We start from the raw sequence: 209476 nt of genomic DNA on the forward strand, positions 1-209476 counted from the left end.
TTTTTTTCTTCCCAGGTGTGATACTTGTGCCTGTCATTATATGATGATGACCCAGGTATCCTTGTATCTGGTAAAGTAAATCTTAAGATTGGTTTATTGACTATAAATTGTCTTTGCATCTTGGCAAGACAGAGTCTATTCTTTTTGGTTTAAGTTTCAACATAAACTGGGTCAAGCCTCCAGGTCACATGAAATGGTACTGCTATAAAGTACACATCTTTTGTTAAGTATTTAGGTGCAAACCTGGATCAAATTCTTTTGGCGTCGCCCTTTGATGCTTTGCATCAATGCTTTTCTTGTATATAAATGGAAAACTACATTCACAATTTGCGATGTAAAATAGATAAACCGTCACGTTATTCAGTACTGTTAAGATGAACTAGATAACAAGTAAATGTAAACATGTTTTTTGCGTTTGTTTATGATCATAATGTGTCTTGTATACTTTGTTAAAGTATCATATTTGTTTTCATAAATAATAGTTATGTATTCTAAATGCTTTGATGCCATCAAAATAGGCCCCTGTGTGGAAATGTTTAATTCACACAAAAAGAAATATTGAAAAAAAATCGGTTTTCCATATAGTTGTTTGATGACCTTGAATTAAAAATAGACTAAATAAATGTAGTAAATGTGCCCTGCATTGGTATTTACAAGTCGCGTAATCTATTATTATCTTCACTAAAATTTAAACTTACTAAATCCGATAAATTCACGTTGTCCATGTTTTATATTTCACCCATTGTTGTGGACTAATTTATTTTTAAAATGTTGGAATTAACATTAATTTTGGGCATCATCTGTATGGTTTTAATGATGGTTCATTTCTTGAAACGACTTCATCAAACTAAAAGCAAAATATATCCTAATGGGCCTTTTGGATTTCCAATTGTTGGTCATCTACCGTTGTTTGGAAATTATCCACCGGAAACATTCATGAAATGGTGGAAGACATATGGTGACGTGTTTTCTATTCGACTTGGAAGCTGGAATGCTGTTGTTTTCAATGGTTACAATGCTGTCAAGGCAGCTGCCGAACATCCTGACGACGCCTTCAGTGGAAGACCAAACTTCGTTTCAATGGATATCTTAAATGAACGAATCAAGGAGGTTACTTTTGCTTTCAGTAATTTTTCACCAGTTTATTTGAAACAGAGAAAATGGGCTGCTAAGGCTCTACGTTTATTTACGTTCAAACGACGAGAAGTAATTGAAGATTTAGTTACGAATGAGGCTAACGCATTTGCAGATATTTTGGTGGAAAAATACAATAGAAATTCCGGTGCAATAGAACTGGATGTCCAAACTTTAGTTACAAGAATAATATATCAGTTTCTTTATGGACGTGGTAAATCTGTTGATGTAGAGAGGCATGTTAAAACAATAATAAAAACACTTAAAGAGTTCAATGAACTGACTGGAAGTGGAAATCCTTTTGACGTATTGCCGTGGTTACGGTATATTATGCCTTTGAAAATTGACAAGCTTGGAAATAATCTCGTACGGTCATACAACATCACGAAGCAACAAATACGCGAGCATTATGAGACATTTACTGAAGGTAACGTCAGAGATGTTGCGGATGCTATCCTTGCTAGTGACATTGATGACGAAAGAAATACTGATGGATACGTGTTAACAAGGGAAAGGCTGAACCTCACACTTGGTGATTTACAAGGAGCCGGGTTCGTTTATATTAATCTCATTTTCTTCTTTGTAATCGTCTGTTAATAATTGGTATTTAGATTTTAATGATTTGTTTAATGCTTAAAGTAGCTTTATTTGTTGCTTAGTTTTCTCCATTCTGATGTGCAAAAAAAGCACTGTTAAATTAATCTTAATTCTTTTATGAGAAAATAACATTTGTATGGTACTTAAAAAAATAATGCTGTACTGAATGATTTTGCTTACTTTCTAGTGTCGATACAACAAACAAAACCTTATCGTGGCTGTTTCTCTTCATGGCAAGGTTTCCTCAAATCCAAGAACGGGTATTTACAGAGATAAAAGATATAGTTGGAACCAAAAGAAGCGTTATGTTAACGGATAAACCAGACCTGGTCTACACAAATGCTGTAATTTTAGAAGTCATGCGAATGGTAACCCAGCTTCCATTTTCAGTTCCACATTATGCAGTGAAAAATGCAAATTTACAAGGCTTCGATGTTGATCAGGACACTGTGGTTATTTTCAATCTTTATTCCGTTCATCACGAGAAAGCGTTCTGGGGAGATCCGGAAATATTCCGTCCGGAACGGTTTTTATCAGACGAAAAAAATCTCGATCCGGAAAAGTGCAACCACATATTTGCTTTCAGTCACGGTAGACGCCGCTGTATTGGAGAACTGTTTGCAAAGATGACATTGTTTCTGTCGTTTTCTATTACAATTCAGAAATGCAAAATTTGTAATCCTGTCGGTGAACAGCTGGATTTAACTCCCATTCCTGGACTTGTTTATTCGCCTAAGCCGTACAAAATGTTTGTACAGGAAAGAGAATAACGTTTGTAAAGCATATGTTGCACCCTTCCAAATTATTTAATATTTTAATATATCAGTTGGTGAGTCATATATTATGCATGTATAATTTATCACGAAGTATAAAGAAAAGGAATACATTACAGTTATATTTGTGCGACAAAACGCAGTGCATTTGATGTAATTCACAAGGTGTCGAGGTGTTAAATAACAAAATTTAGCTTGAATGTGTAATTTGTTTATTCACGTAAGAATACCATTCGTTTTGTAAGAGAAATGAAAGTCAAATGAATTATAGGGATTTCATATTGAAATACCTATCTTTAATAAAAAAAATACTGCACTTTAATGAAAGTTTTTGTTTTTGATATAAAGCGTTTTAGTGTCCATTCTTTCAGATTATTAAACATAATATGGCACTTTCATAAATACTGTTTCAGTCATAATGCTTTAAATATCGTCTCTAACAACAGTTTACATTAAAACAAAATATTTGATTAGCCATCAATCATGATTTCTTTAATATTTTATGTAAGGGACGTCCGTTTCCGAGTGGTTATGTCGTTAACTTCAAAACACTTGCCGCCCTCTGCTGTTGGTTTGAATTCAGCCAAGAATTTAGATTTTTTTCATGTGATGAAGCTATTTGGCTTACTTACAAGCTTACAGAACGTCAGTTGTTCTACTGAGGTACCGTCTTGTGTCTGAAAATCAGAAATAATAGATCGGAGTAAAGCTTGAACGTCGCCACATGACATTTACAGTGTAGGCGAGACAACCCCCGAGCGCCCCCCCCCCCCCCCCACCCCTCGCCAAAATAAATAAATGCATAAATGACACAACGGTACAAAAATGTAAATCCGATGCCCAACGTTACGTATCACATAATCTTTGAAAACAAAACACAAATTGTGACAACGTTTTGTTTTTGTTATATAATCAATTTATATAAATCAAAAATACCACTGACGGCGTAAGTTTTGTTTATGTCGAATATTTGATAAAGCTAATGTATTTTGTTCGAGCTCAGTGCAGTTTTGTTTGCCAATGTTATTGATTCGTACTAAAATGTTTCGTTCTTAACATATATAATTTCTTCTTTTTTATAAATAAGGAATGGAGATGTTTGACGGTACAACCAATAATAAAAAGTCTGCGCTTGATCACCAGTGTGCATGTGTCTATCAAAAACAGGATCTTGAACTTTCACCAGAGGACAAGTTGGAAAAAGGCACAATTGACAATGAAGGTGTGTATCTAATAAGAGAAGTACATATGGTAATGAAAGAAGAAATACTTTTAGATAAAGATAATGACATTCTTGTATTGCAAAGAATTAATAACCCAGACGTTTCTTACCGCAATTTTAGCTGGACAACTATCACGGAAATTCAAAATCCTATAGCGAGACCTTATTCAGGTTGAAATCTTCATAATATTTTGCTATTTTGATCGATGAAACAACTGATGTATCAGTTTCTAAACGTTTCTCTATTTGTGTAAGGTATATTTACATGGTATTCCGTACACTGAAAATGTGTACAAGTAAATGCATTTCTTTAGCCACAGAGCGGTTGGTATTCAGCATGTAGTTTAAGCCGCACCATTGATCGTGCAAACACATTGTGTAGTCCTTCGATTTAATTTGTCAATTAAAGATGCAAATATAGACAAATATGTCATGAAAGCCGGTGCTAGGGGGCGTGGACGGTAGTAACATTGTGTTGTCCTTTCGATTTAATTTGTCAATTAAAGATGCAAATATAGACAAATATGTACATTAGGGGGCGTGGACGGTAGTAACATTGTGTTGTCCTTTCGATTTAATTTGTCAATTAAAGATGCAATTATAGACAAATATGTACATTAGGGGGCGTGGACGGTAGTAACATTGTGTTGTCCTTTCGATTTAAGTTGTCAATTAAAGATGCAATTATAGACAAATATGTCATGAAAGCCGGTGCTAGGGGGCGTGGACGGTAGTTTGCACTTGACAGTACCGTCCATGAACAGGCTCAGTCAAACCGAGCCTGCAACATTTTCAAACTGTGCCGTGTTGGGCTTTCTTTAGGGATTCTTATTTCTCTCTATTATAGTGTAAAATTTCGTGAATTATATATATTTTAGCTACTCTGCTCACACAAAATACACTTTACGTCAGATGAATACACTCCTTGATGAACCTGAACTTCTCTATTAAGGCCTAGTATCTTGTTAGGTAGCTAGGTATGAAAAGACGTGCGGTTAGAAAAACCAGTTACGTACATGAATGATGGACAAGTATAGGTGTGAATGATTCAAATGCTAAAGTCCTTAAAAGGTACTGTTCCTCGTATTTAACTACTCTATTTATCGGTCAAATGTCTGATGTTCTTTTCAAGTAAAGTATCTGTTATTGTGGAAAGTTCAGTAAGTATGTTGAATATTTTGAGAACAAAATCATGGTGAAGGTTTAAAATTCATGAAAAGAAACCTTAAGTATGAAAAAGACAAGGTCTGTTATGGTGTTATGGCAATGAAGAGCTTACAAATTATTATTAAAATTTTGATTTACAAATTAAATTTGTAAGAAATAATTACTAAGTAATCTCATTAAAAACGTTAAACAAAGCATACCCAAACAGTTAGCTAATTCTTGGTCTAAATTAGGTCATAGAACTAAGTATATTGTTAAAATGGTCTCACCAAAAAAGCAAGTTAACTGCTTTGCAGTGTCTGATAGACCATTGACCATAATGACAAAGTTGTCAAATCGGTATCTGGTGATTTAATCAGTCGTGTAGTTAGGACTGTAAAGCTTGTTGTCAAAAAAAAAGATAAACAAGATCAACAAGGAAAGGCGGCGTTCAATGAACGCAACCCCAACACGACCCAGCAACAAGAACCAGTGGCAAGGAGCCCAGGCGGACCCAACAAAAACAGGACAAGGCACGGACAGGTTAATCACTAGTATGATAAATGATTTGTAACTAATAAGGAATTCAAAGAAAACAAATAAATGATTGAATAATAGGAAATAATTTTTAACTGATAAAGGAAACAAATAAATGGTTGAATAATAGGCCCACAAAGGGCACAGGGGACAGGAGACGGGGGGGGGAGGGAGGGGGGGGGGGTAAATAAAAGAAATAAAAACTACGGGCAAAGGGAAAGATACCGTAGACGAGAAACAACAAGGGCACAAAAGTGTCACCAAAACAATATGAAACAACAAAGACATACATCTGAGGAACAAATAGGGGCGCCGCCTGCTTTGGAACGGTCAGCAGCAAAAGTACTGCTGGGGAGTTTAAACCGGTTAATGGTGCATCAAACCTCACTCAGAGCCCCACAATGTATGTTCCTATACACAAGACAGAGAAAATAAAATGAATCCTCGCCAAGTGAAATTCTAACAGTTGTTATGGTTACAAAAGGTTAAATAAATAAAACACCAAAAAGATCATGTAGAAACATATAAAAGTGAATCCAATGACCATAACAAAAGTACTCAATGTCCTAAAGGAAGACAGAGCAACAAGAAAATCACCTACAAGAAATCATTCAGGGTGAACAGTTTGTTAAAGGTGTTGGCAAGTTGTGTGCGGTATGATGACAGGTTGTTACAAAAATGAGCCTTCAGAAGTTCTGTCAACGAATAGTGTTTAAGAACAACGACCAGATCCCTAACATAGTCAAACTTGCTGCAATAGCACTATGCATGCAGGTAAGTCGGTCTTATGTGAACGCTTATTTAGCACTTAAAAACCTTTAAGAAGCAAATGCAGGTACACAAATCTATACATTTATTCTTATGAATTTTGTAAATAATAAAAAGAAAATGTAACAAATAAGAATGCAACAAATTTGGTAAAAATCTAGAATTTGTAAATGCCATTAACTTTCAAAATAAAAGAATATATGACAGATATGATTTAAAACTTAAACATATTAATAATCAACATGAACATAACATAACAGTTTGCCTTTTTTTCTGTCTTTATAAAATATTATTTTATGTCTATAATATTTTCAGGGCTTACCTTGCGGATGCTTTCCTTGAGACATTTTGCTGTGTTGGGCTTTCTTTAGGGATTCTATATTTATCTATTTTATGATCACATCCGTGTTATTTGTGCCGTGTGGCGGCTGTAAAAAGTCTCCCCGTACATTTAATCAATGATGTTATATTTTCGATCCTTGAAGATCGTTCAGCACGACATTATTGTTGTGCTTGTGGTATTTTTAGTTTCAACTTTTCTGCATTTTCTAGTTGGGTGGTTCCAATATTCCTACTTGAATAATGTTGAATCACCCTTAGGATATGTTGCCTGCTTTTTAAATTTGTCTTTTGACGTCTTTTCTGTGATACGCAGGCTTCATAACCTCTGATCCCCTTTCTAAATTCTATTTTATTTAGTTCCGCCCATTGTTTTCTCGTTTAGGGCACACGCTTTTTATTACTTGGGGACCATACGCCGCTTTTCATGGAATGGCACGTAAAGTGTCACATTGAAGGTTCCATGATAACCGCCGTATGAACACATCTGCGGATGTTTCTAAATTCAAAATTTTACTATTTCACGTTTAAATGTTGAATTCTGCTTAAGCCGGTGCTAGGGGGCGTGGACGGTAACTTGCACTTTCCAGTACCGTCCATGAACAGGCTCAATCAAACCGAGCCTGCAACATTTTCAATTTTGCTGTGTTGGGCTTTCTTTAGGGATTCTATATTTATCTATTTTATTCCTTGACGGTCAGCATGTTTAGATTTTTGACAGGGAACAATGTGCTAGGTAGTTGTTGTTCAAAAGAAGACAAAAAAGAGACTTACCTCCGAGTACAAACAAAGAGAACTGAAAAAAACAATTAAGCTTACTGATTGAATGGTTGATAAATTGATTGATTGATTGATTGATTGATTGATTGATTGATTGATTAATACTGTTTACATACAACTGAAATGCATTGTACAGTCTGGAACGAGTGTGAAATGTTTTTTTTTTCTGATAAGCCGGAATCATTCATTTTTATAGATATAACTGGCTTACATATAACTGGCTTACTATTAGGTGAGGCATTACAAATAGGAAATATGAAAAAAAAGGATATTGTCCTTTCACATTGCTTGATCTTTTTTTGTGTTTCAGCGTTGATACAAAAAACAAGACAATATCGTCACTATTTGTTTAAATGACGAAGTTCCCTGAAGTTCATGAGCGGGTGTTTCCAGAGAGAAAGGATATAGTTAGAATCGACAAGAGCGTAATGCTGAAAGATAAACTCGACCTGGTCTTCACAAATGCAGTAATTGTTGAAGTCATGCTAATTGTTGCTCAGCTTCCTTCTACACTTCCTCATTATGCAATAAAAATGCAAGGTTACAAGATTGTGAAATTGATAAGGACACAGTGGTTTTCAATCTTTATTCCTGGGAGAGGACATTCATAAGCGTTATAGCTTTCTGCCCAATCTCAAAATGTACTTTGTAAATATTGCTCACTTGTTAAATGTTTTGTTGAATAAATATGTTTAAACCAATCTTTATTCCATCTATCGCGGAAATGAATGCTGAAGAGATTCGGAAAGTTTCCGTTCGGAACAATTCCTATCTGATGGAAAATGTCTAGATCCAAAAAAGTGCAACCATACCTTTGCTTTTAGTAACGGGAGACGCCACTGTGCTGGAGAATATCTGGCCAAGGTGAAACTAATTTACTCGTTTACCATTGTAATGCAGAAATGCAAAATCTTTAAACCAATCGCTGACCAATTAGATTTAACTCCCATTCCTGGACTTGTGTAACGTCAAAACCGTAAAAAGTGCTTATACAGAAAAGAAACCAGTCCCCATATGAGCATATATCTAGTTCTTAACTGCATCAAATAATAATAACTTTTTTGATTCTTTGAAATATCATTCTCATTTAAGACAACAATACACCAATACATTTTTGCCAGACAGACATGTACATTCATATTTACTTAGCTTAACTGGGGGTGATATTTGGTATAGCAGTGTCAGAGTGGTTGAGTGGTCAAACTGAGTCTGCAATTTTCATGTAATTTTGTTTTGATTAATGCTTCCGAGGGATCACTTTGCTTCCAGATTTTTATACTTCATAACAGTATGTGTCAAGTGCCGTGTGGCAACTGTAAAAAGTTGCCCCGTACTTCACTTTAGTGTTGTTATATTTTTCTGGTCCTTCGAGATCATTGATGCCAGCACTGTTAAGTGTTGAGAATTGAGTATCGCTCAAGTCGGTGCTAGGGGGCGTGAGGGATGTTGCACATATTCATTATCCCTCATGTACAGACATGTAATTTTGTTGTCATTAATGCTTCCCAGGGACCACTCTTTTTATTATTATTATTATTATTATTATTATTATTATTATTACTTGCACCTCTTTTTCGTTAAATCAATAGCTTTTATTCACATACTAGATAGACTTCCCTTGTAGTATATCTATAATAGTACATCTATACATCCCTTTTTATTGCCTACAACAAAGCTATTGATGACATTAATACTTACTTGTTATTTGTGGGTAAAGACCAAATGTATGTAAATGCTTTGAATTCAGCAGTAAACTATCAAATTTTCTCCAACCAATGTTTTATTTTTATCGTGAAAAAAATTGGCTATTACATTATCTGTTTCTTTTCAATTTCAAAATTACTCGCACATTTAATATCAAATGAACTCTGAAGCTGTTCAAGAAGACGAAATCATTAAGCTATTTTCCGAAACTCGGAGCAAGGTTTTCTAACTGAATGATCCAAGAATGAACAGCTTCTGAAGATGTTAAGACACACTCAAATGGAATCGATTTTAAACTAAACCCCAAAATCATTTCGGAACACTGCTATAGAAGATAAGGTATGTTTATTAATCAGTTAAATAGCTTTTTATCCAGCATCTGTGCAATTAGTATGTTGCGAAATGAAAAAAAAAATATTATTAAAGTATTTCATAGTTATAGATATTCTAAAATGGTTAAAAGGACGTCAGTATCTATAACAAAAAATCTGGTAATAATAAGTCTACAATTCTATGGGATGACTGACCCATTTTAGTTTCTCTATGCTTCTGTTATGTAATAAAAAAGTAAAATAACTTCTTAATTTAGATCTCGATAAGATGTGATATGTCTGTTGATAAATCTTTTAAAACGGGACTGGTCTATTGAAATATGTACATACGTTCAGTTCAAATTAAAGTTTTGTGAACGAATATAGTTCTGAAATAATCCGATTGAAGGACTTACAATTTTATTAATGAATATTGTCGTAATGTCAACAATCCTAATCTTATACCCAATGACAATGCTTTTATGATATTTGACGTTTTAAGTGTATGATATTACCGCTCACCTTTTAGACAAAATTTCAAAAAAGGTAGCTCAGTTTCATTAGCAAGCAATTATAAACACTCTGCATTACCGCCTAATGCAGAATTTGATATTTTTGAAATGCAATATAATTTTGAATTAGAAAAGGGATAAACATTTTACCTTTATTGTATATTTATATGATGAAGAAAGTAAGGATGTGTTACCTAATATGATATGATATGAAACAAACATCAACAATGAAAACTTTTTTTTCTAAAGAAGATAGTCTACAACAAAATGGACTGAGAAAACTTGATACATTTCTATCACTAGTTTGATGTTTAAACATAGAGTTAATGCTTCTTAACGTTTACACCTGTTTTTAGCTCACATGCTCATATTGAGATCCCCGTTCGTCCGTCGCTGTGCGTCAACAGTTTCTACAACTTCTCTGAAACCAGTGACTGAATATTATGCAAACTTTACATGAATGATCATTGGATAGTCCCTTAAAGATATTCAAATGGTTCCGGTTTATAGCATAAGTATGTCATACGGCCAGAAATAAATTTCAAAAAATGAAAATTAAAAAGTCTGAAATGACACAGGCTAGAGGTTAGATATTTGGCATAAAACATTTACCTCTGCCAAGATGGTAGAAATCAGGGTCAAAATAAGCCCCGCCTTTGGGGTAATTAGTATTCTATATATGCATTAAACCAAAAGTTAAAAAAAGAATGTTTTCAGAAACGGAAAAATCTTAGATATTTGACACGCAACATTGTCTGGTTGACCTGTATCAAGATTGTTTGGGTTGAAATTGACCCTGTCCTAGTGAACTAAGTTATATACTTTTTGATATACAGCTATGAAATTTTGTCCATGGCCATAGAGATTCCAGATGTAGAATTAAACTTTCATATGAGCTGGCCTAGACTTGGACCAAGTGATCGACTTTATTGTCGTTTCATATACAGCTATGGAATTTGGACCCGATGCACAGTTTTAGATGTTAAACTGAACTTAGATATTAGCTTACTAAGATTTTGATAGAGTGACCTACTTTCTTGCTTTTTTACGTACAGCTACGACATTTTAATAATGTGCAGATGTAGAATTGAAAATCTATATCAGATACCTATTTTGAGGCCTAGTCGCGTATTTTCTTATTTTTTATGTACAGATTTTAAATTAGGTTCATATGTATAGAAAACATATTTTGCATGAAGTATGGTCTAGTGACCAACATCGTTTAAATTCTTGAAATAAACACTAGCTTTCACAACATTTACAAAAATAACAGTCTGCCCTCAGGTTAGCGCTTTGGAGCCAGTTTCCCTTTGTGTACGATTATATTTGCTTTTTTGTGCAATAATCACGAATCATTCAGAGAATAAAGAACTGGCAATAATAGTGTGACACTACATTATCTCGTGTGACTCTATATGTATCCGATTTGAACTGTTAATTCTGCCGATGACTTGTACAGAAAATTCCCAAGGAAGACTGACATTTGATCTAAATTAAATAATATCACTACCAATAGGGTATCCAATATTCATCAATACAATAACAGTACAAAAATCACACAAAACGCAGCCTCTAGTCTCTTGTGAATACCAGGTAATGTATCAGTTATTATGTTCTAATTCTATGTTGACCGCTTGTAAACAAAGTATTTTGGATTGTGATACAACTTATTTAGGAACATCTTGCATTTACAGCTCAGCAGTTCTTTGATAAGGTTTCAAACATTAAATCCCAGTTACCAGCCGCTAAAACCGTATATCATGCAAGTTTAAATAAAATTCTATTATACCATTTTCAGTAGGTCTTTACATTTATATGTATATATCATACGGATTTAGCCTCCCTTATATCTTTAAATTATAAATTTCGTTCACTATGGAATATGACTCATGAATAAAGTTTAAAATATTAACACATTTATTATATAACTTGTAAATTAAATAATTTATAATAGGTGTTTGTTCATTTGAATCTACACAATCATGTAACCGCCTCCTTGGTCGAGGGGTTACAGTCAATGACTTCTAATCCAGTTACCTCTCTCGCGTGGGTTCGATCCCCGGGAGATGCTTTGGTAGTTTAGCGCGGAGGAAGGCATTCTAGTACTGGTGTAACTCTCCAGGAACGATGGTAAGGAAAATACCCGCATATACGTATGATTGAAATACTGTTGGGAAAAGGCGTAAAATGAAACAAACCGACAAACAAACAAACACAATCATGTGACCCACATGAATTATAAGTACATTATACACAAAATCTATTTACAGTTAATTTACAATAACCTTGACTAAAATGCATTTCTATGCATTCGCTGATGCACGTTTCGCGTGATACATTGAAATCTACTTGTCGCGAAATATGCTTTTAGCGTTTGCTACATTTCTCTTCGAATAAGGACACATAAAAATATAAGTTGTGACTTTTATTTTATCATATTGTTCGTCACCTTTAAAAATCTGAAATACAATGTCGGAGTTAACAATTGTCTTGGGAATTGTTTGTACTGTTTTCATAACAATTTTATTCTACAAACAGCTTTTTCAGAGTAATGGAAAGAGATACCCAAAAGGACCATTGGGATTTCCTATTGTCGGTCATCTTCCATTGTTTGGAAATAATCCACCAAAAACTTTCTTAAGATGGTGGAATTCCTATGGTGACGTGTTTTTTCTATCCGACTTGGAAGTTGGAATACTGTTGTTGTAAATGGTTACGACGCTGTCAAAGCGGCTGCCGAACATCCTGACGACGCATTCAGCGGAAGACCAAATTTTCTGTCCATGGAAATCTTAAGCGAACGCATCAAAGAAGATAGACTTGCTTTTGGTAATTTTTCACCAGTTTATCTTAAACAAAGAAAGGTGGCATATAAGGCCTTACGTTTATTTACGTCTAGGCGACACGAAGTGATTGAAGAATTAGTCACGAGTGAAACCTATGTTTTTGTAGATACTTTGGTGAGAAAGTATAATACAATTTCAGGCCCTATAGAACTTGATGCCCAAACACTTGTAACTAGGATTATATATCAGTTTCTTTACGGACGTGGTAAAACTGTTGATGTTGAGATGCACGTTAAAAAATTAATAAAATTTCTTGAAGAACTAAATGCTCTATCTGCAAGTGGTAGTTCGTTAGACGTTTTGCCATGGTTACGGTATTTAATGCCAAAGAAGGTTGAAGCGGTTCGGAAAAATATTGCACGATTAGACGAAATTGTGACAGAGCAAGTACATGAGCATTATAAGACATTTTCTGCTGGACACATACGAGATGTAGCGGATGTTATCATTTCTAGCGACGCTGATGATGAAGAAAATAAAGATAGATATGTTTTAACAAGAGCTAGACTAAATCTAACACTAGGTGATTTACAAGGAGCTGGGTGAGTGCGTGTGTCTTTTTATTATCTATTTTTGTTCTTTAGCAATTTGTCTATCCATCACTTTAAGATGATGGGACGTCCGTGGCCGAGTGGTTAAGGTCGTTGACTTCAAACAACTTACTCTTCACCGCTGTGGGTTCGACTCCCGACATGGACTTTGGATTCTTTCATGGGAGGAAGCTATCCAGCTAGCTTACGGAACGTCGGTGGTTCTACTCAGGTGCCCGTTTGTGCCTGAAATAGTGCACGAAGGGCACCCGAGGTCTTCCTCCACCAGTAAAGCTGGAACGTCGCGATATCACCTATACCGTGTCGATGTGACGTAAAACCCAATCAAACAAACAAACAAATTTTAAGGTGAACGTTTATACATTTAGTGCATGCATGGGAACCAGACTACTTCACCCCTTAGAAAAACTTAACAGTAGTCTTTTACCAATAAATATCACCGATTGTTTTACTTTTAAAACGTAAAAGAAAGCATGGTTAAAAAGGTACGGCATGAATAATAAGTATGATGTATAAGTTAAATATTGTTTTCATATTACCCAAATATATTAAAGGTATAAAGCTCTGTAAATAAAATGAAACAGTTTAAGACAATTCAATGTACTATATGTAAGTCAAACAACATTTTTTATTATAATATGGCGTGACTGATATTGATCGGAGTAGGTGGTCGGTGAAAAAAAGGAATAAATATTGTCTATTCTATCCAGTATAAATTTATATTTCAGGATCGATACTACATACAAGGCGTTGTCGTGGCTCTTTCTCTACATGGCCAAATTCCCTCAAGTTCAAGAACGGGTATTTACAGAGATAAACGATTTTGTTGGAACCAACAGGAGCGTAATGCTGAAGGACAAACCCGATTTGGTTTACACAAATGCTGTCATTCTAGAAGTCATGCGAATTGTTACTCAAATTCCATTTGCACTTCCCCATTATTCAATGAAAAATGCAAAGTTACAAGGCTTCGATGTGGATAAAGACACAGTGGTTATTTTCAATCTTTACTCTGTTCATCACGAAAAGGCATTCTGGGGAGATCCGGAAAATTTCCGTCCAGAACGATTTTTATCAAACGGAAATTGCTTAGATCAAGAAAAGAGTAACCATATTTTCGCCTTTAGCCATGGAAGACGCCGCTGTGTTGGAGAGTTTCTCGCCAAGATGAATTTATTTCTGTCGTTTTCCATTGTGATGCAAAAGTGTAAAATCATTAAACCACCCGGTGACCCATTGGATTTATCTCCAATTCCTGGACTTGTTTATTCGCCAAAACCCTACAAAGTACTTGTACAGGAAAGAAACTAACGTTTCGCCGGTCGTGAAATGGGCATACTATTTCACTTTTTACTTATCAAATTAAGATCACTATTGTTTTGCTGCTTAAAAAAAGTATTTGCGTTTAAAGCAATACATTTTTTCAAACAACTTGCACAAAATAAGACAGCATCATTTGTGGTAGTAATTTTGTAACAGAGTGGTTCATTTATGTATATTATTTTATATGAAAGTTTAAACATTGCTTGCACCTCTTATTAAATTAATAACATATTTAGAAGTAGAAATAAAATCTTATAGATTTGAAATTCCCTGGTCAGAATAAATTTTATGTATTCTTATAGTTAAAATCTAATTTTAACATCTTCGACATGTTTTATGATATCATGTATACAAATTCAATTTTGCTATAAAATCAATGCATCTGTTTCTGTTAGAAACTGAAAGTATATTTTATTTGTAAACATTCAATAATTTTGATACTTGTCAATAAATTATAAGCGTACCTAATTTCTTATATATACCCACATAAATTTTGTTTAGTGTTATAATACAGGCGGAACATATTACACATTTATGATAAATAAGATAATAAACAATGCAAAAACAATTTTGATTGTTTCAAATTTTCCTGAAAACTTCCTGCGATAAACTACAAAGAAGATTTCGTTTTCTTGATTTAATTTAAAGAAATCAAAATATGCAAATAAACAAAATCTAAACAAAAATAATACTTCTGAAAATTTGATATTACATTCGAACTAAACTAAGCAGATGATATCGCTTTAACATTTGTATTTGTTTTATTTTCATACGGGTGCAGTATTTTTAATAGTAACATTATGCCAATCCAAGTGAAAATGGTGAGCACTCAATTAAAAGTAAAAAAGGGAATAATTTTTAATTTTGCCATAGTTTCATTCAATTTTATATTTTACTCAATAATCCACTTGACCCGCGGAAATGTTTCGGTAAAGTTCAATTTTTAAGGAGTGGGGCAATCTTTTTAGAAGATATGTAACATTTATATTTTAGTTTCACTGGTTATTATTCAAATGTGATTAGGGTTTTTGCAAGTTTTGAAATATCATAGGATGACAAAAAGTAATGCAATTTGTTTCGGATCATAAAGTTTAAGTTATGAATATAAAGTGCGATTCAGTATGCAATGAGGATCTTCAACTAGATAAATATAGCGCTATGTATATGTGCATAATGTGTTACTCATAAATATCTACAGGTCGCGTAATTTGCTTTTATGATTAGATATTTTGTTATTTAGTGGGATAAAAAACAGTGGATAAAGTTGTCAATTTTCCTTTTAAAATGTCGGAGTTAACTGTCATTTTAGAGATCATTTCTTTTGTGTTTCTAACATGTTTGATGATTAAACGGATTTTTCAGAATAGAAATAAGACGTATCCTGATGGGCCGTTTGGATTTCCAATTATTGGTCATCTACCATTATTTGGAAATTATCCACCGAAAACATTCATGAAATGGTGGAATTCCTATGGTGATGTGTTTTCTATCAGACTTGGTAGCTGGAATACTGTTGTTGTCAATGGTTATGATGCAGTGAAGGCAGCTGCCGAGCATCCTGACGATGTTTTCAGTGGAAGACCAAACTTTTTTTCTATGGATATTTACAGAAAAAGCGTCAAGGAAGTTACTTTTGCTTTTAGTAATTTTTCGCCAGTTTATTTGAAGCAAAAACAATTAACTTCTAAAGCGTTACGTTCATTTACGTATAAACGACCGGAAATAATTGAAGATTTGGTAACAAATGAAGCTAACGCTTTTGCAGATATTATAGTAAAAAAATACAACAGAAAGTTTGGTCCGATAGAACTGGATGTCCAAACATTTGCTACTAGGATAGTATATCAGTTTCTTTACGGACGTAGTAAAACTGTTGACATTAAAACTATAATAAAATCACTTGAAGAGGTTAATGAACTCGTTGGAAGTGGTAGTCTGTTAAATGCTTTACCGTGGTTGCGATTTGTAATGCCGAGGAAAATTGACAAATTTGTAAAATGTCTTGTTCGATCATACGATATCGCGAAAAAACAAATACGCGAGCATAATGAGACATTTACTGTTGGAAACGTCAGAGATGTAGCAGATGCAATTATTGCTACTGACGTCGATGCTGACGAAAGTAGAGACAAAAATGTCTTAACAAGACAACGCCTGAATCTAACGCTCGGTGATTTACAAGAAGCCGGGTTTGTTATGTTTTTATCTTCATTATACCATTTTCTTTATATCAAACCATTGACCGACTTAATGTCCATCTATTATTCATAAGAGTTTGGAAGATTGAGGCGCATATTTCCGATCATGTAACAGTCGTTTCGAAAATGTTTCTCCTATTTTTCCGCATATTCCGAGTGTATGACCTCTTAATATAAAATCATTTTTAATACAGTCTATCTGTTTAAAATGAGCTGCCGCAACGTTCGGTACGAGTTATTCCCTCCGGCTATGCTTGGGTGTTTTAGATCCGGTAGTTAAACGTTAAAGTTTAAGACTGAGCTAACTCTAATTGGTTATTCTCTTGTTAAAGTCATTTAGATATTAAACATGTCTCTATAACGCAGCTGGTTAACACCGCTTTTCAATTTCGAGTCGTTTTTCACAATTTGAATAATAATTCAGGACCAGGCGGTCAGCGATCACATGTGTCGCCCATGATGGCCAGCAGCATATCATAGTTACTAAGTAGCAGGATATCCAATATTCACTAACAGGCCCAAACGTGTTTTTTATTCAAGGAACATAACTCTGCCAAAATCATTCTTCAACTGGAAGACTTGTTAAGAATGCACAAGTACTTGGAGTATCGATTTAGTGGTATAAAAGAAGTAATGCAGACAAAGCTTAAGAATTATATTAATATTATTATTATATTATTAGAGGGCCATAACCCTTGCAAAAATTATTGAACAGCAAAATGTAGAAACTAGCACAACTAGACAAGGTACTGGTCATTTTGTAAATTTTGGTTAGAATTGCACCGGTAGTTTCTATTTAGAAGTAGTCCGGTCAAGTTTTGTGATGGACAGAAAGACGGTCAAACAGAACCACAGAAGACAACAAAAGGATCCCTAAAAGTTGTAGCTACTTTGTAGCATGTATAAGCTTCTGTGTAGCTGGAACACTAAAATTACTGACACGCCAAAACACCTTTTTTATTGAAGGGCCATAACACAGCCTAAAATCATTCAAGCGGAAATCCTTGTAATATGCCCAAGTTCTTCAGGTACCGATCAACCCTGTTAATGAAATTGCATGAGTGGTATAAGAGAAGTAGTCACAATTGTTAAAAGAAAATTCATAAAAGGGCCATAAATCTGATAAAGATCATTGAACCGGACAATGTCGACGATATTTCTGTTGCAGAGGAAATGCAGGTGTACACTAAATTTATCTAGATTACAGGTGTGACCAGACACCTTACTACGCCTTTTTCATAAAAGCTACATCTGTTGATAATGGGTGTAATTTTCACTATTTATTGCATACGAGAAAAGTTTCTGAGAATCCGAAATTTTATTTATTTCTGAAAAACAGATAAAAAAGTAGTACAAAAACGTACATTGTTTGTAAGCTGTGTATGGAAATTCGCCAATGACATTTTTCTTTTATACTTACAAAAGCAATAAATCCGAAAATTTGATGTATGATTGTAATTTACAAGGAGGAAAGGTTTATTTTAGATAATTACCTTTCGATATAATTCATTATTTTAATTTTATGATCAAAACAAAGAACATAAGCATAAATTGATTCTGTACGAACTAAATATCCCTGGGATGCACTCAAAAATAAAAATTTCCATTTCTTAACGGCAAAAGAAAATAAAATTTGTCTAAAACACAAATAACATTGAAATGTTGATATATCATTCTTTTTTTGTTTAAAATAATAAATTTGTAGATATTATAATTACAATTCATGTCCCGCGCCTTATTATCGCAAAAATTTATTTCCAAATATTTTTTAAATTAAACAAATCCTCCACAGCTGCAAAAGACCTCTCACATGCTTCTTTTTTTAATTATAGAGTTGATACAACAAACAAAACCTTATCTTGGCTGTTCCTCTTCATGGCAGAGTTTCCTGAAATTCAAGAACGAGTGTTTATGGAGATAAGGAATATAGTAGGTACAGAGAGAAACGTTTTGTTGAAGGATAAACCAGATCTGGTCTACACAAATGCTGTTATTCTAGAAGTAATGCGAATAGTGACTCCAGTACCGTTTATGCTTCCCCATTTTTCAATGAAAAATGCAAAGCTACAGGGCTTCGATGTTGATAAGGACACCGTGGTAATTTTCAATATTTACTCCGTTCATCACGAGGAAAAGTTCTGGGGAGATCCGAAAAATTTCCGTCCAGAACGTTTTTTATCTGATGGAAAAAATCTAGATCAAGAAAAGTGTAACCACGTATTTGCGTTTGGTCTTGGTAGACGCCGTTGTATCGGGGAAGAGTTCGCCAAAATGACATTATTTTTGTCTTTTACTACTGCGATACAAAAATGCAAAATTATAAAACCTGCCGGTGAAAATCTTGATTTGACTCCCGTACCTGGACTTGTTTATTCTCCCAGGCCTTACAACGTGCTTGTTCAGGAAAGGTATTGATGTTTAGTATCTAAGGTCTACCGTGTTTCGACTCAGTTGAAAGTTCATATACTTTTACATTTTAGTGCATCAATAACAAAGAGAATCCCTTTTAATGTTTTGTTAATGTTTTGGGATAATGATTTTTACCGACACGGTATCACTCAGTCGCAACTTCTTGGCAATTCTGTCAAACAGCTGATAAGAATTTCGAACACACTATTACAAGTATAAACACACAGAACGAATACAGCAGTTCTGTCTAACCTACAACACAAAATAAAACGAGTGAAAAAGGGAATTTAGTGATTGGATTTGTTGACTTAGTTTATGTCATTATTTTGTTTAAGGCGATATAAATAAAAAACTTTTAGATACGATATTACATACATTTACTAATTATCATGTTTTAAAAACCCCGAAAAACAGAATGTTTCACTTGGAATTATTCTGATTAGATTGTAACTTTATTTGTATGTAAGTGTGAATTCATTTTGTCATACGTACTTTACAGTCGTAATATTACCGAAATAATGTTTATATTACAACAGATGTCATAAGTACGGTTTAAATTCGTTGTTCACAAACTGTGTGTTTGAACTATTCCCTTTGCAAAACTGAGATTTGTAGCCCTCATTTTTTAGAATGTTTTACATTTAACAATTTAAGAAATTAGCGTTACCTTTTACATTAATTGTAACAGAAAATTTGAGAAGTCGACAGAAATTTTAAAGGAAGTTCATCGATAGATGATTTACAAGCAAAATAATAGTCTAATAAACTTTTTATTATTAAAGTGAAAACATAGTACAATCTTTAGGCATGCAAAGCAATATTCAAAGGGTATTTATAGATATGACGCATAATAAATAAAATATTGTTCGATGAAAATAACATTTTAATACCGTACTGACATTAAATTTTTGTCAGAAATATTACTCAAATAGGCAAGATATGATCTCCTTTAAGGTGTAGTGCAGTAAAGTGTTTGGTTCAGCCAAACAAATATAATATATATTTCAATATCTAAGTTTAAATCCTGAAATAATTTTTTATCATGATATATGTTCGGTATAAAAACAACAGTGTTTTATGTGTGTATCATGATTCATATCCAGTATGCATAATGACTTTCTTAAGTTAAGATAAATAATGGTGAGTTCTTTATAGGATGGGTGAGAAATATTTACCAGCAGAGTAAGCACAAATTTATATTGTGCATTCCAAAAACTTCAATCAAATATTATTTGATTTGTAGTTCGGAAAAACAACGCATGAAAAACGATAATGTGAGAAAACAAGAACTCGTAAACTATAAAACGTTTACTACAGAGGACATCGGCAAGGGCTCGAAAGAAAACAGTACAGGTCGCAAGGGCAGAGTGGAAGGAAATTTAGAGTTATTATTCAATAAAACAAAATCTTAGAAAAGCAAAACAGACATAAAAATGGGGTAATGGAAAAGATCAAACAGGGAAAAGGTTGTAGGTTAATTTGACCGGGGAGCAAAAAGTTTTAAAAATCGGATACTTTTCGATGAAGACAAGGAACAAAAGCAATAAATAAGACACATAGTTTAAGAAACACAAAAGGGCACCGCTTATATATGGTCAGCAGATAGCTCTACTGGAGGTACATGTAACAGTGACCAAACCTCACTTTTAGCCCTAACATATACAATGTACATGTTTTATGAGACAGTGTAAACAAATTAAATGAATCCCGGCCAAGCGAAATTCAAAAACAGTTGCTATGGTAACAAAAGGTAAATACATCAAACAAAGAAATGAATACATACAATTAGAAAATCCAATAACCATAACAAAAACACTCAGTGACTTTAAGGCTATATTTTATCGTATTACGTTATAGGACCAATTTTCCATTTTAATTACACCCTATAGTACATAATAGTTATAACTAATAATATCAATTGAAAATGAAGCAGTTGCAATAACAATATGACTTTTGAATGCGTCTAAATTACATTGTTACTTCTATAACTAACTTGTAAAGAAAGAAAGACCCCTGATCAAAACTTAAATGAATGGTCGCTTTATAACAAAGAACATTCCAATATCTGTCAGGACAATAAGAGTACAAAAATTAACAGGACAGCTTGGAGTATCTTTATGTTGTCATGTTAACATATATGCTGATGGTTTCCCGCTTTGCTCTAAAGTAAGTACAAATTTGGAAAAATGTGATACCTTGGAAGCATTAACAACAAAATATCGCATAGCAAAACCTGAATATGAAGTAAAAGAATATAACCTAGACATGTCATCTTAGAATAAAACAGTTGTACTTTTTAACCCTAAAGTCATCGTCTCATATGTTTTCTTGAGTTTATTTAGTCTATCATAAGCTTCTACATTATTGTGATGCATTGCCAGTTTGCAGACTTTTAATGACTATTAATATTATAACGTCCATGATTGTGTCAACGTCCTTTTTTTAGTTATGATTCGTGTTAAGCTTGTTGACGCACAAGAGTATAAAATGGTTCTCAAGCCGTACCTAGAGTTAAATACATTTTTCATGATATTGGTTGAAATTAAAATAGAGAAAATACCCTTAATGCGCACTCAGATTTCATTAAGCAAATGAAATTATACATTACATCAAACTGTCATAACAACTGAAAAGACATGTTTAAAAGTACTGGTAGCCTTCAATATTTCCACATCTCAGCGGATATTAAACTAATCTCAATAGTACATCATTATCTAGTACTTTCATAAAAGATTTTTAAGTTTAACTGTGTGAAAAATCAGAAATGGTAAAATCTTGAAGTATTTTGCGTATGCGTAATTGTCTATGATAACTAAAATAATAAATCTCTTTACGTAAAGAAGGAACATCGGTAACAGCTAGAAATCAGATATTATTTTTCAGGATCAGTGTTTATATATCTCAATCAATGTCGATTTCATTTCAAGAAAAAAAAACTTCCGTAATAAATTTAAGAAAATCTTCATTCTTTTAATTTCTTGATAATACATTAATTTCAAAATGTCATACTAAATGACGCTCATTTTGTCATATATCACATACTATAAAGATCTTTACCGAAGTGACGTTGAAAATCCTTGAAATTAAATACATCTTAAACATTTTAGATGTCAAGATAAGTGTTTGTTTGCTAAAATCTGTAGAGAAAATGGCTTAAGGAATAAGATTTCTGAGTAGATTTTAAAATAAAATGGAAACAAAATACAACATGTGAAAGTCCGGAGAATTTTTTTTTAAATCACTTAGTACGTATATTATCATAAAATATCAGAATAAAACATTATATGACGAGTATTAAAAATACTGGTCTCTTAAAAACAGTTCTATACATTTTTTTTCGTAAAATTACATCTACACTAAAATCAATAGTATAATTATTAGCAATGAAATATTTTCTAAAAGCAGACCTCACAACATATAAAATTCCTTAGTGACATGTTCGCCTACTTCCTCATAAACCAATTCATCTGATTCATGTCTCTCTCATAAATATTTTTAAGAACTGAAGATTTCGTATTCCATGTGAAGTCATCAGGTTTTTAATAACCCTTGACAGCAAAGAAATCACATGAAATAACTGGTATTTTCAGAATTCTTAAGACATCAAGTAAGAAGGACATTCCAAAAGCATAGTTTTATTCAGGAAAATAATTCCTTTAAACTTGTGTGAATGTAAATTAACCAATTGTAATGATCTGACAGTGAGCGTATGTCAATTGTCTTGCATCTTGATAATACGAGACCCAATAGTTTCTGTACCTAGAGATTGCATGATTGGTGGAATTTATGTTTATGATATAGAGCTGGCACATTTAAATACTGTTTACATTAAAAATTTGTCTGTCGTGGCTCTTATCATAACTATATACCATTTTATATCCCTAGTTTTCTTTCATTTAATTTCCTTAACAAAATGTTGTTGTTTTTCTATTTCTACAATATACACTTTAAAAGCAAAAACGTTGTAGCTATATACGAGTATTTTCAAAATAAACTGATAAAAATACGTACCTTGAATTTAATTTATTACTGATTATTTTCCTATTCAGAGAGTTGATACGACAAACTAAACCTTATCGTGGCTGTTCCTCCACATGGCAGAGTTTCATGAAAGTTTATAGAAATAATGGATAAAGGAAGTTGAAACCGAAAGAAACCTTTTGCTTAAACCAGATCTGGTCTATACAAATGCTGTAAATTTAGAAGTCAATGTCAACTCAGCTTCCATTTTCAGTTCCCCATTATGCAATGTAAAATGCAAAGCTACAAGGATTCGATGTTGATAAGGACACTGTTGTTATATGTAATCTTTAGCAAGAAGAAGCGCTCTGGGAAGTTCCCGAAAAATTTCGTCATGAACGGTTTCTATATGGAAAAAGCCTAGATTACGAAAAGTGCAACCACGTTTTAGCGTTTAATCACAGTAGACGCCGTTGTATCGGTGAAGTATTTGCCAAGATGACATTATTTTCGGCTTTTTTTAATGTAATAAGAAATGCAATATTATTAATCCGATAGATGAACAATTAGATTTAACTTCCATTCCTGGGATTGTTTTTTCGCCCAAGCCGCAACAAAGTGCTACTAACGACTGCGTATTGATCTGCCGAGTTTCACCTAAGTTTAAATCAGAAAGCACGTAGTACTTTACATTTCACTATATCTATTGTTGAAGTGTATCGCTATTGATGTTTTATAAATGTTTTTTGGAAAAAAAATCTCAATCCAATTGTATCTTTTCGGCCCTTTCCGTCAAACGTTGGATAATGGCCTCGAACAGTATAGATACGGTATTTCGTCTAATCTGCGCTACAAAATTTAAGAAAAACAAAAGTATGAACCTATTTGATGAATATCATAGTATATTCCATACGAAGATATCCCGATCAACATTATTTATACATAAATTATTATAACTTAAAAAAACACTAAACAACCTGTTGACACTATTTCCGATTAGATTATAAATATATAGCAGTGTGTATTTCAAAATTGAATAATGTGACAGACATATTTTTCAATAATGATATTTCTGAAATTGACTTTTTTTTTGGCAGATGACGTATGCATACAATTGATACTCATTTTACATCCTCAGATTTTGTTTACGCAGTAGTACTATCTCCAAGATAAAAATATGTCATCGGTAAGGTGTTCCGGATGAGCATCAAGAAAGGAATGGCATTGCTAGAAGAAATTCCGTCAATTTAGTTAGCTTTCATAACATTTAAGTGTTTCACTTTAACAATATAGGTTATAAATATTTGACAAGTTGTATGGCGCAAACCGGTTGTAAGCTTAACTAACCAAATTCGTTTGGCGAAGTTTTTTTTTGTTTTTTTTTTTGCATATGGCCATGGAACATGTCAAAAGAATATAACAAATTTAAGATACAGCCAAATGCCTTTATGTTATATGAAAATGACCATTACTCCATGAAATAACAGCAGTTGTGTATACGGGTTATATACAATTATATGTAACTGTTTCTCAATAAAATACCATTCTGATAGTTAGAAAAAAAATCCAATAAGTTTCAGTATTTTCATAAGTTTTTAATCTTTGTTAAAACATTCAGTGGCTTTTGTTTTTTTCCTTGAAATCTTTAATTCATTAGACATTTTCATGATACATTTCTAACATATAAAAGGACTCGATTAAGGTATTACTTCTTGATGGGACTGGAAATAATTGTTATGATTTATGTTCAATTTGATTAAGTCCGGGTCAATGTTGCACGAAAAAGTTCAGATCATTCGCTCACTCCTTTTATTCTAGTTTAATTATTTTAATTATGAATATGACCGAAACTGGAAACCGTTTAAACGTTCTTAACTCAAATTGGGGTACGAACGGCCCAAATATACGAGTTTCAGTATTGCTTAATTATCTTTTACATATCTTTCTGTTTGAAGAACCCAAGTTAATTTTGTTCTATTTTTATTTTCTAAACCTTTTTCGACCACAGGGAAGACCATACTGTAGCTAGATATAAATCATTTTGATCTGCACAAACCCGTTTCACTGATTGAAATGTGCGCGATTGAAAACTTCTATAAAATATCATTTTCTTTGGAATTTGAATATCATTTGTAGTTAAATACTGCAATGTGTATATATCTGGTTGAATTTTTTATCACAATATATATGAGCTAAATGATGTCTGAAATACAAAATACTGTTGTCACGTTATTATTCGGGTATCTTAACATAATCGTGACTTGATAAAGTCTGAAGATGTCATTTCACTTGTTTATTTATGTACTGACATATCCCTCATTGATATATATACAGGTCGTGTTATCTGGTATCATCATATGCTCTATTTTTCTTACACTTAATATTTAGAACATCATGCGATAAAACATTTAGTTTTTATTCTTTCACATACAATTTGTGTCACTGAAAAGTTCTGAATTACAATGTCAGAGTTTACGATTGTTCTGGCGACTGTTTTTACTGTTTTTATCACAGTATTATTCTTACAACGGCTTCTTCAAAATAGAGGAAAGAGGTATCCAAACGGGCCATTTGGATTTCCAATTGTTGGTCACCTACCGTTGTTTGGAAATAATCCACCGAAAACGTTTATGAAGTGGTGGAAGATCTATGGCGATGTGTTTTCTATTAGACTCGGAAGTTGGAATACTGTTGTAGTTAATGGTTATAATGCAGTAAAATCAGCTGCCGAACATCCGGACGACGCCTTTAGTGGCAGGCCAAATTTTGTTTCCACGGACATCTTAAAAGAACGCATCAAAGAAGATACGTTTGCTTTCGGTAATTTTTCTCCAGTGTATCTAAAACAAAGAAAGTTGGCATCTAAGGCTTTACGTTTATTTACGTCAAAGCGATCGGAGATAATAGAAGAATTAGTTACGAGCGAGGCTAAGGATTTTGCAGATATTTTGGTAAAAAAGTACAATAGACATTCCGGTCAAATAGAACTGGACGTTCAAACGTTAGTTACAAGAATAATATATCAGTTTCTTTATGGACGTAATAAAACTGTTGATGTTGATAGACACGTAAAAGCTTTAATAAAAGCGTTGGAAGAGTTTAATGACCTTACTGGAAGTGGAAGTCCTCTGGACGTGTTGCCATGGCTTCGGTATGTTATACCATGGAAGGTTGACGAGCTGCGAAAAAGTTTTGCACGAACGGATGAAATTATGACAGAACAAGTACAGGAACACTACGAGACGTTTGCTCCAGGAAACATTAGAGATGTAGCGGATGCAATTATTGCTAGTGACGCTGATGATGAAGAAAATAAAGATAGATATGTGTTAACAAGAGCTAGACTGAATCTTACACTTGCTGATTTACAAGGAGCTGGGTGTGTAATATGCTTATGTTACTTTCTAATCAATTTTCTTCATGAACATATTTTTTTACAATTGTCCCTCGCTTATACTGTGACCTCTGAAATGTTTTATTCAAATAGTACATGTCTATAATTTGGATAAGGAATAGGCCTACGTGTAATTTAAAAGTTAATGCATTGTACAGTCTGGAACGGTGTGAAAGTTTACATCATTCTCTAAATTAGCTGGGGAAACAATCGTATTTAAGTTCCAACAATCACATGGCAATGTTCAATACATTCCTTTAGTTTCGTTAATATTCTCGATTTAAACATCTAGGAGATAAGTTAAAATAAAGTCATTATCCTTATCATTGCCATTTTTGTCTGTATTTCAGCGTTGATACAACAAATAAGACATTGTCGTGGATGTTTCTCTACATGGCGAAGTTTCCCCAAGTTCAAGAACGGGTGTATACAGAGATAAATGATAAAGTTGGAACCGCCAGGAGCGTAATGCTGAAAGATAAACCAGACCTGGTCTACACAAATGCTGTTATTCTAGAAGTCATGCGAATTGTTACACAAATTCCGTTTTCACTCCCTCATTATGCAATGAAAAATGCAAAGTTACAAGGCTATGATGTCGATAAGGACACTGTGGTTATTTTCAATCTCTTTTCCGTTCATCACGAAAAAGAATTCTGGAAAGATCCTGAAAGTTTTCGTCCAGAACGGTTTTTATCTGACGGGAAAAGTCTAGATGAAGAAAAATGCAACCATATGTTCGCCTTTAGTCATGGAAGGCGTCGCTGTGTAGGAGAATTTCTCGCCAAGATGAATTTATTTCTGTCGTTTTCCATTGTGATGCAGAAATGTAAAATTATTAAACCTGTTGATGAAAAACTAGATTTAACCCCCATTCCTGGACTTGTGTATTCGTCCAAACCCTACAAACTGCTTGTGCAGGAAAGAAACTAACTTTTTGTCAGATTTGAAATGCGCATATTATTTATTTTAATTTAATTAACAGACACCATTCTACCGTGTTGCACTTCTTCTAAAAGTATAATCTCTTTTTATACAGTAAAATCACCTGAATATCTACGTATCAAAAGCATAGCGTACACTTCTTGTCCGTTTAAACTTTCCGCTTGCGAGCGAAAAAGGGGGGGGGGGATCGCATATTTTGAACTGAAAATTGATAAATAAGCTAAATAAAGACCAATCATAAAAAAATGATAATTTTATAACTAGAAGTTACATAAAAGATATCATTTCTGGCCTGAGCCCTACGGTAAAACCTATATTATCCGAAAAAATACGATTTCTCTCCCCGATTCCTAAACAAATGTCACAATAATTGTTGACTTTAAACACCGAGTTCAATGTTTACTTATAATATATGAGCAAATCCTCTCGACACTTTGAAGAATAATCATAATAATTATGAGCTTAAGAAAATTAAACAATATCTGGTGTGCACACAGTGATGTAGGAAAAAATGACAAATCATCATTGGTGTTGTTTCGTAACTGTATGGTTGCTCGCTAACTCATCGTACGGGTTGCTTGGGAGAATAAATTAAAACTGTGTGCGGTTGCTTGAGAGTCAACTAATTTATAATAACTTGATATTTTATTTGTTTTAGCTATTGCCTATGAATTTACCACCTAAAATTACATATTAACTGCGTTTTTACTTGTCAATGTTTTGGAAATTGGAAATTAGCAAATATACCAACATTGTACAGCTATATAATAGACGTAATGATTTGCATTAAAGAACTGTTCACATTTATTTATGGAATGTCTCTTTTGCATAACTTGAGTGCTTATTTGTTTTTGTTTGTTTATTTGTTTGTTTGTTTGTTATTTTTTGTTGACTGCTCAGAATGTTTACATAACATGCTTTGAAAAACGTCGTTTGTGCATGAAAATCATAGTCCAGTAGTTAAATGGTCAGAACTGACGATAAAATTTGTTTTGAACTGTAAAATTGTAGTACAAATGTACTGTAACCTGTCAACGGTTTCCTTCATAAATTCGGGACAAGAGGCCTGCAATTATCAAGTTTAGGTTCATGTAACTCAATCATCGGTTACCATTATAAACATGTGAGGAATCAGTCTGTTTGATTATGTTATGGTAACTTTGTCAACACTTGTGGCCAAGAATATAAATTGCTTATCTTTGTCAGCCTTCAAATATGGAGAGATAAGGTATTTCTTATAAATACTGGAGCAAGATTTTTTAAGGGGATTCTAGAATCAGTATTGAGCATTCAAGATTCAGAGTTCAGGTTTTGAGAATTAAACTTTCTGCTACAGACATTTTGAGTTAAAAGTTTTGTGAAAAATTCAGTAAACCATGTGCTAGAAAGGGAAACACAATATACATTAAAGAAAATGTTAGATTATAAACTTCAAAAATATTATATATATCAATAAAAAATGTTTGAACATTAAGAACAGTTTGTTGTGTGTTTTATTATATGAGGGAGTTTAATAGTAATTATGACTGAGAATGGTAACTATAGTAACTTCAGCGGAGTAGTAAATGTAACCGAACTAATCTGTGTATTCTTTTTTCTTTTTATATGTGACAAATATAATACGTCACTGAACGTTTATTCCAAGACGTACTAGGTAAATACAACAGACATTTATCAAATGAATATGAAAGTGTGACTCATTGACTTCTAAAATTAAATGTTGTCACAATGTCAGTAAGTTAATTTGTTAAAAAATGATTGATTGACTGATTTATGCCTCATCTATGTACACAGCGTAACAGTGGCTGGCATATATACGAAGAAATAATGCACCTCTAAACGACTTACATATAAATATTACATATAAATTCAGACTGCACACATACTTCATTAATATACACGCCAACATTGAAATATGAGGAACTTTCTCAATTATACCACAGAAGGCCTAAATAAACGAAAACAACGAGTTATCACATAAGAATATACATGTAGCAGAACTGATTAAAATTGTATTAAATAAAGCATTTTAGATTAACATGGTAAGAGTATTTGAATTTTAAATTAATACTTGGAATAGTTAACGTCAACTCAAGAAAATCAAGCCCTTTCTTGATATAGTCCTGCCAGTAGACCCTACAATCCATGCTTATTAAATTTACATGCATGTATAAAATTATTAAATTTATGTTGCCAAAACTGATTTACACTGGTATAGTTCAGAGAATCTTGTCCGATTACTAAATGAGAAAACCTGTTGCTATGATTTGAACATGTACATTTTTTACAGTATGACACACGCTTACCAAAATTATATCTATTACAAAGGATCTTCAATACCTTTAAAGGGACTCCACTGAGGTTTCTTGACATGATGGACTGAAATTATTTTTTCCAGATTAATGTACCATTTGATGTATGTTTCAGACCACTAATCTTTGTGCAAAGTTTCAGATCATTCGCGCACATCTTTTTTCCAGAATAATTATTCAAATTGTAAAATATGACCCAAAAATGAAAAGCGTTTAAACGCTTTTAATTCAAATCGAGCTATGAAAAGCATAAAAATACGATTTTTAATTTATATCAAAGTATATTTCTTAACTATCTTTGTATACATTTCTGTATAAAGTGCCCCAGCTCATTCATATAAGAAATTCAAATGTTATGTTTTTAGGCTTTTTAACCTCAGTGGTGTTCCTTTAATGGGGCGCACTATTTATTTCATAATAATAATAATAATACTAATAATAATAATAATAATAATAATAATCATAATATTTTTTTAAATCGTGATCATCAGACGACTTGTTTAATAGACCTCGCAAGCAACCGGACGACTTGTTTTTCAGATTTTGCAAGCAACCGTACAGTGAGCAAACCTCAATGGTGACAATTTCAGTGTCAATATTTCCTTTACGAAGGTGTTCTCTTCAAGTCATTTCTACATTAAGGACCTATCTCATAACTAAAATGTGCAGCTATAGAGTAGGGGGAAACAATTAAGTAAAGGTTATCAAAAAGATACCTAATTTTTCCCGCTTAACAACAAAGTTTAAAGGTATATTATAATATTGATGAAACGTTTTCCATTTTCTGAAAGAATTATGTTTTTAGATTAAAAAACGGCATGGTAATACTAGTACCTGAACATGTAGTTAAGCTATGTAACCCTGATCCACGACAACCTATTGTTGCACTTTTTAACCCACAAGTCATCGTCTTGTGTATTTTCTTAGTTTATTAAGTCCACAGAATGATGACGTTTGCCATTCATTCTTGTATGCATTAGTTATAATAACTTTTAGATATGAAGCGTTCGTGATGCTTTCAATGTCCATTATTAAGTAATGAATAGGACATTTGGTGAGGTTTAGCTGACACAGAAAGCTATACATATAGTAATGTTTTAAGCTGTAGCTTCTTGGCTTTAGAACTCTTTCGTAATGTTGATTGATAACTTTAGATTAAAACAGAAAGAATAGCCTTAATGTGCACTCATATTTCATTCAGATATTGAAATGATACATAACAACAATAACAACAACAACTGTCAGCTCAAATTTACAATTTGTTAAAAAATACTGTACAGATGTATTTACGCACATCAGCAAATATTTATATCCAAATGGTCGCCGCAGTATTTTCATCAAAATATCTACGAAGTTGAAAGAGAAAAACAGGAATGTTATACTTATAAAAGTATTTTGCTAGCGAAAAGTTTTGGAGGATTTTGAAAAATAATAAAGCTCGACTTCCGTTATAGATTGTATTATTTGTCAGAATATGCAGTTCATTTATCGCAATCAATGTCATTTTCTAATCAATGATATGTAATAAAGGAAGTCACATTAGAATAAATGTAAGAAATGTCTTGATATCTGTTGTCTCAGTTATCTTGATTTAAAACGTATATGTGTGTCACATCTACAGTTTTGAAATGTGTGTCCTTACGCTGAAAGTAATCAGGAAACGCTCAGCCTATGGGCATTTCTTTAAACACACGTTTTTTGAAGACGGAACTTTAATCGAAAATGAAAAGACAAATAGAAATGACAGATGTTTATATGTATTATAAGTTAAATTTAGTTTTTTTTTCTTTAATGTTTTATGACATTTTGTATGCATGACCTGGAGCTGTCAATTAAGTCTGTATTTTTCTTGGAAATATCATTGCAGACGAGGAAGTTTCATTGAAATTAACAGTCGATGATTATTTGTTCAATATCAAATTCCGCCCACTTTGCTTCTAACATCGCAGGATATCGAGTTTGATTGTATTCTCTTAAAATTTCTTTACCAAGCTTGGTATCTTAGATAAAGCATCGGTGAAAATTAAAACTGCAACAGTTTGTAAAGCTATAATTTTAACTACCTGAATAAAACAACATGTACAATCACGCTGTTGTCATTATACAAGTATATATTATCGTATCTAGACAGTTTTAGAAGAAAGTGTCTGTGTAATTAAACCATTTATGAAATCAGACTTTAACCTTCGCTTGCTATATACATTTGTATTGGATACAGAAAAAAATTAACTGAATATGCTGAAACAAATCCAATTATATTCTGTTGTTATGAAGACAAATCGTTAAACTGCAGAACCAAAAATACACTATGATCATTTTTCTGATACGAAGAATATAATTGATGTTTGTTTCATAAAAAATATATCTATACAAGTTCTGAAACAAAAAATTATCTTTAAAAAATGCGTCTAAACCAAAATCAATATCATAATTGTGAACAACAAAATATCTCGTTCTAAAAGCAGACATTGCAAAATTAAAAGTGCATTGTGACATTTTCTGTCGCCTACGTCCTAATCAACTGATTTATTTCTCTCGAATGAATGATAACAAACTTGTGGAAACACCAAGATGTAAATAATCATTAACAGCAAGGCTATCACATGAAAATGATGTTTTACCTTATTTCTAGAACAAATATGATGTCCTATTCCAAATGTGTTTAAATAAGATATCTCTAGAGAATACCTGTGTTTCTTTGTATAGTTTATACATGTGTAACAGTGTTGTTATACCGGTATTTTTCTGGTCCTTTGGGATCATGGATTCCAGCACTTTTAAGCGTTGAAAATAGAGAGTACCGCTCGAGCCGGCGCTAGGGGGCGTGAGGGATGTTGCACTTTTTCATTATCCCTCATGTACAAACTGAGTCTGCAATTTTCATGCAATTTTGCTGTTTTAATGCTTCAGAGAGACACTTTTTTATACATGCATATATCTAGTACACTTTTCACTTCAGTGCTACATGTTTTTCTCGATCGGTCCTTGGGAACATTATTCAAGCACGTTAGTGTTGAAACTTGGATGCCACTTAAGTCGGTTATAGGGAGTAGGGGACGGGCGCATGAGGGATGTCGTACTTTCCATTATCCCATGAACAGACTCATTCAAAAGGGGATACTGCAATTTTCATATAATATTGTTGTTTTCAAAAAAGAAATTCTATTAAAGCTACCATGACAATATGACAGGTCATTTTTGTACTTTTATTGCATTAATAAAGAACATGTCGTCACAAAGTATGCAAGGTATGCATAACGAACTAATTGAAGGACAATTGAAACACCGTGCCATCTACACAAATGATAACGGATGCTTTAAAAAAAGTTGTTGTGTGGCCTATAACAAAACTCTGTTAACATAACCCCCCCCCCCCCCCCCACACACACACACACACACACACACATACACTTTTACTTCACGTAAGATAAATTCCATTTTTCATTAATAACACAGGTTAAATTGTGATATTTTGGACTAGTTTAAATTAGTTTTGAATGATTGTGCGATTAGTGTATTAGTTGCCTGGCGTGTACTCGACTGGGGTCACACCAAAAGTGTGATTTTTTTTTTCTCAGAAAGAAATCCAAAGTGAAGGTGGTTTTGTTAAGTTCTAAAAAGAGTTTCAATTCCAATTTCATGAAATGATAAACTTAAGCTTTAAAGTTTAAAGAAACTGTAATCTTACGACGAACATCAAATTAACTTCTTTGAGAACTTAATTGGACCATAGCAGTATAAATGACAGATGGAAATTAAAAAAATTGTCATCTTAAAGTCAGAAAGAAATCGGAAAATAATTCACCTATTCATAGGGACAGATGATAACTGAATTTATTAATATCTTCCTGATTCATATTCATAAGTTGTGGTGGTTTTATTGATTTATTTATTCATATTTATTGGGCGGAGGAGATGGGAGAGAGGGCGTTAAGGAGGTTAAATTTACTAGAGTCCAAATGCATAAACACGTACAATTTCACATTCTTACACTAATCAGCTGTCTGGTGAACATGGAATGAAAAATTATGCAGAAAATAATGAAATAGTATACTCTATTTATATATTGAAAGTTTTGAGTTTAAAACGTTTAATACTGAAATGTTGGGTCATTATGCGTTAAGAAAAGTAACATTCCGGAAAAACGAAACAAGCCAATGACCTGAAGTCATTTGTCCAGATCTTCACCGTACATACTTCTCCAAAAAATATTTACAGACCCTCCCTGTAAAAAACAACTTAGTGAAATCCTTATTAGTTACACCGACAATGTAATGTGGCTTCTAAGCATATTTTAGGTGCTACTCCATGCATTATTGCATTACTCGAGGCACCAGCTAATTAGAAACAATACCGTCATTGCTTCCTTATATGAAAGAATCCAAAGTCACTGGCAGGATCTCAACTAAGTGATGAGGGGCAACTCGTTTGAAGCCAGGATTTCAACCACTTGGCAACGAAGAAACCTTAAAAGCTACAACAAAAAACTGATTCTCTTTTTTTCCCTTATTTTTATTCTATTACACATAATCATTAACAAATAAATAAATTTTCATCTACATGTGCAACAAAAAAGTGGTCTATCAAAATGTCTTTTATTGTACTTACTGTTGAAATAAATTTTGAGAAAAAAGGAGAAAAAATATGCAGACACAAAAACCTAGAAATAATTTTTGCGTATTTGACGTTGTCTTGCAAGATAAAGGTATTTCACTGATGTTTGAAACTATATAAACCCTTATCATGCTGATTTTTTTCAAATGGACTTGTCCAGTCACTATTTTTGGAACTGTCCATTATCAATTTTGGGGAGAACAGGATAGAAATTTGAAGTAAGATAATGAACAAAGTAGAGCCTGCTCGTGCTGCACATACATGTAGAGGTTAAATCTATTTAGGCCCTGGCAGGTTAACTAAATAAGAGTTTATTTTATCTAAGAATAAAGAAAAATATCTTTCAGTGTAAATATGAACACTGAAATTTTTAACTTCTTAAAACTTATACAATGTATATAAGATTTTAGAATGACACCCATTAACATTGCTGATCATATCTCTAAATATATACACTACACACAATAAATATCTCTCCAGGTCTTGTACATTTAAACAGTGACTTAGATTACATGTATAAATACAGTTTTGAAGAACAAGGAATATGTCATCAAAGACAGTCTATAATTGATCAGACCTTTTATAATAATCTTATGGGTGATTTTGTGCTCTTGTAACTTCCCATGCAAAACATGATTGACACTTTAATCAGCCTCTTTTTGAAGTGTCTTTATAATAGTGTTAACAGTCAATTTATGAACACAAAATAATAACAATAAATGAGTAGTTGTGTTGTCAAGAGTTCCACCATGATAAAAGACCTAACCCTGGTTCACTTGTAGATGCCTGAAATGTATATAAAATATTTATTAAAACATAACAGTGATATTAAAGCAGCACACCTCCAGATTTCTGCTTATTTTCAAGAAAATTTTGTGGATATTGTCAAGTGAACACAAAAAAATTACATATTGTAAACGGCACTTACAACCTACATAAATTACCAAAAACAAGGTCAAAATAAGTAAAAATAGCCCTTACTGCGTTACTAACACAATAGAAATAACGCAGTAGAAATAAGATGAAAAATACTGCAAAATCTGTCATTAATCGCACATAACATGGGAATTATAATAAGTTTACATATTACATTTTGTATATATTTATACATACATTACAAACAGCCATTTTTTACATAATGGAATTGCTTACTACAAATCACAGTCAACTGAATTTTACATACACAATATAATTGGAAATTATTCGTTTTTGATTTTTTTTACCTCAGGTATGTTTAAGCCAAGACATAATTTTATGATAAAATCCTCTAAAATAACTTTTAAAAGCTTTGTTAGCAAGACAAGTCACTTTGTATGAATTATCTTTGCTATAAAGCTACAATAATTTGATACAATGATAATGGGATAAAAGCTAGCTAGACAGACATTTCAATTACAGATCAATCAACTGTACGGTCTGACAGACAGAGGGCTTTTATGAACTGATATACAGATAGTTTTTATCAGTTACAAATACTTCTCATACTTACTATGGAACAAATGAAATGAAATCTATGAAAGGTTACTGTCACATCAAAAACTGATCTTAATGTTAGGAAATATACTGGTATTAAAGCAGTTTCTGTAAATCATAAGATCATTTAACAGAACATCTTAGATAATACTAAAATGTACAACAAAATTGTGAAGGACATGTTGTGTTTAGTAAACAAAAACCAGACATCCTAATTGTATGTTCACATTGTGAATAATTCCAAAATAGAATGAAAATAAGCAGTAATTAAATCAAGTAGTTTCTATTGTATATTATTGTCCAGCAGTTTTGTTTGGTTTGGTCTTATGTCATATTATTATTTATATTATAGGTGATATGGTTATTCTCCGGTTTCACTCTCAGGTGTCCTTTCTTTCATTATTTCAGGCATGAAAGAGCACCTAAGTAGAACCACCAACAATCACTAAGCTAGCTATATCCCTTCATCACATGCAAGAATCCAAAGTAACTGTTGGCATTCAAACCCAAAGCAGTGAGGAATAAGTGGTCAGCAGTTTAGAGTTTAATGAACCTGCATGGGTTATTATTCATTCATTAGATTGCTTTTTCATGCCTCTTAAAGGTAAAAATGTTCTTTTATTTCTTTTCAAAGAGTAATATAAAGAAACACTCCTGCCAAATATTGTATCTTTATTGACTTCATCAATGAAAATACATAACTTTAATGTAATACAAGTTTTAAGAAAAAGTATCAATTATCTGGTATTCAGTCAAATAAGTTGACCTAAGAGGTTTGAGTGGAACAAAGATATCATCAGATGAAAGAGGTATTTCAGTACGTATTGCATGCATGCCTTCATATCTAAACAGTTAAGAAAAGGCTGTAACTTTGTCATTCATTCTGTCCTCAGATATTGAAATCTGGCTAATAATTTCAAATCTTTTTACAAAAAAAAAATCACAGCTCTTCATTCAAATTCAATTAATTAAAAAAAAATCCTGTGATAAATCAAACACACTTACTGTGATTGTGTATGGTGATTTTTTCACTTCATGTTCTGTTACATCAGAATCTTTACTGACATTCTCTGGGCCTACTGGAGTTGTGTCAACAAAAGTGTTATCTACTACACGAAACCTGTCAACAAAATACAAAAAAATAAGACATGCACTATAGTTTATGTGCCAGTATTGATGTTAATCATTTACCGAATATATATACAGTGAACATGTAAGCATCCAATGTCATTTAACACTGCTTTCTCTCATAAACTAATTTATTATTTCTTAAATGGAGTCCAAAAATATATAAGTATAAAATCATAGTCTGGCTGTTTTGTATCTTGTTTATTCACCAAGTTACCTAATTTTACTACATAATGACATTTAAAATCTACTTAAATTCATGACTGTTTAAAACTGTTCACCCCTTACCATGCTTAATACCTTATACAGACATGTCCATCTTACAATCTGGGAAAAACCATCCATTATTTTTGAGGAAAATTTCAAAATATACATATACTAATATACCAGTTGATCTTGGTCTGCACCAGTTGCATAGGCAGCTTTTACCTGTCTACGGGTTAATAATTTTTAACAGTAACTTCTAACTTCTTCTATAATAATCATGTATATTGCCCATTTCTTCAAAACCATCCATTATTTTTGGGGAAAATCTAGAAATATATACTGATGTGACAGTACTGTATAGCTGTTTCTAGTATATTGCCAATTCCCTATTTCTAGCATTATTACCTGATTTCTTCTCCAATGTCCATAAATAAGTCATGTTTACCATCCTCCATCTGATACTCCCACGCCCATAGCTGTTCATTCTCATCACTATTATATAGGTCAAGGTCAATTAACATCTTATTTTAACTTTTACTAAGTTACACAAATATGTTCAAATCATATTAGTTCTACGATACTGTGAGACATCAAATGAAAAACTAATCAAAAGCCAAAAACCGTATTGCTTCACAAGCAGTCACACTGTTTACACATAATTATTTTTTGGAAACAAACTCTAACCTCATTATGTTTATGTTAGCAGCTGTAAAGTGTCACATACAAGCACATGGGTAGAACTATTACCATTTTGTTTGGAAACTTGACATCTTTCTAACATGAATAATGTTTAATAGAAAGTTTGTTCTACAACTCACCAAAACAGTATAGGTCATATGGCACCAAAACAGGAAAGATGATTTTGACTAAGCTCGGGTGTTACAAACTTCAAAGCAAAACCAGCTCATCTGCTGGAGCTAAGATTTACATAGACTCCAGTCAATCAAACCCATTTTAAATGGTGGTTGCAGTTCTTATGCCTCAGCCATTAAAGGTATCTCCTCAATCACAAGGTGCTTTCATTGAAAGGATACAATCTTGTAGGATCTTGCATGGAATCAGCAGGGATCAGTATGTCATCAAAAAATCCCATAGATACTGGAAAACAGACAAATACATGTATGTACTTGTTATTTCAATGACATTATATTTCAAAGTGGAAATATACATTTATTTAACATGAAATGCTTTTTGTCACTGATATAACTTTTATTATAATTTTTGTCACCATATTTATTATATTCTGATGAGCATATCATAAGTAATATATTCGGAAGTTATAAACACATGTCTTTTTTAGATAGTGTCTGTACATTAATTTGTATGTTGTAATTTATAAAAATTACCATCACTTAACTTATAGTTTAATGCATTTGCATGAGACAAGATGTGCGCATGAGACAAGATGTGCACATGCATTTCGCATCAGACATTTGTATTTCTAATATGTAATAGATAGTATACAAGAACACCCAAATAACAACCAATCGTCTCAAAAAAGTAGTCTATGTTTATAATTAACAAGAGACCAGACAATACAAAATAAAATCATTTTACATCAACATTTCCTTCAAACTTTGTAGTAAACATATCTCAAAGTATCTCTAAGAAAAGATTACTTTTTCTCTCTCTGGTTTAAATTAATCTGTCTAGGTTGACAGTGTTTACAGCTTTATAAATCAATGGGGAAAAATGTAAAATCTAATATAAATCCTGAAATGAGAGATGCTGCAGGTCAAAGACCTGGTTTCTAGAGTATTAAATGAAATTGTATACTGATGTAGTAAACAGTATATTTTCCCTACAGACACGCTATGTCCCTATGCTACTTCTGAGATTGAAAAAAAAATTGTATTTGTATTTTGATATTGAAATCCTTTTAACTTTGAATCCTTAAACTTTGAAAGAACTGTTCAACATTAGTTCAGCAGATAAAGATTACTTGTCAAGGAATCATGTGATACAGTCAGGACTCATTACTGTTGGTTCCCAAAGGATATATCAGTATATCGAATGTGTCAGTATATTGAATTTCACCATTCATCATATAATGATATGCTTATTCACTCGTATCTGAACATTATGTATTTAGATCTATAATAAACATCTATAATGAAAAGACTTTTGTAATTATGTGTTCACTTTATTATACACATTACAAATCATACACATAATGCAACCATTTTATCAAAATAAAAACAACTAAAATAGTTAAATAGATTGACATGAAAATAATAAAACTTTATAAAATAAAAAAGCACTTACAATGATAGGATTTTTAAAAGTTGATTGCACACTGTTTGTTGTATTTGTCAATTAATGAAAAAAGTATTTGACACCTTATTTTTGTTCAAAAGTTAAATGATATGTGCGTGTCAGTTTAACGGGTACTGGTTGTATAGAAAATAACACATTTGGTTTCCAATTTTATTGTGTTGGAGTCAGGATACGAATTTTCCGTTAAAAAGGATTATAACAACATTGAAAAAATTTGGTTCCCACCAATTCACTGTCGTTATTTGAATTTGTCAGTATAATGGATTCCGATGTATTGAGTCCTGACTGTATAATGTTGCAATTTACAGAGACAACAAGACAGCTTGAAATCATTGGTTCAGAGAGGTGACACAATTTATTCTGATAAACATTTAACACCCCAACCTTTTCTTTATGAAATGATTTTATTATCTATACTTAATTTTTTTTTACTATTTTTCAGATACTTGTAAACATTTTTGTTGCCTACAAGGCAGAAAGCACCTTTACATTTGTGGCTTGATCTTTTTTTATTAGGTTTTATGTCACATCAACACAGTTTAGATCATATGACAACTTTTCCAGCTTTGTTGGTGAAAGAACTTCTCAAGCACCCTTCTGCGCTTTGAGGCACAAATTAGGCGCCGAAGTAGCACCACAGATGTTCCATAAGCTAGCTGGATTCTATGCTTTCTCACATGAAAAAAAAGCAAGAAGCTTGCGCAGCTCAAACCTTTTGCAGTGACTATGTATTAGCCTACTAAAAGGGTATAGCTTTATTGATTATTGCACTAAATTTTTCAAATTAAAAAAGCATGAATAAATGCAAAAGAAAAACATAAAAAAAAATTGAAGGAAAAAAAGTACTGATTAGACTTCACATTCAGTCTTGCAAATATGATGGTAATCTGACTAAAAGCTTTTTTAACATGAAGTAGGCAAGCAAAATGTCAGCTAACTGATAGACAGACAACAAAGGGAGAACATTATCAACTGAATAATGACAATCTATTTCAATATATTTATCCCAGTATCAAGTTGTCATTCCTTATAAACTACATGTATTATTAAACAAGTCTAGGACATTTCTTAGAAGGGTTTAATTTAAATCCTTATGAAATTACAAGTGACAGGTAAGATTCTTTTTATGACATGGTTTTATAAAGCCAAAAACTCCAGCCAAATCCCTGTGTGACAGACTATTTTTAAATCAAACATATGCCATGTAAAGAAATACAAATGTACATTAAAGTTTATATATTACACTGGCAGTAAGCAGTGTCATGTGGTAAACGTATCTTCAATTTTTTCATAGACTTATAAAAGCCAGAAGTGGCAGCATTGCCCAGTGTATAACGCGTCGGACTAGTAATCTAATGATCACCAGCAGCATGGTTTCCAACCCAGTCAGGGGGCAAGTGTTGTTTCCTTGAACAAGAAACTTTACAATCATTGCTTGGTGCTTGTTTGTTCAAGGAATGAATTCAAAAATGTGTCTATAAGCTTATAGCTTCCCACACAATCAAACTAATTTAAATTCTGTTTCAACCAAAAGCTAGTTAATTTCTTCAAAACCTGTAAGAGCAACTTATGAAAATGCCAAAGCTCATTATGATTATTGCTGTAAATTTTAATTCTGCCAATGACTTAGGAATCTTGCATGTGAGACAGCTTCTCAGTTAGCTTTTTCACTTTTACAAAAATGTGACATCCATCTTTTTTTAATTATAAAACTTTTTTAAAACCAGAGGATTAAAAAAAAAATCCCATTTACCATCAAGTACTATAGACAGTAAGACTTGATGGTAAATGTGAATTTTTTTTTTTTAATTAACATGAAAATTGACTCAAACCAAATTTATGACTGAGTAAGATGTCATACTTGTTTTAAAATGTTAAAAGTTACTGAGAATTACCAAGGAGGGGAGCAAGGTGGGGTTACAGTCGGACACCTGAATGTTTGTGGTTTAATGTGTGCCTTCTAACTTCATCTTTTGTCTTCACATGTAAAAAGAATTATACTTCTAGCTTAGCGATATACTATAAATATGCTCATCTTTATGTAAAATACTTTCATTGCAGAAATTTATTAAAATGTAAAAAATTCTTACTACATGTAAATGTCTTATTTGAATAAGACAATGAACAAATTATGTTTGGAAATCTTCATTTCTTAATTACTTCTTATTACAATAACACCTTCATTTCTACACATAGATCAGCTGCTTGATAAAATCTAAATAATCCTCAACAAGTTTTTATTTCTTAATTTTAATTGCAGACATTTAAATTTCCTCTGAGATAAATTATGCCACCTCATTTATTCATGCAATAAAAGTCTTATTCAAGATTAATTTTATTTGAACAATTTATGTAATTATGTTATAACTCATATGAGCAGCGTCATGACAAAACCAACATAATGCGTTTGCTACCAGCATGGATCCAGACCAGCCTGCGCATCCGCGCAGTCTGATCAGGATCCATGCTGTTCGCTAACCAACCCTATTACAAGTAGAGAAACTGATAGCGAACAGCATGGATCCTGATCAGACTGCGCGGAGGCGCAGGCTGGTCTGGATCCATGCTGGTCGCAAAGCCATTATGTTGGTTTTGTCGTGACATGGCTCATATAATATACATATAATACCACTTATTATACATCAGTATACAGGAGAAGGAACCACATCATGTCTTCCAAATACTAATTCTTTCTCAGCAAAAAAAAAAACTGAATAGGACAGTTAGCAACAGCAAGCTTACTTCAAATTTCAACTGTATTCAAAACAAAATTCATTACTTTATTTAAAGGCCCATTAAGAAATAAAAAATGCTACAAATTTTATTTTTTCAATAGCTTTTTAGTTTTGGCATTATTTCGGACATCTTTTGCTTCTTTTTTTAATTTGGCAATTACTATATGTATGGTGATTTAGTATTTTGTATGGAAGTCAAAGTACTACTCTGTTTACATTTTATAACATTAATCACAAATAATTTCACATTTACAGCAATTTACTTTAAAATTGTTCTTGATCCATTATACATGTTATAACAACATTATAAAACATGTATTTAAGAAAAAATTTCTGAAGCTTTTAAATAATGTAGCTTGATTTTATCTCTTGTTTTGCAAAATATGAAGGCGAATTTAGGCCGCTAATCTATAGATCACTTAATTTAACAAATATAAAACTGATTCTCATATGTACCACAGACTCCTTCTTTACTACATGACTTTATCTTGCCCAGCAAAATCTCGTCTACAAATGGACGGAACACAACATATCGGAACTGAACTGAAAAGGAAATGACATTAAAAATTACAGCAAAGGGAAATTACAGAACTAATTGCTGTATTAATTTATTTACTGAAATTCCTTTCATTAATTCAAAAATCATTTCAGATACTTTTCTCAACCAAAAATAGCTTTGAAATATGTAATGATGCAATGTTCATGTTAGACAAAAAGTGGTGTCCATGGCTGAGTGGTTAAGGTCACTGTTTTTAAACCTGTAAATTGCCCCTCACTAATGTAGACTAGAATCACACTAGGGTACTTTCATGTGACAGAGCTATCCAGCTAGTTCATGGAATATACGTGATTCTACTCAGGTGCCCGTTTGTGCCTGAAATACTGCGCAGAGGTACCTGAGGTCTTTCACCACCTGTAAAGCTGGGACGTTACCATATCACCTCTACAGTGTGTGACGTAAAACCAGATCAAGAAGTAAACAAGAGGGCCATGATGGCCCTGAGGTCGCTCACCTGTATATAGCCCCCCCCCCCCCAACGTTGCAGGGCCAATTTAACCTAAGGGCTTTTATTTGCACAAACTTGGTAGACACCCATAAGAAGATGTTTCATGCTAAACATCTAAGCTCTAGCTCATTGGGCTTTTTAAAAGAAGATTTTTTTAAGTTTTTACTATACACATATAGTTAAAAACAATGACACCCCTGGGGCCGGGCCAGTTTTGACCCCAGGGCTTTTATTTAAACAAACGTTGTAGACACTTACTAGAAGATGTTTCATGCTTAATATCTAAACTCTAGCTATTTGGGTTTTTTCAAAGAAGATTTTAAGTTTTTGCTATACACATATAAGGAAAATCAATGACCCCGGGCGGTGCCAATTTTGACCCAGGGCTTTTATTTGAACAAACTTGGTAGACACTATTAGAACATGTTTGATGCTAAATATCTTAGCCATAGCTCTTTGAGTTCTTTAAAAGAAGATTTTTTAAGTTTTTACTATATGCATATAGGGAAAATCAATGAACCCCCGGGGCGGGCCAATTTTGACCCAGGGCTTTTATTTGAACAAACTTGGTAGACACTTATTAGAACATGTTTCATGCTAAATATCTTAGCTCTAACTCTTTTGGTTCTTTAAAGAAGATTTTTTAAGTTTTTACTATATGCATATAGGGAAAATCAATGACCCCCTGGGGCGGGGCCAATTTTGACCCCAGGGCTTTTATTTGAACAAACTTGGTAGACACCTATTAGAACATGTTTAATGCTCAATATCTTAGCCATAGCTCTTTGAGTTCTTTAAAAGAGAATTTTTTAAGTTTTTACTATATGCATATAGGGAAAATCAATGACCCCCTGGGGGGGGCCAATTTTGACCCAGGGCTTTTATTTGAACAAACTTGGTAGACACCCATTACAACATGTTTCATGCTAAATATCTTAGCTCTAGCTCTTTGGTTCTTTAAAAGAAGATTTTTAAGTTTTTTACTATATGCATAAAGGGAAAATCAATGACCCCCGGGGCGGGGCCAATTTTGACCCCAGGCTTTTATTTGAACAAACTTGGTAGACACCTATTAGAACATGTTTCATGCTAAATATCTAAGCTCTAGCTCTTTGATTTCTTTAAAAGAAGATTTTTTAAGTTTTTACTATATGCATATAGGGAAAATCAATGACCCCCCGGGGCGGGGCCAATTTTGACCCCAGGGCTTTTATTTGAACAAACTTGGTAGACACTCACTAGAAGATGTTTCATGCAAATATCTAAGCTCTAGCTCTTATGGTTCTTTAAAAGAAGATATTTTTAAGTTTTTTTTTGGTTGCCATGGCAACCAGAGTTCTGCATGGAATTAAATTCTTTGAACAATTTTTAAAGGTGACCACCAAAGGAACATTCCTGTGAAGTTTGGATGAAATTGGCTTAGTGGTTTATGAGGAGATGTCATTTAAAGTAAAAGTTTACGGACGGACGGACGCCGGACAGAAAGCGATCACAAAAGCTCACCCTGTCACTTTGTGACAGGTGAGCTAAAAAAAAAAAATTTAAAATTCTGAGTGGTTCATCATTTTTAATTGCATTTTAGGTAATATGGTTTTTCCCCGATGCTCCAAATAATTTCCCACTTTGAATCTTTTTTAAAAAATTATTAAACATTGAGCAGATAAATTTAAACCCGCAAATTTTTTTCTTAGTAAAACAGATTATTTTTAAAAACCCTTTTTACTATGGGGAAAAATAAAATAATTTTAAAAGATAAATAATTATTTTCCACTTTTTATTTATAATAAATTTTACTAGAAAATAAATATCTTTAAAAATTTCTAAAAGAATCATAAAGTCTGTCATAGGTTTCAAAAAAAAACAAAAAAAAACAAATTTTTTTAAAAAATTTAAAAAAACCCAACTTTTAAAGGGAGAATTTTTTAAAAAGATTTTTTAAGTTTACTTTTTTTAAAAGTTTCCCTTTGAAGTTCATTTTAAAATATTTGGGAAAATTTAGGGGTTTTATTGCACAAATGCCCAGCAAATTTATTCCTGTAAATTAATGAATATACAATGGTGTCTCATTTTTTGGCAATAGCAAATGTAAGGTTCAGGGACTGGGTTCACCTAATTTTGGAGGATTGTAGGCGGGCCGATAGCTCAGGTTTGGTAACTTGGAGAAGCTGCAGGATGGGTTTTTGGTCCTTTGTAGGTGCATTTTTCCTCACCTGTACATCACAAGAATTTAAAGATTAAAGTGGGTTGCCAACGTTGGCTGGTCAAGTTGTTAACTAAGGATTGCTGGCCCATGGGGTTCAAACCCTCAGGTGCAATCGTTCTGTGAGAAAAACTTTCAAACGTCATTGTTTAGTACTTATTGTCCAGGAAATATTCAAGAGTGTTCGCCAACCCAATTGAACTTTAAATAAAATTAGAATAAACTAATTAACCAGGATATACATGTAGCCTGATCAGACTGGTTCTATACTGGTTATTCCTCTTAGCTTCAGCAGTGTAAGGGTCAAAGAATGTATTACAGGAATTAAGAGACTTGACAAAACAAATACAAACCTATGGTATGATGAGCGCCATCTCCTGGAAATATAAAACTTTCTTCCATTTTCTGAATATCCCACAATGCAATACAAAGTCCTACATTATGTACAACCTGAAATATTTTGTATAAAACAGTTATATGTACATAACAAAGATTATATAAAATGAATACTGTAACCCAATTTATATTCGCGAATACAAATTTTCGCGTTTTGCCGAGGTCGGACATATTCGCGAATATTAATTTCCGCGATTTCTTGATTTCCGAAAAAAAATATTCGCGGATTCGAAAGTCCGATGGGGCCGTTTAATCTATTAGCCGACTATTAATCTTCAATAATTGAGGTCATTATTGGTGTCTTAAATGGGATTAACAATACGCTAGGCTTATATTGTATTAGTAAGTGAATTGTGATCACAATTCAGCAAAACAGTTTCTCTATAAGTTTTACGGGTAAAAATCGATACTAGTATGAGACCATCTTGTATTTCACTGTTTGTAATTATGTACACCGAAAACCCTTCTGTGATGCTCGATAGGTTTATACCACCTTTGTCTCAAACAATTATTTTATATGATCCATAAAAACAATAGCCCTTGTGATGCTCGATAGTTTTCCCACTTTTGTCAAACGATTTATTCAAACATTTATTTTTATGTTTTATTTTATAAAATAGTAGTAGTTTACTTAGTTTGTGTTTTTATTGCTTTATGACAATATTCATAACAATTCATTACTTCCTAACAGGTGCCCGTAAAATTCGAATCTATCCGGTAAAGTAGCTTTGCATGAACAACGTCTAAAATAAAAATTTCTCTCCAATTTATTCGCAAAATCGTGCGGACTTATTCGCGCAAACAAATATTCGCGCTTCGTGGCCATCCGCGAATTAAGCGAATATTAATTGGTCGCGAAAATTCGTTGGGTTACAGTACCCTCTTCAAGTATTTCTGTAGGAGGGACATGTGGTTAAGCTTTAGAGTAGTTATCAAATGGCCACTAGCTGCATAGGTTCAAACATAGGTTTGGCAATACCAAGATGAAAATTTTAAGATTGTTGGCCAACTGTATGGCGTGGCCGAGTAGTTTATGTGTCAGACTATTAATCTAAGGATTGCTGGTCGCGTGGGTTCAAACCCCATCAGGGGCGAGTTTTGTCTTTGAGCAAGAAATTTTACACTCATTGCTCAATACTGGTTGGTTCCAGGAAAGGATTCCTGTGTGTGTCCACTTACTTAATTTTCAACATTTTGGGAATTTTACCAACATAAGAATTGGGGGAAAAACTGTTGTTTAAAGTCCAAACTGAATTACTAATTGAAATTACTCAACACATAATGAATAAAAGAACAGATTCTTATAAATTATCTCCTTTGCACATTATATTTTTTCTAGTGTATAAGTTATTTAAAAAAATTCTCATTTGAACTCAAAGAAAATCAAGAAAAACATAAATGCAGACTGACAATTCGGCTTTTTATGCTTCTCCATTGGGGAAAAAAATATGTTTGGAAGCAGGAATGCCCTTGTTAATTTGTGGCAATTCATTTCTTAAAGGAACTCCACTGAGGTCCAAAGGCCTACAAACATAAAATTTGAATTTCTTACATAAATTAGCTGTGGAACTTAAAAATGAAAATAATGCAAAAGATTATTAAGAAATATACTCAGAAATAAATTGAAAATCGTATTTTGTGCTATTGTTAGCTTGATTTGAGTGAAAAGCGTTGTATTTGGGTCATTTTTCACAACTAAAATAATCAGTCCGAAACTAGAGTCGGATGTGTTGCCTTGTGAACAATATAGTTTAGGAGAAATGGCCAGGACAAAAATGAAAATTAACAAAGGGTAATAACTCAAAAATAAGAAGTGCAGAGTACCAGTTCTTGTACACTGCACTCTTTCTTAATGAGATCTATCATCCTATGAAGTTAAAAGACCATTGCTTTTATACTTTAGGAGAAATGGCCTGGACAAAAATAAAGTATGAAAATTAACAAAGGGCAATAACTCAAAAAAAAAGAAATGCAGAGTACCAGTTCTTATGCACTGCACTTCTTCTTAATGAGGCCTATCATCCTATGAAGTTTCATGTCCATAGCTTTTATACTTTAGTAGAAATGGCCCGGACAAAAATAAGTATGAAAATTAACAAAGGGCAATAACTAAAAAAATAAGAAATGCAGAGTACTGGTTCTTGTGCACTGCACTTCTTCTTAATAAGATCTATCATCCTATGAAGTTTCAAGTCCATATCTTTTATACTTTAGGAGAAATGGCCCGGACAAAAAAAAGTATGAAAATTAACAAATGGCAATAAAAAAAAAAAATAAGAAGGACAGAGCACCGGTTCCTGTGCACTGCACTTCTTCTTAATGAGATCTATCATCTTATGAAGTTTCAAGTCCATAGCTTTTATACTTTAGGAGAAATGGCCCGGACAAAAATAAAGTATGAAAATTAACAAAGGGCAATAACTCAAAAATTAAGAAGTGCAGTGTACCGGTTCTTATGCACTGCACTTAAATTCTTTATAAGAAGAATACGTTCCAAGTTTGAAGTCAATCCAACTTAAAATGACTGACTTATGCTCCGGACAAGCTTAAAGGGACGTCGACACTGACAAAGCTGACAAAAGTAACCCCTACATGTCGCCTTTTTAAAGGCGACACAAAAATGGGGTGATCAAATGATCTAAAATTTTGCACACAAGTTATTGGTCTGGACCTACAACAAATAGAATATTAGTCTGAAAAATTATTTCCAGTCCTGTCATGTCAAAAAAACTCAGTGGAGTCTCTTTAATGTACATTAAAGTTCTGGGACATCCCTCCAGAGCAATGACAACAATAAATGCTAAAATGTACCTGTAGTTGAAAACTGCAGACTTACTTTTATTAAGTCTGTTGAACTCTGTTCATGACAAACATATAAAGTGCAGCATAAATTCATGTTCTTTTGGAGACAAGTTTCGTATATGTGGTCAGAAAAAGTAGCACAGGTTTACAATATATTTATACCTTGTTTGCAAATTTTTTGTTGAGTTCATTGATAATTGCCTCATTAGGGTCTAATTTGAACAGCCATGGTTGTATTCGAACTGTATCCTTCATTTCCACTAACACAAACATTGCGCATGGACCTGAAAAAAAGGCCTTAAAATAAGTTGCAAACAAAAGCTGTGTAAAAAAAAGCATGCAGTTTTTCCCAAATCCTAACAGTAAAACAAAGGCCTTGTAAAATATAATACTGTATACTGCTTTCACTCTGATACTCTTTGCTTAGTGTAAAGTAAAGAAGCATCTGTTAAAATATGATTTTAAATAAATACCATAAGTACTTAAATAAATGAGACATGAAGATACAAACACAACTTTAACCCAGAGTTAATAGGCATGCTGAAAATCAAATACCTATGAATCCCAGAATCCAGAATAAAATACAGTAAAACTGTGACATGCAATTACCAAAACAGCCTAAACATGAAGTTGAAATAAACAGATAAATTTACTTTTTCATAACCTGTTATAATTATAGTTTGAGATAGAAGACTTAGTGCTCTTTTTGATTGAGGTAAATTCTGAATGGTAATCACCAATTTTCAAGTCATAGTGACAAGACAAACTAGAAATGTGTCCATAGGACACGGGTGCCCCCACCGCGCCACTGTTCTATCAATCTTTTTACTAAGTCAAGGGAAATAACTCTACAAATACTGGATAAATCCACAAGCGAAACCCCAGGTGCAAATCTAAATATGCTGAGCAAACTGCCCATAAGGTTTAATGACTCTATGTCAAATCCAATTTTACTAATTCAAGGGCAATAACTCTAAAAATACTAAAAATATCCAGACGAAAATACCAAGGTGCACAACAACACATGCTGATCAACATTCCTGTAAAGTTTTATGACTCTAGGTAAAATACTTTTTGAGTTACGTGCGACACAAGTTGAAAATTGCAAAATTTTACTAAGTCAAGGGCAATAACTCTGAAAATCCTAAAAATATCCAGACGAAAATACCAAGGTGCACAACAACACATGCTGATCAACATTCCTGTAAAGTTTTATGACTCTAGGTAAAATACTTTTTGAGTTACGTGCGACACAAGTTGAAAATTGCAAAATTTTACTAAGTCAAGGGCAATAACTTTGAAAATACTAAAAATATCCAGAGGAAAATACCCAGGTGCACAACTACACATGCTGATCAACATTCCTGTAAAGTTTCATGACTCTAGGTCAAATACTTTTTGAGTTACATGCGACACAAGTTGAAAATTGCAAAATTTTACTAAGTCAAGGGCAATAACTCTAAAAATACTAAAAATATCCAGAGAAAATACCCAGGTGCACAACTACACATGCTGATCAACATTCCTGTAAAGTTTCATGACTCTAGGTCAAATAATTTTTGAGTTACATGCGACACAAGTTGAAAATTGCAAAATTTTACTAAATCAAGGGCAATAACTCTAAAAATCCTAAAAATATCCAGACGAAAATACCCAGGTGCACAACTTCACATGCTGATCAACATTCCTGTAAAGTTTCATGACTATAGGTCAAATACTTTTTGAGTTACGTGCGACACAAAGTGAACGGACGGACGGAAGGACGGACGGACAAGGGTAAATCTAAATGCCCGCCACTAAAGTGGGGGCACAAAAAAATGCCTTGGATAAAATACCTGTACGTACATGTATAAATAGCTCGAGATATGTCCAAATCCAAGTGTCAGGCTCAATAAAGCAGAAATTTTATGGTAATCTGGATTGCCTCCCTATATGTACAGATGTATATTTCAGAAGTAAAACTTGTATATATTACACAAATGTAAACAGAATGAATCTTATATACCTCTGGTTTAGGTCCCATGGTCTATTTCAATTGCAATTGATTAGAGCATTACTATCACAGTTACACTGATGCTTAAATCATTTAATATGGGGAAGTCAAAGACTGGGCCCGCGAAGCGGGTCCGGGCTTTGGCTTGCCCGGCTATAGACTACACGTGTATATTTAAAAGAAAATCAAATAAAAAAACAATTAAAAAATATATAGAATTCTATACCTATCAATGAAATTTTCAGTGTCAGTTCTAGTCGGGCGCCGCCATTTACAATGTAACTCAATGATAAAAGGCGGGGTATTCCGATAACGGAACAAATCTCAACTTTTCGGATCAATAATAAACGTCGAGTGTTCCGAGTGAAAACGGAAGCGGTGTATGTAATACCGAATGACAGGAAGCGGTGTATGTAATACCGAATGACAATTTTAAAACGGAAAGAATGAAAGGAATTTTTTAACGACTTCCCCGTTCATAGGCTTTGCCTAATTTCATATTAAATGTCATTCAACTTCAAATAAAAAAATGGTTTACCTGTCAAGGCGACAATTAAACGTTAAATAAACTTGACAGTACCACAGAAGTTATGGTAATGTATAAATATCACTTGTGTTGACTATTTACGCCTACATTATATCAAATAACACTTAAAAATATGATTTCATCAACACCACTTGCATGGTACGGATCAACTGACAATGGATAATTTTATACTTACACCGCCGGTATCCTTGTAATGTGCAACCTTGATACATAGAATTATGTCTTTACTGTATAGTCTTAAAACATGACATGTCAAACAGACATAAAGCTAATAAGTTTAGCTTATATAGAAATGATTTCCAGCTTATAAGACATTTAACAATATTTAAATTTCGAAATATTGTGCATCAAATCAAAATGGCTGCGTCCATAAAGAATTTTCGATTTTGTGTTCTTTTTCTCATTTCGTCAATTTGCATGGTCAGATCGCAATCATTTCGTAAAGATATATTTTCAACAAAAACAGCATACTCATGGGTATACAACATGGACCATGAAGTTAATTTTAATGAACTTATGAACACAAAATTCGACGAGAAACACTGCGTTGCTGTAAACGTTGAAACTTTTCTTAGGCATGGCGCGCGTTATCCCGGATACAAAGACATTAGAAAGATGACAGCACTACATGAAAAGCTGAAACTTGTAGTCAAAACCCAGATTTCCAATTTCTGAACACTTGGGAAAATGACTTTCCAGAAAGTGAAGAAAAACAATTAGTTGATGAGGGCGAGGATGAACATTATGAACTTGGACAAAGATATGGCAAACGCTTATTTAACCTCTATGCAGATAGTCTTGATAATGTGAAATTTGTATCATCAAGTAAAGAAAGATGTACAGAAAGTGCTCTGTCATTTTATGAAGGGCTGAGTGAAGTAGTGTTACATGAAGCCTTTGATAATCTTAAGCCAATCATAAATGACAATATTCTGAGATTTCATACTAAATGTGTTAAATTTATTGAAGAAGTTGAAAATGATAGAACTCATATGAAGGTTCATAAAAAGTTTAAAACAAGCAATGAAATGAATTTGCTTTTAGAGAGAGTCCAAAAACGATTAGGACTTGAACATGCAACACTAAATGCAGGTAATCCATTATTTCTTAAAATAAAGTTGCATGCACTTTAAGGCTATAGTATCCTCCCCATGGGTACCTCTACTTTGCCTATTCTGGTTTAATCAGAAAATGTGATTCTTTAGACACAGAGCACCACCCTTTAACTGTTTTAAAAGTAAAAGTGCTGCTTTTGGTATTTGGATGAAAATTATTAGAAATGTTTTTCATTTCCAATAGGCGTAAGTTTCTTTCATTGATATGAAAATCCACAGCTTTTCAGTCTGTGTTGAAACTATTTCTATAGTTTTAATTAGTTTACCCTATATTTACCAGTAAAACTGATAAAGGGTCAATTTACATAAAAACAATTTTTTTTTGCTTAAATTTCATATACAAAAATGGTGTTAAAAATATGCTCTAGGATATTTTTATTATTATAATTTCAGAGACAAAAGCCAAAAATGCAACTTCTGCCCTCATTCAATGATTGGATAAATTTAAAATATATTGTTCTGGAGGAGGGATAGTTTTTTAAGATTTGCTCGCTCGACGCTGTAAACAAATTGAATAATACAATGTTCTGACAGTTTATTTTATCTACTGTAAACTTGATAGAATGGACCAAAATCATAATATGTTGTTAACTTTTAGACAGTAAATGATTCAAAACATTGTTTAAAGTTAAATGTTAGCTATGTTTTTTGATGTTACATGTATGTTCCTAAATGGACTCCATAATTTGCATTTCAAGAGTTAAACCACAACATCATGGTGTTCTCCCTTGAAGTGTCAGTTGAAAACTAATAAGAACAATTACCATAGGGGACCACCCTTTATTGCTAAACAAAAAAACACACATTTTTGTATCATTTTCAGCAGTCAATTTCATGTTTTTAAGTTTTGGTAAAGTCAGTTGTATTTTTCATAAGATTTATACATTAACAATTTTGTTTTCATGCTTTTACACTTAACATACTCTTCAAAACTTTCCAAGTTAGATAATATTAATGTTAATACAAAAATATGTGTCATTTAAGTATAATACACAAAATGTTATCTTTCACACTTTGTATTTTGCAGGTGAACTGAAATTGATTTATTTCTGGTGCACATTTGAGATGATTATTTTAGAAAAAGATGATTGGTGTCATATGTTGACAGATGAAGATAGAGAAGTTATAGAATATCACAATGATTTGAAGGTTTCTAGCATATTGATAATACCCTGGATAAGATATGATACAATTATCATGTATACATTTAAATTTCAAAGAGATAACTTCTTCAGGACTAGTTTAATACTGACACTTTGTCATTACTCATTAGGATGTCATTGAATTATGAAATGATACCATTAAACTGTTATTCATTTTCTTTTGTCAATTGAATGATCATGATTTACATGAAGTTTACAGCTTTTTGTTTTTAAAGTTGTCCAGTTGCTCATCATCTTAATAATTTCTCTATGGCATAATATGTATTGTTTAGACTTTTCACATGATCCTCAGATTATTCCAATCAGTCTCAAAAACTTAAAAATTATAAAACATTTTCTTTAACATTGATAAGTATAAGGAAATTTTGAGTTTTCATTTGTTTACCCATTTTCAAACACATAGGAAATATTTATACTTATATTTATTATACATCATAAATGCAGCAGTGCTATCATAATTTGTGCAGAGGTTATAAGATTATTGATAAAATAAATACTAATTTTTATTTTTTAGTATGTTTTTTGTAACGTTATAAAAATTACTTTCTGGTTGTTCTGTTTCGATGAATGCTTGAAATGTTATAAACTAAGATGCAGTATTTTGTCAACCTACTCAATATTCTTATATGTACAATCATTCAGTTTTGTTTTTTTTTTGGTTATTTTATATTCAATTTTGTAATAACTGTATATATATGTTTTTATTTGTTTTATTAATATTATGAAAAATTTAAACTAATTTTCTCCTTTTCCAGCAATATTGGAAAAAGGCATATGGACATCCTGTGATAGCTGAAATGGCTTGCCCCCTGATGACAGAAATATTTGGAACACTAGATAAAGTCATTGAAACTCAATTAAACAACATGAATCAGAGGTAGCATAGAGTTCTGTTTACCTGAATGAATATAAAATCTAAATTGATTGTGACAATTTTTTTAATTTAGAATTTTTGTCCAAATTGCCTATTTAGTAGAATAATTTCAAAACTATGAACATATGAAACTTGTACTTGTTGATCATTACAAAGCAATGTTGTTAGTTTAGGGGCATTATTCTGAAAGCTATATGTTGGGAGTTATGTCCCTTTTAAACTTAATAAGTTCAACATGAAATTTTGAATATTTTATTATTATCAACATGAAACTTTGAATATTTTCATTGAGCATTATTCGTAAAACAATAATTTTAGAAGTTATGTCCCTTTTTAATTTGAATACTGATAAAATTGGTTATTGATAGTAATTGCCCTTAACAGACAAGCATTTTAATTTAACATTTTGTTATCATACTTATTTGTTTTTTGTTGTTTTTTACTTTCAGAGGAAATGTGGCATCCTTTTACTTTGGTCATACAGAAAGTTTAGCGCCTTTGTATGCTGCATTAGGCCTATTTAATGACTCATCACCTTTACTCGATACCAATTTTCACGAAATGAAAGACAGAGTATTTAAATCTAGCAAAATTCTGCCATTTTCTGCCAATATTGCCATGGTGCTTTATAAATGTGACTATAAGGACGAACCCGAGCCTAGTATCAATGACTTTGTGTTAAGAATTTATGTGAATGAACAGCCTGTGAGTATACCAGCATGTGGCGACTATGTTTGCAGTTATAAGCTAGTTAGATATTCATATACACAACTTGTGGACCAGTGTGATTTTGATGAATTCTGTAGAACTAAGAAGCATGATGAATTGTGACGTTATTATAGATTTAAAAGTTTGATTTAATGAAATGGGTAGTGTTGATATTCAGTCATAATTTCATATCTACTTGAAAGGAAGATTGTATATCTTTAGTCTTACATATAAACTAAATATGACATGTTAAATTTTAAGTATTTGTGGGGCTGTCCTAGTCACCCCTGCATCGGCATCCAGATTTCAGATTAAAGTTTTGGTGCAGTAAAATAATTTTTACTATAACTGTTTTATTTCTTGAGGTATCAACTTCAAACTTCCAACCAAGGTTCATATCTCCCCTTGAACTTAGAATTTTCCATAAAAAGTGATATTGTTTACTCTTCTTTGTTCCACAAGGAATAAACTTCAAACTTTAAATGTTTGTTCCTTATCATCACCCACATCATGTGTGACAAGATTCATAACTCTAACATGAATATTTCCGAATTATCTCCCCACCAACCATATGATAATGATAGAACAAGGTATATAACTCTAGAGTCTAGTGTCAATATTTCCAGAATTATCTGCCCGTTGAACATAGAATTTTTCTTATTTATTCTGTAACTTCTTTATTTCTCAAGGTCACATAGAATTTTTCTTATTTATTCTGTAACTTCTTTATTTCTCAAGGTTATAATGCACTTCAAATATAATATATGTTATCAACACCTACATCATATGTTATTAGATTTGTAAGTCTAGAACTATTTTTTTTTTAACCATAGATGGTATCCACTCAAGACAGAACATGACTGTTTCTTTGTCATCAATCACATTATATTTTACAAGGTTCATAACTCGAGTATCTTTATTGCAAGAGTTATCTCCTCTTTGAACTAAGAATATTGTTTAAAAAATATTACATACTTTTTGCCCTTAGACTTATCATCTTTGTTTCTGAAGGGATTGACTACAAAAATTTCAAATTGTTGTCTTTTCCATCAGAGCAAAGAAATTTCTGTTTCAGGATCATTGATATTGTCATATGCATGATATATATATATATATATATTTGTGTCATAGTTTTGTGTACCTTTACTGCATCCAGTATTTAGTTAGTCTCCTCTGACAGCTCTTGTTTGTATTTTTCATAAATGTTTTGAAATAGCAATATCAAGGGAGAAAGTTTTATTATGTAAACAGGAGCTATGCTGTTGAGTGATATTTATAATTTCACAAATGTAATACCAGTTTATAGGCATTGATGAATGAATAATATAGGGATATGGCAAAGAAAAACAAGGAAAAAGCATGTAGCCATTAGGATCAACTGATAACAATGACACTTTAGTCACTTAGGATTAGGAACAATTTAAAAGGCACCTTTTCTCTATTTCAAATCCTGAAAGTTACATTGTGGCTATAATGTATTGGTTATTCCTTGATCCAAATTAACATAATGAGACATAAAGCCTCGGTCTCACTTACTCCCGGCAGAGCCCAGGACCATCCCGGTAAGTTACCGGGATGATCCGGGATGAAATTATTGTTGCGGTCACACTTACCCCGGCAGCACTACGGTAGTTCCCTACTAACCACCCAGGATGCGCCCCGGATCATCCAGGCAGAGCCCAGGTGAAGCTACGGTTCATGCCGGTGCTTCCCCGGTCGTTCCCGGATGACGCCCGGAAGAGCCCGGTTGACCCAGGCAGAGCCCCGATCGATCCAGGCAGAGCCCCAGCAGAGCCCAGGACGATCCAGGCAGAGCCCCGGTAGAACCCCCGGTGGATTGAAAACCCCCGAAAATGATAATTTTGATAATTAATTTTTATTTAATTTAATATCTATTGTTCCAGAATAGTAATTCATGATGATTTTCTGAAAAATCCTTATGCAATACTGGATAGAAGGGAAATGGGAAGGCTTTTAATACAAACAAGTTCAATCATCACAAATTGTCCTTATTTTTTTGAAATGATCCGGGCTTTGCCGGGGCTCTACCGGGATCAACCGTAGCTCTACTTTATCCTCCGGGGCTCTGCCTGTAGTTACCGGGCTCTGCCGGCATATACCGGGCTCTACCGTAGCTCTACCGGCTATATCATACCCCGGATCATCCCCGGTTTGTGCCGCAGAGCTACGGTGCTTTCCCGGTATCACCCCGGTCGTTCCGGCAGAGCTAAGGATGATGCCGGCAAAGCTATACCTTCCCGGACCACCCCGGTGATATTAAATATTTTATTCCATCCGGGTCGTTAATGCCGGATGTTCCCGGATCATCCAGGACGTTGCCGGCAGAGTTACGGATGTACCCCGGTCGTTCCCGGATCACCCAGGACGTCTACCGGGGCTCTGCCGGGATGTAAGTGAGACTGTACCTTTAATGAACAACAACAACAAAACATTCAATAGGTTAACTATGTTTGTGTGGTCAGGATGTAATTCTAGGAAATTAAAATATGGTGAGAGAAATATATTACTAAGTCAAACTCATGGACTCCCGTGTATATTCATGTATGCATTCAATGACATATCTAACTAAAAGACAATGTAATTTATTACTGCTGTTTATAAATTGTTCAATATATGAGCCGCGTCATGACAAAACCAACATAATGGGTTTGCGACCAGCATGGATCCAGACCAGCCTGCGCATCCGCACAGTCTGATCAGGATCCATGCTGTTCGCTTACCAACCTTATTACAAGTAGAGAAACTAATAGCGAACAGCATGGATCCTTATCAGACTGCGCGTATGCGCAGGCTGGTCTGGATCCATGCTGGTCGCAAACCCGTTATGTTGGTTTTGTCATGACGCGGCTCAAATCATTCAATACATGTATATTCTCATTATTATCATTATCAGTTTTTATTATTATCAGTATTATTTTTAAATCATGCCCAACTTGTCATTTTAACCATAACAAAATGAAAGTCTATAGATTATAGTCATAAATTGTACAAGTTCAATTTAAATTTTTATTGCTACAGTTTTACGTTACTGTTATCTGTTACTGTACATAAATGTTCTATGTTAAAGGCCCATTATGCCCAGAAATGCATTTTTTTTTTCAAAAGTTTTTTTGTTACAGTTTCCAAAAAAATACTCATAAATCTGAACAATATTTCGATGCTAAGAAGAGATATTATGAGATTTAGTATCTGTATGGAAGGCAAAATACTAGCTTTGTTTGCATTTTGCTTCTTGTATGAAATATTTTCTTATTCAGGCTCAGCTCTACTTTCTTCGGGTGATAACAACGCAAATGCTCTAAAGCTATTTTTTAGATGTTATAAAACTCATGTGCCCTTTCTAATGAAGGAAATTATTTATTCAAATTTGTGGAGTACTGTGCCTTCAATATTTTCTTATTGTTCTACAAAATACATTTGCCCAGTTTCAGTTGCTTTTGAAAACATATTAATACTTACTATGCCAAATATATTAAATGTACAGAGGGCATTTAATCTGCAGAGGGCACAAATGTGTGGCATCGGTAGAATTGGTTAGTGGCAACAGTATATATATATATAGGTTTACAACCTTTAATGATTTTAATGTAAGGAAAATACAGAAAGGAATCTCACATATTTGGCTGTGATGTTTGTATATTTGTGTTAATATAAACATGGGGAAATATATCAGTTTTTTTTCTTTTTTTGAACTGACCATATTAAAATTTGACCATATAAAAGTACCTTCTATGTGCCAACAGTTACTACTTCATGTAAATTATACTTTTCCATATCAAATGGAACATAGGGTTTTTATGAAATAAAATTTGTTAGAGCCAATTCTATAGCTTTGTATATGTTCAGTTATAATTATTAATGTTTAATTTGTTAAAATCAAAATTAATAAAGTTAGAAAATAAAATGTAACTGTTATTTTTGTTATACCTCCGGGCGTCCGTTAGCAATTTGGTTTCCGGAGCATAATTTAAGTTCTATTTGGCCCACAATATTCAAATTTCATAGTATGATTGTCTTAATCCAGTAGAAGACCCCTATTGATTTTGGAGTCACAAGGTCAAGGTCACTTTTACCTTCAAACTGAAAACAGTTTCCGGAGCATAACAGAAGTTCCATTTGGCCCACAGTGTTCAAACTTTATAGGATGATTGTCCATATTGGGTAGAAGAATCCTATTGATTTTGGGGTCACAAGGTCAAGGTCACTTTTACCTTCAATATTTTCTTATTGTTCTACAAAATACATTTGCCCAGTTTCAGTTGCTTTTGAAAACATATTAATACTTACTATGCCAAATATATTAAATGTACCATCCTTTTTAATCTGCAGAGGGCACAAATGTGTGGCATCGGTAAGAATTGGTTAGTGGCAACAGTTTTATAATATATATATATAGGTTTACAACCTTTAATGATTTTAAATGTAAGGAAAATACAGAAAGGAATCTCACATATTGGGGCTGTGATGTTTGTATATGTTGTGTTAATATAAACATGGGAAAATATATTTCAGTTTTTTTTCTTTTTTTGAACTGACCATTTAAAATTTGACCATATAAAAGTACTTTTCCTATGTGCCAACAGTTACTACTTCATGTAAATTATACTACTTTCCATATCAAATGGAACATTAGGGTTTTTTTGAAATAAAATTTGGTTAGAGCCAATTCTATAGCTTTGTATATGTTCAGTTATAAGTTATTTAATGTTTAATTTGTTAAAATCTAAAAATTATAAGTTAGAGAAAAAAAATGTAACTGTTATTTTTGTTATACCTCCGGGCGTCCGTTAGCAATTTGGTTTCCGGAGCATAATTTAAGTTCTATTTGGCCCACAATATTCAAATTTCATAGTATGATTGTCTTAATCCAGTAGAAGACCCCTATTGATTTTGGAGTCACAAGGTCAAGGTCACTTTTACCTTCAAACTGAAAACAGTTTCCGGAGCATAACAGAAGTTCCATTTGGCCCACAGTGTTCAAACTTTATAGGATGATTGTCCATATTGGGTAGAAGAATCCTATTGATTTTGGGGTCACAAGGTCAAAGGTCAAGGTCACTATTACCTTTAAACTGAAAACAGTTCCATGCAAACTTTATGATGAAAATCTAAACACATGAAAAGGTTCCAAAAGTATTCAGTCAGACTTTATTTTGAGTATCAGAAGATATGGAAAATCATCAAACAAGATTACCATAGGCCAGTTCTTTTTAGACTGAACATTAAAGATCCATTAAGCCTCGTTAATGATATCATTTAAATTTTTCAAAAAGCTTTTTATTTTGGTGTCCTGTTACAGATCTCAAAAAAGTTTTTCATCATATTAACACCATTCAGAAGTGCAGAAAGTAATTTCTAATCTTTACTTTGTTCTCCTTGGGCTGTTTTCTAAAAAAGTAAAAAGTAAATAAGATATTGTCAATTGGTTACTCCACGGCAGAAAAAAAAGCTCTTAAGCTTATGATCCAGTTTGGTTGCAATATCCTAACAGTGTTTAAAAAACAAAACAAACAAAAACAAGATAACTGAGATCTTCATCATTTTTTTATTTCAATAACAGCAACCAGAACAATGAACCCCTTTCATTTTCTGGTGTAAATGTATATAAAACTTAAGTTAACAAGACTGCACATGTCTCTCAGTAGAAATGTTACTGATGTACAGTTTACAATACAAGACAATTTCCTATTTTTCTGTCTTATTTTAACTCAAAACATGGCTGAACAGAATCACAATTCATCCAAAAACCATCACCGTGCCACTATCTTTACATGGTCACTCAATGACTTTGTATTACTGTCTTGGAATAGAACAAGCTTAAATCTACAATAATTATCTGATCAAGTGCTATCTAGGAGCATTTCAAAGTCTGGTGTACACACTAGTCTATGATCTATATGTCCTAACACTGATATATCACCATGGTCACCATCTACCCTCAAACTGGCAACATCCTGAAATAAAGAATTCCATAATCAGGCACCAAGATAAAGTATTTATTTACCAGTGGTATCGTGGTTAAAAGTGTCCTTTTTCTTAACTTATATAACACTGTACACAATCTAGCAGCATTTCATTCATTTAACCTTCAGCCTACTTGTGGCAACAAATTCTACCTATGTGACCAGTGCCATTTGATCATGGTCAGCACTTACCAGCAAATTTTCCCTAAAAATGATAAATAGTTTAGTCCAATGTGAAAGATGGACAAGTCCATTTAAGATATTAAGTAATGTAAGGATTAATAATTGTGACCGTGTAATAGTGACTTTTAATCTAAGCATGTCAAAATATTTCTTCATCCATGCTGTTCGCTTTTAAACCTTTTAACAAGTAGAGAAACTGAAAGCAAACAGCATGGATCCTGATCAGACTGCGCGGATGCGCAGGCTGGTCTGGATCCATGCTGGTCGCAAACCCATTATGTTGGTTTTGTCGTGACGCGGCTCATATAACTTTAAATTTCTGAGATAGATATTTCTTAGAGAACTAAGAGAATAAGAGCATATTAGTCCTGTAAGAATATTAAAAATGCTGAAAAATATCAATAAATTAAATACCTGAAGGAATCCACAAGGTGTGCCCATATTAACATCTAGGTATGTCGAGCCTAACATAAGCTGTACACGCCCTGACTTTCGGACAACCAACTTCCCAATAAGACCTTCACTAAAATTATCTAGATTACATCCACTCATCTTCTTGTTTAGATCACTTTCCTGAACAAAAAAACAAATATCAAACTAAAATTAGTCTTGTTACATTATATTTACACAGTAAACAATAATTATAGTTTATAATATACATTAGAATACAGTTATTTCTTATCAGTTTAACATATTAGGTGATATTGTGTGGAAAATAAAAAGTAAAAAAATCCTGATTTGGTTTGAAAGTTCATTAGAAAAGTACAACACCTCTCGTATACTCTAGCAAGTATTGCAACTTTCAAGACGGAACCTATAAGGAAAGCAGTGGCCAAGGGGTTAATGCGTCTTTCATTAAGCCTAGGAAACGCTAGGTCAGGCACTAATGGGGTTTAGTCTATGACACAAGAAGTAGTAATTTGTAGGAAGTGTTTATTAACATTAATGGTGCTACATTTTGCACTGGACTAACACAGCTTATAATTAAGATGCTGAATTATGTCATGGGACCAGCTTTAAATAACTTATAATCCAGGCACTTAATTTGTGTTATAGACCAGCTTAACTTATAATTCAGGTGCTAAATTTGTGTCATGGATAAACTGAGCTTAAATGTCAAAAAAAAATTAATTATAATTTAGTTTTTATTTCAATATCAAAATGCTTAAATTCAGCAGCAAATAAAGCTGTCAGGTTAGATTGGACAGTTGTGAAAGCTGGGCTGACTCCATTTAAGCTAGTCTGACTCCATTGAAGCTGGCTTGCCTCCATTTTAGTGTCATACCAGTCTTTATCTCTGGTAACATTCAAATAATACCTTTTCATTATCAGATTGTTCAGCTGTTTTCTTCTTTTTAAAGTCCTCATCTGTTGTAATAGGTAGACCAGGTAACATATCTGGTAGCTGGAAATACAACAGCTGACCCTCCTCTGTCAGAGAAAAAATGACTAACTTGAGCCGCGTCATGACAAAACCAACATAATGGGTTTGCGACCAGCATGGATCCAGACCAGCCTGAGCATCCGCGCAGTCTGATCAGGATCCATGCTGTTCGCTTACAAACCCTAAAACAAGTAAAGAAACTGATAGCGAACAGCATGGATCCTGATCAGACTGTGCGGATATGCAGGCTGGTCTGGATTCATGCTGGTCGCAAACCCATTATGTTGGTTTTGTCATGACGCGGCTCAACTTATACTCAATAACTCAAGGATGTCAAATATAAAACCAAATAAAATACTTGATGTACCATCACTTTATGTATTTAGATTTTTTAATCTTTACCCTGGTAACTTTGCATCATAGACATACATTGCTTTGAACTTGAAAACTGTACATTTTCTCACTTAAGTATATAATTTCTAAAACGGAGCAGTCAAACTTGAAAACTGTACATTTTCTCACTTAGCTATATAATTTCTAAAACGGAGCAGTCAAACTTGAAAACTGTACATTTTCTCACTTATCTATATAATTTCTAAAACGGAGCAGTCAAACTTGAAAACTGTACATTTTCTCACTTAGCTATATAATTTCTAAAACGGAGCAGTCAAACTTGAAAACTGTACATTTTCTCACTTATCTATATAATTTCTAAAACGGAGCAGTCAAACTTGAAAACTGTACATTTTCTCACTTATCTATATAATTTCTAAAACGGAGCAGTCAAACTTGAAAACTGTACATTTTCTCACTTAGCTATATAATTTCTAAAACGGAGCAGTCAAACTTGAAAACTGTACATTTTCTCACTTATCTATATAATTTCTAAAACGGAGCAGTCAAACTTGAAAACTGTACATTTTCTCACTTATCTATATAATTTCTAAAACGGAGCAGTCAAACTTGAAAACTGTACATTTTCTCACTTATCTATATAATTTCTAAAACGGAGCAGTCAAACTTGAAAACTGTACATTTTCTCACTTATCTATATAATTTCTAAAACGGAGCAGTCAAACTTGAAAACTGTACATTTTCTCACTTATCTATATAATTTCTAAAACGGAGCAGTCAAACTTGAAAACTGTACATTTTCTCACTTATAAAACGGAGCAGTCAATTTTCCTATCTTGTCCCAGGGCACAAACTTTTATTGTAAAGGCTTTACAGTGCACTACTTTTAACAAAAGTGAACCAAGTGCCGTGCTTATTATTGTTAAAAGTTTAACTGTAAAAGTTTGTTTGTACCCTGGGAAATGATGGGTAACATCCACATTTGCTGTATTTCAGGAGTACCTCTATATGGAATTGAGCATTGGCCTAGTTCTACATTGGTGACATAGGCCTGTCCTTATTGCTCAAAGGATTAATACTAAAAGCATTGTACAGTTATCTGTCAAGCAATAAGGTAAGGACTTAATCTGCAGAACAAATTATTAATCCCAGGATGGTCTTCCAACAACCATAACTGCTTAATGCAGAAAATTTACAAATAGTAACCACAGAATTCTGGAAACCTTAAAGGTAGGTAAAATATCCTTTAAGATAAAATTTTGTAATATAATATTGGAATACCATTAAAAAAAAATAAAATAAATTTTTTAAAACAAGAGTGGAAGTTTTAAGATTAAGTTGTATACATTTCTAGTACCTGATTTGAGAGGATTTGTAAATAATTCACTGCATGTAATTTGTCTCTCCTCTGTTTTTCCTTTCCACATTTCATCTTTTGAAGTCTTTTGATCTTCACCCCTCGCGCTGTCATTGGCCTCATCAGTATCCATTGGTTCAGATTTGACCTTGACCTTTGTGTAATCATCTTTCTTGATTGAAGGATCAGTTTTGATCTCTATAGGGAGTTTGACAGGCATCAAAGTTATATCATCCTCATCAAACCCACCCCCAGCTATAAACTGAAAGGCCAATTAAAGATACATGTTAAACTGAAAATTCATATTTTTATAAAAAAAAATAATCTGATATTACATAAATACAAAAAATAGATATCTTTAAAAAAGTGATTGAATATTCATATACATATACATGTACTTAAATACTTAGTATATTGTATAGAATCATTTTACATGTTTATAATCCGTTATGAAGTGGTCTTTATATTATACATGTAGAAGGAATTTCATTTCTGCTTATAAGCAAAATCTCTAGTTATTTAAGTGAAACATAAACTACATTGTAAATGATATAAAAACTCATTTTAGAAATTAACATTTTTCATTACATATTTAATCTGTTTTTCCATAATATGGAAAATACATTTTCTAAAAAATAAAAAAAAGGTTTCAAATTTTGATTAATTTGGAAATCAAACTGAATAACATCATTCTACCATTATCACTTTTTTCATCCGTAGTAATTTTCCGACATAACTGTTTGATAAATAATGCTCTATTATGGATAACTTAAGGAACTAGCTGATACATGTGATAACTTTGTAGAACCTGCCTGCTTTCAAAGCCATGCAATACTCCAATAATCTTAATATTCCATTTCTATAAAGCAGATGATTTAAGCTAAATTATTAAATTATTGAAAGTAACCAACCACTCTGTCAAATTTTTCATCCACTCCAACCACTAAAACAAATATTCACACGAGAAATTTGGCATGACTTGTAGACAAGAGGGCCTGAGGTCGCTCACCTGTATATAGCCCCCCCCCCGGCCAATTTTTACCCAAGGGCTTTTATTTGAACAGACTTGGTAGACACCCATAAGAAGATGTTTCATGCTAAACATCTAAGTTCTAACTCATTGGGTTTTTTAAAAGAAGATTTTTTAAGTTTTTACTATACACATATGGTTAAAAACAATGACACCCCTGGGGCAGGGCCAGTTTTGACCCCAGGGCTTTTATTTGAACAAACTTTGTAGATATTTACTTAAAGATGTTTCATGCTTAATATCTAAACTCTAGCTATTTGGGTTTTTTCAAAGAAGATTTTTAAGTTTTTGCTATACACACATAAGGAAAATCAATGACCCCCGGGGCGGGGCCAGTTTTGACCCCAGGGCTTTTATTTGAACAGACTTGGTAGACACCCATTAGAACATGTTTCATGCTAAATATCTTAGCTCTAGCTCTTTGAGTTCTTTAAAAGAAGATTTTTTAAGTTTTTACTATATGCATATAGGGAAAATCAATGACCCCCTGGGGCGGGGCCAATTTTGACCCCAGGGCTTTTATTTGAACAAACTTGGTAGACATTCACTAGAAGATGTTTCATGCCAAATATCTAAGCTCTAGCTCTTACAGTTCTTTAAAAGAAGATTTTTTAAGTTTTTACTATATGCATATAGGGAAAATCAATGACCCCCGGGGCGGGGCCAATTTTGACCCCAGGGCTTGTATTTGAACAAACTTGGTAGACACTCACTAGAAGATGTTTCATGCCAAATATCTTAGCTCTAGCTCTTTGGGTTCTTTAAAAGAAGATTTTTTAAGTTTTTACTATATGCATATAGGAAAATCTATGACCCCCTGGGGCAGGGCCAATTTTGACCCCAGGGCTTTTATTTGAACAAACTTGGTAGACACTCACTAGAAGATGTTTCATGCCAAATATCTTAGCTCTAGCTCTTTGGGTTCTTTAAAAGAAGATTTTTTTAAGTTTTTACTATATGCATATAGGGAAAATCAATGACCCCCTGGGGCGGGGCCAATTTTGACCCCAGGGCTTTTATTTGAAACAAACTTGGTAGACACTCATTAGAAGATGTTTCATGCCAAATATCTAAGCTCTAGCTCTTAGGGTTGTTTAAAAGAAGATATTTAAAGATTTTTCTTTCGGTTGCCATGGCAACCAGAGTTCTGCATGGAAATAAATTCTTTGAACAATTTTTAAAGGTGACCACCAAAGGAACATTCCTGTGAAGTTTGGATGAAATTGGCTCAGTGGTTTATGAGGAGATGTCATTTAAAGCAAAAGTTTACGGACGTACGACGGACGGACGGACGACGGACGGACGCCGGACGAAAAGCGATCACAAAAGCTCACCCTGTCACTTTGTGACAGGTGAGCTAAAAACAGTTCAGATTTTAGTATTTATTCTATTATTGTACAAACTGGCAGGATATTCTTATACTTACATCATCTCTAAGAAGGTTGTCTAAAACTTCTTTTGTCTCCTCATCAGTTCTCTCCCTTTTTACTGACTTCTTTGGACTGGAACTTGAAGAACCTCCCCTTCCACCCCCTGAATAGGCATAGTCTCCACCTGAAATTCAAAAATGAACTCAATGAAGCACATGGCCCATACCCTGATTATTTATAAAGACTGGGAACCAGGGGCCCTCAAATGGGGGGATTTTTAGTCATATGAAAGAAAAAAATACTCATTATGTTCTACAGGATTTCCTTTTAAATAAGAGGAAAAAAATATTTGGGGTTGGGAAAGAGGGCCCTGCAGCACATGCCATGACAAAAGCGTTACTAGAGTAATGTTAACAAAACTAATAGTTTAACATAATTTGTGTTTTACATAATACATTACCCATTTAGATTTATATCTAAAAGTGGAGATTAACATAATTTGCATTTTATATAATGCCTTTCATAACCAGATTTTATATCCTCTAAAGACAATGCTATTGTTATAATTATTTACCTCCAGTGGGCTTGTTTATTTTCTCTGTTGGTCCCTGCTCAAATAAAGAATGGGTCTGTATAACATTTGCTGACATCCTGCCTCGACCTCGACCCCTGCCTCTACCCCGGTCACCAGAATCACGACCCCTTCCGCTACCACCAGAGTTTGGACGTTTGCCATCATTGGACTTTGGTGTTGATGCTGATGCAGAATCACTTGCAATACTAAAACAGAAAGAAAACATAGTGTACATCATTTATTGGTGATTGATTTTTGTTCCAAAAATAACATACAAAATATTTTGGTCTTACCACTGATGAACCTTAAAACAAAATTACAAAATTTTGTTAAAATAAAATAATATACACTTAAATAAATCTATCTATTCATATAAAAAGCTGCTCATTCATTCAGAATATAAATAAAAAGAGAGAAATTCTATATTTTACAAATTAATCAATGTCTTTTAGTGTCCTAATAAGCAACAACAGTGTTATTTTTGCTTTATTGCTGGTATTCAGATTAAGTATGTATAAAAATACATGAGGCTTGGCAATAAACAAGTTTCTAACTACACAATAAACAAGTTTCCAAATACACCTACCTTTCACTTGGTTTGTTCCTTCTGGCAGGGATATTGGGTACAAACACTTTTTTCTGCACACCTCCAAGAGTTAAATCCCTTGGTCCTTTAATGGATGGCAATCTGTATATATAAATTTAGTTAACATTATTCCTTTGAGTTAAAGCTGCAATATTGAAAGACAAATGCAACCAGTACTGGAATTTATGTTTTTCTTCAAAGCTTTCATACTGATCATTCAGAAAATTAAACAATGAAATGAGTTGTCATAATCAAATAAAAAAATCATTGCAAAATCCCACTGCATCAAAGAATGCACATTCCATATTTAATATTAAAAATGTTGAAGATGCTGTAATTTCTAAAAATAATCAAGCAGACTGTAGAGGCATACACTTAATGTTAACTGAAAAATCAAAACATAATTCACCATATTTAGTTATTTACTATAGAATTGAAGTAAAATGTATTTAATCCAAACCTGCTACCAAAAGTAATTAGGCTTTCTCAGCAGTACATCTGTGCAGTTTGACAAGGCTCTATACTGTTGGCTGGATACCTATTTATTTTCACCTTATTTCCCCCAAAATTTATAATGGACACAATTTATTTACAAGTCCATTTAATAAATTCAGCAAAAACTATTTTCTGTTTGGCCAAAGTTGTCCCACAACCAGGCAATTGATTTTTTTCCATATGATACAAACAAGTAAAGAAATGCTTTTAAAGATAAAAAGACATGTAAGTAAACCTCAGATTTTGCCTGCCCTGAGTAGGTTTAATATTTCAAAATGTTACCTTGTCCCTTTTCCACTGGGTGTTCCTGTTCTTCCAATTAGCCCACGTGGAAGCTGTGGATTGTCTCCTCCAGAAGCCATCAGTGCCCTAAAAAAAATCAAAAGAAATTATAATTGAAATTTACAAGCAAGTTGGATTGGGTCCATGTACTTGTATCGATATTTGAAAGTGTTTATCGATATTGTATCGAATGATGAATATCAATGATACATCGATACTGCGATATTCAATGACAGCCCTATTTTAAGTCACACATGGCAACTTTCCAGCTTTACTGTCAGGGCGATCAGGACCTCAAGTGCCTCTTTTATTGTTGCTACAGGTCACACTGACTCAGTGACCATAACATTTTTTTATCTGAAAATGAATGTGGCAGGTGGAACTCATTAAGGTGTATCCATACATGTATTATAAAGTTTTAATGTAAAAGCTTTGCTGATATTGAAGTAAATAATCATGAATGAAACCTTTTTTGAAAAGGTTAAATAGAAGGTCATGACGCTCGAGTTCAATTGGAAATAAACATTAAATAAGATTTATCACAAAATACGCCAATCACTAATGCTCTGACAAGCATATATAACATTTCCATTAAAATCCCTCAATTTGATTATGCTTGCCGACAGTCAGACAACTGCTGTCTGTGTGGTGAAATGAAACAAAAGTGATGTGATAAGAATTTAATTAAAAAAGGATATTTAAAATTATTTTCAGATGTGACAGTAATTCTTTTTATTCAAAGATACTATTTTTTTTTTCAATTTCACTTAAGAGAAAAAAGCAGGATCCCTAAAGAAAGCCCAACATGGCAAAATTGAAAATGGTTCAGGCTTGATTGATGACTGTAGCCACCAGGTAATTAATTGCACGCTTACAACCTTCCACGCCCACTTAACATTTTACATGAACTGGTAACATTTTCAATTTTGAAATAATTCTTAAGCTGAAAAGTTGTGACTGTTCTGTTATCGAAATACCCTTACGTTAAACATTGAGTTATAGTAAAAATGGCGCCACCCAACTAGAAATTATGCTGAAAATTTCACCAATATGCATAGAATTTTAAATTTCTTTTTATTGTTTATTTTTTTATTTGACTTTAAATATACATATGTAGTCTCATATAATTGCCGGGCAAGAAAAAGTCCAGGCTTTCCCATAATATGAAATTAGGCAAAGCCTATGAACGGGCAAGTCGTTAAAAATTACTTTAATTTTTTCCGTTTTAAAGGTGTCATTCGGTATTTCATGCACCACTTCCGTTTTCACTCGGAATACTCAACGTTTATTATTTATCCGAAAAGTTGAGATTTGTTCCATTATCGGAATACACCGTCCTTTATCATTGAGTTACGTTGTGAATGGCGGCGCCTAACTAGAACTGACACTGAAAATTTAATTGATAGGTATAGAATTCTATATATTTTTTATTTGTTTCTTATTTGATTTTCTTTTAAATATACACATGTAGTCTATAACAGGGCAAGCCAAAGCCCGGGATTGCTTTGCCCTGACTTTGACTTTCCCATATTATGAAGAATTGAAATTAATTCATTTTTAAAAGAATAAATACAATGATTTAATTGTTCAATAATTCTGCAAGAAAATCTTGCAGAACGTGCTGTGGATTTTAAAACAATTCTGGCACGAAATAGCTTTGCCAAAACTTTTCAAAAGAAAAATATCACTAACTTGGACAAAGCAACACCTTATCTGTAGGAATATTTTGACTTTGATTTGCAATGTGTAGCCTGGTTATATACTTTTAACGAAGCGGCAATATATTGCCATAGGGTCATATCCTATTCCTCTATAGAAGAATTTTAATTTGAATATTTTTAATTGAATAAAGACCGACAAGTTTTGAAAAAAAAACAAATTATGTCGCGAAATCATATGACAAACATCGTTACGCAAAAAACAGGAATTTACCTTTAATTTCAGTGCCGTAACATATAATCACTTCCCTAAACTCATATGAATGTAAACTATATATAATACATAGTGTCACAACGAATCGTTATTTTAAAGAAAATCGTGTTTTTGTATTCTCTGAAATATTTCATCAGACTCTTTCAGACGCTGTTAAAAACCTTTTGTCAAAGAAAATATCTGATTGGGTAGTCGCTCGTTTTATTAACGAATCAAATTTTATTTTACATAAATAGTTAAATCATACTACAACAACAACATTGGAAAATGCCGATAGACTGAATTTAACTTTTCTACATTGTAAATTCAACACTGGTGAGATACTAATAAATTGAAATTGCAAAGCTAATACTGTAGACCGTGCCAGAAATTGTGATTAACTCATTTTTCAGATTCTGCACGAATGCAACATCAAGCAAAGTAGATCGATTATTTAGTTAGGATGGTCCCCTTATTATTTCCTGCAAATTGTACACATAAAAAGAACTTGTATTTACTATTTTAATAAATTGTGTTGAACTGTCACATCTTTGCCTTTAAAATACACCTGTCATTCATAAAATAACTAAATGATTTAAATTAGAATCATCTATGGTCATTCAGCCAAAAAAGCAGCACTTCCACTTTCACATTAATGGTGGAAACATTTGATTGGTCCCGTTCAGTGTGTAAAGAAACACATTTTCTGATTGCACCGGAATGGGCAAGGACGCAGTACCCGCGGGGAGTACTTATAATAACTTAAACTTGAAATTTTAACTTGTTAATTTTACAATTTAAATATAATAAAATGTTTTAAGCTGTAACTTAACCATTGATTTTTAGCTCACCTGAGCACAACGTGCTCATGGTGAGCTATTGTGATCCCCCAACGTCCGTCGTTGTGCGTCGTCAACAATTTCTTTAAACAACATCTCAAAAACCAATGATTGCACAATAACCAAACTTTTAGGTGGTCCCCTGCCAAAGTTGTTCAAATGGTTCCGGTCTGTTCCATAAGTATGTCACGGGCTAGAAAATTAGTTTAAATTATGCAAACTTAAAAAAACTTCTTGTCTGAATGTACATGGCCTAGAGCTTTGATATTTGGTACATATACTCAACATAACTAATTCCGCGTCATCATTTATTTCACGGTAATGGCATATTTTCATGTCACCAGTTTTAAAATTGGTCAGAATGTCATATTTTATTCATACACCTAAACAACAAAGTTTTTGTGCAAAATAGTTAACATATCTAGTTTTTTCGTAAAATAGAGCAACATTTCACAAATTTCTGCAAAAAGCAACAATAGTCCATTAAGTTTATTTTTTTATCAATGTGGTCATATTTTCTTCCCAGGTCCGATACTCGTGCCTGTGATCATTAGCAGTAATGCAGGTTAAAAATCCCTCTGGGTCAATTTTAGATGTGCCACTAAATTCACCAATCAGAAAAAATTGGAGCCAATGGCTCTAAAGTTGGAGCCAATAATTCTGCAAGGGAGACATGCCTATCTTTGTTAAGATATGCTAGCAGTTATATATATCATTGTGATTACAAACACATATTTATAAAATTTTGATTTATTACAGTTGTTTATAATGTAAATAGACATATAAAAATGTGGATTTCAAATTCCATTTAAATAATTACACATGATGACAACATAAATTTAATAAAAAAAAGGTTGGAAGGTCCTGTTTTGCATTATAGCAGTTCTTATCTCTTATTCACTTTCACTGACTGGACTGCGCCAAGATCTTCCCAGCTTTCACTGCATTCTGGTGATCTACAGTATAAAATAAAGAAGAAAAAAACATTACAGTAACAGGTCAACAGTGGCTTTATATCAATCATTTGTGAAATTATTATTTTAATTGTCACTTGATTTAAGTGTACTTGTAAGTTGTCATATATTTTTATCGGTAATGTAACGATTCGCCACACTAACGATTCGCCACATAACGATTCGACACGGAGTAATAACGATTCGCCACAGTTAAATAACGATTCGCCACGTGTTCAAGTACAAAATTTTTCACACCTGTTTTCAAACTGTTGATGGAAAACATTTTGCTATTTTATATTTCATTTGTTAATTACATAAATTAATTACACTAAATACAGCTTTTATTGCATAAAAAGACACGAAAACCAAATATTTTATTAACAAAATTACATAACACAATTCATAACTTCGTTATTTATATAAACTGGAAAAAATATACTAACACCTTTTATAGGATAAAAATACATGAAAATAGAAATATTTTATTAACAAAACTACATAACACATTTTATAACTTCGTTATTTATATAATAACAACTTTTATAGAATAAAAATACATGAAAATAAATATATTTTATTACCAAAATTACATCACACATTGCCGATGAGAAAAACTTCGTTATTTATATATCTGGATAATTATACGAAAACAGCTTTTATTGAATAAAGACACTTAATCATATATATATATATTATTAACAAAACTACATTACACATTGTAGATAATTTATATAACTAACATATTTTATTACAAAATTTACATTTTTAAAACTTAAACCTGAAAAAGAATAGTATAAACAGCTATTGAATAGAAGCGCATAAAAACATATTTTATTACCAAAATTACGAAAAGCAATTCTATAGCCAGAAAAAAACATACAAGAAATAGCTTTTTTATTTTAACATATTAACATTACACATTGTTAACAGAAAACAAGTAGTGTCCAGTTGTGAGGGAACTCTTATACACCGTTGTTTATGCGGGACCATACAGGGCTGCACAAGCATCAAGCAAAGCGCTGGTGGTAATTGTTCTTAATCTGTACTGTTCCCAAAGGGCCCACAGTCGTCCTTGAATCTTCTTCGTCTGCTTGGTTTGATATCGTTTAAGTTTCTTCTCTTTCACCAACTTCGTCTGAATTTTCACATCTGCTGCTTCCTTATATAGAAGGGATATCAAAACGTAGAATGGAAGGTTCCCTTTCCTGGCTCGTCTGTTCAGTTTGTTATGCCAGCCTTCACAGTCGTTATTGGTTCTCACAGATCGTCCAAACTGACACCACGATTCCACAGGCCAAATGACGTTGTTGATCCAGGTATTCTCGATGTAGTTGATGTAGGCGTCTGTTTCTGGGGTTGAACTCTTCGACTTCAGATACTGGAAAGCTGGTCTAATGTCGTCTGCTGGCAGAAGTGGGAGGGAAAACGTCTTCCTTAAAAGTTGATAAACATCATTCTGTTCACTGTAAGCTGTCTGTAAATAAAAAAAATACAGATAAATTATTATGATTCATGTATATATAAGATATATGAGAGACTGACTTTTATAGACATGGAACAATTAATTTAACTAATAAAATTTATTTATTTTACAAACATAATTTTCTTATAAACGTGATTCATTCTATAAATTATTATAGCAAGTAGCGTAATATAGATACCTGTAGACCAAGTTCTTGTACTTTACGGAAGAGGGCCTGTCCGAAATGAAACGCACAGCCTTTAATGTGGGGATCCTCAAACACGTCTCTTAGCCCCTGCCACATTCCTGCTTCAAAATCAACAACGAATGTTTCAACGCATCGCCCAGGTGTTAGATTGCTGATCGCTCGGAAGACCTGAAAAAAATTAACCAGTAATAACTGTAGTTTATAGTTTGTATCAAACAGAATAATGTAGGAAAAAATCAACAAAATAAAGATAGAGATGTTGTTTTTTTTTTTTGCAAGAAATACAGTTTGCTGAATGTCATCATTTTATTTACAACTCAAGTAAACATTAATTATTAATATTTCATTACCTTTTTATAGTCACGCCGTTTTTTCCCAGACATTAGTACAAAACATAAAGGGACCTGCTTCATGTTTTCCCCGGACTTGATGAAAGCGTGAACAGACAAAAGTTGAGTGAAGGGAGTCTTCACCACTTTGAATGTACCGTCGATGTACCATGACTTCGCTCTGGAGAGAAGGCTGAGCTGTACGTCTGTAGACAGGATAATATGTTTTCGGTCCTTCACCGTCACTGTTTCCCGGTAGAAAGGTTCTTCTATTGTTCGACCAAGGTATTCCTCGTCAATCTGAAAAATATAAAATATTATAATTTAAATTATAACAATAATAATATTCGTATTCACGTTTATATATACATGTATATAAATGTATAAAAAAATATTTTAATTGTGATTGCTTTAATTTATATAAACTCTTTATATTTTTGTTTTTTTATACTTATGTATATGTTTTACATCAAGATTAAAATATGTATGATTTATACCTCAAAATCAAGAGTTGTTGTTGTGCGCGACTGCACATCTGGTAAAGTGCCTGATCTGTGGTTCGAGAGGCTTCTGGTTGATTGGCGTCTTGTAGTGAATCTGTTACGTTCTTCACAATTACTGGTGCTGTTTCGAAAATATCGGTGACGGCAACCTCCTTCAACTGGAAATATAAATTGATTTAATACATATATCATATATATTTGTTATATATTGCATGTGAGAACAATGAAAACATATGATAATTATTTATTCATTTTCCATTTATTTCTTTAATATTTTGGTTTCAGTGTAATTAAAATTCATGTTAAACTAGCCTGGTTTTCTTACATATGCTATAAATATCTTCATTTTTTTCCTTGTGATGACAGCTTTAAATTTTGATTTAGAAAATGGTTGAGTATTGTAATCATTGAATATATTGATGATAACGTTACCTTCTTTTTCACTTGAACTGACACGCTCAGTCCAGGTTTAGACGGATGACTGTGACCAACACTTGATGGGTGAAACGAATCCCCTTTCTGTTTAACGATAGCGCTACACTTTAAGTCCTTTCTTCTAACACTACACCGCCACTCTACAACGCCTGAATTGAATGTTCTATTGATAACAAACGAATACCCATCCGATGTCACCAATTTCGGTTTCCCTCGTTCAGTACCCTTCTCTATTACTTCGTAAATCACTTCTGATGCTGATGGTACCCCCACAACAGTGTCATCGGGAATATCAGTCTCTATATTGTCAGGTTCAATATCTCTAACGGTCCCTGGCACGTCAAATGTACTGGTGTTGTCGGCGCGAACGTAATCACTAATTTCTTCTATCATGGAGACACTAGAGTTACAGACTGGTTCTGGCACTTCCAGATCACAATAGATCATTGTCACATCTTCACAGTTGTCGACTTCCATCGGTTCTACCTCCATTGACTCGTCATCAAAACGGCAAATTGCGCATATAAAATGCAGATCAATATTACCCTCTACGGCTGCATCGTAGTCTTGCTGAGAAATACCTGCAACAATAAAAAATAATGTTTTAACAAAGCACATTTTTTATTAGTTATATTAACAAAGCACATTTTTTTATTAGTTATATTATTTTATCTATTTAATATGTATGAAGCTTAGTAAATTTAAAAAAAATAGAACAAAAAAAAAAAACAGTAAACATTTTGACATTGTTCATTTTCGCAATATTAAACTTTTTTTAATATAGTATGTAATATTTCATCTTAAAATTAATCATACCTGTGTTTCCACATTTTATATGCCATCTTTGACACTTGTCACATGTTACAGCACGTGAGTTACTGTAGATACGTCTTAAACAGAATGAACAAGGAGGAGCAGGCATGATTTTGTTTTCGTTATTTTTCGTTTGTATACTATTTTGTGTATGATTTTAAGTTGTGCAAGATGGTGTTTTTAAACCCTCTAAAACGTCATATATCGCTCAAATTAATTTGTTAACAAACATAAGCTTAATTACCGCATTGTTTTGAAAACTGCTCACGTTGTCAGCTAAATAAAGGATTATTTCGGCGTCAATTAAATATTTCTACAACAATCCTAAGGTGATTGGCTTGCTTAGATTAAAGGTGTGACAAATGTTTTAGATGTGCGTTCTTTAATCAATTATCGTAAATCAATTTTCAAAACACATGTTTTGCAATACTTTTTTTTAAAAATATTTGACTTATATATATAATTTATGAAATATGTATTTTTATAAATATATATAAATATATATTCTATTTTTTTTCAACATATAATTACTTTCTTGTAAATGTACTCCTGTAATAATGTTACTTTGATAAATTGAAATTCCTCGATGGGGGCCTTAACTTCATATTACTTGTATTAAGAAACATTATTAAATTATTGTCATTGTCAAATTATTAAAACAAAAGGAAAAAGTTTGTTGATTACTAAAAAAATCATTTTTATAATCATACTGTGGCGAATCGTTATTTAACTGTGGCGAATCGTTATTACTCTGTGGCGAATCGTTATGTGGCGAATCGTTAGTGTGGCGAATCGTTACTAATTCTTTTTATCTTATGTTGGAGCCAGTAAAATTCGCCAATTAAAGATTTTATGTGCCAGAATTAATATTTTGGTTCCATAAGCAAGCAACAGTGGGAACCCTGGTAATGGACCATTTACATATGTTTTTAACTTTGTATTGTTTGTTTAAAAGTCATTCCAGGTATTAAGTACTTAAAAACAAAGATGGTTGCCATTCATATGAGGTTATTTACGTACAAAATTATTGTTCGAATTTGGAAAAAGAATTACTCCAAAATATTTGTAAGAAAGAAATATGTTTGTATGTTACTTTAAAATCAGATGGTGAATGCAAGAAATCTTTGCTTAACTATTTCAACATTGCTTCAAATATAATATTTTGTTCAGAAACATTTTATTCAGATTTATATACAATTTTGTGTTAAATAATTGAGAAACATTCTTTTGTATAATTTTTTCAAGAGTGGACATTAAGATTGTTGAAACAAGATAATTTTATCATTTATGATTATTTATATAAAATATATAATTAGATATATAGCTTTATACAGTTAAAGCTATGTAATGAGAAAATATAAATCGACAAAATGTTGTATTATAATTAGGAATGACAAACACTGAGTTCATGGGAATGTTTATTGAAGAATATGGACTTAAGTAAATAAGTATCAAATTATTTAGTACATGAAAGAAATTATAATACAAAACAAGAGCGATCAGTGATCACATGTGTCGCCTCATGATGGCTAATTTCATGTTGGGACAAGTTTTGTGACAGACTGACAGACAGACGGACAGTGCACAACTAGACTTGGTACTGATCATTCCTGTAAAATTTGGATAAAATTGCGCCTGTAGTTTATGAGGAGTTAAGTCCGGACAAGGTTTTGTGTATCTGGCAACACACAGAAAAAAACCACCTTTCTATCAAAGGGCCATAACTCGGCCAAAAATCATTCAACCGGAAAACCCATGCAATATGCACAAGGACTTGAGCTACAGATCAATTCTGTAAAGTTTCATTGAAATTGCATTAGTGGTATGATGAAGAGAAGTAGTCCGGACAAACTTTAAAAATAAAATTTTTTAAAGGGCCATAACTCTGACAAAAATCATTGAACCAGAAAATGCTGACAATATGCACAACTAGACTTGGTACTGATCATTCCTGTAAAGTTTGGATGAAATTGCACCAGTAGTTTATGAGGAGTAGTCCGGACAAGCTTTTGTGTATCTGGCAACACACAGAAAAAAAACACCTTTCTATCAAAGGGCCATAACTCGGCCAAAAATCATTCAACCGGAAAACCCGTGCAATATGCACAAGGACTTGAGCTACAGATCAATTCTGTAAAGTTTCATTGAAATTGCATTAGTGGTATAAGAGAAGTAGTCCGGACAAACTTTAAAAATAAAAATTATTAAAGGGCCATAACTCTGACAAAAATCATTGAACCGGAAAATGCTGACAATATGCACAACTAGACTTGGTACTGATCATTCCTGTAAAGTTTGGATGAAATTGCACCAGTAGTTTATGAGGAGTAATCCGGACAAGTTTTGTGACGGACAGACAGACGGACGTTCTCACAGGACAGTAATTATGTGGCTACTCTATTGTTCTCTCTATTGTTCTTTTTAGCAACACAAAAGAAAATAGCCACATAAAAGCATTAAGGAATGAATGACATCAAAGAGAAAGAACAGTTACCTACTGTCCCTCTAGCCACATAATTACTCTCCTGTGAGTGCGGACAGACAGACAGACCACGGAGAAGTGATCCCTATATGTCACCACTACTCCGTAGAGGCGACACAAAAAAGACATTAATATGCAGGGCTGATCCTGGAGGGTGATACCGGTGAAAACTTTGCCTTGTATGTTTCAAATACAAACAGTTGTTAAAACAGTTACATGTATTCAAATTCATTAAATTAACTTGGAAAGTCTTCTGATGCCCTTCTTAGAACTTTTCAACTATAATATGATATCCAGCTTACTGCACTGAATGGAAAACGTTCACCAAATTTCACAAAAAATCACCAATCAACAATACAATAATTTTTATGCCCCCGCCATGTAATGGCCGGGGCATATAGTGTTACCCTGTTCCGTCATTCCGTCATTCCGTCCTTCCGTCATTCTGTCATTCCGTCATCATCAGTTTCCGTTCATTATCTTAAGAACAGTTGCACACATTCAACTCAAATTTGACATATGGATATGTCATGAGAAAATACAGGTCAAGTTCGAATTTGGTCATGGTTCGATGATTTTTGGCAGAGTTATGCCCCTTTTACTTTGAAAATAATATGAAATTTTCAGTTTCCGTTCATTATCTCCCCAACGGTACAACACATTCAACTCAAACTTGACATATGGATATGTCATGAGAAAATACAGGTCAAGTTCGAATTTGGTCATGGTTTGATGATTTTTGGCAGAGTTATGCCCCTTTTACTTTGAAAATGATATGAAATTTTCAGTTTCTGTTCATTATCTCCCCAACGGTACAACACATTCAACCCAAACTTGATATATATGGATATGTCATGAGAAAATACAGGTCAAGCTCGAATTTGGTCATGGTTCGATGATTTTTGGCAGAGTTATGCCCCTTTTACTTTGAAAATAATATGAAATTTTCAGTTTCTGTTCATTATCTCCCCAAAGCTACAACACATTCAACTCAAACTTGACATATGATTGTGTCAAAGGAATGCGCAGGTCAAGTTCAAATATGGTTGTGGTTCAATGATTTTTAGCAGAGTTACGCCCATTTCACTTTGAAAGTAATATGAAATTTTCAGTTTCCGTTTATTATCTCCCCAATGGTACAACACATTCAACTCAAATTTGACATATGGATACGTTTTTGGAATGCCCAGGCCAAGTTTGAATTTGGTCATGGTTTAATGATTTTTGGCAGAGTAATGCCCCTTTCACTTTGAAAATAATATGAAATTTACAGTTTCTGTTCATTATCTACCCAACAGAGTTACATATTCAACTTAAATTTGACATATGGATATGTCAAAGGAATGGGCAGGTCAAGTTGGAATTTGGTCATGGTTTGATGATTTTTTGGCAGAGTTATGTCCCTTTCACTTTGAAAATAATATAGATACATCTTAGGAATAAGCAGTTTAAGTTTGAATTTGGTCGTGGTTCAATGATTTTAGACAAACTTATCTTTCCTGAATGTTGGAAAAATTTTGAACTTTCAGTTTCAGCACTCATACTTTTAGCCATTATTTTGGCTACAAATATGCAATATGCTATTTTTAAAAGGTTAAGACTGATTAATTTCAGTGCCTTGAACATTGTATGAAAATGGTTTGTGTTAACATTGAAAAGTTTTAAGGGCTTTGAACTTAAAATGAAAAAAATAATTAATGCACCATCTGAAATTTTGGCTGCATGCGGGGGCATCCGTGGCATGATGACACATTTCTAGTTTCTAATAGCCTTACTTTATACCTGAGTAAACTTTATAAATAAATCTTTAAATGTGTTTTTAAATTGAAGTAATCTTAGGGGTAGATTTGGAGCATCTGTGGATATCTTGGGGTATTTAGACTGACCGCAGTGCGAGTCCAAACTTTTGGTGATATTTTTGTCAATATGTTTGGCTGAAAAAAACAAAATTCTTTGATAAAAATCTTCGTATAGATATAAATATTACCTAAGTCCATACATTTTGGAAGTGTGAACACCCTTTTTGGTAGTAAAAAAGCACATAGACTCTTGCCAGTTTTCACAAATATAAAGAATAAATGTATTTTCAAAGGCAATAAACTATTAAAAATAGGTAAACTTGATATAATTTTTGTCAATAAATGAAGGTACTGGTAAACGAAATAAATTTTCCTGGTATCATTCAGATCGTGACTTGATGATTTGTTTTAGGAATGGTGACATTGTGATACAAAATTGAAACAGCTGAATAATGTCAGCTACAGAGAATAGAGCAGGTTGCCATGGGGATCATGATGTAACCGGAGAAATACAAGAAGATAATGTAACTTCTAAGGAGGCAGTGGATAATTATGGTGCATGGTATGAGATTATAGTTAATTTGTCTCTACTCTTTATTCTGGGGGAAATATCAGATATAGTCTTGAAATCAGAATATTGTAACAAATAAAGCAGAAAACTATTAACTAAGCTCTCATTTTGTGTTTTGCAAAATCAGTTTAAGATGTTATCATGCTTGTTGATGTAATATGGTTGTTTACCCCACTGAAGTTTAAACATAATTCAACTTACTTATTTAAATTATAACATTTTCGCATGGTATAGTATTACGGCCATATGGTATGTCCAACCTGTTTATTTATAGTCTGTATTATACAGTGAGTGTCAAAGTTGACTAAAATAAGAATTAATAATTAAAGGGTGTATCTCACTCACTTATTTACGGTCTCTTTCATTTTAGATTGGTAACTGAATACATTTGTACTTTTTGAGCTGTGATTTGAATTTAATACAATCTCATTTGAGTAGCTTTTGAGATAGCTTTTGAAAAATTTAATTTTACATAGTTGCTTTTACTAACATGCAGGTATGAGATTATTGTCTTTTGTCCTATTCTATGTATTTTAAGCTGTGTGCCATCAAAGTTTTAAAGTGATATGCACCATAACAGTGATAACTATTTCATCATTAAGATTAACATTGCCTATAATAATTGATACAAATTAAAGTTTAAATAAGATCTGCATATTGCTTAAACAAATCATGATCTTGGACAGGTTAATACATGACTCTTTTATAAGCTTATTTACGATTTTTTTTTTCAGTGGAGATCATTATGATGAAATGTCTTCAACAACATTGTTTGATGTGCCATGGGATGATGTTTTATTTCAATACATTCTACCATTATTGCCAGTACAAACTTTGTTCCAATTACGACGCGTTTGTACCACTTCATTGCTCATGATCAAAGAATACTTCAGCCAGAGTAAAGAAATAAATATTGCCAGAATAGCTGGTAAAGTGACTGCAAAGGCTTTCCATATATTGACAGACGAAAATACAAATTTACTGCGTCTGAATTTACGTAATTCAAAGGGATGGCTATCAGACGAGTTATTGATACCAGTTTTAAAATGCAATCCTAAACTACAATTGTTAGACTTGACTAATTGTACTAGTGTTTCGAACGCAGTACTCCAGTGTGCCGCAGTGCATTGTCCGGGTTTGAAGAAGTTAATGTTACGGGATTGTGTCTGGTTAAGTCCAGAAGGCGTGACTGTGATAGGTTTATACTGTAAAGATTTGGAAACAATTGACTTTAATGGATGTTGGAATGTCAATGACGAGTCTTTGTCTGTGCTAGTTTCAAGTTGTCCAAGGTAAGTAAAATAATAAATGAGCCGCGTCATGACAAAACCAACATAGTGCGTTTGCGACCAGCATGGATCCAGACCAGCCTGCGTATCCTTGCAGTCTGATCAGGATCCATGCTGTTCGCTATAAGTTTCTCTACTTGTAGTAGGGTTGGTAAGCGAACAGCATGGATCCTGATCAGACTGCACGGATGCGCAGGCTGGTCTGGATCCATGCTGGTCGCAAACCCATTATGTCGGTTTTGTCGTGACGCAGCTCAAATATCTTATGGTCAATGCTTATAAACATCCATTAAATACAAGTATATTTATGACAAGTACATGACTTTGTAGTAGGTTGAACAAATCAATCGATGTAAATTTAACAACCATATCACAAAAAATTTTGCTTTATGTTATTTCTTATGGAAGGCCTGTATTTGTGTTGTAAGTATTAAAGTAAAATACATGTGTGTAAAAATCTAAAAGACTGAAGTGGATCGATTGATACAATATAAATGTCATATGTGAATACTTCTGTAAATGAAATTTCAAATTTAGCTGATTTTTCCTTAGATTGCTGTGTCTGAGTCACTTGAGTTGACTTTATAAAATTTTCATTCCTCTGTTTAGTTATTATAATTATCTTTAAATAAAGCTCATTATGACATTGTGCCAATTTGTGGACACTCAACAAAACATTGTGCCAATTTCCCGACACACTAAATGAAAATCAAACTGTGCCACTTTGTGTACACTATATGACATTGACATCTGATACAAGATTTTTTTTCTGAAATCTTAAGGAATGATGATGAATTTTTCGTTTTTACCACACACATTCTTTCAGCCATAACTTAATTATTTTTGTTGTTATTTAGATTGAAATCCATTCAGCTTGCGAAGATATATGGACTAACAGACAACTCAATGACAGTACTAGCTAAATGTAGCAGTCAGTTATATCATTTAAACATTCAAGGATGCTGGAGAATCACAGATGACAGTATCAGGTATCTAACATTCTTATATTTTATATCCTTTGTTACATACAGTTAGAATTTTCTAGAGCATTCTACACAGATACCTGCTTGTACTTGAAAAGTGCAAAAAGGTCATCTGAGGGTCTCCGTTAACTTGTTAGTTTAATGAGTAAGTTGCTAAAGTTAGATTTCTGCGTTGTTTGTAATGATGTAGGGATGTAGTTTAAAACCAATTGAAAACAGAACCCGCTGGATCCTTTGTCAACACAGTATAGAGCCAGGCCAGTCAGCACATCCATTCAGTCTATACTGTTGACTAATTGATCTAAGTACATGTATCCCTAAAATAGATTATGGACAGTTCCGAAAATGTTTTACTTTAAGTGCTGAATTTATTCACTTCAAAATACAAGTCTTAACTTCATAATTATGTCTCCCCTACCTCGGGGGGAGACATATTGTTTTTGCCCTGTCCGTCCGTCAGTCCGTCCGTCCGTCAGTCCGTCCGTCCATTCTTCGTTTCCGGACGATAACTAGAGTTCCTTTTGACCTACAGCTCTCAAACTTCATAGGATGAATGGTCTTATTGAGCAGATGATCCCTACTGTTTTTGGGGTCAGTAGTTCAAAGGTCAAGGTCACAGTGACCGTTGGTCAATTTCTCATTTCCGGATGATAACTAGAGTTCCTTTTGACCTACAGCCCTCAAACTTCATAGGATGATTGGTCTTATAGAGCTGATGATCCCTATTGTTTTTGGGGTCAGTAGGTCAAAGGTCAAGGTCACACTGACCGTTGGTCAATTTCTCGTTTCCAGATGATAACTAGAGTTCCTTTAGACCTACAGACCTCAAACTTCATAGGATGATTGGTCTTATTGAGCAGATGATCCCTATTGTTTTTGGGGTCAGTAGTTCAAAGGTCAAGGTCACAGTGACCGTTGGTCAATTTCTCGTTTCCGGATGATAACTAGAGTTCCTTTTGACCTACAGCCCTCAAACTTCATAGGATGATTGGTCTTATAGAGCAGATGATCCCTATTGTTTTTGGGGTCAGTAGGTCAAAGGTCAAGGTCACAGTGACCGTTGGTCAATTTCTCATTTCCGGATGATAACTAGAGTTCCTTTTGACCTACAACCCTCAAACTGGGGGGAGACATATTGTTTTTGCCCTGTCCGTCCGTCAGTCTGTCCGTCCGTCAGTCCGTCCATTCTTCGTTTACGGACGATAACTAGAGTTCCTTTTGACCTACAGCTCTCAAACTTCATAGGATGAATGGTCTTATTGAGCAGATGATCCCTATTGTTTTTGGGGTCAGTAGTTCAAAGGTCAAGGTCACAGTGACCGTTTGTCAATTTCTCGTTTCCGGATGATAACTAGAGTTCCTTTTGACCTACAGCCCTCAAACTTCATAGGATGATTGGTCTTATAGAGCTGATGATCCCTATTGTTTTTGGGGTCAGTAGGTCAAAGGTCAAGGTCACACTGACCGTTGGTCAATTTCTCGTTTCCGGATGATAACTAGAGTTCCTTTAGACCTACAGACCTCAAACTTTGGTCTTATTGAGCAGATGATCCCTATTGTTTTTGGGGTCAGTAGTTCAAAGGTCAAGGTCACAGTGACCGTTGGTCAATATTTCTCGTTTCCGGATGATAACTAGAGTTCCTTTTGACCTACAGCCCTCAAACTTCATAGGATGATTGGTCTTATAGAGCAGATGATCCCTATTGTTTTTGGGGTCAGTAGGTCAAAGGTCAAGGTCACAGTGACCGTTGGTCAATTTCTCATTTCCGGATGATAACTAGAGTTCCTTTTGACCTACAACCCTCAAACTTCATAGGATGATTGGTCTTATTAATCAAATGATCCCTATTGTTTTAATGGTCAGTAGGTCAAAGGTCAAGGTGACCGTTGGTTAATTTAGACCTACAACCCTCAACATTGTAATTTGAGTTGTCTTTCAATAGTGTAAAAAAATCTGACAATATGAACGTTTGTTTCAAGTATCATCAAAATCCTTTAAAGGTTTGAAGAATTATGGAGCAGACACAATTTCATTTAATTTCATTTGTGAAACTATATATGATATGACCATCAAGTGCAATTTCGTTTGACGCCCGCCTGCCATACGCTGATTGAATAACCAGGATTTTCAAAATTGAATACCTGGTTAAAAACAAACAGTTTAGGAAGCATCTTCTCATACAACCTTAACAATAGAAACCATCCATAGACAGCCTTCATTGAAGTGACTACCGGGTATTTACATTATCTTATCTCCATTTCCATTCCTGTTTCCATTCACAGTTATTCTCAGCAGTGGGGGAGACATGCGCTTTTTTACAAAAGCATCCTCTAGTTTAATTCAGTAATACAAGACTTAGTCTTAACTTGATAATTTAATTGAGTAATACAATTACTAAAACATTGTTGTTGTTATTTCAGGTTTCTAGCAGAATATGGTAAAAACCTGAAGATGTTACAGATACGTGAATGTCATCAAGTAACGGAAATGACATTAGGGAAACTTCGTGAAAATGGTGTAAAAATGGATAAATTGTCTCCACCAAGCACAAGACCGCGAATAAATCAACTGTTGTGGAGTATGCGGCATAAATTAAATGTCCAGATGTGAATATTATTTCAGATATAACATAAACATGTAATATGAGTAAATGATTGGCTGGGAGTGATAGCATTACAAAAGAAATACTCCTAAATCTACAGCAAGTTGAAAATGGGTGTAGAAGCTACAATCGGAACATCTTAGGCTGGCCCTCAACAGCATATCATTATCATTTTGAATAAATATTATGGGAGTCAGAATGTATACATGTAAATGGAACATTATCATACATGTATTTAAAGTGCTTTAGAACAATATGTTTCTAAAGTGTTTGATTGAAGAGGCCAATATTTTTTACCGTATTTGCTTGTCTTCTGAATTTCATTTGATATTTGAAAATGTGATGACAGAAAAATTTACCAAAGAGGCTGTCAAAAATATTCAGCTATGTGAATGTACATAATCAGTCTTTCAGTATACAAACATCGAAAAAAGTTGCAGTGTGTTAGCTCAATGGTACCGTGGCATAGAGATGATATGTGTAAGTTTTTATTTATCGTGTGCACATGATGTGCTATAATACTATCTTTTGTGCACAACATAGTTTCTTGTGTGCACTACATAGTATCTTAGTAACTTGTGCCCACAATTTAATTATCTTGTGCACACGACATAGTATCTCATGCACAGGACAAATAATATAACATGATATATGATACATAAAAACACGCACATGTCATCTCAGTGCCACTTTATAATAGAGTTATCTTCTATGGAAAATATTAATCATATGTACATGTTTGTAAGAGAAAAATTGTAAAGAGCCATATCTTGGAACTTGTTATTTAGGTTTTGTAAATCAAGTTTACATAAGTATACATGTATATGCACACATCCTGTAAAATGATATCAAAATCAACAAGAGCATTTTTAAAGTAATTCATTCTTCTATTTTGTAATAAAGATTTTGCAAAGGAAAATTTCTGTTCAGAGCCATAATTACATATATACATGTATCTCAAAACTGGTCTGTTAGAATTAAAGGGAACTTTGAATTGAATTTAATGTATAACTATATTGGTAAGTATACAGAACCTATGGAAATCCCCTAAAGCATAATTGTTTACAGAAATTGTCCTGTGTTACAGAATCTAAACCAATACCATACACAGAATGATGGTCCTCACACAAGTAACATAGATCACATCAAGCTTGGATAGTAAATCACTAGAGTATGTTTTTATCTGCCCAATATTATTTATACATGTAGTGATCTCTGTACTTTTTTATGTCAGAATCCATTTAATGTTTTCTCCAAAAATGTAAATGTTTCTTTCTTTGTTGTGTCTGTAAGTGTAAAATATTTGTTACAGAGTATTATTTTGTTAAATGTCTGTATAGAAGGCATTAACAAAAATTAAGATTTTATTTTCTCAGAGGAATGATAAAATAATGTATGTCTAATAATGTTTAGTTTAATTTTCTTGCATAGGCCTCTAAGAATTGTTTTATTTAAAATGATCAGAATTCAATTTTGTTACACAAATCTGGTAACTTAGGCAACAAAAATGTTTTTTACAAGATTTCAAAACACATAAGTTAATTGTTAGAAGGATTTAATGTGGAAGGAAAGACAATAATTCTGTTTATCCTTGGAAACTGATCTGTATTTACAAAATATTAAAGCTGCATGCCTCCAAATGAGTCAAATATTTCAAGAAAATCAAACTTGAGAAAAATGTACTAAGACTTTAAGAAAAGTAAAAAGATTCGAGTGACATTACCCGTCAAATTGTCATGTGTGATAAAGGACTGATTTTGCAGTAATTTATCACCATTTTTCTACTGCTTGACTAAAGCAGTCAGGGCTATTTTTGCATATTTTGACCTCGTAGAAAGTAATGTTGATTATAAGTGCCATTTGCAGTACATTTTTTGTTCACTTCACAATATTTTATAAATAAATTTTCAAAATTTTCATGAAAATTAGAATTAATCTGGAGGCATGCGACTTTAAGTTTATTAGTCATAGGCATTTGATTCAAGATTTCTTCAGGACAGCCATGGACAATGGGTTATATTGCAATACAATGGCTTTATAATACAAAGGTTTGCAGTATGATATCTTAACTTTGTGAGACAGCAGAATTATATGATTATAAACAAATGTTTTGTTACAATATTGTTAAATATATCTTGTTATAAAGTGATGTTTTCTATTGTAATATAGCTTTTGTTATCTCTTATCCTTCAAAACTATTCAAGGTCAAGGAAATAACATTATTTTACTATTTATAAATTTATACAAATAGTTTCATTAGGCTTTTTACCCTTTAACTTTCAAATTAATTTTTTTAAAAGAACAGTGAGAAGTTCAATACTAAGAGGATATTTTTTCGTTTTCGTGAAATATGGAATATATTTTCACTCAACATGATAAAATGCCACATATTTTCACGAGCCGGGACGAAAAAAATAACCTTTTTATTTAATTTCATAATAAAAGAAAAATGGTAATGAACCCCCTTGCCCTTGACTTAGAAAAAATTTCCAATTTTCAAATTGTATAGCGCGTAACTAAAAAAATATTTGACCTTGTGTCATGAAACCTTACAGGAATGTTGATCAGCAGGTGTAGTTGTGCACCTGGGTATTTTCGTGTGGATATTTTTAGTATTTTTAGAGTTATTGCCCTTGACTTAGTAAAAACTTGCAATTTTCAGCTTGTGTCACACGTAACTCAAAAAAGTATTTCACCTAGAGTCATGAAACCTTACAGGAATGTTGCTCAGCATGTGTAGTTGTGCACCTGGGTATTTTCGTGTGGATATTTTAGTATTTTTAGTTATTGCCCTTGACTTAGTAAAAATTTACAATATTTAACTTGTGTTGCACGTAATTCAAAAAGTTTATGACCTGTAGGCCTGAAAGTTTACAAGAATGTTGGTCAGCATGTGTACTTATGCACTTTGGGGTTCTCTTGTGGATTTATTCAGTATTTGTAGTATTTGCCATTTACTTAATTCAAGATTTTTAGTTTTCAACTTGGGCAGATGTAGCCAAAAAAAAAATTTGACCTAGAGACATAAGATTGACAAATCGGTGGAGTGTGGGGGCACCCGTGTTCTATGGACACATTTCTAGTTTCCAATAAAAGACCTTTTAAAGTAAGAGGACAGAATGAGATGCCTTGATTTTAAAATGATAGTCTGTACTGGAGCATAAACTGGAAGAACATAAGTTCTAACTTCAACACTAACCAACTAACTTCAAAATCCCTTGATGCATGACCAGGAAGACTGCTCATCTTTGACCTGTAAGTGTGACCTTGACCTTGAGGTCTTTGTCTTGCACATGACACACTGTCTCATCATGCCAAGTTATTTAAAAAGACTTGATGCATTACAGTAATATGTATTTTGCCGGACAAGATTTTCTAACTGCTGATTTTGTAATTACATGTATTTGGTTTATGCAGACTAAAGTATATGTTCTTCTAACCAAATACATCATTCAAGAAAACTTCTTTGTTTTAAAACCATGACACCGCATCAAATTCTGATGGTAAATATAACTGCAGTACTCTAACTCATAAATTGTATGCAATCATGCTTTAACCATTTATTAAGAAAGTATATGTACTAAAATAATGATTCAAAACAATGTCCAATCAACTAGTGTCAGTATCAACATAGTCTGGTAGATCATCAGAAGCATTAACAGTATCTTTATCATTTCCCACACAGTCATCATAGTCTGGTAGTTCTTCATTAATTTCACTCTCATCAATTTTCTCTGTTTTTTCTTTCAAGTCTGACCTTTTAGATTTCCTAAGCTTTATGTTTGGAAAGAATCTAATTTCCCCTGTCCAATTTCGAAAATATTCCAAATTCTTTCCATTTAACAGGTCAGGCACCTCAATACCTATGGTATCAAACTCATGGTTTTCTCTTTCCTTCGATATTTTGATGGCAGCTTCACGAGCCTGGTGCTGTTTTGTTTGCCTATTTCCAACAGAATTTACAATGCCTATCTGTTCCAGCTCATCATTAAATCTTTCTAGGTATGTGCAAGTCAACTCTGCTACTTCATTCTTAGTATACATAGACTTCTGAGAATCCAAGTTTGTCTGGTACCACAGAAGCTTTTGCTGAAGATGTTCCTGCTTAATTGCCGATTCTGCTTTGTTTTTCATTAGCCTATGTTCGCGATTATTTTGCTTTTGAATGTACAGTGCATGTCGACTGTTGGGATGTACCACCTTCTTGGATTTTCCAACAACTGCTTTAGGTGCCTTTGGCATTTTTGTGTCCTTTTACAGCAACACCTAAAATATACATAAGAGAGGGGTTTTGATAATTTAAATTTTATCTTGAAAAAAATCTACATAATGATTATGCTTTTATAAGAAGGATTTTTCTGTAGTAGGCTATTCTTCACATAACAATACAAATGTATATTGAAATTCTGATATCCTCAAAACACACAGTTCACTTGATTTCCCAATTAAAATTAAGCAGGATTGGAGTATTTCCGTTAGTTATAAGTAAGTCAGTCCAACTGGACATGAAATTGGTTTGTCATATGAATCAACTATTACAGATGTACTCATGAATGAATTGGTAAGCACTTATAGGACCAAAGGTAGTAGGACAGGGTGTAACATGCAATAATTCTTTGTTATGTTCATTAGGTATTATTAAGTGGTAGGATTTAAGCATAAAGTGCAATAATTCTTTGTTGCTTTTGACCCAGCTTTTGTAACTATGTGTGTATGTCTACTAGTCATGGTGTTACATACCAGTCGCCCTCCCTCCCCTACCCTGGGGATTTGTGGGACTATAAAGTTTAGATTTTCCAATGAATTCCTTATATTAAAGCCATGCTTCAACATTGAATTCATGATGTAAAATTCTGGAAAAAGGAAAACAACACAAGAAAAAAGGTGAAAAAATGCAGTGTAGGTTGGATGGAGTCTGTTTGTGAGAGATGATGAAAGGTGCAACAACTCTCAACTAAAAGTTATAATTTGGAATCAATGATCTTGAAGGACCTCAATAAAAATATAATAATTCCTGCAACCCATGGTATAGACAGGTTATAATTAGTATCATTCAGGCGCGAACTGGCAATGGGTAAAACAGTCTGTTATTCGTCAGGACTAATTGACAACGGCACAATATGATGTGACGTTAAAGTTGACCACAGGCCGAGCTGACTAAAGGACGACTCCAAATCCTATTTACAGTAGAACTTGTAGAACTACAAAACTTAACTGAATCCGGGTCAGCTCGGCCCTAAAACGTACTCGGCCCCCGAGTCAGCTCGGCCCTATTCCAACTCGGCATGGGTCAACTTGGCCCACTTTTTAATTATTAATATTAAGGTTTGTGTTATCACTATTTATTGTTATTATGAAATTATTTATAAAACACGGATTGACATTTTCAAAGGCTTTTCTTATCAGTAGAATTGCGAGTAAAGACTACCGATTGCGTATCTCAGTGTATTTCTGACTCGTGGCAGGTGGTAGGTTTAACCATAAACAGATAAATTTAAATACATTCAGTGTCAAACAATGTGTTGAAATATACTGAGAGAAAGCTTAACTCTTTATCATACACAACACCAAAACAGGTTTCTGTATCGCATCGCTTTACTTGAAGTGTTGATTCATAATATCCTACCTTTTCAAATATTTAAAGAGCTACGAGGAATCACAGAATGCTTTTAAACTTAGTCAGTGTTAGTTGCACCACGTTTTGACGAATTTTTTGTTGTTGTTGTAATAGTTGTTGTTGTTGTTTCAGGAGAGTTAGTTCCCTTTTCTTAAATTTGATGTCGATACAATCAGAGACTTAATAGATCTGTGATACAATCAATTATTGTAAAAGCTAAACCGTTTAGATTTCTTAGTAAAAAAAACAACAAACAAACTTTCCTTGGTTTTTATAATAGATATGCTTAGAAAAAATTTAATTACGTACCAAATTGGGTACGAAATCCAATATCTATTTTTAGATTTGGGAAATTCCAAAAGTAAAATGCTTTCCCAGTCATATGTACAAGATGCAAATGCACATGTACTGTCAGAGGTGCACACTGACTGCCAGTTTCAAGTTTTACCAAACTCTGATAATGCAGGTAAGTTTCTTTTTAGTTAAATAGCATCTGCAAGAAAATAATGTAATAAATTACTTTATAATGATATTAAATTAATTTAAAACATCATCAAGTGACTAGATCTGTAAATTAATATTTATAACAGCATTTCTGTGCATGAATTTGGTCAGGTCACAAATGCCAAGTTAAATCAACTTTGCGAACATTGACAGGGCCATTAAATTAGTGTATTAATTGTAGTTTCATGCAAAGTAATTTCAGATAGTCTCCGGTAGCAAGCTAGCTTTTTTTACAACAGAATTGAATATAGCAAGCTTATATTTACTAGTAGCCACATGTATTGTCACTTAAGTGTACTAACAGGTTAACTTCTATTTAGATTTAATAGGAGTTTACTGTTTTCCCGTTACTGCACTAATTAAGGTGAGAATACATTTACACCTGATTATTTTTAAGGATTTTCATCCATACATGTATCTCAGAAACTAAATTAACATATTATTATATCTTTCAGTGACAAGATTTAAGATAAATCTTCACAATTTAAAAGCCAAGTCAGAAGGGCATTACTGCAACAGGAAGGCTGTAAAATTAAAAACAAATGAAAATGTGAACACTGAATTAAACGATAAATGCACAGAATCTGACACTAGATTTGGACATGAAGAAGAAAAGGATGCATATCATAGAGAGTATAGAAGAACTGAGGATCAAAAAGAGAAGTTTGATGAAGATGGGGACTTGATATTAGATAGACACCCCTGTCAAAGTTTAAAACTTGATGACGATAGAGATTTGATATTAGACAGACACTCATGTCAAAGTTTAAAACTAGATGAAGATGGGGACTTGATATTAGAAAGACACTCTTGTCAAAGTTTAAAACTCAATGAAGACAGCCACAGGCCTTTGAGCAAGGAGATAGACACACAGGAAGATGAATATAAAGATGTAGACTCCTTTGAAATTAAAGATAATAGTGAAGAGACTCCAGTTAGGAAGAAAATAAAGTTAGAAAAGGGAAGTAATACTGGTAATATGAGCTCAATTTTAAATGCTGAGGATAACATCAAGGATGATTTAGATTGTGAAACAGAAAATACACCTCGTGACAAATTGATAGAAACAATTCAAAGTTCAATACAAGCATGTCAACATTGTAATGCAAATTATGAAAGTCAAAAGAGACCTTTTGAATTTGACACATCAGGAAAAAATGTAATTGTAAACTCAGAAAGACTTGTCAATGATAGAGTTAAGATGTGCAAGAACTGTGTCAAAGAGCAACATTCAGGTGAAGATGTGCAGAAAGAAGTCAAGACAGGAATTAGTGATAATGCAGAAAGTTTCAGAAAAGCTAGTGAGGTCTCGGACACAGTCAAAGACAATGATTATGATTCATCTATTTATTATATAAATATAAGTAGGTATAACTTAACAGTTAAAGGGACTCCACTGAGATTTTTTGAAATGTTTGGTCTGAAAATATTTTTTTCCAGATAAATGTACCATTTGATGTAACTTTAGACCACAGACTAATCTTTGTGCAAAATTTCAGATAATACGCACACTTCGTTTTTTCAGAATAATTATTCAAATTGTAAAAAAATGACCCAAAATGAAAAGCTTTTAAATGCTTTTCACTCAAATCGTGCTAAAAAAAGCATAAACATACGATTTTCAATTTATTTCAAAGTATATTTCTTAACTGTCTTTGCATATATTTATACCCCCAAAAACGAAGTTTGGGTGGGTATATAGGAGTCACCCGGTGGTCGGTCGGTCGGTCGGTCCAGACGTCCGTTGCATTTTCCTTGTCTCTAATGGTTGGAATTCAATATAACTTCATACAATGGTCAAGCACATTGAGAGGAAGTGCAGTGCACAAGAACCATAACTCCATCATGACTCATTAAAGAGTTATTCCCCTTTGTTACTTTTCCTTGTCCGTGGCATAACTTGAAAACTACTGGTTGGAATTCAAAACAACTTCATACAATGGTCAAGCACAATAAGAGGAAGTGTAGCACATAAGAACCATAACTCTGTCTAAAGTAATTACAGAGTTATTACCCTTTGTTACTTTTCCATTGCTTTTTTCTTGTCCAGAGCATAACTTGAAAAGTACTATTTGGAATTCAATACAATTTCATACAATGGTCAAGCATATTGAGAGGAAGCGCAGTGCACAGAAACTATAACTCTTTCTTGACTCATTTAAGAGTTTTTGCCCTTGGTTACTTTTAAATGTCCAGTGCATAACTTGAAAATTATTGTTTGGAATTCAATGAAACTTCATACAATGGTCAAGGGCAGTGAGATGAAGTGTTTTTGTTACTTTTTTGTCCAGTGCATAACTTGAAAAACTAGTAGTTGGAATTCAATACAAACTTCATACATGGTCAAGCGAAATGAGAGGAAGTGCAGTGTACAATAACCATAACTCCATCTTCAGTATTTGTAGAGTTATTACCCTTTGTTCCCTTTCCTTGTCCAGTGCATAACTTAAAACTAATGTTTAGAATTCAATGCAACTTCATTCAATGGTCAAGCGCAATGAGAGGAAGTGCAGTGCTCAAGAAGCATAACTCTTTCTGGATTTATTACAAAGTAATTCAATAAAACTTCATCAATGGTCAACCATATTGTAAGGAAATGCAACATACAAAAACCACAACAATATTTAATTGCCCACAACCATAACTCTTTTTCAATTCTTTAACAAGGTATTCTGTAACTTCCTCATTTCTGAAGCAGTCTTGTGGGGTATTAAATAGTTCTTGTTCTGAGCCCCAGCTCATTTATGTAAGAAATTCAAATGTTATGTATTTAGGCTTTTAAAGCTCAGTGGAGTCCTTTTAATACATGGATATATTAATTTATTGATTATGATTAATTACAAAAATATGTTGTTACAATGCAAATATAGTTACTTTATTTCAGTTCAAAACTCACACATGTTAACTTTGTATTTATTTGTAATATCAGATATTAAATGTCCAGGTCCTGCTGGCTTCAAAACTATTTATGTACAAAGTAATAAAATCTCAATAACCTTGTAGAATTGTAAGCTTCATGTATAAAAGAAATTGAGCTTTGTTACTGTAATCTTTTTACTGCTGAGGCAGGAATAATGGTTTGTCTATGCCAATATTAAGTATAACTGTACAAATGTATACAGCTGACAAAAGTTCATGTATGTTTATATTCAAATCCATGATGCCCACACAAGCATTATTTCCAAGATAAAAGCTGGAGAAGTACATACTGTATACTTAGATATTTAAGGGTATAGCCTTTAAAAAATTTAAGACATTCTTTTACTAGAAGATACTAGAAATCATAATTTTGAATTTATTGCAGAGCACAGTTTGTCTACAGAATTAAATAATGTAGGTGAACAGGTATGTTACTTTAAGCCACATGTATTTAATTTCCAACATTATGAATTTTTATTTAGTATAACAACATAATAGAAATTGCTTCATATTTATAAGCATTGATAGAATCTCTAACAAGTTGACATCTTAAGACTGTTATAACTTTAAAAAGTTGTTCTGAAAAGATCTTACTAACATGTGAAATGTATTTAAGTTGGCTGAGTTTATTTCATTTATTTTAGGACTGTTTAGTGGCTGAGTTTATTATGTTGTGTACATTTATTTAGGACTATCTTAACTTGAAAGTCATTTTATAATATTTTGTTCTTTCTCTAGACAGTTTTGAGAAACTTAGCCTTTCTTTGGCAAATAAAAGCTTGATGTACTTCATCTTTGTTTTTAGGTATGGCATGGTTCTCTGTTACTAAGTGACTATATTATATGTAACCATGGCAACTTTGATGACAAGGTCATAGTAGATTTGGGAGCAGGTGTAGGACTGTCCAGTATTGTTGCTGCCATGTATGCAAAGATGGTGTACTGTACTGGTAATATTGTGTTGTTGGTGGTGGTGGTGGTGTTTTTTTTACAACTTTGGAATCTTTATTCAGCAAAGATTTTGATAAATGAAATTTGGCAGTGCATGTTAAAGTATTTGATGTTGTTTAATGTCATTATTTGGAATTAAGTGTAAACCACCATAGGTGTTAAATATAGTAAAATGAAACATATTAAGCCTATTATAAAAGAATTGTGTGACAAATTTTGATTTTCTTAATTTCAAAAGAATGTCTAAAGTACAAAAGTGATATTATATGAGGTGCTCTAAGTTAAATCAAAAGAAATTTGTTTTATATATTCCTTCTTGAATGTTATATAAGTGAAAATAGAACTATAATACAAACTTATATTTCTTAGATACTGGGGAGAAGATTTTATCACTGGCAGAGAGCAATATTTTAACAGCCAGGACTTGCCCAACTCTTCCTAGACAACTGTGTGATGTACATGTCAAAGAATTGGACTGGTTTAAAGGAATGGAAGGTTTGTAAAATAGAAAAAGCAAATAAATGGGTTCTCTATACATTGATTAGCTATAGCAAATCATTTAATATTCATATCTTTGAGATGCATGAAGTTTACCAATAGGAACAGGGTTTGATTCTTATTTTGAGAATTACAATTACTGAATCCTAGTATTTCTGGGTTATTTCACCATAAGTAAATTCTTGTATATCTGCCTTGAGTATACATAAGAACTTCAGTCTTGATGACAAAGTGGTGAAGTTTCCTGATGTCTATTTTTGGTTTGTAACAAATAATTCCATTCTTTGCCTTTATAATTTAACACTTTTCTTACTGAATTTATTAAATGCATTTTGCCCTGCTTTAGATTGGAATAGTCTATTCATAATTTAAGGGATTTCAATATCAAAATACAAATATTCAGCTATACATATAAGTGCAGACTGGCCTGGCAAAAGCTAAACACTTAGTTTGTTACAGCAGGTTCAGGGTTAGACACTAATTAGTTTGTCACAAGTGACAGGACTGAGCTCAAAATTTAATTGAACTCTCAACAGGCATTTCATAAAAACTTATGGCATCTCTGAGGAAGTAATGATTTTGTAAATATTTTAATTTTATCACTAAACCTAATAAGATTTTTAAAAATGGACTTTTTGGTCTCTATAATCAGTTTTGGGGATATTAAGGTTAAATTTAAAGTAAGCTAAAATAATAGCCTGACTGCTCAGGCTGGTCTGGCTCTTAATAGATGACAAAAGCTTGTCCATTATGATTTCAGCAGCATACATGTAACTAGCTGCATAAGGGTCAAATGAATTGAAATTTGATAATCAAAAGTTCCCTTATTAAAATATAATGTTTTCCAGAGAGTTTTGAGATAAAGCTCCAGGGTTATGATCTAATCAGTATGCAGCATTTTCAATAAAAACATATGGTGACAGATGCAAGGTCACCGTCTTGTAATGCCAAACATTCATCATTTGACAGACATGATAAATTATGTATGTTTTAATGTATATATCTATAATTTTAATTGGATGATACAGATTATTTGGTATTTTCATGTAAGAATTTGTATCACATGTTGCAAATTCTATACTTTGCATAAGTAATATGATTTTTAAAAAGTACCCATTATACATTATATAAAAAAAATTATGAATATGTACATTATGAGGCACATTATCCCTCAGAAACAAATAAATGAGCCCATGTTAGCTGCTTTTAACCTGAAGAAAGTAGTTGTAAATGTGAAATTATCTGTCATAAAAGTAACAAAATGTAAACAAAGTAGTATAAACTGTTTTTTTACTTCCAAACTGAATCACTAATACTGTACTAATTGGATGAAAAAGATAGTTTAGGTGATTGGCCAATGAGTAACTTTTTTAAGACTACAAAAATTAAATGCTTTTGAGATATTAATATGAAAGGATTATCTGAGGCATAATGGGCCTTTAGGCTGTTATAAGACCCACATACTACAGTATAATGTTATTGAAGTGAAATGGATGTTTATAAAAATTTAAATACATTTTGTAAATGCATTAACTAATCACTTAGCAGTTTTACCTTTCTTGAATGTATTGATAATTTCAGAGGACAGCTCTTTATTCAGTCTTACTAAAGAGGATATAGAAAGAATCAACAGCAGTGATATTCTGATAGCTGCTGATGGTAATTACTTTTATTTCAACTCTTTTTAAACTGCCATAAGTGAAGACTGTGATAATAGAAAATATAATGTGCAAAATTTTAATAGTACAACCATAAAGACCTAACAAACCATCTTACATTTATTAGTTTCTGAAAAGTTAAAAACAGTTTTACAGTTCCATAGGATAAAAGGAAATAAATATGAATTTTACAATTTACAATGTAGTTAAAATTGGTCTTAGTTAATGTTCAGAAAGAGTGCAAGTGTACTTAGAAATTACAAAAGTTTTAGTGATGGGATGTCGCTAAACAGAAAGGAGTTTTCTGCATCATTATTTTGGTAAGTTTGTTGAAACTAAGTTCATATATGACAAAATGTTTTTTTCATTTACAGTGATTTATGACTTTGACATCACTGATGCATTCTTCAACATAGTGAAACAGATCATGACCCACCCTCCTTGTAAAACTCTGTACATTGGTTTGGAGAAGAGGTAGAATACATACACGTACATTTTTCATTTTTCAAAATATAAACATTAAACTATTATTTTGTAGATATCAGCTTTTTTTACCCATAACTTGCTGACGTTATATAATGGATTTGCCCAATTTTGAATTTAGAACAGTCCAATCAAAGTTGCAGGGATTTTAAAATATTTAAAAAAAAAAGAGCAAAAAATGAAATATCAGCAGTATAGAGTCTGGTAGGATTGCACAGAGGGTAGACTGGCCTTGCTGTCTACTGAATTTTGTTTAAGGGCTATGTCCGTAACTTCAAATCTTGATTTCAATGATTATTTGTTAACAGAAGATGTGCATATCCTTTGCATGCCCTGTCAGATTATTTAGCTCTGAGTAATAGTCCCTAGTATGTTTAGAGTTTCCACACTATTTCTGGGCAATTGCTTTCTTGATTTCATCAAAACTTTTTTTTGGAAAGGAGATGAGCATATCCTGCTCAGACCATTTATAACCCCTAAAAAGGTGAAATTATTGTATTTTTGATTGTAATTTGCTTGTTTTAGTTATAACTTTATTATTGGTAAATTAATGGATTGTCTTCATACTTTGACAGAACAACAATGGAACACAACACAGCAAAGGAGTTCAAACTGAATCTGACCTTGACCTTGAATTACCTTGATCTTGAAGTTCAAATTATTTATCATAGCTATTTTGCTTTTACAGTTTTCAATATAATAGGGTTAATACCAAATCCATTTTCAGTCCTTTTATGTATTTTGTGTTACTGAAAGACTTCAGTCAAGTGATTGTATCTTGTATTGTTGGATATCAATTCAACAACCTTATGTGTACTATTTGACAGTGTTAGACTTTTATATGTATCTTTTTGTTTCCTAGGATTGTCTTTACATGTGAGGACCTCACTTTCACAAGTCCAGGTTACAATTATTTCCGTCTTCAACTCGACGATCTTTGTTCAGGGGATGATGATGACACAGAGGCTTTGTTTGAAGTGGAGGAGATTGACCCTAGCTTCCCACAGTTTTTCCAGTATAACAGAATTAGACAATTGGTAAATTTAAAACTATTGCTGATACCTTTTTAGCTCAACTGAGCACAATGTGCTCAAGGGTGAGCTTTTGTCATCACTCTGCGTCCGTCGTGCGTCCTTCAAAAAATGGCGTCAAACTTTTCAAACAACATCTCCTCCTAAACCACATGGCCAATTGCAACCAAACTTTACAGAAATGATCCTTAGGTGGACCCCTTTCAAAGTTGTTCAAAAATTTAAATTCCATTAAAAACTCTGGTTGCCATGGCAACCAATAGGAAAAACTTAAAAAATCTTCTTTTAAAAAACCCTAAGAGCTAAAGCTTAGATATTTGGCATGAAACATCTTCTAATGAGTGTCTACCAAGTTTGTTCAAATCAAAGCCCTGGGGATAAAATTGGCCCCGCCCCAGGGGGTCATTGATTTTCCCTATATGCATTTAGTAAAAACTTAAAAATCTTCTTTTAAAGAACTCAAAGAGCTAGAGCTAAGATATTTAGCATGAAACATGTTCTAATGGGTGTCTACCAAGTTTGTTCAAATAAAAGCCCTGGTGTCAAAATTGGCCCCGCCCCGGGGGTCATTGATTTTCCTTATATGTGTATAGCAAAAACTTAAAAAATCTTCTTTGAAAAAACCCAAATAGCTGGAGTTTAGATATTAAGCATGAAACATCTTCTAGTGAGTGTCTACAAAGTTTGTTCAAATAAAAGCCCTGGGGTCAAAATTGGCCCCATCCCGGGGGTCATTGATTTTCCTTATATGACAGTGTATAGCAAAAACTTAAAAATCTTTGAAAAAACCAAGATAGCTAGAGTTTAGATATTAAGCATGAAACATCTTCTAGTGAGTGTTTACCAAGTTTGTTCAAATAAAAGCCCTGGGGTCAAAACTGGTCCCGCCCCAGGGGTGTCATTGTTTTTAACTGTATGTGTATAGTAAAAACTTAAAAAGTCTTCTTTTAAAAAACCCAATGAGCTAGAGCTTAGATATTAAGCATGAAACATCTTCTAGTAAGTGTCTACAAAGTTTATTCAAATAAAAGCCCTGGGGTCAAAACTGGCCCCGCCCCAGGGGTGTCATTGTTTTTAACTATATGTGTATAGTAAAAACTTAAAAAATCTTCTTTTAAAAAACCCAATGAGCTAGAGCTTAGATGTTTAGCATGAAACATCTTCTTATTGGTGTCTACCAAGTTTGTTCAAATAAAAGCCCCTGGATTAAAATTGGCCCTGACGGGCGGGGGGGGGGGGGTACATCATTGTTTTTCATTATATGTGTGTAGTAAAAACTTAACATTGTGAAACATCTTTTAATGGGTGTCTTCCAAGTTTGTTCAAATAAAAGCCCCGGGGTTTAAACTGGCTCCGCTCCGGGTGCCTTTATACAGGTGAGCGACCTCAGAGCCATCATGGCCCTCTTGTTCTTTGAGTGATTGATCCTTTCCTTAACCTTTTCAATAAACTTGTGTGAATTTTTTTAAATATATTGATTTTCTTTCACAGCATGTGAAACCATTAGTGACTGTAAGAAAGAAAATATTTGTTTATTCTATATCTTATTTAGTGAAATCTAAGTGAAATGTTTATGAACAGAAAGTAAGAAAATAAAACATTTTTTGGCACAAAATACTTGATAAGCCAACAATCAAAACAGTATAACATCATTATACCCCCGAAACGAAGTTTTGGGGGTGTTCTATAGGAGTCACTCGGTGGTCGGTCTGTTGGTCGCTCAAGTGGTCTGTTGCATTTTCCTTGTCCGGAGCATAACTTGAAGAGTAATGATTGGAATTCAATACAACTTCATACAATGATCAAGAACCATAACTCTTTTTTGTCTAATTACAGAGCTTTGCCCTTTGTTATGTTTCCTGAGCATTACTTGAAAACTACTGGTTGGAATTCAAAACAACTTCATACAATGGTCAAGCACTATAAGGGGAACTGCAGTGCACAAAAACCATAACTCTATCTAAAGTAATTACAGAGTTATTTCCCTTTGTTACTTTTCCATAGCTTTCTTTTGTCCAGACTAATAGTTGGAATTCAATATAACTTCATATAATGGTCAAGCACATTTAGAGGAAGTGCAGTGCACAATAACCATAACTCCATCTTGACTTATTTATAGAGTTATTGCCCTTTGTTACTTTTCCTTGTCTGGAGCATAACTTGAAAACAACTAGTTGGAATTCAATACAACTTCATACAATCATCAAGCACATTAAGAGGAAGAGCAGTGCACAAAAACCATAACTCTATCTTGACTATTTATAGAGTTATTGAGCTTTGATACTTTCCCTTGTCCGGAGCATAACTTGAAAAGTACTGGTTGGAATTCAAAACAACTTCATACAATGGTCAAGCACATTTAGAGGAAGTGCAGTGCATAAGAACCATAACTCTATCTAAAGTAATTACAGAGTTATTGCCCTTTGTTACTTTTCCTTGTCCGGAGCATAACTTGAAAACTACTAGTTTTAATTCAATACAACTTCATACAATCATCAAGCACATTAAGAGGAAGTGAAGTGCACAAAAACCATAACTCTGTCTTGACTATTTATTGCTATTTATTGTTACTTTTCCTTGTCCGGAGCATAACTTGAAAACTACTAGTTGGAATTTAATACAATTTCATACAATGGTCAAGTATATTGAGAGGAAACTCTTTCTTGACTCATTTAAGAGTTTTTGCCCTTTGTTACTTTTATTGTCCAGTGCATAACTTGAAAATTGAAAATGGTTGGAATTCAATGAAACCTCTTGCAATGGTCAAGGGCAGTGAGATGAAGTGCAGTGCACAAGAACCATAATTCTATTTGGACAAATTACAGTTATTGCCCTTTGTTACTTTTTTGTCCAGTGCATAACTTGAAAATTAGTAGTTGGAATTAGATACAACTTCAAACAATGGTCAAGGGCAATGAGAGGAAGTGCAGTGTACAATAACCATAACTCAATCTTCAGTATTTGTAGAGTTATTGCCTGTTGTTCCTTTTCCTTGTCCGGTGCACAACTTAAAAACTAATGTTTAGAATTCAATGCAACTTCATACAATGGTCAACCACATTAAAAGGAAATGCAACATACAAGAACCACAACTATCTTTAATTGCCCACAACAAGAACTCTAGTTCAATTCTTTTGGAAGGTATTCTGTTACTAGTAACTTCCTCATATCCGAAGCAGTCTTGCAGGAGTATTAATCACATTTAGTGATAGTTCTAGTGTACAGATAATGTTCATATGTACATCTTCGTGTTAATAACCAATCAATTGTTTAGTAATAGATCAGTGAAAATTTATATGGCAGGTGAGAACATGGAATAGTTACATTACACATATTCTAAATAAAAATATATATCATTTATTGAACATATAAAATAAATTCCTTGTATGTTTCATACATATAGACATGTGTGTGTAAATTTGTTGTTGTTTTTTTTCAAACCTCAGGAGTTATGGAAATTAACAGCTTCATTCAAGTCATAGATCAAAGATGGAACATGGCAATGGAAAAGTATTTAGAGAGACCTTGATCTAGGATAAAATAAGCCTAAAATGGGAGCATTTCACAATTCAGAGGGCACTCATACTTTTTATGGATACAAATCCATAAAGAGAAATTCATAAAGACTTGAGAAAAAAATGGTGTACTGCAGTAAATGGTTACATAAAAATAGTCCTGAATGTAAAAGTCTTGTGTTTGATTTGAAATTGGATACAAAATACAGGTATTCATGGACAGGTGACATGATTTAAATGAAGACAAAAGTGTTTAATGGAAATAAATTCATAGTGGATGAAAGGAGTCACTGTACCATGCCTTGCAAGTAAATGTACATGTATAGACTATTCCATGTGTATCATTTCATGCAAGTATAAACACTTATTATTTCCAATCACTGTAACTTTCTCAGGATCCTTTATATCATGTTTATACTTCCTGAAACCAAGCAATTTAAATGAACAAAGGACAATTAGTTAGCAAGAAACTTGCACAAAATCAAGATTGAATTGATCACAATTTGACATTGTCTGAAGTTTGTTTCTTATAAATAAGGTACCCATATTGAACATGTGTTATAGCTTATACAGTAATAAATATAATATATTTATCTACAAGCTTTTCTGTTTGTTTCAAAGTAGGTAATTTCAAAGAATGAAAGTGATTTTAATTCAGTCTGCTGAGGGCATCTGATTCTACCTATGCAACCAGTAGAGACCAAGATCAGCTGGCAAATCTTTGCTGTGAGATCATGGTTTGTACTGTTCACTACTAAGTCAGTTTTTCTGGTTAGTGTTTAAACTGAAAGGTTAATGTCAAAACTGATCTGTCTTATAAAGTCATATAAATTGCCATAATTATGTTTTTTATGTAATTCATGCGGAAGAGAACTGTAAATATTGATATGAGTGGACAACCAAACAACACCTGTGTAATATCAGACTCGGACCCATTAAACATAAAGTCTGTGACCAACAGCTTCTTCTAAATTTCAGGGACATAATTCATCATAATTTTATGTGGTCGCCCATTCTACAATAGTATCTTCATAGTGTACCAATAAGGAAGACAATATGCCTTGCTATAATGGCTAAAGTGAGTTTAGATACAAAGTATAAAAACAAAATCAAATATGACATAGTTTTATTTTGTAGCTTTTGTTTTAATGGTGGCCACATAGTGCTTATTTACCAGCTCTTTAATGCTTGTTTCGATTAATAAATTGCAATAAAATTATGTCAACTCACCTGAGCACAAAGTGCTCAGAGGCCAGCGTTTGTGATGGCAGTGTATCTGTCATTCATCGTTATCCACAATTTCTATAAACAACATTTTCTCCTTAACCACTGTATGTATTCTGACCAATCTTTACAGGAATGAACCTTAGGTGGTCCTCTAAAAAAGTTATGTAAATGGTTCCAGTCTGATAAATAAGTAGGTCATAGGAGTTAAAATAAAATACTTAAAATCTCCTTCTTAGAAACTAGAATGCCCAGAGCTTAGATATTTGGCATGTATTATCACTTGGGGGTCACTTATATGTATTTTACATTGACTTATACAATGAAAGTGTCTAAGAAATCTTCTCAGAAAGTACAATGCCTATTTGATATTTGGCATGTATTATCACCTTGTGATCCTCTACAAAAGTTAAAAATTCATGCCCCTGAGTTCTAAATTTGCCCACCTTGTTGGTTACTTGGTTTATGTAGTTTTGTATAGGAAAATACGTTTAAGTTTTCTTTTGTGATACTACAATGCCAAGAGTGTATGTATTTGTCATTTTATAGCAGACATCTAGAAATATTTTTAAAATTATGCAGCTTGAGCAAAAAGGGACAAACCAAATGTGACCACATTACTGACTTTGTAAAAAAATGGGTCAAAGACAGAAAAGGCCAGGTTGCATATGTATACAAAATATCTTGAGGCTGTGATGTTACTTAAATTTTCTACCACTGTCTGACCATTGATGTTGATAATTTAACTTAGTTGGTAAACCGGAAAAGAATGAGCATCAGACCTGAAATGGAATCCCACAATATGGGACCAAAGTCATGTCAATGCTGTGAACCACATATTAAGAGGTTGTGGTAAGTAGTTGCTGAGAAAACTGTTACGAAAATTTCCTACTATCTATTGATCATTAATTATGTCAAAATTTAATGTTGAAAATTTAACTAAGTCGGCAAACAGGAAGTGGATGAGAGACAGACCTGAAATCGAATCCCACAGTATGGGACCATGTGTTGATGCTGTATACCAAATATGAAAAGGCTGTGATAAGTAGTTGCTGAGAAAACTGTTACAAAAATTTCTTACTATTGACCATTAATGTTGAAAATTTAACTAAGTTGGCAAACAGGAAGTGGATGAGCGACAGACCTGAAATCATCTCCCACATTATGGGACCATATGTTAATGCGGTGTGCCAAATATCAAGAGGCTGTGATAAGTAGTTGCTGAGAAAACTGTTACAAAAATTTCTTACTATTGACCATTAATGTAGAAAATTTAACTAAGTCGGCAAACAGGAAGTGGATGAGCGACAGACCTGAAATCGAATCCCACAGTATGGGACTATGTGTTGATGCTGTATACCAAATATCAAGAGGCTGTGATAAGTAGTTGCTGAGAAAACTGTTACGAAAATTTCCTACTATTGACCATTAATGTTGAAAATTTAACTAAGTCGGCAAACAGGAAGTGGATGAGCGACAGACCTGAAATCGAATCCTACAGTATGGGACCATGTGTTGATGCTGAATACCAAATATCAAAGGCTGTGATCAGTAGTTGCTGAGAAAACTGTTACGAAAGTTTTTTCCCCACCCGCCTGCCGCCCGCCCGCCCCCTGCCCAACATTCACCATACTATAACCCGGGTTTGCACCAGTGCAACCCGGCCAAAAAACTGTGAACTTTTCTGGCAAAATATCTCAGGTGATCAATCCAGGGCCATAATGACCCTCTTGTTTACATATGGCGATTAAATATTAATGAAACTAGATACATATTATATAGGCTATTTATATTTTTCTCTGACAAATACATGTACATGTATTTATTAAATGTGATAAAAAGTAGGCAATCTTATTAAAATCATATCCTAACTGTTGCTCCACTACCCTTTGCTTGGTAGTAAAGAGTAATGGAGTGAAAACGATCTGATTTGAATGAGATTGAAAAGTTAAGGCTGCCAAATTAGTATTTTGTGGAAGTGTGTATCATACAAATTAGGGGAATGTTCATGTATTTTGAATTGATTTATACAGTCATTATCTACAAACATGATAAATAGCCTGATTTACCACTGAGAAGATTTATTGTCTGTGTATTTATATATTCTTTGCAGGTAGTTGAAATCTCAAGATTATTGACTGAAATGAGTCAATCTAAAATTTGAAATTCATCAATGTGAACTTTTTGCGTGCAGAAGTATTTGTGAAAATAATTATGATTTCTTAAAGAAAATAATGTTTTTGTGATATCATTAATTAAGCAGGTACATGTTAAGAATTTGCTGTTATTGTAATCGTTTTATTCAGTTGTTTAATACCTTTATTATTTATATAATTGTTTGAAATGTACATCATTAGTTTGATAAAGGACCTTATCAGACATTTCTTTGTCATATTTTGAAACATATTTTGTTATATGAATAACCTGTTATGTTACACATATATTGTTTCATTAAAACATTTGTGATTTGTACAAATTTAAAAAACAAGCAATGAAAACAAAAATAATCTCAGTAGCAAGCTCAAACTTATTCAATTGAGATGCTGTATGAAAATGCGTTTTCAAATGATAGAAGGAAGTTTGCCTAAAAAGGAATAATTTTTGTGCGATCAAATCTTTGCAAATAATTTCAATTGGAAAAAATCACAAATATTTCCATGTCGCAAAATGAACCACTTATACAGTACAAAGCATTGATATTCAATAGATAGATAAAGTAAAGTTTTGACATTTTGTTTAAACAATAACCACCATGATATTTTCACACTAATATATAGATTACATCAGATTTTAGAAGAGTAAAAAAAAAGTTCTATATATCAAAGCAGAAAAAAAAATCAAATTTAGATATAAGAGAATGTTGAAAAGTCAGGTGAAAAGAAAATAATGTAAGTAATAATAAAATTTTCAATTAAATTAATATAAAAATGTAAAATTATTACATTTGTATAATAATATTATGTTACTTTAAAAATATATATAACTTTAGATAGTCAAAGTAAAATTGCTTCCTTCAGATTTCAGGAACAGTCACAAGGGAAAGTTGGAATGGTTATTGACATAAGGCAATAATAATTATGGGAGCAAATGTGCAACCAACAGCAAAAAAATATCCTGAAAACACAAAGGAACAACCCCAGGAAAATCTTTTAGAAAACAAGTCAGACAAACAAGAACTAGGAAGAAGGACCAAAAACTTAAACACACAACCCCAGGAAGAAAATTCAAGAAACAAAGCAGATAAACAGGCAGAAGGAATACAAAGTACTAAAAATGGAACAGAATTGCAAGAAAAAATACAAGACATACAGGAACACAAACTAGTAGCAGAAAAAGCAAATACTGAAAAGGAACAGAGCAGGGAAAAGATACCAGACTACAAGGCAGACAAACAGATAGCTGGAAATCTAGGTACTGAAAACACACTGACAAAACTTTGGATAAAAATACCAGAAAACAAGTCAAATGGTCAAGTAGCTGGGAAAAAAAGGACTGGAAATACTAAGGAACAATCTCGTGGAAAGATACCAGAAAACAAGGCTGACAAACTGATAGCAGGAGATCTAAGTACTGAAAACACACAGACAAATCCTCAGACAAAAATACCAGAAAACAAGTCATATGGTCAAGTAGCAGGAAGAAGATGTTGTGAAATGACACAAAACAGGGCAAACAAACAAGAAGCAGGGAGAATATGTACTGAAAATACAATGGAACAAATCTGGGAAAATATACCAAAACATGATGCAAACCATAAAGTAGCAGGGAAAAAAAGCACTGAAAACACAAAGACACCTACCAGGAAAACGATACCAAAAAACAGAGCAGATGTTCAAATAGCAAGGAAAAAAAGCACTGAGAACACAAAAGCCCAACCTCTAAAAAAAATATCAGAAACCAAGGCAGATTCAATTCATCAAGCTGATGAAACAAATAAACATCAGGTTGTAGTTGCGATTGATTTTGGAACAGTCCATTCGGGTTTTGCATTCTCCTTCAAGGGCAATGAGGAAAAAATAATCTCAGCCAAACATGGAGGCATATTTCAAGAGGACAGAGTACCCACAATATTGCTTTTAAATCCAAACAAAACAGTCCATTCATTTGGCTACAATGCACAGACACATTTCCATAAGCTTTCAGAACTCAAGAGGTCAAAATTTTACTACTTTGAAAATTTTAAAATGAAAATATACAATGAAAGTAAATTTAACAGAGATATGAAAATTTGTGATTTAAATGGTAAGCCACTTCGTGCAATGACTGTTTTTTCCAAAGCAATAAAGCATTTAAAAGATGAAGCAACAAATATAGTCCATCAATTTAAAACTGGCCTGAAAGAAACAGACATACAATGGATGATAACAATTCCTGCAATATCTTCTGATTCTGTAAGACAATTTATGCGTGAGGCTTCTACTGATGCAGGAATCCCAGAAGCACATCTGCAAATTGTCCTTGAACCTGAGGCTGCTGCGTTATACTGTAAAACCCAAAAAATGTCAAAAGAGATGTATTGTGGGTTTAAATACTTACTTGCTGATCTAGGAGGTGGAACATCAGACATATGTGTACATAAAATATTAGATGGTGGCAAATTGCAAGAAATGTACCGTGCAAATGGAGAGGCTAAAGGTGGTAGTGATGTTGATGAATGTTTTATCAACATGATGGAAACATTAGTAGGAAAAGAAGTGTGGAGCAAATTCTCATCAACCTCCTCATCAGCCTATGTAAGCCTTGTCAATGAGTTTAGATTAAAGAAGAAGGACTTTAAATCAAACACAGCTGCATTAAAACTGAAAATGGAAAATGCACTGGTGCATCTGATCCACAAAAAGGATGGTAAGAGCTTCAAAGATGTAATAGATAAGACAAAATATGCTGGAAAACTTAGATATGGTGCTGATGCTAGACTGATGATCAGTGGAGAGATATTAGAAGAAGTTTTCAAGCCTTCAGTTGATAAAATCATTGATAAGTTAAAAGATGCACTACATCATTGTTCTGATAGTGAAATCAAAACAATACTTTTAGTTGGAGGTTACAGTGAATCTCCATATGTAAGGGAGAGAATTAAGTCAGAGTTCAGTACACTAAGAGTTATCCTTGTAGATGATGCCAGACTGGCTGTGTTAAATGGAGCAGTGGCGATGGGCTGGAATCCTAGAAATATCATACAACGTAGGTCAAGGTACACATATGGATATTTAATAAATCATTACTTCAGACATGGAAAAGATCTAAATGAACTGAAGTTCAAAGTGGATGGAAGAGCACGGTGTGGTAAGGTTTTCCAAAAGATTATAGAGAAAGGTCAGACTCTGGAATCTGGACAAACTTTTAATTTTGCAGGAGATTGGACAGCTACTGAACAAGACATGAAACATATTATAAAGAAGGCTGAACTATACAGATCTACAGAAGAGACTCCTCAATACTGTACGGAGGAGGAAGGGTGTAGTTTAGTAGGAATGATCAAAGCAAAGCCTCCACGTTTAGGATGGCCTGATGCCTTGAAAGTTAATTACAGTGTTACTGTTGGAGAGACTGAGTTTACAGTGAAAGTTTTCAGCCCTGAAGCAAAAATGGAGTATATAGCTCAAATGGATTTCCTGTGACATAGAAAAAAGACATTTTGGAGAGTAACATCATGAATATCTTAGAAAGATACATTGATATGATTGTACCATTGATATAAAGGTTTCAAAGAAATATTTTTATGTTATAACCTAAGAACTGCTTTGTCAACCGATTTAGCAAGAAGAGAAAACCACAATGATTCATCTAGAAACTGTGCTAAAAAGTTGTATACACAAAATTTGTTTAAAGATAACATTATTTCCCACCAAAACACAAAGCAAATTTTGGAAGTTTAGATATAGTGTTGCCACCATTAGAAAAGAAACATTAAAATATGAGAATCTGCCCTTGTAAGAAATAAAATGTCCATTTTCAATGAAAAATGACTATGTGAGAACTATGTGTAATATTGCATTGAGACAAATAATCATGTCTTTTTTTTAAAAGCAGAAAAAAAAATGTGAGTAACTTTTCTAGATTTGATGACTGATTATATTTCATATTTGTGTAAATAGATAATAAAATATTTTATGCATGTTCTGTTATTTTTAGCTCTTGCTATACAGTGTTCTTTTGTCATGGTCAAATAGGCTATATGATTTTTCAGACCAATCCTTGCATATTTGTAATAGCTTTTATTTTCTTTATGCCAAAATTTATTTCTTCTAGAGATAATTTATAAATGCTTTACTCTATAGATTTGCAGCATTCATTTGGATTTTAATTTATAACTAACTTGCCATTTATGATGGTATTATTATAAAGTTTATGTTGAAGTTTTTAGTCTTTGCTGTTTCTCAGTCTTGTATTTCTAACTAGAAAGGATGTATACTTTGTGTTACTAATTGAGTATAAAATTTCATGTACATATTTATGTTTGTATATGTCTGAGGAATATATAAATTAATACAATATAAAATAAAAAATGATATAGTTAGTATCGATTTTGATACCAAACTGTCAGAACATGGCTGCATTGATGTTGCTGTCTGCACACTTTTACCATGATCATAACTTTTTATGTTTTGTCTTCATACCATCAAGGGCAAATTAATGAAATTCTCTTGTTTTTTTTTCTCAAACTGGCTATAACTTTGTTATTTCAAAATGACCTTGACCTTCAGCTTTAAGTGACCTTGACCATCAAGGTCAAATTATTGAATTTTGGTTAAGTTGTCATAATTTTGTTATTTATGTATGGATTTGATTTATATGTGGACAAATGACATTTGTGACCAAACAAATATGTTGAATGATTTAGTTATGACCTTGATCTCTAAAAATTAATGACCGTTACTATTCTGCTTATATTTTCTTAACTTTGTCTTTAATTTATGGAAATGATTCATACTTGGACAAAACAAAAAGTGTGACTAGACAGACCTATTTAAATAAAAAATATTAAAAACCTACTATTTTTCCTTTATTTTTTTATGCTCCCGAAGGGTGAGCATATAGTCCCCGCTTTGTCCGTCCTTCTGTCAGTCCGCTATTCTTGTCCGGGATATAACTTTGAAACCACAAGAGGTATCAACATAAACTTTGTTGGTAGATAGATCTCATTGAGTAGGTATGCAGTGCACAAAAACAGTAACACACTTTGAACTTTGTCCGGGACATAACTCTAAAACTATTAGAGATATCAACATGACACTTTGTAGGTAGATAGATCTCATTGGATAGAACTGCAATGCTTAAGAACCTAAACACAGCCTTGTCTAATTTTGGAGTTATTGTCGTTTGTTCATTTTTACACTTTGAATTTTACCCTGGACATAACTCTGAAACTATAAAAGATATCATCACAAAACTTTATAGAAAGATAGATCTCATTGAATAGAAGTGCAGTGCCAAAAATCATATATCTGCCTTGCCTAATTTTGGAGTTATTGCCGTTTGTTAATTTTTTTATACTTTTCTGTGTCCAAAACCTTCTCGGGGAGCATCATCCGGTTCAACCGGTTCTTGTTTAACTATTTATTTGCTTTAAAAAAAATAAAAAAGTAGAAGTAGTGTTGCTCTCACCTGCGGTGGCTCTTGTTATTTTTAAAGTTTGCCCAGACTATTACTCTCATATCTCTTATGCAATTTCACTGAAACTTTACAGGATTGATTGCTTGTGCATCTTACACAGGTTTTCTGCTGAAATGATTTTTTTAAATAATTCCTTTACTGTCAAATGATTAAATTCTGCTTATATTTTGGAGCTATTGTCGTTTGTTCATTTTTGAATTTTACCCGGGACATAACTCTGAAACTATAAAAGATTTCATCACAAAACTTTATAGAAAGATAAATCTCATTGAATGGCTTGAATAAAAAGATGTTTTTAGTGTCTTCTGCTACACAGAAACTTGTCTGGACTACTCCCCATGCAGAAACTACTGGTGCATTGTCATCTGAACATTACAGGAACGATAAATACCAAGTTAAGTTGTGCATATCATCAGTTTTTTTTGGTTCAATGATTTTTATTTGTTTTGGTTGTCGGACCAAACAAATAATGGTAGCGAAATTTCAGACCCTGATGTTCTTATTTGCAAATGCCGAAAATTGTCCAAACTCCTCAAAGCAGTAACTGTTACTTTTCTTCATATGTACATTAACGCCAAAAAATTAAGGGGAGATCACTGCGTAAAGATTGTCAAATGACAGGTGCATTAATTTTCCTAAAGAAAAAATAGTTCCCGATTTGTTACAGATTTCTAATATTGTGTTATTCTTATAGATATACATGCTTATATTAAGCTCCATGATTATTTAAATTTACTTCAGTGTTAACCTTTTCCCTTATATAAGCGTGTTTCGACAACCTTTTGCCCCCCTCCCCCACCTTTTTGAGGCCTCAAACAGTGAAAAAATGCCCTATTTAGGCCCCAAACACTGGTTTTCGTTTGAGAAATGTTGTTAAAAAAAGTGACCACTTTTTCGGCGCCGTCCCCCATCCAAATGTTACATCCGGGGGTTGCCAGAAGGGGGATGTGCCCCCTTCTGTTTGGGGGGTTTGAAGTCCCCCTCATCGCCAAGAAAATTTTGGACATATGACAGGCTAAAAATGGCCTCAGGTGGATCTTAGGGTAACTAGTAACCGATACTGAAAAGCCTTTTACTCTATCTCAATTCATTGAGAAGTTTCAGCACTTTGAAATCAGTTTTGATGGAAAAAAACAATGCAAAATAGTGATTTTTGGCAATTTTGAGATGTTCCCCCGTTGCCATGGTAACTGGAAATTTATGATTAAGCATGCTGTTACAGAGGCTATGGTGTAGTCAACATTTGTGCCAAGTTTCATCAGTATTGAAGCATTTTTCATAGTTTCATAGAAGTTTGAACTTGTTACAGGAGGCTTTTCAATGAAAACGGCATTTTTCGCAATATGCTCATGGGGTAAAAGGTTAAACAACAGGTTTACCCTGAACGAAATATATCGAAATTAATAAGGGTTACAAACTCTAATTTAGAATGGTGACACTATACAAACAAATTGGGTTATAATTAAATCTCACAACCTTCACCTTTCTGACATTTTGAGACCCAAACAAATTCAGCGCCTTCTGTGCTTTGATTGTCAGAGTTATGGCACTTAAATGATTTTTACTTTTGACTAGTCCTCTTATACCACTAATGCAATTTCAATGAAACTTTACAGGATTGATTGGTAGCTCATGTACTTGGGCATAATACACGGGTTTTTAGGTTGAATGATTTTTTGCTGAGTTGTGGCCCTTGAATAAGATAAACATTTCGCCCTGTTAATGATTTTTGTGTCTCCTGCTACATGCAATTGGCTATCATGAGGCAACACATGTGATCACCTATTGCTCTTGTTGCATAGAATTTAGAATTATGCGATATTGCTTATTCTAACCAACCCAAATATCAACCATTGAAGCATAACCAATACAATAAAATTTGACAATAATGTGTGAGGAAACAATTCTGTCTGTTATGATACCAGAATAAACTTCAGCAAATTTGTCAGCATTGACATCAGAAATGTGGCTTCAGTTGGAAATATTTTTTTAAAAGATTTAGGAATGGGTCAAATTATCTGACCTGTGGTGACACTTTAAAAATGCATGCTAAGGGTCAATTATTTTATATAGTTACATAGTAAATGACGGGGTGCATTCCTGAGCCATCATGACCCTCTTGTTACTGTAAACCATCTTATAATTCTTACTTTTTTTACTTTGTTTGCAAGAAAAAATGTTGGGGACAAGCTATTCCTAAAGAAACATGCTGTATATAAGAGTTGTTTCTTTTCTTTAAAGGCCCACTATGCCTCAGAAATACTATCAATTTATTTCACAAAAACTTTCAACCTTTAGTATCTTAATTGTTAGTTTCCAAAAATTACTTATTTGCCATATACATAAATCTTTGCATCTTTTGCGTTGATGGCAATGGGTAAAATTACAGTGAATTAGTTTTATGTGTGGGAATCAAAATACTACTTTATTTACATTTTAATTACCACCTTTACGACACACTACTGCACATTCAGCACTAACTTTCTTTAGTTTCTGCCAGATTAATCTCAATTCTTTTACAGGACATTAACACCTTCTTCTAATCATTTTTACTGTCTTAGTTGTTACACAGTCTTAAATTGATACTTACTGTCTGTGGTTGTTAAAGGGACTCCACTGAGGTTATTTTGACATGTTGGGACTGAAAATAATTTTTCCAGATACATGTATCATTTGATGTAGGTTAAGATCACTAATCTTTGTGCAAAGTTTCAGATCATTTGTGTATTTCGATTTTCCAGAATAATTATTCAAATTTAAAAAAAAAAAAAAAAATGAAAAGCGTTTAAATGCTTTTTACTGAATTCGGGCTACCTTTGATATTTCTGTTTAAAGTGCCCCTGCTCATTTTTGTAAGAAATTCAAATGTTATGTTTTTAGGCTTTTAAACCTCAGTGGAGTCCCTTTAATAAGAATATATATTTTTGGTCCCAGACCAGACTGTACTTTTAAAAATTATTTTTTGTTCAAGATTAATCTCAATTATTTTAAATCACTATGTTATCGGACAATATACCTTCTTAAAATAAACTTTTACCAAGCAGAAAATAAAAAAAAAATTGGTAAGAAGGGGAATAATTGATATTCATCAAATCAAGGGACGTAATTTGTTGACACATGTCACGTGATTGAAAGTTAGCTTGATGTTGTCAATAGTTACGCTAGCGTTCGAAGATTTAATAAACTTACGCTTGAAATATAGATCTATACAACTTTAAATTTTGAACTTGTTTTGTGTTACGATCTTTTCATTTTATAGGAATATCGGTTAACATTCAATAATTTCACAGTTATACCCTTATAAACGTAAATATATTTGTAAAATCGCCACTTTCAAAAGTTGTGATCGAACCGGAAGTTGTGGCGGAGTCATTTCATTCAGCACACTAGGAGTAAACACGAAGTAAATAAAATGTAGGTTCAATAAAATGACAATTAAGGGGTGTAATTAAATCAGTTAAGTTAAAATACAATTTCTTTGGGCTATCTAAATTCGGGCAAACATGCCGACTGCAGTGTCACTGTCGCAAATGGTGGATTTGTCCCTGGGGACACCAGAGATAGGGTCTGTGAATTTCAATGTGATGCATACACTCCTTCATGCTATCATAAGGAAATTAAGTATTGCTGATCACAGAGCAGAGATAAATGAACATGACAGGGATTTTTTGGCAACATCAAAAATACGAGCTAGATCCACACTCAGTGATGCTGACAGTGGGCGGGGTGAAGATTCTGAGGATGCCACAAGTGAGAAATCTGGAGCTCCCCCATTTCGACCATCCCCATATCATAGGATGGAATTAAAGGTTGAAAAACTTGCACAGCAGTTGGAAAGTTTAAATCAGCTTCCATCGAATAGTGAATTATTTGATCGTACCACAAAATCAAAAAGTGAAAGTTCTACAGATAGGCCTGTAGCTGACATGTGGCAATATATGCAACTTAAAAAAAGGGTTGATGCTAATGAAGAAGGTGTAGGAAAGGTATATTTTCAGTCTATTTAATATTTTAGATATTTTAATAAGATATGAAAGTGTTTGTGTAAATCATTTAGAACAGTCAAAAGAACATGTCATTGAGTCCTTACATCAGTCATCGAATTTAGCACTGGCCCGGTGGCCCATGGCCAGTGAAAAATAGTTTGGGCCAGTGAAAATTTTAAGAAAATTTAGTGAAATATATAGAAGAATAAATTCAAAACTGGAATTGGGGGTAGTAAATTCAAAATCTTAAATTCATTGACTGTTACATGATATCAATTTCTTTGCATAACAAGATGAGATGTAGAAAGTTATTATCTATTGCCAACAATACTTGTTTACAGTATGTCATTCAAGAGAGGAAAGATCATACGGGGAAGTCAAAGGCCGGGCTTGCCCAACTTGCCCAGCTATAGACTACACAAACATGTATACTTATACATCAAATCAAATCAAATATATAGATTCCTGTACCTATCTGTGAAAATTTCAGTGTCATTTCTTATTGGGCTCCACCATTTTTAATGTAACTCGTGGATAATCTGCAGGGTATTGCAACTTTTCGCTTAAGAGTAATCATTGAGGTATTCTGAGTGAAAATGAAACTGCTGCACAAATTACCCAATGACGCCTTTAAAATGAAATATATCAAATAAAACTTGACTCAGTTTTTTTGTCTGACTTTCCTTGCATAGCATTTGCCTTCTTTCATAATTTTATTATTATTCAGTGAAATTAGTAAATTTTCATTCAGTAACAGCAATGAGGTAATTTAAGAAAATCTTCAAAATTTGCGAGTAAAACAACTTTAATTTTGAAGGTAATTTATGATGTCAGTAAATAGAAAATAAATAGCTTTTAAATCTAATGACATTTCAAGCTGGTAATGATTTTACTGCTTTGTTAGGTGAAGATCCTTTTTTTTCCATAAATTAATATACAATGTATCTGATCCAATTAATACAATATTATTTGCCAGTATTAATATACATGTATATGATCAAAAAGTTGTAATGAATTAAATTATTTATTTTAAAAAATTTTTTTATCACAAGAGCATGATTGTTTCAGTACAGTTATCACAGTTCTGAAATTTTGTTTCCCCTGTAAGTAGCTTAAAAACCTTTAATTATGTTATAAGTAGGGTGAAAAGTTTGCATAAAATGTTTGATGTTATGTAAAAAAAAGTTTTTAGAAAGATAAAAAAAAATCTGAGCATGTTTCTCAAGATATTATGATGATGTTTATATTCCCAAAAAAGGACATTGATATTGCCAATTTAAATTGCCCCACACTGCGTGCCCTGTGTTAGGGAGTTTGGGTTAGAATTTACTGGCACTGAGAGAAAGTTCCTGACATTTCTGTGATTTCTTTGACATATAATTAATACTAAAATACCTTTTTGCCAGAGTGGTCCAAGAGTCAACTAATGGATTGAAAGTTATCAACATTTCAACAAGAGGGTGTTTTATTCAGATGTTTTTCAATGTAAATTAACACTTGAAAAACAAGAAGATTAAAATTGTTAGATTGAAGGAAAGTCAATTTAATTGTTTATCCTGTGTATAAATCAAATGAAAGTGTTGAAGTAGGTGAAAATGAAATGTCATTGAAATGTTTAAAAGATGGTCCTATCTTGTTTGAATTGAACAGCTACGTGGGGTAGCTATGGTCCATGACAATTTGTAAACTCTCTGATCAGATTATATACAGACAAGCTTTTCTGATAAAAGAAATGTCTTAAAACAAATCTGACTGACACTATTTTTTTTACAGTCTCTGTGTATTTTGAAGGTATTAACATAATGCAAGTATTTATTACAATTTCAAATAAGTGATAAGATTAAATATTCTTGAATTTGAATTTTCAATATTGATCCAACTAATGATTAATCAAGTAGAAGTGAAGCTGGTTTCAGGCTTCAGTTATTTATTTTGAATCATTTGAAATCATTGTCGACTGTCTCTTACATAAACTCACTACAGTAGTGCGGGGTAAATAGGAAAATTGAAGTCACAATTAAGCTTGATTTTATCTCACTTTATATTGATCAAATGAAATGAATCAGATGGAATGTTTTATGTCATGCTGTCAATTGATGAAAATGAATTGAGGTAAAAAAAGCAAGAATAACATTTTCTACAAGGCATTTTTAGCTCACCTGTCACAAAGTGACAGGGTGAGCTTTTGTGATCGCTTTTCGTCCGGCGTCTGTCCGTCGTCCGTCCGTCCGTAAACTTTTACTTTAAATGACATCTCCTCATAAACCACTAAGCCAATTTCATCCAAACTTCACAGGAATGTTCCTTTGGTGGTCACCTTTAAAAATTGTTCAAAGAATTTAATTCCATGCAGAACTCTGGTTGCCATGGCAACCAAAAGAAAAAAACTTTAAATATCTTCTTTTAAAAAACCATAAGAGCTAGTGCTTAGATATTTGGCATGAAACATCTTCTAGTGAGTGTCTACCAAGTTTGTTCAAATAAAAGCCCTGGGGTCAAAATTGGCCCCGCCCCGGGGGGTCATTGATTTTCCCTATATACATATAGTAAAAACTTAAAAAATCTTCTTTTAAAGAACCAAAAGAGCTAGAGCTAAGATATTTAGCATGAAACATGTTCTAATGGGTGTCTACCGAGGTTGTTCAAATAAAAGCCCTTGGGTCAAAATTGGCCCCGCCCCGGGGGTCATTGATTTTCCCTATATGCATATAGTAAAAACTTAAAAAATCTACTTTTAAAGAACTCAAAGAGCTATGGCTAAGATATTTAGCATCAAACATGTTCTAATAGGTGTCTACCAAGTTTGTTTAAATAAAAGCCCTGGGGTCAAAATTGGCCCCGCCCCAGGGGGGTCATTGATTTTACCTATATGCATATAGTAAAAACTTAAAAAATCTTCTTTTAAAGAACCAAAAGAGTTAAAGCTAAGATATTTAGCATGAAACATGTTCTAATAAGTGTCTACCAAGTTTGTTCAAATAAAAGCCCTTGGGTCAAAATTGGCCCCGCCCCGGGGGTCATTGATTTTCCCTATATACATATACTAAAAACTTAAAAAATCTTCTTTTAAAAAACCATAACAGCTAAAGCTTAGATATTTGGCATGAAACATCTTCTAGTGAGTGTCTACCAAGTTTGTTCAAATAAAAGCCCTGGGGTCAAAATTGGCCCCGCCCCGGGGGGTCATTGATTTTCCCTATATACATATAGTAAAAACTTAAAAAATCTTCTTTTAAAGAACCAAAAGAGCTAGAGCTAAGATATTTAGCATGAAACATGTTCTAATGGGTGTCTACCAAGTTTCTTCAAATGAAAGCCCTGGGGTCAAAATTGGCCCTGCCCCGGGGGGTCATTGATTTTCCCAATATGCATATAGTAAAAACTTAAAAATCTTCTTTTAAAGAACCAAAAGAGCTAGAGCTAAGATTTTTAGCATGAAACATGTTCTAATAAGTGTCTACCAAGTTTGTTCAAATAAAAGCCCTGGGGTCAAAATTGGCCCCGCCCCGGGGGTCATTGATTTTTCCTATATGCATATAGTAAAAACTTAAGAAATCTTCTTTTAAAGAACCAAAAGAGCTAGAGCTAAGATATTTAGCATGAAACATGTTTTAATAAGTGTCTACCAAGTTTGTTCAAATAAAAGCCCTGGGGTCAAAATTGGCCCCACCCCGGGGGATCATTGATTTTCCCTATATGCATATATTAAAAACTTAAAAAATCTTCTTTTAAAGAACTCAAAGAGCTATGGCTAAGATATTTAGCATCAAACATGTTCTAATAGGTGTCTACCAAGTTTGTTCAAATAAAAGCCCTGGGGTCAAAATTGGCACCGCCCTGGGGGTCATTGATTTTCCTTATATGTGTATAGCAAAAACTTTAAAAATCATCTTTTAAAAAAGCCAATGAGCTAGAACTTAGATGTTTAGCATGAAACATCTTCTTATAGGTGTCTACCAAGTCTGTTCAAATAAACAAATAAAAGCCCTTGGGTAAAAATTGGCCCGGGGGTGGGGGGGCTATATACAGGTGAGCGACCTCAGGGCCATCATGGCCCTCTTGTTTATCATTCTCATCTAGCTATAAAATCTGCAGAAAGTTGGGTTCCAAGCAACTTTTATGGCACCATCTTTGTTAGGAATACAATTGTTGTTAGAAAACCTTTGAGGCTATTACACTTTGAATCACAAAGTGGATAGGTGATCACACCCTGAGTACTAATTTATGATTTTTTTTATTCCCCAACAGAAAATAACATAACAACAACAAACCCTACATTACATGTAATGTATATTAAAGAAAATGATACGTTTTGATCTTTTCAATACACAGGTTGTGCAGATTATTGTTTTCAAGCTGTAGAAGCAGTAGAGAAACATGCCTGTATAATAAGCAATGATGCTGTGTTATAGAAAATTTTTATTAATCAGTTGTCAAGGAGAAATGCCATGGCTCTTTGATTTCAAATCACCCTCAGTGACTGAATAATGAGAAAATTTCATTTACATTCAAGATACACCATTATTTCCTTGGTGAAATCCACATAAATATTTAATGGGCATCATGGGAGTCTTCATTATATTGAAATGATTCAGGACATTCTTCTCTTGAGTATAAATAGCTGATGCTGTGAAATTCTAATTAAGTTTGCACCTAAGAGAGAATCCTAGCAAAGTCTTTTGTTTTGAGTCGGTGTAATGTATCACATTGTTCACATATTCATTGAAACTTATTTTTTAGTAAAATATAATTTTAGAATGTTTTCTCTCTTACCCCCCCCTCCCCTCCTCACACACACACAGCTCTTATTCTGTCCCCTCAAACATAACACACCTCTAACCTGATATTATCCCTTTCTGTCGATACCGATAAGAACTATGTATATATCGAGGTGTGACACTTTGGGACAAAGATGACCTCGTCCTGATTGAATTTTTAAACTGTTTATAAATCTTTCAAGTAAATGCCTAATTATTGATCAGTGAGTTTGATATATCAATTCAAGTACTCATTGTCTTTCACTATTTTTACATTCTTTTAATTTAAACCATCTATTATTTATAATTTATCAACAGCTTCCTCGTCTTAATGAAAGTGATTGGCCTTTGCCACTTGTCTAGTGCAATGGCGAGCCTGCACAACCAGACTATACTTTTGGCTGACTTACCAGATATACAAATGTACCAAAAACGAAATATTCTTAAAATGGAAGCTGGGCATTAGTCTATTCAGAAATTTGGCAGGTTAAGGTCTAATCTCTATATCTAATATAATGTAATCTGCCGACAATATTTTGTGTTAAGCTTGATTATTATATATAAAAGATAAGCTGATGTTTATAACACAAAAAGCTCTATTAGGTATGGTGAATGTCACAAATTTATATTATTATATATGATATAATGTCATAATGTGATAAAAAATAGATGATAGGGAATAGATATTTAATATTTAAATATTTTTAAGAACAAATATGCTTGCTTTTACATGAAGCTGTTATCCTCCTTGATCTGAGTACATTTAAACAGTGCCATTCAGGCATAATGTTTGATCATTTGGCCAATTTATATATTTATTTGACTGTTTAATATTACTCAAATAGTTTTATATCAATATTTGTCAGATTTTATGACAGTTTAAGATGACTCAAATGATTTAGTTAATAAGACGACCTGGTTATAACTTTGCTAAACCCTTAATCCCCTATATTTGTATAATGGACTTGCTCCACTGCTGTCAACTTGGAACTAATCATTATCATGTTAGGGGGTTTCAATATCTAAAAGCTAAGTAACTAACATTAATCCGCACAACCCTAGGCCCCAAACACTGTTTTTCGTTTGAGAGAAATGTTGTTAGAAAAGTGACCACTTTTTCGGCGCAGTCACCCATCCAAATGTTACATCAGGGGGTTGCCAGAAGGGGGATGTGCCCCCTTCTGTTTGGGGGGTTTGAAGGGGGCGGCAGTTCTGGAACTATTTCAATCTGTCTAGAGCAAGTCAAGTGCAATTGAGACATGGAAATTCTGTAAACAATTTAGTTTTTGAATTATTTATGTTCATTTTATAAAGCAAAAGTTCATGAACTACCAAGAAATTGATGAAATGGATACAGTAACTCATGACTAGTTCATTTGAAAACCTAATAAATTAAAGCCAAGCAGTATACATTGTAAAACTGTTTAGTTACGACACCTTTAAAATCAATTAAATTTAAGTCTGGTTGAAATATTATACTCTTATTTTTCATTGCTTCAGTGAATAAGTGTTAAATTTATATGTCAGAAATTTTGGTGTCATATAACGATTTAGTAACAGTATTTTTTTTGTAATAAAAGTTACAAGATCCTTATAAATTAGACGGTTTTGACGGATTGGTGTGGTGCATCAACTTCTATATTAACTAAATTGGGCGTACAGTGTTTGAATTTGTATACCAAAACTTGGCCCTTATAGAAATTCTTTCCGGATCATAAATAATTAAAATTCTTTTCAAATATAAATCTTTGCATTTAGACCTTTTAGATGAAAATCAATAATCTTTATTGATAGTAGCTTGTATAAGCAAACCATTTTGCATTTAAAGGGGTGCTTAATAATTCTTTGCTATAATCGAATAAAAACAGATTGTGAAATTTTACAGCTGAACAAATGAGTTTTAAAACTGGATACTAAAGAATAAGTCCTGGTCTTTAAATCTTTATGGTACATTTAATTGTTTAATGTGAGGAAGCCATAGAGGTTATAGACAGGCTACTGGATCTACAAGGGTGGCTGCTTGTACCTGAAATATAAAATCTCAAAAGGGCCTCAGGTTTCCTTAAGGCTTGTAGTGAAGCTTAAAGGAACTCCACTGACATCAAAAAGCCTAAGAACATAAAATTTAATTTCTTTCAAAGATTAGCTTAGGTAAATGAAATAGAAGGGCCTCAGGTTTCCTTAAAAAGGCTTAAGCTTGTAGTGAAGCTTAAAGGAACTCCACTGACATCAAAAAGCCTAAGAACATAAAATTTAATTTCTTTCAAAGATTAGCTTAGGTAAATGAAATAGAAAGATATGCAAAAGATAATTAAGAAGTAATACTCCGTAATAAGTTGAAATTTGTATTTTGTGATTTTTCTAGCCAAATTTGAGTTAAATTTTGAGTCACTTTTCACATTAATAATGATTATGCTGGATAAATGGAATGAAAGAATGATCTGAAAGTTCAAGACCTACACCAAATGACTGAAAAATTATTTGAAGTCCAGTCATGTCAAAAAAACCTCAGTGGAGTCCCTTTAAGTAGCCATGTATGATCTTAACATTGTTGTGAAACTACTCCCATACTCATTGTGGAAAGTTACACCCATCCTAAATTCAGAAAAAGATAAGAATTTATAAGTTTTGCAAAACACCCATTATAACTCATTTATTCAATGTTTTGGCAAATTTATATACAAAGCTAATTGATATGATAATTTGTTTGACATAAATTGACTGAAAAATCTCAGTTCTAACCAGATAACTTTCGATGAAAAAGAAACATTTTGACTGTTCACATTCCAATTTGTACATTTGATATAACATCAGATACAGGATTCAATTAAAATGCAAATGAGCTATGAAGATTTATGTAAATGAAGTCACATCGTGCCTATTTCAAGGTGTGGTTTAGTGATTAAAATAGACTGAAGAACAGTGATTGATCAAGAACTATTTTAAGCATTGGTTAAGCTAGTTGTCAGCCTGATAGAGACTTATAATTTTAAGCATATTAATATAAAATTGGTTAAGGTGTCTGCCTCTCAACCCACAGATCATGGGTTCGAGCCCTACTCAAGTCACAACCATGTTTCTTCATATGACACCAGTACTGGTTGGTTCCAGGAAGTGGTTTCGAAAGTGATTAATATAAGTTGCAAGAACTTGTTTTTCAATCAAGCTTAAATAAATATGTTTAAACCAACTGTGAGTCTATGGTTTAATTGGTCTAAGCAAAATTTAATACCCTATACTTCACCAGTTCAAGAACTAATTTGCTTCTTAAAAGAGCATAGCGGCATGGCAAGTTTGTATGTGTCAGAATGGTAAGGATTTTAAGCCTCATAATGTTCAAACCTTGCCAGGGGCAAGCCATTGTTTTATTGTATGTCTTACAACACAATCATACTAAAATAAATTCTGTATAAACTAAACAGCTAAAATAAGCTTATTGTATTAGAATACTGTATTACCTAAAACAAAAAAAAGACATTGTTGAGTTGATAAGAAAACACTTTCTATTGTGAAAATAAGTTGAAAAACATTCATTTCTTTATCAGCATTGTGTTATAAATTCCAATTGCACTGATCTACATTTAATAAATTAAACTTTTATTAAATTTGAGGTATAACACCAAAAGAATGTTGAAATAAGAATTGTGAGAAAGTTTGTTACAGTATGACTATCACATTCTGAAATAACAATAGAATTAGGATATTCTGAAGTTCATGACAGTCTCTTTAAAATCATGTTATTTATTTATTTGAATAAGTTTAATATTTTAACCTTACAATATAAGAGGGAAAAAACTAGCAGCCACTCAACAGAGTTCCATTTGCTGTTAGCCTCAACTTTAGTCCACTTTACTATTAAATTTTGTGAAAAGGGTTAATACATTTTTATTACAAATAACTAAAATTGTAATATTTGTAGCAAAAAGGTTGTGTAATTGTAAACATAAATACATAACACATTTAAGTTGCCTATTACATTTTCATACAATTTTTAGCTCGACTTTTTCAAAGAAAAAAAGAGATATTGCTACAGTCACCCTCGAGTCAAGTATTAAACTTGAATTATAATTTGAGCTGCGCCATGACAAAACCAACATAATGCGTTTGCGACCAGCATGGATCCAGACCAGCCTGCTGTTCGCTAGCAGTTTCTCTACTTGTAATAGGGTTTGTAAGCGAACAGCATGGATCCTGATCTGTATCCATGCTGGTCCCAAACACACTCATTGGTTTTGTCATGGCACGGCTCATTTGTTTAAAACAGAAATGTTTTCTAGGAGTATTTTTTACTGCAATAATCTTTCTTCAATGTGTTTAAAAAGAAATAAGAAAAGTCAAAAGTGGTCCCCGCCCTTTCGTGTTTTTTTGGAACCCTCTGAATGTATTAAGAAAAAAAGAGTTACTAAATTTAAAAATTTTTTAAAAACCTTGGTTTTCTTTTTAATGTATAAAAATTGTTTAAATTTTTAAATAAAAATTTATACTTTTTTATGTTGTTTTTTTTATTTTTTTCACTGATTAAATATGATGAAAGGTGAAAGTTTTAAAAGATGCAAAAAAACTTCTCAGGACAACTTAAAGGAAAAGTAATATTGATAGTCAACTTGTTACTCTGGTAAAAAACTTGTTATTATTATGGCGAGCATAATATTGTTTTATTCAACAAGTTCAATAAATTCAGTAATGAACCTACACAAATATAATATTCTATTTATCACATACCCAAAATAAAGACTATAAAGTGAAAAAGAATCATTCTTTCATTGTCGCGCCTATAGTGTAATGCTTACATTTAGCGCATCATTACACAAAAATATAACAAAAATGACATAACGTCAAAATATATGCATGACTGTGCAATACCATTTTCACGGAGTTGCAAAAGCGGCATGAGTGTGTGATAAAGGTTATATATCTTCTGTATCTATATTTGTTCTTGTATCAGTGAGCCTGGAAGAGCTCTGACACAACAGTACGCTTAATTACTTTTTGAGCATATTAAATATTTATATGTAAAAATGTTAGCCTGACTGGTTGATGTGTTGGCGATTATAAGAAAGTGTCTACACAACATAGGATACACATAAAGGCTAAGAAAATATGTGGTAAAATATTGTATATTGTTCAGGCGACATTTTTGATGTTTTTAAAATCGTTCTTGTTGCACCATTGTTTAGGTGCATTTATTAGAATGCAGTGATACAATAGAGAAAACAAGGACAAAATCTATCCCCATATTTTCCCTTTAATGATAACACTTGCTTTTTCTATAGTCTTAATTGTTAATTTGAGAGAGAAAGTTAAGACGTTATCACTTATGTGATTAATTAATGGTTATAATTGTATCTATTTATAAATATACTTTGTTTTTGCAGTTAAACCTTGATGACTTAAAGAAAAGATTAGCACAATTAGAGAATATCACAGTAAGTGTGCTTTTTTATATGCTCGAAAGGGCATATTATGTTATACCCCCTTGCGTCCGTCTGTCTGTCTGTCTGTCTGTCTGCCGTCCGTCCGTCTGTACGTACGTACGTTTGTCCGTCCGTTAGCAATTTGGTTTCCGGAGCATAACTTAAGTTCCATTTGACCCACAATATTCAAACTTCATAGGATGATTGTCCATATTGGGCAAAAGACCCCTATTGATTTTGGGGTCACTAGGTCAAAGGTCAAGGTCACAATTACCTTAAAACCAAAAAACAGTTTCCGGAGCATAACGTAAGTTCCATTTGGCCCACTATATTCAAACTTCATAGGATAATTGTCCATATTGGGTAGAAGACCCCTATTGATTTTGGGTCACAAGGTCAAAGTCACTTTTACCTTAATACTGAAAACAGTTTCTAGAGCATAATTAAAGTTCCAATTGGCCCACAATATTCAAACTTCTTAGGATGATTGTCCATATAAGGTAGAAGACCCCTATTTATTTTGGGATCACAAGGTCAAAGGTTAAGGTCATTATTAATAATTTAAGTATTAATCAACCAACAGCTGTAAAATTTTATAGGATGAACAGCTAATTCCCATGTCTTACAAATGCTTCATCCTTACTAAAATCCGCGCAGTCTGATCAGGATCCATGCTGTTCGCTTACCAACCCTTTTACAAGTGGAGAAACTGATAGCAAACAGCATGGATCCTGATCAGACTGCGCAGATCCAGACTGTGGTCTGGATCCAAGCTTGTCGCAAAATCACTATGTTGGTTTTGTCGTATCGCGGCTCATATCAGGGTGGCCATCTACATGACGTTTTGGATAAAGTGTAGAACTGAAAATGTAGCACCAATTCATGAATATCTTCTATAACACCAAATGGATTTTGTTCAAATAAAAAGCATGACCCTTACATAGAAAAGTACTTTCCACTGTGTGAAGATCTTTTACTTTTTAAAAACTGATTCAGCCAATGAAATACTGTTTTGAGCAACATCCAGCGATTACTTGAAGTCTAGAGACATCACATAAAGTCAGAAACAGTCAAGGAAAGTGCTTATTGTGTAGGGGTTTGTGCATTTTATTTGAGGGAGATCTATTTTATATCAATAAGGATTTTAAGAAGAAAAAATTTTTGAAATGAAGCTAATTTTATAAATTTTCTGATATATATGCTTTGTTAAAGTCATGTTTCTTCACAACCTTGATTATAGCCTCATTTTAGACCTATGTCAGTTATGATGTGGGGGGGGATTCTTTATTATCAGATTGCTTAATATTAGAATAGGTCCAGTCAGTCTGCAAGTACCTTATATTGTGGGCATAGTCAAGCCATAATATCCAGTAACTTTTGAAGAATAAAATAAAGACTCAGTGCCCCAGTTCAGAGATGCAGTAGTTCTCGATTAATAAATGTATGAGAAACATGTGTTTAACATAAAAAGATCTACAAAATTTGCATTTTACGAAGATATATTTCTACAGCTGGAATCTTGTATTAATGTTCAACAATGAAATCACAACATAGGTTGTTGTTTTTTTTAAAACCTGAATTAATAAAAACTTGTTGTTGTTGTCATGAATTTTAAAAGTTATTTGGTCTGAAATCTTAAATTTTCAGTTGAAATAGTGCAGTTTTTGTTTAATTATAGCCCATGGTTTTTGCGACTTTTTAATTTAAATTTCTTAAGCTTCAGGAATATATAAATACAATTTGACAGATTGCATTAGTCATTAATTAACGACTTATGCCATTTCCATATCACAATTTAAACGATTACAAGTTTAATTTATTTCATATATATCCTTGTTTTATCATAAATTTTACATGTGAATCTTATATCTAACTTAACTTGTTTTCCACCGTTAAGATTTCTTACTTGTTATTATATAAGTTTTATGTAGGAGAACTCTTTTAAAAAAATATAAGTGCCGCTTTAAATTAAATGACCTGAATAGAGCTGCAGTAATTTAAACTGTGTGATTTTTGACAGGTGTCAGATAGTTTTACAATCGGGTGACCTTGATACATTAATCTTATGCAAAATAATCTATGTTTTATATATAGGGTGCCTTTAATCAGTTTAATATTGACGAAAAATCATGTTAACTTGTTTATCGATTTGTCCCCGGTGTACATGTTACCATTGTCAATAGATTAACGTCATAATAGATTATAAAATATACAATGTCATTCCTTAACTCTATTTCTGTTTAAAAGTTGAAGAGCTATGTTTTTAGAAAGTATAGAAGTAAATTGTTAAACAATCGATTTTCACCATTATCTGTTGAATTAGTACTTTTATTTCATTTTATTTAAGTAAAAAGTTTTAGTAGTTTTTTATTTAAAAAAAATGGCTACATGTGAAGGCATGTTATTACCTCCCTTTACTTTCTAAGTTTTTAATGTATTTAAAAATTTTATTAATTTAAAGCAAATATTATAAATAAATACAAAGTAAGAAGGTCTTTTAATAAGAATGTTAAAAAACTGTGTACAATAAATATTATTTTAAACAAATATATTAGTATGTATTTTGATAAATTGATAGACTTATATATAGAAAACAATTGATTGGCAATTTAAGTTGGTGCTAACTCTGGTTAGTTGCCATATGACCAAAAATACATCTTTGGAGGCATTTCAGGATAGAAATGTTTATATGAGCTGCGGCATGACAAAACCAACTTTGTGCATTTGCGACCAGTATGGATCCAGACCAGCCTGCGCATCCGTGCAGTCTGATCAGGATCCATACTGATAGCTACAAGTAGAGAAACTGATAGCGAACAGCATGGATCCTGATCAGACTGTGCCGATGCGTTGTGACGCGGCTCATATATTAATCCATCAATCAGTCAATCAAATATCATGCACCTTCACTCCAACCAGTAAACTCAAAATATCAGATGAGTCAAATAAAGAATCTCAGGGGTATTAGGGGCTTTATGCTAAAATAATGGTCCATAAAAACCATGAAACTGTTATCAACTGGACAATTTGGTCACAGAGCTATATTTAAAAAAGTCTCTGGTTTGGTCTGTTTTTAAGTTGATAAAATATGGGAGCAGTTTCTGGCCAGATTCTATAATTATATGTTGCATAGGTATAGGCACATTAATGTTGCTTTTATCAAACAATGTTTCATCAACATAATCTTTGATATTGATCAATGAAAAGTACACTGAAATCTAAAACCTGTTTCTATTACACAACCATTTATAGTATAAGAACATAATTAAAATGGATATACTTGTAGTAGAATAAAGCACAATTAGGACTTGTCCTTGGGATGTGTTCTTTATACCCATGTAAAATATGTATCTTACTTTAATCATTACCATGCTAAGCATCTTAAATGGCCTTAACCACTCATACATTTTAGGTAAAATATTTACTGACTGAAGAGCACACAGTGCATACCACGAAAAATGACTTTCAGTCTGCAGTGGTCAAATGGGTATAGTCTTAGTTGCTGCTAGCAGGTTAAATAATAAATTCAGTAATACATGGGTGATAGAACTCTTAAGCATTTTAATCAAAATACATAGCTTATATCAAATAAACACAATAAGCGTAGATGAACAATTATAATTACAAAAAAATTGACTGCAAAAAAAAAGAAAATTAAAGTGATAGGTTTGGGAATGCCAGTATTAATGAGAATTAAGTATAAAATGTATTCTAGATTTTTTTTTTATTTCAATATTGCTTCAAAATAAAATAAATGACAATAGTAAAGATATATTTTTATTAGTAGGTAAGAAACTTATTCATTATAGTGACATAATTATGTAAACCATATGTTACAAATCAAATTATTTTTCATATCAAATACACCTGGGGACCCAATAGGCTAATAAATCACCTTATAATTATATTTTATTGGAATGTGTTCTATTTTTAAACCATCAGAAAGAGCTCAACGAGAAATTTAGCCAGCTTCCTACTGCGGAGGAATTCAGCACATTTGTAACATGGCCAGCGTTAGAAGACGCACTGAAGGGAATACGGGAGGATTTGACCCCGGCTGAGAGAACTGTCATTGAAATGTCTAGTCAAACGGAACCAGTGAGTCTTATTTTTTTTTTTTTCTCAACATAAATTTAAGCATTTGTCAATAAACATAGCAAAGATTTGTACAATTTCTCACCTTAGTGCTGAAATGGGTTAACTTGTATTAGATTCAATAGGAGTTAACCTGTTACTGCACTAAGGTGACAAATCATGATTGGGTGTTAATTGGCTCATATCATTAAAATGTATTTTTTTTGCAGAAGTTATGTTAGTTGATAATACAAATTTAGATATGCAGACAACATATTTGGGGCTTTTTTATCTCATCTTGCTTTTGAAAAAAATATGTAAAAAAGCAAAACATGAGTATGCAAAAGGATGTAAAAAGATCATTCTTTCTAGTTATAGCCTTTTGTCAGGATACTGAGAGAAAGTTTTTATTAATGGTATTTAACAAAGCCAAAGCAGTAAAACCTTCAACTTTTTTCAATAGATAACCATTTAACACTATATTTCTTTTTAAGGTTAATTTTAAGATTGAAAATAATGGTTTATTTTGGAGATGTACAGTCGTCATTAAGCAATATTTATTCATGTATTATCTTTTTGAAAGGAAAATGTGCTAGTGAATTATTTATACAACATTAATTTCTGTGATTAGAAAGAAGGGAAAAAATACAGAAAAAGAGGAGCACAAAACTTTTATGGGGCCTTTAATGGAAACATCTGAGCATTCTATTTATCATGCCATGTAATATATTTATGAGAGTTTTAATTGATGTTATTTGGAATGTATTGTAAATCTATATACTAGTAATCTAGTCCTTCTTTGCCAGTTTGCTGATTATTGTAAGCAAGATTGATCAATCAACAAAAACCAAGAAATAAATAGAGGATATTGGATGAGTCGTTCAATACTGCATTTATTGAACAAGTTGAATGAAATTAAATTGTGCTAGCCCGTGGCGACCATAATTTTTTTTTATTCAATGAATTCAATAAATTTAGTAATGAAGATACATGAATGTAATACTTCTATTTATCACATACCCAAAATAAGAACTGCTTACAGTTAAAAAGAATATCACTTTCTTAATTGCCGCGGTTAACTTAACATGAAGGCCTTGTCTTTCTGTTGTGTTTGTACATAATGCAAATGACATCAAGTTGAACCGCCTCCGTGGTCGAGGTTTTAGTCGATCACTTCTAATCCAGTTACCTCTCTGGCGTGGGTTTGATCCCCGGGAGATGCTTTGGTAGTTTAGCGCGGAGGAAGGTAATCTAGTACTGGTGTAACTCTCCAGGAACGATGGTTAGGAAACTACCCGCCTACATGACTGAAACACTGAACATTGGAAAAAGGCCTAAAAAAATTAAATGAAACAAACAAACAAAGACATCAAGTCAATATACATGCATGGCCATTCAATACCATTTTTAATGAGTCAAAGAAGTGGAATAGGTATGTGATTAATAATATAAACATCAGCAAAACAGAAGAAAATAAACAAAATACATGTACCTGCAAGTAGCAAAAAGCAATAGTAGTAAATTTAGCTTAGAGTAGGCTTGGCTTAACCAAAGTTTTTCTCAATGAAGAAATTTTGTCTTTTATACTTTTCAAAGCTTTATTGTTAACCAAGCAACATTTTTTTGATGTTTTTTGGGGATGGTTATACAGTAGTTTAGGTAACTTTAATCGGCACCTTAGTGCATTAACAGAATAAGTCCTTCTTAATTTAATAGGAGTTAATCAGTTATTGCACTGTGGCGACATAATGTCTTTTCAGCAATATTGTAGTAATCATGCAAAGTTTTGACACACTGATGTTTTCTATTTTTTCAGAGAAAACTTATAAATGTAAGGCTTGCAGTATACATGAAAAGAATTTAAAAGAAACTTGATTCTATTTGATTAATATTTGCGTTTTGAAGCATGTCTAAAAACAGCAAATAACTGTTTTTTTGTTTTTGTTGTTGTTTTTTTTTCATTTTTGATTGTGTTTGGCTTATTTGATTATTGTTAAAAAGAATTGAGATTTAATAATGAAGCTGACTTAACTAGTTTTTAAAGTTGTTTGAGAAGCCACTTTATTGAGTCAATTCTGCGATGTTTGTGTACTAATAATTATGTTTTCATATTAATATACTAATTTTAACAATAATGTATAATTGAAATTTATTTTCTGGTAAATTTAAGACTGGCAGTGTATCAAACAAAGTAAAAAGTTACGACCAAGTGGTAAATCCTTAGAAATTTTTGGGTTATGGTGATTTTTTTTTGGTGGAAGCCATTGAACTACACTTTTCCACAAACATACACTAGTTTCCAGCATTTATTTTACCATGTGAATATACATGTATAATGTCGTAGATAAATAGAAAAGTCATATTATTAGTAGTTTATCTCTTTCTTTTTATATATATTTTACTGGTACATTCTATTTTAGGCAATATGAACAGCATAAACTTTTCCATATATAGTAGAACTGCTATGTCAATTTTTCTCGATGAAAGAAGATTCATAGCTTGTACCAATTAACAAACAACGCGTAAAGTACAAAAATGTAGACTGCAGTGGATTTTTTTACAAAACAGGGTAGTTACATTCCCCCCAAACAAACATGTCTATATTTGTATATCAGTCACCTCTCAATTTTAGGATAAGCAAAGTATTAACAGAGATACTTACGCAAACAATGATGTACTTAACAAGATATTAGTTCCGAGACAAGTGTCCTCCTCGGGAGATAATGAGATAATTACCTCGTTCGATCATTTTGTAAGGATGGTAAAAAGAGATATTGTATCGCATGGAATGAAGAAAAAAAACATATAAAAAGAGCATGTTATTTTAATTTTAAAGCAAAATGGTAGAAGCATGCTTGTTTGAGATCATTGATTGTTGTTAACACTCGGTTTGAACTAAAATCGATGTCTACCCACTCTGTTGGATTTTCATTTAAGCATTTTTGGTTTTGAGAATAGGGTATTGTTCGTATTTACGATTGCATGCCAACTCATTAATTGTTCAAGCTTGAAATCAACTTTATTGCCCAGCCTTTTTCCTTACAGAAAATTTCATTAATCTGCCATGGGAAATGAATAGTGAATAAGTTATATCAAAGTTTTATATACCTTCATTTCAGTTTCAATATATATTGTCTACTTTACGTCATTCAGCAATATCTATTGAACATTTCAAAATTTTGTATTTCTTTTCTTCTTTTTTTTTTTTTTGCAATAACAAAGCTTGCCAAAGCATTGCATTGTCAATAATATGTCCACTATGCAGATTTTTGAGTTTTGTTATTTTCAAGATTTACTTTCGTTCATTTAATAAACTAAATGTATATTTAAAGTTTTACTTAATTTATAATAACTACCCACTAAATAAGCTTTACTTTATTTATAACTACCCATCAAATTATTTAAGGCATCTAAAACGCTTAATGGGCCATCAAGTGAGACCAGAGTAAGTAACGCACATTTTGCATGATGCGATAAAATTCAATTGTTTCAATATCTTATACTGTTGCAATTACTTGATGCACAAATGTAAAGTATTTCTTTTCGTTTGATTTTTATTTATCATGTTTTGTTTGCATGTAGTTTGTATGTACCTGTTTGATTTGTAGGAAAAACGAGCACTTCATAGGATAAGGGTAAGAATGTATCAAATCACATGAGACAATGTATTAAAATGAGACCGGTTATTGTATATATCTATGAGTAGCATGACATGCATGATAGTCAATTCAAATATAAATATATATTATAAGTATGTTGCACAAAAATTGTCAAATTGCACACTTTTTAAAAAAAAAATCTTTTATTGCATAGATGTAAAAATGTGATTCACTTTTGTCATCTCCATTTTCTCCCATTGTGATCAAACATAATCATCATCATGTAATCATCATCATCAGCAACAACAGCAGTCGTCATCATCATCAACAACAACGACAACAACCAATCTTATCATCGTTGTAACCATCCTTATCCATTATTGTCATCCTAATTATTTTTTCATCCTTATCATAATCAGTTATCATCATTACTGTTTTCATCATTCCTCTTTATCCTCATCATTATCATCAACATTATCATCATCATCATGATATCATAACCATTTATCATTATGACATCATTATCATCATCACCGTGAACAATCATCATGGTCATCATCAACTTCTTCAGCATCAGCAACAAAAACAAAAAATGGCCCATTTTCCTTCTTAAATGAAATCTATTGTAAGGGCATTTCTATTGAAGGGATACAATATCACACTGTCTATTGTTAGAACTATAATTTTTGTTTTATCTTAAGAAACAAAAATTCATTTTTTATTGGAATATTGTAATTTCTTCAGATTTTTTAATTTTTCCCTCAGTTACTCCTTTTTGTTTTTCAGTTGATTTAATGATCACGTGTGCTGTATTATCTCAACTAAGGAAGTGCAATAAGCTCATAGCTGAATTTAAAGATTTGTGCAGCATGTGGTTTTCTGTGACAATTGACCACTGTTTCAAATGATTTATATGAAGAAGTCAGTAGGGAATGTTCAGAATCTATGAGCACTTGTTACATAACTGCTTGTTTGTTATTGACTGAAAAAATGAAAAAAAAATGGTTAAAACTGGCGCATTATCCATCAAAACAAATATATAAACAATGCAAGTGCATGCAGTATATTGCTTAATAATAATCAAGACTCAATAAATCCAGTATAATAATGTTTTGATGGAGAGTTATGACCCTTTGTGTGCTTATGATATAATAAGATCCACTCATTAAGTATGCCATTTTGCCATTTAGTGCCATTTCAATTTTTAACCAGGTTTTCAATTTTGAAAATCCTGGTTATTAGATTGGGGTATGGCGGGCGGATGGGCGGATGGGCAGATGGGCGGATGGGCGGATGGGCGTCAAACGAAATTGTGTCCGCTCTGTAACTCTTCAACCCTTTGAAGAATTTTGATGAAACTTCAGACAAATGTTTACCACATCAAGATGACGTGCAGAACGCATGTTCCGCATGGCTGGCTCCAAGGTCAAGGTCACAGTGACATTAACATTGAAAATCCTGTCCGCTCTGTAACTCTTCAACCCTTTGAAGAATTTTGATGAAACTTCAGACAAATGTTTACCACATCAAGATGACGTGCAGAACGCATGTTCCGCATGGCTGGCTCCTATGTCAAGGTCACAGTGACATTAACATTGAAAATCCTGTTTACATGATTTTAACTTCGGGCGTCAAACGAAATTGTGTCCGCTCTGTAACTCTTCAACCCTTTGAAGAATTTTGATGAAACTTCAGACAAATGTTTACCACATCAAGATGACGTGCAGAACGCATGTTCCGCATGGCTGGCTCCAAGGTCAAGGTCACAGTGACATTAACATTGAAAATCCTGTCCGCTCTGTAACTCTTCAACCCTTTGAAGAATTTTGATGAAACTTCAGACAAATGTTTACCACATCAAGATGACGTGCAGAACGCATGTTCCGCATGGCTGGCTCCAAGGTCAAGGTCACAGTGACATTAACATTGAAAATCCTGTTTACATGATTTTAACTTCGGGCGTCAAACGAAATTGTGTCCGCTCTGTAACTCTTCAACCCTTTGAAGAATTTTGATGAAACTTCAGACAAATGTTTACCACATCAAGATGACGTGCAGAACGCATGTTCCGCATGGCTGGCTCCAAGGTCAAGGTCACAGTGACATTAACATTGAAAATCCTGTCCGCTCTGTAACTCTTCAACCCTTTGAAGAATTTTGATGAAACTTCAGACAAATGTTTACCACATCAAGATGACGTGCAGAACGCATGTTCCGCATGGCTGGCTCCAAGGTCAAGGTCACAGTGACATTAACATTGAAAATCCTGTTTACATGATTTTAACTTGATTTGGCAGTCAAAGGTCATATCATCTTTGGAGGTAATTTAAAAAAGATATGATATATTATTTCATGTCTACTTTGTAACTTGTTTTTCATTATACAGAATTATCAATATAATTATATAGTGAACAAATTCTTCTGTGCTGAACTCGTCCTACATTTCTCAACGGATTTTGTTCAAACTTTCACAGAAGCTTTGTCATCAAGCACCATGGCACATATTGTCGGGGTTTTGTGATTGGATAGTTTTTGACCTAATTATGGCCCTTTGTTTTTTTCCTTATACATAATATTATAGTGAACACTTCTTCAGTGGCAATTCCTCCTACATTATTCATGTTTTACATTGCACATAGTTACATTGTTTGTTGCTTGTATTTGTATTTCAAATACAACATATTTATCTACAATGGTGATAATTGAAAACCTGGTTTCATGGCATTGCCATGTTTCTTGTTACTAGATGTGGTGATAAGACACTGTACTTTAAATTGTTTTGTAGACAATGCTTGGTCACTTACAATGTATATTTGTTCACGGCAGTTGTTTTATCATCAAATTATCCCTTTCCATAAGCCAAATCATTCACTATCATGTCTCATTAATGTAAATGCTTTGTAATTTTCTATTTTCCCCCCACTGTATTTAATGTGAAGGAAAAATTTTCCCTTGAAACTGGGCTGGGTTCTTTTATCTAGCATAATAGCTGTGCTTATTCCTGTGCCAGCTTGACTTTCTACCCGTAGAAAAAAACTTTGTTTTTCTTATATTTTTATTTTAATGAGGATTTAACAATAAATCGTGAGAAAGTTATTGTGAAAAATAATTTCATTTTAAAGTAAATTTCATGTTTTATAACACTAAGATAATTATTTCTATGATAAGCATAAAGCTGATACATTGCTATATCATTGAAACTTCAAGCTTCCTTTACCAGTTTTTTACGCTCCTAACGTTTCCTGTTAATGAACAGTCTTATGGCATTTATATTTTAAAATATTTTCATACATTAAAAAGACTTGCTTTCAATAAGTGCAACTCTTAAGTTGAAATTTAAAAAAAATGAAGTTTCCTCTGTTTGAATAGCCTAGAATAAAGAAACATATTTAAAAGAATTAAAAATTGGTTTAAATAATTTTCTTTGGAAAAAAATTATTGTATAATCAATGACTTCAATGATACTTCATTTAATTTGCAAAATGTCAAAAATTTTTTTTAATCATTTCTTATGTAAGCAAGTATATATTGATGGTTCATGCGTTAAACATTTGCACTTCACATGTTGCAATTCATTATCGCGGACTTGTTGTTTGAGATAGCGTTATTGTAACCAATAGTGATTTTTAAATCACGCTCTTTGTTTGATAACAGGTCTTCGATCCATCTTAAATCACTTGGATCATGATGAATGCGACACTTTATTGTATTTAATCAATTGCGAATTTATTTATTCTATATGATAAATCGTTTTTCAAGGGTTTAATACACTGTTTCACAATCATTATCAAATAGTTGTGTGTCTGAAATTTCACTCGGTCATTATAAAACTGACATGTTTCACCAAACTATTTTTTTGTTGAATGTGTAAATTTTGATTTATGGGATTACAAAGAAAAATATCAATTAGTTTTATTCAATAATGTCCCAACAAAAAAGTTTTCAGGTCTTTTTTTCCCCTTTCTATAGCATGGACCATTAAAAGGCATCTTCCCCTTGGTGAAATTCTTTCAAATCATACCATTGAGTAAAAAATTCACTTATGCTGCATACATGTACAAACATTTCCTATGAAATAGAGAAAATTAGAATCACTTAAGAAAGCCCAACACACTGAATGTTAAGATTTGTTATGAAATAATATACGATTTGCACACTAGCTACTTTTAATTATATTGGTTTGTTTTATTTTTTTATTTTTCTCAGAGATTCTTTATGAAATGGTACATATTGTTCATCTTTAAGGTCCTTAAATATACTGTATTGTATCTAAGCACTGTTATGTTATTCTTAAAATCTAGGGATCTTGTGTTATTTGTTACAATGTTAAATACTTGAACTTTTTCCTTTTTAATGTTAAGATAAAACTCTCTTGGAATTCTATATAGAATGGCTGTTCATATTTTATTCATGTTTATCATGTTTTTATGTTTGTGTTGGATATATGTGAACATGAATAGATGAGACTATAATGAATTAAAAAATAAATAATACTTGAGTGATTAGGCAAAAATATATGTCTATGTCAACAAAACGATATATACAAAATATGTGTGTTTACAGTTAGTACATAAGGAAGTTTCTTTTTTCTTTTGATTTTTTTCTTTATGTAAATTATGGACAGTTTAGCCCTTAGCCTGCTGAATTTCTGAAATAGAAATTTCCAGTTTTTATTTTAGAACTGTACATTATTAATTATGGGGATATCAGGTTGATGATCTTAGATTGGTCCATCAGCAGTATAGAGCCTGGTCAGACTGTAAGAAAGTGCAGGCTGGCATAGCTCTATAGTCTATACTGGTGGCAAAAGCTTTATCTCAGTCAGTTCAAGCAGACTAAAGAAAAATTAAGGGTTAAACACTAAAAGAAATTAGGCAAATTTGGTATTTGGGGCAATAAGAATTGTAGGTGAAAAGAAGAAAAAAAAACACAAACTATGTACAGTACTGTATCATTGTTCAACGAAAGATGTAATATTAAAAGTATAACTTGCATGTATATTTTACTAAACAATTTCATTATTATTATGATATAAAAAAAGGGATTTGTTAAAAAAAAAACAACAACAAACTTTTTAACATATTTTAGCCCTCAAGACCAGGGTCATCTAGACCAGTGTCGAGGATGAGCACACCCGGACCCTCGGAACAACTGCTGGAAATCCTCGAGAGACTCGGCAAACTGGACAGTGATCATATGACCTTGAAGAAGAGAGTCGATGACATTGAGGTTAGTGTACATCAAAAAATGTTCCCGTTTCGCCACATTAATTTCTTCATGCTAGAATAAGGTTAAGAGTTTTTTTATTTGATGAACATTGAATTATTGAAGTAAAAACAATATTTTGGGTATACAGATATACATTCATTATAAAGTTATGCTAATAAAATGGCAGTAAAACTATCAGCACTTGACAACAGTTTAAAAATGGTCATTTGGGAACTGTATAAAGGTCATATATTTAAGGTGAAATGTTGAACAGTATGTTTAGGGTACTGAGGCTGTAGAGTTTTATAGCCTGAACAATTTACTGAACTGGTGAACAAACTGTGATATAAATATAACTAATTATTCTGAAGTATTTTATTATTTAAAATTATAATCAATGTTAAAGTTCATAGACAATTAAAAAGTTGATTGCTTTATTTATTATTGATACTATGATAATTGTTTCTTACTACGCAAGCTCCCCATCGCTGTGGGTTTGAATTCTGACAAAACCCAATTGAAACAAAACTTACTGTAAATATCATGATAAAAATTTTAATTATCTATTGTAGGAAGAATTGAAGAACAAATTAGACAAGTCTGCACTAGAAGGTCTTGGTAAGTATAACATTTACACAATTCCTCTAATTTTTTTAAATCAATTAATCTAAACAAAAATTATTATTATTATTATTCACACAAATTGTGAAGACAAAAAGACTGGGTACAATAGTAAAAATCTTTCATAAGTTGAAACAATTTAATCTAATGTTGAAACAATTCAATCTCTGATAGAGACATTAAAAACAGAGAATTACCATATGCTTTGGGTGACATGTCCGCTACAGGAACTCAACATAGTAAGGGATTAAAATGTTCTGTACTCATAATGCCTGCGTAAAGACTAACCTGGCCGCTGACCGCTGCGTTCCTAATCTGTGGGGCCCTTTAGGCGATTTATGTGTTAGATGAAATGCCTGTTAATAATGATTATATATATCTTGATAAAAGGTGTTCCAGCTGAGCTCTTAGAACAGATTGGAAAACTGAAGGAAGATCTGGACTCATTGGCTGCCATGAGAGAAAAGGTAAGGCAGTATGACATTTTCATATGTAGGACTACTTTACTGACCCTTTGTATATTATTAAATACTTTTTGCTTGTGGTGACGGTTAAGCTACTAACACTGAATAGATTTTAGTGTATCTTGCTTAATATAGCTTTCATTTTTTCATATGTCTATACATTGAAGCTAAGTTTACCAAGAAATACAATTTATGAATATAACCATTTTTTGCCATTATACTTTTGTGGATCTTTATCAAAGACAACTTTTTTCTAATCATATCCATAAAATATAAATATCTTTGAATTATGATTTTAAATATTAAGAAAATGCTCTCATCCTTTTTGAGGTTAAAATGAGGGTAATACTATTGTCTAGTTTGATAATATGATGATGTCTTTAACATTAAGATTGAATCATTTAAAGCACATTTCGTAATCATTTAAAGCACATTTCATAATCAGTTAAAGCACTTTTCATATATAAAATGTTCCAAAATATTTAGCACTTTGTTTGATAAAGATTATCATGTAGGCTTATAAAGATGCTTTGACATTGTAACGTCATTTGTTTATTCTGTTTCTTTTTCTTTATATCTTTATTGCTGCTTACAGAATACTAATTACATAACAAACACAGAGGACGGTAGTCAAAATGATAAACTAATACATAATGATACTTATACTTCATCCAATGTGAGTTCTCTCCCCCTACCCTCACCATTACCCTTGCATGTCAAATCTAGTCACTCCTTTCCATGTATGTCCCAATAGCCTTATTACTTGTATCTCATTGGAAAATGTTTTGTCTCACTCAATATATTTGTTATGTTTCTTCAATACTCTGTTATAGTCTGTTTCAACATTACCCTCTGTGCATGCATCATATGCCTCATAATAAAGGGAGTCATACAATTCAGTTTTGATTGGCAACTTATCAGTCTATTTAATTCATAAACAGTAAACTCCGCCTGTAATGTTATTCAGGAGAATGCCCAATTCATATCGTTACATCCGAATATCGTATATCTGAGAGGCAGCCATTTTGAAAACAAAAAGTCAGGACGGTGGCAACGGCATAATGTTAAAAGCGGTATATCATTATTGGCGTCCGCGCCGACCCGAGACGCCCTTTATGGAATGAAATGCAATGCAAACATATTAAAATGAAATTATCTTATAAGCAATATCGTTATAAGTGGAGTTTACTGTAGCTCATTCTCCTAAGTTGTATTGTTCTTTGGTAATAACAATATTTTTTTTAAAGGCCACATCTTTCTTATTTAGACAGTTTTTGTGTTGGCATGAATATTGTTAAACCAATTATAGAACCCCTGTCTGTGTTTGTCTTTGATTGGTTATTAAGAAAACTTATGTGTCGGTAGGAATAGTTGTTAAACCCTGATTATAGAACTCCTGTCTGTGTTTGTCATGAATTAATTGGTTCGTAAATTGATGGTATCAAATTTCTTGTAGGTTATTATTATTATTACATTTATTCTCTTCTTCCATTATAAATGTTGTATCTTCTTATTTTTATCAATTCTTATTAGTCTTTTACCAGTTTAATCGGAGAAGACTTTAGGTTTACCCTCTGTCCGTCCGTCAGTCCGTAAATCTGGATCCTGTTATAATGCAAAAAGTACTGAAAATATTTTTTATGTATCTTGAAATATGGATAGATGGCAGCCTGGAGAATATGCACATCTTTTTATGCCACTGCAGCATCTGCGATGCGGTGGCATATAGCGATTCACCTGTGTGTGTGTGTGTGTGTGTGTGTGTGTGTTTGTTTGTGTGTGTGTGTGTTATATAGATTATATAGTGAACTTAAAAAATCTTCTTGTGAAAAACCACTAGTCCAATTTCAACCAAACTTGGCAGGATTGATCCTTGGGTGAAGGGCTTCCAAAGTTGTTCAAAGAATTTCATTCCATGCAGAAATCTGGTTGCCATGGCAACCAAAAGGAATTATAAGAATAAATTTAAAAAATCTTCTTGTAAAGACCCAAAAGGCCTAGAGCTTAGATATTTTGCATAAGGCATTGTCTGTTAGACCTCTAACAAGATTGTTCAAATTATAGCCCTGGGGTCAAAATTGGCCCCGCCCCGGGGGTCATTGATTTTCACTATATGTACATATAGTAAAAACATAAAATACCTTCTTGTAAAGACCCAAAAGGCCTAGAGCTTAGATATTTCGCATAAGGCATTGTCTGGTAGACCTCCACCCAGATTGTTCAAATTATAGCCCTGGGGTCAAAAGCGGCCTGCCCCGTGGGTCATTGTTTTTTTCCTTATATGTATATAGTAAAAACTTTAAAAAAATTTCTTCTAGCAATTGACAAATGCTAGAGGTTAGATATTTTAAATGAAACTTTGTGAAGTGAACTTCTAGCAAGATTGTTCAAATTATAGCCCTGGGGTCAAAATTGTTCCCGCCCCGGGGGTCATTGATTTTCAATATATACATATAGTAAAAAATCTTATTGTCTGAAGGTACAAGGCTTAGAGCTTTAATATTTGTTAAATGATATCATCTATAGGTACTCTACCAAAGTTGTTCAAATTTTGCCTCTAGTGTCAAAATTAGCCCCGCCCCGGGGGCCATAGGTTTTCCTTATATGTATATAGTAAAAACTTAAAAAATCATCTTCTCTAAATTTACAAAGGCTAGAGTTAAGATATTTTGCATGAAACATTATGTAGTGAACCTCTAGCAAGATTGTACAAATTAAAGCCCTGGAGTCAAAATTGGCCCCACCCCCAGGGGTCATTGATTTTCACTATGTACATATAGTAAAAAATTAAAAAATCTCCTTCTTGGTAGTAGGTACAAAGCTTAGAGCTTTAATATTTTGTATATAATATCATCAATGGGTCCTCTACTAAAGTTGTTTTAATTATGCCCCTAGTGTTAAAATTGCCCTGCCCCAGAGGCGATAGTTTTCCTTATATGTATAAAGTAAAAACTTGAAAAATTTCCTTCTCTGAATTGAAAAATCTTCTTCTCTGAATTGACAAAGGCTAGAGGTTAAATATATGGCATGAGACTTTGCAAAGTGAACCTTTACCAAGATTGTTCAAATTATAGCCCTGGGGTCAAAGTTGGTTCCGCCCCGGGGGTCATTGATTTTCATTATGTACATATAGTAAAAAAATAAAAAATATTTTTGTCTGAAGGTACAAGGCATAGAGCTTTGTTGTTTGCTATATAATATCATCTATAGGTCCTCTACCAAAGTTGTTAAAATTTTTCCCCTGGTGTCAAAATTGGCCCTGCCCGGGGGCAGTGATTCTCATTATGTACACATAGTAAAAACAGAAAATAAAACAAATGTTTTCTGAACGGGAGAAAGCTACAGCTTAGATATTTGACTTTAAATGTTGTTTGGTGGACCTGTATCAAGATTGTTTTGAATTAAACCCTTGGGTCCAAAATTTTGCCTTGCCCAAGGGGACAGTGACCTACTTTTCTTGTCCTTTGATGTACAGCAATGAAATTTTGATCATGTGCACAGTTTAAGTTGTTAAATTGAACTTTGATATCAGGTGACCTAGATTTAATGATGTGACCTACTTTCTTGTCCTTTGATGTACAGCAGCTATGAAATTTGAACCATGTGCACAGATTAAGATGTAAAGTGAACTTTGATTTCAGCTGACCTAGATTTTGACAAAGTGTCTTACTGTGTTGTCCTTTAATTTAGGCTGTGTGAAATATGACCTTCACCACCAAATTCACTAGACTCGAGTGCATTGATGTATTCCTACTCTGATCTTTTATTGAGTTAACAACAGATTTAACCACTAATCTGATAATAAGAATTAGATAGGTCAGGGATCTATGCATTATGACAATCTTCAAAATTGTATAGAAACAAAAAAAATCTGTTCCTACACTACTGTTTAGTGTTGTATTAATGCGGTGGCATTGCATTTTTCTCAAATGCAATCTTGTTTTTTTTCTTCCTATGTTGAAAAATTTTGTTGCTATTATGGCTTAAAATATATGGCAAATATAACAATATTTGTGATTACTTAAGGCTTATGAGATGGCAGTATGAAGATTATACACATCATTTTAATCTTGACTATAGGGAGTTATATTGAGAGCTGTTCTACTCACCAAGGGTCGGCTACCTCGTCAAGATTTCTGATTCAAGTTTTTATGCTTTTTTACTACAAGCTCTTTATTTCTGAAGTTATTTTACTTCAAACTTAAATTATATGTTTCTGATCATCAACCACATCATATGTGACAAGGTTTACAACTCTTGCACTAAAATTATCAGAATAACATATACTGTCTTTATTTCTTAAAACTTCAAGCTTCATATATTTCTTTCTTAAGTTTCTTATTATCACTCATATCATGTGAGATCAATCAATACTCTTGCTTTACTATTTCCAGAATTGTGTCCCCCTTTGAACTTAGATTTTTTTCTAAAAATTATTATTTTTTACTCCAACTTCCCCATTTCTAATAGGATTTTCTTGAAACTCTCGTATCATAATAATATGATAAGGTTTATAAATTTAGCATCCATATTTCCCAGAATTATCTCCTCAGACTTTGAACTTTTCTTTTTCATTCTTTAATTTCTTATTTCTTCATGAATTCACTTCAAGTTGAAAATAATTACATTCATTATCAACACCTACATCAAATGTGATTAGAATTTTAAGTCTAGCACCTGGGTTTCCATGATCCTTTTCATTTTGAAGTTGAAATTTATTTGAAAATTGTTGTTTTTTATTTTCTTCTTTGTTAAATGGTATTTTTGAAAATTGTTATTTTTTCACTTTTCTTCTTTGTGACTATAAATGGTATTTTCTGTAAACTTAAGATAATTGTTCTTTGTTACACTCACATCATGTTTGACAATGTTCATAAGTCTAGCATCCTTTTTTCAAGAGTTATCTCTTCTTAAGTTTAAGAATTTTGCTTTGAAAAATGTTATATTCTGGTAACAACCAGGGATGTTTAAAGATTTACCCTCAGAGTGTCTGTCAGTCAGTCAGTCTGACTGTCCTTCCATTCCTAAAATCTGTTTCCTGAGATCACTTTTAGAGAACTTGGAATTTTTCCTACAAATTTATTGAAATAGAAAAAAGTTGAAAAGATTTAAAATCATTCATGTCAATCAATCATTTAGCGACGTAATTGAATTACATATGGCCCTTGAAATGTTGCTTGGGTTCTAATTGGTAGAGGACTTATGTATTGCTTGCAATACTATGATTATTGTTTGTTTTTATCTATTTCTTGCTTGCTTCTATCTATTTCTCAATCTTTTCTTTCTCTTTTCTTTTCTCTTCCTTTCTTTCTATCTAGTCTTCTGATACAGACAAAAAGAAACCTAACCCAATATTAGTCTTTGGTTCAGTTGTTAAAATGTTATCAAAGGTGTGCACTACGAAGAGTAGCCATCAACCAGACTCATCTACAGAAACAGAAGCAACAGAAGCAACAGAAACCAATACAGTATCTGCTGAGGATGAGCTTGTAGCAGTATTAAGCGCCTCGGCTGTATCTAATGCTGCCTTAGAAGCTCTGCAAGAAAGAGTTATTGCTTTGGAGGAACAATTTAAATCATTCAAGGAGAATTTAATGGATGACACTGCTTATCAGACTGATGTTTCAGACCTTAATGGTTGGTTGGCACGAATGGAGAGCAAGATTGCTACTAACAATGATGACATTGCTACAACACAAGAAAGTGATGTAGACAGTGGTAAAGGCAGATCTGAAAAGCCTGAAGAAACCACAACCAAAAAAGAAACTAAAGTTATCGAGAAACCAAAGAAGGCTAAAGAGGATGCTGTGATTGAAAGGTTAGAAGAAGAAGCAGGTTTCTCTAGAGAAATGGATGAAATTCTGTGTGATGGGCCAGTAGTAGAAGTGTCTTCTCAGGTGATTTTGTCTGCTCCAGAGCTACAAGCAACCAATGAGAAACTAAAGAATCTTGGTTACACATTAAATGAGCAGCTTCATGCATTAAGGGACAAGGTATTCCTGGTGGATCATGAACTGAAGAGGATGGCTAAAGGAGTTGAATTTGCCCTTATGAGGTCTAAGGCAGCTGGTAATAGTGACATGGTTAGTAAATGGTTCATTTTCAAAGATTTATTGAATTGGTATATTCCTATGTTATATGATAACAGTTATCTTGTTTTGAAAGTTATTATATGTACAGTGTCTGCATAAAGTTGTGAAATGAATTAGTTATTTCCAAAAGCATTCTTTCTTATCCCATTAAGCATTAATCATGTATGTCTCAAAGAATAAGCTGATGTATTATAATTTTAAAAGAATCATTTTATCTGGAAATAAAACATTTTAATTTCCTTGCTTTATATGCAAATTGTTTGGCTCTGTTTTGCTTGTTTTTGGAACTTAAAAGTGGTCACTGTATAGCTTTTTTAAATTTATTAATTGATTCTTTTTTGTAGTTGATTGTCTTTCATTTCATGTTATTGCCAATCTGTATGGCCCTTTTATCAAATTCTTTGATCTGGGCACATTTTATTTTTAGTAATTGAGTCATTGCATGTTCTCTTATAACATGATCATCACCACGCCCACATTATTCAAAAAGAAAGTAGTTTGCTATTGAGTATAAATTCATAAAAACCTATGGCATACATTAAGAAAGCGTCAATATGCCATTTCACCCACACATTTCTTCACAAAATTATATATTTGCTCAAGTAATTTATGTGATAGTTACGTAGTTTACATGTGTTTATCATACCCCATAAACTATATTTACCTTCTCTCAAATTATTTAAATTTAGGACTTTGGCATTGTAGAAATATTGTTATCTATAAAGTTCATGAACGCATGATTTAAATTTTCAAGTGGGTATTTTAAAACAGCCCAAGAATCCCTTTATCTGACCACTTTCAAGATTTGTATTGTGTCTAAAGCTTTTAATAAATGTGAGATCTTAATATTACAAACGCAAAGCTCGATATTTGACCTGAATGCAAGTTCAATTGGTCTGGTGCAATTTCAATAGACTGTGGAAAATTAAATAACTTTGCCTATAGAAAAACTATACATTAGATTTTCATATATAGAAACTAGATTTTCCTCTATCGTGATCTCAAATGTGACGCGTATTAATCAGTTATGATTTTAAGTGTAAATAAAAGTTTGTTTGCTTATTCAATATTTTGCGATGAAATTAAAGCTCATACAAGGCCTTGTATGATATTTAACTTTAGATTTAAAGTAAACAGAGACTTTTCAATGAATGGTCACATTTTGTGACAATTTCGTAAATTGTTTTTCTTTAGTTGGTAAGAGTTGAACCAAATAAGTAAATAGTATAATGTCCAACTTCAATAGGCATTTATAAAAGCCATGTACAGATTGGATTTTGTATTTGGTTTTTATAATGAAAAACCAATGGCACTTTTCATGCTGTTTTAATTAAATGACCTTTCCTGTTGAAAATGTTAAATGATATTATTATAAATCAAACATTGAGTGGTTTTTTATTTGTACTTCATGTTGTATAAAAGCAGTAAAGTTAATGGTTTTGTTTACAGATTTAATTCGTTTATAAGTGTTGGTTTTATTAAAAATCTTGTGGTGTATTAGTTTTTATGACATATGGGTTCTTCAGTTATTTCATATGCACTTGTTTAAATTTGATATATATGTTTTTTAAAGATCATAAAGGCACACAATAATATTTTAATTTCGGAAAATGTCTAATCTTAAAGAATATTTTTCATAATTCCTATTTTGCTTATAAACAGTTTGATTTTAAAAAAAGAACAATTAATAAATAGGTACAAAGAAAACGTTTTTATACTGTAGGCTCTGCATGGAGAGAAAAAATTAAAAATTTGAATCTTGTTTAATTATTTCAATATATTTTATTTTAATGGTCTATTGTTGGGAATTCACGTGTGTAATATTAAGTGCACTTTTGTTACAATAGCACTCTAGCATAGGAATAAAAATATTTTAATCCTTATTTAGCTATTTTCACATAATCAGATTTCTTGTTACAGATAGGTTAGACAGTATGGCTGTTAAAAGCATTATATGTTTAATATGTGTCCCAAATTGTAACCTATAGTTCAACTAAGGCAAATCCTGCATGAATGTTTTCAAAGATGGTCTTTTAAGCTCTGTCTACATACCGTGAGGTCATGAGTTCAATCTCTGTGTATGTCACATGACTCGGTAACAATTTTTATAATAATAGAACTTCTCCTTCCTTTTTCATTTTGCTCCATGTGGTGCCTCAGTAATTTCTGTTGGTGATTTGGGTATATCTAGGCAGAATTAGAATTTATTTTTGTAGCTAAGCAAATTAAGCTATGGTCAACCAAGTTTCTTCACAGTTTCATTATTAAAACTGTTAATTAATCAATTTTATTGCCCAAATTGAGACCAAATAAAGGCATTGAAAAGCTTTTCACTCAAAAATGTCTTAAAAAACTGCATTAAAACTATTATCCATTTAGTACTGAGTATATTTACATATGATCTATTGCATAGTTTTGTATTTTAAGTTCACCGAGTGATTTATAAAAGAATTTCAAATTTTATAATTTTAGGGTACTATATATAGACCTCAGTGGAGTTCCTTTAATATCTCTTTTTCAAGTTTTTCTTTTTTTACATTCTTTTGTATTTCTTCTGAAGTTATTTGTTTGTTTCAAATTTATATTGCAACGTAATCATTTCTATTTTTTACATTTCTATCATTTACATTTAGTATAATAATAATATGATAATGTTTCATCCTCTCTGACTTTACAAATTTATATTTTTAAAGATATAGCTACATTGTATATCTTCTGAAATTAAAAAAAAAAATTGAAAAAAAAACAATACAATGTATATATTTTTTATCAAATTCCAAACTTTATTTTAACACTTATTACTTAATATTTATTTCAATTCACTCTCAAATCTTGGATGTCCAGTGGTTTCCTTATACATGTATATCACATTTATGACTTGATTTGAGACTGTTATAATTTAAGGACATTAAATAATTATGCTATATGAAAGTGTTACAATAATTCAAATGAAAATATTGCAATTCAGTCTTTATTATTTTCTTTACATATAATTATGTTTGTTTTATAATGTTGATAGTTATTTTATATGTTATGTAGCGATCAGAAACCCAGGTGAGGAGTAACATTAGTGAACAGTTGGCAATGGTAATGGGTACACATAAAATTCTCAGCATGGTGTTTAGTTGGTTCAAAATGTCCACGATTTTCATCTTTATTTTTTTTATCTTCTCAGTTTTTTTTGTGTTTTCATTCTTTCTTTTGTGTTTGTCTTGAAACAGTATACTTATGGTCTTCACTGGTATCTAATTGCACATGTGTATCAGTCGTTTTCTTTCAGTCACTTGCAAATGTCTTCTTAGGGTTGGAATCTCATCTGGGACATTGGAGTCTTTCATTATGTAGAATGAGGGAGAATTTATTGGTGATGATGGGTTGTTTTTTTTTTTCAGGTGTTTGCCTGAATGTATGGGCACAAGAGCTATTTCTCTACCCTTCAAAGTCAATACATGTGCCCTCTATTTGACTTCTTACCAAAAATAATCTATAATGATTTATTGTTTTCAATTTCATGCTATTTATTTCACACATAATTGCTTGTTTTGTTAAATTTTACACAGTCCTTTTGTAATTAATTTGTTTATAACATGTTGATTTATATTCATGAAATTTTATGCAGAGTTTAAACTTAGAGTTATAATATGTAATTATTTATTTCAAGCACTAACTATTACTACATAAATGTTTGATTGGGGAACAATTTTCTTGTGTGCAATATGCTGTAAGATATTTAAATTCATGTATGAATGACAATTACGCAATCTTTATTGACAAAGATATAATAATATCACATTGACAATATCAAAAAAGAATTTAAAAAAAAATAAATTTAAATTTCTATACTTTGAAAAGAGATATATTATGACAAAGCCTTGTGTAGGTATTAGATATAAGTAATTTTATAATGTAGAACACTTAACGATGAAAATTAAAGGCTTGAATAGTATAAAATTTTACACCAAATGTACATATTTAACTGTTATAGCTTGTACATGGCCATAAAGTAAAATAATGAGTATGATTGATTCGAATGAATCAAATTAAAAGAAACTTTGTTGTGACTATTTTAGGATAGCGATGCGTTGACTAGAGCACAGCAGGCTATCTTGCAGCTACAAGCCGAGGTAGAGAAACTACATCATACAACATCTGATATTATAGACGAGAATAAACAGAGAACCATACAAATACAGGTAAACTCTACTCCTTCGAACCTTCAGATTGCTGTCAGCTACAGAAACTGTAACCATGTGACCAGTGCACACCAAGATCTGCTGACATTTCCATGGAGTCTGATCATGATTTACACTTCAAAACATGTTTTGAATTTTTTTTATAAATATGATGATTGGTTACTCCAGAGTGAAAGATTTGAAAGTTCATTTAAGATATTTAGAGCTAAAGGTTGAGATCTATAAAATGTATACTTCTCTCCATAATGTAATGCTTGAAACTGATGCCATTTGCAAAGTATTTTTCCACTCAGAGAAGTCATCCAGTGGTAAAATACATCTTTAGGATTACTTTTAAGGTTCCTGGTTGGTGTCATAGTGTGGACACTACTTAAATTTCATACCTTGCATTTACTTATTTCATTCAGAATGTTACAGTATAAAAGTACATTTGAATGTGGTTTATTTCCATGGCAACTTAGGTTTACTTTCATGGCAACTTAATGACACCCCTAGCAACATTATTAGGCTAAAACTGTAGTGTTAGTGGGTAAACATTGGCTGTAAATACATTTACTTTTATTCTTTAAGAAAAACTTTTAAACCTTCTGTCTAGGGGTTTGTTTTAAGCTTTTTATTATAAAAGAAAAATGTTATGAAATTGATGACTGAAGTGATTTGAGATAGTGTATATTAATAAATTTGCTCTCAATAATTATTAAGTCAGAAAAAAAATATTTCAAATAAAGAGCAACTCGAAGCATAATTATTAGTAATAATTATAATGCTTGTAATTATTTTTCAGGATCTATTGAAATACTGTGATAAATTACAAGAAGAGAAGGCCGACAAAGACTATGTACAGATGGAGGTAGATGTGGTAGGTATCAGTTATAACATCATCATTATCATCTGAAAGTTAAGTTGTCTTATTTACATTAAATGGTCAAGAAATATCCTCACTTGACATGAAATGTAAGACTGTCTTCCAACCAAAACAATAACTTTCCTGTATTAGCCAGTTACTGCTTAAATTCAGGCCAGTGTAAACAGAAATGGAACACATTATTCAATTTCTAGTTAAAAAGTTTGGCAACTGTCAACAACTACGCCAGGTGGTTAAAGGGTTGGGCTTGTAATCTGGATGGTAATGGAGAAAAATGTATATGGATTAAAAAAATGAACCAGTGTAAGCAGAAATGGAAACAGTATTCGATTTCTAGTTTAAAAAAAGTCTAGCAAAGGTTTACAAACTAGGTCTGGTATATAAAGGGTTGGGCTAAATCTGGATGGTATTGAAAGGAGGAGAATGTATTTTGTATGAAATAATGTAATTAAAGGGAGATAATTATACTTTACAGAAAGCAGACAAGAAGTCTCTTGAGGCAAAGGTGAACACAAAACTGTTTGACAAGACAACAGAAGAAATAAACAATATGATCAAGGAGATATTAGACAAACTAACAGGACATGTAAGTGCAAGAATACATAAAATTAATACATTGGACTTTACATAATTACCAATTGTTAATTACATCGTTTTTTGATAAAAGCAACAAACAGTGTAGAGTAAATTGTCAGATTCGTGTTTTGCCTCCATACCAATAACTACTACTACAACTACAAATATTTTATTGCATTAAAACAACATGTTCCATAGCAATACAATTTTCAATACAAATACAATAGCAAAGGTTTTTGTATTAAATTTGTCTTTGCCAACACATAGTTGAATATTTCCTATATATTTTTATGTGTTGTATACCCAAATAAATTTTGCTTTTTAATGGGGTAACTCTTACACGCTATAACAAAATAGTTTTTGATTCATTGGTGTACTATTTGTACAAATTCTTAATGTTAAATCATTGTTTTGTAATAAGAATTCTTTGATATTCTTATCTTATTTATTTTTATTTACACTTTTATTTATTTTGAGACAGGATTTACACACTATAATGTGGTATAATAACTCTTTTATGAAAAGGGCTATGGTAAAATAGAGAAAATAAGAATCCCTAAAGAAAGCCCAACACGGCAGAATTGAAAATGTTGCAGGCTCGGTTTGATTGAGCCTGTTCATGGACGGTACTGTCAAGTGCAAACTACCGTTCATGCCCCCTAGCACCGGTTTAAGCAGAATTTAACATGAACTGGTACAATTTTGAAAAGACTTCCATAAGCATCAAGTTTCTTTCAGTCTCAAGTAAAATTTACTCTTGATGAATAAAGGTATGTTTAAACCAAGGACTATAATGTCTAATATCAGAATGATAATCATTTATATTTAGGATGCAGACTGGAAAACGGCTTATAGTAAGCTAACTGAAGATATTGATGGCAAACTGGATCGGTTAGAGCTTGACCCACTGAAAGAATGGTTAGAGGCAAGACTGAAGGCACTCAATGATAAACTCAAGAAATACCAGAGTAACCAAGAGTATTCTGAAGATGATGCTGCAGGAATTAGAAAGTATGTTAAAGCTGTAAAATGTTTCAGGTTGTAAATTTTGAAACAGGGAACCAGTCTTACAACAAGCACCTGTTTTCATTGATTTTGATGATAGATTAAGTACTAAAGATTTCAGGTTTTCAGACTGATGACAGAATTCTGTTAAACATTTTTGTCTGGTTCAGTATTTCTTTTGTTTGCATTTGTACAGCTTAATAATATACTGAAAAACAGCTGTTTTTAATCATAAAAAGATGTGATTTGTTTGTCGAAATGATGAACAAATATGATTAGTTTATTCATTGTTTGTCACCAAATACAAAGAAATCATTTACTTTTAGTCATAGAAATTATATCTTTTTAGTTATGATATATGTAGGTGATATGTGTATTTTTTTTTATTTGCAGACAATTGATCCAGAGGTTCCACTGTATATCATGTGATAGGCCAGTAGACATGCTTCCAACTGGGTAAATATAAAACTTTTCAATCATGTCAAATAAACAAACCTGACTTGGAAATCTGGCATATTTTGTTACTTTTCTCATCTTGACCAATAGTCCCTCAGATAATTAGTGAAAAAATATCCTAAAGTTCCTCATTTAATTTATGGAAATAAAAAAGTCCCTTTATGAAAATTCAAATAAGGATCAATATGACCACTAACAATAAAATTGTTTGTAAATTCTATGTTTTCTAAGTAATGAAAATATACGGAAAGTGATAAAATGTCACAAGTTCCACAAGCTATGCATAGATCTAATGCCTAAAGCAAAGAAGAGACAAATAAAAAAATCCAGGAAATAGGTTTAAGGTCTGAGTTAACTAGGCTCACAAACTTTATACAGGACCATACAACTTGCCAAAAATCTTTATAACTGAAAATATACCACATGACATGCCACTATAAATGGTAAAGTAAGTACATTATGTGAATATTACAGTCTAGCATTAATACTTTTCACTGTAATTTTTTCTGGTTCCATCCTAGGGTAATGCAAAATTTCTCCCTGACAATTGATCTTGGATATTGTGTCTAATGGTCATTTGTCTCTTACCACTGATTCATAAACCATGTTGGTAACTTTCAGAGAAATTAATAATTACTGGTTAGTTAACCAGGAAAGCTAGTAAGGTGGACTGACTGCCTTGATATGACCAAAAATGTGTTCAAATTGGAGGAAAAAAAGGAGAATAAACAAACTGTGATTTCATACATTTGCCTTTTAATACATCTTGCTTTTATTCATGTATTTTTTTATTTCATTGCATATTTATATTCTTTAGTTATTTTCATTGTCAGTTAGTACATGTAATTCTTTTATTTATGTTCAAATAATTCATGCTTGTTCAACATTAATGTTTACAAAAATTGCATTGCTTCAAAATTTCATTGCTTTAAACAGCTTTCAATAGATAATTCAGATTTTTGTTTTAAGCATGTAAGGTCAAATAGAAGATCATAAGGTTTGACATTGTCCATCAATGTGTTATTTTCAGTCTGATCATGTTTTGAAACAGGTTCTTAAATTGGTCCATTGAGTAAGAAATCAACTTTAACATTATTCATGTTTTCTAATTGGGGATTTGGAATTTGGAGATCACACTGTCTGAGGTCTCTGAAATCGATTATATAAATCTAGATTTTGATTAAGAAAATAGATTTGGTAAAAGTTTGTTCCTAACTTTATAACTTAGTAGGTTGTGTGTACTAAATATTTTATGTTTCATACAGTTTATTACAATTAGAAGTGATAATTAAATGTTGTTTTTTTATTGTTTTGGAGCAGTACAGGGTAAGGGCTTAAGTTTAGATTAACTATGAACTAGATGTTAGCACATCATGCTTTCTAACAAGAGCTTAAGTCTATAGTTCTTACAACATTTTCATGTGTCTAAAAACTCGAGAATATTTTTTGGTTTGCTTGATTGCAATAGTCAGAGAATAATGTTATGTAAGCCAGTCTGTTTGATTGATTTTATATTTGAGAACAATGTTCTACTATGTGAGTTTGTCAACTTGATTGATTTCAAATCAAAAGAGAATGATTTCAAATCAAAAGAGAAGCTTTGTTTGTTTTGTTAGCCAAGTTTAAGAACAATGTTCTCTACAAGAGTCAGTAGCTCAGATTGTTAACCATTTTTTGAGAACAATGTTTAGTGATATTAGTTAGTTTGTTTGTCTTATTTATCCATGTATTAACCAATGTAAGGTCATTGTACAATTTGGATTTTGTTTTTGCCAGTTTGATAAAATTTAAGCTAGAAGAAAAGGTCATTTACAAGGGAATGACATGGATTTTTCTTTAATGAATTGATATGTTTAATGACATATTAAACATCATAACATGGATGAATATGTTTAAACCATGACATTTATCTAATTTTCTCGGGCCTATAATTATACAAGTCGTTTTATGTTACCACCTTGCCGTGTGGGAACAATTAAGCCAAGACTGCTGAAAAAGAAAATATTAAGTAGATTTAAACATAATGAAATAATAATGAATAACATACAAACGTAGCATTACTCAATTTTGCTTTATAAAGATCTTTTTTGTTTTCAGACCTTTACCGTAAGTTTGTAGTGTGTTAAACTGCAGAAATATTTTATATTTTCTTTCACTCCTTCAAACCATCATTTCCTTAGTTTTTAACAATAAGAACGTACATATAGGAATGGTAACTTTTCTGAAATTCTATTGGCACACATTGCTGCTAGACATTCAGCTTACAGAACACACTATTGTTGTACCAAGAGGGTTGGTAACAATAGTCCAATAAATATTCACTTGCGATGAAAGCTTATCTACTTTTTGCATGATAATGGTACATATAGGTCTTTAGGTGCTTATTCTGCTGTCTACTGTTAAAAAGAAAGTTGTTTTGGGGTGGGTTTGTTTCAATATTTCATTTGCTCTGCCTTTTGAGGAGTCTTTTGCTCTACTTTCACAAGTGTTGCATAATGTTTCTGTCAGCTATATTTAGATGAATAAGAAAGGTACAAACATTGTACGTGATGTTCTACTTTGTCATGATGTAAATAGTAGGTTCTTTTTATAATAGTGCATGTTTGTAACATAGATTTTCATTGGATAATCGCCGACGTTTATATACTTTTATATACACGGCTGCTGTCAATTTATGAAGAAGTTTTTTGTATTATAAATTTACTATAAAGAGATATTGTTTACAGGTTATATGTTTGTATATAAACAGTTGTTTGTATATCCCTCACCTGGCTGCTTGGGTTATATTCCAAACAACCATTATATAGGGCCATATAACCTGTGAAAAAAATCTAACTAATACCCAGTAATACAAATTGAGCCACGCGATGACAAAACCAACATAATGTGTTTTCGACCAGCATGTATCTAGACCAGCCTGCGCATTCGCACAGTCTGATCAGGATCCATGCTGTTCGCTAACAAACCCTATAACAAGTAGAGAAATGGATCCTGATCAGACTGCGAGGATGCGCAGGCTGGTCTGGATCCATGTTGGTTGCAAACCCATTATGTTGGTTTTGTCATGGCGCGACTCAATTTAATGGTTCTCCCTCTGGAAAGAACGGATACCGGTATCTTTTTTCACGCTTTATTGCAAATAAATGAGACAGCTTGTTGTCACACATAATTTCTGGCTTACATACTATATAGTACCTACTTAATTTATAATTATACTCTTTATTGTATTATTAAATTCCTTGCATCTTTTCTTAGTAAAATGTTCTCATGGCAGTCGAGTAGTATTTTTTTTTTCCAATTAAGCAGAAACTTTTTTTAATACTTTTTTTTTCTCATGATTTTGTAATTTCTACATAACCATAGCACTTTCTATTATGTTCTATTTGATGACATTTTATTGCCATATTTTTTTGATAATAGTAGAATTATGTAATATTAATTTTATTTATTGATATATAATGGACCTGATATAGGATCATAATATTGTTTAACAGTAGAACATGCATAGAGTATACATGTAACAAAAAAACTTGAAATGACTGTTTTCATCATTGTCTAGAGTTTTACATAATGATATAACAAAGCTACAATTTGTGAACATGAAAATAAATAAAAAAAATATACAAAAATTATGGGAAAAAAAACAAAAAAACTTTGATATTGATTGTTTTAACTTCAGATATAGATTGATTTTCTTAAAAAAAAATAGGAAAATATTATTTGTACCAGAAGACTGTAATGTAATAAGTATCATTATGACCTGAGATAACTTTTATTCTTAATTGATGGATATAATTGGACAATATGTATGATGTCATTTAAAAAATAGGATCTCTAAATTTGGATGATATGATGTTATAATTTAAAAATATGATGTCATGATTGGACAATTTGAATATGATGTCATAATTGGACATTAGTGATGTTATATTTGAACAGTATGATGTTATATTTGAACAGTATGATGTCATATTTTGACAGTATGATGTCATATTTTGACAGTATGATGTCATATTTGAACAGTATGATGTTATATTTGAACAGTATGATGTCATATTTGAACAGTATGATGTCATATTTGAACAGTATGATGTCATATTTGAACAGTATGATGTCATAATCGGACAAGATGATGTCATGATTTTTATAAAGTTCATTATCATTAAGTATAATGTTTACTATTGTGTTACAGTCCAGTACCTTCGCTGCCTGCTCAGATGGGTTTGAACCCCACAAAGTCACCAAGACCTTACACCACTTTCGAGCTTGACCAGATCAGGCAACATGGAAAAAGGTAAGTTTGTAGTGAATATGAGAAAATAATTACATACAAAATCTATACTATATGTAGCTTATAGCACACTTTCACAAGACAATTAGAGCCATATTGAATTTCGCTTTCATCTTTCAGAATTGTTTTCTTTAGTTTAGCTTTACACATGATTTCTAAAGGTTGATACATCTGTGATGATGATAATTTTAGATAACTGCATTATTCTGTTTTAGATTTTTGTTGTCTTGTCTTAAAAGTATTTTAGATTCTGAGACCAATAAACTACATAGTTTAACCAGCTTTCAGAACAGTTTTTTGGGGTTTTCTTATGGGGGGATATTTTGTTAAATTTGCAAGGATTTCATTCTGTAATAAAATTTATTCTGGTTGCAACTCAACTCTGGTGAAATGGTGCAGAGTTATGACCCTTGTTAGTATTTCTTTCAAATGTAAATGCTGTTGAAGTAACAATATTACCCATTAAAGTAATTTTTCTTGAAATTGTACAGAATACCTGAGTGTTGTACATTTCAGTAAAAACTGAGAGGGTTTTTTTGTACAATTGAAATAGAAATATAACTACACTGTTCTTCATTCATACAATTTTACATATTCTAAATCAAGTACTAGTTAACTATGTACTTTTTGATGTAGAAAATTACAGTATAACAGTATACAGATTACAGTTTAAAAGAACAATATTAAGAAATAGTTGTTGGTATTCTGCGAGCATAGCTCTGTAGAGTTCTGAACATTCCAGTTCTATTTATAGACATTTTTAGTTTGTTATTCTTGCTAGATAGTTTTTTTCTTACCTTTTCCTTAAAGAGAGCTCATTCTATTTTTAGGAACGATTATGAATGGTAATATTTATTATTTATGGAAAAAGAAACTTTTTTTGCATTTTTTTTTCTCTTTGGGTTTGGCATTTTTTCATAATTTTCTTTTTGGGTCGGAAAGTGTTCTAACAAACTAGTTTATATTCTGTCTCATAACTTTTGTCTCTGGATTTTTCTTTGAAAATTACTAATAGATCCCTTTACAAGAAAACTACGAAACTCTAAATGCAGTATCTATATGAAATGACATAACCTGAAAGACTGAGAAAATATAACATGTTGGACTCGTAACTTCAGATAATAACATGGAAGAAACATCAAATAACTAATCAATAATTTGATTTTATAACAAAATAATTTATCTAATAGAATTTATCATGGTGCGGACAAATCGGCCTATCATCGGTAACATTTTTATTTTTAGACGTTTAACCCATATAACTGTTTTTACATAGAATTCAGACTTCTAGATTGTCTCCCCTTTCACATGTAACCTCTAACCTGTCTTTTATCCTCTTCGGCTAATTTTGTAGAGAATGGGGTCAGTCATTTGAATGATTGATTTTGCATGCAAAGTTTCAGCATATAATCTTTCCTCTTTTGCATGACCAGTTTCAGAATTTTTTTTAGAAGACATTATAATACTCGTATGTTTGGTACCTTGGAAAAAAATAATATGAATTTATTATATCAATATAAATTCTTGTTTTGATGTGAATTTTATAGGACTGAGATATTTGAAACCTTCTTGTGTTTTTTTTTCTTTTTTTTTCAATTTCAACCCAAAGTGTTTTCCTCTATTCTTTTATTAGAAAATGCCATGGTGAAAGTTAGCCTATATCATACAAAGTCTTGTCACGGAGAGAGTATTCAAAAAAAGCTTTTTAATACAATACATTCCTAGTCAATCCGTAAAATTTATTTTATGTAATTTATTATGTTATAAACAGGTTACAAATAAATTTTGTTTAAACTAAACTTTCTTTTAAGTTAGCTATTGTTTTAGCCAGGAAGCCTTTAAATTACCAGTAAATAGCGTACAAATTGTTATCACTTCTCTGACATAGATGATTAAGGAATAATTATTTTAAATGCAATGTAATAAAAAAAAAATGATGCACCAGAACTTTTACTCGACCCTATATCTTCAGTCACTACAGGTGCAAGTATAGAAAATGTTGGTAAGAAAAGTGATAGTTTGAAAGTATTAGAGCATGATATTGTCAATATGTAAGCATCTTATAAAATAATTGAATAGATTGAATGTGATTTAATTGCACAGGGTTGATATAATTGTATGGGCACATGTATTTTTTTTAAATACTGTATAGCTATATAGTTACATGTATTTGCATGGAAATTATATATTGTAAATGATTATAAATATACAAGTATATTATTTTTTTATCATACATGTGACATCCACATTTATTTTTGTCAAACCATCTTTGATATGCACTGTATTTAAAAGCCACCAATTAATTGTGTGTAAGATTATCAAGTTTTTTTAAATTTGTTTGAGTAGATGTAAAGTTATATTATATAATGTGTATAATTATTATTTTGCTTATTTTAGTATTTGGAAAGCCAGGTTGCTTTTGTATATAATATAGCATGTAGTTAAATGATCAGCTATGCTTTTACATAATATAACAAATTTTCATTTCAGTTTTGTAAATTTTAGTTTTGTTCTAAATCACTTTGAATCATCATGGTATTTTTTATAACCGTGTATTTCTTTTTATGCATGGATTTTTTTTTTATAATTTTTCTTTTTCACTATCATTAATATATAGAGGATAATTGAATGAGTATAAGTTCAATACTGAATTTATTGCACTAGTTGAATAAAATTATATTATGCGAGCCTCTGGCGAGCATAATATTATTTTATTCAACGAGTGCAATAAATTCAGTAATGAACTTACACGAATTTAATATTCTATTTATCACATACCAAAAATAAAGACCGTTTAAAGTGAAATAAGAGTCATTTTACGTTGACGCGCCTATAGTATAACGCTAACATTTAGCGCGTCTTTTCACTATGTTTGTATAACGCTTATGACATCACGTAAAAAAATATGCACGGCCGTGCAATACCATATTTACGGAGTCGCAAAATCGGCACGGGTGTGTGATAAACTTCAATATTTACCAGCATATCATGGCCGATTGCTTATAAATTACATGAAATGTTACATAAAAACGTATACATGTTTGTAAATTCTGGTTCTCTTGGATTCAATTTCTTAAATATTTGTGACAATTTTTCAAGGTAATTTCTCAACACATTATATTATGTGATTTTAATTTATGATTTTATTGTTCATGTTTCCTTTCATTATCATCTATACCTTAACCTGAGATTTAAGGTATAAGTGTCTAAATTGAAGTTAATAAAACTGTCTTTGAAGGGAGTTAAAATGGCAGGTTGTTTCTCTGCCGATCTTAAGAAGTTCTGTCATAAACTCAATGAATGCTTATAAAGTCAATGTGATAAAAACATTGAATTGATATGAACATTAAACATTTTTAAACTCAAGAAACTTAAATAAACTCAATGAAATTTAATGAGTTCAATGAACATTAATTATCAAAAATGAACTTTAATAAACTCAATGATCAATAAGAAACCCATTGGATTGTAATAAACTCAACTCAGTGAATGTTAATGAATCTAATGAAACTAAATAAACACATTAAATTTACTTGTTAAAAAAAAGTTTTGACACTGTTGCTATATACCCAAATAATGCTGTTTAGCTATAACCATGTAGGTTTATAAATTAATTTGTGTATTAAAAAAGGAATGTCAGTAGACTGGTTTTATTTCGCTTTATTTTTTATCATCACTAACATCACATCAGTGGGTGTAATTTGTGATATAATATCATTGTTTCTTTTGTTTTGGAAAACTTGTTTATTTTGGATCTTCGTGCCTTCCTTATTGTTCTCTATCATTTTATATTACGTAATGTAATCTCTATATTTTCTTAAATGTCAAGAAAAAAAACTGGAATCCTGTATACTTTAAATTGTTGTTTTCTCCTTTGTAATATAAGTCAAATTTGATAAACAAGTCTTCAATAAAAACAATGATATTATATTGATACTGTGAAATCATAACTAGTTCCGTTTCATAGAGCTTTCCATAGATTTATGATATTGCCTCATTCAAATTAATCTCCAGAAATAAATGGTATGTCTTTGCGTTCTTCATGGGTATCAAAATTCACCATCTAGATTTCAGATTGTGAAATTTCCAGTTTCTATGTGACTATGACTGTCAATGATTTCACAGACTATCTAACATTAATACTCTCTGGTTCTTTATTTGAGCCGCGTCACAACAAAACCAACATAGTGCATTTGCGACCAGCATGGATCCAGACCAGATCCGTGCAGTCTGATCAGGATCCATGCTGTTTGCTTACCAACCCTATTACAAGTAGAGAAACTGATAGCGAACAGCATGGATCCTGATCAGACTGCGCAAATGCGAATGGTCGCAAATGGTCGTAAATGCACTAAGTTGGTTTTGTCGTGACGCGGCTCATTTCTTTTTACTTTATCTGTCTCATCATTGTTTCTGAGGAATGTTGTTTTTGCTCTATATAGTTACTATGCGGGTAAGAGTATGATGAACTTTGAACGTGCTCTTGCTGAGAGACAGCTGGCCTCATTGAAAAAATCTGATCTTAGAGCTTTTCTTGTTCACTTTAAACAAGATTTAACATCCATTGCACAGTATTCACAGAAGTAAGTGCATGCTAACATGACATCTGACTGTTCTCTCTTTGAAAATTTTGATCAAGTCTCATAAGCCTGGAACAAATTTTTGAAGTTGTACTGACCCATATCTTTGGGAAGAAATCATCTTTTAACATCAAATTTGTTTTCAAAATACATTTATTTCCTTTCCTTAATTGCTCAATTTAAATTGTGAATTTAAATTTATTGAGAAATTGAGAAGTTTTAATGACTTAATGTTAACCTTGACTTTACATACAAAGAGAGAACAGTATTTCATCACCTTATATTTCAATATTTACTTTTTATTCTATGGTTGTTTTGGTTCTTGTTTGGAGCCTGTTATTGTGTTGTTGTTTCAATGATTTTCATCAGACTAACATTTGCATGATGTTTTAATTCTAACTCATAGCTAGAGCTTAGTTTTATTAACCATATACTATAATAGTGCTTTAGTTTGCTCAGAATTTTCTTAATTTTACTTGTCATTCTCTTAGACATTCCTTTCTGAATCATCTACGAATAAATGCTTCATTTTGTGTTATCCCCCAGTCAACTACATGAACCAAAATTGTTTCTATTAATACATATATCTGTACTTATACTGTATTTTGATTGGTTGTTTTCAGTTTAACCAACCCTGAGATAGCAGACTACTATGCAACTCCAAGACCCTGTGGTGGAAGTCATACAATGACTTATCCTCACAAGAGGAATACCAAGCTCACACACCTTAGGTAAGATATTACTTCAGTAAAAAATTCGTGAAGTCGTCCTCAAAATGTTTGTTTCCTGTTTAACTAACTAAAAAAAATTATTGGTCCAATAAAAATGGGTTCAGGTTTAAATTTGAACTGTGTGGTTAGATCAGAGAAAAGGGAACAGACATTTTATCTTTTGGCAAGCAAGCTTTAGATAGCATGAACAAATTGATATGTAGTTTTAGCTATTTGTAAATAAGTACTGTGTTTTGGGGCTGATTGTTGATACCCTCTTACACTGAATTTTTCACTAATTTCGCATGAATATTTTTGTTTGAGCTAGTGGATTTTAGTATTTTATTGTATGATAGTGTCATGTAGTTGTTACTTTCACTTGAGAATGTTGCAAATCAGACTGGTTACCATCTTGGTCAGTGTGAAGAGTTGAAATAGGAAGTGGGTAGCAGTACTGGTCCATACAGCTAGACAAAAGTTCTAGCCATATGTGAATGACATAAAACTCAGTCTATACATATGGCATTTTCTTTCTAAATAACTAAAAACAGTGAGTATGCAAACTTGTGTTTCTGGAAGAAAAATATAATATAATATAAATAATAAAACAATAATATAATTCAAATATAATGGAAATTCTAATGTTTAATTGAAGCCGTGAGCGATGCATGTGATTGGCAGCGTTTATAAGAAATATTAATGGGTTAAATTCTAACATAATTTAAATATTGTGGTTATTTCTAGGGCCAATATATATGTCATAAGAAAGGACATTTAATTTAAAACACCTTTAAAGCCAGTAGCTGGCACTGAAAAAAAAGTGTTTGCTTACTGTTAAAAGCTGCTGTTTGCTCATCATTTAAAAGTTCACACAACCTACAAAAACAATCTGATCGCTTATTAGTCACTTTCCAGTAGTAGTTAAGTTATGACTATGTTATTTTAATAATTTTGCAACTTGTAAATATCTCAACATGATGTAACTTAAAGCTCTATAATCATTTAAAGATCAACAGATATAATGTTATTTTTTTAGCTCACCTGTCACAAAGTGACAGGGTGAGCTTTTGTGATCGCTTTTCGTCCGGCGTCCGTCCGTCCGTCCGTCGTCCGTCCGTCGTCCGTCCGTCCGTAAACTTTTGCTTTAAATGACATCTCCTCATAAACCACTGAGCCAATTTCATCCAAACTTCACAGGAATGTTCCTTTGGTGGTCACCTTTAAAAATTGTTCAAAGAATTTAATTCCATGCAGAACTCTGGTTGCCATGGCAACCGAAAGAAAAATCTTTAAATATCTTCTTTTAAAGAACCGTAAGAGCTAGAGCTTAGATATTTGGCATGAAACATCTTCTAGTGAATGTCTACCAAGTTTGTTCAAATAAAAGCCCTGGGGTCAAAATTGGCCCCGCCCCGGGGGATCATTGATTTTCCCTATATGCATATAGTAAACACTTAAAAAATCTTCTTTTAAAGAACTGTAAGAGCTAGAGCTTAGATATTTGGCATGAAACATCTTCTAGTGAATGTCTACCAAGTTTGTTCAAATAAAAGCCCTGGGGTCAAAATTGGCCCCGCCCCAGGGGGTCATTGATTTTCCCTATATGCATAAAGTAAAAACTTAAAAAATCTTCTTTTAAAGAACCCAAAGAGCTAGAGCTTAGATATTTGGCATGAAACATCTTCTAGTGAATGTCTACCAAGTTTGTTCAAATAAAAGCCCTGGGGCCAAAATTGGCCCCGCCCTGGGGGATAATTGATTTTCCCTATATGCATATAGTAAAAACTTAAAAAATCTTCTTTTAAAGAACCGTAAGAGCTAGAGCTTAGATATTTGGCATGAAACATCTTCTAGTGAATGTCTACCAAGTTTGTTCAAATAAAAGCCCTGGGGTCCAAATTGGCCCCGCCCCAGGGGGTCATTGATTTTCCCTATATGCATAAAGTAAAAACTTAAAAAATAATCTTTTAAAGAACCCAAAGAGCTAGAGCTAAGATATTTGGCATGAAACATCTTCTAGTGAATGACTACCAAGTTTGTTCAAATAAAAGCCCTGGGGTCAAAATTGGCCCCACCCCGGGGGTCATTGATTTTCCCTATATGCATATAGTAAAAACTTAAAAATCTTCTTTTAAAGAACCGTAAGAGCTAGAGCTTAGATATTTGGCATGAAACATCTTCTAGTGAATGTCTACCATTGAGTTTGTTCAAATAAAAGCCCTGGGGTCAAAATTGGCCCCGCCCCAGGGGGTCATTGATTTTCCTTATATGCATATAGTAAAAACTTATAAAATCTTCTTTTAAAGAACCCAAAGAGCTAGAGCTAAGATATTTAGCATGAGACATGTTCTAATGGGTGTCTACCAAGTATGTTCAAATAAAAGCCCTGGGGTCAAAACTGGCCCCGCCCCGGGGGTCATTGATTTTCCTTTTATACATAGCAAAAACTTAAAAATCTTCTTTGAAAAAACCCAAATAACTAGAGTTTAGATATTAAGCATGAAACATCTTTAAGTAAATATCTTCAAAGTTTGTTCAAATAAAAGCCCAGGGGTCAAAACTGGCCCTGCCCAAGGGGTGTCATTGTTTTTAACTATATGTGTATAGTAAAAACTTAAAAAATCTTCTTTTAAAAAACCCAATGAGCTAGAACTTAGATGTTTTGCATGAAACATCTTCTTATGGGTGTCTACCAAGTCTGTTCAAATAAACAAATAAAAGCCCTTGGGTAAAAATTGGGCCGGGGGGGGGGCCTATATACAGGTGAGCGACCTCAGGGCCATCATGGCCCTCTTGTTATACTATCATTCTAAATTACCTAACGTCATCCAAAATTAATTGAAAAATTAATATTTTCAAATTTTGCGGAAATGTAATTAAACATGCATGTTACAGACTTCATTAATTTTTTTTATTGATCATTGAAAAAAACGCCATACAACTAGCCTCTATAGTGTGTACAGGCAAGTTGTAAGTGACTCATAAATGACTAGAACTTTTGGCTAGCAGAACAGGCCTGTACGGCTAGCCACTTCCTGTTTCAATTCTTTGGCTAGCAGTATTGGCCCATGAGGCTTAGAGCAACTTCCATTGAAATATAGCAAGCAATAAAAGTAAAAATCATGTGTCACTGACAATGTAAATGACAAGTTGCTTTACCCTAGAAACCAATGCTGGTGATGGTAATGTGTGACATGCTATTTCAAATCAATTACTTTAGTAATAGATCATTGTGAAGAATTGAAATTAAAAAAAAATTATACTGGCAATTATCCCTCACTTGCAGCATAGATTACAATTTGCCTTCCCCTGTTTTCCTTGCTTGTGATGTGTAACATTTTTTCGATGTTTTATTTGTTGTTTTTACAGCCACCTGTTTCGAGAAGATGAAGCTATCATCATACCAGCAACAAAGTAAGAAACAACAACTGTAACTTTAAATTTAGATTGAAATTCATTCAGTCGTTTTGTGCTGACATATTTGATTTTAAGCCATTATTTACAACTTCATGTTCATTATGCTGACAGTTTAGTATCCAGTATTGACAACTTCAAGTTTGTTTCATGGATGGTTCTGTGCTGACTGTTAATCCAGTATTGACAGTTGGTTTATTTGCTGACAGATGTATCTTTGAATAATAGATTAAAGCTAAAAGTAAATGTACCTTAAATTTAAACCAATATTGACAGCCGTGTATAACAATATTAAATGGAATAAAACTGATAACTCTTTAGGAATTGATGGATATCTCTTTTTTAACTTTATCGGATATTCACAACTATACATTAAAGTAATGGAACTAACTCTGAAAACTGTATCTTCAAGTTGTTAGCAACCTTGCATTAAAGTAATGAAACTATGCTGACAGCTGTTTCTTTGCAATATACCTCAGTTGGAAAGTTATTATTCATTCTTGACAGCAGTATATTTGCTAGCAGCAATTACAACAGACATAAGGCAATCTAGTTGAACCATTATACTATTCATTCAATGCACAGTTTTAACATCTTATAATTTACATCTTAGTACAAACAAATTCATATATTTAAAAGAAGACAAGTAGCTTAAAAATATTAGATGCATTGAAATTGACTTTTAAAAGATGTTGTAGAATGTTATGAAAAAAGCCTTAAACATAATGAATAACAGTTCTAAATTTGATAATATTTCAATAAATTTAATGAATGACATTAGAGCAAAAAAAATACAGGTTTAAAATCTGGCATAATTGTTTATTTACTTAATTTATGCTTGACTTGTTTGAATATTTAGAGAGGAGATAGATATACAAGGAGCAGACGGGCACATTTACCGTGGACGTCAGGATCACAGACCTACACAGAAGCTGGAGGCTCGTTTTCCCACTCATCTAGGACAAAATAATAACAATATGGTATACAACTTTAATGTTAAATTAAATAATTCCAGAGGTTTAAAGTGAAGACCTTCGTAACACTGTAATAGTCACTTCCAGACTTCCAGCTTTACTGGTGGGGGAGGACCTCAGGTGCCCCATCATGTATTGTTTCAGGCACAAGTGGGCACCTGAGTTGAACCACTGACTATTCTACGCTAATTTGAAAACTAACAAAGTCCCTGATGGGATTTGAACTGGCAGCTGTCAGATGCAAGAGATTTGAAGTTGGTTACTTTAAGAACTCAGCCACTGTTTTATTTTGTAATTGCATTTATGATAAAAGAAATATTTGCTGCAAAAAGGACCATTCATAAATACACCTAATAAACTCAAATTAAAAATCATTATTTTTCTCTTAAAATGAATTTCTTTCTGATATTTTTATAAGACTTTCCATAATCATTTTTTGGTTTCTTTTGTTTAAGAAAAAGAAAGTTTTGAATTTATTTTCATGAATAGAAAAAAATATTATACTGACATATTAAACTCCTTTTTAGGGAATGAATGTGAGGCCAACAAGCCCCCATCCTCCCCAGTACAAGCCCAAGAATCAGCAGTCTCCATTGATTACACAGCAACGAGCACGCCCAGTTTCTGCTAGGACACCACCATCACCACGACCTTCATCCGCAGGTCAAGGCCAACAACAGGGGTCAAGGCCAGTGTCTGCTAAAGTTGCAAGAATACCAAATCAGAATCAGGCTCCAGAAGTATATGTTGAGGAAGCTCAGAGACAAATGCAACAGGATGTTGAGGACCCAATACAGGAACAAAGCATTCAGCTAGAAATGTCGTCTGCTGATCCTGTTACAAATTAAAAGATTTGCTTTCTTGGCATAGCAATGACTCAGCAATATAGAATTTACAAAAAATAGTTTCAATGTGTTTATAGAAGTTATTATTTTCTATTGAGTGCTTTCTTGAAATTTATATTAAAAAAAATCTCTGTAGAATTTTTACAATTGTATAAAATGCGTCAAAAGTATTTTGCTTCATAGAAGTATTGGACTAGCTCAGTTTATGAGAAATGCATTGGATGTTTAATTTATTTATATAAGGCTTGTTAAATAGGATATTTACAATTGTACCTCCAGTATTATTTATGTGCCTTGTGATAAACCTTTTTTTAGGATATTTGTCTTTAAAATTTCTTTCTGTACATCTTTGTTATGTTACTCTTCTTTTGTTAATAAAACCTTTGTTGAACCACATCAATTGTTGTTGAAGGACATTGTCTGTGATTTGTTGAGTTATTGCACCTTTCAGTCAGTCTACAGTCATTCTTTGCTTAACTATGTGTTCTTTGCTGAGTATTGCACTGTTTTTTATTGTTGCTTAAAATGTATTAGCTACTGTATTAATGATGTATTAAAATATTCCATTCTTTTTTCTTTTTCCAAATTTTCAATTATAAATATATACTTAGATATTCATAAAACAATATTTTTATTTTATTTTTCAGACAAAGTTAGGCAAATGCATGTGAATATGTAGAGATAATTAATTATATTTATTTAAACAACAGTTTAGTTCAATGAATAATGTAAAATGAATTACATTGTATTATCAGCTTTATGTACCAGATTATATATAACTTGAATTCAACATAAATATATCCTACATAAATTATATGGGTATTAAATAATAAAGTAAATAAAAATTTGATGTACCAATGGATTTTTTATGATGAAAATGTATACCCTGTCTAAATCAATATAACTATAGAATACATGGTCTAATTTCATTCATGTTTTATTTTTCCTTATCATATTTACTAATGTATTTACAAGTACTCAAAATTTTTATATACTTAAAATTTAATGTTGCTGCCTTGTATGGGTTATGTTACTGTCAGAATATTCAATGCTGTCTTGGAGCTAAATTTATTATAGTTATGTTATATATTTATGTTTTCCTTGTAGATTTATTTCCCATTACTTTGTAATCTTCATTTTTTTTCCCAAATGTTTATATATACTCGTCCTTGTGCAACATTTAACATCAGCTCAAGGTACTATTGTGTGAACACGTTATGTAACTTTAATTCAGATTGATTGATGTATTTCTATACACATAAACACTTTATATAAAAAAATCTTTACTCAAGCTATTATCAAAACAGAAAAAACAGAATCCATAAAGAACATCCTGAACGTCCTTATAAAAAACTTGCTTATAAATCTTGAAGTCTACCATCCCTGAAAATAGTAAACATAATTGTATGTTCATAGAATGGTGTCATGACTGTCTTTCATTCAAGTGCAATCTTCTTTATCCTTGTGTCTTGTCTATTGTAAGGTACTGTAAAACAAACAGAAAGTGAGTCGTATTATGATCAATCTTCCGTCTCTTACAAATGTCACAACTCATCACCTTAGTGCAATGTCTGGGTAACTCCTATTAAATTAGGAAGGACTTTACCCATTGCTGCACTAAGGTGAGGAACTGTTGGTTTGAATTGATCCAGGAATAATTAATTCTTTTATTCCCATGTCCGTAATTGAGCTTTAAGATTTTACGAAAGGGACTTTTCAAAGTGACCATTTTCATGTGAATTATTCACAAATTCTTACGTTTTTTGACAGTGTTGATGCGTCTTCAAATTTCAAAGTAAAAATGAAATAGATAAGCTGTATAAAATGACTTAACCTTCTTATTTAAGTTATATTTTCGTCATTGCTATTAATAAAAGGTGTGATGCAGTTTATTGAAGGTTTTGTCCATTTAAAATAATATGAATAATATGTTCAAATTTAATAGTGTTGAATGAGGTCTTTAAATAAATGTTAATTTCTGTGATTCTTTTGCTTAAATGAATGTAATTAGCTCAATACAGACAACGTTTACCTCTTTTCATTATGATAAGTACTGTTATAATATTAATATTTCACTAAACCCACTTTGCAATGAATGTTTAAGTAATAGTTGTTTTTTATGTGCCTGGACATGTGACATCTTTTAGTTGATGCTTTAGAATCATAAGGTTATCTCTGAAACTAAATTATATCTAGTATTTATGACCTTGTGACCTTATTCCTCTAAGGCAACAACTTGGTCATCCAAGGACATGTCATTTTAGTACTTCTAATGAAACTTTCTTTTTTATTCCGTTATGTTAATTGTTAAAATGTTTGCTTTCTGCCATGTTTAGTATTTGCCTTACAGCGTGCTTCCGTCCCTTGTTATCTATATACAATATTGTTTTATAATTGCACACTTTTAATAGTTGTATATTTCATTATGGATTATAAACTTTGCTCTAAGCTAGTTTGACATAATATGATTAACAATTTATTTTGGTAGTTAATTAAAATGCTAGAACAAATGAACAATGCCTGGCTTTCTACAACACAATAGCATTTTAGGCTTGTATTGTTTGGTTTTATTAACCTGTCAATTACATACTGATTACACGGTCGATGCACACAGTATATTAATCTTCGGTAGATGTTCGGTAAGTTCCGTGAGATGTACGCTGTACGATGGAATTTAATTTAATTTGTATCTTTAAACTTAGTGTATTCAGCGTTATAGCGCAATAGGGTAAATCACGAGTTTATAATCTGAGTCCCACACGTCTTTTAAGTTCGAGGCCGCGTTGGTCCATGTTTTTTTCTTATTAATACTTTCAACATTATTGAATCTATATATGATTATTTTATGTTGTTCGTTTTTTATTATGTACTTAATTTTGTTATGTATATACTCTTTTTAAATAACATGTTTTTTAAGAATTCATGTTTAAAATGAAAACGGATTAAAATCAATAAATGTCTTTTCAATGCCGTAAAACACACTACAAATCTGTTCCATTAAAATATACTGCAAAAATAAAGAAAGTGTACTAAAACAATGGCAACAGTCAGGGTCGAACCACAGACCTCTCAATTATCAGGCATTCTCTTTACCGACTGTCCTATTGTGAATTAACGAAAACCTTCACATTAAGCTGGCGTGACTTTCAATCCATGACAAATATACTCCGCATTAATTCTCGTAAACTACACGGACCAAACCGAAGTGGGATCGAATATTTAAATAAGTCCTATGATGTATTCATAATTGACAGGTCAATAAAATCAGACTATAACTAACTTGCTATGATACAACTTCTTATTACAACTCTCTTATATCAAACCTATTTTTGTGTGTACTTGCTTCATTTAGATTAAAACATTTTGCTTAATTGTTATATTTCTTAAATTTGTATGGTAGTCTTTTTATTCCATTTTAACGAAACAAATATTATAATATGTATATAAATGTTACATTAAAATATCTGTGATATTCAAAAAAATTGCTTTTTATAAGTTAAGTTTCTCATTTGTTAAGTGAAAATATTACACTAGTGTGCTTGTTTATTACACATTTGCTGTTTTAAGTGAAGATCAGTGAGAGGGCCAAAACAATTTTCAACATTTTTTACCAAATGTCTACAAAATAACCACTGAGGAAAAGCTCAAAGGGTGGTCTGTAAAGTAATTTAAAGGGTAAAGCTAGAAATTGTATGCATTGTTGAAATAACATGTGTAATTTTAAAGCAATGTTTGATTTTGTCAGATATTGTATATTTTTTCTTCAATTTTGTGATGAAAAAAGAAATTATTTCTGAGTCCTTTTAAAATTCGTGAATGTTAATTTAATGACACATTGAGTGTCATCTTATGCTATTCCAAAAACGCTTTTTGTCTCAAATATGAAATTGTTTTATTCATGAATGTTAATTTAATGTTGCATCGAATTGATTCAAAAACAAAACTTTTTGGCTCAATTAAAAAATGTCTGCAAAGAAAAATATTATCATAAAAAATGTCATTGTCTCAAATAACAGTTATATTTGCTCTGATGAAACATGGCCACATATAAAATCTAATCAATCTTTTCAAGCCCTGGCTTTTTTATAAGAAAATAATTCATTTTTACATAAACAACATTAATTGTATTGATTATATTTAACATTTAATAACATTTGAATGTGTATCATCCTGTGATAATTTTAATGGCTGTCAGGTGATGGAATGCATAAGTTATTTTTTAATCATATATTCATTATATGAAAATATGTCAATATTTAAGGTTTACGTTAGATTTTAGATTGAACACAAATTTACAATATGCATGTCATAGTTTCCGTCCAACTGTCACCTGTGTACACCCTCTGTTTTGTATAATAAAACTTATAGATAAGTTCTTGTTTTATGCTTTCATTTTACCTGCAAAAATATTAAACCTAAAGCTGATTGTAATTGTCTGTATTTTGGCAGTAACATTATATGTGGCAACATTCGCCTTAAAACATACAACAACATGACACATTCTGTCCTAAATCATTTACAAAACCAAGATATCACCTCGCATACGTGATCTGGTGATCAAATATATATGACCTGACATTTACAGAGGCCAATTACAAATTATGTTACCATAAAAATATCTTACCTTAAACAAGCGACAGCCCGCATAGCTCAATTGGTTAGAGCTGATTCCTCGGCTGGCCAACTAAAATTACTATTTCGAGGTCCCATGTATTGAGTGTTTAAACACTTGGCACTTAAAAAACCGGGAGAAGCTTCTGGAATCTGTGTATCTTTCCTATCTGTATCTTGAGCAATCCTACAAAATCTAAAATGACTAATACTCCTCTAGAGGACTCGCCCATATTGGCAACAGGTGGCGAGTATAAATAAACTCAAATACACACACACGTGCTAAAACAATATACCCCAGTCTTAGAGTAATATCGGACCTCAAATACAGGCATTCGGCTCATTTGTCTTTTTAGTAACGGTAATGTCATCAACAGACAATGTAATTTAGAAGTACAATGTAAACTTGGATGTGTTAGCAAATTTTAATGTATGAAGGCTTCTATTTCTTGAATTCGTTTACCTTAATACTAGATTTACAGAATAAGACTTGTTCTAGTTTGTAATTTTTGTTGTATAGACCTCCGTTCACGATGACAAGTTATAGACTTCTAAATTACAATATGATAATAAGCATAATCATTGGAATGATATTCCAGAACAATGTAACTATAGTAGTAAGATGGAGTAAAGACGATGTTTGAAAATCTCTTGGAGCCATATTTGTGGTATGTTCGAATCCCAATTTATTCTAAACAGGATTATATATAGACGAAGTTTTGTTTAAATTGAGAAATTTTCTTGCTGTGATTATTTCTCATGACAAAAATATTCTTCACCATAAGACAGTATACAGAACAGGCAAAGGGTGCTCAGTTATTCCATTTATTCCAGATGTATTTGGTAAATATCCTGAATGCTTTCATCCTTATATCTATATCCCGTGCCTTTGTTTACCTCTTTAATAATCTCCTAAATTGGTCAATACCAACAATTATATAAAATTAACACATATTCACACATATTCCAGTAATAATATTGTCATAATTTTGCAACGGATTGATTTGGAAGGAAATGTTGATATTTTGTATAATTAAGATTTATGGTCTGATTGTTAGTCTTGTATTGCTTTGAAAACTGTAATCATATCTTTTTATTAGTGTTGTACAACTAAATCCGTAAAATCATCAACATAACGGGTGCTGGATTTTGATTTTGTTGGAGACTATTTAACGATAATTTTACAATACAGCAATTGGAAACTAGATAAAAACATAGCTCTTGGTGATCAACGGGAGATTATTTTGCAATAATTGTACTATTATAGACAAGACAGTTGTTTCAAAATGCCTGTGACCTCCAATATGTTATGATAGTATCTGACAAGAGAACAAGAGAACATATGACAACATCTTACCTCAAACGCATGAAAAATATCTGACCTTAAAATATCCGGACCCAAAACATACGACAAATTCTAACCTCATGACAATATCCTACCTCAGTGACAAATATCTGACTTTAAACATGTGACAACATTTGACTCTAAACATGTGACAAGCAATTGGCTTCAAAAACATTATGACAACATTTGTTATTGACAGATGATAACATCAGACCTCGAACATTACATTTGCTGCATGACCTCATGACAAATGTAACTCCAGTCATTGGCCAATATTTGACAGTATTTGACATTAATCATAAAACATATCAGATATGGGACCATATGACAACATTTCATCACACCTAGACCTGAAACATCTGACATGAAACATATGTCAACATCTGACATAAAATATATGACAGTCAACATCTGACATTAAACATGCCAGAAAATCTGATCTGTGGAATTGCGTGGACAGTTAGATCTACAAAAAAGGGAAAATAGCGTTATTTGAACGGAAATTATAATACTTGTTTACAAATACGAAACAAGGTCAGGTAGTTTATTTGCTTAAACATTTTACTGATAAAAGATTAAAATGCAACATACATTAAATCAAGTTTAATTACATTTTACATTCCAAAGTCTGATACTTCAACTTTTTATCAGACAGCTAAATCAGTATTTAAAGATAAAGGTTTAGGACTAATTTCATATCAACTAGCTTTATACATTTAAATAAGTTTATTAAAGCTATAAGGTTTAGCTAGTGTGTTGTAACGTTAGATGTACGTAACCAGGAAGTAAACAACTATAAAATATTTGTGAATTCAAAATGGCGACTGTTGGGTCTGGATCAGATGAATGTATCAACTTTAAATGTTGTTTATGTGAAAAGAAAAATATAACAAAGGAGGCAGACACTTATTGTGTAGAATGTCAGGATTATTTTTGTTCACCATGTACAGACTTGCACAAACTGTTTCCTTCTGCTGTGGGCGTACATCAGTTTATAGACAAGTCAAGTTTCAACACAGCTGACTTACAGAAATCATTGCCAAGTTTTCCAGTTGAACGATGTGAAACTCATAAAATCAAGTTACTGGATATGTATTGTGCAGACCACGATTATATTGCTTGTGCGACCTGCATAGCTATAAAACATAGGTAAACTTTAATTATTCATTTGAATATTTTAATTGTCTAAAGCATTGATTTGAATTGAAATGAATTACATAAATGCAGTAATAATGTACTGTAATGTAAATTTACATTGAATTAAAGTAAACTGGTCTGTTATACATTCAATAATTACGTTGAAAGTATTTAGTATCACAAATAACAACCACAAAAGAAAGATACATGAATAATTACGGAAACGTATAGCGACCATCCCTATATAATATATATCAAATGACTTTTTTACAGTTTTATAGTATGTTTGTTATATGCAAATATGATTTGTGGAATGAATTACATATTTAAAAAGATGTAAGTGTTTTATTTTTTCATTTTGTCAAAAAATTAAAAGTAGTTTATCTTGCATTATAAGATAAAAATGTACGATAGATTACAAAAAAATACGTATTATATATGATTAACAACATAACATGATTTAATTGCTTCCGTTATCAAATACAAATGTCTTGACTTTTCTCGTGTCACACATCATATAAGACGAAATATCGCTTAAGCTTTGGGATCTATGTTCCTATATTAATACCAACTGGTCGAATATGCCTTTTTATATAATATTTATCATGTACATACAGTCAAAATGGTAAATTTGTCGGAAGTTGTAAAAAATATAATGGTTTCTATGATAACTAATTTACATCAGGTACTACTTCACTAGCTTATTTATGCTTATTGACAACTAACGGAGTTTGTCTTTTTTTATATAATCTTTATCTTGTAACACTATCTAAAGCACAATTATTTAAACATCTTTAATCTTTGGAATACAAAAAACCCTCAATCAAATGTTTCATATATAATCTTTAAAAAATCTTTCAATTGTGCGAGATTTTTCTGTCCTCATTATCAAATATAAATAGTAAAATATGTTATATTATATTTTATAATGAAAGAGGCATGCGAATAAAAAAACCTCAATATATATATATAACTAATACACATATATATATGAACAGAAAAAAATGTCATATAAATTTGAATCCAGCAATATTAACAGCAGATTGAGTAAATGATATATATTCAAATCAAATTACAATGTAAATATTGGTCAAATATATATCGTGTGTTAAATAAATTGTCTTAAATTCTGTTTTTACCAATATGCAGGGGTTGTAGATATTACTAGATAAATATTTCAGATCAAGAAAGTTTGTAAAAATTAGTTAGGTACAAAATATGTATTAAATAAATTGTCAAAAATTCTGTTTTAACTAAAATATAGGGGTGGTCGCTATACGTTTCCGTAGATAATGTTTGCAAGTGTGACATAACATTTACAATTTTGTATTTGTAAAGAAGATAATGAATTGTTCTAAAACAAAATATGTTGTTTCATTATAAAAATGTTCATACTAAATAACTTAACTTAAATTTTATAATTCAAACAATAACTTATAGGAATATCCAAGAATTTTATCATTCAAACAATATTTTATAAGAATATTCATCTGAAACATTTCTATAGTTTTATCAATATTTTAAATATTTATGAAAATGTGCACATTGTAGACCAATTCAAAGACAATGTATATTTCTTCTATTTATCATTGAACAGGCATTAAGAAATCACCATCAAATTTTGATATTTTTCATGATTATTTTGTTACATTGTTAAAACTCATTTTGCTTCAATTTATCCGCGATCAAAGTAAGTTAATCACGCCCAGTGTGTACATGAAAAGAGATATCGCATGAATTCTAGGAATTAAACTATATTTTACGTAGCCATGAAAACTAAGAAACCAAGTAGACTTTGAAGTATGAGTCTTTTCTCTTCTCAATTATGGACACAGTCATAATATATTACATTTTATCATATTTCACAAACTATTCCTTGAGTTTAAATAATTTACATCAAACTTTCAGAACATGTCAAAATATACACTCGGTACCAGATGAAATTGATGCCTTGTATCAGAAGACTGAGGTTGAGGATATACAACAAAAGCTGCTTCGTATTAAAACTAAAATGGAAGACACAGAAAAAGCAAAGAAACTTCTTATCAAAGAGCTTAATGTCCAGAAGGAGAAGGCAGCAGAGTCAATCAGACAATTCAGAAAAGAAATGGAAGAAATACTGGACACACTTGAAATGGCGACAATAAAAACCCTAGAGGAAAAGTACAAAAATGCCATAGAGAAATTAGAAAACGACATCAACAAACTACAGAAACATATTAATGAAATCAAACGCTCGTCAGAAAATCTAACAAAGTCATTTGGGAATAAAGCACAAGAGTTTGTCACTGTAAAAACCTCTCGGAAACAAATCATGGAAGCTAATAAAGCAGAAGCATTGACAAATACATCTGATGTTAAACTTGAATTCAATGATGATTCGACAATGATAAATGCTTTTAAAGACTTCCAAACATTTGGATTTGTGTCAGTGAGTGAATCTGTAAATATGAGAGACAAACTGTATGATGTAAAAAGCAAGAAACTGGTTAACATCAAACTTGAAAATAATAGGAAGACAAGCAGTGTTTACAGTTCATGCTTCACAGATGATGGACTACTATTTCTAGCTGACTATAACAACAAAGCATTAAAACTTATTGATTTGTCCTCGGAATCCATAAAAGATTGTCTAGATCTTTATGCATCTCCATTAAGTATTTGTCAAGTAAATAAAAACGACTTTGCAGTTAGTTTGAACAATAAAACCATTCAATTTGTTTCAAAGGGAAACAAACTGAACGCCATCAAACAACTAAAGATAGATCATTACTGCCACGGACTTGCCTGCAGAGACGATAAATTGTTTATCTCTGATCAAAGTACCTCAGTTTACATTTATGATATGAATGGCAGCATGATACGTAAAATCACATCTGATAAACAAGGCAATGCAATTTTCAGACATAACAGACATGTCAGTGTCAGCAGTGATGGCAAGATGATTTATGTGGCTGATAGTACAAAAGGTCTGATTGTCCTTGACCTTGAGGGAAATTACAAGACAACAATTACTGATCCTGATTTTGTAAATCTATGGGGAGTTTGTACCGACAAACGAGGAAAAATATTTGTGTGTGGATGGGGTCAGTCAAAAATTGTTCAGATCAATGAGAGTTCTGGTGCAAAAATGGGTGTTCTAGGAGATGTTTGTAATAGTAGGTCTGCTAGCTTTAATTCACAACATAACAGACTGGTTGTAACCATTGATTACAGTGATAAAATAGAGGTGTATGACTTAGCATGAGTCAAATAAACTTAAATCAAAATGATGTCAAACGTAAACCCTATTACTTATTAAAGGCCCATTACGCCTAAAAATGCCGACATATTTTTTAGAAATATTATTTTATATTTTTGGTGTCCTGTCACAATTTTCAGTTACTCATTTGCCATATAGCTGAACCATCTTTTGATGTATTTTGCATTTAAGCTGTAAGTTCGTTTATACATATAAAATTATAGTGATTAAATGTTTTATATGGAAGTCAAAATATCACTAAATTGTTTTTATTTCGCTACCTTAGTCACAAATTATTTCAGAGCTATATTCTTCATTTGATAACGATCTTACATTTTCAAATGCATTATTTCTGGGGCTAAATGTGCTTTTTAAAGTTTTGTGCAATTTGCGCTTATTTCATTTACAAATATTTTACATCAAAGAAGTATTCAAATTCTTATAATGAAAAGATTTCTAGAGCTATATAGATTCATTAATATTAGTTATTACTGTTATTTTAGTTCTAATTGAAAGGATAATGCACTTTCCATCATCAAAGAATTTTACATTATTTTATAAATAATAGTAATAACATGTTATCTTGTTGTTTCAGTGTGCATATATAATGGGGATTTGATGACATTGTGTATATTTTGTAGGTTTTCTTTTGTGTTATATAATCATATATCATCAGGTGTTTGTTCATACTGAAAGTATGCTTTGATTCAGATAGTCTTATTAAAAAATCTCTAAATGTTTAGCTTAGATGCATTATAAAACTGTTAAATATCAGGAGGGGAGTGTGTCTGTACAAGCTTCATTTTGTTTCTTGTATTAAAATAGTAAATTGGTGAGACAATCTGTAAAAGAAACATTTGAATGCTTAAATAAAATATATACATTTGATTACCAAATTGTCAGAGTTGTAAATAAAGCGTTGTTTAAAATTAAGATGTGACTGATAGTGACATGGTGAGCTTTTGTGATCACTTTTCGTCCGCCGTCCGTCCGTCCGTCCGGCGTCCGTAAACTTTTACTTTAACCCATTACTTCATATACACGCCTTTTAACGCCTTTTTCACCCCCCCCCCTTTTATGTTGTCTCAAATGATGAAAAAATGCCTTAATTAGGCCCCAAACACTTGTTTTTGTTTGAGAAATGTTGTTAAAAAAGTGACCTCTTTTTCGGCGCGGCCCCCCAACCAAAAGATACATCAGGGGGTTGCCAGAAGGGGGATGTACCCCCTTCTGTTTGGGGGGTTTGAAGGGGGGCGGAGTCCCCCTCATCGCCAAGAAAATTTTGGACTTGTGAGAGGCTGTAAATGACCCCAGATTAATCATAAGGTAACGTGTAACCAACGCTGAAAAGCATTTGACTCTATCTCAATCCATTGAGAAGTTGCAGCACTTTGAAATCAATTTTGATGGAAAAAATCAACGCAAAATAGTGATTTTTGGCAATTTTGAGATGTCCCTTCGTTGCCATGGTAACAGAAAATTTAAGTCTGAGCATGTTGTTGCAAGGGCAATGGTCCAGTCAACATTTTAGCCAAGTTTGATTAGTGTTGAAGCAGTTTTTATAGTATTATAGCAATTTGAACTTGTAACGGGAGACTTTTCAATGAAAACAGCCATTTTTCACAAAATGCTCATGAAGTAATGGGTTAAACGACATCTCCTCATAAACTGCTAGGCCAATTTCATCCAAATTTCACAGGAATGGTCCTTTGGTGGTCACCTTTAAAAATGATTAAAGAATTTAATTCCATGCAGAACTCTGGTTGCCATGGCAACCGAAAGAATAAACTTAAAATATCTTCTCTGTTAAAAAACCCAAAGAGGTAGAGCTTAGATATTTGACATGAAACATCTTCTAGTGAGTGTCTATCAAGTGTGTTCAAATAAAGCCCTGGGGTCAAAATTGGCCCCGCCCCAGGGGGTCATTGATTTTCCTTATATGTATATAGTAAAACCTTAAAAGATCAAATTTTCTTTTAAAAATCTGAAAGAGCTAAAGCTTAGATATTTGGCGTGAAACATTGTTTTATGAGTGTCTACCAAGTTTGTTCAAATAAAGGCCCTGGGGTCAAAATTGGCCATTCCCCGGGGGGTCATTGATTTTCCTTATATGTACATGTATATAGTAAAACCTTAAAAAATCTTCTTTTAAAAAACCCAAAGAGGTAGAGCTTAAATATTTGGCATTAAACATTATCTGATTAGTGTCTACCAAGTTTGTTCAAATAAAAGCCCCGGGGTCAAAATTGGACCCGCCCCGGGGTACTGATTTTCCTTCTATGTATGTAGTAAAAACTTAAAAATCTTCTTTTAAAAAACCAAAAGAGCTAGAGCTTAAATATTTGGCATGAAACATCCTCTAGTGAGTGTCTATCAAGTTTGTTCAAATAAAATTCCTGGGGTCAAAATTAGCCGGGGGGGGTCATTGATTTTCCTTCTATGTATATAGTAAAAACTTAAAAAAATCTTCTTTTAAATAACCCATAGAGCTAGAGCTTAGATATTAAACATGTAACATATTCTAGTGTCTACCAAATTTGTTCAAATAAAAGCCCCAGGGTTGAATTGGCCCTGCCCGGGGTTCTGATTTTCCTTATATGTCTATAGTAAAAACTTAAAAAATCTTCTTAAGCTTAGATATTTATCATGAAACATATTCTAATGGGTGCCTACCAAGTTGGTTAAAAAAAGCCCCTGGGTTAAAATTAGACCGCCTCAATGGCCTATATACAGGTGAGCGATTTCAGGGCCATTATGGCCCTCTTGTTTAATAAATCAGCGCACAATTTTGTTTGAATGGATTCAAATTGTATATCGACATTTTTAATTTAGACACATTGACAAGTTTTTCGTAGTTATATGTAGATGTGTTTCATTAATGGCTTTAATAAGAGATCTGAAACATATCTAGCTCTTGTTTAACTTAAAGTCGATCTTTTTATCAAGAAAACATGTGTCGGCCATAACAGGAATTACATGTACACGTGATTGAATTAGTGTGGCCTATTGCAATGAAGTTAAAATGAATGTTCATACTCTAAATGTTTTGTTTCCATTCCAAAAATATTCATTATTAATCTATATCTTACTTATAAAGTATACAGTAAATGCATATTCTTTCACAACTGTATGGTTCCTTGTTTGTTTATTGTCATGAAACTATTGTTAACGTAAATGAGATATTCTGGTTTTGTTTGTTTATTGTCAAGCAATTATATATGTGAATAAAATGCATTATAGATGATGTTTTTTTTGTAATTAAATTTTTGTTCTTTTCTGTTCATAATCTAGCTATTGCTCTTTTTTGCGGTGCATGTATAAGAGATGGGTTTTCAATATTACGTCAAAATTAAACTAAAGTAGCACTGATAAAGCCAGGTAATAACTTTGAAGCTTTGTCAGCGAAACAAGTCCAACCAGTCCTTCAAGCAGAAACTCCAGTAGAAATAACGTCCATTTTCAAAGAAATTAAAAAGTAGCTGTCAAGACTTGAGCGCTAAAGATTTGACGTTAATTAACAAATCATTCTAGAAGTGTCAACTGACATTACATCTTATCATAAATATTGAAATCACAGATGTTTGCAAATGTTAATGCTTTCTGCTGCCAAATGGAAATGTTCAACAAAACAGTAAACATTTTTGTTTTAGCACTTTATTTAACACAGTAAACATTTCTAAACAGTAATTCAATCACAGGACTTTATCACACTTATAAATGATGAAAGACAAAAGGAAGCAGTTTGATTTGCAAAACAATAAGGTGTTACACATTTAAACAACATTCTTTAGTTTCAGTGTTTCAAATCTTAATATAATGTATACATAAACATTGTTATCTTTAATCACAGAAAACATGGAGCAAATATCATTGAGAAGTAAGATATCTCGAATATTCAATCATGACAATCTTAGTGGTTAAGCTGTCAGACTCAGGTTCAAGAACAATAAATGTTACTATAATCACCTTTTCCCCTATGTCACAGTTATCACTTAGTCCTTAAACAGTGTTTCAGGGTGAGATATTTCGCTCTTTTCACTATCCCAAATCAAACCAAATCAAGAACCGGTTGAACCGGGTGATGCTCTTAGAGAAGGTTTTGGACACAGGAAAGTATAAAAAAGGAACAAAGGGCAAAAACTCCAAAATTAGGCAAGGCATAGTTATGGTTTTTTGCACTGCACTTCTATTCAATGAGATCTATCTATCAATAAAGTTTCGTGATGATATTTCTTATAGTTTCAGAGTTATGTCTCGGGTAAAATTCAAAATGTAAAAATGAACAATGGACAATAACTCCAAAATTAGAACAGGCTGTGTTTAGGTTCTTTAGCATTGCATTTCCATCCAATGAGATCTATCTACCTTCACAGTTTTATGTTGATATCTCTCATAGTTTTAGAGTAATGTCCTGGACAAAAGTAAAAATAAACAAAGGACAATTACTTCAAAATAAGGCAAGGAAGAGTTATGGTATTAAGCACTGCACTTCTTCCCAAATGAGACCTATATACCTACAAAGTTTCATGTTGATATCTCTTATAATTTTAGAGTAATGTCCCGGACAAAGTTCAAAATGTCAAAATGAACAAGGGGCAATAACTCCAAAATTAATCAAGACAGAGTAATGGTTCTTTAACAATGCACTTTTACTCAATGAGATCTATCTACCCACAAAGATTCATGTTGAAATCTCTTATACTTTTAGAGTTATATCCCGGACAAAGTTCAAAGTGTAAAAATAAACAAAGGGCAATAATTCAAAAATTAGGCAAGGCAGAGTTACGGTTCTTATGCACTGCACACCTACTCAATGAGATTTATCTACCTACAAAGTTTCATGTTGATATGTCTTGTTGTTTCAAAGCTATGTCCCGGACAAGAAAAGCGGACAGACGGATGTGCCAACAATTGGGGTTTATGTACTTTTTCTTTTATCTTTACGTGTCATTTTCCCCTTAAACCAGTAAAATTACCACATAAACCAGTCGGTTTATGGGATTTTCTTCTTTTTTTTTTAACTAAAATTATGGACGGAATGAAGTTCATAGACCATTGGATGTTCGCCCGGACGTTCTTATAAATTGGTACTTAAGTGACTATCCTATTGTATTCTCTATAGCCACATAAACCCAAAACGGAATGAATGACATCAAAAGAAATTTACTATTACCTATTGTTCTCATAGCATCCTAAGTACCTGTTTTTCAGTACGGACAGACGGACGGACGGACAAAGCGGCGACTATATGCTCACCCTTCGGGGAGCATAATAACAAAGCTTTATATTATAAATAGCTTTTTACCATAAATTTGAGTGTGTGAAAAGAAATCCAAACATAAGCTTACTGAGTTTTATTAAGAGTCAAACAATAAGTCCTTATCACAACATCCTTGGTCCAAGGTTATAAAGAAATTATTTGAGGTCAAACTCAGATTTAATGTATTTGATTGGTCAGAAGCTGGCACAGAATGTTCACTGATCAATGGAAATCCTTTGATTTGAGAAAAAGATTTATAACCTCCAGGCCTGTACTTCATTTATTATATCATTATAAATACTTACATGAACATAAATGTACCATTATGTTAAATATAGTCCCCGTATATATTTTACGATTCTATGAATGAAAACACAGATATTTAAAAGGTATTTGATCATAGTATAACCATTTCCATATAAAATCAGTAATTAAAAACAGTCAATTGCAATGGCATTATTCAAAATTCATTTGTTCTAAGAAAACCAACAATCCAAGACATACACTTCCATTTCAAAACATCTTAATTTTAATTATTGTAATATTGTAAGATCTGATCTTCATTGAATTTCATAAGTATTGCAAAACGATTGTAAATAAAATTTGTTGCTTTCTCTAACACATAAAACGTAGCCATTTTGAAAAAAAAATGCACTAATAGCTATGCATTTTAAGACAGAAAATAACTTTCTTTACAATATCATTGATTATGAGTAAGATGTTGTTATGAACAGCAGTATACAGTTGTTTAATTCAAGTAAATAACGCATTTCTAGATAAAAACATATAGAACATTATATTTAAAAAAAATGCCACAAAGAATCTATATTTGCATTGTATCAGAGAGAATAATTCTTAAATAGGTATGATAACTGTTCTCTTAAAGCATTTTCAACAATTTATACAAAATAATAATGTTTTATCAACTTAAATGATAATAGAAAAAACATCAAAAATTGAATCAGTATATAATTCACAGTGCTCATGAATTATCTTTATACACTATTTATTTATGATGTAAACAGATTTGGTTTCGTTATTTAAAAAATATACTTTGGCATTGTAGTTATTAAATCTATACAACAAAACAAAACTATATTTAAGCAACAGTGTGATGCTTTTTAAAGACAGGATCATATGGATGTGCTTTTCACAGAGTTCCGTGATTTATCGTCCCTCATGCACACTCTACTACCGCCAACATTTTTTCTGGTTACTGCCTCCCCTTGCTCACCAGTTGGTGTTTCTCGTCCACCATAACTAAAATCCATGTTCATCAGTTTGTCTTCTAATAGATTTAGTGATGTATAATCTTTGTTGATCATTCTAGAACTTAGAGTCATGTTCTCTGGCGTCTTATAGTCACGACGCTCTGAAAGAAATCAAACAACATTGTGCTGTTGACATTTTTATCTCTGACTTGTTCTAGTGACATTTAGCAAGCCTTTTCCCAACTAACATATCTATATGAAATCTATCAGTATAATCAAATATTATTAGTTATAAAAATTTATGACAGGTTATATGGCCCTATATAAACGGCTGTTTGGAAATATAACCCCAGCCGCAAGGCGAGGGTTACATTGCAAACAACCGTTTATATAAGGTCATATAACATTTAAAACACTTTTAATGTAATAAGCAAAGGTAATATTTGTTTTGATGAAACATAACCGCATTTAAAATTTAATCAATTTTTTCAACCCCTGGCTTTTGTATAAGCAAATATGTGTCCCAGTCTTAAAGGAATCATATATTCATTATAAGAAAATATGTCAATATTTAAGGTTTACATTAGATTTTAGATTGAACACAATTTTACAATATACATGTCATAGTTTCCGTGCAACTGTCACCTGTGTACACCCTCTGTTTTGTATAATAATACTTATAGATAAAAGTTCTTGTCGTGTGCCTTCATTTTACTTGCAAAAATATTAAACCTAAAGCTAATTGTAATTGTCTATATTTGGCCATTAACATTTTATGTGGCAACATTCGCCTTAAAGTATACAACAACAACTAAATCATTTACAAAACCAAGATATCAGCTTGCATACTGATCTGGTATCAAATATATATGACCTGACATTTATGGAGGCCAATTTACAAATTGTGATACCATAAAAATATCTTACCTTAAACACGCGACAGCCCGCATAGCTCAATTGGTTAGAGCTTATTCCTGGGCTGGCAAACTAAAATTACTTTTTCGAGGTCCCACGTATGGGTGCTTAAACACTTTGCACTTAAAGAACCAGGAGAAACTTCTGAAATCTGTGTATCTTTCTTATCTGTATCTTGCACAATCCTACAAAATCTAAAATGTCTAATACTCTTCTGGAGGACTCGCCCATATTGACAACGGGTGCCAATAAACTCAAATACCCACACACGTGCGAAAACATTATCCCCCAGTCTTAGAGTAATATCGGACCTCAAATACAGGCATTCGGCTCATTTGTCTTTAAAGTAACGGTAATGACCTCAACAGACGATATAATTTAGAAGTACAATGTAAACTTGGATGTGTTAGCAAATTTTAATGTATGAAGGCTACTATTTCTTGAATTCGTTTACCTTAATACTAGATTTACAGGATAAGACTTGTTCTATTTTGTATTTTTTGTTGTATAGACCTCCCGTCCACGATGACAAGTTATAGACTTCTAAATTACGATATGGTAATAAGCATAATCGTTGGAATGATATTCCAGAACAATGTAACCATAGTAGTAAGATGGAGTAAAGACGATGATTGAAAATCTCTTGGAGCCATATTTGTGGTATGTTCGAATCCCAATTTATTCTAAACAGGATTATAGACGAAGTTTTGTTTAAATGGAGGCTTTTCCTTGCTGTGATTATTTCTTATGACAAAAATATTCTTCACCATAAGACAGTACACAGAACAGACATAGGGTGCTCAGTTATTCCATTTATTCCAGATGTACTTGTTAAATATCCTGAATGCTTTCATCCTTGCTAAATTTATCCCGTGCCTTTGTTTACCTTTTAAAAAAATCTCCTAAATTGGTCAATATCAGCAATTATATAAAATTAACACATATTCCAGTAATAATATAGTCATAATTTTGCAACGGATCAATTTGGAAGGAAACGTTTTGAAGAGAAACCTGTTGTTTTATATAAAATAGAATAACAGTATGATTGCAAGTTTTGTACTACTTTAAAAATTGTAATCATATCTTTTATTTGTGTTCCTACCGTCTGCTGAGTCCTTAAAATTATCAACATAATGCGTGCTGGATTTTGATTTTGTTAAGAGATTATTTTACGATAATCTTACAAAACAGCAACTGGGAACTGGATAGTAACATTGTTCTTGTTGTGTAACGGGAGCTCATTTTATTATAATTGTTCCATTATAGACAAGACAATTGAGCTGAATGCCTATGACGGCAACATCAAACGCATGAAAAATATCTGACCTTTAACACATGGCAACATCTGACCTTAAACATATGAAAATATACGACCTGTAGCACATCACCTCATCTTATCTCAAACAAATGACAACATATTTCTTGTAACACACGATAAAGCATGGACAAGCTCCGGCCTTAAAACATTAAAACAAATTCTGACCTCATGAGAATATCCTACCTCATTGACCAATATCTTCCGTAAAACATATGACAAGCTCTGGCCTCAAAAACATATGACAATATCTAACCTCATAATCTCATTGGCAGATGATTACATCTGACCTCGGACATTTGCTGGCCTCTTCTCCAGTTAATGGACAACATTTGACCTGAGCCTGAATAATTAGTAATAAAAGGTTAATTTACCAGGTTTTAGCATAGCTATCAGTCGTTTGTCCGTATCTGACCTTAATCATATAACATTTTAGATAAGGAATCATATGCCAACATTTCATCACAAACTTGTGTTTAAACAAATGACAGACCTGAAACATCTGACCTGAAACTTTTAAAAAACATTTGACAGTTAACATCTGACATTTAACATGCCAGGAAATCTTATCTGTGGATTAACTTAAATTGACAAGACATTCACAAATAGGAAAAAATAGCGTTACTTGAATGGAAAAAATAATACTTATTTACAAACACAAAACAAGGTCAGGTCGTTTATTTGATTTAAACATTATACTGATATAAGATTAGAATGCAACATTAAATTAAGTTTACTTCATAAAGTATTATCACATTTTACCTTCCAAAGTCTGATACTTCAACTGTTTATCAGACAGCCGGGCACCGTGATTATAGGTAATTTAACGTCAACCGTCTTTATACATGTACCTTTAAATAAGTTGAATTTAGCTAGTGTACTGTTGCAACGTTAGATGTACGTAACCAGGAAGTAAACAACTATAAAATATTTGTGAATTCAAAATGGCGACTAGTTGTTCTGGATCAGATGAATTTGTCAACTTTAAATGTTGTTTATGTGAAAAGAAACATATAGTAAAGGAGGCAGACACATACTGTGTAGAATGTCAGGATTATTATTGTTCACCGTGTACAGACTTGCACAAAATGTTTCCTTCTGCTATGGGCGTGCATCAGTTTATAGACAAGTCAAGTTTCAACACAGTTAGCTTACAGAAATCGTTGCCAAGTTTTCCAGTTGAAAGGTGTGAAGCTCATAAAACCAAGTTGCTAGATATGTATTGTGCAGACCACGATGATATCGCTTGTGCGACCTGTATAGCTATTAAACACAGGTAAACTTTAATTATTCATTTGAATTCTTGAATTATTTAAAGCATATTGAATTGAACTGAAATAAAAAAAATAAATGTAGTAATAATGTTAAAATTGAAGTGAATTTGTCTGTTATACATTTAATAATTACGTTGATAATATTTAGTATAACAAATAACAACCACGATACACAGGCGTTAGGCACTTTTGCCATGCCAATAATGGTCAAATTATCATACAAAATCACCCCTTGAGCGTCAAGAACAAAATGACTATCCAGCACCCGTTTACTATATAAAATATATACTTAAATATACCTATATATAAAATATATATTTTATATAGTAAACGGGTGCTGTATAGTAATTTTGTTTCTTTATGATCGAGGGGTAATTAAATTTAAGAATAGTTGACCATTATTGCCATGGCAAATGTGCCGAACGCCTATGCCACGAAAGAATTGTACATGGATAATGTTGGCAATTGTGAGGTACATGACCCGACATGACATATATTTATTAAGCAGATAATAATCACTTAAATTTTATCAACATTTTTTTCTTTCAAGCAATATTTTATAAGAATATCCATCTGAAACATTTCTGTATTTCTTCTCTTTTATTATTATACAAGCATCAAGAAAACACTTTCAAATTTTGATATTTTGTCATGATAATTTTGCTCCACATTTATGACACATTTTGCTTCAATTTATACGAGATCAAAGTAAGTTAATCACGCCCAGTGTATACATTATCGCATGAATTCTAGAAATAAAAATATATTTAACGTAGCAATGAAAACTAAGAAACCAAGTAGACTTTGAAGTATGATTCTTATCTCTTTTTAATTATTGACACTGTCATAATAAATTACATTTTATCATATTTCACAAACTATTCCTTAAATTTTAATGATTTACCGGAACATCACAATTTTCAGAACATGTCAAAATATACACTCGGTACCAGATGAAGTTGATACCTTGTATCAGAAGACTGAGGTTGAAGATATAAAACAAGAGCTGCTTCGTATTAATACTAAAATGGAAGACATGGAAAAAGCAAAGAAACTTCTTATCAAAGAGCTTAATGCCCAGAAGGAGAAGGCAGCAGAGTCAATCAGACAATTCAGAAAAGAAATGGAAGAAATACTGGACACACTAGAAATGGCAACAATAATAACCCTAGAGGAAATGCACAAAAATGCCATAGAGAAGTTAGAAAATGAAAACAACAAACTTCAGAAACATATTAATGAACTCAAACTATCATCACAAAATCTAACAAAGTCAGCTGGAAATAAAGCACAAGAGTTTGTCGCTGTAAAAAAATCTCGGAAATATATCAATGAAGCCAATGAAGCAGAAGCAGCGTCTGTGACAAATTCATCAGATGTTAAAGTTGAATTCAATGCTGATTTGACAATGATAAATGCTTTGAAAGATTTCAAGACATTTGGATTTGTATCTTTAAGTGAGTCTGAAAAAATGAGGGACAAATTGTATGATGTAAAAAGCAAGAAACTGGTTAATATCAAACATGAAAATGATAGGACTGCATGCAATGTTTACGGTTCATGTTTCACAGATAATGGACTACTACTTCTAGCTGACCATAGAAACAAAGCATTAAAGCTTATTGATTTGTCCTCGGAATCCATGATAGATCGGCTAGATCTTGATGCATCTCCATTAAGTATTTGTCAAAAAGGCAAAAACGAATTTGCAATAAGTTTGAACAATCAAACCATTCAATTTGTTTCAATGGGAAACAAACTGAAAACCACCAAACAGTTGAAGGTAGATCATTACTGCCACGGACTGGCCTGCAGAGACGATAAATTATTTATCTCTGATCAAAGAACCTCAGTTTACATTTATGATATTAACGGCAGTATGTTACGTAAAATCACATTTGATAAACAAGGCAAAGCAATTTTCGGTAGCAACAGACATATCAGTGTAAGCAGTGATGACAAGATGATTTTTGTGACTGATTATTGTATTGGTGTGATTGTCCTTGACTTTGAGGGAAATCACAAGACAACAATTATTGATCCTGATTTTGTTTCCTTACAGGGTGTTTGTACGGACAAACGAGGAAATATATTTGTGTGTGGATGGGGACAGTCAAAAATTGTTCAGATCAATGAAAATTCTAGTGCAAAATTGGGTGTTCTAGGAGATGTTTGGAATAGTAGGTCTGCTAGCTTTAATTCGCAACAGAACAGACTGGTTGTTACCATTAATAACAGTGATAAAATAGAGGTGTATGACTTAGCATGAGTCAAAAAAACTGAAAACAAAATGATATCAAACGTAAACCCTATAACTTATTAAAGGCCCATTACGCCTAAAAATGCCGATATTTTTTTTAATATTATATTATATTTTTGGTGTCCTGTCACAATTTTTTTAAACAGTTACTCATTTGCCATATTGCTGAACCATCTTTTGATTCATTTTGCATTTAAGCGGTAAGTTCGTTTATACATATAAAATTATATTGATTAAATGTTTCATATGGAAGTCAAAATATCACTGAAGTGTTTTTATTTCGCTACCTTAGTCACAAATTATTTCAGAGCTATATTCTTCATGTGATAACCATCTTACATATTCAAATGCTTTATTTCTGGGGCTAAATGTGCTTTTTAAAGTTTTGTGCAATTTGCGCTTATTTCATTTACAAATATTTTACATCAAAGAAGAATTCAAATTCTTATAATGAAAAAATTCTAGAGCTATGTAAATTTATTATCATTATTTATTATTGTTATTTTAGTTTTAATTGAAAGGATAATGCCTTTTCCATCATCAAAGAATTTTACATTATGTTATAAATAATAATAATAATAGTAATAACATGTTATCTTGTTGTTTCAGTGTGCATATATAATGGGGATTTGATGACATTGTATATATTTTGTAGGTTTTATTTTGTGTTATAAAATCATATATCATCATGTATTTGTTCATACTGAAAGTATGCTTTGATTCAGATAGTTTTATTAAAAATCTCTAAATGTTTAGCTTAGATGCTGCATAAAACTGTTAAATATCAGGAAGTGAGTGTGTCTGTACAAGCTTCCATTTTGTTCCTTGTATTAAAATAGTATTGGTGAGACAATCTGTAAAAGAAACATTTGAATTCTGGTATGCTTAAATAAAATATATTCATTTGATTACCAAATTGTCAGAGTTGTAAATAAAGCGTTGTTTAAAATTAAGGTGTGACTGATATTTGTTTAGCTCACCTGTCACAAAGTCCGTCCGTCCGTCCGGCGTCCGTAAACTTTTACTTTAAACGACATCTCCTCATAAACCGCTAGGCCAATTTCATCCAAATTTCACAGGAATGGTCCTTTGGTGGTCACCTTTAAAAATTGTTCAAAGAATTTAATTCCATGCAGAACTCTGGTTGCCATGGCAACCGAAAGAATAAACTTAAAATATCTTCTGTTAAAAAACCCAAAGAGGTAGAGCTTAGATATTTGGCATGAAACATCTTCTGGTGAGTGTCTACCAAGTTTGTTCAAATAAAAGCCATTTGATAAAATTATTTTTTCTTATATGTCTAAAGTAAAAACTTTAAAAATCTTCTTTTAAATAACCTATAGAGCTAGAGCTTAGATATTAAACATGTAACATATTCTAGTGTCTACCAAATTTGTTCAAATAAAAGCCCCAGGGTTAAATTGGCCCTGCCCGGGGTTCTGATTTTCCTCATAATTATGTCTATAGTAAAAACTTAAAAAATCTTCTTTTAAATAACCCATAGAGCTAGAGCTTAGATATTAAACATGTAACATATTCTAGTGTCTACCAAATTTGTTCAAATAAAAGCCCCAGGGTTAAATTGGCCCTGCCCGGGGTTCTGATTTTCCTTATATGTCTATAGTAAAAACTTAAAAAATCTTCTTTTAAAAACCCCTAGAGCTAGAGCTTAGATATTTATCATGAAACATCTTCTAATGGGTGCCTATCAAGTTGGTTAAAAAAAGCCCCTGGGTTAAAATTAGCCCGCCCCAAGGGCCTATAATTATACAGGTGACCGATTTCGGGGCCATCATGGCCCTCTTGGTTAATAAATCAGCGCACAGTTTTGTTTGAATGGATTACAAATTGTATATCGACATTTTTAATTTAGACACATTGACAGGTTTTTTCGTAGTTATATGTAGATGTGTTTCATTTATGGCTTTATTAAGAGATCTAAAACATTTATGTTACTACAGTGTATATCAATTACCACAACACAGTTGTGGAATTGTTATCGGCGATGACTTGTTACGGAGGATATATTCCACACTTAATTATCAGAAAATTGTTTTACTCAGAACAAGAACATTGGTTGTAATAACACATTTTATACAGAAAAATAATCGGATTTTAAAGGTCGAAAACGTATGTTTAATATATATTCAATGTTCTGGGTTTTGTAAATGCACGCTTGTATGATTGAATGTATGTTTTATGGGGGTTTACATTACTGTAAGGTTTTGATATTATCTAGCTCTTGTTTAACTTAAAGTCGATCTTTTTATCAAGAAAACATGTGTCGGCCATAACAGGAATTACATGTACACGTAATTGAATTACCGGGTAGTGTGGCCTATTGCAATGAAGTTAAAATGAAATTTCATACTCTTTTTTTTCCATTCTAAAAATATTTATTATTAATCTTATTTTATCTTATCTTATTATTTATTTATGAAGTATACAGTAAATGAATATTCTTTTACAACTGTATAGTTTTTTGTTTGTTATTGTCATGAAACTATTGTTTACGTACATGCGATATTCTGGTTTTGTTTGTTTATTGTCAAGCAGCTATATTATATTTGTGAATACAATGCATTAATGCATTATAAATGATGTTCTTTGTAATTATTTTTTGTTCTTTTCTGTTCATAATCTAGCTCTTGCTTCTTCTTTGCGGTGCATGTTTAAGAGATGGGTTTTCAATATTACGTCAAAATTAAACTAAAGTAGAACTGATAAAGCCAGGTAATAACTTTGAAGCTTTGTTAGCGAAACAAGTCCCATCGGTCCTTCAAGCAGAAACTCCAGTAAAAGGAACGTCCATCTTTAAGAAAATTCAAAAGTAGATGTCAAAGCTTAAGCGCTAAAGATTGGACCTAATTTAAAATAAAACATTCTAGAAATGACAATTGACATTACATCTTATGATAAATGTTGAAATCCCAAATGTTTGTAAATGGTTATGTTTTCTGCTGTCAAATGGAACTTTTCAACAAAACAGTTAACATTTTTATTTTAGCACTGTATTAAACATAGAAAACATTTCTAAACAGTAATTCAATCGCAGGACTTTATCACACTTATAAATGATGAAAGACAAAAGGAAGCAGTTTGATTTGCAAAACATTAAGGTGTTACACATTTAAACAACATTTTCAATTTCAAAGTTTCAAATCTTAATATAATACAATGTATACATAAACATTGTTATCTTTTATCACAGAAAACATGGAGCAAATATCAATGAGAAGTAAGATATCTGGAATATTCAAACATGACAACCTAAGTGGTTAAGTTGTCAGTCTAAGGTTCAAGAACAATAAATGTAACTATAATCACATTTTCCCCTTTGACACAGTTACCAGTTTGCCCTTGAACAGAGTTTCAGAATGAGATATGTCGCTCTTATTCATTATCCCAAATCAAACCAAAATAACAAAGCTTTACATTATAAATAACTTTATACAATACATTTAAGTGTGTAAAAAGACATACAAACTTAAGCTTACTGATTCTTACTAAGAGTCAAGCAATAAGTCCTTATGACAACATCCTGAGTTCGAGGTTATAAAGAAATTCTTTGAGGTCAAACTCAGATCTCAGGTATTTGATTGGTCAGAAGCTGGCACAGAATGTTCACTGATGAATGGGAATCCTGATATTTGAGTAAAAATTTATAACCTCCAGGCCTGTACTTCATTAACTAGCTCATTAAAAATACTTGCAAGAACATAAATGTACCATTATATTAAATATAGTCCCGTATATATATTACAATTTTATGAATGAAATCACAGGTGTTTAAAAAAATATTTGATCATAGTATATCCATTTACAACAAAAACAGTCTACAGCAATGGCATTATTCAACATTCATTTAATTTAAGAAAACGAACAATGAAAGACATGTATACACTATCATTGCAAAACATCTTAATGTAATGAAATATATTGTAAGATCTGATCTTCTTTCATTTGTATTGCAAAATGAGTGTAAATAAAATTTGTTGTTTTCTGATACATAAAACTTAGCCATTATGAAATACAATTTGCACTTATCTGCATTTTACAAATCTAAAACAGAAATGAACTTTTGTCCAATATCATTGATTATGAGTAAGATGTTGTCAAAAATAGCGGTATACAATTGCAGTAAGGGTTGACTGCAAAACTGCAGTAACTTATATGAAATAAAGGAGGACTTACAGCAGTTTTGCAATCAATCCTCGACTTGTGAAATTCAAGTAAATAACGCATTTCTAGATAAATACTTATAGTACATAATGTATTACATTATATCGAAAAAATGCCACAAAGAATTTATATTTGCATTGTATCAGAAAGAATAATTAATTCTTAAAAAGGTATAACTGATCTGTTAAAGCATTAACAATTTATATAACAATAATAATGTTATGACAATGCTTTATCAATTTAAAATGATAATAGAAAATAACATCAAAAAGTGAATAAGTATATAATTCATAGAGCTCATGAATTATCTATACACTATTTATTTCTGATATAAGCAGATTTGGTTTTGTTATTTCAAAAATCAACTTTAACAATCTATACAACAAAACAAAACTATATTTAAGCAACAGTATGATATTTTTTTTAAAAACAGGAGCATATATTTTCGGTGTGCTCCTCACAGAATTCCGTGATTTATCGTCCCTCATGCTCACTCTACTACCGCCAACATTTTTTCTGGTAATTGCCTCCCCTTGCTCACCAGGTGGTGTTTCTCGTCCACCATAACTAAAATCCGTGTTCATTAGTTTGTCTTCAGTTAGATTTAGTGATGTATAACCTTTGTTGATCATTCTAGAACTTAGAGGTATGTTCTCTGGAATCTTTATGTCCACGACGCTTTGAAAGAAATCAAACTAGATTTTATTGTTGACATTTTCATGCAATAAAAGATAATCTTATATCCTGAATTATGTTGTCTTTTATCAAAATATCAAGAAATTTATTACCTGTCTTCAAATTCTCTTACATAATAAAAATTACAACAAAACCCGACACCCTGACCAGTGCCCTATCAACATTTTAAATTCATTTTCCTAGTTGACAAATCTATATGAAGAAGTCAGTTTAAACAAATATAATAATTTATAATCAAACAAACGTTACCTTTCAATTCCAAGAAAATATCATTAACTATCATTTTATACAAGAGCATGCCAATAATTCCTATTATCTATGAAAATTAACTCATAAACAATACTATGCTCATGATGGCTTTGGCTCATGTGAAACATAAGGTCTGAATTTCAGTCAGATTGTGTGTATTTCAAACAATTCAGGCATGTTCGAGCTATATAAAGAAGAATACGAGTACTATCTTCGCTAACCAAAATAAGGACATTTATTGTCCACTTTACAATGACTTACAGGTACAGACAATGCCTGGAATGGTTAAAACAATTTTCCATATTGTTGTGTTTTCTTCATTTTTATGTCACCAAAAATGTCACGTCTACCTTTCTTGTCTGCTTGTTTTCTCTGTAGCTCTTTTTCTACTCGGATTCCAAGAAATGTCTTAAAGTTTTTTTATAATATTTAAATAAAAAATGAAAAATCACAAAATGACTGTTAAAAAATGTAATACAAAGAACAGTCTCTGAATCCCATTAAATCTGTATGTTTACCAGTTCTAACACTTTGTTTGTCCTCCCAATTGACTATAACAAAGTAAACCCCTCTGTCTCACAGTTCTCTATTCCTAAATAAGGGCTTGCTTGTGTACCAGCAAATTGCGAGGAGCTTTTGGCCGCTTTCTCACACGCCTGTTGAATTCACAAGTGTGATGTTAAGGTCTGGTGACTTGGAATGCAGGACTTGCTGGAACTCGAGGAAGCCCTTATTCCGGAATGGAGAAATATTTACCAAGCCTTCACTACGTCATAACCATGAGACAGGTGTTTACACTTTGTTATAGTCATGGGATGACACAGAAAGTATTAGAACTGGTTATTACACAGAATCAGTTGGATTTAGAGACTTAAATTTTCATTTTGTTACGATATTAACGTCATTTTGTGAATTTTCATTTTGCAGTAACATATTTGTTTTGTTATTTTATCTATTTTCTTGTTTATGAATTGGAAGTAGAATTCTAGATAAATAAGTATTATATGTTGAATTTTGTATACAAAATCTGTTCACAAATAACCAAGTTTTACCGAAAAATGTAAGTGTCGGGTTATAAGTGCCTCTGAGTGTATGTATATAAATACTTTAGTTTGAGATTAATTATTAATTTAAATCTAAAATAAAATAAAATAAATATATATATATATATATATATATATATATATATATATAATATATATATATATATATATATATATATATATATATATGAACATATTTATTAAGTGTTTGTACATTAATAAGAAAAAAGGAATGAAACAACCAATTGACAAAACCAACATATAACCTCGCATACGTGATCTGGCATCAAATATATATGACCTGACATTTACGGAGGCCAATTTACATATTGTGATACCATAAAATTATCTTACCTTAAACACGCGACAGCCCGCATAGCTCAATTGGTTAGAGCTTATTCCTGGGCTGGCAAACAAAAATTACTATTTCGAGGTCCCATGCACAATCCTACAAAATATAAAATGACTAAACTCTTCTAGAGGACTCGCCCACATTGGCAACGGGTGGCGAGTATAAATAAACTCAAATACACACACACGTGCGAAAACATTATACCCCAGTCTTAGAGTAATATCAGACCTCAAATACAAGCATTCGGCTCATTTGTCTTTTTAGTAACGGTAATGACCTCAACAGATAATAGAATTTAGAAGTACAATGTAAACTTGGATGTGTTAGCAAATTGTAATGTATGAAGGCTTCTATTTCTTGAAATCGTTTACCTTAATACTAGATTTACAGGATAAGACATGTTCTATTTTGTATTTTTTGTTGTATAGACCACGATGACAAGTTATAGACTTCTAAATAACAATATGATAATAAGCATAATCATTGGAATGATATTCCAGAACAATGTAACCATAGTAGTAAGATGGAGTAAAGACGATGTTTGAAAATCTCTTGGAGCCATATTTGTGGTATGTTCGAATCCCAATTCATCCTAAACAGGATTATAGACGAAGTATTGTTTAAATGGAGAAATTTTCTTGCTGTGATTATTTCTCATGACAATAATATCCTTCACCATAAGACAGTATACATAACAGGCAAACGGTGCTCAGTTATTCCATTTATTCTAGAAGTACTTGGTAAATATCCTGAATGATTTCATCCTTGCTATCTATAGCCGTGCCTTTGTTCACCTCTTAAATAATTTCCTAAATTGGTCAAAACCAACAATAATATAAAATTTACACATATTCTATTAATAATATTGTTATAGTTTTGTAACAGATCAGTTTTGATGGAAATGTTTTGAAGAGAAACCTGATGTTTTGTAAAAGAAAGAAGTATGGTCTGATTATATGTTTTGTATTACTTTGGAATATTTTATCATATCTTTAATTTGTGTAGTACAACTAAATCCTACCGTCTGTTGAGACCTAAAAATTATCAACATAACGCGCGTGCTGGATTTTGATTTTGTTAGAGATTATTTTGCAATAATGTTACAATGGGTAATATTGTTCTTCATGATCAACGGGGTATTATTCAATGATAGACAAGACAATTGAGCCGAATGCCTGTGACCTCGAATGTATGACATTATCTGACAAGATGGCAACATCAAATGCTTGAAAAATATCTGACCTTTAACATATGACAACATCTGACATTGAACATATGACAACATCTGGTCTTTAACACATGACAACATCTGACCTTTAACATATGACAACATCTGATCTTTGACATATTACAACATCTGATCTTTAACATATGACAACATCTGATCTTTGACATATTACAACATCTGATCTTTAACATATGATAACATCTGATCTTTAACATATGACAATATCTGATCTTTAACATATGACAACATCTGACCTTAAACATATGGCAACATCTGACCTTTAACATATGACAACATCTGATCTTAAAAATATGACAACATCTGATCTTTAACATATGACAACATCTGATCTTTAACGTATGACAACATCTGATCTTTAACATATGACAACATCTGATCTTTAACACATTACAACATCTCTTTAACATATGAAAATGTAAGACCTGTAGCTCATTACCTTATCTTATTTCAAACATTTCTTGAAACACACGACAAAGTCTTACTTAAAACATAAGACAGTATTTGACCCCAAACACTATGACAAGGTCTGGGACAAATTCTGATAAATATCTGACTTTAAACATATGACAGCATCTGACTCTAAACATATGTCATGTTCTGGCCTCAAAAATATATAACAAATTCTTACCTCATGACAAAATTTGACCTAAAACATATGACTATATATTATCTCATTGACAAATGATTCATCGGACGTCGGACATTACATTTAAATGTTATTCCAGTCATTGGACAACGTCTGACCTGAATAATTCGTTTTCACAAGGTTTTAGCATTTGACAGTATCTGACCTTAATCATATAACATATCAGATATAGGATCAATTGACAGCATTTTATAACAAACATGTGCTTAAACAAATGACAAAGACCTGAAACATCTAACAACATCTGACATGAAACATGCCAGAAAATCTGAGTGGAAAATTATAAATAGGGAAAAAAGCGTTATTGGAATGGAAATAATAATACTTGTTTACAAACACAAAACAAGGTCAGGTCGTTTATTTTATTTAAACATTGTCGATATAAGATTAGAATGTAAGATTAAATTAAAGTTAAATCACATTTTACCTTCCAAAGTCTTATACTTAAACTTTTTATCAGATAGCCAAAACAGTATTTAAGGGCACCGTGATTATAGGTAATCTAACACCAACCGTCTTTATACATGAACCTTTAAATAAGTTCAAGCTATTAAGTTTAGCTAGTATACGTGTTGTAACGTTAGATGTACGTAACGAGGAAGTAAACAACTATAAAATATTTGTGAATTCAAAATGGCGACTGGTTGTTCTGGATCAGATGAATTTGTCAATTTTAAATGTTGTTTATGTGAAAAGAAAAATATAACAAAGGTGGCGGATACTTATTGTGTGGACTGTCAGGATTATTATTGTTCACCATGTACAAACTTGCACAAAATGTTTCCTTCTGCTGTGGGCGAGCATCATTTTATAGACAAGTCAAGTTTCAACACAGTTAGCTTACAGAAATCATTGCCAAGTTTTCCAGTTGAAAGGTGTGAAGCTCATAAAACCAAGTTGCTAGATATGTATTGTGCTGACCACGATGAAGTAGCTTGTGCGACCTGCATAGCTATAAAACATAGGTAAAATTACTTAATTGAATGTTTTAATTATTTAAAGCATTGAATTGAATTGAAGTAAAAATAAATACAGTAATAATGTACTGTACTTGAATGTACATTTACATTAAATTAAAGCGAATTGGTCTGTAATACATTCAACAATTACGTTGATAATATTAAGTATCATTTATAACAGCCTCGAAAGAATTATACATGGTGTGAGGTACATGATCCAAAATATCATATATTTATAAAGCAGATACTATATTGTTCTAAAAAAAGTATATTTCGTATGATCATAAACAAGTTCATGATACATCACTTAGAACTGTTTTCAATATTTAACTTTCCAACAATATTTTATAAGAATACCCAGCTGATACATTTCTATAGTTTATTTTTTCAATATTTTAAATATTTATGAAAAATGTCCACATTGTATAGACCACTTCACTTTAAAGACAATTTATATTTTTTACAAGCATTAAGAAAGCACTTTCAAATTTTGAAATTTTTATTGATAATTTTGCTCCATTTTAAGAATATGACAAACAAGACCGACAAGGAAAGGCGGCGCTCAATGAACGCATGAAGATTCATTTTGCTTCAATTTATTAGAGATAAAAGTTAGTTTATTAGTTTATGTATACATGAACAATTATCGAATGAATTCTAGAAATGAGAATATATAAAACGAAAGCCGTGTTCTATAAACTAAGAAACCATGCAAGCAGGTAACTTTGAAAGATGTGTCTAATCTCTTTTTTCAATGATGGAAACAGACAAAATACATGTATATTTCATTTTATCACATTTCACAAACTATTCCTTGAGTTTCAATAATCTACAATATAATTTTCAGAACATGTCAAAATATACACTCGGTACCAGAAGAAATTGATACTTTATATCAGAAGACTGAGGTTGAGGATATAAAACAAAAGATGCTTCGTATAAAAATTAAAATGGAAGGCACAGAAAAAGCAAAGAAACTTCTTATCAAAGAGCTTAATGTCCAGAAGGAGAAGGCAGCAGAGTCAATAAGGCAATTCAGAAAAGAAATAGAAGAAGTACTGGACACACTAGAAATGGCAACAATAACAACTTTAGAGGAAAAGTACAAAAATGCCATAGAGAAGTTAGAAAACGACACCAACAAACTACAGAAACATATTGATGAACTCAAACGATCATCACAAAAACTAACAAAGTCAGCTGGAAATAAAGCACAGGAGTTTGTCAATGTAAAAACTTCTAAGAAACAAATCACGGAAGCTTATGAAGCAGAAGCATTGACAAATACATCTGCTGCTAAAATTGAATTCAATGCTGATTTGACAATGATAAATGCTTTTAAAGACTTCAAGACATTTGGATTGGTGTCAGTGAGTGAATCTGAAAATATGAGAGACAAATTGTATGATGTAAAAAGCAAGAAACAGGTTTACATCAAATATGAAAATGATAGGCAGACATGTAATGTTTATGCTTCATGTTTCACAGATGATGGACTATTATTTCTAGCTGACTATAGCAACAAAGCATTAAAGCTTATTGATTTGTCATCGGAATCCATGATAGATCGGCTAGATCTTCATGCATCTCCATTAAGTATTTGTCAAATAGGCAAAAACGAAATTGCAATAAGTTTGGACAATCAAACCATTCAATTTGTTTCAATGGGAAACAAACTGAAAACCGCCAAACAGTTGAAGGTAGATCATTTTTGCCACGGACTGGCCTGCAAAGACGATAAATTGTTTATCTCAGATCAAAGAACCTCAGTTTACATTTATGATATGAATGGCAGTATGTTACGTAAAATCACATCTGATAAACAAGGCAATACAATTTTCAGACACAACAGACATATCAGTGTTAGCAATGATGGCAAGATGATTTATGTGGCTGATTGTACAAAAGGTCTGATTGTCCTTGACCTTGAGGGAAATTACAAGACAACAATTACTGATCCGGATTTTGTTTTCTATGGGGAATTTGTACGGACAAACGAGGAAATATATTTGTGTGTGGATGGGGGCAGTCAAAAATTGTTCAGATCAATGAGAGTTCTGGTGCAAAAATGGGTGTTCTAGGAGATGTTTGTAATAGTAGGTCTACTAGCTTTACTTCACAACATAACAGACTGGTTCTAACCATTGATAACAGTGATAAAATAGAGGTGTATGACTTAGCATGAGTCAAATAAACTAAAATCAAAATGATGTCAAACGTAAACCCTATTACTTATTAAAGGCCCATTACGCCTAAAAATGCCGACATATTTTTTAAAAATATTATTTTATATTTTGGTGTCCTGTCACAATTTTCAAACAGTTACACATTTCCCATATAGCTGAACCATCTTTTGATGTATTTTGCATTTAAGCTGTAAGTTTGTTTATACATATAAAATTATAGTGATTAAATGTTTTATATGGAAGTCAAAATATCACTAAATTGTTTTTATTTCGCTACCTTAGTCACAAATTATTTCAGAGCTATATTCTTCATTTGATAACGATCTTACATTTTCAAATGCATTATTTCTGGGGCTAAATGTGCTTTTTAAAGTTTTGTGCAATTTGCGCTTATTTCATTTACAAATATTTTACATCAAAGAAGTATTCAAATTATTATAATGAAAAGATTTCTAGAGCTATATAGATTCATTAATATTAGTTATTATTGTTATTTTAGTTCTAATTGAAAGGATAATGCACTTTCCATCATCAAAGAATTTTACATTATTTTATAAATAATAGTAATAACATGTTATCTTGTTGTTTCAGCGTGCATATATAATGGGGATTTGTTGTTTCAGTGTGCATATATAATGGGGAATTGTTGTTTCAGTGAGCATATATAATGGGGATTTGTTGTTTCAGTGTGCATATATAATGGGGATTTGTTGTTTCAGTGTGCATATATAATGGGGATTTGATGACATTGTATATATTTTGTAGGTTTTATTTTGTGTTATTTAATCATATATCATCAGGTGTTTGTTCATACTGAAAGTATGCTTTGATTCAGATAGTCTTATTAAAAAATCTCTAAATGTTTAGCTTAGATGCTGCATAAAACTGTTAAATATCAGGAAGTGAATGTGTCTGTTCAAGCTTCATTTTGTTCCTTGTATTAAAATAGTATTGGTGAGACAATCTGTAAAAGAAACATTTGAATTCTGGTATGCTTAAATAAAATATATACATTTGATTACCAAATTGTCAGAGTTGTAAACAAAGCGTTGTTTAAAGTTACCCATGACTGATATGTTTTTAATGAATCAGCGCACAGTTTTGTTTGAATGGATTCAAATTGTTTATCGACATTTTTAATTAAGACTATTGACAGGTTTTTTTCATAGTGATATGTAGATGTGTATCATTAATGGCTTAAATAAGAGATCTGAAACATTTATGTTACTACAGTGTATATCAATTACAACAACACAATTGTGGCAATGTTATCAGCGATGACTTGTTACGGAGGATATATTCGACACTTAAAAATTGTTTTACTCAGAACAAGAACATTGGTTGTAATAACACATTTTATACAGAAAAATAATCAGATTTTATAGGTCGAAAACTTATGATTAATACATATTATGTGTCTCAATGTTCTGGGTTTTGTAAATGCACGATTGTATGACTGTATGTATGTTTTATGGGGGTGTACATTACTGTAAGGTTTTGATATATTTAGCACTTGTTTAACTTAAAGTCGATTTTTTATCAATGAATACAATGTTTTGGTCATAACAGGAATTGCATGTACACGTAATTTAAATAGTGTGGCCTACTATAATGATATTAAAATCCATGTTCATACTCTAAATGTTTTGTTTCCATTCTTAAACTATTCTTTTTTTATTATAAAGTATAAAGTAAATGTACATTTTTTCACAATTGTATGGTTTTTGTTTGTTTATTATCATTAAACTGTTGTAAACGTAAATGTGATATTCTGGTTTTGTTTGTTTGTTGTCATGCAGCTATTATATATGTTAATATAATGTATTGTAGATGATGTTCTTTGTACAAGTCGTAATGAAATTTCCGTTCTATTCTGTTCATAATTTTTTGCTTTATTTTTTGGTCCATGTAAAGAAAATTATGTAACATACAGTATTACTTTAATTGCATAGTATTTTATTTTATAAAAATATCCAAATAGATACATTTCTTTGTTTTTGTCAATATTTGAAATACTGAATATTTTTCAAAATTCATTTGTTCTAAGAAAACGAACAACCCAAGATATACACTACCATTTCAAAACATCTTAATATTATGAAATATATTGTAAGATCTGATATTCTTTCATTAGTATTACAAAACGATTGTAAATAAAATTTGTTGTTTTCTAATACATAAAAGTGTTGCCATATTTAAAATACAATTTACAATTATCTGTATTTTACAAGTCTGTAAGACAGAAATGAACTTTTGTACAATATCATTGATTCAGATGATCAAAAATAGCAGTATACAGTTACAGTTTGAGGGTTGACTGAAAAACTGCAGTAACTATAAGAAATAAAAAAGGTCTTACAGCAGTTTTGCAATAAACTCTCGACTTGTCAAATTCAAGTAAATAACACATTTCTAGATAAATACATATAGTACATTATATCGAAAAATGCCACAAAGAATTTATTTTTGCATTGTATCAGAGAGAATAATTCTTCAATCGGTATCATAACTGTTCTCTTAAAGGACCTTCAACAATGGATATAAAATAATAATGTTGTTACAATGTTTTATCAATTTAAAATGATAACAGAAACAAACATCAAAAAGTGAATCAATATATAATTCATAGTTCTCATGAATTATCTATACACTATTTATTTATGATGGTTTCGTTATTATCAAAATCAGCTTTAACATTGTAGTTATTGAATCTTTACAACAAAACAAAACTATATACATTGTATCAGCAACAGTATGATTTTGTTTAAGCACAGGAGCATTTTTTGGGTGTGCTCCTCAGAGTTTCGTGATTTATCGTCCCTCATGCTCACTCTACGACCGTCAACATTTTTTCTGGTTACTGCCTCCCCTTGCTTCCTCGTCCACCATAACTAAAATCCATGTTCATCAGTTTGTCTTCTGTTAGATTAAGTGATGTATAACCTTTGTTGATCATTCTAGAACTTATAGGCATGTTCTCTGGAATCTATATATCCACCACACTCTGAAAGAAATCAAACTAGATAAGTGTACTGTTGAAAGTTTTATGCAATAAAATATAATCTTATATTCTGATTTATGCGACTTTTTAAAAAATATCAAGAAATTCAATACTTGTCTTCAAATTCTATAACATAATGGAAATAACAACAAATCCTCGACACCCTGACCTGTCCTAACTACATTTTACATTCATTTTCCTAGCTGATAAATCTAAATGAGGAAATTAGTTTAATCAAATATAATAATTTATAATCAAACAAAAGTTACTTTCAATGCCAAGAATTATATTATTTACCATCATTTTACACAAGTGCATGCCAATTATTCTAATCATCTATGAAAATCAGCTCCTAATTAAATAACACCATGCTTTTGCACGCCTTTGGCTGATGTAAAACATAAGGTCTGAATTTCTGTCAGATTGTGCTTATTTCTGTCAGATTGTGCTGATTTCAAACAATTAATTTTTGCAATTAGAAGTTGATTCCATTTTGTTTGAAGGCAATCGGTTTTATGGTGGTTTGAGTGGAATGTTATTTTACCGAATACTGCGACAAGTATTTTAACAACAGAAACTTTCGTCGAGGTGTTATTGGTTTATTGATAGGAATGTAAACACACTGGTTGGTCAGACGAGGATTTTGAAGAAATTCAACAAAATAGAAGATTCATCTCCCTATAAATCAATTAACAATAGCTCTTCATTTTTAACCTTTTATATCTTGGACTCGCATGAACATGATGTTAATGAATTTCCTCATACCCTATGATACCTGTCTAAAATGCAGGTAACAGTCTTCCATTAATAAATAATGTTTCAATATATCAACATGCCATGCAAATTTATTCATGATTTTAAATGTACCATTATTTTTGTTAACGCGTATAACAAACAAATCCTGAATTTGGTCTTTTAGAAATTCATCCCAAATTTTTCATTCCAGTGTGTGTTCTTCTTTCAGTATTTATCTGAGACTTAAAATATAGCTACTGTATCTTAAGTCCAAGGCATCAAAAGAAACCATTTTTCTTAATTTGATAGTAAAAATGCCTGTTATATTACAATATTAGTCTCTTTTGTTTTTATTTTTATATGCTGTTTGTATATTTGTTACAATTATAATAAAAAGCAGACTTTGTTCAATTTGACTACTGTTTTGTATGTTTCAAACAAAATACATTTAATATTTTTTTATTTTTAGCAAGCCGATTATAGTTCATGATGAGCAATGCCTTCGTCCGCCCATTCATCTATGATATACATGTACAATTCTGGTAAAATCACCCATTTGAAATTACCCATTGAAAAGTTAAAAAGAATATGTCTACTAGTTCATCGTCACTTGCTGCATTTCTTGCACGGATGCCATTTGATGCTTTGCATCAATGCCTTTCTTGTTTAACATGATATACCATTTGGCGCGAAACATGTAACGGACATTTTCAAAATAAAGTCGATTTGGCTTATTTACATGTGGATTTTAACATTTCCTACAATGATAAGTTGTTGATATTTGTAGAAAGTGAGTAGCATTATAGGTGAAAGTGTTCATGTTTTGATATTTTTTATCATCTAATATTACTGACTAAAGTAGTAACACAAACAGAACAATGTTGCACTACTGTCTACAAGTCTTGTAAGTCTTGTGTGTATTGGAATTACTTTCCTTACCAGGTAGGCATCAGTGAAAGCATTTTTTTAATTTAATATATGGCCCCTCTGTCATGGACAGTGCATACGATAAGTATAATTATGCAAATTTAAATGATTTACAAAACATCCGGAATAATGGCTAGTCCTAATCTAAATAGCGCAGAAATGATTTGGTAAGGTATCTGTAATGAGAGCATTTTTTGCGCAGACCTTCTCAATTGCTGCATTGCAGCAACATTTGTACTTGTATTGTATAAGTTTTCTTTAATTTTGTGATAAAAAAATCTTTTTCTGAGCCTTTAAAATTCATGAATGTTAATTTAATGTTACTTGAGTGTCATCTGACATGATATGATTACAAAAAGCCTTTTGTCTCAAGTTTAAGATTATTTTATTTATGAATGTTAATTTAATGTTGCATCGAATGTCATCTACATGTACAAGATTAAAAAAACAAAAAGAGAAAATAAGAATCCCAAAAGAAAGTCAAATTCTGCAAAATTGGAAATGTTGCAGGCTCGGTTTATGTCTCATGTAAAAGAAATATGCTCGAAAATTTTTGCAAATAAAAATATAATTATAAAAATGTCCTTGTCTTAATGTTAAAAGCAAAGGTTATATTTGTTCTGATGAAACATAACCGCATTTAAGATTTTATCAATCTTTTCAACCCCTGGCTTTTGTGTAAGCAAATAATTCATTTTTACATATACAAAATTAATTGTAGTGATTATATTTTACAGATTATGACATTTGAATGTGTATCATCCTGTGATAATTTTAAGGGCTGACAAGTGGTGGAATTCATAAGATATTCTTAATTATATATTTGTTGAAAATAAGAAAAATATGTCAATATTTACGGTTTACGTTACATTTTAAATTGAACACAATTTTACAATATGCATGTCATAGTTTCCGTCCAACTGTCACCTGTTTTGTATAATAAAACTGATAGATAAGTTCTTGTCTTGTGTTTCCATTTTACAGCAAAATAATTCAACCTGAATATTCAACCAAAATCTGTATTGGACATTTACATCAATCATGTGACAACATCTGCCTTAAAGCATGCAATAAACATTTGTCCTAGATCATCTACAATACCAAGATCGCACCTCGGACGTGATCTTGCATCAAATATATAATATGATGTCACATTTACGCAGGCCAATTTACAAAAATGTGATACCATAAAATTATCTTTCCTTAAACACGTGACGACATTATACCTCTGACTTAATATCGGGTTAATATTGGACCTCAAAAGCAGACATTCGGTTCGTTTGTCTTGTCAGTAACGGTAAAGGCCTCAACAGACGGAAGAATTTAAAAGTACAACATTAATAAAAACTTATATGTATAGGCAAATTGTAATGTGTGAAAGCTGTTATTTCTTGAATTCGTTCAACTTTATACTAGATTAACATGATAAAAATTGTTCTATTTTGTAATTCTTGTTGTACAGACCTTCCGTCCAAGACTTCTAAATTACGATATGATAATAAGCAAAAGCATTTGAATGAAATTCCAGAACAATGTAGCCATAGTACTAAGGTGGAGCAAAGACGATGTTTGAAAATCTGTGGAGCCCTATGTGTGGTATGTTCATATCCCAATTTATTCTAAACAGGATTATAGACGAAGATTTTTTAATGGAGAAATTTCCTTGCTGTGATTTTTTTCATGAGACAAAAATATTCTTCACCATTATACAGTATACAGAACAGACATAGCGGGTCATATTCTATTTATTCAAGATGTACTTGGTAAATATCATTCATGAATGCTTTAATCCTTGCTATCTATGTTTACCTCTTAAATAATCTCCTAAATTGGTCAATACCGACAATTTTATAAAATTTACACATATTCCAGAAATAATATTGTCATAATATTGCAACGTATCAATTTGGAAGGAAACTTTTTGAAGAGAAACCTGTTGTTTTATATAATAAAGAATTACAGTATGACTACTTTAAAAATTGTAATCATATCTTTAAATTATGTTGTACAACTAAATTCTACCGTCTGCCGAGTCCTTTAAATGTTGGTTTTGTTAGAGATTATTTTACGATAATCTTATAAAACAGCAACTGGGAACTGGATAGTAACATTGTTCTTGGTGTTCAACGGGAGCTCATTTTATTATAATTGTACAATTATAGACAAGACAATTGAGCCGAATGCCTATAACGGCAACATCAAATGCATGAAAAATATCTGACCTTTAACACATGGCAACATCTGACCTTAAACATATGAAAAAATAAGACCTGTAGCACATCACCTCATCTTATCTCAAATATATGACAACATATTTCTTGTAACATACGACAAAGTCTTACATAAAGCAAAGACAAGCTCCGACCCAAAAACATATGACAAATTCTGACCTTATGGCTGTATCCTACATCATTGACAAATATCTGATTTTAAACAAAAGACAACATCTGACTCTAAACATATAACAAGCTCTGGCCTCAAAACATATGACAATATTTAAGCTCATTGACAAAGGATTACATTAGACCTCGAACATTACATTTGCTGGCCTCATGACAAATGTAACTCCAGTCATTGGACAATATCTGACCTGAATAATTCGTTAATTCACAAGGTTATAGCATAGTTATCAGCCGTTTGACAGTATTTGACCTCAATCATATAAGATATGGGATCATATGATAGCCTTTTTATTTAAAAAAAACAATATGCTTAAACAAATGACAAAGACCTGAAACATCTGACAACATCAGACATGA

General features: G+C 32.2%; 16 protein-coding genes across 17 annotated transcripts; 12 read left to right on the forward strand and 4 right to left on the reverse strand.

Annotated features, from left to right (window-relative positions):
* The first annotated feature begins 636 nt into the window (after positions 1 to 636).
* On the forward strand, positions 637 to 15067 carry LOC132731164 (uncharacterized). The gene is made up of 7 exons (XM_060717291.1): positions 637 to 1685; positions 1919 to 2498; positions 3672 to 3755; positions 6076 to 6183; positions 11499 to 11576; positions 12496 to 13211; positions 13949 to 15067. The coding sequence occupies exons 1-7, from the start codon at positions 769 to 771 to the stop codon at positions 14529 to 14531; spliced, it is 3066 nt and encodes a 1021-aa protein (XP_060573274.1). The 5' UTR covers positions 637 to 768; the 3' UTR covers positions 14532 to 15067.
* A 614-nt stretch (positions 15068 to 15681) lies between these two features.
* On the forward strand, positions 15682 to 19608 carry LOC132731161 (cytochrome P450 1A1-like). Its single transcript, XM_060717288.1, has 2 exons — positions 15682 to 16732; positions 18574 to 19608. The coding sequence occupies exons 1-2, from the start codon at positions 15828 to 15830 to the stop codon at positions 19154 to 19156; spliced, it is 1488 nt and encodes a 495-aa protein (XP_060573271.1). The 5' UTR covers positions 15682 to 15827; the 3' UTR covers positions 19157 to 19608.
* A 5853-nt stretch (positions 19609 to 25461) lies between these two features.
* LOC132731163 (cytochrome P450 1A1-like) lies at positions 25462 to 27450 on the forward strand. Its single transcript, XM_060717290.1, has 2 exons — positions 25462 to 26489; positions 26855 to 27450. Exons 1-2 carry the CDS (start codon positions 25573 to 25575, stop codon positions 27435 to 27437), a joined length of 1500 nt encoding a protein of 499 aa, XP_060573273.1. The 5' UTR covers positions 25462 to 25572; the 3' UTR covers positions 27438 to 27450.
* Positions 27451 to 34266: 6816 nt separating this feature from the next.
* Positions 34267 to 51300, reverse strand: LOC132731160 (DNA-directed RNA polymerase III subunit RPC8-like). 2 transcript variants are annotated; one of them, XM_060717286.1, is made up of 8 exons: positions 51132 to 51300; positions 48763 to 48884; positions 45756 to 45852; positions 42652 to 42738; positions 38218 to 38281; positions 37589 to 37675; positions 36854 to 36968; positions 34267 to 35161 (listed from the first exon to the last, which is right to left on the reverse strand). In XM_060717286.1, exons 2-8 carry the CDS (start codon positions 48871 to 48873, stop codon positions 35111 to 35113), a joined length of 612 nt encoding a protein of 203 aa, XP_060573269.1. In that variant the 5' UTR covers positions 48874 to 48884; positions 51132 to 51300; the 3' UTR covers positions 34267 to 35110. The 2 variants fall into 2 exon arrangements, with proteins under 2 accessions (XP_060573269.1, XP_060573270.1); XM_060717287.1 differs by lacking the exon at positions 51132 to 51300 and adding an exon at positions 50446 to 50508.
* Positions 51301 to 51772: 472 nt separating this feature from the next.
* LOC132731180 (multiple inositol polyphosphate phosphatase 1-like) lies at positions 51773 to 56670 on the forward strand (the record flags this gene model as incomplete). The annotated part of the gene is made up of 5 exons (XM_060717317.1): positions 51773 to 52232; positions 53283 to 53404; positions 54174 to 54295; positions 54742 to 55689; positions 55739 to 56670. Coding segments are annotated over 4 exons (1086 nt in total), but the record flags the coding sequence as incomplete, so codon positions are not given.
* A 3877-nt stretch (positions 56671 to 60547) lies between these two features.
* On the reverse strand, positions 60548 to 70686 carry LOC132731168 (DNA-directed RNA polymerase III subunit RPC4-like). Its single transcript, XM_060717294.1, has 9 exons — positions 70532 to 70686; positions 68600 to 68686; positions 67823 to 67924; positions 67237 to 67442; positions 66719 to 66846; positions 64263 to 64524; positions 62486 to 62598; positions 61582 to 61740; positions 60548 to 60975 (listed from the first exon to the last, which is right to left on the reverse strand). Exons 2-9 carry the CDS (start codon positions 68677 to 68679, stop codon positions 60862 to 60864), a joined length of 1164 nt encoding a protein of 387 aa, XP_060573277.1. The 5' UTR covers positions 68680 to 68686; positions 70532 to 70686; the 3' UTR covers positions 60548 to 60861.
* An 80-nt stretch (positions 70687 to 70766) lies between these two features.
* Positions 70767 to 87946, forward strand: LOC132731169 (F-box/LRR-repeat protein 15-like). Its single transcript, XM_060717295.1, has 5 exons — positions 70767 to 70846; positions 80749 to 80898; positions 81642 to 82199; positions 83054 to 83185; positions 85601 to 87946. The coding sequence occupies exons 2-5, from the start codon at positions 80789 to 80791 to the stop codon at positions 85788 to 85790; spliced, it is 990 nt and encodes a 329-aa protein (XP_060573278.1). The 5' UTR covers positions 70767 to 70846; positions 80749 to 80788; the 3' UTR covers positions 85791 to 87946.
* Positions 73239 to 74639, reverse strand: LOC132731165 (uncharacterized). Its single transcript, XM_060717292.1, has 3 exons — positions 74326 to 74639; positions 73967 to 74143; positions 73239 to 73779 (listed from the first exon to the last, which is right to left on the reverse strand). The coding sequence occupies exons 1-3, from the start codon at positions 74386 to 74388 to the stop codon at positions 73282 to 73284; spliced, it is 738 nt and encodes a 245-aa protein (XP_060573275.1). The 5' UTR covers positions 74389 to 74639; the 3' UTR covers positions 73239 to 73281.
* Positions 87947 to 89317: 1371 nt separating the features above from the next.
* Positions 89318 to 91536, reverse strand: LOC132731170 (translation machinery-associated protein 16-like). The gene is made up of 2 exons (XM_060717297.1): positions 91409 to 91536; positions 89318 to 90048 (listed from the first exon to the last, which is right to left on the reverse strand). The coding sequence occupies exon 2, from the start codon at positions 90022 to 90024 to the stop codon at positions 89392 to 89394; it is 633 nt and encodes a 210-aa protein (XP_060573280.1). The 5' UTR covers positions 90025 to 90048; positions 91409 to 91536; the 3' UTR covers positions 89318 to 89391.
* On the forward strand, positions 91530 to 103551 carry LOC132731167 (uncharacterized). Its single transcript, XM_060717293.1, has 9 exons — positions 91530 to 91865; positions 92359 to 93267; positions 95208 to 95248; positions 95628 to 95772; positions 96143 to 96268; positions 97853 to 97930; positions 98304 to 98403; positions 99275 to 99449; positions 102890 to 103551. Exons 1-9 carry the CDS (start codon positions 91682 to 91684, stop codon positions 102923 to 102925), a joined length of 1794 nt encoding a protein of 597 aa, XP_060573276.1. The 5' UTR covers positions 91530 to 91681; the 3' UTR covers positions 102926 to 103551.
* Positions 103552 to 107259: 3708 nt separating this feature from the next.
* LOC132731181 (heat shock 70 kDa protein 12A-like) lies at positions 107260 to 109803 on the forward strand. Its single transcript, XM_060717319.1, has one exon. It carries the CDS (start codon positions 107260 to 107262, stop codon positions 109801 to 109803), a length of 2544 nt encoding a protein of 847 aa, XP_060573302.1.
* A 5181-nt stretch (positions 109804 to 114984) lies between these two features.
* On the forward strand, positions 114985 to 115821 carry LOC132731162 (uncharacterized protein C16orf96-like). Its single transcript, XM_060717289.1, has one exon. The coding sequence runs from the start codon at positions 115303 to 115305 to the stop codon at positions 115804 to 115806; it is 504 nt and encodes a 167-aa protein (XP_060573272.1). The 5' UTR covers positions 114985 to 115302; the 3' UTR covers positions 115807 to 115821.
* Positions 115822 to 125092: 9271 nt separating this feature from the next.
* Positions 125093 to 172296, forward strand: LOC132731182 (early endosome antigen 1-like). Its single transcript, XM_060717320.1, has 19 exons — positions 125093 to 125128; positions 125918 to 125968; positions 129899 to 130054; positions 132201 to 132242; positions 138718 to 138858; positions 139410 to 139455; positions 139849 to 139925; positions 145241 to 146005; positions 150085 to 150207; positions 150992 to 151066; positions 151548 to 151658; positions 152478 to 152659; positions 153047 to 153109; positions 157302 to 157403; positions 161843 to 161983; positions 162604 to 162711; positions 166060 to 166104; positions 166964 to 167084; positions 167606 to 172296. Exons 1-19 carry the CDS (start codon positions 125093 to 125095, stop codon positions 167924 to 167926), a joined length of 2706 nt encoding a protein of 901 aa, XP_060573303.1. The 3' UTR covers positions 167927 to 172296.
* Positions 172297 to 174682: 2386 nt separating this feature from the next.
* Positions 174683 to 181498, forward strand: LOC132731172 (uncharacterized). The gene is made up of 2 exons (XM_060717299.1): positions 174683 to 175028; positions 176925 to 181498. The coding sequence occupies exons 1-2, from the start codon at positions 174697 to 174699 to the stop codon at positions 178261 to 178263; spliced, it is 1671 nt and encodes a 556-aa protein (XP_060573282.1). The 5' UTR covers positions 174683 to 174696; the 3' UTR covers positions 178264 to 181498.
* A 6266-nt stretch (positions 181499 to 187764) lies between these two features.
* LOC132731155 (uncharacterized) lies at positions 187765 to 193084 on the forward strand. Its single transcript, XM_060717281.1, has 2 exons — positions 187765 to 188234; positions 189157 to 193084. The coding sequence occupies exons 1-2, from the start codon at positions 187903 to 187905 to the stop codon at positions 190499 to 190501; spliced, it is 1677 nt and encodes a 558-aa protein (XP_060573264.1). The 5' UTR covers positions 187765 to 187902; the 3' UTR covers positions 190502 to 193084.
* Positions 193085 to 199069: 5985 nt separating this feature from the next.
* Positions 199070 to 202514, forward strand: LOC132731171 (uncharacterized). The gene is made up of 2 exons (XM_060717298.1): positions 199070 to 199874; positions 200716 to 202514. Exons 1-2 carry the CDS (start codon positions 199543 to 199545, stop codon positions 201947 to 201949), a joined length of 1566 nt encoding a protein of 521 aa, XP_060573281.1. The 5' UTR covers positions 199070 to 199542; the 3' UTR covers positions 201950 to 202514.
* The last annotated feature ends 6962 nt before the right edge of the window (positions 202515 to 209476 follow it).

Source organism: Ruditapes philippinarum, unplaced genomic scaffold (assembly GCF_026571515.1).
Source record: "Ruditapes philippinarum isolate M1 unplaced genomic scaffold, ASM2657151v2 ctg1864_1_1_1_1, whole genome shotgun sequence".
Lineage (NCBI taxonomy): Eukaryota > Metazoa > Mollusca > Bivalvia > Venerida > Veneridae > Ruditapes > Ruditapes philippinarum.

Excerpts from the sequence above, each read along its gene's own strand:
- LOC132731165 (XM_060717292.1), bottom strand. The coding sequence starts at position 74,388 with ATGAAGCAGGTCCCTTTATGTTTTGTACTAATGTCTGGGAAAAAACGG. Across the intron at positions 74,144-74,325 it reads AACGGCGTGACTATAAAAAG|GTCTTCCGAGCGATCAGCAA; the intron begins GTAATGAAATAT and ends AATTTTTTTCAG. Across the intron at positions 73,780-73,966 it reads TACAAGAACTTGGTCTACAG|ACAGCTTACAGTGAACAGAA; the intron begins GTATCTATATTA and ends TTTTATTTACAG.
- LOC132731163 (XM_060717290.1), top strand. The coding sequence starts at position 25,573 with ATGTCAGAGTTTACGATTGTTCTGGCGACTGTTTTTACTGTTTTTATC. Across the intron at positions 26,490-26,854 it reads GCTGATTTACAAGGAGCTGG|CGTTGATACAACAAATAAGA; the intron begins GTGTGTAATATG and ends TCTGTATTTCAG.
- LOC132731164 (XM_060717291.1), top strand. The coding sequence starts at position 769 with ATGTTGGAATTAACATTAATTTTGGGCATCATCTGTATGGTTTTAATG. Across the intron at positions 3,756-6,075 it reads TAATAAGAGAAGTACATATG|GTTGTTACAAAAATGAGCCT; the intron begins GTAATGAAAGAA and ends GTATGATGACAG. Across the intron at positions 11,577-12,495 it reads AGTTACCAGCCGCTAAAACC|TCTATCCGACTTGGAAGTTG; the intron begins GTATATCATGCA and ends TGACGTGTTTTT.
- LOC132731170 (XM_060717297.1), bottom strand. The coding sequence starts at position 90,024 with ATGCCAAAGGCACCTAAAGCAGTTGTTGGAAAATCCAAGAAGGTGGTA.
- LOC132731167 (XM_060717293.1), top strand. The coding sequence starts at position 91,682 with ATGCTTAGAAAAAATTTAATTACGTACCAAATTGGGTACGAAATCCAA. Across the intron at positions 95,773-96,142 it reads AAAGATGGTGTACTGTACTG|ATACTGGGGAGAAGATTTTA; the intron begins GTAATATTGTGT and ends TATATTTCTTAG. Across the intron at positions 98,404-99,274 it reads TACATTGGTTTGGAGAAGAG|GATTGTCTTTACATGTGAGG; the intron begins GTAGAATACATA and ends TTTGTTTCCTAG.
- LOC132731168 (XM_060717294.1), bottom strand. The coding sequence starts at position 68,679 with ATGGCTTCTGGAGGAGACAATCCACAGCTTCCACGTGGGCTAATTGGA. Across the intron at positions 64,525-66,718 it reads ACAACCTTCTTAGAGATGAT|TTTATAGCTGGGGGTGGGTT; the intron begins GTAAGTATAAGA and ends TTGGCCTTTCAG. Across the intron at positions 62,599-64,262 it reads TACAAATCCTCTCAAATCAG|AGGAGGGTCAGCTGTTGTAT; the intron begins GTACTAGAAATG and ends TTTCTCTGACAG.
- LOC132731182 (XM_060717320.1), top strand. The coding sequence starts at position 125,093 with ATGCAAAAAAACTTCTCAGGACAACTTAAAGGAAAA. Across the intron at positions 139,456-139,848 it reads GTCTGCACTAGAAGGTCTTG|GTGTTCCAGCTGAGCTCTTA; the intron begins GTAAGTATAACA and ends TCTTGATAAAAG. Across the intron at positions 161,984-162,603 it reads ATTGCACAGTATTCACAGAA|TTTAACCAACCCTGAGATAG; the intron begins GTAAGTGCATGC and ends GGTTGTTTTCAG.
- LOC132731181 (XM_060717319.1), top strand. The coding sequence starts at position 107,260 with ATGGGAGCAAATGTGCAACCAACAGCAAAAAAATATCCTGAAAACACA.
- LOC132731161 (XM_060717288.1), top strand. The coding sequence starts at position 15,828 with ATGTCGGAGTTAACTGTCATTTTAGAGATCATTTCTTTTGTGTTTCTA. Across the intron at positions 16,733-18,573 it reads GGTGATTTACAAGAAGCCGG|AGTTGATACAACAAACAAAA; the intron begins GTTTGTTATGTT and ends TTTTAATTATAG.
- LOC132731169 (XM_060717295.1), top strand. The coding sequence starts at position 80,789 with ATGTCAGCTACAGAGAATAGAGCAGGTTGCCATGGGGATCATGATGTA. Across the intron at positions 82,200-83,053 it reads CTAGTTTCAAGTTGTCCAAG|ATTGAAATCCATTCAGCTTG; the intron begins GTAAGTAAAATA and ends GTTGTTATTTAG. Across the intron at positions 83,186-85,600 it reads ATCACAGATGACAGTATCAG|GTTTCTAGCAGAATATGGTA; the intron begins GTATCTAACATT and ends TTGTTATTTCAG.
- LOC132731160 (XM_060717286.1), bottom strand. The coding sequence starts at position 48,873 with ATGTTTGTGTTAGTGGAAATGAAGGATACAGTTCGAATACAACCATGG. Across the intron at positions 38,282-42,651 it reads TAGTAAAGAAGGAGTCTGTG|TATCTATGGGATTTTTTGAT; the intron begins GTACATATGAGA and ends TCTGTTTTCCAG. Across the intron at positions 36,969-37,588 it reads GACATTGGAGAAGAAATCAG|GTTTCGTGTAGTAGATAACA; the intron begins GTAATAATGCTA and ends TTTTGTTGACAG.
- LOC132731162 (XM_060717289.1), top strand. The coding sequence starts at position 115,303 with ATGCCGACTGCAGTGTCACTGTCGCAAATGGTGGATTTGTCCCTGGGG.
- LOC132731172 (XM_060717299.1), top strand. The coding sequence starts at position 174,697 with ATGGCGACTGTTGGGTCTGGATCAGATGAATGTATCAACTTTAAATGT. Across the intron at positions 175,029-176,924 it reads TGCATAGCTATAAAACATAG|AACATGTCAAAATATACACT; the intron begins GTAAACTTTAAT and ends TCAAACTTTCAG.
- LOC132731155 (XM_060717281.1), top strand. The coding sequence starts at position 187,903 with ATGGCGACTAGTTGTTCTGGATCAGATGAATTTGTCAACTTTAAATGT. Across the intron at positions 188,235-189,156 it reads TGTATAGCTATTAAACACAG|AACATGTCAAAATATACACT; the intron begins GTAAACTTTAAT and ends CACAATTTTCAG.
- LOC132731171 (XM_060717298.1), top strand. The coding sequence starts at position 199,543 with ATGGCGACTGGTTGTTCTGGATCAGATGAATTTGTCAATTTTAAATGT. Across the intron at positions 199,875-200,715 it reads TGCATAGCTATAAAACATAG|AACATGTCAAAATATACACT; the intron begins GTAAAATTACTT and ends TATAATTTTCAG.